Source organism: Hordeum vulgare, chromosome 6H (genome assembly GCF_904849725.1).
Source record: "Hordeum vulgare subsp. vulgare chromosome 6H, MorexV3_pseudomolecules_assembly, whole genome shotgun sequence".
NCBI lineage: Eukaryota > Viridiplantae > Streptophyta > Magnoliopsida > Poales > Poaceae > Hordeum > Hordeum vulgare.
Genome location: NC_058523.1, coordinates 53,484,973 through 53,773,330, shown reverse-complemented (window position 1 = coordinate 53,773,330; position 288,358 = coordinate 53,484,973). Strand labels below are relative to the sequence as shown.

General features: G+C 43.9%; 3 protein-coding genes and 3 pseudogenes across 4 annotated transcripts; 4 read left to right on the top strand and 2 right to left on the bottom strand.

Moving 5' to 3' along the window:
• Positions 1–35,874: 35,874 nt before the first annotated feature.
• LOC123405064 (molybdopterin synthase catalytic subunit-like) lies at positions 35,875–36,365 on the bottom strand. Its single transcript, XM_045098917.1, has one exon. It carries the CDS (start codon positions 36,337–36,339, stop codon positions 35,875–35,877), a length of 465 nt encoding a protein of 154 aa, XP_044954852.1. The 5' UTR covers positions 36,340–36,365.
• Positions 36,366–113,036: 76,671 nt separating this feature from the next.
• LOC123405063 lies at positions 113,037–165,194 on the top strand (annotated as a pseudogene).
• Positions 165,195–170,497: 5,303 nt separating this feature from the next.
• LOC123405062 lies at positions 170,498–182,106 on the top strand (annotated as a pseudogene).
• Positions 182,103–238,914, top strand: LOC123405061 (annotated as a pseudogene).
• A 7,899-nt stretch (positions 238,915–246,813) lies between these two features.
• LOC123403341 lies at positions 246,814–249,576 on the top strand. 2 transcript variants are annotated; one of them, XM_045097284.1, is made up of 3 exons: positions 246,814–248,158; positions 248,800–248,907; positions 249,288–249,576. In XM_045097284.1, the coding sequence occupies exons 1-2, from the start codon at positions 246,851–246,853 to the stop codon at positions 248,902–248,904; spliced, it is 1,413 nt and encodes a 470-aa protein (XP_044953219.1). In that variant the 5' UTR covers positions 246,814–246,850; the 3' UTR covers positions 248,905–248,907; positions 249,288–249,576. The 2 variants fall into 2 exon arrangements, with proteins under 2 accessions (XP_044953219.1, XP_044953218.1); XM_045097283.1 differs by lacking the exon at positions 249,288–249,576 and having other exon boundaries at positions 248,800–249,121.
• A 1,892-nt stretch (positions 249,577–251,468) lies between these two features.
• Positions 251,469–256,154, bottom strand: LOC123402741 (protein ABC transporter 1, mitochondrial). The gene is made up of 8 exons (XM_045096693.1): positions 255,544–256,154; positions 255,180–255,405; positions 254,933–255,085; positions 254,648–254,806; positions 253,387–253,546; positions 252,454–252,563; positions 252,111–252,227; positions 251,469–252,019 (listed from the first exon to the last, which is right to left on the bottom strand). The coding sequence occupies exons 1-8, from the start codon at positions 256,086–256,088 to the stop codon at positions 251,630–251,632; spliced, it is 1,860 nt and encodes a 619-aa protein (XP_044952628.1). The 5' UTR covers positions 256,089–256,154; the 3' UTR covers positions 251,469–251,629.
• Between the last annotated feature and the right edge of the window lie 32,204 nt (positions 256,155–288,358).

The window sequence follows — 288,358 nt, the reverse complement described above, 5'->3', positions numbered from 1 at the left end:
TGAGAGAAGTGGTTGTGATGTTGATGTGCATGGCACAAACATGGGGTTCAAACCCTCATGTCCATTTTGTCTTTGTGCACATGAACATAGCTATGTGGTAGTTGATCTAGTGTGTGCACATGAGATGTTGCACTATTCAATTTGTAGAAATCTAGGTAGTTTTCCTTCCTAGTTTGTGGCCACTTGCTCTAAACAAGTGTATGCATATTTTATATGTTTTTGGGGTAGAATCTCCCAAGGAATCCATTGGTGAACTTAGTTTTGCCATTGGAGTATTTTCTGGAGATGACATATTTTCATTTTCTTCTATGTTTGGAGCTTGGTTCCATGAGATGTGGTGAGCCTTTGTGATTGTTTCTTGGATGTGGTAGTAGAGGGTGACCCCCTCTTCCTCATGTTGGTTTCAATTCATGATTTAGAATCCATGTGTGAAAGTTGTGCCTATCCAAAGTAGGCTTGGGGCTGGAATTCCAGATTAGTGAAAACCTGAGATTTTCACTAAGTGTGAGAATCTGGTTATATTTTCTTCCCGTGTAGATGAGGTTGTGCTGGTCATTGTGTTGTGATCTAGCCTTAGTTTAGTGCTAGGAATTTGGACCTGATATGTTTGTGAAGCTCCCTGTTAATTTCATCCCATTTGGAGTCCTGTAGGTTATGTTTTGGCTGCTGTCAAAAATCTTCAGTACAAAGACAGAAAGTTAGGTGCAGGAATTTTCACTAAGTCCCTAAGATCTGATGGATTTTGGAAAGTTTGCAGCCTTGTATCTTCCTGTGTATAATTCCTTTTTGTGTGATTCTTGCTTGTGCTAGTAGTATTCTTGGCTAGCTACAGCCACATATATTATTTGTCATAGTTGGGTGGCTGTAGGTACTTTGCATGTAGCTCACAAAGTGCTATGATGCAGTTTATGGCAGATTGTGTAGTTTTGTCATTTTGAAGATTGTGAGTGCTTAGTTGATGTTGTGGTGTTCTTCCTTGCTCCAATCCATTCATGTTGGGTTTTATATGTCTTGGAAACCTGGGAAAACCAGAATTTTCCCTTTGAGTGTGTGGTGAAGATTTTGACACGTAGGGCTTCATATCTTGTTTCGTTGATTCCTGTTGATCCATAGCTCCGATTGTATTGTTCTTTATATGTTTTTCATCGATTTCTCAAGACGCATCTGATCATGTCATTCTCATGCATGTCAAAATAGCTTAGGGTACAGTTCTGTCCAGGAACTTGTATTAGCTCCTTTTGCTTGTGCTAGTGATAGAATTAGTGATGCATGCTCTTATTCATCTCATGCATCATGTGCTTGTTGCATCTTGAGGTTCCGTTGTTCATTGGATGTTATTCTTATGTTGGGTAGCACCGGGATCGGAGAACGAGTACGTGGATCGGGAGAGTACGTGCAGTACGATCAAGAACCATTCCAAGCTGAGGATATCACAGGCAAGATGATATAAACTTGATTCCATCTCTAGACTTGTTATGCTAGTTTGCGTTTACATGTCATATTGCTCGCTGCCTTCCACTGAAATATTTGCCTCTTGATATGCCATGAACCCAAACACCGATCCCTTCCTAGCAAACTTGAATGGCTAAGTAGGCTTTGCTCAACTACTAATGTTAGCGATGCTAGATGCAGGTGCTTTGACTCATGTGTTAACATGAGCTTGATAACATTATATTAAATGTTGTTATCTAATTAATGCACCTATACACTTGGAAATGACGGAAGGCCTAGCCTTTTGCCGGGTGCTTTGTTCCGTTATTGCCGCCTTAGTTACCGGTTACCGGTGTTTGATTCCATAATGATCGCTCCTAACACCTTCGGGGTTGTTATGGGGACCCCCTTGATAAATCGCTTAGTGATAAGACTTGTCCGGCAGGACCCAACATTGGTCTTAATTTGCTAGTCACTTAATAATCTGCATAGGGAATGATCACCCCGAGGATCTTTAATCAACAACCCGGGCCAGTGCTCCTCATGAGTGTTGGTCCAAACTAGAGCACCGTGCGGGGCCATCCCGGGGCAACTCGGGAGATTTCTCTGGCCACTGTATGCTTCCCTTATCCGGCGTGTCCTGAGACTGAGATACGCGGCTCTTATCAGGGTCGTCGACACGTCGGGAGGTCCTGCTAGCCTTGTCTTACCTTAGCGATATATCTTGCGTATAGGAATCCCGGTGAAGCTTTGGTTTCCCCCAGAGTTGAGGTTTTCCTCTAAGGAATCCGACGAGATCACGAGATTCGTGATAGAGGATTACTTTGCGGCCCGTGTACGTTTGTGATGGATTAGTTGGAGCACCCCTGCAGGGTTTAATCTTTCGGAAAGCCGTGCCCGCGGTTATGTGGCAACTTGGAATATTTTGTTAACATCCGGTATTAGATAACTTAAACAAAAGCTAATAAAATTGCCAACTGTGTGCGTAACCGTGACTGTCCCCTCGAAGGTCTCTCTTCGATCGGGAACACGGTGGGGTTATGAATGACGTAGGTAGGTGTTCAGGATCACTTAGTGATCAAGTATGCACGATCGCTAGAATAGACCACCTTCATAAATGTTCTACGTAAGTTAGCCACCAATCAAGCTTAGGATGGTGCAACCTTAAACACTTCACCTTATCCTACCTAATAACTTGACTAGTTCTGGCACTAAGGTCTTAGATTGATGAGTCCCCGTGGCTCACGGATTCCTCCACAATACCAACAGGTACAGGTACCCCAGAGACAGATGATCCCGATGGCACGCAGCTGGCGTGGTAGTATGATGAGGAGACAAACCGCCTTTACGTGAACTATCCAGAAGATTGAGGCGTGGTCGTGATCGTGGGCCTGCAGACAGGGTAGCATAGCCTTTCTATGTTTTGCAGTCCATAGCGGAACTACCTTGGTTGTATGTGTGATGTACTCTGAGATATTTATGAGAAGGCAATTGAATCCCTGATTGTCTATCTTTATTATTATGTATGTGTTGTGTTACCTGTTTGCGAGACGCTTAGATGCGCTTATTTCCAATTCGGGGCCTCGATCCCCAGATCGGAAAGGACCGCATCTTGGTCGTTACACAAACTGAGGGAAATAATTACCTCCGCTGTGCTACATCATCCTCTCCGCTTCGAGGAAACACCAACGCAGAAGGATTCCTGGTGTCGTCAACGTGTCCACTTCTGGCGCCCCTGGAAGGTCTTTTGTGCAGCAGCATAACGGACATCAGAAGCATTCCTGCGCCATTGCCGGGGATCCCTTTTGAAACATCAGAAGTATTTCTGGCGCCGTTGCCGGGGAGGAGAAATCAAGATCTATCCAAGTAGGTCTCACAAACTCTTCCGTTCTACATCAGAAGTATTTACATTTGGTAATATTGAAATCAGAAGTATTTACATCAGAAGTATTTACATCAGAGGAGAAATCAAGATCTATCCAAGTGCTACATCAGAAGTATTTACATTTGTTGCCAGTTGCCTCTCGTTTTCCTCTCCCCCACTTCACATTTGCCATTTTCATTTGCCTTTTGCCTTTTTCCGTTCGCCCTTCTTCCGCTCACTTTCTGTTTGCTTGTGTTACCATGTGCCTTCTTTTAGCTTGCATCTTCGCTTGCTGAAAATCTAGTGATATGGATCCTCATCCACTTGCTAGTCTCTTTAAGAGACCCACTCGTGTGGAACAAATTGCTATTGAGTTTAGGGCAATTTACTATTTCTTTGGAGTTTTGCGTAAGATGCGTGAATCTGAAAATTTGAGGAAGAAATTCATGAAGTGATTCATGAGGGCTCCTTGGATGAAAAGCATGATTGCAATGATTTCACTATAAATCCTATTAGTGACAATCATGCTAAAATTATGCAAAACCCTAAGCTTGGGAATGCTGGTCTTGCTATAACCACTACTTGTTGCAAACATCATGATTGGGGTGATGATTTTTCTTTTGATCTTGAAAATTTGTTCAAGCCTCAAGATGAATATGATATTTGCAATATTACTGAAAGTGGGTTTGGAGACGTCGTGACTTTAGTTGATGATAATCCCACTATTTTTGAAGAGCATCAACTTTGCATGCATGTGGATCATGAAAAGAATATCCTATGTGATAGTTACATTGTTGAATTCGAATATGATCCCACATATTACCAAATTACCTCTCGTTATGTGGAGATTACTATTGTCTCTTTCTTGTTCCTTGCATATGGCAACTAATGGTTGTCTTGACAATCCGTTTTCCTATAAAATGCCTATGCATAGGAAGTATGTTAGAATTAGATGTGATTTTCACATGCTTTAGGATGCTCTCGTTGTGCTTCAATTCTTGTCTTTTGTGAGAACATCATTCAATGCCTAGCTAAGGGCGTTAAACAAAAGCGCTTGTTGGGAGGCAACCCAATGAATCTATCCTTTTTATTTCTGTTTTGTGTTTTCCACACTTTCATAATTCTGTTGTGATTGTGTTTTTTGTGTTTCTTTTTGCGTTTGTGCCAAGCAAAACCGTTATGATTAGTCTTGAGGATGATCGTTTGGTCATGCTGGGAAAGACAGAAACTTTCTGCTCACGAAAAGAATTTTCATTTTTTTTCTGTAAGAGCTTTTAAGTTGATTCTTTTTGATAATGATTGCTACATAAATTCTTCAGACTGTCGTAATGTTTCAAAATTTTTAAAGTACCACAGGTATACGAAATATACAGATAGCTACCGACCGGTCTGCTGTTAACAGATTCTGTTTTTGTTGTGTTGGTTGCTTATTTTGATGAAACTATGGATAGTATCGGGGGGGTATTAGCCATGGAAGATTGAAAGTACAGTAACCCAACATCATCACAAGTAGAATTTAAGTTTGCTACAGTACCTAAGGAAGTAGTGGTTTGTTTTCTTGTACTAATGTTATCACGAGTTTCTGTTTAATTTTCGTGTTGTGAAGTTTTCAAGTTTTGGGTGAAGTTCTTATGGACAAAGAGATAAAGAGTGGCAATAGCTCAAGCTTGGGGATGCCCAAGGCACCCCAAGAGATTCAAGGATGTCGTAAAAGCCTAAGCTTGGGGATGCCCCGGGAAGGCATCCCCTCTCTCGTCTTCAATCCATCGGTAACGTTACTTGGGGCTATATTTTTATTCACTACATGTTATGTGTTTTTGCTTGGTGCGTCTTGTATCGTAGCAGTCTTTTATTTTTGTTGTGTCACAATCATCCTTGCTGCACACCTAGAGAGAGAGACATGGACACACCGTGATTTTGTCGAGCTTCACTTATATCTTTTGGTAGACAATTCAGCTCACATGTGCTTCACTTATATCTCTTAGAGCACAGAGGTTCGTGGCTTGGTAGTTGACCTATGCTTTGAAAGTAGTCTCAAAAGGGGTAGTTATCCAAAGGGATACGAAAACTTCCACCTTCATGTGCATTGAATAGTTAGAGAAGTTTGATTCATCTCAATTAGTTTTGAGTTGTGGTTTTGGTAATATTGAAGTCATGCTAATAAGGTGTTGTGGATCTAGAAATACTTGTGTTGAAGTTAGTGATTCCCGTAGCATGCACGTATGGTGAACCGCTATGTGGTGAAATCTGAGCATGATTAGTATATTGATTGTCATCCTTTGCGTGGCGGTCGGGATCGCGTGATGGTTTATACCTACCAACCCTTCCCCTAGGAGTATGCGTTGAATGCTTTGTTTCGCTTACTAATAAAACTTTTGCAACAAGTATATGAGTTCTTCATGACTAATGTTGAGTCCATGGTTTAGATGCACTTTCACCTTCCACCATCACTATCTTCTTAGTGCCGTGCAATTTTCGCCGGTGCACAAAACCCACCATTAGCCTCCGTCAAAACAGCCACCATACCTACCTACTATGGCTTTTTCAAAGTCATTCCGAGATATATTGCCATGCAACTACCACCATGACATGTGCCACCACGTCTACATTGCCATTGCATGATCGTAAGATAGCTAGCATGATGTTTCCATTGATGTCTATGCCATGCTAGATCATTGCCACCGTACACTACCGAAGGCATTCCATATAGAGTCATAGTTGCTCTAAGTTTTGAGTTGAAAGTGTGATGACCATCATTATTGGAGCATTGTTACATGTGAGGAAATAAAAGAGGCCAAAGAAGCCCATAAAAAAAAGGAGGCGAAAGATCCCACCAAAATAAAAAATAAATAAAAAAAAGAGAGAAAAAGAGAGAAGGGACAATGCTACCACCTTTTCCACACTTGTGTGCATATTAAGCACCATGATCTTCATGATTGAGAGTCTCTCGTTTTGTCACCACCATATAGCTAGTGGGAAATTTCCATTATATAACTTGGCTTGTATATTCCAATGATAGGCTTCCTCAAAATTGCCTTAGGTCTTCGTGAGCAAGCAAGTTGGATGCACACCCACTAGTTTTCTTAAAGAGCTTTCACATACTTGTAGCTCTAGTGCATCATTTGTATGGCAATCCCTACTCATTCACATTGATATCTATTGATGAGCATCTCCACAGCTCATTGATATGCCTAGTTAATGTGACTATCTTCTCCTTTTTTTTGTCTTGCAACCTCCACCACATTCCACACCATCTTTAGTGCTATAACCATGGCTCACGCTCATGTATTGCGTGAGAGTTGAATTTTTTTGAGAAAGTAAAGGTGTGAAACAATTACTTGGCCAATACCGGGGTTGTGCATGATTTAAATTCGTTGTGCAATGATGATAGAGCATAGCCAGACTATATGCCTTTGTAGGGATAACTTTATTTTGGCCTTGTTATTTTGAAAGTTCATGATTACTTTGCTAGTTTGCTTGAATTATTATTGTTTCCACGTCAATAGCAAACAATTGTTTTGAATCTAATGGATTTGAACATTCAGGTCACATAAGAGGAGTTACAAAGTACACCTATGCTAGGTAGCTTGAAAGCATCAAAAATTCATTCTTATCACTTCCCTACTCGAGGACGAGCAGGAGTTAAGCTTGGGGATGCTTGATACGTCTCAAACGTATCTATAATTTTTGATGGTTTCACACTGTTATCTTGTCTTCTTTGTATGTTTTATGTATATTTTTATATCTTTTTGGGACTAACTTATTAATTCAGTGCCAAGTGCCAGTTCCTCTTTTTTTCCGTATTTTTGACTCTTTTCAGATCTGATTTTGGAACGGAGTCCAAACGGAAGAAAAACCCCGAAATGATTTTTTCCTGAACGGAAGAAGTCCAGGGGGCTTTTGGGCCAAGCCAGGTGGGCTCCAGGGAGCCCACAAGCCCCCACTCCGCCACCAGGGGGAGGCGACGGTGGGCAAGCTTGTGGCCTCCCTGGCCGCCCCCTGACCTAGGTCTTTGGCCTATAAATTCCCAAATATTCCGCAAAAAACCAGGGGAGCCTCGAAAATACTTTTCCGCCGCTGCAAGCTTCCGTTTCCGCGAGATCTCATTTGGAGACCCTTCCCGGCGCCCTGCCGGAGGGGACTTTGGAGTTCGAGGGCTTCTTCATCATCATCATCGCCCCTCCAATGACTCATGAGCAGTTCACTTCAGACCTACGGGTCCGTAGTTAGTAGCTAGATGGCTTCTTCTCTCTCTTGGGTCTTCAATACAAAGTTCTCCATGATCTGCATGTAGATCAATCCGATGTAATCTTCTTTGGCGGTGTGTTTGTCGAGATCCGATGAATTGTGGACTTGTGATCAGATTATCTATGATATATATTTGAGTCTTTGCTGATTTCTTATTTGTATGATTTGATATCCTTGTAAGTCTCTCCGAGTCTTGGGTTTTGTTTGGCCAACTAGATCTATGATTCTTGCAATGGGAGAAGTGCTTGGTTTTGGGTTCTGCCATGTGGTGACTTTTCCCAGTGACAGTTGGGGCAGCAAGGCACACATCAAGCAGTTGCCATCAAGGGTAAAAAAGATGGGGTTTTTATCATTGGTTTGAGATTATCCCTCTACATCATGTCATCTTGCTTAAGGCGTTACTCTGTTCTTACGGACTTAATACACTAGATGCATGCTGGATAGCGGTCGACGTGTGGAGTAATAGTAGTAGATGCAGAAAGTATGTGTCTACTTGTTTCGGACGTGATGCCTATAGAAATAATCATTGCATAGATATCGTCACGACTCTGCACAGTTCTATCAATTGCTCAATAGTAATTTGTTCACCCACCGTCTACTTACTTTCATGAGAGAAGCCACTAGTAAACACTATGGCCCCCGGGTCTATTCACATCCATCGTTTACAACTCCGCTTTTACTTTACTTTGTTACTTTGTTGCTTTCAGTTCTCTCTTGGCAAACAATCTATAAGGGATTGACAACCCCTTCATAGCGTTGGGTGCAAGCTTTTGTGTTTGTGCAGGATCTTGAGATACTCCTCTGCCGGATTGATACCTTGGTTCTCAAACTGAGGGAAATACTTACCTCCGCTGTGCTACATCATCCTCTCCGCTTCGAGGAAACACCAACACAGAAGGATTCCTGGTGTCGTCAACATGCCCACTTCTGGCGCCCCTGGAAGGTCTTTTGTGCAGCAGCATAACGGACATCAGAAGCATTCCTGCGCCATTGTCGGGGATCCCTTTTGAAACATCACTCGTCACCATAAACATCTTCATCAGCACCATCTCATCTCCAAACCCTAGTTCATCACTTGTAACCAATCTCCGTCTTGCGACTCTGAGTGGTACTTGTAAGGTTGCTAGTAGGGTTGATTACTCTTTGTAGTTGATGCTAGTTGTATTACTTGGTGGAAGAGTTTATGTTTAGATCCTTGATGCTACTCATTACCTCTCTGATCATGACTATGATTATGCTTTGTGAGCAGTTACTTTTGTTCCTGAGGACATGGGATAAGTCTTGCTATTAATAGTCATGTGAATTTGGTATTCGTTCGGTATTTTGATATGTTGTATGTTGTCTTTTCCTCTAGTGGTGTTAGGTGAACGTCGACTACATAACACTTCACCATATTTGGGCCTAGAGGAAGGCATTGGGGAGTAGTAAGTAGATGATGGGTTGCTAGAGTGACAGAAGCTTAAACCCCAGTCTCTGCGTTGCTTCGTAAGGGGCTGATTTGGATCCACTAGTTTAATGCTATGGTTAGATGTTGTCTTAATTCTTCTTTCGTAGTTGCGGATGCTTGTGAGAGGGGTTAATCATAAGTGGGATGCTTGTCCAAGTAAGGGCAATACCCAAGCGCCGGTCCACCCACATATCAAACTATCAAAGTAACGAACGCGAATCATATGAACTTGATGAAACTAGCATGACAGAAATTCCCGTGTGTCCTCGGGAGCGTTTTTTTTCTCCTTTAAGACATTGGTCAGGCTTGTCCCTTGCTACAAAAGGGATTGGGCCACTTTTCTGCACCGTTTCTACTCTTGCTACTTGTTACTTTTCACCTGCTATGTTTCACCTCACTACACCATCACTTGTTACCGCTACTTTCAGTGCTTGCAGTTATTACCTTGCTGAAAACCGTTTATCACAGCCTTCTGCTCCTTGTTAGGTTCGAACTCTTACTTATCGAAAGGACTAGGATTGATCCCCTATACTTGTGGGTCATCAAGACTCTTTTCTGGCACCGTTGCCGGGGAGTGAAGCGCCTTATATACCGTGCTGAAATTTATTGTCACTTGTCACTATGGAAACTGTTCCTTTGAAGAATTTGTTCGGGATATCTTCACCACGAACGGAAGCACGAGGAGTTTCTCCTCAACCTAAGGTACCTACTGAAAATATCTTTTATGAAATTCCTTCGGGTATGCTTGAGAAACTGCTGGCTAATCCTTTTACAAGAGATGGATCATCACATCCAGACTTGCATCTAATCTATGTAGATGAAGTTTGTGGTTTATTTAAGCTTGCAGGTTTGCCCGAGGATGAGGTAAATAAGAAAGTCTTTCCTTTATCTTTGGAGGATAAGGCGTTGACATGGTATAGGCTATGTGATGATACTGGATCATGGGACTACAATCGGTTGAAATTGGAATTTCATCAAAATTTTATCCTATGCATTTAGTACATCGTGATCAGAATTATATTTATAACTTTTGGCCTCGTGACAGGGAAAGCATAGCTCAAGCTTGGGGAGGCTTAAATCAATGCTATATTCATGCCCCAATCATGATCTCTCGAGAGAAATTATCACTCAAAACTTTTATGCTCGGCTTTCTCATGAAGATCGTACCAAGCTTGACACTTCTTGTACCGGTTCTTTTATGATGAAGGATATTGACCACAAGTGGAATTTATTGGAAAGAATCAAACGTTACTATGAAGATTGGGAGCTTGAAGAAGGTAAGGAGTGAGGTATGAATTTCCAGTTTGATTGCATTAATTATTTTGTTGAAACAAACACTTCTAGAGATTTTAGCGCTAAGTATGGACTTGACTGTGAGATATTAGCTTCTCTATGTGAATGTTTTGCTGCTCATATTGATCTTCCTAAAGAGAAGTGGTTTAAGTATCATCCTCCTGTAGAAGTCAACATAGTTAAACCCAATCTAGTTGAAGAGAAAGTCATTGCCTATAATGATCCTATTGTTCCTTGTGACTACACTGAGAAACCACCTTACCCTGCTAGGAAAAAGGATTATTCTAACTATGATACGTAGGGGTTACATTAGACCACTTGCACCCCCTGAGGAAGTTAGAGTTGAACCTAGTGTTTCTATTATCAAAGATCTCTTAGCCGAAGACATAGACGGGCATGTTATCAAATTCTGTGAGGACTCCGCTAGAATTGCTAAACCTCACGCGAAAGGCAAATACGGACTTGTAGTTGGCCTGCCCGTTGTTTCTGTCAAGATAGGAGATCACTGTTATCATGGTTTATGTGATATGGGTGCTAGTGTTAGTGCAATACCCGGTCCCTATATGATGAAATCAAAGATGAGATTGCACCTCCTGAGTTAGAACCCATTGATGTCACTATTACGCTAGCTAATAGAGACACTATCTGCCCTGTGGGAATTGTGAGAGACGTAGAAGTCCTGTGTGGTAAGACAAAGTATCCTATTGATTTCCTCGTCCTTGCTACTGCACAAGATAGCTTTTGTCCCATAATATTTGGTAGACCCTTTCTCAACACTGTCAATGCTCATATTGATTGCGTTAAACAGACTGTCACTGTTAGTTTCGAGTGTGTGTCTCATGAATTTAACTTCTCCAAGTTTGGAAGACAACCCCATGAAAAAGAGTCATCTGGTAGGGATGAAATCATTGCTCTTGCCTCTATTGCCGTGCCTCCTACGGATCCTTTAGAGCAATATCTGCTTGAGCATGAAAATGATATGCATATGGATGAAAGAGATGAGATAGATAAAATTGTTTTAGAACAGTATCCTATTCTTAAGAATAATATGTCTGTTGAACTGCTTGGGGATCTTCCCCCACCAAAGGGTGATCCTGTGTTCGAGCTAAAACAGTTACCACATACACTTAAGTATGCCTATCTTGATGAGAAGGAGATATATCATGTTATAATTAGTGCTCACCTCTCGAATCACGAAGAGAAGAAGTTATTAAAAACTTTGAGGAAGCACCGTGCTGCTATTGGATATACTCTTGATGATCTTAAGGGTATTAGTCCCACTCTATGTCAGCACAAGACTAAAACCGATCCTGATTCTAAGCCAGTCGCTGATCATCAACGGAGGTTAAATCCTAGGATGAAAGAGGTCATGAGAAAAGAAATATTAAAGCTTCTGGAAGCATGAATCATTTATCCTGTTGCTCATAGTGATTGGGTAAGTCCAGTACATTGCGTACCTAAGAAGGGAGGTATCACCGTTGTTCCTAATGATAAGAATGAACTAATCCCACAGAGGATTATTACTGGCTATAGGATGGTGATAGACTTCCGGAAATTGTACAAGGACACTAGGAAAGACCATTATCCTTTGCCGTTTATCGACCAAATGCTAGAAAGGATATCTAAACACACACACTTTTGCTTTCTAGATGGTTATTCAGGTTTCTTGCAAATACCAGTTGCACAATCTGATCAGGAGAAAACCACTTTCACCTGCCCTTTCGGTACCTTTGCTTATAGACGTATGCCTTTTGGCTTATGCAATGCACCTGCCACCTTTCAAAGGTGTATGATGGCAATATTCTCTGACTTTTGTGAAAATATTGTTGAGGTTTTCGTGGATGATTTCTCTGTTTACGGTTCTTCCTTTGACGATTGCCTCAGCAACCTTGATCGAGTCTTACAGAGATGCAAAGATACCAACCTCGTCTTGAACTAGGAGAAGTGCCACTTCACGGTTAATGAATGCATCATCTTAGGACACAAAATCTCTTAGAAAGGCATTGAAGTTGATAAGGCTAAGGTTGATGCAATTGAGAAAATGCCTTGCCCCACAGATTTCAGAGGTATACGAAGTTTCCTAGGTCATGCTGGTTTCTATAGAAGGTTCATTAAAGACTTCTCTAAGATTTCTAGGCCTCTTACCAACCTCTTGCAGAAGGATGTTCCTTTTGTTTTTGATGAGGATTGTGAGGAAGCTTTCGAAATACTTAAGAAGGCCTTGATAACCGCACCTATTGTTCAACCACCTAATTGGAACTTGCCCTTTGAAATCATGTGCGATGCTAGTGATTATGCTGTTGGTGTTGTTCTAGGACAAAGAGTTGACAAGAAGTTGAATGTCATTCACTATGCTAGTAAAACTCTAGACAGTGCCCAAAGAAACTATGCTACTATGGAGAAGGAATTTTTAGCAGTCGTGTTTGCATGTGAAAAGTTCAGATCTTATATAGTTGACTCCAAAGTCATTATTCACTCTAATCATGCAGCTATTAAGTACCTTATGGAGAAGAAGGACGCTAAACCTAGGCTAATTAGATGGGTTCTCTTGCTACATAAATTTGATATGCACGTTGTTGACCGAAAGGGTGCTGATAACCCTGTAGCAGATAACTTTTCCAGGCTAGAGAATGTCCTTGATGACCCACGACCTATTGATGATAGCTTTCCCGATGAGCAATTGAATGTCATCCGCACTTCACATAGTGCACCGTGGTATGCTGATTACGCAAACTATATCGTAGCCAAATACATACCACCCAGTTTCACCTACCAGCAATAGAAGAAATTCTTCTTTGATTTGAGACACTACTTTTGGGATGATCCTCACCTTTATAAGGAAGGAGTAGATGGTGTTATTAGACGTTGTGTGGCTGAACATGAACAGGGACAGATCCTGCAGAAGTGTCATTCCGAAGCCTACGGAGGACACCATGCTGGAGATAGAACTTCTCATAAGGTATTGCAATCAGGTTTCTATTGGCCCACTCTCTTCAAGGATGCCCGTAAGTTTGTCTTGTCTTGTGACGAATGCCAAAGAATAGGGAACATTAGTAAATGTCAGGAAATGCCTATGAACTATTCGCTTGTCATTGAACCATTTGATGTCTGGGGCTTTGATTATATGGGACCCTTCCCGAGTTCGAATGGGTATACTCACATCTTAGTTGCTGTGGATTATGTCACTAAGTGGGTAGAAGCTATCCCCACTAGAAATGCTGATCACCACACCTCTATTAAGATGCTTAAAGAAGTCATTTTCCCAAGATTTGGAGTCCCTAGATATTTGATGACTGATGGCGGTTCACACTTCGTTCATGGTGTTTTCCGCAAGATGCTTGCTAAGTATGATGTCAACCATAGAGTTGCATCTCCTTATCATCCTCAGTCTAGTGGTCAAGTGGAGTTGAGTAATAGGGAGATCAAATTGATCTTACAAAAGACTGTCAATAGATCTGGAAAGAATTGGTCTAGCAAACTTGACGATGCACTATGGGCTTATAGGACTGCTTATAAGAATCCCATGGGCATGTCGCCGTATAAAATGGTTTACGGTAAGGCCTGTCATTTACCTCTTGAGCTAGAACACAAAGCTTATTGGGCAATCAAATAGCTCAACTTCGATTTCAAACTTGCCGGTGAGAAGCGGTTGTTTGATATCAGCTCATTAGATGAATGGAGGGCCCAGGCATATGAGAATGCCAAGTTGTTCAAGGAAAAGGTTAAGAGATGGCACGATAAAATAATACAAAAATGTGAGTTCAATGTAGGTGATTATGTCCTCCTATACAATTCTCGTTTAAGATTCTTCGCAGGCAAGCTTCTCTCTAAATGGGCAGGTCCCTACGTTGTCGAGGAAGTATATTGTTCCGGTGCCATCAAAATGAATAACACGGAAGGTAATTTTCCGAGAGTGGTAAATGGGCAAAGAATCAAGCATTATATCTCAGGTACTCCCATAAATGTTGAGACCAATATCATCAATATCATAACTCCAGAGGAGTACATAAGGGATGTTTATTAGCCTGTTTCAGACTCTGAAAACGAAGAGGTATGTGTTCCGGTAAGTAATTGGACTCCAAAACTTTTCCAGTAGCAAATTTTCTCCGTTTTGGAATTTATGGAAAAATAGAAAAATAAAAAGCAGTCCAGAGAGCGCACGAGGCGGCCACAAGCTTGATAGCCGCGGCCTCCCCCTGGCCGCGGCTACAGGGCTTGTGGGCACCTCGTGTGCCTCCCGGACTCCGTTTTCTTGCGGAGCACTCCTTCTGGTCCAGAAAAAAAATCATTATATATACGACCAAGGGTTTTGATCTCCGTATCACGTAATATTCCTCTGTTTTCGTTTCGAGCCTGTTTTTTGCCGCAGATCTAGGTCAAGATGTCTTCTCAGGATTCAGAGGGGGAGAGCTATGTGGCTGATTATCTTGCTAACCCCAAGGTCTATGGGGAGTTTGAACCATATGGCTGGACCACTTACGAGGAAGAGGACTATGATCCCAAGGGGAAGGAACAAACGAGTTCCGATGAAGAGGAGGCTCCTCTACCTCAACCTGGACGCTCTCATGTGGAGTTCAAGAAGTCGAGCCTCCCTGAATCAAGGAAGAAGCCTAAGAACTTGTTTATCCCTTCTCGTTTCTTGTAGGAGAGTAAGCAGGAACTTTGTCAAAGGGTATTGAAGCTTGAGGAGGAAAATGATGATCTGAGAGAGAATAATTTTATGCTCAAGTGGAAATTAGACAAGCTCAAGACCTCTGCAACAACTCCTCCACCACCACCAAAGGAAGACAACTGAGCATTGGTATGGGCAATCCCCTTGGCTTGTGCCAAGCTTGGGGGAGTTGCCCTGGTATCGTATCACCTTTATATCTTTTGCTTTTACCTTTGTTTTAGTTCTTTCCTTTTTAGTTTTTACTTTCTTCTCTTAGTGGGATAAGTCTTTAGTGTTTAGTTTGAGTCTTTTGCCTTGTGTCTCCTCCGATGTATTCGAGCTTGCGAGCTATATAATAAAGAGTATCTTAGTCAAGGGCTTTGTTTTGTGCCGTGATCAAAAGTATGAAAAGAACGTTAGCATGAAAGATCATGAGATGATCTTATGGAAAGTGATAGCTTCACATATAACAAGTATGATGATTGAAACTTGTTGAGAATAGACCAACATAGACCCCAGTCATTGTTGCAATTAATAAGAAGTAATAAGGAAAGAGAGGTTCACATATAAATATATCATCTTAGACATTTTCTATAATTGTGAGCACTGACCAAACTATTACATGTTTAGAAGTAGATGTTGGACAAGAAATACAACATAATGAATTGTGTTTGCTTCATTCCAAACAATGTTATATGTCTAGAGATCCCTTAGCATGTGACGATTGCTTCCACCTCATATTAGCCAAAACTTCCGTACTAAGTAGAAATACTACTTGTGCATCCATAAACCTTCAACCCAGTTTTGCCATGAGAGTCCACCATACCTACCTATGGATTGTGTAAGATCCTTCAAGTAAGTTGTCATCGGTGCAAGCAATAAAAAGTTGCTACCTAAAGTATGTATGATTTATTAGTGTGTGGATAATAAGCTTTGTACGAACCTGTGATGAGGAAGACATAAAAGCGACAAACTACATAATAAAGTTCTTTATCACAGGGGGCAATATAAAGTGACGTTCCTTTATACTAAGAGGTCGTATATCCAAACCATAAAAGCGCATGACAACCTCTGCTTCCCTCTGCGAAGGGCCTATCTTGTACCTTTACTTTTGTCCTTGTGAAAGTCATGGTGATCAACACCAATTCCCTATTTCGTCTTCATCTTGGTGAACGTCATATGCTAGGGAAAGATCTATATTCATATATCAACTTGGAGATGAGTACTTATGCTTTATTATTGTTGACTATACCCTTGAGGTAAATGGTTGGGAGGCAAAATTATAAGCCCCTATGTTTCTCTGTGTCCAACTAAAACTTTGATACCATGACCACATGAGTTGCAACAATTGTGGAAAACAAAAGAGATGATCGAGTATGTGGATTTTCTTTACAAGCTCTTATTTGACTATTTCTGATGTTATGATAAATTGCGATTGCTTCAATGACTATGGACTGTTGTTGGCTACTTCTCGGTAAGGTTTTTGATTCATACTTTGCTTTTTGAAGGAATTGTTACTTTCCCATAAGACTCTTTATGATGTATTGTTGTTCTATGTGTGATCATGATGCCCTCATGTCCGTATTATGTTTTATCGACACCTTCATCCCTAAACATGTGGACATGTCTATGGATCTTGGTTTTTGCTTGAGGACAAGCGAGGTCTAAGCTTGGGGGAGTTGATACGGCCATTTTGCATCATGCTTTCATGTTGATATTTATCGCTTTATGGACTGTTATTATACTTTGTGGTACCATACTTATGCCTTTTCTCTCTTATTTTGCAAGGTTTATTTGAAGAGGGAGAATACCGGCAGCTGGAATTCTGGACTGGAAAAGGAGCAAGTCTGAGTCCTCTATTCTGCGCAACTCCAAATGCCCTGAAAATCAACGTGGAATTTTTTGGGATTATATAAAAAATACTGGGCGAAAGAAGTGCCACAGGGGAGCTGCCAGGGGCCCACAAGCCTGGTAGCCGTGGCCTGCCCCCTGGCCGCGGCTACAGGGCTTGTGGGCACCCTGGTGGCCCACTGGCCCCCTCTTCTGCTATATGAAGGGTTTCGTCCGGAAAAAAATCAGGGCAGAGCTTTTTCGTGGATTCTCCGCCGCCACGAGGCGGAACTTGAGCAGAACCAATCTAGAGCTCCGGCAGGACGATCCTGCCGGTGAAACTTCCCTCCCGGAGGGGGAAATCGTCACCATCGTCATCACCAACACTCCTCTCATCGGAGGGGACTCGTCACCATCAACATCTTCATCAGCACCATCTCATCTCCAAACCCTAGTTCATCACTTGTAACCAATCTCCGTCTCGCGACTCCGATTGGTACTTGTAAGGTTGCTAGTAGTGTTGATTACTCTTTGTAGTTGATGCTAGTTGGATTACTTGGTGGAAGAGTTTATGTTCAGATCCTTGATGCTACTCATTACCTATCTTATCATGACTATGATTATGCTTTGTGAGTAGTTACTTTTGTTCCTGAGGACATGGCATAAGTCTTGCTATTAATAGTCATGTGAATTTGGTATTCGTTCGGTATTTTGATATGCTGTATGTTGTCTTTTCCTCTAGTGGTGTTGTGTGAATGTCGACTACATAACACTTCACCATATTTGGGCCTAGAGGAAGGCATTGGGGAGTAGTAAGTAGATGATGGGTTGCTAGAGTGACAGAAGCTTAAACCCCAGTCTATGCATTGCTTCGGAAGGGGCTGATTTGGATCCACTAGTTTAATGCTATGGTTAGACGTTGTCTTAATTCTTCTGTCGTAGTTGCGGATGCTTGCGAGAGGGGTTAATCATAAGAATGCTTGTCCAAGTAAGGGCAGTACACAAGCGCTGGTCCACCCACATATCAAACTATCAAAGTAACGAACGCGAATCATATGAATATGATGAAACTAGCATGACAGAAATTCCCGTGTGTCCTCGGGAGCGTTTTTTTGTCCTTTAAGACTTTGTTCAGGCTTGTCCCTTGCTACAAAAGGGATTGGGCCACTTTGTTGCACCGTTGCTACTCTTGTTACTTGTTACTTTTCACCTGCTACGTTTCACCTCACTACACCATCACTTGTTACCGATACTTTCAGTGCTTGCATTTATTACCTTGCTGAAAACCGTTTATCACAGCCTTCTGCTCCTCGTTGGGTTCGACACTCTTACTTATCAAAAGGACTATGATTGATCCCATATACGTGTGGGTCATCATACACGTTTAACACCCTCCCTTAATCACAACTTCATCAAGTTGAGATTATGTTTGAAGTCCCCAAAGCTTCTTGTAGGCAATGCCTTTGTTAATCCATCTGCAATTTGATCTATGGAATGCACAAACTGAATCTCAAGTTGCTTCTTAGTAACACGTTCTCTGAGAAAGTGGAAATCAATTTCAATATGTCCGGTTCTTGCATGAAACACTGGATTAGTTGATAGATAAGTTGCACCCATATTGTCACACCATAGACAGGGTGGCTTGGTGCTTTGTACACCAAGTTCCTTTAACATGGATTGAACGCATATCACTTCAGCTGTGGCATTTGCCATGGCCTTGTATTCTGCCTTTGTACTTGACCTATAGAGACAATTGCATGTTTTTTTGCACGCCATGATATTAGATTGTGACCGAAAAATATAGCAAAACCACCAGTTGAATGTCTGTCATCCAGGCATCCTGCCCAGTCAGAATCTGAGAAGGCACTAACAAGTGTGGATGATGACTTGCTGAAATTTAGACCAATGTTAAGAGTATTTTTGACATATATGACTATATGTTTTGCAGTAGTCCAATGAACAGTGCTGGGTGCATGTACAAATTGGCAAACCTTGTTAACAGCATGGATAATAAACGATTATCATGAACAAAGAAATATAATAATAACTAATTTATTATTGCCTCTAGGGCATATTTCCAACAAATATCACCTCTTGTAAGTGCCAAATATTGAAGTGCACCTACCAGACTCTTGTATTTTGTGCTATCATCCTGATTCAAGGCTTGTCCCTTTGTAAGAGAAAAACATTTCTGAACTAGATAAAGTATTAAGTGAGGATTTACAACCTTGAAGTCCAACCTTTTTAACTAGATTTGTTGCATATTTTTCTTGAGAGAGATGAAGTCTACTTTCATGCTTCTTTACCTCTATCCCTAGAAAATAATGCAAATTTCCAAGATCCTTAAGAGCAAATTCTGCACTGAGATCCTTCAAGAGTCCTGCTATGGCTTCATCAAATGAGCTTGTACAAGGATTTGGGTCTATTGCAACAACAATGTCCGCCGCAATAAGTACCCAATTGTCACAATAGGCACCTATTGCCATGACATGGTGCTCGTTGCTAGCCATTGCGGTAAGATGCATGGTAATAGGTTATTGCCACAAAAAATGAATGTGGCAAGAAAGTGTGCTATTGCAACATCCATCATGACAAATTACCACATTTTTCCTCATGGCATGACGCACTTGAGGCCATGATTTGCTTTGCTACAACAGCTTTATGCAACAGGTGGCGAAACCGTGGCGGTTTGGCCATTTATGGCGATAGGCATTTGTGGCAATAACCTATACCGACAACTCTTTTCCATGGCGCAAGCTCTTTCGTGGAAATATCAATTGTGGCAACACCCTATGGAAGCAACTCTTGCTCTTGTGGGTATAGTCCTTTCCCCACAAACCCTATGTTTATCGCAATAAAGTATGGCAACGACTCTCCAAACATGGTAATATTAAAATTGCAACATACTCACTTTGGTGGTGATAAATAGTTGTCACAACGGACAAACTTTTTGTGTTGAGAGGTTGTTGCGACAATACGTTCGTTTCATGGCGAAAGGACTACTTAAAAAAAAACTGAATTCGGTGGTGATAAGTAGTTATCTCAACGACCTAACTTTTTGTGGTGATTTGATGTGACGCTACATTTTTCGTGGTGCCAACATGTTGGGACCAAAAGTAGGTTGTGGTAATAGCCTACTACAACTAAAAAAATACATGCCTTCAATTACATCATTCAAATAATGCATATATGAAGTAGATTCATAAAATATCAAAGTTTGCATAGCCAAGATCCATCAAATGAAACTGAAATATACTGAATCTGTCGTCGTAATTAAGAGCTAAGACTAAATTGTTCCTGGTCTAAAGTCCATTCAAGTTAAATCTTTGGATCCTGCTATGAAGAAATCAAAAAATTATTTAGCTTAGGTTAAATGAAAATAGAACCCATGGCTAGGCCCAACCAAGATCATCAGCAATGGCTCGACCAAGATCATCAGCAAGCTCATCTGATGCCTCTTCTTCAGCTTCTTCCCCCATTGTTGTACCATCGTATTCAGGGAACCCATGGCTAGGATAGTTGTCGTCGTCCTCTTCTTCTTCATTGTCTTCCGTCATAACCCCTCTTTCTCCGTGCTTGGTCCAAATATTATAGTGGGGAATGAAACGGGACTCAAACAGGTGGACGTGAATGGTTCTTGAGTTAGAGTAATTCTGATCATTCTTACAAACAGCACATGGACAACACATAAAGCCATCCGCCCGCTTGTTTGCCTCAGCCGCAATCAGAAAAGTATGCACGCCTTTAACGAACTTGGGAGAGCATCGATCATCGTACATCCATTGTCGGCTCATCTTCATTACACAACACCAAAATGCCAAATTAATGCAAGTTCATACATAAAGTTCATACACACTTATTCTCATAAAACAACATGCAAACTCTCTAGCTAAAGCATTTAAATGCAACAACAAATGCGATCAAGATCACAACTAAGGTAACAATTGATCCAACAAAATAATGTGTTGGAAATATGCCCTAGAGGCCATAATAAAATGGTTATCCTTATATTTCCTTGTTCAGGATAATTGTCTATTGTTCATGCTATAATTATATTAACCGGAAATCGTAATACATGTGTGAATACATAGACCACAACATGTCCCTTGTGAGCCTCTAGTTGTCTAGCTCATTGATCAATAGACGGTCATGGTTTCCTGGCCATGGACATTGGATGTCGTTGATAACGGGACCACATCATTAGGAGAATGATGTGATGGACAAGACCCAATCCTAAGCATAGCACAAGATCGTGTAGTTCGTCTGCTAGAGCTTTTATAATGTCAAGTATCATTTCCTTAGACCATGAGATTGTGCAACTCCCAGATACCATAGGAATACTTTGGGTGTATCAAACGTCATAATGTAACTAGGTGATTATAAAGGTGCACTACAGGTATCTCCGAAAGTGTCTGTTGGGTTGGTACAAATCGAGATTGGGATTTGTCACTCTGTGTGACGGAGAGGTATCTCTGGGCCCACTCGGTAATACGTCATCATAATGAGCTCAATGTGAATAAGGAGTTAGCCACGGGATCATGTGTTATGGAACGAGTAAAGAGACTTTCAGGTAATGAGATTGAACAAGGTATAGGGATACCGACGATCGACTCTCGGGCAAGTATCATATTAGTAGACAAAGGCAATTGTATACGGGACTGAGTGAATCCTTGACATCGTGGTTCATCCGATGAGATCATCGTGGAACATGTGGGAGCCAACATGGGTATCCAGATCCCGCTGTTGATTATTGGCCGAAGAGCTGTCCCGGTCATGTCTGCATGTTTCCCAAACCCGTAGGGTCTACACACTTAAGGTTCGGTGATGCTAGAGTTATAATGGAAATTGTATATGTGGTTACCGAAGGTTGTTCGGAGTCCCGGATGAGATCCCAGACGTCACGAGGAGTTCCGAAATAATCCACAGGTGAATATTTATATATGGGAAGTCCAGTTTCGGTCACCGAAAAGGTTTCGGGGTCTATCGATATTGTACCGGGATGACCGAAAGGGTATCGGGGGTCCACCGGTTGGGTCCACGTGTCCCGGAGGGCCACATGGGCTGAAAGTGGGAGGGAACCAGCCCCTGGTGGGCTGGTGCGAGCCACCAAGTGAGGCCCAAGCCGCCTAGGGCAAAACCCTAGGGCGTGGGCTGCCTCCCTCTGACTTGGGAGGCAGGCCACCCCTAGGGCCGCCGCCGCCCCCTCCTTCTAGGGATGTTGTTGTCCCTTCTACCATTTTCCTAGGGTCGACGGCCCCTCTCCCCTCCATCCTATAAATAGTGGGGGTTGGGAGGGTTGCGCACACCCTTGAACCTCTCCCCTTGGTGCAACCCTACCTCTCTACCTCTCCTCCTCCGCGGTGCTTGGCGATGCCCTACAGGAGAACCACAAGCTCCACTTCCACCACGCCGTCGTGCTACCAGAGCTCTCCCTCAACTTATAGTTCACCCTTGCTGGATGAAGAAGGAGCAGACATCCCAGGGATGTAGGTGTGTTGAACACGGAGGCATCGTTCGTTCGGTGCTTGGATCGGATCGCCGCGAGTACGACTCCATCAACCGTGTTCATAGTAACGCTTCTACTTAGCGATCTTCAATGGTATGAAGATGCTCTCCCTCTTTTCTTGCTGGTATCTCCTAGATTGATCTTGGTGACACGTAGGAAATTTTTTGAATTATTACTACGTTCCGCAACAGTGGCATCATGAGCTAGGTCTATGCGTAGATTCTATGCACGAGTAGAACAAAAGTAGTTGTGGGCGATGATTTGGTCAATTTGCTTACCGTTACTAGTCTTATCTTGATTCGGCGGCATTGTGGGGTATTGGAAATATGCCCTAGAGGCAATAATAAATTAGTTATTATTATATTTCTTAGTTCATGATAATCGTTTATTATCCATGCTATAATTGTATTGATTGGAAACACAATACTTGTGTGGATACATAGACAAAACACTATCCCTAGTAAGCCTCTAGTTGACTAGCTCGTTGATCAAAGATGGTCAAGGTTTCCTGGCCATGGGCAAGTGTTGTCACTTGATAACGGGATCACATCATTAGGAGAATCATGTGATGGACTAGACCCAACTAATAGACGTAGCATGTTGATCATGTCATTTTGTTGCTACTGTTTTCTGCGTGTCAAGTATTTGTTCCTATGACCATGAGATCATATAACTTACTAACACCGGAGGAATACTTTGTGTGTATCAAACGTCGCAACGTAACTGGGTGACTATAAAGATGCTCTACAGGTATCTCCGAAGGTGTTCGTTGAGTTAGTATGGATCGAGACTGGGATTTGTCACTCCATGTGACGGAGAGGTATCTCGGGGCCCACTCGGTAATACAACATCACACACAAGCCTTGCAAGCAATGTGACTTAGTGTAAGTTGCGGAATCTTGTATTACGGAACGAGTAAAGAGACTTGCCGGTAAGCGAGATTGGAATAGGTATGCGGATACTGACGATCGAATCTCGGGCAAGTAACATACCGAAGGACAAAGGGAATGACATACGGGATTATATGAATCCTTGGCACTGAGGTTCAAACGATAAGATCTTCGTAGAATATGTAGGATCCAATATGGGCATCCAGGTCCCGCTATTGGATATTGACCGAGGAGTCTCTTGGGTCATGTCTACATAGTTCTCGAACTCGCAGGGTCTGCACACTTAAGGTTCGACGTTGTTTTATGCGTATTTGAGTTATATGGTTGGTTACTGAATGTTGTTCAGAGTCCCGGATGAGCTCACGAACGTCACGAGGGTTTCCGAAATGGTCCGGAAACGAAGATTGATATATAGGATGACCTCATTTGATTACCGGAAGGTTTTCGGAGTTACCCGGAATGTACCGGGAATGACGAATGGGTTCCGGGAGTTCACCGGGGGGGGGGCACCCACCCCGGAGAAGCCCATAGGTGTTTAGGGTGCCGCACCAGCCCTTAGTGGGCTGGTCGGACAACCGAAGAGAGGCCTATGCGCATCGGGAAGAAAATCAAAGAGGAAAGGAAAAAAAAGAAGGAGGTGGGAAAGGGAAGAAGGACTCGACCTTCGAAACCAAGTGAATTTCGGTTTGGGAGGGGGAGACCTTCCCCCTTGGCTCGGCCGACTCCCTTGGGAGTCCTTGGACCCCAAGGCAAGTCTCCCCCTCCTCCTCCTATATATAGTGGGGTTTTAGGGCTGATTTGTGACAACTTTGCCACGACAGCCCGACCACATATCTCCACGGTTTTACCTCTAGATCACGTTTCTGCGGAGCTCGGGCGGAGCCCTGTTGAGACAAGATCATCACCAACCTCCGGAGCGCCGTCACGCTGCCGGATAACTCTTCTACCTCTCCGTCTCTCTTGCTGGATCAAGAAGGCCGAGATCATCGTCGAGCTGTACGTGTGCTGAACGCGGAGGTGCCGTCCGTTCGGCACTAGATCGTGGGACTGATCGCGGGATAGTTCGCGGGGCGGATCGAGGGACGTGAGGACGTTCCACTACATTAACCACGTTCACTAACGCTTCTGCTGGACGGTCTACAAGGGTACGTAGATCACACATCCCCTCTCGTAGATGGACATCACCATGATAGGTCTTCGTGCACGTAGGAAATTTTTTGTTTCCCATGCGACGTTCCCCAACAGTGGCATCATGAGCTAGGTTCATGCGTAGATGTCTTATCGAGTAGAACACAAAAGTTTTTGTGGGCGGTGATGTGAGTTTTGCTGCCCTCCTTAGTCTTTTCTTGATTCCGCGGTATTGTTGGATCGAAGCGGCTCGGACCGACATTACTCGTACGCTTACGAGAGACTGGTTTCGTCGCTACGAGTAACTCCGTTGCTCAAAGATGACTGGCGGGTGTCAGTTTCTCCAACTTTAGTTGAATCGGAATTGACCGAGGAGGTCCTTGGATGAGGTTAAATAGCAACTCATATATCTCTGTTGTGGTGTTTGCGTAAGTAAGTTGCGATCCTACTAGATACCCATGGTCACCACGTAAAACATGCAACAACAAAATTAGAGGATGTCTAACTTGTTTTTGCAGGGTATGCTTGTGATGTGATATGGCCAACGATGTGATGTGATATATTGGATGTATGAGATGATCATGTTGTAATAGATAATATCGACTTGCACGTCGATGGTACGGCAACCGGCAGGAGCCATAGGGTTGTCTTTATACTAACGTTTGTGCTTGCAGATGCGTTTACTATTTTGCTAGGATGTAGCTTTAGTAGTAATAGCATGAGTAGCATGACAACCCCGATGGGGACACGTTGATGGAGATCATGGTGTGACGCCGGTGACAAGAAGATCGTGCCGGTGCTTTGGTGATGAAGATCAAGAAGCACGTGATGATGGCCATATCATGTCACTTATGAATTGCATGTGATGTTAATCCTTTTATGCACCTTATTTTGCTTAGAACGACGGTAGCATTATGAGGTGAGCTCAAACTAAAATTTCAAGACGAAATTGTGTTCTCCCCGACTGTGCACCGTTGCGACAGTTCGTCATTTCGAGACACCACGTGATGATCGGGTGTGATAGACTCAATGTTCACATACAACGGGTGCAAAACAGTTGCACACGCAGAACACTCGGGTTAAGCTTGACGAGCCTAGCATGTGCAGACATGGCCTCGAAACACATGAGATCGAAAGGTCGAGCATGAATCGTATAGTTGATATGATTAGCATAGAGATGCTTACCACTGAAACTATTCTCGACTCACGTGATGATCGGACTTGAGATAGTGGATTTGGATCATGTACCACTCAAATGACTAGAGAGATGTACTTTTTGAGTGGGAGTTCTTAAGTAATATGATTAATTGAACTAATTTTCATGAACATAGTCTAATGGTCTTTGCGAATTACGATGTAGCTTGCGCTATAGCTCTACTGTTTTTATATGTTCCTAGAGAAAATTTAATTGAAAGTTGATAGTAGCAAACTTTGCAGAGGATTGTCCTCGTTGCTGCGCAGAAGGCTTATGTCCTTAATGCACCACTCGGTGTGCTACACCTCGAGCGTCGTCTGTGGATGCTGTGAACATCTGACATACACATTTCTGATGACTACACGATAGTTCAATGCAAAATACTTAATGGCTTAGAAGCAAGGCGCCGAAGACGTTTTGAGACATCACGGAACATAAGTGATGTTCTAAAGAGATGAAATTGTGATTTCATGCTTGTGCCCTTGTTAAGAGGTACGAGACCTCCGACAAGATTCTTTGTCCACAGAGTAAAGGAGAAAAGCTCAATCGTTGAGCGTGTGCTCAGATTGTCTGAGTACGACAATCACTTGAATCAAGTGGGAGTTAATCTTCCAGATGAGATAGTGATGGTTCTCCAAAGTCACTGTCACCAAGCTGTGAGAGCTTCGTGATGAACTATAACATATCAAGGATAGATACAATGATCCTTGAGCGATTCGCGATGTTTGACACTGCGAAAGTAGAAATCAAGAAGGAGCGTCAATAGTTGATGGTTTGTAAAACCACTAAGTTTCAAGAAAGGCAAGGGCTAGAAGGGATACTTCGTGAAACGGCAAAACAGTTGCTGCACTAATGAAGAGACCCAAGATTAAACCCAAACCCGAGACTAAGTGCTTCTGTAATGAGGGGAATAGTCACTGAGGCGGAGCAACTCTAGATACTTGGTAGATAAGAAGGCTGGCAAAAGTCGAAAGAAGTGTATTTGATATACATAATGTTGATGTGTACTTTACTAGTACTCCTAGTAGCATGAGGGTATTGGATACCGGTTCGGTTGCTAAGTGATTAGTAACACAAAATGAAAGCTACGGCATAAACGGAGACTAGCTAAAGGCGAGGTGACGATACGTGTTGGAAGTGTTTCCAAGGTTGATATGATCAAACGTCGCACGCTCCCTCTACCATCGGGATTGGTGTTAAACCTAAATAATTGTTATTTGGTGCTTGCGTTAAGCATGAACATGATTGGATCGTGTTTATTGCAATACGATTATTCATTTAAGGAGAATAATGGTTACTCTATTTTCTTGAATATTCACCTTCAATGGTTTATTGAATCTCGATCGTAGTGTTACACATGTTCATAATATTGGTGCCAAAAGATACGAGTTAATGATGATAGTACCACTTACTTGTGGCACTGCCGCTTGAGTCATGTTAGTATAAATTGCATGAAGAGGCTCCATGCTGATGGATCTTTGTACTCACCTGATTTCGAATCACTAGTGACATCCAAATCATACCACATGAGCAAGGCCTTGTTTTCATTGAGATGAAATAAGATAGTAACTTGTTGGAAGTGATACATTTTGATGTATGCAGTCCAATGGGTGCTGAGGCACGCAGTGGATATCATTATGTTCTTACTTCACTGACGATTTGAGTAGATACAGGAGTATTTACTTAATGAATCACAAGTCTGAAATGTTGAAAAGTTCAATTCCGTTTCAGAGTGAAGTTCGTCGTAACAAGAGGATAAACTGTCTACGATATGATCATAGAAATGAATATCTGAGTTACGTGTTTTGGTACGCAGTTAAGACAATGTGGAAATTGTTTCGCAGTTCATGCCACCTAGAACATCATAGTGTGATGATGTGTGTGAACGTCATAGCCACACACTATTTGGTATGGTGCATGCTATGATGTCTCTTATCGAATTACCACTATCGTTTATGGGTTATGCATTAGAGACAACCGCATTCACTTTAATAGGGCACCACGTATTTCCGTTGAGATGACACAGTATAGACTGAGGTTTAGAGAAATCTAAACTGTCGTTTCTTGAAAGTTTGGGGCTTCGACACTTATGTGAAAAAGTTTCAGTCTGATAAGCTCGAACCCAAAGCGGATAAATGCATCTTCATAGGATATCCAAAACAGTTGGGTACATCTCCTATCTCAGATCCGAAAGCAAAGTGTTTGTTTCTAGAAACGGATCCTTTCTCGAGGAAAGGTTTCTCTCGAAAGAATTGAGTGGGAGGGTAGTAGAACTTGATGAGGTTATTGAACCATCACTTCAACCAGTGTGTAGCAGGGCACATGAAGTTGTTCCTGTGGCGCCTACACCAATTGAAGTGGAAGCTGATGATGGTGATCATCAAGCATCGGATCAAGTTACTACAAGCCTCGTAGGTCGACAAGGTCGTGTACTACTGCAGAGTGGTACGGTAACCCTGTCTTGGAGGTCATGTTGTTGAGCAACAGTGAACCTACGAGTTATGGAGAAAGCGATGGTGGGCCCGGATTCCGACAAATGGCTGGAAGCCATGAAATCCGAGAGAGGATCCATGTATGAAAACAAAGTGTAGACTTTGGAAAGAACTACTTGATGGTCATAAGACTATTGAGTAAAGATGGATCTTTGAAAGGAAGACAGACAATGATGGTGACAAGTCACTATTAAGAAAAGCTCGACTTGTCGCAAAGATGTTTTCAACAAGATCAAACAGTTGACTATGATGAGACTTTCTCACTCATAGCGATGCTAAAGGTCTGTTAGAATTATGTTAGTTGTTGATGCATTATTTATGAAATATTGCACGTAGGATGTCAAAACATTGTTTCCTCGACGGTTTCCTAGAGCAAACATTGTATGTGATACAACCAGAAGGTTTTGTCGATCCTAAAGATACTAGCAAGTATGCAAGCTCCAGTGATCCTTCAATGGACTGGTGCAAGCATCTCGGAGTTGGAATATACACTTTGATGAGATGATCAAAGATTTTGGGTTTGTACAAGGTTTATGAGAAACTTGTATTTCCAAAGAAGTGAGTGGGAGCACTATAGAATTTCTGATAGGTATATGTGGTTGACATATTGTGGATCAGAAGTAATGTAGAATTTCTGTAAAGCATACAAGGTTGTTTGAAAGAAGTTTTCAAAGGAATACCTGGATTGCGCTACTTGAACGTTGAGCATCAAAGATCTATGGAGATAGATTGAAAGCGCTTAATAGAAGTTTCAACAAGATGCATGCCTCGACAAGTTTTTGAAGGAGTTCAAAATAGATCAGCGAAGAAAGAGTTCTTGGTTGCGTTGTGAGGTGTGAATTTGAGTAAGACTCAAAACCCGGCCACGGCAGAATAAAGAGAATAGACGAAGGTCGTCTTCTATGCCTTAGACGTAGAATCTAAAGTATGTCATGCTGTGTACCGCACCTGATGTGTGCCTTGACTCAAAGTCTGTTGAGAGGTACACAGAGTGATCCATGATTGAATCACTAGCAGCGGTCAAAATTTATCCTTAGTAACAAATGGACTAAGGAATTTTTCTCGATTATGGAGCTGGTTAAAGAGTTCGTCGTAAAGGGTTACGTCGATGCAAGCTTTGACACTAATCCGAATAACTATGAGTAGTGAAACGGATTCATATAGTAGAGTAGATATTTGGAGCATTTCCGAATAGCACGTAGTAGCAGCATCTATAAGATGACATAAAGATTTGTAAAGAACGCACGGATCTGAAAGTTTCAGAACCTTGACTAAAGCCTCTCTCACGAGCAAGACGTGATCAGACCCCATAACTATATGGGTGTTGGATTCGTTGGAATCACATGGTGATGTGAACTAGATTATTGACTCTAGTGCAAGTGGGAGACTGTTGGAAATATGCCCTAGAGGCAATAATAAATTAGTTATTATTATATTTCTTAGTTCATGATAATCGTTTATTATCCATGCTATAATTGTATTGATTGGAAACACAATACTTGTGTGGATACATAGACAAAACACTATCCCTAGTAAGCCTCTAGTTGACTAGCTCGTTGATCAAAGATGGTCAAGGTTTCCTGGCCATGGGCAAGTGTTGTCACTTGATAATGGGATCACATCATTAGGAGAATCATGTGATGGACTAGACCCAAACTAATAGACGTAGCATGTTGATCGTGTCATTTTGTTGCTACTGTTTTCTGCGTGTCAAGTATTTGTTCCAATGACCATGAGATCATATAACTTACTAACACCGGAGGAATACTTTGTGTGTATCAAACGTCGCAACGTAACTGGGTGACTATAAAGATGCTCTACAGGTATCTCCGAAGGTGTTCGTTGAGTTAGTATGGATCGAGACTAGGATTTGTCACTCCGTGTGACGGAGAGGTATCTCGGGGCCCACTCGGTAATACAACATCACACACAAGCCTTGCAAGCAATGTGACTTAGTGTAAGTTACGGGATCTTGTATTACGGAACGAGTAAAGAGACTTGCCGGTAAACGAGATTGGAATAGGTATGCGGATACTGACGATCTAATCTCGGTCAAGTAACATACCGAAGGACAAAGGGAATGACATACGGGATTATATGAATCCTTGGCACTGAGGTTCAAACGATAAGATCTTCGTAGAATATGTAGGATCCAATATGGGCATCCAGGTCCCACTATTGGATATTGACCGAGGAGTCTCTCGGGTCATGTCTACATAGTTCTCGAACCCGCAGGGTCTGCACACTTAAGGTTCGACGTTGTTTTATGCGTATTTGAGTTATATGGTTGGTTACCGAATGTTGTTCGGAGTCCCGGATGAGATCACGGACGTCACGAGGGTTTTCGGAATGGTCCGGAAACGAATATTGATATATAGGATGACCTCATTTGATTACCGGAAGGTTTTCGGAGTTACCGGGAATGACGAATGGGTTCCGGGAGTTCACCGGGGGGGGGGGGACCCACCCCGGGGAAGCCCATAGGTGTTTAGGGTGCCGCACCAGCCCTTAGTGGGCTGGTGGGACAGCCCAAGAGAGGCCTATGCGCATTGGGAAGAAAATCAAAGAGGAAAGGAAAAAAAAGGAGGTGGGAATGGGAAGAAGGACTCCACCTTCCAAACCAAGTGGATTTCGGTTTGGGAGGGGGAGACCTTCCCCCTTGGCTCGGCCGACTCCCTTGGGAGTCCTTGGACCCCAAGGCAAGTCTCCCCCCTCCTCCTCCTATATATATTGGGGTTTTAGGGCTGATTTGAGACAACTTTGCCACGGCAGCCCGACCACATATCTCCACGGTTTTACCTCTAGATCACGTTTCTGTGGAGCTCGGGCGGAGCCCTGCTGAGACAAGATCATCACCAACCTCCGGAGCGCCGTCACGCTGCCGGAGAACTCTTCTACCTCTCCGTCTCTCTTGCTGGATCAAGAAGGCCGAGATCATCGTCGAGCTGTACGTGTGCTGAACGCGGAGGTGCCGTCCGTTCGGCACTAGATCGTGGGACTGATCGCGGGATAGTTCGCGGGGCGGATCGAGGGACGTGAGGACGTTCCACTACATCAACCGCGTTCACTAACGCTTCTGCTGTACGGTCTACAAGGGTACGTAGATCACACATCCCCTCTCGTAGATGGACATCACCATGATAGGTCTTCGTGCGCGTAGGAAATTTTTTATTTCCCATGCGACGTTCCCCAACATGGGGTTTAGCGGCCCGGACCGACTTTACACGTACTCTTACGTGAGAATGGTTCCACCGCCCGACATGCACTTGTTGCATAAGGTGGCTAGCGGGTGTCTGTCTCTCCCACTTTAGTCGTATCGGATTCTATGAAGGGTAAATAGAAATTCGCATACCACCATTGTGGTTGTGACGTAGGTAAGAAGTGTTCTTGCTAGAAACCCATAGCAGCCACGTAGAACTTGCAACAACAATTAGAGGAAGCCTAACTTGTTTTTGCAGGGTATTCTATGTGATGTGATATGGCCAAAAGGATGTGATGAAATATATGTGATGTATGAGATTGATGATGTTCTTGTAATAGGATTCACGACCTGGATGTCGATGAGTATGACAAACAACAGGAGCCATAGGAGTTGTCTTAATTTATTGTATGACGCCATGTGATTACTTTACTTTATTGCTAACCTTTAGCCATACTAGTAGAAGTAATAGTTGGCGAGACGACTTCATGAAGACATAATGATGGAGATCATGATGATGGGGATCATGGTGTCATGCCGGTAACAATGGTGATCATGCCGCGCCCCGAAGATGGAGATCATAGGCGCAAGATGATATTGGCCATATCATGTCACTATATGATTTGCATGTGATGTTTATCATGTTTCTACATCTTATTTTCTTAGAACGACGGTAGTAAATAAGATGATCCCTCACTAAAATTTCAAGAAATGTGTTCCCCCTAGGTGTGCACCGTTGCGAAGGATCGTTCTTTCGAAGCACCACGTGATGATCGCGTGTGATAGATTCTAATGTTCGCATACAACGGGTGTAAGCCAGATTTACACACGCAAAACACTTAGGTTGACTTGATGAGCCAAGCATGTACACACATGGCCTCGGAAGACGAGAGAGGCTGAAAGGTCGAACATGAGGCGTATCAAGATACGATCAACATGGAGATGTTCACCATTGATGACTAGTCCTTCTCTTGTGATGATCGGACACGACCTAAGTCGATATGGATCATGTATCTCTTAGATGACTAGAGGGGTGTTTATCTGAGTAGGATTTCATTAAATGATTTGATTAGATGAACTTAATTATCATGAACTTAGTCTAAAATTGTCTTTACAATCTATATTGTAGATCGAATGGCCCACTCGAATGTCCCACTGAACTTCAACGCATTCCTAGAGAAAACCAAGCTGAAAAACGATGGAAGCAACTATACGTACTGGGTCCGTAACTTGAGGCTCATCCTCATAGCTTCCAAGAAAATATATGTCCTTGAAGCACCGCTAGGTGACGCACCCATTTTCCCAGTGGCTCAAGACGTTATGAATGCTTGGCAGTCACGTAGTGATGATTACTCCCTGGTTCAGTGCGGCATGCTTTACAGTTTAGAACCGGGGCTCCAAAAGCGTTTTGAGAAACATGGAGCATATGAGATGTTCCAAGAGCTGACACTGGTTTTCCAAGCTCATGCCCGGGTCGAGAGATATGAAGTCTCCGACAAGTTCTCCAGTTGTAAGATGGAGGAAAATGGTTTTGTCAGCGAGCACATACTCAGAATGTCTGGGTTACACAACGCTTGTCTCAGCTCGGAGTTAATCTTCTGGATGACTCGGTTATTGACAGAATCCTCCAGTCGCTTCCACCTAGCTACAAGAGCTTTGTGATGAACTACAACATGCAAGGGATGGAGAAGACCATTCCCGAGTTGTATTCAATGCTGAAATCGGCGGAGGTGGAAATCAAAAAAGGAGCATCACGTGTTGATGGTGAATAAGACCACTAGTTTCAAGAAAGGCAAGGGTAAGAAGGAGTTCAAGAAGGACGACAAAGCAGTTGCCGTGCCCGGTAAACCAGTTGCCGGGATGAAGTCCAAGAATGGACCCAAGCCTGAGACTGAGTGCTCTTATTGCAAGGGAAACGGTCACAGGAAGCAGAACTGCCCCAAGTGCTTAGTGGATAAGAAGGCCGGCAACGTCAAAGGTATATATGATATACATGTTATTGATGTGTACACTACCAGCGCTCGTACTAGCTCCTGGGTATTTGATAACGGTGCAGTTGCTCACATTTGTAACTCAAAATAGGAGCTGCAGAATAAGCGGATACTGGGGAAGGACGAGGTGACGATGCATGTAGGGAATGGTTCCAAGGTCGACGTGATCGCTGTCAGCACGTTACCTCTACATCTACCTTCGCAATTAGTTTTAAACCTCAACAATTGTTAGTACCACTTTGAGCATGAACATTGTATCGGGATCTCGTTTGATGCGAGATAGCTACTCATTTAAATATGAGAATAATGGTTGTTCTATTTATATGAGAGATGTGTTTTATGGTCATGCCCCACTGATGACGACATGATGTATATACTTCTCGCTCCTCGTTGGTTACCCCAAGTAGAAGGTTGAGATGTAGTCAGCAGCAAGTTTTCCCTTACACGGAGACTGTAGGGTTTATTGAACTAGGAGGACTCCTAGGATCAACAACTAGGTGTCTCCCACCCTGGCGCTAGCAGAAGACGTGGACCTGCACACACACACACAAATAACTTTGCTCCCAACGATTACAAATAGGTTTTCAATCTCTCCGGCCTTGTAGTTTGCAAAGGATCAAAACACAAGCGGGAATAGTGATAGTGATTGCAACGGAAATGTAAATGAAAGCACTAAATGATGGATGTGTAAACAATGGTGATGATATGGACCGGAGTCACATGATGTTCACTAGTGATGTATCTCTCCCAAAAGACGATAAACCACTCTGCTTGGGTGAACAAACTACAGCTGGGCAATTGATAGAATTATAAACGCACCACAATGATAATTATGCTACTTGAAAGTTAGAGGCTCAATAGTAATGGGCAGTACGCCAAGACAAGTAGACCGTTTATTCATCAGCATCTACTTACTAATCATCCACCTTGAGATATCTATCCAGAACATCTCGCTGGTATTAAGTTGCAAGCCCCACCCAAATTGTAAACTCAAAGCAACAGACAACTGCATTAACGAACTATGTGTAAGGTAAACAATCCTTGCAACCGCGGTCACAAGCAAGATTGTTTTCTCCCTGGTGGCAACAACACATCCCCTAGTTTCATGTTTCTGTCACTCAAGCTAGACATCAGGGGGCATGAACCCACAATCATGCATAACGCTCCCTCTTGGAGTTACAATCTAGTACTCGACCAAAGCAATAAATAGCAATGGAGAACATGCATGAATCACTAAGGAACATAATATAAAAGGATAATCAAATATATAACTCATAACAATCTCAACATAATCTCATAATCCATCGGATCCCAACAAATCGAGCATAGGAATAGCAAGAGAATTACATAGATGCATTGATCATGTAGGGAAGCTCACAAGGACTAACCATTGAAGCACAAGATTGGAGAGAAGTGCTGCCTCTTGAGCTTGCGTTGGTTTTTCCTTTGAAGAGGAAAGGGTGATGCAGCACAGGAGCAGTACGTATTTCCCTCAGTTTGAGAACCAAGGTATCAATCCAGTAGGAGAATCGCGTCAAGTCCAGAGTACCTGTGCAAACACAAAAGAGCTTGCACCCAACACTATAAAGGGGTTGTCAATCCCTTCAAGATTTATTGCAAAGTGAGATCTGAAGGCGGAAAGTGCAACGAAGTAAAAGTGTAAGGCTGAAAATATGGTGTGAAGTAGACCCCGGGGCCATAGTGTTCACTAGAGGTTTCTCTCAAAATAGCAAATAATACGGTGGGTGAACAAATTACTGTCGAGCAATTGATAGAACCGCGCAAAGTCATGACGATATCTAAGGCAATGATCATACATATAGGCATCACGTCCGAGACAAGTAGACCGATACTTTCTGCATCTACTACTATTACTCCACACATCGACCGCTATCCAGCATGCATCTAGTGTATTGAGTTCATGACGAATAGAGTAACACCTTAAGCAAGATGACATGATGTAGAGGGATAAACTCAAACCAATGATGAAAACCCCATCTTTTTACCCTTGATGGCAACAACACGATGCGTGCCTCGCTACCCCTTCTGTCACTGGGTGAGGTCACCGCATGGTATGAACTCAAAACCAAGCACTTCTCCCATTGCAAGAATCATAGATCAAGTTGGCCAAACAAAACCCACAACTCGAAGAGAATTACAAGGATATGAAATGATGCATATAAGAGACACTACAAGAAATATGCTCATACATGACGTTTTTTAAGACGTTGTTGATGAATTCGTCATAAATCTATGACGATTTCATCCGAGATTGTCGTAAACCGTTTGAGGGGATCAAATCTACATATAAATTATGACGATGTGAGTCAAAAGCGTCGTAACCGCATAAGATGAGATCGTCATAACTTTTACGACGATTATAAAAATGTCGTAACATGTTCTAACTATGTTGACATGTCACTCGTGGGTCCATTCTATCCCACCTCATCTTATGCGGTGATAATCCATGAAATATGATATACCTTGAGTGGAAATTTTAGTGACATCATTTTACAATACACTCTTGATAGTTGCTTCACAAACACACATATTTTTAACACTTCAAAATTATTTTTATTGTTACATATCTCAGACCAATCAAAATGCAGAACTACCCTTCCCACGGATCATGCAACAAACACCGTTGGATGCTCCGAGATCCAACGGCAGCCATCAATCCCACCCCCTCTCAGTCTTACCCACGTAGCCCTATCCTCTCGTCCCTTCTCCCCCACTCACTAGAGCCGCCAGCCCCAACCATCTCCTCTCTGATCCAGATCCAGATCCGGTGGCCGCCACGAACACGCTGGCCTCACCGACGGGGACCGTCCCGAGGCGGTGCGCCACGAACACGCTGGCCTCACCGACGGGGACCGTCCCGAGGCGGTGCGCCACGGCCAGCCGGCACAACGCGTGGGCGGCGCGGGCCTCGCAGAGGATGGCCTCGAGCCGGAGCCGCGCCGTTGACCCGTACGCCTCGTAGCGGAGCTCCACCACGCGTCTCCCGTCGAAGTGGTCCCGCGTGGTGCCCTCGAAGGTGGCGATGGCGCCCACCGACAGGTCGCGGACGTGGTCCACGTACCTGCCCATGTCCAGCCGGCCCGATCCCTCGTCCAGGATCTCGACCAGGTCCTGGCACGCCGCCTCCGTTGTCGGGGCCTCGTCGCCGACCATCGAGGGGAGCTGTGCGCCCGCGCTGCTGGTGACTTTGTGATTTGATCTGGGTGCATCACTATGGCAACCTACTCAGGCAAGAAGTAGACCTAGGCTTGCGGCTCGCTGCAGTACCTGAGCCTGTACGGCTGCGGCGTCGCATACACCATCACCACCGCCACTAGCATCAGGTAGTCGCCGCTCGCCAGCAGTTGCATTAGTTGCACCACCCATCGAGCAAGAATCATGTGACTTGGAGTAGAATTACTACATAGCTTGCCTTCCTTTTCGTGTTCGCCTAGTACGTGCTGCTGTTTTAAGCCGATCGTTTTCCATGCCGCAGGGCGATTCTGAAGGCTGCTACCACGCGCACGGGCACGACGCGTCGTGCAGCTTCGACGGAAGCTACTACATGCTCAAGTTCGGTGGGGCGCAGCTCCTCCTCTCCTTCATACCGGACTTCCACGACATGGCGTGGCTCTCCGTCGTTGCCGCGGTCATGTCCTTCTCCTACGCCTTCATCGGCCTCGGCCTTGGCCTCGCTAGCACCATCTGTAAGTACTATGCCCTGCTTCTTTTCTGGCCTGGCCAGGTAGTAATTCAGGTAGTAATACTGTCAGTAAACCACCGAGCATGATGACATCCCGTTTTTCAGAATTAGTACTTACTGTATTTGGTAGTACTGTCAGTAAACCACCGAGCTTGATGACACCTTGTTTTGTTTCGCTCGTGTGCCTATATTGTAGGACACCGTCAAGTCACCACCTGCCGAGAAGAAGACGATGCAGAAGGCGTCCATCATCTCCATCCTGGTCACCACCTTCTTCTACCTCTGCTTCGGCTGCTTCGGCTACGCCGCCTTCGGGAGCGACGCGTCGGGGAACCTCCTCACCGGCTTCGGCTTCTACGAGCCCTACCCGGGAGCCCTACTGGTGAGAGGGAGTACATGCTAAATAATTATAGTTGGGGAGAACAAGGTAAAGAGGGAGTACATGCTAAATAATAATAATAACTAAATACTATGAGTCATAATAATATTACATACATGATTAGTAGCTCTAGATTGTCCACAAAAACAACACTACTTGGTCACACTGAAATAGCCCCCAACTAATACTAATAGTCAATTTGTCAACATAGATGCCAGAGTAGCAAGTGACCCCTTCATGGCAGTCAAGGTCAAAAATGGACTACCTATTTAGGGCATACATTTGTAGCCGTCAATTTTTAACCTTTTAGAAGTCAGGCCAACTAGCTTTCAGTAACAAGAATTACAGAGCTCAACACAGTACTACGTGCCAGCTTAAAGCTTTAGTTTGATTATTACTTTCTGAAAAGCACTAGATAATCATCTAAGTTAATCTTTCGTCCAGATTAACCTTCCAAAATTCAGTCGCACGTACGGATGCAGCATGTAACTCTTGATTAACTGGATTATCATGTCTCGATCAATTCAGACTAGCCTTATAAGTTCTTAATTAGATTGCAGAATTTGCGAAACACGTAGATATATAATAAGAGGTCAGTACTCGTAATCAGGATGCATGATCAACGCAGCTAGTAGGTATATACAGCGAAACACGTAGATATATATACCAGGAAGGTGAAGTCCACCTTCCTGGTCGCTGACGTAACGTCAATTGTCGCATGAAATTATTATTGGAGACGGTCTGTACTGTACATAAGGGGAACTGGGAACTCTGAACAATTAAATTCTCTTGGATACCAAAGACAATACGCATGTTATTGTGAGCCTGTTCCGTAGGGAAGAGCGAGATTTATATTATGGTAGGACGGTTGTTACTATCCAATGGAAAAGTAAACTGCTCGTTTGTTCCTTGGCAATAATTTGTTCTACTCGAACAACATTTTGCGGGCGGCTGGGCAGCTTCATTGCTCTCTCTTTTAATCCTATATATGCATCTCACAATGGGAATAATTCCTATTCTCGCTTATTTGCCTTAGTGTGTACTAGTAACAACATATATACCACAATTTGTAATAAATAACTAGTTATGCCTTTGTTATATTTGGGTTCTTTCTCCTGACCCTTGAATTTTCTCCATGACAGGGAAGTTGCTGTTGCAGCAAGGCCCTCTAAGAAAATATGTGATGCCTCTGCATCTACTTCCTCACCCTCATCGGGATCTCATGCCGGTGGCGGCGAGCAGGGGACGCCGCAACGGTGGACAAGGGAAGGGATTTCAGGTATCGACGCATCACCGGTTGTTGGTGATCTGGTAAGCATCTGGATTTATTATCCCTTAGAGCTACTTGACAACACTTTATTAATACTGAAAAATTCCCTCAGCATCCATATGGACGTGTGGTTTTGTATAACTGGTCTAATGACATTATTTTTGTTGCTATGCAGCTCAATTATTGAATGTTAACGGTGAATCAAAGATAGTACTTATTCCTGTTGTAGTTTATGTAAGTCTCCATCCATTCCTTTTACCTGGGAATTTTTCTCTTCATTGTCTTTTGTATTCTATTCAATGTTCTGAAGTGGATTGATACAAATATGCATTTATTAAAGTCTTTCTCAGTTGCATGTTTTCTCATTATTTTGCGAGTCATATTATATTTCATTATAAATGCATTACATAAAATGTATAGTATGTTGCATGTAATGAGTAATGACCCTTGCTCGTTTGTACATAAAGATAAAAGTGACCAACGACACTCTATGGGGAATGCATGAGTATTTTTTATGATTAATAGTTGCATCTTCTTTCATGAGTAGACAATGATTAAATGGCTTGCTCCATTAATCTTGCCAACTAACGTTAATGAGGTTATGACAGGAATCAGTATGACAGGAATAGTTGCATATTCTTTCATGAGTATGTTTCAGGGCTAGATAAGTGTGACTGGAATCAGTACCGAATGAACTACCAAAATGCTATTTTTGATTTCTCTAAGTTGGTCTGATGCGTTGCAATTTAGTTGTCCCGTCTTACTTTTTTTCGATGCATACAGTTGTTCTTCATTTGCTACTAGTATCACATCATTTTTCCTGTTTGACTTGTATGAGTATTGCAGTACTGCTTGTGATGCTGTCGTCAAAGCTCTTGCCGGAGATGGAAGTCGAGGAAACTACAAAGAGGGAACAGTTGTTATCTGGAATAACGAATCTACCTGTGCCTTCCCAAATGGAATTCTGTTTGTTTTTGCTAGTGGAATGAAGTCCATTGTAGTGACAGTAGCAGATGTTTTTGCTATAGTGACAGTAGTCCATTATAGTGACAGTAGCAGATGTGCCATTGTTCTATTTCTCAAATGGAATTCTGTTTGTTTTTGCTATATTCCTGTGTACGGAAATGTATTTAGGAGATGGCTTATTGTGTTATGTAAACCTGAGAGATGTATTATGCGATGTTATATGATGGATGATTTTAATTCGACTCGGAGCTTTCTTGATTTGAATATGAAATAGTGTTGGATTTAATATTGGACAAATAATAGGGTTAAAAGGCCCAACAAATAGAAATGAAACCAAGTTTTGGAACAAAAAGTTGCTGAATTCAAAAATGGAAAAAGGCCAAAACTGAAACTGGATCAAATGTATTTGGGCATTAAAAGGCCAGGGCCCAAATTATAATGATAAAAATAAATCAAAAAATAATAATAAAGTGGTTGTAAATAGGCTAAGGCCCAAAAAGAAGCCCAATAAGAAAAAGCCCAAAAAAATAAAACCAGCCCATGTGATCAATTGAAATGGGTTGGGCTGATTTCAACCATGAAGTTTTGATTTCGTCGTAATTTTGGCACGTAGGACTGCCACGTAGGACTGGGTTTGATTGCCAACGACGATTTAGGATCGTCGTAAAGGTTATGATGATCCAGGAATCGTCGTAAAAGTTACGACGATTTTGATCAAAATGTCGCTGCTGTTCATTTGTGACGCTCCGTTTTCGACGCTTGGTTTTTCGTCGTGAGATAGTCGTAAATTAAAAATCGTGACGATGTAGCGATGAAAAAATAGCATCATGTATTAGCATATTCCTTGTAGTGAGATCAGAAGAAACTCAAATAAGATTCATAGATAATCTGATCATAAATCCAAAATTCATGGGATCTTGACAAACACACCGCAAAAGAAGATTACATCGTATAGATCTCGATGAAGATCATGGAGAACTTTGTATTGAAGATCCAAGAGAGATAAGAAGCCATCTAGCTACTAGCTATGGACCCGAAGGTCTATGGTCTACTCACGCATCATCTGAGAGGTCATGATGTTGATGAAGAAGCCCTCCGTATCCGAACCCCCCTTCGGCAGGTCACCAGAAAGTGTCCCAGATGGGATCCTGCGGTGGTGGAAAAGTATTTTCGTGGATCTCTTTTGCAGTTTTGGAATTTTTCTGTATTGATAGAGACTGAATTTTTGATGTGGAATGCTACCTAGCATAGTTGTCCTTTGTAACTTCTTTCATGTGACATGAATGTTCAGATCCGTAAGATTCAAAACAATAGTTTGCTATTGACATGAAAACAATAATACTTCAAGCAAACTAGCAAGGTAATCATGAACTTTCGAAATAACAAGGCCAAAGAAAGTTATCCCTACAAAATCATATAGTCTGGCTTTGCTCCATCATCCTCACACAACTAATTTAAATCATGCACAACCCCGGTATTGGCCAAGTAATTGTCTTTGCACTCTTAATTTCTCAATCCCTTTTCAACAATCATGTAATACATGAGCGTGAGCCATGGATATAGCACTATAGGTGGAATAGAGTGTGGTGGTGGTTGTGAGACAAAAAGGAGGAGATGGTCACATTGACTCGGCATATCAAAGGGCTATGGAGATGCCCATTAATACATATCAATGTGAATGAGTAGGGATTGCCATACAAAGGATGCATTAGAGCTATAAGTATGTGAAAGCTCAAAAGGAGAACTAGTGGGTGTGCATCCAACTTGCTTGCTCATGAAGACCTAGGGCAATTTGAGGAAGCCCATCATTGGAATATACAAGCCAAGTTATATAGTAAAGATTCCCACTAGTATATGGTGGTGACAAAACGAGAGGCTCTCAATCATGAAGAACATGGTGCTATCATGAAGCACAAGTGTGGAAATAGATAGTAGCATTGTCCCTTCTCTCAAAGATGGTGGAAGGTAAAAGTGCATCTATACCATGGACTCACATTAGTCATGAAGAACTCACATACTTGTTGCCAAAGTTTTTATTAGTAATCGAAACAAAGTGCTAAACGCATACTCCTAGGGGAAGGGTTGGTAGGTGTTAACCATCGCGCGATCCCGACCGCAACACAAAGGATGACAATCAATAGATCTATTATGCTCCGACTTCCTAACATAGCGGTTCACCATACGTGCATGTTACGGGAATCACTAACTTCAACACAAGTATTTCTAGATTCACAACACCCTACTAACATAACTCTTAATATTACCAAATCCACGTCTCAAAACTTATTTTGAGGAATCAAACTTATCTTTCTACTCAACGCACATGAAGATGGAAGTTTTTGTATCCTCTTTGGGTACCTATCACCTTTGGGACTACTTTCATAGCACAAAACAACTAACAAGTCACGCACCGTCGTGCTCTAAAAGATCTAAGTGAAGCACATAGAGCAAAATTATCTAGCTAAAAAAATATAAGTGAAGCACGATGAGCATTCTAGCAAATTCACGTTGAGTGCATGTCTCTCTCAAAAGGTGTGCAGCAACAATGATTGTGACACAACAAAAAGAAAATACTCCTACGATATAAGACGCTCCAAGCAAGACAGATATGATGTGGTGAATAAAAATATAGCTCCAAGTAATGTTACCGATGGATTGAAGACGAAAGAGGGGATGCCTTCCCGGGGCATCCCCAAGCTTAGGCTTTTTGGTGTCCTTGAATTTGGCATTGGATGCCTTGGGCATCCCCAAGCTTGAGCTCTTTCCACTCTTTATCCCTTTGTCCATGAGAACATCACCCAAAACTTGAAAACTTCACAACACAAAACTTAAACAGAAACTCGTGATATCATTAACACAAGAAAACAAACTACCACCTCTTTAGGTACTGTAGCAATCTTGATTTCTATTTATATTGGTGTTCGATTACAATATTGTCACTTTTCCATGGCTAGTACCCCCCGATACTATCCATAGTTTCATCAAAACAAGCAACCAACTCAACAAAAACATAATCTGTCAAAAATAGACCAGTCTGTAGCAATCTGTATACTTCGTATACTTCTGGTATCTCAAAAATTCTGAAAACTTGTGAGTGCCTAGGAAAAAGGCATATCAACCAGAAGAAAAAATAATCAACTCAAAATATATATCTGAATAAAAATGAAAAACAATCTCGTGAGCGAAAAGTTTCTGTCCTTTTCCAGCATGATCAACCAACCATCACCAAGACTAGTCATAAAGGTTTTGATTGGCTCAAAAACAAAAAAGTAACACAAAAGACACAATCATAACAGAATTATGATGGTGTGGACGCAACAAAACAGAATGAAAAAGATAAATTCATTGGGTTGCCTCCCAACAAGCGCTATTGTTTAACGCCCTTAGCTAGGCATAAGGCGATAGAATCACCTATCGTCATCTTTGGTGCTCAAACCATAAGTAGCATGATCACTCATCATCTTAAGGTCTTCATATTTCTTACTAGATGATTCACCACTATTTTTAGGAACAAAAATAGACTTGGTGACCTTATTGTGGGCAAAATTTGGAGTATTCTGCACAGCGGCAAAAGCGGAACCCAAGTTGGTTATAACATCCTCTAGTTTGCCAATCCTAGCGAAATCATGACCTAGTTTTTCTTTAACTGTGGGTTCCTTCTCCTTTAAATTTTTCAAAACCATTCCCACCTTGGATCCATACTCAGTGATTTGATTGTGGATGTTTTTATCCAAATTCTCAATGAGTTCTATCGTAGCAACTTTATTTTCAATGACGTCGAGCCTACGCATCACGTGTTCCAGAGTTAAGGTAGTTCCATTAACCATGAGTGGGGGTGAGCCTACCAAATTTATTACATCTCCGTAAGAAACAATGGTATGGCTACCCAAGAAATTTCCACCTACGATTGTGTCAAGAATATACCTATTCCAAGGAGAAATACCCACATAAAAACTGCGAAGCAGGACGGTAGTAGCTTGCTTACGAGTAGATCTACTCTGAGCATTACAAATCCTATACCAAGCGTACTTTCTGCATCTACTACTATTACTCCACACATCGACCGCTATCCAGCATGCATCTAGTGTATTGAGTTCATGACAAACAGAGTAACGCCTTAAGCAAGATGACATGATGTAGAGGGATAAACTCAAACCAATGATGAAAACCCCGTCTTTTTACCCTTGATGGCAACAACACGATGCGTGCCTTGCTACCCCTTCTGTCACTGGGTGAGGTCACCACACGGTATGAACCCAAAACCAAGCACTTCTCCCATTGCAAGAATCATAGATCAAGTTGGCCAAACAAAACCCACAACTCGAAGAGAATTACAAGGATATGAAATCATGCATATAAGAGATCAGAAGAAACTCAAATAAGATTCATAGATAATCTGATCAGAAATCCACAATTCATCGGATCTCGACAAACACACCGCAAAAGAAGATTACATCGGATTGATCTCCATGAAGATCATGGAGAACTTTGTATTGAAGATCCAAGAGAGAGAAGAAGCCATCTAGCTAGTAGCTATGGACCCGAAGGTCTATGGTGAACTACTCACGCATCATTGGAGAGGTCATGGTTTTGATGAAGAAGCCCTCTGTATCCGAATCCCCCCTCCGACAGGGCACCAGAACGTGCCCTGATGGGATCTTGCGAAGACAGAAGCTTGCGGCGGAGGAAAAGTATTTTTGTGGATCTCTTTTGTAGTTTTGGAATTTTTCTGAATTTATAGGCGGAAGAGGTAGGGCAGACGAGCCACAGGGGGCCCACAAGCCTGCTAGTTGCGGGCCCCCTGGCCGTGCCTAGGGGGCTTGTGGGGTCCCCTGCTGGCCCCTGCCTTGGTTCTCATGTCTCATGCGTATCTTCTGTTCCGAAAAAAATCTTTTCGGAAGTTTTATTCCGTTTGGACACCGTTTAAAATCCTCCTCTGAAAATGGTCAAAACACGGAAAAAACAGGAACTGGCACTTGGCACTGAGTTAATAAGTTAGTCCCAAAAAATATATAAAAGGCATACAAAACATCCAAACTTTGACGAGATAATAGCACGGAACCATAAAAAATTATAGATACGTTGGAGACGTATCAAGAAGACATCACATAGCTACTGGTCATGGACTCATGGTCCAAGGAGGACTACTCACGACACGTCCGGGAAGCGTCCATGGAGGTGGAGAAGCTCCCGGAGGTCAATCATCCCTCCGGCAGGGTGCCGGGAAGAGGTCTCCTGACGCTCCCGGAGAAATTCGCGATTCTGGATCCCCTATAGGGTTTTCCTCGTCAAGGGGTAAATATAGGCGAAAGGAGGGCACCAGAGGGCATGGGACCCACCCAGGCGGCCTCCTGGCGTGGCCTAGGGGTGGGCCGCACCCACAGGTCACTTGGGCGGCCCCTAGCACCCCTCTAGCCTCCTTTTGTTCTTCGTGAAGCTTCTGTTACGCTGATTTTTTTAATTTTTTCTTGGGATATTTCGGGCTTCGGAAAATTGGGTAAATGCCCGTGCAAAATAGACATCAGCAAACAAAAACTGGCACTAGGTGCACTGAGTTAGTAGGTTAGTCCAAATATGTTTAAAAAGATATAAAAGTGTACCAAAACATATAACAATGTCACCCAAAAGATTATGGAACAAGCAGAAATTATAGATACGTTTGGGACGTATCAACATCCCCAAGCTTAATTTCTGCTCGTCCTCGAGTAGGTAAATGATAACACAATTATTTCTGCGGTGACATGCTAACACACATATAAGAACTTCAAAGTAAAGCAAGTGAGATATGCAATTCAAGTCAAGACAATAACAAGCAAGAGTCTATATCTAGTAATGAAATTAGCAAAGTAGAAACATAAAGGTGCAAGAGCTCTTGCTGTCCGTGACTCGAATGTCTCCAAATGGTGTTTGCGTGAAAGAAGTGGGAGATGGGTTTAGAGCATAAAATATATTTTTTATTTGAGAACTCAATCTACTAAATCTCACACTTGGTCTCCTTTAGAATCTTATTTTAACTCATCCCCAGACCACTAGTCAGGCACAAGTCAAAATGGTCATCTCCCTTTTGATTTTGAGCACTCATGCAATGGATGAGCGTAAGAAAGATGTGTTGGGACTTAGTATGGAAAAGAGAATAATGATGGGGAAGGAAGACAAAAAGGTGTGAAAGTCTCACATCAATGAGGACAACCATAGGCGAGAGAAAGCCAAATGATAGATATGATGTGAGGAGTAGGGATTGCCATGTAACGGATGCACATATGAGCTAAGGTAAGCTCTCCAATGGAACTAGTGGGGGTGCATCCAACTTACTTGCTCACGAAGACCTAGAGCTCATTTGAGGAGGCTCGTCATTGGAATATGCAAGCCAAGTTTTATAGTGTAACGGTCCCGACATAGTTATGCATGAATGATAATCTCTATGTAGTACCAATATAGCAATGGAGTACGAGTGTGGATCTTTCAAAAGGAATAGTAGTGTTGCCCCTTGTCTCTTTTTATTTTTATTTTTTTATTTTTGTGGCCTCTTTGTCTCTTTCTTTTTATCTCTCATTTGTCCTCTTTGGGATCTTTTAATTTGTCCTCTTTGGGATCGTTTCCTCTCTTAAGGGCAACACTCTATGTGTTACAAGAATAAAAAGAAAAATCATCACACTTTATAAGAAGTACTCAACATAAAGACAAGTGAAAACTATCATGATGTATGCAAATGTAGGCCTCTTCCAGTGTAGCAGGATATGCAATGATACTAGCGCGTCATGTAGCAATAATAAGGGCAAGGCCCGACTATCATGCGGCTCCTCGATCAAGCAAAAGCATGTATGACATGAAGATCAAGTCATGAGATGGTGGATGTTGCATGGCAATGTATCTCAGAAAGGCTATGGAAATGCCTTAATGGGTAGGTATGGTGGCTGTTTTAAGGAAAGATATAATGAGGCTTATGTATGACAGAGCGTATCATGTCATGGTTTTGGATGCACCGGCGGAGTTTGCACCAACTAGCAAAATATGGATGGTGGAAGTGCCAACAATCGAATACTCAGATTAGTCCGAAGAACTCATACACTTATTATCGGTAACTCTCTATCTAGTTAGGAAATTCACAAAGAGACAAATACCCCGAGGAGGAGTGTTTGGGGGTTTGGTTAGCCTTACGCATCCTCGACTCATGGTAACGTGAGGGTACTCTATATATTCCAACCCCTCCAGAGGTTAGCGATCAATCTAGTAGCTAGAGTTCTCAACTAATTTTTAGTTTTTGAAAACACATGGATTTCCCAAAATACGACACCTATCACTAATAGTATCAAGCTCTTGGCACCAATAGTTCAAACATTACTCAAATCAATACCTCAAAACTATTGCAAGTTACTACTATACTTAAATAGCAACCTCAATTACCTACTCATGCAAGACACACAACTCAGTGCAACAAGCCAACTCTCTAAAGAAGATAAGCATGATAACTCAACAGAGCTCCAAAAGCAACCTAAATAATAGCTCTTAAAAATATATATCATGAAAAATAAGAGCTAGGCATGATAGTAGCTACGAAAAGATAAAGAACACACAAAAAGATAAGCATGAAAACCTATGTTGTGTTCTAGAGTGGAATGGAGCGTGTTTCTCTCCCAAACAAGGTTGGCTAGGTTCCGACTTGTTATGAAAAGCAAGAAAAACTAAAACAAACTAAAAAGTAAAGAGAGGGACGCTCCAAGCATAGCACATAACATATGAAGTGAAAAAAATATAACATGGAGATGGACGAACTGATGATTGTTGATAGAGAAGGGGATGCACCGGGGCATCCCCAAGTTTAGATGCTTGAGTCTCCTTGAATATTTCTTGGGGTGCATGGGGGCATCCCCAAGTTTGAGCTCTTGACACTCCTGTATCTTCTATCATCATCTCCCATCGCATACTTGAAAACTCCCTTCATACGAAAGTCATCATAAGCTGATTAGAGTGGTTAGTACCCATGATAAAATAATTCATTACCTACTGGAAATAATTATTTTCATGAAAATCTACTGTTTCTCATGATTGCCAAAAGGTTTTTTCAAAGGAAAAGCAATCTTAAGATTTGCAAAATGATCAAAATGAAAAAACATGGCAGAATCTGTGAAAAACAGAATAGCAGGTAGTAAATAATTTATTCGAGCCCTTATGCAACTCAAATCAAAGAACTCAGAACATATGCCAGAAAGACAATTATATATAGCATGCATTAAAACAAATTCAGATCAAAAAGATGATCTGGTGACATTTGGCGAATTTTTTCATCAGGCAGACAGAATCTGTTTCTGGACAACATGTCACAATTTTTGAACTTTCTTGCAATCGGAGGCTATAACTTGGCACAAAGTTTAAAAATAAAGATACAGTGATGTTGCTGCAGTAGTAACAAGAATCAAGACCACTAAAACTTAAAGTAAAACAAATTGGGTTGCCTCCCAACAAGCGCTTTCTTTTATGCCTTTGAGCTAGGCATAATGCAGAAAGATCAAGTATTATCAACTCCATAAGAATAACTTGCCCATATGACGGACTCATGAGGTAACTTAATATTCTTTCGAGGGAGGTGTCCCATTCCCTTTTTAAGGGGAAATTGGAATCTAATGTTCCCCTCTTTCATGTCAATGATAGCACCAAAGGTGCGGAGAAAAGGACGTCCCAAAATAATTGAACATGAAGGATCACATTCAATGTCCGTAATAAGAAAATCAACGGGTACATAATTATCATTGACAATAATAAGAACATCATCAATTCTCCATAAAGGTTTTTTATGGAAGAATAAACAAGACGAACACCAAAAGAACATGGATCAAAAGGTTTCAAATCAAGCATATCATCCATTCTTTGGGGCATAACGGAAGCACTAGCTCCAACATCACATAATGCAAAGCAAGATATATTATTCAATTTAATCTTGACCAGAGGATCCCAACCATCTTCTAGTTTTCTAGGAATGGAAGTCTCTATCTTTAGCTTCTCCTACCTTGCTTTGATAAGAGCATTGGTAATATGCTCGGTGAAGGCAATATTAAGTGTACTAGTGTGGGGGTCTTTAGCCATTCTTTGCAAAAAGGTGATAACTTTAGAAAGACTACAATTGTCAAAATCAAGATTACTACCATTAATTAAAGTGGTAGTAATGTTATCGAAGCTCATTCTTTTAGTAGTCTCTAAATTCAAAGGACCTTCTTATCCTATAGTTGAGGTATTAGCATCACCATTAATAGGTCCATTGGGACTAGGAGTGTGATGGGTGCTAAAAGTTTTGAGATCCTCAACAACTTATATAGTAGCAATGGTAGTGTGTGTAGGAAGGATCTTAATCCTATCTCCCTCTTATTTTTCTCTAGCCCATCTCTCTTTAAGTTTGGCTCGCATTCCTATGTTCTCATTAATTTGGACTTGGATAGTATTCATGAGTGTGGTGTTCCTTTCCTCAAGGGGGGAGTTCTAATTTTAAGCATCTCTACATCATGAGCTATATTGTCCACCTTCAAAGAGAGACTATCTATTTTTCTAGCTTCTCTTCTACACTCTTGTTGAAGGCTTTTTGAGAAGTGATAAAGTCTTTAAGCATGCTCTCTAATTCAGAAGTGGAGTTTTTAGTGCTAGGATAATTGTTGTTGTTTCCATAGTTGTTGGATGGGAACGGTCGAGGATTGCTACCAAAATTACTCCTATAAGCATTATTATTAAAGTTGTTCCTAGAAATAAAATTAACATCAACTTGCTCTCTTTCTTGAGCAACCAAAGAATTTAAAGGAACATCATGAGGATCTATAGGAGCTTGCTTAGTGAGTAAATTCATGATCATGTCAACCTTATCATTAAGGGAGGAGATCTCCTCAACAGAGTTTACCTTCCTACCTGTTGGAGCTCTCCCGGTGTGCCATTGAGAATAATTTATCATCATCTCATCCAATAGCTTTGTGGCAACACCAAGTGCAGTTGACATAAAGGTTCCTCCCGTGGCCGAGTCTAACAGATTCCGAGAGGTAAAGTTCAATCCTGCATAGAAAGTTTGGATAACCATCCAAGTAGTCAAACCATGTGTAGGGCAATTCTTAACAAGATATTTCATACGTTCCCAAGCTTGAGCAATGTGTTCATTATCCAGTTGCCTAAAATTCATAAAGTTACTTCTTAACTGGATAATCTTAGCAGGAGGGTAATACTTCCCAATTAAAGCATCTTTGCACTTATCCCAAGAATCTATGCTATTGCTAGGCAAAGATTGAAGCCACACTTTAGCTCCTCCTCTCAAGGAGAAAGGAAAAAAGCTTAAGTTTAACAATATCATCATCTACTTTTTATATTTTTGCATACCAAAAGCTCAACAAAATTGTTCAACTGCAAGGCAGCATCATCTCCAACACCGGAGAATTGATATTTCATAACAAGGTTCAGTAAAGCAGGTTTAATCTCATAGGACGTGGCCTCAGTGGCGGGAGCAGCAATAGGAGTGCAAATAAAGTTATTGTTGTTGTGACTAGTGAAGTCACACAACTTGGTGTTTCCAGTGGAACCCATAGCAGCGGCAACAAGAAAGAACAAAGCAACAATTTTGTTTTGGTTTTTGGTATAAGACTCTAAAGCAAAAACTAGAAGGCAAACTAACAAGACTAAAAAGCAAAAGTAAAAGATAGCGTGCAACTCCCCTATCTTGACGACTCGAGTCCCCGACAATGGCGCTAGAAAACTTTGCTTGATGACGAGATGATGTATATACTTCTCGCTCCTTGTTGGTTACCCCAAGTGGAAGGTTGAGATCTAGTCAGCAGCAAGTTTTCCCTTGCACGGAGACTATAAGGTTTATCGAACCAGGAGGACTCCTAGGATCAACAAGTAGGTGTCTCCCACCCTGGCGCTAGAAGAAGACGTGGACCTGCACACACACAAATAAATTTGCTCCCAACGAGTACAAAGAGGTTGTCAATCTCTCCGGCCTTGTAGTTTGCAAACGATCAAAACACAAGCGGGAATAGTGATAGTGATTGCAACGGAAAAGTAAATGAAAGCAGTAAATGATGGAGGTGTAAACAATGGTGATGATATGGACCGGAGTCACATGATGTTCATTAGTGACGTCTCTCTCCCAAAATATGATAAACAACTATGCTTGGGTGAACAAATACAGTTGGGCAATTGATAGAATTATAAACGCACCGCAATGCTAATTATGCTACTTGAAAGTTAGAGGCTCAACAGTAATGGGAGTACGCCAAGACAAGTAGACTGTTTATTCATCAGCATCTACTTACTAATCATCCACCTTGAGATATCTATCCAGAACATCTCGCTGGTATTAAGTTGCGATCCCCACCCAAAGTGTAAAATCAAAGCAACGGACTACTGCATTAACGAACTATGCGTAAGATAAACAATCCTTGCAACCGCGGTCACAAGCACCATTGTTTTCTCCCTGGTGGCAACAACACATCCCCTAGTCTCATGTTTCTGTCACTCAAGCTAGACATCAGGGGGCATGAACCCACAATCATGCATAACGCTCCCTCTTGGAGTTACAATCTACTACTCGACCAAAGCAATAAATAGCAACGGAGAACATGCATGAATCACTAAGGAACATAATATAAAAGGATAATCAAATATATAACTCATGACAATGTGAACATAATCTCATAATCCATCAGATCCCAACAAATCGAGCATAGCAATAGCAAGAGAATTACATAGATGCCTTGATCATGTAGGGCAGCTCACAAGGACTACCCATTGAAGCACAAGATTGGAGAGAAGACATCACATAGCTACTGGTCATGGACTCATGGTCCAAGGAGGACTACTCACGGCACGTCCGGGAAGCGTCCATGGCGGTGGAGAAGCTCCCGGAGGTCAATCCTCCCTCCGTCAGGGTGCCGGGAAGAGGTATCTTGACGCTCCCGATCTCGAAAGCGCTACAGCGGCGGAACGATGGATAAATTCGCGATTATGGATCCCCTATAGGGTTTTCCTCGTCAAGGGGTAAGTATAGGCCAAAGCAGGGCACCAGAGGGCATGGGACCCAGCCAGGCGGCCTCCCGGCGCGGCCTGGGCGACCCGTGGCACCCCTCTGGCCACCTTTCGTGCTTCGTGAAGCTTTTGTTACGCTGATTTTGTATATATTTTTCTCGGGATTTTTCGGGCTTCAAAAAATTGGGTAAAAGCCCTGCAAAATAGACATCAACAGACAGAAACTGGCACTGGGTGCACTGTGTTAGTAGGTTAGTCCAAATATGTGTAAAAAGATATAAAAATGTCACCCAAAAGATCATGGAACAAGGAGAAATTATAGATATGTTTGGGACGTATCACCCGCTGGTCAATGGTTTATTCTTAATGAATCTCGAACGTAATGTTACACATATTCATAGCGCGAGTACCAAAAGATGTAAGGTTGATAATGATAATCCCACATACTTGTGGCACTGCCACCTTGGTCATATCGGTGTCAAACGCATGAAAAAACTACATACAGATGGACTTTTGAAGTCTCTTGATTTTGAATCATTCAACACATCCGAACCGTGCCTCATGGGCAAGATGACCAAGACTCCGTTCTCCGGAGAAATGGAGCGAGCAACCAACTTGTTGGAAATAATACATACCGATGTGTGCGGTCCAATGAGCGTTGAGGCTTGCGGAGGCTATCATTATGTTCTCACCATCACTGATGACTTAAGCAGATATGGGTATGTCTACTTAGTGAAACACAAGTCGGAGACCTTTGAAAGATTGAAGGAATTTCAGAGTGAGGTAGAGAATCAACGTGACAAGCAAATAAAGTTCTTGCGATCTGGTCGTGGAGGAGAATATTTGAGTCACGAGTTTGGCACACACTTAAGGAAATGTGGAATTGTTTCACAACTCACGCTGTCTGGCACACCTCAGCGTAACGGTGTGTCTGAACATCGTAATCGCACTCTATTGGATATGGTGCGATCTATGATGTCTCTTACTCATATACTGCTATCATTTTGGGGATATGCATTGGAGACTGCCGCATTCACTTTAAATAGAGCACCGTCTAAATCCGTTGAGACGACACCGTATGAATTATGGTTTGGGAAGAAACCTAAGCTGTTGTTTTTGAAAGTTTGGGGATGCGATGCTTATGTCAAGAAAATTCAACCTAGAAAGCTCGAACCCAAATCGAAAAAGTGTGTCTTCATAGGATACCCTAAGGAAACTATTGGATATACCTTCTATCTCATATCTGAAGGCAATATCTTTGTTGCCAAGAATGGATCCTTTCTAGACAAAGAGTTTCTCTCGAAAGAAGTGAGTGTGAGTAAGTAGAACTTGATGAGGTAATTGTACCCCCTCTCGAAGAGCACAGGAAAATGTTTCTGGGCTGCCTGCACTGGCTAGAGAGGAAGTTAATGATGATGATCATGAAACATCAGATCAAGTTACTACTAAACTTCATAGGTCCACGAGCACACATTCCACACCAGAGTAGTATGGCAACCCTGTCCTAGAAATCATGTTGTTAGAAAACAGTGAACCTTCGAACTATGAAGAAACGATGGCGAGCCCGGATTCCAACAAATGGCTTGAAGCCATGAAATCCGAGATAGGATCCATGTACGAGAACAAAGTATGGACTTTGGTGGACTTCCCGATGATCGGCGAGCCATAGAAAATAAATGGATCTTTAAGAAGAAGGCTGACGCGGATGATAATATGACCATCTATAAGGCTCGACTTGTCGCTAAGGGTTATCGATAAGTTCAAGGAGTTGACTACGATGAGACTTTCTCACCCGTAGCGATGCTGAAGTCCGTCTGAATCATGTTAGCAGTTGCCGCATTTTATAATTATGAGATCTGGCAAGTGGACGTCAAAACGGCATTCCTTAACGGCTTTCTTAAGGAAGAATTGTATATGATACAGCCGGAAGGTTTTGTCGATCCTAAAAATGCTGACAAGGTATGCAAGCTCCAGCGCTCCATCTATGGACTGGTGCAAGCATCTCGGAGTTGGAACATTCGCTTTGATGAGGTGATCAAAGTGTTTGGGTTTGTACAGACTTATGGAGAAGCCTGTATTTACAAGAAAGTAAGTGGGAGCTCGGTAGCATTTCTCATATTCTATGTGGATGACATATTGTTCATGGGAAATGATATAGAACTTTTGGAAAGCATAAAGGCATATTTGAATAAGTGTTTTTCAATGAAGGACCTTGGAGAAGGTGCTTACATATTAGGCATCAAGATCTATAGAGATAGATCAAGACGCTTCATTGGTCTTTCACAAAGCACATACCTTGACAAGATATTCAAGAAGTTCAATATGGATAAGTCCAAGAAGGGGTTCTTGCCTGTATTGCAAGGTGTGAGATTAAGCACAGCTCAATGCCCGACCATGGCAGAAGATAGAGAAAAGATGAGTACCGTCCCCTATGCTTTAGCCATAGGCTATATTATGTATGACATGTTGTGTACCAGACCTAATGTGAACCTTTCCATAAGTTAGGTAGGGAGGTACCAAAGTGATCCCGGAGTGGATCACTGGACATCAGTCAAGAATTGTTGGAAATATGCCCTAGAGGCAATAATAAATTAGTTATTATTATATTTATTTGTTATGATAATTGTTTATTATGCATGCTATAATTGTATTGATTGAAAACACAAATACATGTGTGGATACATAGACAAAACACTGTCCCTAGTAAGCCTCTAGTTGACTAGCTCGTTGATCAAAGATGGTCAAGGTTTCCTAACCATAGACAAGTGTTGTCACTTGATAGTGGGATCACGTCATTAGGAGAATCATGTGATGGACAAGACCCAAATTATAAACGTAGCATGTGATCGTGTCATTTTGTTGCTATTGTTTTCTGCGTGTCAAGTATTCATTCCTATGACCGTGAGATCATGTAACTTACTGACACCGGAGGAATACCTTGTGCATATCAAACGTCACAACGTTACTGGGTGACTATAAAGGTGCTCTACAGGAATCTCCAAAGGTGTCCGTTGAGTTAGCATGGATCAAGACTGGGATTTGTCACTCTGTCTGACGGAGAGGTATCTCGGGGCCCACTCGGTAATACAACATCACATATAAGCCTTGCAAGCAATGTGACTCAAGTGTGAGTCACGGGATCTTGTATTACGGAACGAGTAAAGAGACCTGTCGGTAACAAGATTGAAATAGGTATAGGGATACCGACGATCAAATCTCGGGCAAGTAACATACCCAAGGACAAAGGGAATGTTATACGCGATTATATGAATCCTTGGCACAGAGGTTCAACTAGTAAGATCTTCGTAGAATATGTAGGATCCAATATGTGCATCCAGGTCCCGCTATTGGATATTGACCGGGGAGTGTCTCGGGTCATGTCTAGATAGTTCTCGAACTCGTAGGGTCTGCACACTTAAAAGTTCGATGATGTTTTAGTATAGTTAAGTTATATGTGTTGGTGACCGAAGGTAGTTCGGAGTCCTGGATGAGATCATGGATGTCATGAGGGTTTCCGGAATGGTCTGGAAACAAAGATTGATGTATCGGAAGTTGGTATTTGGATTCCGGAAAGTTTTCGGGCATTGTCGACAGTGTACCGGGAGTGACAAATGGGTTTCGGGGGCCCACTGGGTGGGCCCACCACGCCCCAAGGGGTCCACGTGGGTTTATTGGATGCACAATAAGGTATAATGGGCTGACAAAGTCATCCAAGGAAAGCCCATGAGGAAAAAGTGGAAAATCCAAAAGAGGTGGGAAAATAAGGAAGGAGTCCTAATCCAAGTGGGATTGGAGAAGGACTCATCCCTCCCACTTCGGCCGACCCAAGGAGGCCACCTTTGGTCGGCGTCCTAGGTCTTTGCCCCACCCCTTGGCTCCTCCTATATATACTAGAGGTTTAGGGCAGTTTGAGACACAAGTTTGCCACGTGCAACTCAAACCTACACCTCGTAGTTCTTCCTCTAGATTAGATTTCTGCGGAGCTCGGGCGGAGCCCTGCAGGAATAGATCATCACCAACACCGGCGCGCCGTCACGCTGCCGGAGAACTCATCTACTTCTCCGTCTCTCCTGCTGGATCAAGAAGGCTGAGATCGTCATCGAGTTGTACGTGTGTTGAATGCGGAGGTGTCGTCTGTTCGGCACTAGATCGGAACGGATCGTGGGACGATGATGATTTGAATCACGAAGCTGTACCACTACATCAACCGCGTTTCTTAACGCTTCCCGTTGAGCGATCTACAAGGGTATGTGGATCTAATCTCCTCTTGTAGATGAACATCACCATGATAGGTCTTCGAGTGCGTAGGAAAATTTTTGTTTCCCATGCAACGTTCCCCAATAGTGGCATCATGAGCTAGGTTCATGCATAGACGTTATATCGAGTAGAACACAAAAGGTTTTGTGGGCGTTGATGTTCGATTTGTTGCCCTCCTTATTCTTTTCTCGATTCGACGGTATTGTTAGATTGAAGCGGCCCAGACCGACATTACTTGTACGCTTACGAGAGACTGGTTTCATCGAATAACATGCAACTCGTTGCATAAAGATGACTGGCGGGCGCCTGTTTCTTCAACTTTAGTTGAATTGGATTTGACCGAGGCGGTCCTTGGAGAGAGGTTAAATAGCAATTTGCACATCACAATTGTGGTGTTTGCGTAAGTAAGATGGGATCATACTAGATACCCATAGCAGCCACGTAAAACATGCAACAACAAATTAGAGGACGTCTAACTTGTTTTTGCAGGGTATGCTTGTGATGTGATATGGCCAGAGACATGATGTGATATATTGGATGTATGAGATGATCATGTTGTAATAGTTAATATCGACTTGCACATCGATGCTACGGCAACCGGAAGGAGCCATAGGGTTGTCTTTAAACTAACGTTTGTGTTTGCAGATGTGTTTACTATATTTCTAGGTTGTAGCTTTAGTAGTAATAGCATAGATAGCACGACAACCTCGATGGCGGCACGATGATGGAGATCATGGTGTGGCGCCGGTGACGATGAAGATCATGTCGGTGCTTTGGTGATGGAGATCAAGAAGCACAAGATCATGGCCATATCATGTCACTTATGAATTGCATGTGATGTTAATACTTTTATGCACCTTATTTTGCTTAGAATGACGGTAGCATTATAAGGTGATCCCTCAGTCGAATTTCAAGATGAAATTGTGTTCTCCCCGACTGTGCACTGTCGCGACAGTTCGTCGTTTCGAGACACCACGTGATGATCGGGTGTGATAGACTCAACGTTCACATACAACTGGTGCAAAACAGTTGCACACGCGGAACACTCGGGTTAAACTTGACGAGTGTAGCATGTGCAGACATCGCCTCAGAACACAAGAGACCGAAAGGTCGAGCATGAATCGTATAGTTGATATGATTAGCATACAGATGTTTACCACTGAAACTATACTCAACTCACGTGATGATCAGACTTGAGTTAGTGGATTTGGATCATGCGCCACTCAAATGACTAGAGGGATGTATTTTTTGAGTGGGAGTTCTTAAGTAATGTAATTAATTGAACTAATTATCATGAACATAGTCAAAAGGTCTTTACGAATTATGATGTAGCTTGCGCTATAGCTCTACTGTTTTGTATATGTTCCTAGAGAAAATTTAGTTCAAAGTTGATAGTAGCAACTTTGTGGGCTGAGTCCGTAAAACTGAGGATTGTCCTCATTGCTGCGCAGAAGGTTTATGTCCTTAATGCACACTCAGTGTGCTGCACCTCGAGCGTCGTTTGTGGATGTTGTGAACATCTCACATACTCGTTTCTGATGACTACGCGATAGTTCAGTGCGTAATACTTAATGGCTTAGAAGCAAGGAGTCGAAGACATTTTCAAACGTCACGGAACATAAGAGATGTTCTAAGAGATGAAATTGAGATTTCTTGCTCGTGCCCTTGTTGAGAGGTATGAGACCTCCGACAAGATTCTTTTCCTACAAAGTAAAGGAGAAAATCTCAATCGTTGAGCATGTGCTCAGATTGTCTGAGTACAACAATCGCTTAAATCAAGTGGGAGTTAATCTTTCAGATGAGATAGTGATGGTTCTCCAAAGTCACTGCCACCAAGCTGCTAGAGCTTCGTGATGAACTATAACATAGCAAGGATATATATGATGATCCTTGAGCGATTCGCAATGTTTGACACTGCGAAAGTAGAAATCAAGAAGGAGCATCAATTGTTGATGGTTAGTAAAACCACTAGTTTCAAGAACGGCAAGGGCTAGAAGGGATACTTCATGAAACGGCAACCCAGTTGCTGCTCTAATGAAGAAACCCAAGATTGAACCCAAATCCATGACTTAGTGCTTCTGTTATGAGGGGAACGGTCACTGAGGCGGAGCTACCCTAGATACTTGGTAGATAAGAAGGCTGGCAAAGTCGACAGAAGTATATTTGATATACATGATATTGATGTGTACTTTACTAGTACTCCTAGTAGCACGAGGGTATTGGATAACGGTTCGGTTGCTAAGTGATTAGTAACTCAAAATGAAAGCTACGGAATAAACGGAGACTAGCTAAAGGCAAGGTCACGATACGTGTTGGAAGTGTTTCCAAGGTAGATGTGATCAAAACATCGCACGCTCCCTCTACCATCGGGATTGGTGTTAAACCTAAATAATTGTTATTTGGTGTTTGCGTTGAGCATGAATATGATTGGATCGTGTTTATTACAATAAAATTATTCATTTAAAGAGAATAATAGTTATTCTATTTGCTTGAATAATTACCCTCAATGGTTTATTGAATCTCGATCGTAGTGTTACACATGTTCATAATATTGGTGCCAAAAGATACAAAGTAGTAATGATAGTACCACCTACTTGTGGCACTGCCACTTGAGTCATGTTGGTGTAAAATGCATGAAGAAGCTCCATGCTCATGGATCTTTGTACTCACCCATTTTTGAAACGTTTGAGACATGCAAACCATACCTATTGGTATAAACGCATGAAGAAACTCCATGCAGATGGATCGTTTGGACTCACTTGATTTTGAATCACTTGAGACATGCAAATCATACCACATGGGCAAGATGACTGAAGGCCTTGTTTTCATTGAGATGGAACAAGAAAGTAACTTGTTGGAAGTAAAACATTTTTGATGTGTGCAATCCAATGAGTGCTGAGGCACGTAGTGGATATCGTTATGTTCTTACTTCACTGACGATTTGAGTAGATACAGGAGTATTTACTTGATGAATCACAAGTCTGAAATATTGAAAAGTTCAAATCTATTTCAGAGTGAAGATCGTCGTAACAAGAGGATAAAATGACTATGATATGATCATAGAGATGAATATCTGAGTTGCGAGTGTTGGTACACAGTTAAGACAATGTGGAAATTGTTTTGCAATTCATGCCACCTAGAACACCATAGTGTGATGGTGTGTCCGAACGTCATAGCCGCGCCCTATTTGATATGGTGCATATTATGATGTCTCTTATCGAATTACCACTATCATTTATGGGTTATGCATTAGAGACAACTGCATTCACTTTAAATAGGGCACCGCGTATTTCCGTTGAGATGACACAGTATGAACTATGGTTTGGAGAAACCTGAGCTGTCGTTTCTTGAAAGTTTGGGGCTACGACGCTTATGTGAAAAAGTTTCAGTCTGATAAGCTCGAACCCAAAGCGGATGATGGGGTTATAGTCCTAGGGTAGGGTCATAGGCCTGCCCTGTAAGTTCTATGCAAGGACTACCCCCCATAAGGGACAAGGCCCTTAGTCAGTTCCGACTGAACTAAGTAGTTTCCATCATCCAGTCGGTAACAGGCCCTCGACCACCCAGTCGGAGACTAGCATTCGGAGAATATCAAACTAACCGACTGGATTCCACTCCGTACATCGTAACCCCCCTGGAGGGAAACGGTCGTACGTTTCCAGGTGCATTTATTAGCATTTAGGACGTGCGTTACCTGTAACATAGGCATTCAATCGCCACTACTCCACCCCTGTATCAGAACCGTTGTGGAGGGCAGCGCAGTCTATATAAGCCACCCTCCCCCGCTGGTGCAGGGGTTAGCAAATCATTGTATTCCGTATTCCACTCGCCAACAAGCTCCCAGAGCACTGAGACGTAGGGCTATTACCTCCACCGTAGAGGGGCCTGAACTCATACAACCTCGCCGTAGCTGGGACTCTGCCCATCCTTTTCGTACCCTACACATCTACTGTCAGGCTTATACCCACGACAGTTGGCGCCCACCGTGGGGCAGGCGTCTAAGCGACTTTTGGCGAGTTTGCTACTACTTCCTTTCGTCATGTCGTCCGGTGGAGATTCGAGCATGGATCATCAGATCTTCTTTGGCGCTCTCTCCTTCATCGTCGACGATTCGGCGTGGCTTCGGGATGCTCCTCTCGACGTCGAGGCGCTTCCCTGTCGCGGGGCTATGCACTTCCGTGCCGGCGCCCGCGGCATTCTTCTTCTCCAGCAGTCGGCTCCGGTGTCGACCTACACCGCCGTCACGCACCGCAACAAGCGGTCCCACCATTCGCGGCTCCAGCGTTGGGTGCAACACGCCCAGGTGCGCCAGAACGCGTCTTCACAAGTGGCGGTTTTAGAGTCAGTTGTGGTTGCCCCGCCGTCCCAGCGCTCGGGCTCGGTTCCGACTGAGTTTCCTTCCGAGTACGCGGGTCGCGGGCCTGCAGCAGAAGTACACATGGCCAATTCCCATGAAGATCCCTGTCAAGCTGGCCAGAACGAGCACGAGATCGGCGAAACGTCCGGCGCGCGTCGTCCGCCTCGCCGTTCTGCCAGTCGGCACACTCGACGAAGCAACATGGAGCTGTTCCGCACACCTCTCCTCAACTTGGCCGCGGCTGCCAAGATAGCCGATTCCCTTGAGCCGACTGATTCAGAGGCTGGCAGGGGAATCGAGCAAATCCGTGCCCTGTTGCACACGGCGCAGCAGCAAAATTCGGCGGTCTCCCAGTCGCACAACAGGATCTACAATAGTTCTGTTCATGTGAATACGCATCGGTCAGTTCATAGCCCTGGTTCTCATCAGCGACACAGAGGAGGCAGTCGTTCCATAAATCCTGAAGATCGTCGCCGTTCACGCACCCCTCCGCGGGGTGGGCCCTACGGGCCCCGACATCATGATGATCGCAGTTCAGTCGGCGGCACTTACGACCCAAGGCCCGACGCAAGAGGGCATATCACCCAGCGGAGGGTCGACAGGGGCCGAGCCCACCGCGATGGTTACGATATTGACCGTCCGAGCGGAAGCAGGACCATCGTTTCTGGTCCCGAGTGTTTCAGTCAAGCCATCCGTTTGGCTGACATCCCTCCCAACTTCCGATTGGCGACGGGAATTAGCAAGTTTATAGGGGAGTCCAAGCCAGAAACGTGGCTGGATGATTACCGAGTAGCAGTCCAGATCAGAGGAGGAGACAACCATGTCGCCATGAAGCACCTCCCTCTGATGCTCGACGGCTCGGCGTGAGCGTGGCTGAACCAGTTGGCCCCCTCAAGCATCTACAGCTGGGCAGATCTGGCCCGAGTGTTCATCAGGACCTTCGAAGGGACGTGCAAGCGCCCTGTTGGCCTCGTGGAGCTCCAGCACTGCGTCCAAAAACAGAATGAGCCCCTGCGAGATTTCATTCACCGTTGGACAACTCTCTACCACACGGTGGAGAACGTCACGGAGCATCAAGTAGTCTGCGCCTTCAAGGCAGGCATGCGGTACAGGGATCTGTACCTGAAGTTCGGCCGAACAGGCGACATCTCCATGAGCAAGATGATGGAGATAGCAACACGCTATGCAAATGGCGAAGAAGTAGACCGCATCCGAAGCGGCAAGTACAAAACAGTCGCTGATGGAGATGGGGGCAACACTCGGAAGCAGAAGCAGAAAGCTCCGACCGCTCCGCAAGCAGAAGCTGCAGCCGTAACCAATGCCAAGTTCAAGGGCAAAGGGAAGGCTCAGTTCACCCCCAAGAAGAAGCAGTTCAATAACCCCATCCTGGACCAGCCATGTCCGGTTCATACGAAGATGGATGAAGAGGGCAACCCCATATATGTGAAGCATACCACTCGACAGTGTCGCCTCCTGATCCAAGGGTTCAGCGAAGGGCAACCGAGTGAGAAGGACCATGAACATGATGAGGAGGATAAGGAGGATCCGTTCCCCCAAGTCCATGCAACCCTAATGATTTTTGCTGACGTTGAGAGCAAGAGTCGACTGAAGCTGGTGAACAGAGAGGTGAACATGGCCACCCCTACCAACCCCAAGTTCCTCAAATGGTCTCAGACTGCGATCACCTTTGACCAGTCAGATCATCCACCACACGTACCCACCCCACGGAGACAGGCTCTGGTCGTCGACCCGGTGGTGGAAGGAGTCCGACTGCGCAAAGTCCTCATGGACGGCGGCACTGGCTTGAACATCATGTATGCCGACACTCTCAAGGGGATGGGCATTCCGATGTCCAAACTCAGCGAGAGCAGCATGCAGTTCCATGGAGTCGTGCCTGGACGAAAGGCTAAGTCACTCGGCCAGATCGCGTTGGACGTCGTTTTCGGCTCCGACAAGAACTTCCGAAAGGAAAAGCTGACGTTCGAAGTGGTCGACTTCCAGAGCGCTTATCACGCAATTCTGGGCCGCCCAGCGTATGCACGTTTCATGGCCCATCCTTGTTACGTATACCTGAAGCTGAAGATGCCAGGCCCGAAGGGTGTGATCACCATCACAGGCAATCGGTAGCGGGCCGAAGAGTGTCTGCAACAGGGATCAAGAATCGCTGACCAGCAGATGGCCGTCCTCGAGCTCGACGAGTACAAGAAAACAGTGGACCCCGCTGACCTGATGCGCTCGAAGAAGCCAGCTTCAGAGTCTGCATTCCAGTCGGCAGGAGAAACGAAGAAGGTCAGCATCCACCCGACGGACGCCACTGCTGCCCCGACGAACATCTCCACCACCCTCGATCCTAAATAGGAAGCCGAGCTCACCCAATTCCTCCGTGAGAGCTGGGACATCTTCACATGGAAACCCTCTGACATGCCAGGTGTACCCAAGGAGTTGGCTGAGCACCGACTGCATGTGGATCCCACCGCTCGGCCTGTCCGAGAACGCCTGCGTCGGTCCGCCGCGCATAAGAGGAAGGCAATCGGAGAAGAGGTGGCCAAGCTGTTGGCAGCCAACTTCATACGCGAGGTTCACCACTCCGAGTGGCTCGCCAATGTTGTCATGGTGCCCAAGAAGGACAAGTCGCTCCGAATGTGCATCGACTTCAAGAACCTCAATAAGGTCTGCCCGAAAGATCATTTTCCGCTCCCCCACATCGATCAAATCGTCGATTCGACTGCGGGTTGCGAGCGTCTATCATTTCTTGATGCCTATTCGGGCTATCATCAGATCCGTCTGTATGGCCCCGATGAATTAAAAACAGCCTTCATCACCCCATTCGGGTGCTTCTGCTACATCACTATGCCATTCGGTTTGAAGAATGCAGGAGCTACCTTTATGCGCATGATCCAAAAATGTCTCCTCGACCAGATCGGTCGGAATGTGGAGGCGTATGTGGACGATATCATAGTCAAGTCACGCAAAGGTTCCGACCTGCTGACTGACTTGGCAGAAACATTCGCCAACCTTCGTAGGTACGATATCAAGCTCAACCCCGCCAAATGTTCATTCGGCGTTCCCAGCGGGAAGTTACTCGGTTTCTTCGTTTCCGAACGAGGGATCGATGTCAACCCCGAAAAGATCGGGACCATCGTCCGAATGGAGAGGCCGGTCAGAATACACGATGTTCAATGGCTCATAGGTTGCCTAGCGGCTTTGAGCAGGTTCATCAGTCGACTTGGCGAGAAAGCACTTCCTCTGTACCGACTCATGAAGAAATCAGATACTTTCGAGTGGACAGACGAAGCCCAAGTCGCATTCGACGACCTCAAAGTCCTACTGTCCACCCTGTCGGTTCTTACTGCTCCGCTCAGTAAAGAGCCCCTTCTTCTGTATATCGCGGCTACAAATCAAGTCGTCAGTACTGTTCTTACAGTCGAACGAGAAGAAGAAGGCAAAGCATACAAAGTTCAGCGGCCAGTGTACTACGTCTCCGAAGTCCTGACTCCTTCCAAGCAGAGGTATCCCCACTATCAAAAACTTATCTACGGGATCTACATGACTGCGAAGAAGGTGGCCCATTATTTCCAAGACCACTCGCTGTCTATCGTTTCTGATGCTCCGTTGTCGGAAATTCTCCACAATCGAGACGCGTCAGGCCGAGTGGCGAAGTGGGCAATGGAGATGCTGTACTGCAATATCAAGTTCGAGGCCAAGAAAGCTATTAAGTCTCAAGCTCTAGCTGACTTCATAGCAGAATGGGTAGAACAACAGCAACTGACCCACATCTACTCGGCCCATTGGACAATGTTCTTCGATGGGTCCAAGATGTTGAATGGCTCCGGCGTTGGCGTTGTGATCATATCGCCAAAGGGCGACAAACTCAAGTATGTGCTACAGATATACTTTGATTCCTCCAAAAACAAGGCAGAGTATGAAGCTCTCCTCTACGGATTGCGCATGGCCATCTCACTCGGCGTCCGTCGCCTGATGGTCTACGGCGATTCGGATTTGGTGGTCAATCAAGTGATGAAAGAGTGGGACGTCAAGAACCCCACCATGACCATATACTGCAATGTAGTGAGGAAGCTTGAGAAGAAGTTTGAAGGTCTAGAACTTCACCATGTTGTGAGACTGAAGAACCAAGCAGCTGATGAGTTGGCAAAACATGGATCCACTCGGAGACCAGTCCCGAGTGACGTCTGCCTCGAGCACCTTCACCTTCCCTCAGTAAAAGAAGATCCTTTTACAGAGGAACCAATACAACCAAAGAGTTCAACAGATCCGACTGAAGTCGATGTACCTGCGGTCGTTGATCTGGTCATGGAGATTCCTGCTGTCATCCCCGATTGGACTGTGCCGATCATTGCATATATCCTGAGGCAGGAACTACCAGAAGACGAAGTCCAGGCCAGGCAGATAGTCCGCAGGTCGAAGTCATTTACTGTCATTGATGGCCAATTGTACAAGGAAAGCGTTTCACGCATTCTTCAACGGTGCATCTCCCCAGAGGAGGGGCAGCTAATCCTGGAAGATATTCACTCAGGAACCTGCGGTCATCACGCCTCTTCGAGAGCAATCGTCGCCAAGGCATTCAGGGCTGGTTTCTTCTGGCTGCAGGCAAACGAGATGGCTAAAGATATGGTCGACCGATGTGAGGGCTGTCAGTTCTACTCCAACAAGTCCCACAAGTCGACATATGCGTTGAAGACAATCCCTCTTGTTTGGCCGTTTGCAGTATGGGGATTAGATACAGTCGGTCCATTCGGTGTGCCTCACAGCATAATCAAGAAGCTCGACGCCCTAACAGCCATCAAGTTTGTCAGGGACATCATCTCCAGATTCGGTGTGCCTCACAGCATAATCACGGACAATGGAACAAACTTCGACTCGGACAGATTCAAAGGTTTCTCTGTAAGCCAAGGTATTCGAGTGGATTTTGCTTCCGTAGCACATCCTCAATCCAATGGACAAGCAGAGCGGGCGAATGGACTTATTCTGCAAGGTTTGAAGCCCCGACTCCTGCGAGAGGTGGGACATGCCGCTGGCGCATGGGTCACTGAGTTACCTTCAGTGCTTTGGGGTCTCTGCACAACCCCGAACAGATCTACAGGACGATCACCGTTCTTCCTCGTTTATGGAGCAGAAGCGGTCCTTCCGAGAGACTTGCTTCACAATGCTCCACGAGTCGAACTCTTCTCCGAAGCAGAAGCAGAATAAGCAAGGCAAGACGGAGTGGACCTTCTAGAGGAGGAGGGCGAGATGGCACTGACTCTCTCAACCATTTATCAACAAGATCTGCAGCGTTTTCACGCGCGACACGTCAGGAGTCGTACGTTCCAAGCAGGCGACCTGGTGCTCCGGGTGGATCAGCAAAGACCTCACAAGTTGGCTCCTGCCTGGGAAGGACCCTTCATCATCTCAAAGGTGCTGAACAATGGAGCATACAGACTCTACAATGTCGACAGGGAGATAGACGAGCCGCGAGCATGGAACGGAGATCTCCTGAAGCGCTTCTACACGTGACCGTCGACTGAAGCAATGTAAAGAACAAGTATTGGTGAAATAATATAAAGAAGATTGAGTTTTTTGCAGGTTCAAAGTTCTTCCGCGGTCGCAGACTCCGGTCTCAAAAAAAAACTTAGCTGCGATCCAGAATCGCCTAAGTATTAACTTTCTCCGAGTGTGCACTTAACGTCACACTCGGGGACTTAGCTGCGATCCAGAATCGCCTAAGTATTAACTTTCTCCGAGTGTGCACTTAATGTCACACTCTGGGACTTAGCTGCGATCCAGAATCGCCTAAGTATTAACTTTCTCCGATTGTGCACTTAACGTCACACTCGAGGACTTAGCTGCGATCCAGAATCGCCTAAGTATTAACTTTCTCCGAGTGTGCACTTAACGTCACACTCGGGGACTTAGCTGCGATCCAGAATCGCCTAAGTATTAACTTTCTCCGAGTGTGCACTTAACGTCACACTCGGAGACTTAGCTGCAATCCAAAATCGCCTAAGTATTAACTTTCTCCGAGTGTGCACTTAACGTCACACTCGGGGACTTAGCTGCGATCCAGAATTGCCTAAGTATTAACTTTCTCCGATTGTGCACTTAACATCACACTCGGGGACTTAGCTGCGATCCAGAATCGCCTAAGTATTAACTTTCTCTGAGTGTGCACTTAACGTCACAATCGGAGACTTAGCTGCAATCCAGAATCGCCTAAGTATTAACTTTCTCCGAGTGTGCACTTAACGTCACACTCGGGGACTTAGCTGCGATCCAGAATCGCCTAAGTATTAACTTTCTCCGAGTGTGCACTTAACGTCACACTCGGGGACTTAGATGCGATCCAGAATCGCCTAAGTATTAACTTTCTCCGAGTGTGCACTTAACGTCACACTCGGAGACTTAGCTGCGATCCAGAATCGCCTAAGTATTAACTTTCTCGAGTGTGCACTTAACGTCACACTCGGGGACTTAGCTGCGATCCAGAATCGCCTAAGTATTAACTTTCTCCGAGTGTGCACTTAACGTCACACTCGGGGACTTAGATGCGATCCCGAATCGCCTAAGTATTAACTTTCTCCGAGTGTGCACTTAACGTCACACTCGGGGACTTAGCTGCGATCACGAATTCCCTAAGTATTTACTTTCTTCGAGTGTGCACTTAACGCCACACTCGGGGACTTAGCTGCGATGCAGAATCGCCTAAGCACCCACATGCCTTCGACTGTATCCTACAGGTACACTCGGGAACTCAACAGACCCTCATTGAGGCTCATGTGGATGTCAAAACAACTGACAACTACATGAGTTGCAGACCCTCATTGAGGCTCATGTGGATGTCAAAACAACTGACAACTACATGAGTTGCAGACCCTCATTGAGGCTCATGTGGATGTCAAAACAAGTGAAAACTACATGAGTTGCAGACCCTCATTGAGGCTCATGTGGATGTCAAAACAACTGACAACTACATGAGTTGCTGACCCTCATTAAGGCTCATGTGGATGTCAAAACAACTGACAACTACATCAGTACCAACTCGCCCCGAGTGCGACCTGATAGTCACACTCGACAACCTAGCTGCGATCCCGGATCACCCATGTACTCTTTGACCTCCGAGTACGTCCTACCGATCCACTCGCTGATAATACAGATCCAATCGGAAATTCCACGGACCCTCAATGAGGCTCATGCAGATGTCAAGACAACTGACATGTTCTGAATGTTTGCCTTTGGCTTCACCAAGAAACGCCAAACAAAAACTCGAGTCAAAATTGCAACAGAAGAGCAAAGGATTCGATTCAAAGTCCACACAAAGATAGTGGCTCGGTGTGGATCAAGCTTACCCACACCGCAACAAGAATGTGACGGCCAACAACAGTGGCCAAAGTTTCTTACAAATCAACACTCGGCATACCGAGGATAAAGTATTCTTACGCGTCATCTGGATTGGCGCCAGGACTGGAGGGCTCCACGAAGGTGTCCAGGTCGATTCCATCGGCGATGCGGGTGGCAATTTCAAGGAAGGTTTCCATGAAGTCTTCGAATCAAAGTTTCTTCGTGTTGGCGACCTTCAACGCTTTCAGCTTCTCCTCGCGCACCTCCTTGCAATGCACTCGGACCAAGGACAGAGCAACATCTGCACCACAGCGAGCCGCAGATTTCTTCCATGACTGCACTCGGTTGGGGACCTCCTCCAGTCGACTCATCAAGTTTTCCATCTCCTGCCGCGACTCATCTTCCGGCCAAAGCTCCTTGTCGATCTGGCCGACGACTTCTCTCAGTCGACCGATGAAAGGACCAACTTTACCCACGCGAATGTGCGCTGCGAGCAGGTCTCGATTGGCGTCCTCGCCGAGTGGAATGTTCTCGTGAATCGACCGCTCCACGTCAGCTGCTTCAGCTTCAGCGTCCATGCAAAAATCTGCAAACACAGGGCAAGGAAACAATCAGTGCCGAGTATGACGCGTGTACCACAAGCACTCGGAAAAACAGGACTTACCACCCAGACGCGTCATCATCTGCCGAGCCCAGTCACTAACGTATTTCTCCTGCGCTATACACCGTTTGTTCAGCACATCCATTTGTCCCATCAGCGTGGACCTTTGCTTCCCCATCTTCTCAACTTCAGAAGTCAGCGCTTTGTTCACTTCACGAGCCTGCTCCAACGAATTCTCTCGTTCCGCCAGCACTTCCTTCATTCCAGCCATTGCAATCAGTGCCGCATCCAGCTCACCAGCAAATTGCACCTTTTCTGCCCTGAGAGTCTCATATGTTGTCCCCATCTCACAAGTTTTCTGCTAGTCAGCGCCAAGAGACGATCAGACAAATCCAACAATACCAAGTCTAAGTTCTTCAGACCCCTGCCGACGCAAGCAGTCGACAGCGGTCTCGGGGACTACACCCAGTGGGTTCATTGAGAGTGACCCCACTGGCATGCAACTCAAACAGGTCCGCCCTATTGAGATTCATGACAACACCTACGCCTACAATGCTAATACCACCCGACCTGAGTAAAATTACTCTCGGAGACTCTTGTAGTAGGTGCACTCCGAGTGCCCCAACTGTTAGCAGTCAACCATATTATTTACGAATTCAGAGACAATATGCATAAAGACAACTGCCGGTGCAAGCACTCGACAGAAGTCTCGGGGACTACACCCACTGGGTTCACTCAAAGTGAACCCATTGCAAACATCATACGGTATCCGAGCACACCTAGTGGGTTACAAGAGAAACAAGAGAAAAGCAAATACTTACTAGACTACTTACTCGGATATCGTCCCGCAGCTCCAAGCTTTGCTGGTACAGAGAGGCGATGGAGTCGTACGCCTTCTTGGCTTCTCCCGCCATCAGCTCTGCCTGCACCATGGCTCCCTTGGCCGCTCCCACCTGATCCTCCGGGAGGTTTTCGATGTTGAACTCGACATTTGATGGGCCTGGCATCATTGGAAGCTCCTTGGGCATCCCAAGGCCCGTTCCAGTCGGTTCAGAAGCCACCAGCGCCTCCTCAGTCGGCGGCATCGCCTCAGTCGGCGGCACGACCGCGGCGAGAGTAGTAACTGGCGGGGTAGCCTCAAGGACAGGCTCCGCAGCTAGCTCAAGTCTCCCCTGGTCACCCTCATCCGCATAAATCGCCCCTGCCGGACCGAACGGCGCGGGATCTCAGAAAAAGAAAGGGGCAAGACCAAAGACAGAATCCGAGATGCGATAGTATAAAAAACTCTCGGAATCGCTACAACGCACCTGGCTGGGACGAGACGACGTTGTCCGCGTCCATGGGATCATCCTCCTGGCGCACCGGAGAGGTGGCAGAGGTGGCAACCCTGTCGAGTGAAATTCATTCGACCAATAAAACAGCAGTCCAATCGGATATCAGAGGAAGTTAGAGGAACAGTACACTTACGTCGAGGTGACGGGAACGACGATCCTTATCCGCGGCAAAGCCTTCCGAGGTTTAGACCCACTCGGTTTGGCCACCTTGGAAGGTTGACCCACGGGCTCGACAACAATGTCCCTGGCCCTCTTGGTGCTCCGAGCACTCGGAACCACGGGAGCAGCAGGCGAAGCACTTGAGGATGCCGGAGGGGTCGAGGGAACTGCAGGTTCATGTCGGTGCTTGGTCCGGTGCTCTGGCAGCGGAGGCGGCGAGTCCTGCTCTTCGCCTTCCTCCTCTTCTTCACCAGACTCCTCCTCCATCTCCCCACCGTCGGAGACATACTCGCCGTTCTCCACACTGCCCTCCTGGCTGCCTTCTTCCTCCTCCTCGGTCGGGTCCCCGTTCGAGACAGGAGAAAACCAGTTGGTCCACTTCTGCGTAAAATACAGTCGGCGACATCAGACGACAGGCAGAGATTCAAGAAAGTGATAAAACTAAGGCAGATACATGCACTCGACAAATAGTACTCACCTGGTTCGGAGGAGGATTGTCCGCACTGAAAGCCCTCACTCACCGAGACCCTCTGGGGTTCTCACAGGCGCCTGTGATCCGTAGCACTCACGACGCCACCGTCTCCTTGGTCACGCTCAAGACGTTGGTCCGAGTGGTGTCTTCGGGCCCCGTGTAGTGCCACATGGCGTGGTCGCGAGCCTGCAGTGGTTGTATGCGCCGACCAAGGAAAATCTCCAGCAAATCTACGCCGGTGACTCCCCTTCTGACGACGTCTACGAGTGCGTCGACCAGGGGCTGGATGTCGATCTTCTCCGCCTTCGTGAGCGCAAGCTGCTTAGGTGGAGTGGGACGATCTAAGCTAAAGGGAGGCAACCCTGTCGAGGCATTCGGGCAGGCAACGTCTTGGCAGTAGAACCACGTCGACTGCCAGTTCCTAACCGACTCACTCAGTTGAAGAGCAGGATAATTAGTCCGACTCTTTTTCTGGAAACCTAAGCCTCCGCAGAGTTGGAGAAGATGTGTTTTATCATCCGACTGGCTGAGTCGTTTGATAGTTTGAGATCTAGCTGAGAATATATGTTTGAACAGCCCCCAATGGGGAGGGCAGCCGATGAAGCACTCGCACATAACTATGAAAGCGGAGAGATGGGCAATAGCATTCGGGGGAAAGTGGTGAAGCTGTGCCCCGAAGTGGTTCTGTAACATCCCAAATTTCCTAAATTCGGATGTTAATAGATCATTCATATGCATCTCATATTTTTATGCATTATTTGCTCTTCTGAGAATTTTATTCATTTTGCAACTTTGGGAAATTTATTTGAGTGGAGATAATATGACTTCTCCCGTGTGAAATAAAAAGTTTATGATGTTTAAAATGTCATTTGGAGTTATCGTCTTGGTTTCACAAATTTTATAATGCCCGAAATTATTTTTAGTTAAGTTTTTAAACACTTTTTGCGTGGTCTATTGCATTAAAACTATTTTTAAAATATGCATTAGGTGGAACTAGGTTCCTTTATTATTTATTAGGTGGATTTATTTTATATTTATTTATGTCTATATTATCATTTTAATATATATATACATATATATATTACTATATGCGTATATATCTTTATCTTTATATATATATTGCATATATATATATATTTTTTCTGATATTTTAAAAAATATATTTGTTATTTATTTTTATTATAAAAAAAACTAACTGGGCCAAGCCAGCTGGCTAAGCCAGCCAGCCCGGCCAGGCTCCACCGAGCCACCTGCCTGCATGTGCCCGAGCGAGCCAGTCCCAGCACCATGTGCCCAGGCCACGTGCTCCCAGCGAGCTGGCCAGCTCCCACCGAGCCAAGCCCCATCGGCCCCTGCTCCTAGCTCCAGGAGCACTGCCACCAGGGGAGGCTGCAGCCCCACGTGCCCATGCATTGACCGATGCTACCAGGGAAACCTGTTTCCCATCGAGCCAGGAACCGAGCCGGACTCCTCCCAGGACTCCTCCTCGCAAGTAGAAAAGTCCAGGAGCCGACCCTCTCGTGATTTTTCCCTGTCTCAAATCCTTTCTGCTAGTCTTCGATCTGAGCCAGACCCCCATCTCGCCTAGACCGCAGAGGAGCCGCCCCTCACCGCATCGACGCCGGAGCCTCCATCGCCGGAGCACCTCACCATCCACCGGAGTTCGCGAAGCCGTTCACCGGAGTTTGCGCACGTCACCGGAGTTTGTCCAACCGCCACCGGAGAAGCACCATCGGAGGCACCACACCGAGACGGTTCCGTTTTTCCCCGCTGTTCGTGGTGAGAACGCATGCACGAGCGATTCATCAAGTCCTGATGAACAGCTTCAGGACGAAATTCAATCTGTTTTTAATCTGTTTTAGCTCTGTCAGATTCTCGGTATAATTTTGAAACGCGTTTATCTTTTTACTCGTAACTCCGATTCAGGAAATTCTTTTTCCTGTGATCTCGTATTGATGAGTAGAACATGTTAGTACCAGTAGTTTTCAGTTTTAGGAAAATTATTGTTTTTGTTAAAACAGATTATTTTAAACCTACCGGAGGCCATATTTTGCAAACTGTTCATCCGGTTTAGTTGATTCTTTTTGCGTTGTCATCGTATCAGCATGTAGATGATTTTATACCTGCTGCCATGCTATTTATGCTTTGGTTTTAAACAAGTTGTTTTATTGCCGATGGTTTCATTTGGTGTTATGTGATTGTGGTGATTGATTGGTGTGGTCGTTTGCAACGTGTAGATTGTGCGGAGTGCGACGCAAACTATAGTCAGGAGTGTGACCTTCTGAACCAGAATCAAGGCAAGTTACATGTTGATCATCCTTTACCTATTATTTTTCTATGCATGTAGTATTATATCACCCTATGAGAATTATGCATGCATAGGAAGATTATTATTGCTATGGTATTGAGCTATATCCCCTCGTCATTGAAGATCCTGTTAGATATATTTTGCTATGCTATGTAGACGGGGATTGGTTTCTGTATTCATTGAGTTTATGTGAGGATTACTACAAAATAAATTGAGTAGTAATTCAGGATATAATACACCTCTGGGCGGATATGGTATTGCTGGGTGGTTTCAAGAACATCATGGTTTCTACCCTCTGAATGTAAGTGGAATGCCGCCCAGGTTCAAAAAGATCAAACAGACTTAGTGACTAGTAGCTTCCTTGTGCGACCACTGGCTATTATGGGCTCTGGCTTAGTTGATCAGTCATGGAAACCTTACCCGGATGTGCCAGCTGATGTAGCTATGATAGGTGGGATGGGCCTCCTGTGGGACTAGGTGACTGCTTCTGAAAGACTTCGTCTCAATCTTTGGGTTGGGTCCAGTGGGTACAACGTACTAACCTCTGCAGAGTGTATAAACTAATCATGATTAGCCGTGTCCCCGTTTATGGACAATTTTGAGCAGCTAGGCCATTACAGTTGTTGGATGATCTTGACAGATGACACACTTAATAAAACTTGATGGGAAACTTAATGATGGTAATAGGTTGGAGTTGGAGATGCCAATTCAACCATATGTGAGTTATTGTAGCAAACAAATTATAAGTTGACTATTAGGTAGTTATGAGGATAAAATCAGCTTTCTGCAAAATAACCATCAGCCTTTCTCTTGTTATACTATGCATATACATGTAGGTCTGTTATATTACTTTCCCTATGTAACTTGCCAATACATTCAAAGTATTGACCTATATGGTTGCAACGTATCATGTTGCAGGATATTCAGACGAGGAGTAAGGTACGGTTAGGGTCGCGAGTCTTCACTCAACATCGCAAGTGGGCTATGATGGGACTCATCGTTATTATTCTGCTACTTTTCCGCTGTTTAATAGAATAGAGCTAGCTAAGTGCTATGCAGATTGTTATATTTTATAAATTCTGGATCATACGTTATTTTAAATGATGCACTTGCTATATCTGGTTTTCATCTATACTGTGTGTGCTAGCGAGTCGATCCAGGGACTAGCACAGTAAAGCACAGAGACTCAAATCCTTCAAGGTTTGGTCGTTACAGATGGTATCAGAGCAATGCGTTGACTGTAGGTCGTGACCCTAGAAAATGGATTAGAAAAGCCATAGGAGTGAAAATTTATTCTATACACTTTGTCTACATCTTACTCTTTCATTAGACAACCACTCTAGTCTTGACCAGCTTAGGTAGGAACTAGTGCTGAGACCACCACTTATCTTTGTTTTTATTGCAATATTAACGTGTTAGCGTATCTGATTATGCCCACTTTGTGGCATGACGATACTAGGTTGCTTGCTTGATTGTTATTTTGCTTGTCTGTTAAACTAGGATCTTGTCGGAATTATTCGACTATATATATAGATATGTTTGATTATTGTTATGCTTGTTTGTGTTATTGCTATGGTGTTCTGTTGCCTCATATATATTACCTTGATCATAATATGCATATGGGTAGAATATCTATATTCCTTTAGACCTATTCTATCTATTACTCATCTATTCTTGCCAACCAAAACCCTTAGTATGCCTATTAGAGTGAGTTCCCCAGGAGCTGAGATGATAGCAGGTGTTGGTTGTCATCAGTTAAACTTGTCTATTGGGAAGCATGAGTTCCCTACACATTTGATCATATTGAAGTCACAAGGTCTGGATATTATTTTGGGTATGGATTGGTTACATTTATATGAAGGAGTTATCGATTGTGCTAGTCGATCTATTTCTCTCAGTGCACCAGGAGGGAAGAGAATCAAATATGTATGTAAGTATCAGCATAAGAGGATGCAGGTGAACTCTCTTAAGGGGGGTAGCCTGGAAGAGGCGCCAGTTGTGAAGGATTATCCAGATGTGTTTCACGTATCCCAGCTGAAGAAGTGTCATGCCGAGATGGCAGATGTTCCTTTGAGAGATACAGTGCCACTTGAGGCAATTCTGTTGGAGACTGACTTGACATATGAGGAGAAGCTTGTTAAGATTCTGGAGACAGCAGAGAGAGTTACTCGCACCAAGACAATCAGGTTATGCAAAGTTCAGTGGGATCATCATACAGAAGAAGAGGCTACTTGGGAACGAGAGGAGGATCTCAAGCAGGAGCACCCACACCTATTTGGTGACCAACCCGAATCTCGAGGGCGAGATTCATCTTAAGGGGGGTAGGTTTGTAACATCCCAATTTTCCTAAATTAGGATGTTAATAGATCATTCATATGCATCTCATATTTTTATGCATTATTTGCTCTTCTGAAATTTTATTCATTTTGCAACTTCGGGCAATTTATTTGAGTGGAGATAATATGACTTCTCCCGTGTGAAATAAAAAGTTTATGATGTTTAAAATGTCATTTGGAGTTATCATCTTGGTTTCACAAATTTTATAATGCTCGAAATTATTTTTAGTTAATTTTTTAAATGCTTTTTGCGTGGTCTATTGCATTAAAACTATTTTTAAAATATGCATTAGGTGGAATTAGGTTCCTTTATTATTTATTAGGTGGATTTATTTTATATTTATTTATGTCTATATTATCATTTTAATATATATATATATATATACATATATATATTACTATATGCGTATATATCTTTATCTTTATATATATATATTGCATATATATATATATATATTTCTGATATTTAAAAAAATATATTTGTTATTTATTTTTATTATAAAAAAAACTAACTGGGCCAAGCCAGCTGGCTAAGCCAGCCAGCCCGGCCAGGCTCCACCGAGCCACCTGCCTGCATGTGCCCGAGCGAGCCAGTCCCAGCACCATGTGCCCAGGCCACGTGCTCCCAGCAAGCTGGCCAGCTCCCACCGAGCCAAGCCCCATCGGCCCCTGCTCCTAGCTCCAGGAGCACTGCCACCAGGGGAGGCTGCAGCCCCACGTGCCCATGCATTGACCGATGCTACCAGGGAAACCTGTTTCCCATCGAGCCAGGAACCGAGCCGGACTCCTCCCAGGACTCCTCCTCGCAAGTAGAAAAGTCCAGGAGCCGACCCTCTCGTGATTTTTCCCTGTCTCAAATCCTTTCTGCTAGTCTTCGATCTGAGCCGGACCCCCATCTCGCCTAGACCGCAGAGGATCCGCCCCTCACCGCGCCGACGCCGGAGCCGCCATCGCCGGAGCACCTCACCATCCACCGGAGTTCGCGAAGCCGTTCACCGGAGTTTGCGCACGTCACCGGAGTTTGTCCGACCGCCACCGGAGAAGCACCATCGGAGGCAACACACCGAGACAGTTCTGTTTTTCCCCGCTGTTCGTGGTGAGAATGCACGCACGAGCGATTCATCAAGTCCTGATGAACAGCTTCAGGACGAAATTCAATCTGTTTTTAATCTGTTTTATCTTTATAAGATTCTCGGTATAATTTTGAAACGCGTTTATCTTTTTACTCGTAACTCCGATTCAGGAAATTCTTTTTCCTGTGATCTCGTATTGATGAGTAGAACATGTTAAAACCAGTAGTTTTCAGTTTTATGAAAATTAATTTTTTTGTTAAAACAGATTATTTTAAACCTACCGAAGGCCATATTTTGCAAACCGTTCATCCGGTTTAGTTGATTCTTTTTGCGTTGTCATCATATCAGCATGTAGATGATTTTATACCTGCTGCCATGCTATTTATGCTTTGGTTTTAAACAAGTTGTTTTATTGCCGATGGTTTCATTTGGTGTTATGTGATTGTGGTGATTGATTGGTGTGGTCGTTTGCAACGTGTAGATTGTGCGGAGTGCGACGCAAACTATTGTCAGGAGTGTGACCTTCTTAACCAGAATCAAGGCAAGTTACATGTTGATCATCCTTTACCTATTATTTTTCTATGCATGTAGTATTATATCACCCTATGAGAATTATGCATGTATATGAAGATTATTATTGCTATGCTATTGAGCTATATCCCCTCGTCATTGAAGATCGTGTTAGATATATTTTGCTATGCTATGTAGACGGGGATTGGTTTCTGTATTCATTGAGTTTATGTGAGGATTACTACAAAATAAATTGAGTAGTAATTCAGGATATAATACACCTCTGGGCGGATATGGTATTGCTGGGTGGTTTCAAGAACATCATGGTTTCTACCCTCTGAATGTAAGTGGAATGCCGCCCAGGTTCAAAAAGATCAAACAGACTTAGTGACTAGTAGCTTCCTTGTGCGACCACTGGCTATTATGGGCTCTGGCTTAGTTGATCAGTCGTGGAAACCTTACCCGGATGTGCCAGCTGATGTAGCTATGATAGGTGGGATGGGCCTCCTGTGGGACTAGGTGACTGCTTTTGAAAGACTTCGTCTCAATCTTCGGGTTGGGTCCAGTGGGTACAGCGTACTAACCTCTGCAGAGTGTATAAACTAATCATGATTAGCCGTGTCCCCGGTTATGGACAATTTTGAGCAGCTAGGCCATTACAGTTGTTGGATGATCTTGACAGATGACACACTTAATAAAACTTGATGGGAAACTTAATGATGGTAATAGGTTGGAGTTGGAGATGCCAATTCAACCATATGTGAGTTATTGTAGCAAACAAATTATAAGTTGACTATTAGGTAGTTATGAGGATAAAATCAGCTTTCTGCAAAATAACCATCAACCTTTCTCTTGTTATACTATGCATATACATGTAGGTCTGTTATATTACTTTCCCTATATAACTTGCCAATACATTCAAAGTATTGACCTATATGGCTGCAACGTATCATGTTGTAGGATATTCAGACGAGGAGTAAGGTACGGTTAGGGTCGCGAGTCTTCACTCAACATCGCAAGTGGGCTATGATGGGACTCATCGTTATTATTCTGCTACTTTTCCGCTGTTTAATAGAATAGAGCTAGCTAAGTTCTATGCAGATTGTTATATTTTATAAATTCTGGATCATACGTTATTTTAAATGATGCACTTGCTATATCTGGTTTTCATCTATACTGTGTGTGCTAGCGAGTCAATCCAGGGACTAGCACAGTAAAGCACAGAGACTCAAATCCTTCGAGGTTTGGTCGTTACAGGTTCATAATGCCCTTGAAGAAAGGATGCGGGGGCAGAGAGAAACCTCGATAGACATGGGTGAGCAGCAGGACGCGCTCCCCCTCCCGGGGCGCCGGCTCGACCTCATTCTCCGTCGGCAGCCTCCAAGACCTGTGCACGATCATCCCGTGCTCCACCAGCTGCTGCAGATCCCCTGGAGGGGAGGAAGTCGCCTTGGATCCACCCCGCCGGCAACGGCCGCTGCCGCTGAGCAGGAGCCGCCGCCTTCCCCTTCTTCTTCCTTGCCTCCATCTTGCTGGTCTGACCCTTGGTCATGGCAGAAGTTGCGAATCCGGGGAGATAAAGGAGGAGTGGAGAGGTTAGGTGCGTTGGAGGCGGCGAGAAGAACGAAGATAAGGCAAAAGATCTGACGGGCGTAACGAAAAACCCTTGCCGCTGGGATTTAAATAAGGTTCCGACTGGGTCACTGGCAGGTGGCCCCGAAACCTTATCCCCCGACCGACCGCAGTGATATCAGTGGAGAGGATGCAGGCGCGAGAATCGAGGCGTCAAGCGCTACTCGAGCGTGCTGGCGTCATCCCCGCTGAGCGCGCGGAAACCGAAATTTGAGGACCCGGAAAATCCACCGCTGTCAGTTGACTGGTCACGTCAAGAGATACCCTGGAATCACTCGGTTTCCGACAGTTTGTTCCACAAAGATTTCCACTCGGATCGTTGGTTGGAGAAGATAAAATGGATCGAGGCAAGCAATGCCAAAGTCACATCCGTTCCAGTCGGATCCAAACTTGAAGCATCGCTTCGTCGTTCCAACCCCAATCCATTCGGGGACTAATGATGGGGTTATAGTCCTAGGGTAGGGTCATAGGCCTGCCCTGTAAGTTCTACCCAAGGACTACCCCCCATAAGGGACAACGCCCTTAGTCAGTTCCGACTGAACTAAGGAGTTTCCATCATCCAGTCGGTAACAGGCCCTCGACCACCCAGTCGGAGACTAGCATTTGGAGAATCTCAAACTAACCGACTGGATTCCACTCCGTACATCGTAACCCCCCTGGAGGGAAACAGTCGTACGTTTCCAGGTGCATTTATTAGCATTTAGGACGTGCGTTACTTGTAACGTAGGCATTCAATCGCCACTACTCCACCCCTGTATCAGAACCGTTGTGGAGGGCAGCGCACTCTATATAAGCCCCCTCCCCCGCTGGTGCAGGGGTTAGCAAATGATTGTATTCCGTATTCCACTCGACAACAAGCTCCCAGAGCACTGAGACGTAGGGATATTACCTCCACCGTAGAGGGGCCTGAACTCATACAACCTCGCCGTAGCTGGGACTCTGTCCATCCTTTTCGTACCCTACACATCTACTGTCAGGCTTATACCCACGACAGCGGATAAATGCATCTTCATAAAATATCCAAAACAATTGGGTACATCTCCTATCTCAGATCAGGAAGCAAAGTGTTTGTTTCTAGAAACGGGTCCTTTCTCGAGGAAAGGTTTCTCTCGAAAGAATTGAGTGGGAGGGTGGTGGAACTTGATGAGGTTATTGAACCGTCACTTCAACCAGTGTGTAGCAGGCACAGGAAGTTGTTCCTGTGGCGCCTACACCAATTGAGGTGGAAGCTGATGATGGTGATCATCAAGCATCGGATCAAGTTACTACAAACCTCGTAGGTCGACAAGGTCGTGTACTATTACAGAGTGGTACAGTAACCCTGTCTTGGAGGTCATGTTATTGAACAACAATGAACCTATGAGCTATGGAGAAGCGGTGGTGGGCACGGATTCCGGCAAATGGCTGGAGGCCATGAAATCCGAGAGAGAATTCTTGTATCAGAACAAAGTTTAGACTTTGGAAGAACTACTTGATGGTCGTAAGACTATTAAGTAAAGATGGATCTTTAAAAGAAAGACAGACGATGATGGTGAAAAGTCACCATTAAGAAAGGCTCGACTTGTCACAAAGATGTTTCCGACAAGTTCAAAGAATTGACTATAATGAGACTTTCTCAATCGTAGCGATGCTAAAAGTCTGTTGGAATTAGGTTAGTAGTTGATGCATTATTTATGAAATATTGCACATAGGATGTCAAAACATTGTTTCCTCGACGGTTTCCTTGAGGAAAGGCTGTATGTGATACAACCAGAAGGTTTTGTCGATCCTAAGGATACTAACAAGTATGCAACCTCCAGTGATCCTTCTATGGACTAGTGCAAGCATCTTGGAGTTGGAATATACACTTTGATGAGATGATCAAAGCCATTTGGTTTATACAAGGTTTATGAGAACCTTGTATTTCCAAAGAAGTGAGTGGGAGCACTATAGAATTTCTGATAAGTATATGTAGTTGACATATTGTTGATCGGAAGTAATGTAGAATTTATGTAAATCATAAAGGGTTGTTTGAAAGGAGTTTTTCAAAGGTAGACCTGGATAGAGCTACTTGAAACATTTAGCATCAAGATCTATAGAGATAGATCAAAACGCTAAATAGAACTTGTAATGAAATACATGCCTTGACAGGTTTTTGAAGGAGTTCAAAATAGATCAGCAAAGAAGGAGTTCTTGGTTGTGTTGTAAGGTGTGAATTTTTGTGTCACTCAAAGCCCGACCACGGCAAAAGAAAGAAAAAAGACGAAAGGTCATCCCCTATGCCTTAGCCATAGACTCTAAAAGTATGCTGATACGTCTCCAACGTATCTATAATTTTTTATGGTTCCATGCTATTATCTTGTCAAACTTTGGATGTTTTGTATGCCTTTTATATCTTTTTTGGGACTAACTTATTAATTCAGTGCCAAGTGCCAGTTCTTGTTTTTCCGTGTTTTTGATATTTTTTAGAGGAGAATATTAAACGGAGTCCAAATGGAATAAAACTTCCGAAAAGATTTTTTCCGGAACAGAAGATACGCAGGGGATGTGAGAACCAAGGCAAAGGCCACCAGGGGAGGCCACAAGCCCCCTAGGCGCGGCCAGGGGGGCCCGCCTAGCAGGCTCGTGGGCCCCCTATGGCTCGTTTGCCCTACCTCTTCCGCCTATAAATTCCCGAAAAATCCAAAACTATGGGAGAGATCCACGAAAATAATTTTCCGCCGCCGCAAGCTTATGTCTCCGCAAGATCCCATCTAGGGCACATTATGGTGCCCTGCCGGAGGGGGGATTCGGATACGGAGGGCTTCTTTATCAACACCATTGCCTCTCTGATGATGCGTGAGTAGTTCACCATAGACCTTCGGGTCCATAGCTAGTAGCTAGATGGCTTCATCAGTCTCTTGGATTTTCAATACAAAGTTCTCCATGATCTTCATGGAGATCTATCCGATGTAATCTTCTTTGTGGTGTGTTTGTCGAGATCCGATGAATTGTGGATTTATGATCAGATTATCTATGAATCTTATTTGAGTTTCTTCTGATCTCTTTTATGCATGATTTCATATCCTTGTAATTCTCTTCCAGTTGTGGGTTTTGTTTGGACAACTTGATCTATGATTCTTGCAATGGGAGAAGTGCTTGGTTTTGGGTTCATACCATGTGGTGATCTCACCTAGTGATAGAAGGGGTAGCGAGGCACGCATCGTGTTGTTGCTATCAAGGGTAAAAAGATGGGGTTTACATCATTGGTTTGAGTTTATCCCTCTACATCATGTCATCTTGCTTAAGGCGTTACTCTGTTCGTCATGAACTCAATACACTAGATGCATGCTGGATAGCAGTCAATGTGTGGAGTAATAGTAGTAGATGCATAAAGTATCGGTCTACTTGTCTCGGACATGATGCCTATATGTATGATCATTGCCTTAGATATCGTCATGACTTTGCGCGGTTCTATCAATTGTTCGACAGTAATTTGTTCACCCACCATAATATTTGCTATTTTGAGAGAAGCCTCTAGTGAACACTATGGCCCCTCAGGTCTACTTCACATCATATTTTCAGCCTTACACTTTTACTTCGTTGCACTTTCCGCCTTCAGATCTCACTTTGCAATCAATCTTGAAGGGATTCACAACCCCTTTATAGCGTTGGGTGCAAGCTTGTTTGGGTTTGCGCAGGTACTCTGGACACTTGGCTTGATTCTCCTACTGGATTGATACCTTGGTTCTCAAAACTGAGGGAAATACATACTGCTACTGTGCTTCATCACCCTTTCCTCTTCAAGGGAAAAACCAACGCAAGCTCAAGAGGTAGCAAGAAGGATTTCTGGCGCCGTTGCCAGGGAGGATCAAGTCAAGAATAGTCTCCCGCCAACGTGTCAATTTCTGGCACCGGGGATTGTTCTAGGTGAAGCTTATCCAAGTAAGTGTCGCAAACTCATCTCTTGCATTTACTATTTTTCCTCTCGTTTTCCTCTCCCCCACTTGTGAAAAACAGAAATTTACAAAAATATTTGCCTTTTCCGTTTGCCCTTTTCTCTCGCTTGCTTTCTGTTCGCTTGTGTGCTTGTTTGCTTGCTGAAGTCACCATGACCGAAAACACCAAACTTTGTGACTTCTCAAATACTAATAATAATGATTTTATTAGTATTTCATTGCTCCCACCACTAGTGCGGAATCATACAAAATCAATGTTGCTTTGCTGAATCTTGTCATGAAATAGCAATTCTCCGGCCTTCCTAGTGAAGATGTCGCATCCCATCTTAATACCTTCATTGAGCTTTGCAATATGCAAAAGAAGAAAGATGTGGATAATGATGAGATTAAATTGAAGCTTTTTCCGTTCTCGTTGCGAGATCGAGCAAAAACTTGGTTTTCATCTTTGCCCAAAAATAGTATTGATTCTTGGAACAAGTGCAAAGATGCTTATATATCCAAGTATTTTCCGCCGGCTAAGATTATCTCTTTCCGTAATGATATCATGAATTTTAAGCAACTTGATCATGAACATGTTGCACAATCTTGGGAGAGAATGAAATTGATGATTAGAAATTGTCCCGCTCATGGCTTGAGTCTTTGGATGATTATACAAATCTTCTACGCTGGTCTGAATTTCGCTTCTAGAAATATCTTGGACTCCGCCTCAGGTGGAACATTCATGGAAATCACATTAGGAGAAGCCACAAAACTGCTAGACAATATCATGACAAACTACTCTCAGTGGTACACTGAAAGGTCACCTACTAGTAAAAAGCTACACGTTATAGAAGAAATTAACACGTTGAGTGCTAAGGTGGATGAGTTAATGAAATTGGTTGCTAGTAAAGGTGCTCCTTTAGATAATAATGATATGCCCTTGTCTTCCTTAATTGAGAGTGGCAACGCGAGCTTGGACGTTAATTTTGTTGGTAGGGATAATTTTGGCAACAACAATGCTTTCAGAGGAAACTATGTTCCTAGGCCTTTTCGTAGTAATCCCTCTAATAACTTTGGCAACTCCTACAACAATACTCATGGAAATTACAATAAATTACCCTCTGGTCTAGAGATTAATATCAAAGAGTTTATCAACTCGCAAAAGATTTTCAATGCGTCCACAGAGGAAAAAACAACTCAAAATTGATGATTTGGCTAGGAGCGTTGATAGAATGTCTATTGATATTGATGCTTTGAAAGTTAGATGTGCTCCTCCCAAGATCAATATGGATGAAACTCTGAAAGCTATGCATGTTTCCATGAGTGAGAGCAAAGAAAGAACCGCCCAAATTCGTGCTAGACATGAATGGCTTAAAAAGGCGTGTTCTCGTGATAAGAATCACGAAGATCTTAAAGTGCTTGGTGTGACTCCCATTGAATCCTTGTTTTCTAGTGTCAAACCTAATGATGATGGGGCTGGATATGAATCCACTTTGGTTGAAAAACCCCCCAATGATTCGGAGTCCATCTATCTTGATGCTAAAAGCATTGAAAGTGGAGTAGAAGATATCAAAACTTTGAGTAGTAATGAAACTACTACTTTGGATTTCAAGGAATTCAATTATGATAGTTGATCTTTGATTGAATGTATTTCCTTGATGCAATCCATGCTAAACTCTCCACACGCTTATAGCCAAAACAAGGCCTTTACTGATCATATCGTCGATGCTATAATAAAATATCTTGAAGAGAAACTTGAGTTGGAAGTTTCTATTCCTAGAAAGCTTCATGATGAGTGGGAACCTACTATCAAAATCAAAATCAAAAACTATGAATGCAATTCTTTGTGTGATTTGGGTGCTAGTGTTTCCACGATTCCAAAGTCTTTATGTGATGTTCTAGGCTTTAATGAGATTGAGGAGTGCTCTCTTAATTTGCATCTTGCAGATTCTACTGTCAAGAAACCCATGGGAAGGATCAATGATGTTCTTATTATTGCAAATAGGAACTATATACCCGTGGATTTCATTGTGCTTGATATTGATTGCAATCCTACATGCCCTATCATTCTTGGTAGACCTTTCCTAAGGACTATTGGTGCTATAATCGATATGAAGGAAGGGAATAATAGATTTCAATTTCCTTTAAAGAAGGGCATGGAGCATTTTCCTAGAAATAAAATAAGATTGCCTTATGAATCCATAATGAGGGCTAATTATGGTTTGAGCACCAAAGACGACGATACGTGATTCCATCACCTTTTGCCTAGCTAAGGGCGTTAAACAATAGCGTTTGTTTGGAGGCAACCCAATGAATTTATCTTTTGCTTTCTGTTTTGTTGCGTCCATGCCATCATAATTCTGTTATGATTGTGTCTTTTGTGTTTCTTTTTGTATTTGAGCCAAGCAAAACCTTTATGACTAGTTTGGTGTTGGTTGTTTGATCCTACTTGAAAAAGACAGAAACTTTTTGCTCACGAAATTATTTTTAATTTTTATCCAGAAAGAGCTTTTGAGTTGATTCTTTTTTACGCTGGTTGATATGCCATTTGCCCAGCCTGTCGTAATTTTTTAGAATTGTTGAGGTACCATAAGTATACGAAGTATACATATTACTATAGACTGGTTTGTTTTTGTTGTGTTGGTTGCTTGTTTTGATGAAACTATGGATAATATCGGGGGGTATTAGCCATGGGAAAGTGAGGAAACAGTAATCTAACACCAATACAAATAGAAATCAAGTTTGCTACAGTACCTAAAGAGGTGGTAGTTTGTTTTCTTGTGCTAATGATATCACGAGTTTCTGTTTAAGTTTTGTGTTGTGAAGTTTTCAAGTTTTGGGTGATGTTCTCATGGACAAAGGGATAAAGAGTGGAAAGAGCTCAAGTTTGGGGATGCCCAAGGCATCCCAAGCCAAATTCAAGGACACCAAAAACCCTAAGCTTGGGGATGCCCCGGGAAGGCATCCCCTCTTTCGTCTTCAATCCATCGGTAACATTACTTGGAGCTATATTTTTATTCACCACATGATATGTGTTTTGCTGGGAGCGTCTTGTATCGTAGGAGTCTTTTGTTTTTGTTGTGTCACAATCATCCTTGCTGCACACCTTTTGAAAGAGACATGTACTCATCGTGAATTTGCTAGAATACTCGTTGAGCTTCGCTTATATCTTTTGAGTTAGGCAATTTAGCTCACATGTGCTTCACTTATATCTTTTGAGCTAGATAATTTTTCTCTATGTGCTTCACTTAGATCTTTTAGAGCACGGTGGTGCGTAACTTGGTAGTTGGCTTGTGCTATGAAAGTAGTCCCAAAGGTGATAGGTACCCAAAGAGGATGCAATAAAACTTCCATCTTCATGTGCATTGATTAGAAAGAGAAGTTTGATTCCACTCAATTAGTTTTGAGACGTGGATTTGGTAATATTAAGAGTTATGTTAGTAGGGTGTTGTGAATCTAGAAATACTTGTGTTGAAGTTAGTGATTCCCGTAACATGCACGTATGGTGAACCACTATGTTTGGAAGTCGGAGCATAATTTATCTATTGATTGTCATCCGTTGTGTTGTGGTCGGGATCGCACGATGGTTAACACCTACCAACCCTTCCCCTAGGAGTATGCGTTTAGCACTTTGTTTCGGTTACTAATAAAAACTTTCGCAACAAGTATGTGAGTTATTCATGACTAATGTGAGTCCATGGTATAGATGCACTTTCACCTTCCACCATTGCTAGCCTCTCTAGTGCCGCGCAATTTTTGCCGGTGCACAAACCCACCATATGCCTTCCTCAAAACAGCTACCATACCTACCTACTATGGCATTTTCATAGCCATTCTGAGATATATTGCCATGCAACTCCCACCGTTCCGTCTCATGACTTGTGCCGTCACTCTTATATTGCCATTGCATGATCGTAAGATAGCTAGCGAGATGTTTCAACATCATACGCCAAGCTAGACCGGTGCACATCCCGGTACACTGCCGGAGGCATTTCCTATAGAGTCATCATCGTTCTAAGCTTTGAGTTGTGAGTAAATAAAAGTGTGATGATCATCATTATTAGAGCATTGTCCCATGTGAGGAAATAAAAATAAAAGAGGCCAAAGTTGCCCACACAAAAAAAGGAAGATATGGAAAGAGGCCAAAGAGCCCAAACAAAAAAAAGAGAAAAAAAGAGAGAAGGGACAATACTACTATCTCTTTCCACACTTGTGCTTCATAATAGCACCATGTTCTTCATGATTGAGAGCCTCTCGTTTTGTCACCACCATATGCTAGTGGGAATCTTCATTATATAACTCGGCTTGTATATTCCAATGATGGGCTTCCTCAAAATTTCCCTAGGTCTTCGTGAGCAAGCAAATTGGATGCACACCCACTGGTTCTCCTTTTGAGCGTTCACATACTTATAGCTCTAGTGCATCCGTTGTATGGCTATCCCTACTCATTCACATTGATATCTATTAATGGGCATCTCCATAGCCCTTTGATACGCTGAGTCGATGTGACCATCTCCTCCTTTTTGTCTCACAACCTCCACCACACTCTATTCCACCCATAATGCTATATCCATGGCTCATGCTCAGGTATTGCGTGAGAGTTGAAAAAGGTTTGAGAAAGTAAGAGTGCGAAAACAATTACTTGGCCAATACCGGGGTTGTGCATGATTTAAATTAGTTGTGTGGGGATGATGGAGCATAGCCAGACTATATGATTTTATAGGGATAACTTTCTTTGGCCTTGTTATTTCCAAAGTGCATGATTACCTTGCTAGTTTTCTTGAAGTATTATTGTTTTCGTGTCAATAGAAAACTATTGTTTTGAATCTTACGGATCTGAACATTCATGTCACATGAAATAAGTCACAAAGGACAACTATGCTAGGTAGCATTCCACATCAAAAATTCAGTCTTTATCACTTCCCTACTCGAGGACGAGCAGGAGTTAAGCTTGGGGATGCTTGATACGTCTCCAACGTATCTATAATTTTTTATGGTTCCATGCTATTATCTTATCACTTTGGATGTTTTCTGCCTTCTATATCTTTTTGGGACTAACTTATTAACTCAGTGCCAAGTGCGAGTTCCTGTTTTTTCCGTGTTTTTGACCCCTTTCAGAGGAGAATATCAAACGGAGTCCAAACGGAATAAAACTTCCGAAAAGATTTTTCCGGAACAGAATATACGCAGGGGACGTGAGAACCAAGGCAGAAGCCACCAGGGGAGGCCACAAGCCCCCTAGGTGCAGCGAGGGGGGGCGCGCCTAGCAGGCTTGTGGGCCCCCTGTGGCTCGTCTGCCCTACCTCTTTCGCCTACAAATTCCCGAAAAATCCAAAACTACGGGAGAGATCCACGAAAATACTTTTCCGCCACCGCAAGCTTCTGTCTCCGCAAGATTCCATCTGGGGCACGTTCTGGTGCCCTGATGGAGGGGGGATTTAGATACGGAGGGCTTCTTCATCAACACCATTGCCTCTTCGATGATGCGTGAGTAGTTCACCATAGACCTTCCGGTCCATAGCTAGTAGCTAGATGGCTTCTTCTCTCTCTTGGATCTTCAATACAAAGTTCTCCATGATCTTCATGGCCATCTATCCGATGTAACCTTCTTTGCGGTATGTTTGTCGAGATTCGATGAATTGTAGATTTCTGATCAGATTATCTATGAATCTTATTTGAGTTTCTTCTAATCTCTTTTATGCATGATTTCATATCCTTGTAATTCTCTTCGTGTTGTGGTTTTGTTTGGCCAACTTGATATATGATTCTTGCAATGGGAGAAGTGCTTGCTTTTGGGTTCATACCGTGCGGTGACCTCACCCAGTGACAGAAGGGGTAGCGAGGCACACATCGTGTTGTTGCCAACAAGGGTAAAAAGATGGGGTTTACATCATTGGTTTGAGTTTATCCCTCTACATCATGTCATCTTGCTTAAGGCGTTACTCTGTTCGTCATGAACTCAATACACTAGATGCATGCTGGATAGCGGTCGATGTGTGGAGTAATAGTAGTAGATGCAGAAAGTATCGGTCTAGTTGTCTCGAACGTGATGCCTATATGTATGATCATTGCCTTAGATATCGTCATGACTTTGCGCGGTTCTATCAATTGCTCGACAATAATTTGTTTACCCACCGTGATATTTGCTATTTTGAGAGAAGCCTCTAGTGAACACTATGGCCCCCGGGTCTACTTCACATCATATTTTCAGCCTTACACTTTTACTTCGTTGCACTTTCCGCCTTCAGATCTCACTTTGCAATCAATCTTGAAGGGATTGACAACCCCTTTATAGCGTTGGGTGCAAGCTCGTATGTGTTTGCGTAGGTACTCGGGACACTTGGCTTGATTCTCCTACTTGATTGATACCTTGGTTCTCAAAACTGAGGGAGATACTTACTGCTACTGTGCTGCATCACCCTTTCCTCTTCGAGGGAAAAACCAACGCAAGCTCAAGAGGTAGCATATGCCATGCTGTGTACTGCACCTCATGTGTGCCTTGCCACAAGTCTGTTAAGAGGTACAGAGAGTGATCCAAGATTGAATCACTGAACAACGGCCCAAGTTATCCTTAGTAACTAATGGACTAAGGAATTTTTCTCGATTATGGAGGTGGTTAAGGAGTTAGTTGTAAAGGGTTACGTCGATGCAAGCTTTAACACTAATCCAAATAACTCTGAGTAGTAAAACGGATTCGTATAGTAGAGTAGATATTTGGAATATTTCCGAATAGCACGAAGTAACAACATCTATAAGATGACATAAAGATTTCTAAAGCTCACTCGGATCTGAAAGGTTCAGAACCGTTGACTAAAACCTCTCTCACAAGCAAGACGTGATCAAACCCCACAACTGTATGGGTGTTGGATTCGTTAAAAACACATAGTGATGTGAACTATATTATTGACTCTAGTGCAAGTGGGAGACTGTTGGAAATATGCCTTAGAGGCAATAATAAATTAGTTATTATTATATTTATTTGGTCATGATAATCGTTTATTATCCATTCTATAATTGTATTGATTGGAAACACAAATACATGTGTGGATACATAGACAAAACACTGTCCCTAGTAAGCCTCTAGTTGACTAGCTCGTTATGAAAGATGGTCAAGGTTTCTTGACCATAGACAAGTGTTGTCACTTGATAACGGGATCACGTCATTAGGAGAATCATGTGATGCACAAGACCTTAGTTATAAACGTAGCATGTGATCGTGTCATTTTGTTGCTATTGATTTCTGCGTGTCAAGTATTCATTCCTATGACCGTGAGATCATGTAACTTACTGACACTGGAGGAATACCTTGTGTGTACCAAACGTCACAACGTTACTGGGTGACTATAAAGGTGCTCTACAGGTATCTCCGAAGGTGTCCGTTGAGTTAGCATGGATCAAGACTAGGATTTGTCACTCTGTGTGACGGAGAGGTATCTCGGGGCCCACTCGGTAATACAACATCACATATAAGCCTTGCAAGCAATGTGACTCAAGTGTGAGTCACGGGATCTTGTATTACAGAACGAGTAAAGAGACTTGCCGGTAAAGAGATTGAAATAGGTATAGGGACACCGACGATCAAATCTCAGGCAAGTAACATACCGAAGGACAAAGGGAATGTTATACGGGATTATATGAATCCGTGGCACAGAGGTTCAACCGATAAGATCTTCGTAGAATATGTAGGATCCAATATGGGCATCCAGGTCCCGCTATTGGATATTGACCGGGGACTGTCTCGGGTCATGTCTACATAGTTCTCTAACCCGCAGGGTCTGCACACTTAAGGTTGGATGATGTTTTAGTATAGTTGAGTTATATGTGTTGGTGACCGAAGGTTGTTCGGAGTTCCGGATGAGATCACGGACGTCACGAGGGTTGCCGGAGTGGTCCGTAAACGAAGATTGATATATAGGAAGTTGGTATTTGGATTCAGGAAAATTTTCAGGCATTGCCGACAGTGTACCGGGAGTGACAAATGGGTTCCGGGGGCCCACTGGGTGGGCCCACCATGCCCCAAGGGGACCACGTGGTTTTATTGGATGCACAATAAGGTATAATGGGCTGATAAAGTCATCCAAGGAAATCCCATAAGGAAAAAGTGGAAAATTCAAAAGAGGTGGGAAATAAGGAAGGAGTCCTAATCCAAGTGGGATTGGAGAAGGATTCCTCCCCCCCCCCCACTTCGGCCGACCCAAGGAGGCCACCTTTGGCCAACGCCTTAGGGCTTTGCCCCACCCCTTGGCTCCTCCTATATATATAGAGGTTTAGGGCTGTTTGAGACACAACTTTTGTTGGAATTATGCCCTAGAGGCAATAATAAATATAGTTATTATTATAATTCCTGTATCAAGATAATCGTTTATTATCCATGCTATAGTTGTATTGAATGAAGACTCATTTACATGTGTGGATACATAGACAAAACACCGTCCCTAGCAAGCCTCTAGTTGGCTAGCCAGTTGATCAAAGATAGTCAGTGTCTTCTGATTATGAACAAAGTGTTGTTGCTTGATAACTGGATCACGTCATTAGGAGAATCACGTGATGGACTAGACCCAAACTAATAGACGTAGCATGTTGATCGTGTCATTTTGTTGCTACTGTTTTCTGCGTGTCAAGTATTTATTCCTATGACCATGAGATCATATAACTCACTGACACCGGAGAAATGCTTTGTGTGTATCAAACGTTGCAACGTAACTGGGTGACTATAAAGATGCTCTACAGGTATCTCCGAAGGTGTTAGTTGAGTTAGTATGGATCAAGACTGGGATTTGTCACTCCGTGTGACGGAGAGGTATCTCGGGGCCCACTCGGTAATACAACATCACACACAAGCCTTGCAAGCAATGTGACTTAGTGAAAGTTGCGGGATCTTGTATTACGGAACGAGTAAAGAGACTTGCCGGTGAACGAGATTGAAATAGGTATGCGGATACTAACGATCGAATCTCGGGCAAGTAACATACCGAAGGACAAAGGGAATGACATACGGGATTATATGAATCCTTGGCACTGAGGTTCAAATGATAAGATCTTCGTAGAATATGTAGGATCCAATGTGGGCATCCAGGTCCCGCTATTGGATATTGACCGAGGAGTCTCTCGGGTCATGTCTACATAGTTCTCGAACCCGCAGGGTCTGCACACTTAAGGTTCGACGTTGTTTTATGCGTAATTGAGTTATATGGTTGGTTACCGAATGTTGTTCGGAGTCCCGGATGAGATCATGGACGTCACAAGGGTTTCCGGAATGGTCCGGAAACGAAGATTGATATATAGGATGACCTCATTTGATTACCGGAAGGTTTTCGGAGTTACCGGGAATGTACCGGGAATGACGAATGGGTTCCGGGAGTTCACCGGGGGGGAATCTTGATAGCGATACGCATATACATAACATTGATACCAAAAGAGTTAGAGTTAACAATAATAGCGCCATATTTTTGTGGCACTGCCGCTTAGGTCATATTGGTGTAAAGCGCATGAAGAAACTCCATGCTGATGGACTTTTGGAATCACTTGACTTTGATTCACTTAACACATGCGAACCATGCCTCATGGGCAAGATGACTAAGACTCCGTTCTCCAGAACAATGGAACGTGCAAGTGACTTGTTGGAAATCATACATACCGATGTGTGTGGTCCGATGAGCGTGGAGGCACGCGGCGGATATCGTTATTTTCTCACCTTCACTGACGATTTGAGTAGATATGGTTATGTCTACTTGATGAAGCACAAGTCTGAAACATTTGAAAAGTTCAAGCAATTTCAGAGTGAAGTGGAAAATCATCGTAACAAGAAGATCAAGTTCCTACGGTCTGATCGTGGGGGTGAATATCTGAGTTTCGAGTTTGGTACTCACTTAAGACAATGTGGAATTGTTTCACAGTTAACACCGCCTGGAACACCACAGCGTAATGGTGTGTCCGAACATCGTAATCGTACTTTATTAGAGATGGTGTGATCTATGATGTCTCTTACCGATTTGCCGTTATCGTTTTGGGGTTATGCATTAGAAACAGCTGCATTCACTTTAAATAGGGCACCATCAAAATCCGTTGAGACGACACCATACGAATTGTGGTATGGCAAAAGGCCAAAGTTGTCGTTTCTTAAAGTTTGGGGATGTGATGCTTATGTCAAAAAGCTTCAGCCTGAAAAGCTGGAACCCAAAGCGGAAAAGTGCGTCTTCATAGGTTACCCAAAAGAGACAGTTGGGTACACCTTCTATCTCAAATCCGAGGGCAAAGTGTTTGTTGCTAAAAACGGAGCTTTTCTCGAGAAGGGGTTTCTCTCGAGAGAATTGAGTGGGAGGAAGATAGAACTTGACGAGGTTGTCGAACCTCTCATCCCTCTAGATGGTGGCGCAGGGCAAGGGGAAACCTCTGTCGTTGCGACGCCGGTTGAGGAGGAAGTTAATGATGATGATCATGAAACTCCGGTTCAAGTTTCTGTCGAACCACGCAGGTCGACGAGACCACGTGCTGCTCCAGAGTGGTACGGTAATCCCGTCTTATCAATCATGTTGTTAGACAACAATGAACCTGCAAATTATGAAGAAGCAATGGTGGGCCCAGATTCCAACAAATGGCTAGAAGCCATGAAGTCCGAGATAGGATCCATGTATGAGAACAAAGTGTGGACTTTGGAGGTACTACCTGAGGGCCGCAAGGCTATTCAGAACAAATGGATCTTTAACAGGAAGACGGACGCTGACGGCAATGTGACCATTTATAAAGCTCGACTTGTGGCAAAGGGTTTTTCACAAGTTCAAGGAGTTGACTACCATGAGACATTCTCACCCGTAGCGATGCTTAAGTCCGTCAGAATCATGTTAGCAATAGCTGCATTTTTCGATTATGAAATCTGGCAGATGGATGTCAAAACGGCGTTCCTTAACGGTTTCCTTAAGGAAGAGTTGTATATGATACAACCCGAAGGTTTTTTCGATCCTAAGAATGCTAACAAGGTGTGCAAGCTCCAGCGATCCATTTATGGACTGGTGCAAGCATCTCAGAGTTGGAACAAACGCTTTGATGAGGTGATCAAAGCATTTGGGTTTATACAAGTGGTTGGAGAATCTTGTATTTACAAGAAAGTGAGTGGGAGCTCTGTGGCGTTTCTAATATTATATGTGGATGACATATTGCTGATTGGAAACAACGTGGAGTTTCTAGAGAGCATAAAGGATTACTTGAATAAGAGTTTCTCTATGAAGGACCTAGGAGAAGCTGCTTACATTCTAGGCATTAAGATCTATAGGGATAGATCAAAACGCCTGATAGGACTTTCACAAAGCACATACCTTGATAAAGTTTTGAAGAGGTTCAAAATGGAACAGTCCAAGAAAGGGTTCTTGCCAGTTTTACAAGGTACGAGATTGAGTAAGACTCAGTGCCCAGCAACTGATGAAGATAGAGAGCATATGCGCTCCATCCCCTATGCTTCAGCCATAGGTTCTATCATGTATGCAATGCTGTGCACTAGAACGGATGTTAGCCTGGCCATAAGTATGGCAGGTAGGTTCCAGAGTAATCCAGGAGTGGATCACTGGACAGCGGTCAAGAATATCCTGAAGTACCTGAAAAGGACTAAGGAGATGTTTCTCGTGTATGGAGGTGACGAAGAGCTCGCCGTAAAAGGTTACGTCGATGCAAGCTTTGACACAGATCCGGACGACTCTAAGTCGCAAACCGGATACGTATTTATTCTTAATGGGGGTTTGGTAAGCTAGTGCAGTTCCAAGCAAAGCGTCGTAGCAGATTCTACATGTGAATCGGAGTACATGGCTGCCTCGGAGGCGGCTAAGGAGGGTGTCTGGATGAAGCAGTTCATGACGGATCTTGGAGTGGTGCCAAGCGCACTGAATCCAATAACCTTGTTCTGTGACAACACGGGTGCCGTTGCCTTAGCAAAGGAACCACGGTTTCACAAGAAGACCAGACACATCAAACGATGCTTCAACCTCATCCGCGACTACGTTGAGGGAGAGGACGTAAATATATGCAAAGTGCACACGGATCTGAATGTAGCAGACCCGCTGACTAAACCTCTTCCACGGCCAAAGCATGATCAACACCAGAACTATATGGGTGTTAGATTAATTACAATGTAATTCACATGATGATGTCAGGGCTAGATTATTGACCCTAGTGCAAGTGGGAGACTGTTGGAATTATGCCCTAGAGGCAATAATAAATATAGTTATTATTATAATTCCTGTATCAAGATAATCGTTTATTATCCATGCTATAATTGTATTGAATGAAGACTCATTTACATGTGTGGATACATAGACAAAACACCGTCCCTAGCAAGCCTCTAGTTGGCTAGCCAGTTGATCAAAGATAGTCAGTGTCTTCTGATTATGAATAAAGTGTTGTTGCTTGATAACTGGATCACATCATTAGGAGAATCACGTGATGGACTAGACCCAAACTAATAGACGTAGCATGTTGATCGTGTCATTTTGTTCCTACTGTTTTCTGCGTGTCAAGTATTTATTCCTATGACCATGAGATCATATAACTCACTGACACCGGAGGAATGCTTTGTGTGTATCAAACGTTGCAACGTAACTGGGTGACTATAAAGATGCTCTACAGGTATCTCCGAAGGTGTTAGTTGAGTTATTATGGATCAAGACTGGGATTTGTCACTCCGTGTGACGGAGAGGTATCTCGGGGCCCACTCGGTAATACAACATCACACACAAGCCTTGCAAGCAATGTGACTTAGTGAAAGTTGCGGGATCTTGTATTACGGAACGAGTAAAGAGACTTGCCGGTGAACGAGATTGAAATAGGTATGCGGATACTGACGATCGAATCTCGGGCAAGTAACATACCGAAGGACAAAGGGAATGACATACGGGATTATATGAATCCTTGGCACTGAGGTTCAAACGATAAGATCTTCGTAGAATATGTAGGATCCAATATGGGCATCCAGGTCCCGCTATTGGATATTGACTGAGGAGTCTCTCGGGTCATGTCTACATAGTTCTCGAACCCGCAGGGTCTGCACACTTAAGGTTCGACGTTGTTTTATGCGTAATTGAGTTATATGGTTGGTTACCAAATGTTGTTCGGAGTCCCGGATGAGATCACGGACGTCACGAGGGTTTCCGGAATGGTTCGGAAACGAAGATTGATATATAGGATGACCTCATTTGATTACCGGAAGGTTTTCGGAGTTACCGGGAATGTACCGGGAATGTACCGGGAATGTACCGGGAATGACGAATGGGTTCCGGGAGTTCACCGGGGGGGCAACCCACCCCGGGGAAGCCCATAGGCCTTGAGGGTGGCACACCAGCCCTTAGTGGGCTGGTGGGACAGCCCAGAAGGGCCCTATGCGCCTAGGAAAGAAAATCAAAGAGAAAAGAAAAAATAGGAGGTGGGAAGGGAAGGAAGGACTCCCACCCACCAAACCAAGTCCAACTCGGTTTGGGGGGGGAGCCTTCCCCCTTGGACTCGGCCGACCCCCCAAGGCAAGGTCCCCTCCCTCCCACCTATATATACGGAGGTTTTAGGGCTGATTTGAGACGACTTTTCCACGGCAGCCCGACCACATACCTCCACGGTTTTTCCTCTAGATCGCGTTTCTGCGGAGCTCGGGCGGAGCCCTGGTGAGACAAGGTCATCACCAACCTCCGGAGCGCCGTCACGCTGCCGGAGAACTCTTCTACCTCTCCGTCTCTCTTGCTGGATCAAGAAGGCCGAGATCATCATCGAGTTGTACGTGTGCTGAACGCGGAGGTGCCGTCCGTTCGGTACTAGATCGTGGGACTGATCGCGGGATTGTTCGCGGGGCGGATCGAGGGACGTGAGGACGTTCCACTACATCAACTGCGTTCACTAACGCTTCTGCTGTACGATCTACAAGGGTACGTAGATCACTCATCCCCTCTCGTAGAGGGACATCACCATGATAGGTCTTCGTGCGTGTAGGAAAATTTTTGTTTCCCATGCGACGTTCCCCAACAACTTTGCCACGTGCAACTCAAACCTACGCCTCGTAGTTCTTCCTCTAGATTATATTTCTGCGGAACTCGGGCGGAGCCCTGCAGGAATAGATCATCACCAACACCGGCGCGCTGTCACGCTGCTGGAGAACTCATCTACTTCTCCGTCTCTCTTGCTGGATCAAGAAGGCCGAAATCGTCATCGAGCTGTACGTGTGCTGAACGCGAAGGTGTCGTCCGTTCGGCACTAGATCGGAACGGATCGTGGGACGACGGTGATTTGAATCACGAAGCTGTACCACTATATCAACCACGTTTCTTAACGCTTCCTGCTGAGCGATCTACAAGGGTATGTGGATCTAATCTCCTCTCGTAGATGAACATCACCATGATAGGTCTTCGTGTGCATAGGAATTTTTTTTGTTTCCCATGCAACGTTCCCCAACAAGAATATCCTTAAGTACCTGAAAAGGACTAAAGATATGTTTCTCATTTATGGAGGTGCCGAAGAGATCATCTTAAAGGGTTACGTCGATGCTAGCTTCAATATAGATGTGCTATGGCAACAAAAGTCATTCCCCGGCAACGGCGCCAGAAATCCTTGTGCTACTTCTCAAACAACAGCGCCAGAAATTGACACGTCGACGGAGACTTGCTTGCGTTGGTTTTTCCCTTGAAGAGGAAAGGGTGATGCAGCATAGGAGCAGTAAGTATTTCCCTCAGTTTGAGAACCAAGGTATCAATCTAGTAGGAGAATCTCGTCAAGTCTAGAGTACATGCGCAAACACAAACGAGCTTGCACCCAACGCTATAAAGGGGTTGTCAATCCCTTCAAAATTGTTTGCAAAGTGAGATCTGAAGGCGGAAAGTGCAACGAAGTAAAAAAGTGTAAGGCTGAAAATATGGTGTGGAGTAGACCCGGGGGCCATAGTGTTCACTAGAGGCTTCTCTCAAAATAGCAAATATCACGGTGGGTGAACAAATTACAAATAACTAGAGGCTTCTCTCAAAATAGCAACTAGTCTGTAGCAATTTGTATACTTCGTATACTTCTGGTACCTCAAAACATCTAAAAAATTACGACTGCCTGGAAAAAAGTGATATCAACCAGCAGCAAAAAGAATCAGCTCAAAAGCTCTTTCTGAATAAAAATGAAAAATCATCTCGTGAGCGAAAAGTTTCTGTCTTTTTCTAGCAGGATCAAACAACTATCACCAAGACTAGTCATAAAGGTTTTGCTTGGTCCAAACACAAAAAGAAACACAAAAAACACAATCACAACAGAATTATGATGGTGTGGACGCAACAAAAGAGAAAGAAAAAGATAAATTCATTGGGTTGCCTCCCAACAAGCGCTATTTTCTAACACCCTTAGCTAGGCATAAAAGCGATAGAATCACGTATCGTCGTCTTTGGTGCTCAAACCATAAGTAGCGTGATCACTTATCATCTTAAGGTTTTCATGTTTCTTGCTAGATGATTCACCACTATTTTTGGGAACAAAAACAGACTTGGTGGCCTTATTGTGGGCAAAGTTTGGAGTATTCTGCACAGCGGCAAAAGCGGAACCCAAGTTGGTTATAACGTCCTCTAGTTTGCCAATCCTAGCGGAATCATGACCTAATTTTTCGTTAACTGTGGGTTCCTTCTCCTTTAAATTTTTCAAAACCATTCCCACCTTGGATCCGTAATGAGTGATTTGATTGTGGATCTTTTTATCCAAATTATCAATGAGTTCTATCGTAGCAACTTTATTTTCAATGACGTCCAGCCTACGCATCACATGTTCCAGACTTAAGGTAGTTCCATTAACCATGAGTGGGGGTGAGCCTACCAAATTTATTACAGCACCGTAAGAATCAACGGTATGGCTACCCAAGAAATTTCCACCTATGATGGTGTCAGGAATATACCTATTCCAAGGAGAAACGCCCACATAAAAACTGCGAAGCAAGACGGTAGTGGATTGCTTATGAGTAGATCTCCTCTGAGGATTGGAAATCCTATACCAAGCATCCTTTAAGTTTTCTTCCTCAATTTGTTTGAAATTGAGAACTTCGCTCTCGGGAGTATTATTCGAAGAGGTGGATCTAGCCATGAGGACAGGTAGACTATCCCACACAGACGAACAGAAAGCAGGCGAGAGAAAAGGGCAAATGAAAAGGCGAACGAAAAAGGCAAACGAAAAAGGCAAATTGTGAAGTGGGGGAGAGGAAAACGAGAGGCAACTGGAAAACAAAGTAAATGCAAGAGATGAGTCTGCGACACTTACTTGGATGAGTTCTTGACTTGATCCTCCCCGGCAACAGCGCCAGAAATTCTTCTCCTACGGCAACAAAAGTCCTTCCCCGGCAACAGCGCCAGAAATCCTTGTGCTACTTCTCAAACAACAGCGCCATAAATTGACACATTGACGGAGACTTGCTTGCGTTGGTTTTTCCCTTGAAGAGGAAAGGGTGATGCAGCACAGGAGCAGTAAGTATTTCCCTCAGTTTGAGAACCAAGGTATCAATCCAGTAGGAGAATCTCGTCAAGTCCAGAGTACCTGCGCAAACACAAACGAGCTTGCACCAAACGCTATAAAGGGGTTGTCAATCCCTTCAAGATTGTTTGCAAAGTGAGATCTGAAGGCAGAAAGTGCAACGAAGTAAAAAGTGTAAGGCTGAAAATATGTTGTGGAGTAGACCCAGGGGCCATAGTGTTCACTAGAGGCTTCTCTCAAAATAGCAAATATCACGGTGGGTGAACGAATTATTGTCGAGCAATTGATAGAACCGCGCAAAGTCATGACAATATCTAAGGGAATGGTCATACATATAGTCATCACGTCAGAGACAAGTAGAACGATACTTTCTGCATCTACTACTATTACTCCACAGATCGACCGCTATCCAGCATGCATCTAGTGTATTAGTTCATCACGAATAGAGTAGCGCCTTAAGCAAGATGACATGATGTAGAGGGATAAACTCAAACCAATGATGAAAACCCCATCTTTTTACCCTTGATGGCAACAACATGATGCGTGCCTTGCTACCCCTTCTGTCACTGGGTGAGGTCACCCCACTGTATGAACCCAAAACAAAGCACTTCTCCCATTGCAAGAATCATAGATCTTGTTGGCCAAACAAAACCCACAACTCGAAGAGAATTACAAGGATATGAAATCATGCATAAGAGAGATTATAAGAAACTCAAATAAGTTTCATAGATAATCTGATCATAAATCCACAATTCATCAGATCTCGACAAACACACTGCAAAAGAAGATTACATCGGATAGATCTCCATGAAGATCATGGAGAACTTTGTATTGAAGATCCAAGAGAGAGAAGAAGGCATCTAGTTACTAGCTATGGACCCGTAGGTCTATCGTGAACTACTCACGCATCATCGGAGAGGTCATGGTGTTGATGAAGAAGCCCTCCGTATCCGAATCCCCCTCCGGCAGGGCAGCAGAACGTGCCCCGGATGGTATTTTGCGGAGACAAAAGCTTGCGGCGGCGGAAAAGTACTTTCGATGCTCCCCTGATTTTTTATGGAATTTTAGAGAATGTATAGGCGCAAAACCTAGGGCAATGGAGCCTCAGGGAGCCCACAAGCCAGGGGGCTGCGGGGCCCCCCTGGCCGCGCCATGAGGGCTTGTGGGGTCCCTGGTGGCCCCCTGCCCTGATTCTCCGGCTCCCCGATCTTTTTCTGTTCTGAAAAAATATTTTTGGCAGTTTCATTCCGTTTGGACTCTGTTCAAAATCCTCCTCTGAAAGGGGTCAAAAACATGGAAAAAACAGAAACTGGCACTTGGCACTGAGTTAGTAAGTTAGTCCCAAGAAATATATAAAAGGCATGCAAAATATCCAAAGTTTGACAAGATAATAGCATGAAACCATCAAAAATTATAGATACGTTGGAGACGTGTCAAGCAGCTTCGGAAGCAGCGCAGGAAGGAGTCTGGATGAAGGATTTCATCACCGACCTAGGAGTGATTCCCAGTGCATCGGGCCCGATGACTGTCTTCTGTGACAACACTGGAGTTACTACCATTGCCAAGGAGCCCAGATTTCACAAGAAGACCAAGCACATCAAGCGCCGCTTCAACTCCATTCGTGGATACATTCAGGATGGAGATATAGATATTTGTAAAGTACATACGGATGTGAATGACGCGGATCCATTGACTAAACCTCTTCCATGAGCGAAACATGATCAACACCAGAACTCTATGGGTGTTCGATTCATCACAATGTAACTAGATTACTGACTCTAGTGCAAGTGGGAGACTCTTGGAAATATGCCCTGGAGGCAATAATAAAATGGTTATTATTATATTTCCTTGTTCATGATAATTGTCTATTGTTCATGCTATAATTGTATTAAGAGGAAACTATAATACATGTGTGAATACATAGACCACAGCATGTCCCTAGTGAGCCTCTAGTTGGCTAGCTCGCTGATGGTCATGGTTTCCTGGCCCTGGACATTGGATGTCGTTGATAATGGGATCACATCATTAGGAGAATGATGTGATGGACAAGACCCAATCCTAAGCATAGCACAAGATCGTGTAGTTCGTCTGCTAGAGCTTTTATAATGTCAAGTATCATTTCCTTAGACCATGAGATTGTGAAACTCCTGGATACCGTAGGAATACTTTGGGTGTATCAAACATCACAACGTAACTGGGTGATTATAAAGGTGCACTACAGGTATCTCCAAAAGTGTTTGTTGGGTCGGTATGAATCGAGACTAGGATTTATCACTCCGTGTGACGGAGAGGTATCCCTGGGCCCACTTGATAATACATCATCATAATGAGCTCAATGTGACTAAGGATTTAGCCATGGGATCATGCGTTATGGAATGAGTAAAGGGACTTGCCAATGACGAGATCGAACAAGGAATATGGATAACGATGATCGAATCTCGGACAAGTATCATACCGGTAGACAAAGAGAATTGTATACGGGATTGAGTGAATCCCTGACATCGTGGTTCATCCGATGATATCATCATGGAACATGTGGGGGGAAACATGGGTATCCAGATCCCGTTGTTGGTTATTGGTCGGAGAGGTGTCTCGGTCATGTCTGCATGGTTCCCGAACCCATAGGGTCTACACACTTAAGGTTCAGTGACGCTAGAGTTGTAATGGAAATTGTATATGTGGTTACCGAAGGTTGTTCGTAGTCCCAGATGAGGTCTCGGACGTCATGAGGAGTTCCGTAATAGTTCGAAGGTAGATTTATATATTGGAAGTCCAGTTTCGGTCACCGGAAAGGTTTCGGGGTTTATCGGTATTGTACCGGGATCACCAAAAGGGTACCGGGGGTCCACCTGTCCCGGAGGGCCACATGGGCCGAAAATGGGAGGGAACCAAGCCACCAAGTGGGGCCCAAGGCGCCTAGGGAAAAACCCTAGGGCGTGGGGCTGCCTCCCTCTGACTTGGGAGGCAAGCCACCCCTAGGGCCGTCGCCGCCTCCTTCTCCTAGGGCTGCCGCTGCCCCTCCTAGGGTTTTCCTAGGGTGGCCGGCCCCTCTCCCCTCCCTCCTGTAAATAGTGGGGGTTTGGGAGGGCTGCGCACACCCTTGAACCTCTCCCCTTGGCGCAGCCCTACCTCTCCACTTCTCCTTCTCCGCGGTGCTTGGCGAAGCCCTGCCGAAGAACCATAAGCTCCACCGCCACCCTGCCGTCGTGCTGCCGGAGCTCTCCCTCAACTTCTCCTTCACCCTTGCTGGATCAAGAAGGACGAGACGTCTCCGGGCTGTAGGTGTGTTGAATGCGGAGGCACCGTTCGTTCGGTGCTTGGATCGGATCTCCGCGAGTATGCTCCATTGACCGCGTTCATAGTAATGCTTCTGCTTAGCGATCTTCAACGGTATGAAGATGCTCTCCCTCTCTCGTTGTTGGTATCTCCTAAATTGATCTTGGTGACACGTAGGAATTTTTTTGAATTATTACTATGTTCCCCAACATAATGATACCAAGCCTCACTATCAATGGCATATTTTCTAATCTTCAAGCGCATTTTCTCCATCTTGATCTTGTGATCATCGACGACATCGACAACATACAACTCAAGTTTCATCTTCTCTTCTTCAATTCTTTTCAATTTTTCTTTCAAATACTCGTTTTCTTTTTCAACTAAATTTGACATCTCGACAAGAGGGTCGGTTGGAATTTCCGATTCACATACCTTCTAGATATAAATATCTATGTCACCTTGATGGGCATAATCTATCATAAACACGAAATGCAACAAATAGTTATAAAAGAGAATATGACACATCCGAATCATAAACCAGACGAGGACCGATGGAGACGGATATCAAAGCAATGCCACTATATATAACAAACAACGCATGGGTAAGAAAATTATACAAGTAACTATATATTTAAATCAAACTGGCTTCTCTGGAGAACAACAAATAGTTCCTTATATGCATGTACAGTAAGTAGCTGGCTTCTCTGGAGAACAACGGTTCCCTGCATTTCTGCAGGGACTGAATCTTGATTCTTGAATGAAGTATGACCCTATATATTCCGTCTACAGTCACTAGTAGAAAAAGGGCCTTTAGTCCCGGTTCTGTTGGGTCATTAGTCCTGGTTCGCGAACCGGGACTAATCAACCGGGACTAATGCTAGCCCCGGTTCGGCCCTGAAACGGGGCTAATGGCCTTCCACATGGCGGTGCTGGGAGCGAGGGGGAAGGGGTATTAGTCCCTGTTCGTATAACGAACCGGGGCTATTTCATCGCTGTTTTTTTAGAAATTTTTGGGTTTAGGGTTTTGCACTAAATTGGATGGGCTATTTTGCTGCCCCCTATTTTCCCATTTATTTATTACATACATATTGCACATCGTCATGAATATATTACACCATCTCATCCGTCGTGCTTTGTCGAACATATTTACAAAATGTAGACACGAGTTACATGCACATATATGCATCTTTTTTACACTATATCATTTCATATCATTTCCGTCGAATGACAATATTATTCGAATCGATCATCTAACAACTCATCATCATCTTAATCATATACCAAGTTATCATATGATACACATAAAATAAAATAGAGAAACATCATAATATATAGTCATCATATGCATGCATCCTAATCGATCATGTCAAGTAATAATATAAACCAGAATAACTTGTCTCTCATAAGACCTAGTCCTTGCTCTTAGGTATAATGTCATAAAACAAAATAACACCTATTCTCCATGATGAATCACAGAGATCCAACGGTCTCCAACTTGTGGCTTGCAAACCTTCTTTATTTCTCTCCATGCTTCAATTTCGAGCCTTTTTATCTTGATTTGAGGTTACTCGAGTATGGAGCATCGAACTCAGCCCTCAGCGGGCTTCCAATTTTCATTTGACCTTCTGGGAGCATCATCAGAGGCACTACATCATGTGGCAGTTGGTGTTGAAGAATATAATAATAACCAAGTTAGCAATGTAATCAACACCATTTATGCAATAGTAGAGCGTACTTAATTAGGAAACTCTTACCAAGATATTCCGGCGAATGTAATCCGGCCTAGGCACTACATCATGTGGCAGTTGTTGTTGAAGAACATAATAATAACCTAGTTAGCAATATAATCAACACCATTTATGAAATAGTAGAGCGTACTTAATTAGGAAACTCTTACCAAGATATTTCGGCGAATGTAATTCGGCCTCAACTTATGCACTAGTGGCATGTAAAATGTATAATTTTGGCCAATTCTAAAATTATACGGGAAGGTATCCCTAGAAACCAGAACACGAGCAACAAGAAAGTGGAGAAGAACATCCTTCTCCTCCCAAGTTAGATGTGATCCATACGTGTAGTGTGTCGTGTCAATTAATTTCCGTAATTCAGTCGAAGAAACGAAATAAGATGTAAATTATAATTTCACAAATTGAGTATATGGATGAACACCAACTGTTTCTAAATATAAATGCAAATTACTTGACAAATATGGTTGAGAAACTCACATGGAGGTAAAACAGGAAGCATATCATAGACAACCACCCAAATGTCGATGTTGCCTGGCATATTATCTTCAGGACGAAGATCGAAGGTTATTTCCATACCCTCCTGAAATCCATATGCCTTGCAAACATCTTCCCACTCTGGGCACCCAAATTCTGTTTGAAAAACTGAATTAAATACTTTGATAACAAATGTGAGACCATGTATAGTCCTCAGGTTAGCGCTCCTAGTCTCAATTCTCTCGTGGTCTTCGAAACCGAGCCTCTCCAACACATATCTTCTTGCATGGCAAGGGAGGAACATATCTCCATTCTCGTCAAGCTTCATGCTGAAGAACCTATCGTCTCGCAAGTGAGGCGTGTCGCACATAACCCGATAGTCGCCGCAATATTCACACTCCCAATATTCATCGTCAGACATTTCCTGTTTTAATGTGGTAAATGTGTGTAAACAACAATCATGACACTATATATATCGAAAGAATTGAACATCTCTCTCTATATATATAAACATAGATAGCTAGGCCACTCGGACATTTCGACAAAACTTAGCACAATTTAGCAAGCAAAAGTGAGAAACTCACTACTATTTTATGCATTATATTAACACCAACAAAAGGATGATATTTGTAGGTTGGTGAAATATGTATGTACCCTTTTTCCTCTCCAAAGTTTAAATAAGTTGTTTGAAACCATTGGTTGTCTAATTCAAACCTACCTACATGAAATTTACAAACATGATTTTTTTTCCTTCTTTCTAGTTAACCCATCAAAAGATCTTCAACAAACATATATATCTTGATTTTCTTATTAACATATGCATCTCAATTTCCATTATTTCAATTTGTTCTAGCTTGAACCGATGGCCCTAAAATCTAAATGGCAGCAGCCTTGGGGTGCCTAGAGCGGGAGGGGAGGGGGCGGCGGCGCCTGGAGGGGGTGGGCTTACCAGAGCGGGATAGGGACGGGGTCGGCCGGCTTACCAGAGAGGGAGAGGGGAAGGGGGCTTACCGTGGGAGGGGAGGGGCAGCGGCGAGGACAAGGGGAGGCGGCGGCGACAACGACGACGACGACGGTGAAGGAGCCGGCGGCGAGGAGGAGCGCGGAACGGCGACGGCGTCGGGGAAGAGTCGGCGTCAAGAGTGTTCGTTCGTGTAGCGCGCGAGAGGATGTAGAAGATGAAAACCGTGATTTGGACATCACAAATTTCCAACTACCGCCTATATAGGCGGAGCTTTGGTCCTGGGTCGTGGCCCGAACCGGGACTAAAGACCACCTTCAGTCCCGGGCCGTGCCACGACCCGGGACTAAAGACCCCTTTTCGGCAGGCGGAGTGGCGGGAAATGAGGGTCTTTAATCCCGGGTCGTGGCTCGACCCGGGACTAAAGACCTTGGGCTGGCGGCATTCCAAAGTTTAGTCCCACCTCGCTTGTCGAGAGGAGCCGCGACTCGTTCATAAGCCCCGTTGTCCCAACCATGTCGAGCTCCTCTCTAAAGCAGGCTTACGGGCCTAAACGCACTGTGACCTCACTTTGAATTTAGGTTGAATTTTCTCTATAAATTCTCATATAGTTTCAATTTTTTTCCATTATTTTTGTTTTGTTCTTTGCTTTATTTATTTTGTTTTTTTCTACTTACAACTAAATATTTAGTTTTCAAATTTGAATTCTTTAAAATTTGTGAATAATTTTACTTTCATTTTTTGCTATTAAAGATTTTTTTTTCTCTTCTATTTTAGTTTTCAATTAAAGATTTTAACCAAAAAACTTTATGAAAATTCTTTTGAGTTGATTTTTTTTGTTTCTTTTTAGTTAATGTTTTACTTGATTCTTTTTAACAAATAAGCACTTTGATAATTTTAGTTGATTATTCTTAATTCATTCATTTTGGTTAATGTTTTAGTTGATTCTTTTTAGCTGACTTTTTTTTGTTTTATATTAAATATTTTCACAAATTTTCAACAATTTATCACTTCATTTGGTATTTTTCGTGCATTTACTTTTTTTGAGCTATTTGACCCTAAAATTGAAAAGCACTACAAATGTATTCTGAAAATGTTGAAAGTTGGCATTGGTACCATCATTTCATCCACATAGCATGTGCTAAAAAGTTTAGAGGGTTACGACAAAAACTAGATGCACTTCGTGTACAAAACGGACAATATCTCTCGAAATATCAGGGTTTCGAACGAGAACTCATCTGTTACAAAGGGATTTTATTTTTTTAAACTTATTTGAACTCCATACTTTTTGTGTGTTGAAAATGCACCATTCAAAGGCACATTACAAATTTTCAACAATTTCTAACTTCATTTGGTATTTTTCGTGCATTTACTTATTTTTTTTATTCTAGTTGACCCTGAAATTGAAAAACACTACAAATAAACTCTGAAAATGTTGAAAGTTGGCATGGTATCATCATTTTCACCTACTTAGCATGTGCTAAAAAAGGGAGAGGGTTACGACAAAAACTGGATGCACTTCGTGTACAAAACGGACAATCTCTCCCGAAGTATCAGGATTTCGAACGAGAACTCATCTGTTACAAAGGGATTTCATTTTTTTAACTTATTTGAAATCCATACTTTTTGTGTGTTGAAAATGCACCATTCAAAGGCACATCACAAAATTTCAACAATTACGGACTTCATTTGGTATTTTTCGTGCATTTACTTTTTTTTTGAGCTAGCTGACCCTGAAATTGAAAAGCACTACAAATGAACTCTGAAAATGTTGAAAGTTGGGATGGTATCATCATTTCACCCACATAGCATGTGCTAAAAAGTTGAGAGGGTTACAACAAAAACTGGATGCACTTCATGTACAAAACGGACAATCTCTCTCGAAGTATCAAGGTTTCGGACGAGAACTCATATGTTACAAAGCGATTTTATTTTTTTGAACTTATTTGAAATCCATACTTTTTGTGTGTTCAAAATGCACCATTCAAAGACACATCACAAATTTTCAACAATTTCTGACATCATTTGGTATTTTTCGTGCATTTACTTTTTTTTGAGGTAGTTGACCGTGAAATTGAAAAGCACTACAAATGAACACTCAAAATGTTGAAAGTTGGCATGCTATCATCATTTCACCCACCTCATTTTTCGACCGTCGATGATGGTCGCTCCTCCTTCTTCCCCTAGTGCATAACAAATATCTAGCACAAGGAGAAGAAGGAGAAGCGAACCCCCACAACAACAGTTGGCATTCTTCTTCCCTCATATATGGTGGACACTCCCTCACCTGATTTTTCGACCGTCGATGATGGTCGCTACTCCTTCTTACCCTAGTGCATAACAAATATCTAGCACAATAAGAAGAAGGAGAAGCGACCCCCACAACAATAGTCGGCATTCTTCTTCTCTCATATATGGTGGACACTCCCTCACCTGATTTTTCAACCGTCGATGATGGCTGCTACTCCTTCCCCTAGTGCATAAAAAATATCTAGCATAAGGAGAAGAAGGAGAAACGACTCCCACACCAACAGTCGGCATTCTTCTTCTCTCATATATGGTGGACACTCCCTCACCTAATTTTTCGACCGTCGATGATGGTCGCTACTACTTCTTCCCCTAGTGCATAACAAATATCTAGCACAAGGAGAAGAAGGAGAAGCGACCCCCACAACAACAGTCGGCATTCTTCTTCTCTCATATATGGTGGACACTCCCTCACCTGATTTTTCGACCGTCGATGATGGTCGCTATTCCTTCTTCCCCTAATGCATAACAAATATCTAACACAAGGAGAAGAAGGAGAAGCGACCCCCACAACAACAGTCGGCATTCTTCTTCTCTCATATATGATGGACACTCCGTCACCTGATTTTTCGACCGTCGATGATGGTCGCTACTCCTTCTTCCCCTAGTGCATAACAAATATCTAGCACAAGGAGAAGAAGGAGAAGCGACCCCCACAACAACAGTCGCATTCTTCTTCTCTCATATATGATGGACACTCCCTCACCTGATTTTTCGACCGTCGATGATGGTCGCTATTCCTTCTTCCTTTAATGCATAACAAATATCTAGCACAAGGAGAAGAAGGAAAAGCGACCCCCACAACAACAGTCGGCATTCTTCTTCTCTCATATATGGTGGACACTCCCTCACCTGATTTTTCGACCGTCGATGATGGTCGCTACTCCTTCTTCCCATAGTGCATAACAAATATAAGCGACCGCCACAACAACAGTCGGCATTCTTCTTCTCTCATATATGATGGACACTCCCTCATCTGATTTTTCGACCGTCGATGATGGTCGCTATTCCTTCTTTCCCTAATGCATAACAAATATCTAGCACAAGGAGAAGAAGGAAAAGCGACCCCCAAAACAATAGTCGGCATTCTTCTTCTCTCATATATGGTGGACACTCCCTCACCAGATTTTTCGACCGTCGATGATGGTCGCTACTCCTTCTTTTCCTAGTGCATAACAAATATCTACCACAAGGAGAAGAAGGAGAAGCGACCCCCACAACAACAGTCGGCATTCTTTTTCTCTCATATATGGTGGCTCGGGCATTTCATCGAACACCTCATGTGCATGAACTAGAGTGGAAAAAGCATGCCATGCATGGTCACACCTCAACGCCCAAAAACATAGGAGAGGGTGGGCAGGTGCGAGGGTTTATATAGGCAACACTTTAGTCCCGATTTTTATCTAAAACCGGGACTAATGGCCTACCCTTTAGTCCTAGTTCATGCTACAAACCGGGACTAATGATCCACGACATGCCACGTGGATCCGCGGCACGCCACGTGGCAGTCGCTGGATCTTTAGTCCCAGATTTTGTCCCGAACCGAGACTAATGAGGTGAACCGAACCGGGACCAATGCCCCGGCAAACCAAACCAGGACCAATGCATGGCATTGGTCTTGGTTTTGGTTTAAACCGGGACAAATGGTATTTCGGCCCTCGACCGAAAGACCATTTTTCTACTAGTGAGTGGTTATGTTGTTTTCTCTGAAGCTCTAGCATGATCGTCCTAGCATAACATTTCTATATATGTCCGGTTTGGTAGTTTGTACTACTACCTTTGTATCATCATAATATAATGTGTATTGGCATTAGTGCAAATCAAACTTGTACTTCCTCCTCAAACTACTAAAATATCATATATTTAGAAATGGATGGAGTATATATTTTACTAAAATTATACAATAAATTATCAACATCTAGAATACAATATAAATAAAACACGAAAATACTTTCATGATGGATGTATTGATATAAATTTGATATTGGAAGATATTGATATTTTTTTCCTAAAAATTTGGTCAAATATGAATATACTTGATTTCCTCAAAAAATCCCATTGCTACTGCATCATTCTTGTGGCTTGTCTGTGTGTGCCTGACATGGATTACCAACTATACTATGTAATTTTTATTCCAAAGCACCTAACCTGGTTGGTACGTGTTGGGAAACTTGTACGATCTGTTACTCCATCCGTCACAGTTTAAAAGAAGTGCATGCAAATTCTCTAGGACCTAGGTGGTTATTGATTGGCTGCGAAATGAATTAAAAAATAGCATTCACACTACGCATGCATATAAAAGTAGTACAACAGAGTATTAATTAGCTGCTAGGAGTAAATGCAACATGCCTTAATCTTTGTCTATTTTGAAAACGCACGTAAGTCTAACTGTGCCTTCTAAACCATGATGGAGGGAGTATTGTTGTTAATCTTAATTATGTTTATGCGGATCTTTTGATTAAACAAATAGACCTTACATGATTTTTTTTAAATGCACCTTAGATAAAAGAACCGAGGGAGTACTTAAGAGCATTTATAGCCGGACGCCTCAAATAATCCCTCGTACGTTTATGAATGTGTTCGGTCATTGAGCGGGCAAGAGAGAGAAGAAAAAAAAAGTGACCTAATGAGATCCCTCATATTATCCCTATACATCCGGTTTGTCTCCGAATCCTCATATCCTTCTCAAATATGTGGAGGATATGCGGGTTCACGGACGCGTTCAGACCCGTCCGGTCAGTCCGCTACATTAGACGCGGCCTCATCCCACATCACTTTTTTTCTTATTTATTATTATTTTTCTCTCTTCCTCTTCATCAATTAAGTGCAAGTGACCGGACATGTGAAGAAGAAAATAAAAAGTGTGATTGCGTGAACAAACAAATAGAAGACACGTTCCGTCACTAACCGAATACGTCCGTGGGTGTTTAGGGAGTCATATTTGCAATGTCTGGATGCTCTAAATTTGGATCTCCAGCTTGTCCCCTGCATTTTCTTAGACTATCCATAATAGGAGTAACATAGATAGTAACATAGATGTCACCTAAGAAAGAAATATGATGTGGCAACTAAGTAGCATGTTTCATAATAGTGGGAGTAACATAACGGATACCGAGACAAGATGAGTTTATAGGCTCGTAAATAAAAGGTTTAATGTTACTCCGCGCATACAAGACTAGAGCTAAACACATGAAAGCTCTTAAACAACAAACCTCAACAACCAATTATGAACTTCACCGCTGTCTCTTCGCCATCGTTTTCGCACGATTGTTTTTAGTTTTAACTAAACCTGTGTCTATCGACAGATCTGACGTAGGAATCATATCCTTTCCAAATAGCACCATCTCTAGTTTCAAGATTGCTTTTATTAGCAATTGGGTATGAGCTGCCCCGCCTATCTCTTGTCTTCGCCGGATATGGGATGTTGAGGAAGATCAACAGTAAGCTCTTGGATTGGATTCTTGCTCCTTTTTGATCAGGCAACCGAGGGAATGCGGGTGGATGTAAAGTAATGGCCCAGCTCCAGCTCGAAAAAGAGTTAGAGGGTGCTTGGATACGCTTTAATATCATGACTAAAAGTAATGGGACTAAAACTTGCTAGCCTTACCCATGTTTGGATCCAAATACTAAAGAGGCTAAAATCAAGTTAATGAGGATTTATTATCCTCCAAACCCTCCAGTTCAGAACTCACCTATGTTAAAGGAGAGGAATTAAATAAGGAGAGAGAGGACTAATCTATATTTTAGTAGGGGTATCCCTGATTAAAAAAATAGTCTCAAGACTAGTTTTAGCCCCTCTTTACTCAGGGGTGCTTGAAACTTTAGCCTTTTAAAGAAACTATTTTTAGTCAGACTAAAATAAGTTTCTTGGATCTAAACACCCTCTTAATATCCGTCATGCACACATATTAAATGACCATGCACATATCTAAACTGTTTAGGTATGTGTCGGTCAGTATTCCCTTATTATGAGAAATTATTTTGTCAAAAAATGCACGCATCCCAAGCTAGCATGGGAGCGGGTGTGATTTCAGTGTGCAGCGTCGCCGAATGTTTCTAGTCCACTTTCGCAGCACCAGCTGGAGTAATGTACTCCCTCCGTTTTTTAGTCTGCATATAAGATTTGGTCAAAGTCAAGCTTTGTAAAATTTGACTAACTTTATATTAAAAAAATATCAATATTCACAACATGAAATCAATATTATCAGATGCACTACGGGATGTATTTTTATTCTATATAATTTTAATATAGTAGATATTTATATTTTTAACATAAATTTGGTCAAACTTTATGTTGTTTGACTTTGACCAAATCTTATACACTAAAAAGAAACGGAGAAAGTATAACAAGATAAAATAAGTCTATAATTAAGCTAATAAATAAATGGTTCAATGTTATTACTTTAATGTGAAGGTAGTAACTTAGATTAATAACATATGCATGTTACTTCTTATTGTAAGTAGTCTGAGTAACTAGCTAAGTTATTTAATTTCTCTTTCTTCTTATTAATTAGTTATCACGTCATATTTTTTGCTTAGATGACATCTATATTATTTTTATTATAAATAGTCTTAGTGAAAATTGAAGGAGGCGGCCTTTTTTATCATTTTTTCCTATATATGTCCAGAAGTACGGACAGTTATTGTGCTCCTATACAGGTTTGGGACCGAATTACGGAAAAGTCATGGTTGCACCCAACTTCGATGCATCCATACAATGAACAGTGAATCTTTTTGAAGAGTGGGGTGTCACCCTGCTGGCTTGGCTCGCTTGGTGCGAGCAAGCCCACCCGGGTTCGAGTCTGAAGGTGCCTCGGGTGCTTAGAGAACTTCTATAAAAATATGACTCCAAGGGCTAGTCTTGGATGGTCTCATTTCTTTTAACAGTGAATCTTTCTAAAAAAATCTAAAACTTTGTGGGTATGATTATGAGCAACTGTTTCAGGAGACTGTAAAGTTTGGTTACCAAAAACATCAAAATGATCTCAATACAAAACGAAATCCTCTATATTTAAATAGCTATAACCCATTATCTAAGTTTATCCATTAGAGCAACTATAGCAGACCCCGTATCCCGCCCCGACCCGGAAAATAACCGCCAAAATGCTTGTCGGGGCGGAAAAACCTGTCCGATCAGACACCGCATCCCGCCCTGGCCCGCAAATATTTTTGCGGGGTGCGGCAAAATCTCAGCCCCAACCCGCGTATTCGCGGGTTTCCTCCTCGCCGTTGCGGTGCCCTGCATATAAGCGAAAGCGGTTGGTGGGAGGGACATTTCAGCCCGCGCGGGGTCTGAAAAAGCATATTCAACGAATATGCTTTTTTACGGGTCCGTTATGCAGGGTCTGCATCAGCGGTCGTGCGCGCCAGCCCGCAAAGACGTTTTTCCGCGAACTGCAAACACGTTTTGCGGGCCGGACGGATGCGGGGTCTGCTAGAGTTGCTCTTACCTAGCTATAATCCATTATCCATTTTGTGCACCCAAGTTTACTGTTCAAATGTTTCAACACAAACTTTGTTGTTGTTTTTTTGTACAGAGCTCCTATTTGGCCATCAAATTTTGCAAGCACCTAAATATTTGGTCATAATTACATTCACAAAACTTTAGATTTTCTTTTGATATATTTTGCTAAGTTTTTTTTATCGTGGGTGCACAGGCATGCAAAGGCACTGGGTACACAAAAACCACACTCACTATTATTTGGACCCACAATTCCAATCATGAATTAAATGTGCCGATCTACCAACCTATAGCTATCTAGATAGTTTGGAGTTGCCAGCCAACAAGCCTTGGACACTCAGTCCATTTTTCAGGACTGACATGTTACTTTAGCTTTAATTTGTGTCGCAAGTATAGGTGACACCCACAAACTAACAAACTAAACTTAACCTACTATATTTGTAGTATGCAAAACAGTACAAGCATCAAGGGAGGGACCGTTGCCTACCGCCCATGGAGAAGCTCGAGGAGAAAGACAAAAGTCACTGAGGAGACCGTGTTGGTGTCGCTGAGGAGAGCCCTTGATCACTTCTCTTTGCTCCAAACAGATGACGGCTGTTGGCCCAGGGACTTCAGCGGGATAATGTTCATCATGCCTGGTTTGGTATGTAATTATTTTTATGACTATTTTGTATGTCAAAAAACATCTTACATTTGGAGACAAAGGAAGCATATATGAGTAACTATAGCCCGGTTAACTTAGAAATTCTTATTTCTTAATCAACATTGATAGCCTTCTGATCAAATAAATTATTTTCGCATGAACCACATGTTCAAATTACATGGTTGTTGACGGTAACTTGAAAATAGTTACTTCTTAGATGTCTAAGAAATAGCAAAAAAATCATACATGTACTTGATATTCTCGTTATTTTTTGTTGTTGTGTGCACTTGCAGATATTTGCCCTCTATGTAACTAGATCACTCAACACCGTGGTGACACCAGAACATCAACGAGAGATATGCCGCTATATCTACAATCATCAGGCATGATATCGCACACTTTCATATTATACTTTCGGGTGTATAGGCTGGGAGAATTATTCTTCAATTGTGCGATTTTTTTTGTTCACGCACCAATCATTCATATTTATTTCCTTTACCATTTTATTTATTGTAGAACGAGGATGGGGGATGGGCACCCTAATTTTAGGATCGAGCAGTATGTTTGGTATATGCTCAGAACACATCACTCTAAGACTTCTCGGAGAGGAGCTGGATGGCAACGGGGCGTTGGCTAATGGGCGCGAATGGATATTGTCCCACGGGGGCGCTACTCTCGTGCCACAGTGGGGGAAGATATGGCTCTCGGTATGTTTACTTGTTCATGAATAGCATCCCAACACATACATAATCTTGGAGCATTAATATATATGGTCAGATTAAGGGGACAAACAAGCTACTTAAGTTTGGTTTAAAATAATTGTCGCAGATACTTGGGGTGTATGACTGGTCCGGGAACAACCCGATCTTCCCCGAACTATGGCTCGCACCGCAGTTCCTCCCGTTTCATTCAGGTGTGCAGTCGATCTATGGATATATTTTTCAGGCGATCCTAATCTTTTGATGCTGGATTTTCATGTAGTCTTCCATCAGTTAAAGCATTTACATATACTTATAGTAATACCTTCATAAACTAATATAAGATGTTTTAAATCGCGCTCTAAAATGTTTTATACTCCCTCCGTTCCTAAATATAAGATCTTTTAGAGCTTTCATTAGAAGACTACATATGAAACAAAATAAATGAATCTACACTCTAAAATATGTCTATATACATCTGTATATAGTTCATAATACAATCTCTAAAAGGTCTTATATTTAGAAATGGAGGGTGTATTAAAATAATGATCTAAAATGTCTTATATTAGTTTACAGAAAAAGTATTATATTTAAAGTTTTCTTTAGAAAAACATAATCGATAAGGTCTTTTTTATAAAAACATAAAGGTTTTTAAAAAAAGTATAAAGGTATTTTTCTTTGGCACGTAGATGTAGAGGACACCTATATAAAGTTTGGGGGTAGATGTTTGTTTGCATCGGTCACGTGCGAATTTCTTTACGAGGAAAGTATTTCCTCTATACCTAAATATTTGTTATTAAAGAACACTAATATAAATATCCTAACTACAAATATTGTGGTATAAAGAAAGTACTAATTAAAGTTTTCACGTGTTGTGCATAGGGAAATTCTGGTGCCTATGCCGTATGGTGTACCTTCCCATGGCTTATCTTGACGGGAAGAAATTCGTCGGGCCCATCACGCCGATAATTTTGGCGCTACGGGAGGAGATCTACGACATGCCGTACCACAAGATCAACTGGGGCATGTCACGTAATGCATGTGCTAAGGTTATTTCAGTTTTAATGAACACAATCTTTTAAGGGAAACACTAACAATCAGCTGACGGATTTCTCGGTCGCATCCGTTAGTCTCTCCACCTGCCACGTGCCCATTTGGACCTACTCATTTCTATCTTAAAACAAAAGGAACATGTGTTAGGTGCTCTACAACGGGACCAATGTTGCAAAAAGTTTCTGCAAAAGAAAAGAAGGTTGGGAAGACCTCTATTTCATAAGAAACTGCAATAGAACCTCTGTTGCAAAAAGATTCCGCGAAAGAACAAGGTCTCTGTTGCAAAAAAACCGCAACAAGATCTCTGTTGCAAAAAAACCGCAACAATACCTCTATTGCAATAGTTTCCGCAACATGATTTTTGTTACAAAAGATTCTGCAACACAACCGTTGTTGCAGTGATAAGGACGAGGCTAACCGGTGGTTGACACCAGATCTAACGGTTGGCGTGGTGGCGGATCTTTAAAAGAGATCCGCCGGAGGACTCATAGCATTGCCCCATAATCCTCAAAAAAAATGAACGCAACCTTTTGTTTAGTTTTCATTTTGACATAACAGATAATGGTTCCGGTTAACCAAATAAAACATAAAGCTGGATAAAATGGAAAGAACAATTGTTTCCATATCAAGGTTTGTTCATAACAGCAGTAAATTCCACCAAGAAAATGAGAACATAAGGTGGAAGATATATGGCATGTATCTTTTGGGTGTCCTCTTGAACTTGGCAAGCTAAGAGCATCTATAGCCGAACGTCTCAAATGACCTCTTATATGTCCACGGACGCGTCCGGTGAATGACCGTACAGAAGAGAGAAGGAAAACAAATGACCCGACCAAACCCCTCATATCATTCCTATACGTCTGGGCTATCCGCGAATCCTCATATTCATCTCAAACATAAGGAGGATATGAGGGCTCACGGACGCGCCCGGGCGCGCCTCGTCAGTCCACCACATAGGATGCGAACCCACTCCAAAGCAGCTTTTCCTTTCTTTATTTATTTTTTCTTTCTCTTTTTCTCTCCACCAATCATGTGCAAGTGATTGAACATATAAGAAAGAAAATGATGAGTGTAACGTGCAAACGGACAAATACGGGCGCGCCCAACATGTCCACAGGCATTTAGGGGATCATATTTACTATGTCCAATTGTCGAATGCTCTAAAGTTTAAATTCACCACTCTGATTGGCCATGAAGTTAAGACGAATGGAAACTGACGAACAAAGCATCGTGAGGAACATTATCTTGTGAGACCGGTATTCCGAATCCGCAACTGCAAGACACTGGCCTAATTACTTTGCAATCGGCAACCAAGAATGGCCAACACATAGATGGAGACGTTGGGACATGATTACATAGGATGCTACTATTGTCCACACGGAATAACCCAGGATTAAACTTCAAACATACCCTTAACTACGATGATAAATAAAGAAACAAGACTACTTCTAACTCATGAATCCAAAGACTACCTTGGAGCCAACTGAGGCAATGAGTTCAGTTAAGAAAAAGTGAGGCAAATAGATTTGGATATTGGGAATGGCTAGAGGTGGTGGCTAACGTTTCAAATGGTAATGTCGTGGTTTTGATAACCCTAATTTCCACTGATACGAGCTAATGTTGTACTTTCTCCATGCTTGAAAAGAAGGGAATAAATTTTGTTTGAAGAGAAATTATACAAAGTTCGAGTAAGTTTATATAAAAGATTTCAACCAGTATAATATGAAATCAGTATCATTAAGTACACAATAAAACATACTTTCCTATTATAGTTATATCTATCTAGACACCAGTATTGTGGTGGTTGATAAAATTTGCATTGTTTAATTTCAGGAAAAAAAATATGCCTTATTTTTGTGAAGTAAGATGTAGTAAAATATATTTTTTGATGAAAACAAAAAGGAACAACACTTATGCTGGAAAATTCAGGCCTCTTTTATGCAAAACACTGGAGCCTCGACATATATCATCCGTGATAAACGGGCTATACGATTGCAGGCGGATTTCTTCGGGTTATATTTCTCTTTTTTGTTTTTCTTTTGTTTATTTTTTTGTCTCCATTTTCTCATTCTTGTTTGTATTTTGTTTCCTCTATTTTTTCATTTCGCTTGTTTTTCATTTTATTTGTTCTTTTGGTTATTATACTACATTTTTTGTATATGTCAACAACTTTTTTCTAATACACATCTAACATTTTCGTAATACAAACTAGACATTTTGTAGCATATGGGCAATATTTTTATATACACATTTTAAACATATTACAAATGCTTTATTAATATTTATAAATATAGGAATAATGTTTTCTGTACATATTCAACATTTTTCTATACATTTAAAAAATGGTTGATTAACAGTTTAGAAAAAAATGAAAATAATAATCCATGGCCAAGTTTTTTTCTATACACATTTAACATTTTCCGAAAGCTTGATTAACATTTTCCAAAAACTTCATAAAAAAACAAATGCTTGATTTGCTTCATTTCCATTTTTATATACATGATCGAGTTTTTCATCATTTTTTAATACATGATCAATTTTTCTACACACATTCAATATTTTTCAAATGCTTAATTAACATTTTACAAATACTTGTCCAAAAAAATTCAAATGTTTGATTAACATATTTATATGCATGATAAAAAGTTCATCATTCTTAATAGCTGATAAAAATATATTCACATTTAACTTTCTAATTGCTTGATAAACATTTGTGAAATACTTATTCTACATTTTGAAATGCTTGATTAAATTTTTTGAAATGCTTGATTAAAATTTTCAAATATTTGTTCAACCTCTGCCGGGGACTTTCACGAAATGAAAACGGGCGATCGATCTTTCGCTATCCTTTTTTCTGGGATCTGCTCTTTTTAGTGGAAGGTTTGAGGGAAGGTAAGATTAGTGGGTCAATAACCTGCTTAGCTTTCCAAGTAAGGCAGTGAAGTTCCATAGATGATAGCCTTTTTCCCTGGAGATGGAAAATCCTCTTTCTTCTATTGGCTAGTCTCAGGCATGATAGTTTTAATTTCTTTTGGGCTCTCCGCTGAAGCTAATCAGAAATCTCCTCCACTCCGTTCCATTCAGTTAGCTTGCTCAGTAGTCCATAATTTTGATGTTACCCTCTTTTCTTGGTCGACTCGGGCAGCACTCATTCCTTTTTGAATGCATCATTGACATCTCATATTGAAGCTAAAATTGTCATCTCCTGGTTTTCACAACTGTCACCTATCTTTAAGCACCTTCTAGGCCGCTTCCCAACCTAATGCATTCAAGTCTGCCTTCGGTACTGGTACTTCGGCGTTGGTGTCAATTAGGCGGTCTATGGACTTTTGTAGCTCTCCACGGGGCGAATTGGCGGCGGAGGAAGACTCGGCATGAAGGCCAGCCGCCCGGTGGTGTGGTACGTAGTGGTAATAGTACGCCGTTCGTGTGCATTCAGCAGGAATTGAACCCGCAAATTTACCAATTATGAGTTTGGAAAAAAACTGCCGCTTTCTCTGCCGGTTTCTTAAGGCTTCAAACGAACGACTAGTCATTAAGAAACCCATGAAATCCAAGTCTATTTTTTACCTTTCATGAAGAAGTTTTGCCTGCGTGCAAACTACGTAGCCCTTTTCAAAAGAACGTCGCTCCCCAGATGGTAATCTTAAAGTGGCCGATTTATCCTCTTTTGCAATGAGTTTCGCTACAACACCTGCTGCTCTAACTAATTGCCCACCCCTTCCACACGAAGGAAGAAAGCTCAATACAGGTTCGAAGCTTCAAATAGAGCCAGCGAATCCACGCCACACATCTTTTTTTGGTGGGAGGGTACTCCGAGTAGTGGGTACCTCGTAGGACCTCGACCCGCCTACTCAGGTCTTGTATGGAGGCTGCAGGTCTAATTCCTGAAAAAACTAATAATACCTTGCTCGAGAAAGGATAAGACATGGCTATCGCTTCGACAGCTTCTCCGGAGGAAAAGACGTCGCCCATAAGATGTGCCTAGAGATAACAATCAGTTAAGAATCTCGTCTTTCTTGGCTTACTCACGTGATCTAATTAATGGGCAAGCCCCACTCAAAGCAATTCAGTCCCGCAAACTAATCCAATCCCGCAAATGGCGGATCTCGCTTGAACTTCCTTTTGTAGCTCCGCTCACAAGGACTTTGTTTCATCCCCGCTGAGTTATATCCCTTTCCCGTCCCATCGAGAAAGAGAATTAACGAATCCTAAGGCAAAGGGTCCCTACGTCCTTACATTCTATTTAGGATTAGGAATAGGTGTAATCATACCTGCTTTTGACATATCTATCCTATTCTTATTTGGGCTGATGGGAAATTTAGGAGTTGTGGAAAGAAGAGACTTTCTTTCCATACTTACGAGAGACTCCGAGTACATTTATCCTTTTTCTTGTATGTGTTCCTAAGAGAAGTAATTTGTCCTCATGTTTTGAGGTCTCAAGAAAAGGGCGGGGATCCATGCCGGAATAAGAGTAAAGGAGAGAATGCGCTTTAGTGGTTACGAAACTTTGCTACAATTGAGAATGCACTTTCCTATTTGAATTTTCCCTTCTTTTTATCCCCCGGGGGATAGGCTTCCATACCATATATCTTTTTTTAAATGCTTCCATAACATATTTATATACATGATAAAAAAATCATTTTTAATACATCATCAATAATTTTTATATACATATTTAACATTTTTCTGAATGCTTGTTTGATATTTTTCAGATACTTGTTCAACATTTCTCAAATACTTATTAAAAATTGAAATGTTTTTGGTAAAGCGGTTTTTGTAATGTAATTATATTTAAAATATTTTAAAATATAAACAAAATACTGTAATAAAGGAAAAACAGAAAATAGGTTGTGACCTGCCGCACGTGTGGGCCGGCCCATCTTGCTCGCCCTTTAGTGAGTCGGAAGGTGGACTAGCTAAAGGCTGAAATACAAGGGCACCCTTAGCAAAGTGGCGGCAGAGCCACATGCGGAGACCACCGTGGTAAGGAGTGGCTTCGAATGGCCGAAGGAACATCACCGCCTCTGCGTGCGCGCCTCCCCAGCACCACCACCCTTCTCTCTCTCTCTCATACACACAAGTAAATGGCGGTTAATTCCTTCCTCTTGTCCCTCGTCGGAGAAGTTTTTTTTTGAATGAAAAGGATTTCCCCTGGCCCACCTTTTTTATAGAATGAAGCAAAGCAGTTCAATATGGTTCGCTGCTGGTGCTCCAAAACTGGAGAACGGCCACAGAAACTAAACAAACCTGGCCTCATGGCCCTACAACTCTAAAAACAGACATATGTGAGAGAAAAAATTCCCTCAAGCTATGAATTAACTCTTGTATTATAGACCCAAACAGAAATCTAACGCTAAAAGCACCATGTAATCAGCACCGATGCACTTCCCAGCTATTTCGGCATCTCCTCCATGGGCTCCTTGCTTCACACCTAGGTGACCCGAAGTAGCTCCCCACATCCCTTGCCCAGCAGCCGAATACAACGTTGCACAAGCGCTCCCTTAGCATCATCACAGAGAATTTTTCACTCATTCAGATAGACACTTAACTTAGTAAGAATGCACTTTACGCTTCTCCAAGTACGGCCCTGAAATAAAATCATTTCTCAGTTTCCACATGCTCCACAAGAAGGCCGCAACAACCAAGTTAAGCACTGCATTTTTCTTAGGATTATGCCAAATAGTAATAACCTCTTCAAATCTAGAGATCTTTTGGATTCCAAAAGCCTGAGATACATAATCCAATAATTGTTGGGCAACAATACATGCAAAAATAAGGTGACGCACTGATTCATTTTCATCACAGAATAAGCAAGCGAAACCATCCACGTGTTTACGTTTCTCAAGATTATCCCTAGTAAGCACTTTATTGTAAACACACAACCACAAGAAAACATGAAGTTTTTGTGGGCACACCACTTCCCATAACTTATTGTCAATAGCAAAACTATGCCACCAAAATTAATTTTCTCATAAGACGATTTGACTGAGTAAATACAATTAGGCTCTAGTGTCCACATAGGCTTATCCGCACTATTTGGAACATCAAATAGCCCCCACCAGCCCCACCAACCGATCCCAAAGAACTAAACCAAATTGTTATACACATCTCCTAAAAGTCGATTTCAAAGTAGCCCCATCCCACACATGTGCCCTAGTGTAGTCTCGTTGATTACACATTCTAAATAACTCCCGACACTGCACTTTAAGGGAACAATCCCCAATCCAAACATCATGCCAAAAGCTGATTAATTCCCCATTACCTAACTCCCATTTCTAGAAAAAAATAGCCACAGATAATGCCCAAGTGACAGTCTTCCAAAAGGTCGAGCCAGTCCCAACCCTGGCCCAAAAAATCTTTGGATAATGCACTCTATATTTGTAAGCAATGATCTTTTTCATATCCTTATCAGCACCATCATTAAAACGTTTACCCCATGATGCGAGTAAGGCCATGTTAAATTCCCTAACGTTGGGAAATCCCAAACCTCCAAATTCCTTCTTTCTAGAAATCACACCCCAATTGTCCAAGTGATATCTTTGTTGGTCACCCACATTCCCCCAAAAGAAGAGGGCCATTTGTGAATTGATTGCATTAATTGCCCATTTGTGAAACTTCATCATGGACATAAGATAGGCAGGAATATTAACAATGCAAGCACAAAGCTAAATTATTTTTCTTCTGTAAGTAAGAAATCTCCACAGCCATCCAGAGATATTTTTATGATCCTATCAATAATAGATTGGAGATCCTCTCTTTTAAGTTTGTCATACTGTAGAGCGACTCCTGGATATTTGATAGGGAAGGTACCAAGTTTACAACAAAAAATCTGGGCAAGTTCCCTAGCAACATCTTCTTCCACATTAATACATAAGATCACTTTCGTGGAAGTTTATTTGCATACCCCGAGAGATTCACAACCATTTAAAATTTCTAGCTTTATCTGCTGATTTTTTTCGAAAAAAGGATGGTCTTATCTGCATGTTGCAGACTTACCACACCCCTTGGGATGACATGAGGCAGAAGCCTTGCAATCAAACCTTGAGCAGCTGCTTTTTGTAGCATTTTAGTAAAAATATCAGCTACGAGATTAAAAAGAATAGGAGAAGAACGATCCACTTGTTTAGGCCCCCCCCTCAAAGTGAGTACCAATAGTGTCAATAATCTTCACACTAAAGGCGCTATTAACTATAGTACTTTTAAACCAAAAAATCCATTTAGAACCAAAAACCCTAGAATGTAGCATATCAAACAAAAAATCTCGGCTAGCTCTATCATAAGCTTTCTCATAATCAAGCTTAAGAACTAAACCTTGGGATCTAGTTTTTTACATCCCATGAATAAACTCATGGGCCATAACGATACTTTCTAGAATATACCTACCTTTAATAAAGGTCGTTTTATTAGAAGAAATCAATCTATGACCAACAGGGGGAACTCTATTGGTCATAGCTTTAGATAAGATTTTAATACCACAATTACTTAGGCTGATAGGTCTGAATTTTTTCATATCTTTCGCATTAACTTCTTTAGGAATAAGCACAATCAAAGAAAGTTTAATCAATGAACATCTAACTTACCAACTTCAGAATCCCTAACTAGCGTCATAAAATCAACTTTAATAATTTCCTAAAAAGACTGGTAAAACAAAAAGGAAACCCCATCTGGGCAAGGTGCCCCATGGGCATAGGACCCAAATATAGCTTCCTTAATTTCTTCCTCAGTGAAACTCCTTTGAAGGAGTTCACTTTACTCGTGAGAAACTAATTCTTCTTCCTTCCAAAAAGAAGGGCCCAAGCTGATATTATGTTTATGTTCAAAACCAAAGAGGTTTTGGTAAAATGAACTAGCCACCTCAAGCATTTCTTTGGTAGTATAGACTGGTCCATTGTCACCATTTAATTCACAGAGGTGGTTTTTTCTATGTCTATGGTTAGCTGACAGATGGAAATAAGCATTGTTTTATCCCCATCTTTAATCTTACGATCTCTAGATCGCTGTCACAAGGTAGTTTCTTCGTGGTGCACAAGTTCTACCTTAATCTGAGTAAACCTGACTTTTTCTCTTGCTTCAACTTGTTTTTTCTCACAAAATACATCTACAACATCAAAATCCATGAAAAGTTCTTTTTCCTTCTTCTTAATACCCGCCTCTATGTTAATGCTCCAACCTTTAATATTCTTCCGAAGATGTGTGCTTTTGTTCATCGAGATGTCAATAGCACTATCCTGAGGAACTAAAGTGTTCTAAATGTACGCAACGAGCGTCCTAAAGTCATGGTGCTCAAGCCACCATTTTTAAAAATGAAATAATTTCGGGGAGGTAACCCTCCGAGCTCTGGTATCAATGATCAGCAGGGTGTGATCACTACCTACTCTAGGAAGGTCTATCATAACTAACAATGCGTAGTGAGCATCCCACGGCACAAACACAAACACTCGATAAATCACAACAAAGATAGGAGTATCCTGATTTTACTCGAGGTATAACTCCTATTAGAAATGTTATTCTCCATCAACGCCCACTTATTCACCCATCCATTGAACATGTAGGTGAATTGAGTATTAACCACCCCATTATTCTTATTAATACCAGATCAAACCAAATTGAAATATCCCCACAAAATCACTAGATACGTAAGCTCAAACATTGTTTCATGCAACTCAGAGATTAAGTCCAGTTTTCATTGATTATAAGCAGTACCATATATTGCAACAAGATGCCAAAGAAAACTATCTTTCTTACTTTTAATAGTCACAACAATGCAAAAAAAAAAATCAACAAAACCAATAATGTCAAGAAGATCATTCTTCACACACACAAGAACCATATATAAACAGGAAGCGTTAAGAAACGTGGTTGATGTAGTCGAACGTCTTTGCGATCCGAATCGCAAGCGTCAATAACTCAACTATACCGAAACATCACCGAACCTTAAGTGTGCAGACCCTGTGGGTTCGAGAACTATGCAAACATGACCGAGACACTCTCCGGTCAATATCCAATAGCGGGACCTGGATGCCCATATTGGATCCTACATATTCTACAAAGATCTTATCGGTTGACCTCTATGTCAAGGATTCAGTTAATCCCGTATAACATTCCCTTTGTCCTTCGGTATGTTACTTGCCCAAGATTCGATCATCGATATCTCCATACCTATTTCAATCTCGTTACCGGCAAGTCACTTTACTCGTTCCATAATACAAGACCCCGTGGCTAACTCTTTAGTCACATTGCTTGCAAGGCTTGTTTGTGATGTTGTATTACCGAGTGCGCCCCGAGATACCTCTCTGTCATACGGAGTGAGAAATCCCAGTCCTTATCCATGTTAACTCAATGGACACCTTCGGAGATACGTGTAGAGCACCTTTATAGTCCCTCCAGTTACGTTGTGACGTTTGATACACAAAAGGCATTCCTACGGTGTCAGTGAGTTACATGATCTCATGGTCATACGAATGTATACTTGACATGCAGAAAACAATAGCAATAAAATAACACGATCACATGCTACGTTTATAGTTTGGTCTTGTCCATCACATCATTCTCCTAATGATGTGATCCCGTTATTAAGTGACAACACTTGTCTATGGCTAGGAAACCTTAACCATCTTTGATCAACGAGCTAGTCAACTAGAGACTCACTAGGGACATTATTTTGTCTATATATCCACACATGTATTTGCGTTTCCATTCAATACAATTCTATTATGGATAATAAACGATTATCTTGAAATAGGAAATATAATAATAACTATTTTATTATTGCCTCTACGGCATATTTCCAACACAAAAGTCATTCCTACCCGCAATACTTTTAAAAACATGGTTCTCAATAACCTCTCTTTTGGTTTCAAAGAAACCAACAAAGTCTACTCCATTATTATTTAAAAAATCCACTAGGCACTATAATTTACGAGGTTGTCCTAGAACACAAATATTCGAGAACGTACCAATCATTTAACTTTAAAGGATGTGATAAGACACAAGGCTTCCTTTAAGTATTTAAAATTGGGCTTTACTCCTCTGTATCAGCAGTGCCCCGTGATACACAAGGAGAAATAGCCCCAGGTTCTCTAGTATTACTGATTTTAATAAAGTTATGCATATCTAACTTATCAGGGAGAACAGTCTCAGGATTAGTGTCCGCAAAATGAATGCATCTAAATTTTTCATATCTGATAAATTTAGTGATGATACCATCAAGCTCTATTTTGTTGTCTTCAATGCAAATAACAACCTTATTGGTGTGAGAAGCTAAAATGTGAGGAGCAATGGTAGCAAACGATTTATCTTCGAAAGTAGATGGAATTTTCAAGTTCTTCTTTTGCATGTAAGGAGCAACTTTATTCGTAATCTTGACATCCCCATGGTTTTCTGGTTTTTGGTCTATTGATAAGGACTGGTCCCCAAGCTGTAGTTGTCCGAGAGTTTGGTTTCTTCTTTTGACTTTTCTCTTTTTCTAAAGTGTCCAGCAGAGACCTCTTCACAAATCCTAATACAGTAGATAATTCTTCAGGAAATCACTGCATCTCAGGCATCATATCCTATCCCTCCTCCTCAGATTCAACCATTTGAAACTTACTAAATTGCTCAGAACAATAATCTAAATGGACTGACATAGGTATGGAACTTGGACAAGCACGTGACTTATTGTATTTGAAAGGACTCTTCTCTTCATCAATCTCCTGATCAACCACTTGTTTCCTGGAGAGATTTTTCTAATTTCATCCACAAAATCCTCAAGAACTTCATCCAATATGATGTGTGGATGAAAATTAGCTGCAGAAACGGCAACATGTGAACATCTTTACTAGTACTTGCATGATCAGTATATTTGCCAGGAAAGTTTGCTTTGTCCAATTCATCGATTGATTCCTCTTCTTCATTATCACCCAATCCTTATTTATTAGAGTTTTTTCATGTGTAATAATTAGCTTCTTCAATTTTGTCTTCATCGGGATCCAGGTCATCTCCATCAGTTGTTCCCCAATCTGCTCAAATCATTCAACACTGAAGAATAGTATGTAGAGCTTTCTTTTCATCTCCACCAATCTTTCAAAATGATTTTTCCTAGGATCTCTACATGCAACCTTAATCCTAATTATCCCATAGAAACTTTTGAAGACCCCATTCCAGTCCACATCCACCAGAATCCCAAAGCAAGCACCAATTTGTGCAAACACTTTCCTAGCACACCATTTGGGTGGGATCCCCTTAATCTGCGCTTATGTCAGTTCTCTAAATGAGTCCAGCATCCCTTGCCATTCACAAACCTTAACAGATATATCGTCAACTAGCAGGTCAAAAGCAAGAAATTCAATCAAACCATCTACATTTTTCCAAGGAGAAAAACTTAGCAGGAACTTCTTGTCCTCCAGCTCTCTAATCTTCCAAGGCCACTCTTTGTTTTTGCAGAAGATCCCATTCAACTAAATCAACAACTCTGAAGCATAAACTTCACCTTAATAACTTTAAGGACATCACAGTTTTTGTAATTCAACCAACTGGATTCAGCCGCCACCGGAGTGTGAATATGATAGAACCCCAGCCGTGTTGCTGCACTTCCAAAATAGGATGTAGTAGGTTGAGGTTTAGCCCAAGCCATGCAGTTGTTCACATTATGATTATGAGCACAAATGAAACACTTTTTGGATCTATACAATTCCCCACGTAATGCCCTGGCCAATGATGACCCACAAGTATAGGGGATCAATCGTAGTCGTTTCGATAAGTAAGAGTGTCGAACCCAACGAGGAGAAGAAGGCTCTGATAAACGGTTTTCAACAAGGTAATAACTGCAAGCACTGAAAGTAGCGGTAACAAGTGATGGTGTAGTGAGGTGAAACGTAGCAAGCGAAAAGTAACAAGTAACAAGTAGTAGCAACGGTGCAGCAAAGTGGCCCAATCCCTTTTATAGCAAGGGAAAAGCTTGAACAAAGTCTTATCAGAGGAAAAACGCTCCCGAGGACACACGGGAATTTCTGTCATGCTAGTTTCATCATGTTCATATGATTCGCTTTCGTTACTTTGATAGTTTGATATGTGGGTGGACCGGCGCTTGGGTACTACCCTTGCTTGGACAAGCATCCCACTTATGATTAACCCCTCTCGCAAGCATCTGCAACTACGAAAGAAGAATTAAGACAACGTCTAACATAGCATTAAACTAGTGGATCCAAATCAGCCCCTTACGAAGCAACGCATAGACTGGGGTTTAAGCTTCTGTCACTCTAGCAAACCATCATCTACTTACTACTCTCCAATGCCTTCCTCTAGGCCCAAATATGGTGAAGTGTTATGTAGTCGACGTTCACATAACACCACTAGAGGAAAATACAACATACAACATATCAAAATACCGAACGAATACCAAATTCACATGACTATTATTAGCATGACTTATCCCATGTCCTCAGGAACAAAAGTAACTACTCACAAAGCATAATCATAATCATGATCAGAGTTGTAATGAGTAGCATCAAGGATCTGAACATAAACTCTTCCACCAAGTAATCCAACTGGCATCAACTACAAAGAGTAATCAACACTACTAGCAACCTTACAAGTACCAATCGGAGTCGCGAGACGGAGATTGGTTACAAGAGATGAACTAGGGTTTGGAGAGGAGATGGTGCTGATGAAGATGTTGATGGAGATGACTCCCCTCCGACGAGAGGAGTGTTGGTGATGACGATGGCGATGATGTCCCCCTCCGGGAGGGAAGTTTCCCCCGCAGGATCGTCCTGCCGGATCTCTAGATTGGTTTTGCTCAAGTTCTGCCTAGTGGCGGCGGAGAATCCACGAAAAAGCTCCACCCTGATGTTTTTTCTCGGACGGAACCCTTCATATAGCAAAAGAGGGGGGCCAGTGGGCCACCAGGGTGCCCACAAGCCATGTTGTCGCGGCCAGGGGGGTAGGGCTCGGCCACCAGGCTTGTGGGCCCCTGGCAACACCCCTTTGACACTTCTTTCGCCCAGTATTTTTTATATATTCCCAAAACAATCCACGTTGATTTTCAGGGCATTTGGAGTTGTGCAAAATAGAGAAATCAGACTTGCTCCTTTTCCAGTCCAGAATTCCAGCTGCCGGTATTCTCCCTCTTCAAATAAACCTTGCAAAATAAGAGAGAAAAGGCATAAGTATGGTACCACAAAGTATAATAACAGTCCATAAAGCGATAAATATCAACATGAAAGCATGATGCAAAATGGACGTATCAACTCCCCCAAGCTTAGACCCCGCTTGTCCTCAAGCGAAAACCAAGATCCATAAAAATGTCTACATGTTTAGGGATGAAGGTGTCGATAAAACATAATACAGATATGAGGGCATCATGATCACACATAGAACAGCAATACATCATAGAGATTCTTATGGGAAAGTAACAATTCCTTCACAAAGCAAAGTATGAAATAAAAACCTTACCGAGAAGTAGCCAACAACAATCCATAGTCATTGAAGCAATTGTAATTTATCATATCATCAGAAAGAGTCAAATAAGAGCTTGTAAAGCAAATCCACATACTCAATCATCTCTTTTGTTTTCTGCAATTGTTACAACTCACGTGGTACTCATGGTATCAAAGTTTCAGTTGGACACAGAGAAAGATAGGGGCTTATAATTTTGCCTCCCAACCATTTACCTCAAGGGTAAAGTCAACAATAATAAAGCATAAGTACTCATCTCCAAGTTGATATATGAATATAGATCTTTCCCAAGCATATGACGTTCACCAAGAAAAAGGCTAAATAAGGAATTGGTGAAGATCACCATGACTCTTACAATGGCAAAAAGTAAAGGTACAAGATAGGCCCTTCGTAGAGGGAAGCAGAGGTTGTCATGCGCTTTTGAGGTTTGGATGCGTGTCCTCTTAGTGCGGAGGAACATACTTTATATTGCCCCGTATGATAAAGAACTTTATTATGCAGTCTGTCGCTTTTATGTCTTCCTCATCTAAGGTTCGTACAAAGCTTATTTTCCACACACTAATAGATCATACATATTAGAGAGCAATTTTTATTGCTTGCACCGATGACAACTTACTTGAGGGATCTTATTCAATCCATAGGTAGGTATGGTGGACACTCATGGAAAAACTGGGTTGAAGGTTTATGGATGCACAAGTAGTATCTCTACTTGGTGCGGGAGTTTTGGCTAATATGAGGTGGAAGCAATCGTCACATGCTAAGGTATATCTAATCGTATAACATTGTTTGGAACCAAGCAAACACAATTCATTATGTTGTCTTCCTTGTCCAACTTCTACTTCTAAGCATGTAATAGTTTGGTGAGTGCTCACAATTATAGAAAGTGTATAAGATGATATATTTATATGTGAACCTCTCTTTCCTTATTACTTCTTATTAATTGCAACAATGACTGAGGTCTATGTTGGTCTATTCTCAACAAGTTTCAGTTATCATACTTGTTATATGTGAAGCTATCACTTTCCATAAGATCATCTCATGATCTTTCATGCTATCGTTCTTTTCATACTTTTGATCATGACACAAAACAAAGCCCTTGACTAAGATACTCTTTATTATATAGCTCGCAAGCTCGAATACATCGAGGGGGACACAAGGCAAAAGACTCAAACTAAACACTAAAGACTTATTCCACTAAGAGAAGAAATAAAAACTGAAAAGGAAAGAACTAAAACAAAGGTAAAAGCAAAAGATATAAAGGTGATATGATACCAGGGCAACTCCCCCAAGCTTGGCATAAGCCAAGGGAGTTGCCATACCAATGATTAGTTCTCTTCCTTTGGTGGTGATGGTGGTGGAGTCTTTGCCTTTGATTCCCACTAGTGGGGACAGGGCCTATAGCCCCGGCCCATAAGGGGCTTTAGTCCCGGTTCGCCAACCGGGACTAAAGGGGCGGGACTAAAGGCCTAACCTTTTCGTCCCGACCCTCTTACAAGCCGGGACTAAAGGTGCTCGACGTGGGCGCCTCGTAGCGCCCCAGGGGCAGGCCCTTTAGTCCCGGTTCGTTACACGGTCCGGGACTAAAGATTTTCATATTTTGCTGGCTTTTGGTTTTTTTTTGAATGAAATTCTTTTTGGGTTTTAGGGTTTTAGGGTTTAGGTGTTCAGGAGATTAACGTGATGCCTCGTTTTGTGTTCGGGAATTAGTTTTCATATAATTTAAAATAGAAATAATTATGCATATATATATATATATATATAAGATTAACTTATCTTACAAGCGATCATATATATACAATTATATGAAGATCTGAATTATCGGGACTAGAGCCCGTCTATTCGATTACATGGACGAACATCACTAATGGCCCTTAGCTACACTAAATCGTCCTTTGTCTTCTATAGCTTCCGTCCTCGGAAATCCCGCAAGCTCCTCTGCAACAGCAATCGCGCGTTGCTCTGGTAGGACCTTCGTCCTCATGGCCGTGTGCTATATAAGAAGAGGATATGAATATGAATATCAATCATGATAACAAAGAATGACGGGTAAAAATAGAGGTGTGAATGTTCATTGCTTACATCGAATCTGTGCTCCTTGAACTCAGAGGTAAACGTGCGAATGGTCTCGCAAACATAGTATCCGCATAGATGCGTTCCCCGTGGCTGCTGGTCGCACTTTACGAGAATGGAATATATATAATCAAAATAATAATCTAGCATCATAAACGTATTGAAAATTAATAGAAGTATATCATACTACTACTTACCTGAGCCGCTCTAAAGGTCAGCTTCTCAGGAAAGTTACCGGGAGTCACGCACTTGAACCGATTCCAAACCCTGCCCGACAAGGATAATGATTTGCTAAGTTTTTCATTAATTGATATATCAGAAAATCATCGAAAGAGACCGATAGAGCGCAAGAATGATTAAAATTACCCTTGAAGCATGTCCTGCAGGCTTTGGAATTGTTCCAAGGGTCTCGATAATGGGTCGAAGGCATCAACTATTCCCTTATCAATTTGAATGTCCAACAGAATCCAATGGAAGCTGCACATGTATATATATATATATATGTGTGTGTGTGTGTGTGTGTGTGTGTGTGTGTGTGTGTGAGTAACTTATCAATTACACTTATAAGTGAATGGACACAACAGAGTAAAGACCCTCACCTGAAGTTGTATGGAAACAGTATGTGGTCACAGAAATTTTGATCTCTTAGAAACCTTAGAAGGTTTTCCTTCGTCTCCTTGGGATAATTAGTTAGCGTCGCTATATGTATTTTATCTGGATCAATAAACCCAATATTTATGAAGCTCTTACTTTTACACTCCAGAATCTTCATTCTGCATAATAGAGTACAAGTTATATATAGACAATGAATTGAAATAACTAAACGAGTTATATGTAGACAACGAATTGAAAAACTTACAGACAATAGCAACTCATAAGCGATTTGTCGAGGGCGTCGCCATTGTACATCTGGAAGAGTTCATCAAAGTCGATATGGATTTCTTCGGAGCGGCCGTAGTACTCCTGTGGGACACTCAGCACGATCATCGTTCTCCCATTCTTTGATTCACTTAAGTACCATTTATGCAAGTAACGCATATTTGTTGGGAGGTCATCTTTGCTGACCAAAGGCTCTCCCATGACAAACTGTGGCTTAGGGGCTACCACAGCCTTGGGTATCCTGTCGTCTTGGGAAGCCAGCAAATTTTCAACCGAGATACCACATTCATCCGCCAACTCCTTTGCGTTTTCAAAAGCTTGCCCCTGCACCGGAGGTGGAACATTCTCGGTTAACACCTTGAGGGGTGGGATCGACTGTTTGGCATGTTGTCCAAGCTGAGGAACGTCTGATTTTTTCTTGCTTGTAGTTGAACTTGATTTGCTCCCACTTGCACTTGCATGTGACCTGCTCTTTTTCACTTCCTTCTGCAATGTGCGTGTATAGTCATCAGGCTTATAGTGTAAGTCATACTGTGATGGAGTGGTTATGAAGTCTTTTGCCCATGCTATGTTCTTCTCGGTGTATTTCGGGCGGGGCTCGGGTTCCTTCCTTTTCATCTGTGCCTCATGCTGTTCCTTTGCTATCCTGGTGTTTTCCTCGGGGGTACGATCATAAGGTCTGATAGGAAGATTAGCATGAGGTACCTTTGGGAGGGGCGACAGTTTGCGCTTTGGGGACCTCCTTCCCTTAGAAATCATCGACGAAGCGTTCTTGCTGGCACGCTTCCGCTTAGTATCATGTGTGGGCGGCGGCGGAGGCGGACGACCCAAGTCCGGCGGCGGTGATCGAGATGGACTCGTGTTGTGCTGGCCGACGTCATGTGGAGGGCTTGGAGGTAATGGAGGTGTAGGTGACCTGTGACGACTCGGAGGCGGTGTTGTCCTTGGGGCCGAGCCTAGAAGCTTGATGTAGTTCTTGTCCCATAGGATGACTCCACCCAGTACTTCTCCGAGTGTCCTCTCATCTTCGGGTCCAGCTATGTCGAGCTCCATATCATTAAACCCCGTCATGATTTCATCCACCCCGACTTTAGCAAAGCCAGTTGGAATCTCACGGCCATGCCAGCGTGCATCAGGGCTAGAAGGTAAAGCTTGTTCGACGGCCACCTTCATGGATATGTTCTTGAATTTTTGATGGAGTTCACATGATGTTGACTCCTTGATTCCATCCATGGGGTAGCCGGGACCGCCCTCTATCATTCTTCGTTCATCGTCGGGCGGGGCCTCAGATTCAGCCACGCTGCTTTTCCGCTTAGATGGGGCGCCGGTAATATCAAGTGCAGGATCTTCCTGGCGCGGTACTCCTCTAAGCTCATCAATCTGCTTCTGTTGCTCGTTAATCCTGGCAAGCAACTGGTTGAACTTGTCATTCTCCTCATCCTGCTGCCGCTTCTTTGCTCTCTCTCGGCTTCTGTAAGTGTCTTGGTCTCTGGCAAACCCAAGCCACCACGGGTAAGAAGGACCGAAGCCTCGCGTTCGTCCTCCATGTTCGTCATTGCCGAGGACCAGTGTGAGCAAATCTTTCTCTCTATCTGCAGTGAACTTTCTTCTGCCCTCCTTAATTTCTTTCACTATACTTTCCAATTCTCCCTGGGTATCCTAAGATTCTCATTGCAGATGAGGTCCCCTGTTGTTTCGTCGTACGACCCATCATGCGCAAGGAACCAATTTCTTGCTCTCAATTCCCACTCATCACGGAGTGGTTCAGGTACGACGCCTTTATCTATCAGATCTTGCTCTTTCTTATCCCACTTTGGGATGGCAGTCTCATAGCCCCCTGGCCCCAGCTTGTGGTGATATATCTTCTTGTCGGCATTTATCTTGTTCTTTTCTGATAATGCCTGGGCATCTTCTGACTCCTTGTACTCTTGAAATGCCTTCCAGTGATTCGCCTGCTTGGCTAGATACCCCTCGAATATTGGCACTTTTTGTGTCTTCAGATAGTTTTTCCATAGCTTCTTCTTCCAGCTACGGAACAGTTCGGCCATCTTCTTCAGAGTCCACTGCTTGACTTTGGCCCTCAGTTTGTCTGCGGCGTCTTCATTCTCACATTCTGGCAGGTTGAAATGTGACATGAGATCATTCCAAAGATTATCTTTGTACCTTTCGGCGACATAGTCACTATCGGCTGCCCCTTTGCGCTTGTTCCACTCCCGAACGCTGATCGGGACGTGATCCCTAACGAGAACTCCGCATTGCTTCTTGAATGTGTCAGCGGCATTCTTAGGAAGCTTGGGTTCGCCCGTAGGAAATATCACCTCAAATGTGTAATGCGTCCGTGCATCCAACTTTCTAGTCGGGCCTCGTTTCGTAGTTTTGCTCGATGTGGAGGCCTAAGAGGGAGAAACATTCGTCAAATGAATGTATATGTATACAATATAGAGCTATCTCCAATATTTTTCACATATTACAAGTGATTGTCGAACTTCATATGTATACCTCGCCGGACTTCTCCTCTTCACCGGCTTCTCCATCAGTGGAGCTATCACCTTCTCCGTCATTGGACCTATCTCCTGCCCCATCGGCTTCATCTTTGTGTCGCTCGACCTCCATTCCAATGTCTTGGTTTAGATATAACGATGGAGATTCAGCTGGTTCAACGTCGGGGCCGTCTTTGATTATATCTTCCAGAAGTTCTTCCTCTTCGAGGTTCCTGATATGTGGATCCATAGTTCTGCAAAAAATGGATTCTCTTAACCTTTGTACCAAAAACCAAAGTAGGAGTACTTTTCCAATTTGAGACTCCTAGATTTCTGCATAGTATTCAAAGTAGGAGTACTTTTCCAATTTGAGCATTCAATAAGCAAAACCAAATCGTAATATAAAGTAGTACTCAAATTTGCATGCATTCAATTATAAGCTAATACATCATCACTTTTGTCCGTACATCGTCGAATATTATCATTAATAGTCCTCGAATACTATCATACATATAGCATCACTAATACATCTAGAACCGTAGCGCCCAACGGGTATCGGCGCGGGCGGTGGACACCCAAAGAGAAGGAACCATCACAAGATCATAGCTCCAGTGAGATCCCCAAAGAACCTGCCAGGTATGCTTGAACCTGCCCTCCAACGCAACCATGTAGCGACGGACGTGCTCATCCTCCTCGCTGACACGGTGACGTACCACCTCCGCGGTGTCCGGAAGCCTTGGCACCCTCACTGGCCCACGCGACCGCCACCAAACAAGGATCGGGTCAACGACGGGCTGGCTCCTAACCAACCTACTCCCCCCGGAAGGTAGCACCTCCCAATACCAGTCGGGCGGAGCCCAGTCCCGGACAGGGCCCCTCTGATCAAGCAGGTGTCCTCCGCCGAGTCGACGACGAGGATGCGGGATAGGCATCGTAAAATGAACTAAAAAATAAACTAGTTCTATTAATTTTCTTGCTAAAAATAAACTATTAACACTTAAGCATATACAATAGCAAAATTAAACTATTAACACTTATTTTCATTTTTCTTCTCCTCCTCTTCTTTTCTTCTCTTCTCCTTTTCTTCTTTTCTTCTCTTCTCCTCCTCTTCTTTTCTTCTCTTCTCCTCCTCTTCTTTTCTTCTTTTCTTATACACTATACACTATATACACTATAGCAAAATTCCTCCTCTCCTTATACACTATACACTATATACACTATACACTTAAGCATATACACTATACAATATACACTTTTTCTTCTTTTCTTCTCCTCCTCTTCTTATTTTAATTTTTCCTAATCTTATTTTCTTATTTTTGTTCATATTTCTTCTTCTTGTAACCCTAACCTAATTCTAAATAATACTAACCCTAATAATCTAGCACAAACCTAATAACAATAGGAATTAAATGACAAAAAAATCTTTTCTTTTTCTTCTTTTCTTCTCCTTTTTCTTCTTTTGTTCTCCTTTTTCTTCCTTTCTTCTCCTTTTTCTTCTTCTCTTCTCCTTTTTCATCTTTTCTTCTATACTGGCCGGAGTGTTGGGGAGGAGGAGGCGGGGGCTTACTGGCCGGAGTGTTGGCGAGGAGGACGGCGTGGAGGACGGCGCGACGGCGAGGAGCACGGCGCAACGGCGAGGAGAACGGCGCGGCGGCGAGGAGGACGGCGAGAAGGACGGCGCGGCGGCGAGGAGGACGGCGCGGCGGCGAGGAGGACGGCCAACGGCGAGCAGGACGGCGGGCAGCCTGACGGCGTCGGTTACGTTCGTCGCGGTGCCACGCCGGGCAGGAGAACGAGAGGAAGAAGAAGAGTAATGGACGAATTGGGTTGGAAATTTTCTAACTCCCGCTTATATATGTGGACCTATAGTCCCGGTGCGTGGCTCGGGCCGGGACTAAAGACCCCTTTAGTCCCGGGTGGAGCCACGACCCGGGACTAAAGGCCTCTTTTCGGGCACACCAGGAGGCGGGAAGCAGGGGGTCTTTAGTCCCGGGGCGTGGCTCCAACCGGGACTAAAGGGTGTCTTTAGTCCCGGGGCGTGGCTCCAACCGGGACTAAAGCCCCTCCTCGGCTGTACGTTAAGTTTAGTCCCACCTCGCCCAGCGAGGGGACTAACACTTGTTTATAAGCCCCGTCGCAGCTTCTCCATCGAGCTCCTCACTAAAGCAGGCTTACGGGCCTAATCTCACTGAAAATTGTAACTATATTAGAAATTATAGGGAAAATTCAATCTAAATTCAAATGAGAATTTAGGTTGAATTTTCTCTATGATCTCGAATATAGTTTCAATTTTTTCTATTTTCATAATTAATAATTTTGACTATCCAAACTATTATCTATTTTGTTATTTTCAATTAAAAACTATGTTTATTAAAAATTCTTTTTGCATATTTGAGAATTTGACAAAACTATGATAATGAAAAGTGTTTCAAATTGAATAAATAATGCAAAACTATTTTCTATTTTCATAATTAATAATTTTGACTATCCAAACTATTATCTATTTTGTTATTTTCAATTAAAAACTATGTTTATTAAAAATTCTTTTCGCATATTTGAGAATTTGACAAAACTATGATAATGAAAAGTGTTTCAAATTGAATAAATAATGCAAAATATTTTCATAATTAATAATTTTGACTATCCAAACTATTATCTTTTTTGTTATTTTCAATTAAAAACTATGTTTATTAAAAATTCTTTTTGCATATTTGAGAATTTGACAAAACTATGATAATGAAAAGTGTTTCAAATTGAATAAATAATGCAAAACTATTTTTTATTTTCATAATTAATAATTTTGACTATCCAAACCCTGAAATTGAAAAGCACTACAAATGAACTCTGAAAATGTTGAAAGTTGGCATGCTATCATCATTTCACCCACATAGCATGTGTTAAAAAGTTGAGAGGGCTACGACAAAAACTGGATGCACTTCGTGTACAAAACTGACAATCTCTCTCGAAGTAGCACGGTTTCGAACGAGAACTCATCTCTTACAAAGGGATTTCATTTTTTTAACTTATTTGAACTCCATACCTTTTGTGTGTTCAAAATGCACCATTCAAAGGCACATCACAAAATTTCAACAATTTGTGACTTCATTTGGTATATTTCTTGCATTTACTTTTTTTTGTAGCTAGTTGACCCTGAAATTGAAAAGCACTACAAATGAACTCTGAAAATGTTGAAAGTTCGCATGCTATCATCATTTCACCCACATAGCATGTGTTAAAAAGTTGAGAGGGCTACGACAAGAACTGGATGCACTTCGTGTACAAAACTGACAATCTCTCTCGAAGTAGCAGGGTTTCGAACGAGAACTCGTCTCTTACAAAGGGATTTCATTTTTTTAACTTATTTGAACTCCATACTTTTTGTGTGTTCAAAATGCACCATTCAAAGGCACATCACAAAATTTCAACAATTTCTGACTTCATTTGGTATATTTCTTGCATTTACTTTTTTTTGAGCTAGTTGACCCTGAAATTGAAAAGCACTACAAATGAACTCTGAAAATGTTGAAAGTTGGCATGCTATCATCATTTCACCCACATAGTATGTGTTAAAAAGTTGAGAGGGCTACGACAAAAACTGGATGCACTTCGTGTACAAAACTGACAATCTCTCTCGAAGTAGCAGGGTTTCGAACGAGAACTCATCTCTTACAAAGGGATTTCATTTTTTTAACTTATTTGAACTCCATACTTTGTGTGTGTTCAAAATGCACCATTCAAAGGCACCTCACAAAATTTCAACAATTTCTGACTTCATTTGGTATATTTCTTGCATTTACATTTTTTTGAGCTAGTTGACCCTGAAATTGAAAAGCACTACAAATGAACTCTGAAAATGTTGAAAGTTGGCATGCTATCATCATTTCACCCACATAGCATGTGTTAAAAAGTTGAGAGGGCTATGACAAAAACTGGATGCACTTCGTGTACAAAACTGACAATCTCTCTCGAAGTAGCAGGGTTTCGAACGAGAACTCATCTCTTACAAAGGGATTTAATTTTTTTAACTTATTTGAACTCCATACTTTTTGTGTGTTAAAAATGCACCATTCAAAGGCACATCACAAAATTTCAACAATTTCTCACTTCATTTGGTATATTTCTTGCATTTACTTTTTTTTGAGCTAGTTGACCCTGAAATTGAAAAGCACTACAAATGAACTCTGAAAATGTTGAAAGTTGGCATGCTATCATCATTTCACCCACATAGCATGTGTTAAAAAGTTGAGAGGGCTACGACAAAAACTAGATGCACTTCGTGTACAAAACTGACAATCTCTCTCGAAGTAGGAGGGTTTCGAACGAGAACTCATCTCTTACAAAGGGATTTCATTTTTTAACTTATTTGAACTCCATACTTTTTGTGTGTTCAAAATGCACCATTCAAAGGCACATCACAAAGGGATTTCTTCTTCTCTCATATATGGTGGACACTAGCTCACCTGATTTTTCAACCGTCGATGATGGTCGCTACTCCTACTTCCCCTAGTGCATAACCAATATCTAGCACAAGGAGAAGAAGGAGAAGTGATTGTTTTAATCAAGAACAGATCTGTTACAAAAGGGATTCCATTTTTTGAACTTATTTGAACTGAAGACTTTTTGTATATATATGTGGTCGAAATGCATGATACCATGAAGTTAGAAAGGGCTAAACCATTCAAAAGTAGCAAATGAAGTTAGAAAGGGCTAAACCATTCAAATTTGGAAACTATAATGGCACAAACAGAAACTAGACATATATAAATTGGTCCAAGAAGTACATGATACTAGTCCAAACAGTACATAATAATAGCTACAATAGATATATATACAAGTGTTCGACGTTAAGAACACTACTCGTCTGAATCATCTGAATCAGAATGTCCACCTTCCTCGAGGTGACGCTGGCCATAGTGGACGACTCGAATCTTGCGGTACAACTCATATGAAACATATGCATCTTTTGCTGCATACTTAATGTTGATATCATCAAGTGGGCCCTTCTCCCAAAGTCTGTGCTGAGACCTTGGGAAACTGGTCTTCATATCAGTATATGAATCGTCGATCAAGGCAACTGCCATACGAGCCATCAAAGTCCTGTCATGTTGAAGCTTGAATATCGTTTGGATATCAACGAGGCAACCAGCTGGTATCTCAATACCGAAACTGTGCCTCATCTTCAGCCTGTCGTTCCTTATGTCAACGGAAGCAAAAGTGACGCCGCTGCGAAGGAACTCCATGAGTCCTGGACAATGCTTGTCACTCCTGCAACAGAAACAAATTAAAATGCACCAAATGTTACATACTGCTGCAATAAGGAAACATGTTTCACTACAACTAAAGAGAAACTTATCTTTAGGATTCATATAGAACATATGCAATGGAACCTAGAGAGATCACTACAACTATTTGAAGCGAACCAACTATTAAACACTAGTTCATTCTAATACGATTTTTCAGATTATGGAAAACTATTCCAATTAGATTGTGCTTCCCTTCAACTAATAAAAATTGTTTCACTACAACTATTTGAAGGGAACCAACTATGATTCCAATGGTTAAACACTAGTTGATTCTAATACGATTTTTCAGATTATGGAACACTATTCCAATCAGATTGTGCTCCCCTTCAACTAATCAAAATTGTTTCACTACAACTATTTGAAGGGAACCAACTATGATAGAAACAAATAAACTTATACGTGGAATTCACTATGATAGATTATGGACATTATGCATAATATGCAAACAAAATAAAGCTTGTTAACTAGTAAATCCAAACTACAAACTAAGTCTTATCGGATTGACAAAATTTGATCCAATGTGAATTATAAATGAACACAAATAAATCAATTCCTACTAAATATAATATTAAGTATAATCGGACTCTAGCTACACTACTAAATCAACACAAAAGAGTAGCATGTCCTATTCAACACTAAAACATATTGAACACTAAAAAATTGTACACTAACAAATTAATTTCTACTAAATATAATCGGATACTACACTACTAAAACTAATTCCACACATACTACACTACTAAATCAAATGTACAAATACACAAAATCTACTACGCTACTTAATCAGATACACAAATACACAAAATCCATGTGAACATGGGAGTAGTGACCCTAGGGGAGGGATTATCTTGGATCAAAGAAAGCCTCAAAACTTACTTCGCCCATTGGAAGATCAAGACATGGCTTGCGAAGCATATTTGGATGACGGCAACACCACGTTGATCGGCCGTGTACTCCAGATCAAGCCCGAAGAACTTCTCATGATCCGGTGCGTGGTTAAACCATCGTTCCTTCAACTGTTGTAGGAAAAACGGCACCTCCGTGCTCAGGTTCATGTACACGACACGGAGCTTCGTCGCGCCATGCGCGACCACCTCACGAAAGATAGTTGGCATGGTGGAAGAAGAGAAGGGAAGAAGAGAGGAGAAGAACAGAGAGGGCGACACGAGAGAGAAGAAGAACAGACAAATGGCGACTGTACGCTTCGGTTCGCGCTTTTCATCGCCCGAAACGACGCGGGATGCAAACCGTTTGGGCCTTTAGTCCCGGGTTGAGCCACCAACCGGGACTAAATAGGTATACCAAACGGTTGCCACCACTACGGCAAGCCACGTGTTAGGCTTTTAGTCCCGGGTTCAACCACCAACCGGGACTAAAGATGTATGCCAACGGTCGCCCCACTACCGCAGGCCACGTGTTAGTCCTTTAGTCCCGGGTTGAGCCACCAACAGGGACTAAAGGGGGATACGAACGGTTGCCACCACCACTGCCCGCCGCGTAGCCTTTTAGTCCCGGTTTGTGACACGAACCGGGACTACAGGCTCCTTACGGGCCGGGACTAAAGCCTCGAGGGAGGCATTGAGAATTGGGGCGACGTGGCTGGGCCTTTAGTCCCGGCCCAGAGGCACTCCGGGACTAAATGGTCCAGGCCAAAGGCCCATTTTCTACTATGTCCAAGAGAGCTATGAATCTTTGATTTATACCTTAGAGATCTGCGACATGGTTTTCCAACAAAACAACTTCACAAGAAAGGGAAATATTGCGAGCATGAGTTGTTTCACAAAACCTCAAGAGTTCAATCAAGGATGGAGACAGCACGTGGAGGAAGGGTTGGAGAAAATCCACTCCTTCAACGTCTTCAATATTGAACATAGGTTGAACTTCCTCCCTAGCTTGGGTTTTCTCCTTAGCTTTGTCCCTGGCTTCCGTGACTTCTACTCTTTTCAGATCAGCATCTACTTCTTCATGAATTTGAGGGAGATTATTCTCCCCAACAGATTCCTGAGACATCTTTGCTCTAAATCTGCGGCAGACAACTGGTTCGAAACGAAATCAGAGGAAAACTGCGTGATACGGAGATCAAAACCTTCGGGCGTATATATAATGATTTTTTCTGGACCAGAAGGAGTGCTCCGCAAGAAAACGGAGTCCGGGAGGCACACGAGGTGACCACAAGCCATGTTGCCGCGGCCAGGGGGGAGGCCGCGGAAGCCAAGCTTGTGGCCGCCTCGTGCGCTCTCCGGACTGCTTTTTATTTTTCTAATTTTCCATAAATTCCAAAACGGAGAAAATTTCCTATTGAAAAAATTTCGGAGTCCTATTACTTACCGAAACACACACCTCTTCGTTTTCAGGGTCTGAAACAGGCTGATAAACATCCCTTATGTACTCCTCTGGAGTTATGATATTGATGATATTGGTCTCAACATTTATGGGAGTACCAGAGATATAATGCTTGATTCTTTGCCCATTTACCACTCTAGGAAAATTACCTTCCGTGTTATTGATTTTGATGGCACCGGAACGATATACTTCCTCGACAACGTAGGGACCTTCCCATTTAGAGAGAAGCTTGCCTGCGAAGAATCTTAAGCGAGAATTGTATAGCAGGACATAATCACCTACATTGAACTCTCGTTTTTGTATTATTTTATCGTGCCATCTCTTAACCTTTTCCTTGAACAACTTGGCATTCTCATATGCCTGGGCCCTCCATTCATCTAATGAGCTGATATCAAACAACTGCTTCTCACCGGCAAGTTTGAAATCGAAGTTGAGCTCTTTGATTGCCCAATAAGCCTTGTGTTCCAGCTCAAGAGGTAAATGACAGGCCTTACCGTAAACCATTTTATATGGCGACATGCCCATGGGATTATTATAAGTAGTCCTATAAGCCCATAGTGCATCGTCAAGTTTGCTAGACCAATTCTTTCGAGATCTATTGACGGTCTTTTGTAAGATCAATTTGATCTCCCTATTACTCAACTCCACTTGACCACTAGACTGAGGATGATAAGGATATGCAACTCTATGGTTGACATCATACTTAGCGAGCATCTTGCAGGAAACACCATGAATGAAGTGTGAACCGCCATCAGTCATCAGATATATAGGGACTCCAAATCTTGGGAAAATGACTTCTTTAAGCATCTTAATAGAGGTGTGGTGATCAGCATTTCTAGTGGGGATAGCTTCTACCCACTTAGTGACGTAATCCACAGCAACTAAGATGTGAGTATACCCATTGGAACTCGAGAAAGGTCCCATATAATCAAAGCCCCAGACATCAAATGGTTCAATGACAAGTGAATAGTTCATAGGCATTTCCTGACGCTTACTGATGTTCCCTATTATTTGGTATTCGTCACAAGACAACACAAACTTACAGGCATCCTTGAAGAGAGTGGGCCAATAGAAACCTGATTGCAATACCTTATGAGCAGTTGTGTCTCCAGCATGGTGTCCTCCGTAGGCTTCGGAATGACACTTCTGGAGGATATGTCCCTGTTCATCTTTAGGCACACAACATCTAATAACACCATCTACTCCTTCCTTATAAAGGTGAGGATCATCCCAAAATTAGTGTCTCAAATCAAAGAAGAATTCCTTCTTTTGCTGGTAGGTGAAACTGGGTGGTATGTATTTGGCTACGATATAGTTTGCGTAATCAGCATACCACGATGCACTATGTGAAGTGCGGATGACATTCAGTTGCTCATCAGGAAAGCTTTCATCAATAGGTCATGGGTCATCAAGGACATTCTCTAGCTTAGACAAGTTATCTGATACAGGGTTATCAGCACCCTTTCGGTCAACAACGTGCAAATCAAATTCCTGTAGCAGGAGAACCCATCTGATTAGCCTAGGCTTAGCGTCCTTCTTCTCCATAAGGTACTTAATAGCAGCATGATCAGAGTGAATAGTGACTTTGGAGTCAACTATATAAGATCTGAACTTTTCACATGCAAACACGACTGCTAAAAACTCCTTCTCCGTAGTGGCATAGTTTCTTTGGGCACTGTCTAGAGTTTTACTAGCGTAGTGAATGACATTCAACTTCTTGTCAACTCTTTGTCCTAAAACAACACCAACAGCATAATCACTAGCATCGCACATGATTTCAAAGGGCAAGTTCCAATCAGGTGGTTGAAGAATAGGTGCGGTTATTAAGGCCTTCTTAAGTATTTCGAAAGCTTCCTCACAATCCTCATCAAAAACAAAAGGAACATCCTTCTGCAAGAGGTTGGTAAGAGGCCTAGAAATCTTAGAGAAGTATTTAATGAACCTTCTATAGAAACCAGCATGACCTAGGAAACTTCGTATACCTCGGATATATGTGGGGCAAGGCATTTTATCAATTGCATCAACCCTAGCCTTATCAACTTCAATGCCTTTCTCAGATATTTTGTGTCCTAAGACGATGCCTTCATTAACCATGAAGTGGCACTTCTCCCAGTTCAAGACGAGGTTGGTATCTTTGCATCTCTGTGAGACTCGATCAAGGTTGCTAAGGCAATCTTCAAAGGAAGAACCGTAAACGGAGAAATCATCCATGAAAACCTCACCAATCTTTTCACAAAAGTCAAAGAATATAGCCAGCATACATCTTTGAATGGTGGCAGGTGCATTGCACAAGCCAAAAGGCATACGTCTATAAGCAAAGGTACCGAAGGGGCAGGTGAAAGTGGTTTTCTTTTGATCAGATTGTGCAACAGGTATTTGCGAGAAACCTGAATAACCGTCTAGAAAGTAGAAGTGTGTGTGTTTAGATAGCCGTTCTAGCATTTGGTCGGTAAACGACAAAGGATAATGGTCTTTCCTGGTTGCCTTGTTCAGTTTTCGGAAGTCTATCACCATCCTATAGCTAGTAATAATCCTGTGTGGGATTAGTTCATTCTTATCATTAGGAACGATGGTGATACCTCCCTTCTTAGGTACGCAATGTACTGGACTTACCCAATCATAATGAGAAACGGGATAAATGATTCCTGCTTCGAGAAGCTTTAATATTTCTTTTCTCACGACCTCTTTCATCCTCGGATTTAATCTCCATTGATGATCAGCAACTGGCTTAGAATCGGGATCGGTTTTAATCTTGTGCTGACATAGAGTGGGACTAATACCCTTAAGATCATCAAGAGTATATCCAATAGCAGCACGGTGCTTCCTCAAAGTTTTTAATAACTTCTTCTCTTCGTGATTCGAGAGGTGAGCACTAATAATAACAGGATATATCTCCTTCTCATCAAGATAGGCATACTAAGAGTATCTGGTAACTGTTTTAGCTCGAACACAGAATCACCCTTTGGTGGGGGAGGATCCCCAAGTAGTTCAACAGGCAGATTATTCTTGAGAATAGGATATTGTTCTAAAACAATTTCATCTATCTCATCTCTTTCATCCATATGCATATCATTTTCATGCTCAAGCAGATATTGCTCTAAAGGATCCGTAGGAGGTACGGAAATAGAGGCAAGAGCAATGATTTCATCCCTACGAGACGACTCTTTTTCATGGGGTTGTCTTCCAAACTTGGAGAAGTTAAATTCATGAGACACACCCTCGAAACTAACAGTGACAGTCTGTTTAACGCAATCAATATGAGCATTGACAGTGTTGAGAAAGGGTCTACCAAATATAATGGGACAAAAGCTATCTTGTGCAGTAGCAAGGTCGAGGAAATCAGTACGATACTTCGTCTTACCACACAGTACTTCTACGTCTCTCACAATTCCCACAGGGCAGATAGTGTCTCTATTAGCTAGCGTAATAGTGACATCAATGGGTTCTAACTCAGCAGGTGCAATCTCATCTTTGATTTCATCATATAGGGACCGGGGTAGTGCACTAACACTAGCAGCCATATCACATAAACCATGATAACAGTGATCTAATATCTTGACAGAAACAACGGGCAGGCCAACTACAGGCCCGTATTTGTCTTTCGCATGAGGTTTAGCAATTATAGCGGAGTCCTCACAGAATTTGATAACATGCACGTCTATGTCTTCGGCTAAGAGATATTTGATAATAGCAACACTAGTTTCAACTCTAATTTCCTCTGGGGGTACAAGTGGTCTAATGTAACCCCTACGTATCACAGTTGGAGCTTTAGGATAATCCTTTTTCCTAGCAGGGTAAGGTGGTTTCTCAGCGTAGGCACAAGGAACAATAGGATCACTAAAGTCAATGAATTTCTCTTCAACTAGATTGGGTTTAACTATGTTGACTTCTACAGGCGAAGGATACTTAAACCACTTCTCTTTGGGAAGATCAACATGAGCAGCAAAAGATTCACATAGAGAAGCTACTATCTTAGAGTCAAGTCCATACTTAGCGCTAAAATCTCTAGAAGTGTTTGTTTCAACAAAAGATTTAACGCAATCAAACTGGAAATTCATACCTGACTCCTTACCTTCTTCAAGCTCCCAATCTTCAGAGTTACGTTTGATTCTTTCCAATAAATTCCACTTGTTGTCAATATCCTTCTTCATAAAAGAAGCGGTACAAGAAGTGTCAAGCATGGTACGATCTTCATGAGAAAGCCGAGCATAAAAGTTTTGAGTGATAATTTCTCTCGAGAGCTCGTGATTGGGGCATGAATATAGCATTGATTTAAGCCTCCCCCAAGCTTGAGATATGCTTTCCCTCATCCTCGGGCAAACCTGCAAGCTTAAATAAACCGCAAACTTCATCTACATAGATCAGATGCAAGTGTGGATGTGATGATCCATCTCCTCTAAAAGGATTAACCAGCAGTTTCTCAAGCATACCCGAAGGAATTTCATAAAAGATATTTTCAGTAGGTACCTCAGGTTGAGGAGCAACCCCTCGTGCTTCCGTTCGTGGTGAAGATACCCCGAACAAATTCCTCAAAGGAACAGTTTCCATAGTGACAAGTGACAATAAATTTCAGCATAGTATATAAGTGTTTCCTTACAAATTCCACTTACCAAAGGTGCTTCCCTCCCCAGCAACGGCGCCAGAAAAGAGTCTTGATGACCCACAAGTATAGGGGATCAATCGTAGTCCTTTCGATAAGTAAGAGTGTCGAACCCAACGAGGAGAAGAAGGCTCTGATAATCGGTTTTCAGCAAGGTAATAACTGCAAGCACTGAAAGTAGCGGTAACAAGTGATGGTGTAGTGAGGTGAAACGTAGCAAGCGAAAAGTAACAAGTAGTAGCAACGGTGCAGCAAAGTGGCCCAATCCCTTTTATAGCATGGGACAAGCCTGAACAAAGTCTTATAAGAGGAAAAACGCTCCCGAGGACACACGGGAATTTCTGTCATGCTAGTTTCATCATGTTCATATGATTCACGTTCGTTACTTTGATAGTTTGATATGTGGGTGGACCGGCACTTGGGTACTGCCCTTACTTGGACAAGCATCCCACTTATGATTAACCCCTATCGCAAGCATCCGCAACTACGAAAGAAGAATTAAGACAACGTCTAACCATAGCATTAAACTAGTGGATCCAAATCAGCCCCTTACGAAGCAACGCATAGACTGGGGTTTAAGCTTAGGTCACTCTAGCAACCCATCATCTACTTACTACTCCCCAATGCCTTCCTCTAGGCCCAAATATGGTGAAATGTTATGTAGTCGACGTTCACATAACACCACTAGAGGAAAAGACAACATACAACATATCAAAATACCGAACGAATACTAAATTCGCATGACTATTATTAGCATGACTTATCCCATGTCCTCAGGAATAAAAGTAACTACTCACAAAGCATAATCATAATCATGATCAGAGGTGTAATGAGTAGCATCAAGGATCTGAACATAAACTCTTCCACCAAGTAATCCAACTGGCATCAACTACAAAGAGTAATCAACACTACTAGCAACCTTACAAGTACCAATCGGAGTCGCGAGATGGAGATTGGTTACAAAAGATGAACTAGGGTTTGGAGAGGAGATGGTGCTGATGAAGATGTTGATGGAGATGACTCCCCTCCGACGAGAGGAGAGTTGGTGATGACGATGGCGACGATTTGCCCCTCTCAAAGGGAAGTTTCCCCGGCAGGACTAGATTGGTTCTGCTCAAGTTCCGCCTCGTGGCGGCGGAGAATCCACGAAAAAGCTCCACCCTGATTTTTTCTCGGACGAAACCCTTCATATAGCAAAAGAGGGGGGCTAGTGGGCCACCAGGGAGCCCACAAGCCCTGTTGCCGCGGCCAGGGGGGTATGCCGCGGCAACCATGCTTGTGGGCCCCTGGCAGCTCCCCTTTGACACTTCTTTCGCCCAGTATTTTTTATATATTCCCAAAAAATTCCACGTTGATTTTCAGGGCATTTGGAGTTGCGCAGAATAGAGGACTCAGACTTGCTCCTTTTCCAGTCCAGAATTCCAGCTGCCGGTATTCTCCCTCGTCAAATAAACCTTGCAAAATAAGAGAGAAAAGGCATAAGTATGGTACCACAAAGTATAATGACAGTCCATAAAGCGATAAATATCAACATGAAAGCATGATGCAAAATGGACGTATCAACCAGCTACACTTCAAGCATATCATATCCTTGTATTTCTGGTCAAGAGTTGGACAGTAGGAACCTGAGGTGGTGGTGGGGTGGTAAGAGCCGGAGAAAAAGTTGGACATAATTCCTCCTAGGTTTGGTTCGCGCTCAATCGCAGAATTTGCAGCACACTTGTAATTTTTTTTAAATCTGCTGCTCGTGAAAACCTACTCAGTCGGAGAAAGACACTAGCAAACCCTGAATTCACTTCTTAATTACATGGTGTTTAATCATCTGTTTTTTTCTTCTTCTTCTCGGTAATTTCAGGAGGACCTTGTGTGCCCACGCACAATGTTGCAGAACGCCGTGTGGATCTCACTCTACAAGTGCTTGGAGCCGGTGCTGAGCAGTTGGCCTATCAACAAGCTCAGGCACAGAGCTCTGAAGAACCTCATGGAGCACATCCACTATGAGGATGACAACATGCAGTACCTCTGCATATGCGCTATCAACAACGTAACGCGTCGTAAGCTTTATTTTTATCTTTCGCCTAGATGCAAGGGATTGGCATCACACTCAGTTATTATGTTTATTCTTTGTGATGTTTAGGCTGTGAACATGGTCTCCATGCATGCACTTCTAGGTACCTTGGTGTTGTGTGTTGTTTTTGTTTATGTTAAGTAGTGAGAAGAGAATATGTTTTCAGTACTTTTTGTCGTGATTGGATGATTCGTGGATGCGCTACTGCTATCAAATTAGATGTTGAATAAATCGAGTCTGCAGTTTTTCGCTAGTGTCATCTTCTTCAGTTTCGTCAGTTTCGTCAGTAGGTTCAGTTTGAGTCTATCAACGAGAATAGCTCGAGTTTGTTAGCGTTAGGAGCGAGTTTGATGCCCCTCTGATTGCTCGTGGGATGGCACGAGTGCCACGATCGGTGGTGGCGCATAGTTAGGGGGCCATGAGCCTGTTTCCTTTGATGTGCCACATATAAATTCAGTGAATGAAGAGCAGAAAAGTCGCCAGTTTTCAGCGGCACAAAACCTCCTGTTCTTCTTCCTCCCTCCCATCAAGTGAGATCAGAGTGAGTATTAGAATCAGAGAGAAGTGATATTTGCCAATGATAACCCACAAATATAGGGGATCGCAACAGTTTTCGAGCGTAGAGTATTCAACCCAAATTTGTTGATTCAACACAAGGGGAAGCCAAAGAATATTCTCGAGTATTAGTAGTTGACTTGTCAATTCAACCACACTTGAAAGACTTAGTATCTGCAGCAAAGTTTCAGTAGCTGAGTAGTGTGATAGTAACGGTAGCAGCGGTAACAGTAGCAGTAGTGACAGCAGTAGCGGTAAAGTAACTTAGCAATGACCAGTAGGAAAAGACTCGTAGGCATTGGATTGGTGATGGACAATTATGTCGGATGACATTCATCATGTAACAGTTATAACATAGGGTGATATGTAACTAGCTCCAGTTCGTCAATGTAATGTAGGCATGTATTCCGTATTTAGTCATACGTGCTTATGGAAAAGAACTTGCATAACATCTATTGTCCATCCCTCCCGTGGCAGCGGGGTCCTAATGGAAACTAAGGGATATTAAGGTCTCCTTTTAATATAGAACCGGAACAAAGCATTAGCACATTGTGAATACATGAACTCCTCATACTATGGTCATCTCCGGGAGTGGTTCCGGCTATTGTCACTCCGGGGTTGCTGGGTCATAACACATAGTAGGTGACTACAACTTAAAATATAGGATCAAGAACACACATATATTGATGAAAACATAATAGGTTCAGATCTGAAATCATGGCACTTGGGCCCTAGTGATAAGCATTAAGCATAGCAAAGTAGTAGCAACATCAATCTTAGAACATAGTGGATACTAGGGATCAAACCCCATCAAAACTAACTCGATTACATGATAGCTCTCATCCAACCCATCACCGTCCAGCAAGCCTACGATGAGATTACTCACAAACGATGAATAACATCATGGAATTTGCGATGAAGGATGGTTGGTGATGACGACGGCGTCGATTTCCCCTCTCCGGAGCCCAGAACGGACTCCAGGTCTGCCCTCCAGAGGAAGAACATGTGGTGGCGGCGGCTCTGTGTCGTGAAATGCGATGAACTCTTCTCTCTTGATTTTTTCTGGGCGAGAGAGAATATATAGAGCTGGAGTTGGAGGCTGCGGAGCCACGAGGGCCTCACAAACCTGCCAGGCGCGGCTAGGGGGGGGGTGTGCCTCCTGGGCTTGTGGGCTCCTGGCTCCATGTCTCCAGGTAATTCTTGCGCCAGTATTTTTTTATATATTCCACAAAAAATCCTCGTAAATTTCCAGGTCATTCTCAGAACTTTTATTTCTGCGCAAAAACAACACCATGGCAATTCTACTGAAAACAGTGTCAGTCCAGGTTAGTTCCATTCAAATCATGTAAATTAGAGTCCAAAACAAGGGCAAAAGAGTTTGTAAAAGTAGATACGATGGAGACGTATCAACTCCCCCAAGCTTAAAGCCTTGCTTGTCCTCAAGCAATTCAGTTGAGAAACTGAAAGAGACAAAAGAAAAACTTTTACGAACTCTGTTTGATCTTGTTGTTGTAATTGTCTAACTCATATTCGGGTTTTCAGCAAGATCATAAGCTAACCACATAAGCAATGACATTTAGGTCTCATGATGTACTCATATCAATGGCATAATCAACTAGCGAGCAATAATAATAAGTTTCAAACGTCAACACTTAAATCAAAACAATCATGAAGCAAGGTGAACAGATGGTATCTCGCTAGCTCTTTCTGATACTGCAAAACATAAATGCAGAGCACCTTCAAAGACCAAGGGCTGACTGAACATTGTAATTCATGGCAAAGAAGATCCAGTCACAGTCATACTCAATATCAATTAATAGCAAAGCATAAAAATGACGGAGGTGCTCTCTAACTGGTGCTTTTATAAGAAGAGGATGACTCAACAGAAATGTAAATAGATAGGCCCTTCGCAGAGGGAAGTATTGATTTGCAGAGGTGCCAGAGCTCAAGCTTTTAAAATAGAGATAAATAATTTTCGGTGGCATGCTTTCATTGTCAATGCGATGACCAAGAGTTTTCACCATCTTCCATGCTACACATATTATAGGCGGTTCCTAAACAGAAAAGTAAAGTTTTGACTCCCCCACCACCGATCAATCACACTCCACGACTAGTCGAATCCTCGGGTGCCGTCCATACCAACAACAATCCAGGGGGAGTTTTGTTTGCAATTATATTTTCGATTTGAGCATGGAAATGGGCATTTCGATTACCGACCCCTTTCTCGTGAGTGATAGTGAATAAACACGTATCGAGGATAACACACCTAGCATGGAAGATACTGACCGCCCCTTGTCACCACATGAGCAGTTCGGGCATACAAAACAGATTATTACTTGAAGGTTTAGAGAGTAGCACATGCAAATTTACTTGGAACGGCAGGTAGATACCGCATATAGGTAGGTATGGTGGACTTGTATGGAACAACTTTGTGTTTATGGAAGTGGATGCACAAGCACTATTCCCGCTTAGTACAAGTGAAGGCTAGCAAAAGACTGGGAAGCGACCAACTAGAGAGCGACAACAGTCATCAATATGCATTGAAATTAACCAACATTGAGTGCAAGCATGAGTAGGACATAAATCACCATAAACATGAATATCATAGAGGCTATGTTGATTTTTTTTCAACTACATGTGTGAACATGTGCCAAGTCAAGCCACTGGAATCATTACGGGAGGATACCATCCTATCATACTACATCATAATCATCTTGAAATTCATGTTGGCATCCAAGACAAGCCATTATAAGCTCCTAGCTAATTAAGCATGGCATCAGAAACTATGATCACTAAGTTGTCATTGCAAACATGTTTCTCTCATAACAATGCTAAATTAGGAACGATGAGCTAGTCATATTTACAAAAACATAATAGGTCGAGTTCATACCAGCTCTTCCAGGCCCAGTCACTTCATCATATATCATCATTATTGCCTTTCACTTGCACGACCGAATGATGTGAATAATAATGAGAGTGTTCGTGCATTGGACTAAGCTGGAATCTGCAAGCAAACTCAAAGGAGAAGACAAGCTAATATGGCTCTTTGACGGATAAAAAATTATGCATGTGAGGGCCACTAAACATTTTAATCATGGTCTTCTACCTTGACCCAAAGAAAAAGAAAACTATTTACACGGGAAAGCTCACAACAAGTAAAAGAAAAACGGGAAATCTTTTTGGTTTTTTTTAAACACTAAGCAAGCTGGAAAGTAAACTTACAACTATTTTTTTTGTTTTTCTCAATTTAAACAAACACACGAGAAGAAAGCGAGAAAAAGAAATAAACTAGCATGGATGATACAATGGCAAGGTGTGAACACCGACTATCAAAAGTGAATGTGTGAGCATGAATATAAAGTCGGTGAGAAACACGTACTCCCCCAAGCTTAGGCTTTTGGCCTAAGTTGGTCTACTCCCACGGCTGGTCCGGGCGATATCCAAAATCATAATGGGGGTTGTACGGGATCGCGGCAGCTACCGCCTGAATAGCTGCCTCACGGAGGCGAGCAGCCTTCGCCTCCCTCTCATACTCCTCTGCCTCTACTCTGGTTATGTAATATCTCCGTTTTACCTGAAAGTCAAAGAAGGCAGGAGCAGGAAGGGTAATATGAAAAACACGCTATCGGTTAAATATTAACCGGTATAGGATGGATTCATTATCCCTCTCAAGGAACTGATAACGCGTAATAGCGGCGCGATCAAGGAAAGCTGTATGGAGCGGGGGATCTCCTGTGCGGATGGGTATTCCAAGAAAATTTGCTATGCGAGTGGCATAGATCCCACCAAAGAAATCCCCTTCGTTAGCATTATTATTTAGCCTCCTCGCGATTATAGCTCCCATGTTGAAACTTCCATCACCCGTTACTGCGCTCTTAAGAATACTAAGGTCAGGTGCGCAGAGGTGACAATGCTCAATCTTGTTGTTAATGCATCTACCTATGAAGAGGGCAAAATAATGTAAGGGAGGGAAATGAATGCTCCCCATGGTAGCCTGCGTAATATCTCTAGTTTCTCCAACAGTTATACTAGAAATAAAATCTCTAACCGAAGACTTAGGAGGATCATTGGGGCTACCCCAATCAGGTATCTTGCAAATTCTATTAAAATCCTCTAAATCCATGGTATATGATTTTTCATAAAGATCAAACAGTATGGATGAGTCACGGCCAACTGAAAATTAGAATCTACAAACAAAAGAGGCAGTGAGTGTAGTATACTGTTTGCATTTGTTGGAGATGAATTCTTCGATCCCGGCGTTGTGAACAAATGTATCAAACTCGTCCTTGAAACCTGCATCAATCATGAATTCATCGGAAGGCCATTCACAGGGTTGTACCTGTGCGTTCCTCGGCTGATAAGGATCGGGCTCCCGAATCGAGAGACGGGGACCCCTTTTGCTTGAGGAACCACCATGATAGTTTCTCCTGAACATCTTCTTTTTCTGAAATTTTAGTGACTCAAAAGAAAAGTGAACAAGGCTCAACAAAACTCATAGCAACTACTCCTACAAGTGCCTAGAAGCCATATCATTTATCAAAACTACTTGGGACCAACTAAAATTAACATGCCAAGCTCAAGAATAGGGTCACCAAGACAGCAAAAATACGCAACGAATAAAGCACTAGAGCAAAAACTAATTGGACCAATGGAGGAATCACATACTAAGGAACAATTCCCCAAAACAGTTTGGTGAATGGGGCTTTGCACAAGGAGATCGAAAAATGCAGCATGAAGAGCAAGAACACGGGTTTGAGCTGTGGAATGATTTTTTCTGGAGGTAGAAGAATGAGATGGGAGCTGGAATAAGTAGAGGGGGCCACGTGGGACCCACAAGCCTGCCAGGCGCGGCCAAGGGGGTGCCCGTGCCTCTTTGTCTTGTGGCCCACTAGTGCATCCCCCTCACTAGCTTCCTATCTCAGAAATTTTCAAATATTCGAGAAAAAAGCATACTTGAATTTCAGGGAATTTGAAGAACTTTTATTTTCGGGACACTTTTCTAAGGGACGGAAAAAAGGAGGAAACAGGAAAAATAAAGCTAAATTTATCATTTTTCTTCTAAACAACAGAAAGTAAAAGTTCGGAATAGAAGGTTGTGACTTCTAGATTCATCCATCTCATGGTCATCAAAAGAAATCCGTCAATGAGGTTGATCAAGTCTCCTTGACAAACTTTTTTAGAATCACATAAAACCGGAGAATTTTTGAATAATCACTAGGTTACCTCAACGGGGATATGCATATCCCCAACAAGTTAATCATACTTCATCTTGACAGTAGGTATAGGGCATTCAAAGCTTCCAATAAGAATTGATGAAGATTTTTCAATAGCATTCATGCAATGAACTCGATATTGTTTCTTCGGAAAGTGCACCGTGTGCTCATTACCATTAACATGGAAAGTGACATTGCCTTTGTTGCAATCAATAACAGCCCCTGCAGTGTTTAAAAAGGGTCTTCCAAGGATGACCGCCATGGCATCATCCTCGGGAATATCCAGAATAACAAAGTCCGTTAAGATAGTAACGTTAGCAACCACAACAGGCACATCCTCGCAAATGCCAATAGGAAAAGCAGTTGATTTGTTGGCCATTTGCAAAGACATTTCAGTGGGTGTCAACTTATCCAATTCAAGTCTACGATATAAAGAGATAGGCATAACACTAACACCAGCTCCAAGATCGCATAAAGCAATCCTAACATAATTTCCTTTAATGGAGCAAGGTATAGTGGGCACTCCGGGATCACCTAGTTTCTTAGGAGTCCCACCCTTGAAGGTGTAATTAGCAAGCATGGTGGAACTCTCAACCTCAGGTATCTTCCTTTTATTAGTCACAATATCTTTCATGTACTTAGCATAAGGAGACATTTTGAGCATATCTGTCAAACGCATTTGCAAAAAGATAGGTCTAATCATTTCAACAAAGCGCTCAAAATCCTCACCATCCTTTTTCTTGGATGGTTTGGGAGGAAAGGGCATGGGTTTCTGAACCCATGGTTCTCTTTCTTTACCATGCTTAGCAATAAAGTCGTTCTCATCATATCTCTTGTTCTTAGGTTGTGGGTTATCAAGATCAACAACAGGTTCAATCTCCACATCCTTATCATTACTAGGTTGAGCATCATCATGAACACCACTATCAATATTATCACTAGGCTCATGTTCATCACCAGATTGTGTTTCGGCATCAGAAACAGAGACATCATTTGGATTCTCGGGTGTAACAGCAACAGGTTTGCTAGCATGCAAGTTCCTATCATGTTTCTTTTTGTTTTGATTACCAGGATGACTAGGTGCATCAGTGTTAACTCCTTGAGAATCTTGTTCAATTCTCCTAGGATGGCCCTCAGGATACAAAGGTTCCTGAGTAATTCTACCACCTCTAGTGACAACTCTAACATAATTGTCATTCAACTCATTGAGCAAGTCATTTTGAGCCTTAAGTACTTGTTCTACTTGAGTAGTGACCATAGAGGCATGTTTACTCAAAAGCTTAAGATCATTGACATTTCTATCCACACAAGCACTTATATGATTAATCATGTGAGCATTTTGTTCCAATTGTCTGCTAACATAATCATTGAAACTTTGTTGTTTGGCAACGAAGTTATCAAATTCATCTAAGCATAAGGTAGCAGGTTTATCATAAGGAATATCACTCTCATTGAATCTACGAAGAGAATTTACCTCTAGTACCTGTGTCGGGTTATCAAGACCATGTATTTCTTCGATAGGTGGTAGATTCTTAACATCTTCAGATCTAATACCTTTCTCTTGCATAGATTTCTTGGCTTCTTGCATATCTTCGGGACTGAGGAATAGAATACCTCTTTTCTTCGGAGTTGGCTTCGAAGGTGGTTCAGGAATAGTACAAGCATTATCGTTCCTCAAGATATTATTCAATAGAATTTCACCTTGTTCCACAGTTCTTTCCCTGAAAACACAACCAGCACAACTATCTAGGTGGTCCCTAGAAGCATCGGTTAGTCCATTATAAAAGATATCAAGTATTTGATTTTTCTCAACAGGGTGGTCAGGTAAAGCATTCAGTAACTGGACAAGCCTCCCCCAAGCTTGTGGGAGACTCTCTTCTTCAATTTGCACAAAGTTATATATATCCTGCAAGGCAGCTTGTTTCTTATGGGGAGGAAAATATTTCTCAGAGAAGTGGTAAATCATATCCTCGGGACTACGCACACAACCAGGAGCAAGATAAGTAAACCAAGTCTTAGCATCACCCTTTAGTGAGAAAGGAAACAACTTAAGGATATAGTAATGGCGAATTTTGCCTCATTCGTGAATAGGGTGGCTATATCATTCAGTTTAGTAAGATGTGCTACAACCGTTTCAGATTCATAACCATGAAAAGGATCAGATTCTACCAAAGTGATTAACTCAGGATCGACAGAGAATTCATAATCCTTATCAGTGACAAAGATGAGTGTGATGTCTACTACGCAACCTGCTCCTTGTAGACGTTGTTGGGCCTCCAAGCGCAGAGGTTTGTAGGACAGTGGCAATTTTCCCTCAAGTGGGTGACCTAAGGTTTATCAATCCGCGGGAGGCGTAGGATGAAGATGGTCTCTCTCAAGCAACCCCGCAACCAAATAACAAAGAGTTTCTTGTGTCCCCAACACACCCAATACAATGGTAAGTTGTATAGGTGCACTAGTTCGGCGAAGAGATGGTGAAACAAGTGCAATATGGATGGTAGATATAGGTTTTTGTAATCTGAAATTACAAAAACAGCAAGGTAACAAATGCTAAAAGTGAGCACGAACGGTATTGCAATGTGTGGAAACAAGGCCTAGGGTTCATACTTTCCCTAGTGAAGTTCTCTCAACAATGATAACATAATTGGATCATATAACTAGCCCTCAACATGCAACAAAGAGTCACTCCAAAGTCACTAATAGCGGGGAACAAACGAAGAGATTATTGTCGGGTACGAAACCACCACAAATTTATTATTTCTGATCAATCTATTCAAGAATCCGTAGTAAAATAACACGAAGCTATTCTTTCCGTTTGATCCATCATAGAGTTCGTACTAGAATAACACCTTAATATACATATCAACCAAGACCCTAATGTCACCTAGATACTCCATTGTCACCTCAAGTATCCGTGCGCATGATTATACGATATGCATCACATAATCTCAGAATCATCTATTCAACCAACACATAAAATTCAAAGAGTGCCCCAAAGTTTCTACCAGAGAGTCAAAACGTGTGCCAACCCCTGTGCATAGGTTCCCAATGTCACGAACCCGCAAGTTGATCACCAAAACATATATCAAGTACTCACATGAATCCACGTGTGCCAATCCATATGCATAGGTTCCCAATTGTCACAAACCCGCAAGTTGATCACAGCAGATAGACACGTGCAAGACATACATCAAGTGTTGTCAAAGACTCAATCCGATAAGATAACTCCAAAGGGGAAACTCAATTCATTACAAGATGGAGAGGGGGAAGAACATCATAAGATCCAACTATAGTAGCAAAGCCCATGGTACATCGAGATCAAGACATCTCAAGAACACGAGAGAGAGAGAGAGATCAAACACATAGCTACTGGTACATACCCTCAGCCCCGAGGGAGAACTACTCCCTCCTCATCATGGAGATCACCGGGATGATAAAGATGGCCACCGGAGATGGATATATTCCCCCTCCGGCAGGGTGCCAGAACGGGCTCCAGATTGGTTTTTGGTGGATACAGAGGCTTGTGGCGGCGGAACTCCCGATCTAGGTATCTTTTGGGGGGTTTCTGAATTTATAGGAATATATGGCGGTGGAATTGCATCAGTTGGGCCCACGATGAGGTCACAAGCCTGCTCTCCACCACCGGGGGGGGGGGGGGTGGCGGCGTGAGGGCTTGTGACTCCCTCGTGGCCCATCTGGCCTTCTTCCAAAGCTTCGGGGGTCTCCTTTGGTCCCAAAAAATCATCGTAAAGTTTCATTCCATTTGGACTCCGTCTGAAAATGGGCCAAAAACATGGAAAAAACACAAACTGGCACTTGGCACTGAGTTAATAGGTTAGTCCCAAAAGAAAATATAAAATAGCATATTCATGCATATAAAACATCCAAAGTTGACAAGATAATAGCATGGAACCATCAAAAATTATAGATACGTTGGAGACGTATCAAGCATCCCCAAGCTTAACTCCTGCTCGTCCTCGAGTAGGGAAGTGATAAAGAATGAATTTTTGATGTTGCATGCTACCTAGCATAGATGTCCTTTGTAACTCTTCTTATGTGACATGAATGTTCAGATCCGTTAGATTCAAAACAATAGTTTGCTATTGACATGGAAACAATAATAATTCAAGCAAACTAGCAAGGTAATCATGAACTTTCAAAATAACAACGCCAAAAGAAAGTTATCCCTACAAAATCATATAGTCTGGCTATGCTCTATCATCCTTGCACAACGAATTTAAATCATGCACAACCTCGGTATTGGCCAAGTAATTGTTTTCACACTTTTACTTTCTCAAACTTTTTCAACTCTCACGCAATACATGAGCGTGAGCCATGGTTTTAGCACTATAAGTGGAATGGAGTGTGGTGGAGGTTGCAAGACAAAAAAGGAGAAGATGGTCACATTGACTAGGCATATCAATGAGTTATGGAGATTCTTATCAATAGATATCAATGTGAATGAGTAGGGATTGCCAAGCAAGAGATGCACTAGAGCTAGGAGTATGTGAAAGCTCCTAAAGAAAACTAGTGGGTGTGCATCCAACTTGCTTGCTCACGAAGACCTAAGGCAATTTTGAGGAAGCCCATCATTGGAATATACAAGCCAAGTTATATAATGAAAATTTCCCACTAGCTATATGGTGGTGACAAAACGAGAGACTCTCAATCATGAAGATCATGGTGCTTAATATGCACAAGTGTGGAAAAGTGGTAACATTGTCCCTTCTCTCTTTTTCTCTCATTTTTATTTTTATTTTTTTGGTGGGATCTTTGGCCTCCTTTTTTTTGGTGGACTTCTTTGGCCTATTTTATTTCCTCACATGGGACAATGCTCCATCAATGATGATCATCACACTTACAACTCAAAACTTAGAGCAATGATGACTCTATATGGAATGCCTTCGGTAGTGTACCGTGGCAATGATCTAGCATGGCATAGACATTAATGGAAACATCATGCTAGCTATCTTACGATCATGCAATAGCAATGTAGACGTGATGGAACATGTCATGGTGGTAGTTGCATGGCAATATATCTCGGAATGACTTTGAAAAAGGCATAGTAGGTAGGTATGGTGGTTGTTTTGAGGGAGGCTAATGGTGGGTTTTGTGCACCGGCGAAAGTTGCACGGCACTAAGAAGATAGTGATGGTGGAAGGTGAAAGTGCATCTAAACCATGGACTCAACATTAGTCATGAAGAACTCATATACTTGTTGCAAAAGTTTTATTAGTAATCAAAACAAAGCATTCAACGCATACTCCTAGGGGAAGGGTTGGTAGGTATAAACCATCGCGTGATCCCGACCGCCACGCAAAGGATAACAATCAATAGACTAATCATGCTCAGATTTCATCACATAGCGGTTCACCATACGTGCATGCTACGGGAATCACTAACTTCAACACAAGTATTTCTAGATCCACAACACCTAACTAGCATGACTTCGATATTACGAAAACCACAACTCAAAACTAATTGAGATGAATCAAACTTCTCTAACTATTCAATGCACATGAAGGTGGAAGTTTTCGTATCCCTTTGGATAACTACCCCTTTTGAGACAACTTTAAAAGCATAGATCAACTACCAAGCCACGCACCGTTGTGCTCTAAAAGATATAAGTGAAGCACATAGAGCAAAAGTATCTAGCTCAAAAGATATAAGTGAAGCACATGTGAGCTGAATTGTCTACCAAAACATATAAGTGAAGCTCGACAAAATCATGGTGAGTGCATGTATATCTCTCTAGGTGTGCAGCAAGGATGATTGTGACACAACAAAAATAAAGTACTCCTACGATACAAGACGCTCCAAGCAAAAACACATAACATGTGGTGAATAAAAATATAGCCCCAAGTAACATTACCGATGGATTGAAGACGAGAGAGGGGATGCCTTCCCCGGGCATCCCCAAGCTTAGGCTTCTACAGCATTCTTGAATCAACTTGGGGTGCCTTGGGCATCCGCAAGCTTGAGCACTTGCCACTCTTTATCTCTTTGTCCATAAGAACTTCACCCAACACTTGAAAACTTCACAACACGAAACTTAAACAGAAACTCGTGATATCATTAGTATAAGAAAGCAAATCACCACTTCCTTAGGTACTGTAGCAAACTTAAATTCTAATTATGTTGGTGTTGGGTTGCCGTATTTTCAATCTTCCATGGCTAATACCCCCCCCCCCCGATACTATCCTTAGTTTCATCAAAATAAGCAACCAACACAACAAAAACAGAATCTGTTAACAGCAGACCAGTCTGTATCAATCTGTATATTTCGTATACCTCTGGTACTTAAAAAATTCTGAAAAATTACGACAGTCTGAAGAATTTGCATAGAAATTGGCCAAAAAAATCAACTCAAAAGCTCTTTAGGACAAAAAAGAAAATTATTTTCGTGAGCAGAAAGTTTCTGTCTTTTCCAGCATGACCAAACGATCATCCCCAAGACTAATCATAATGGTTTTGCTTGGCACAAACACAAAAAGAAACACAGAAGACACAATCATAACAGAATTATGATGGTGTGGAGAAAACAAAACAGGAAGCAACAAGCAAATAAAAATTTATTCATTGGGTTGCCTCCCAACAAGTGTTATCGTTTAACGCCCTTAGCTAGGCATTGATTTCAATGATGCTCACATAAAAGGTAAGGATTGAAACACAATGAGAGCATCATGGAGCAAATGGCTAGCACATTTAAGTCTAACCCACTTCCTATGCATAGGGATTTTGTGATAAAACAATTTATTGGAGCAATAATCAACTAGCATAGGAAGGCAAAACAAGCATAGCTTCAAAAATTTCAACATATGGAGAGGAAGCTTGATACTATTGCAATAAGTAGAAGCATATGATCCTCTCTCATAGTAATATTCAGTAGCATCATGAATGAATTCAACAATATAACCAGCACCTAAAGCATTCTGTTCATGATCTACAAGCAAAGAAAGTTTACTACTCTCCACATAAGGAAATCTATTCTCAAGAATAGTGGTGGGAGTATCGTAAAAGACTTGAGCACTACAAATTGTGTCCACAATGAAAAAGCAAGGTTTAGCAAAGGGGTTCTCGAGAGTATGAAAAGTTTATCATCCCTCTTCTTTAAAGCATAAGTATCCTCACAATAATCATCATAGATAGGGGGGCATGCTTTCATCAAAATGATTTTGATCATTCAAAGTGGAAGAACTAAAAACATCATCATTATCAAATATAGCATCCCCAAGCTTGTGGCTTTGCATATCATTAGCATCATGGGTATTCAAAGAATTCATGCTAAGAACATTGCAATCATGCTCATCATTCACATATTCTATGCCAAGCATTCTATGTAATTCTTCTTTCAGCACTTGAGCACAATTTTCCTTCCCATCATGCTCACGAAAGACATTGAAAAGATGGAGCATATGGGGCATCCTAAATTCCATTTTTTTGTAGTTTTTTAGCGAAAGAACAAGAAACAAAAAGATTCGATTGCAAGATCTAAACATATACCTTCAAGCACTAACCTCCCCGGCAACGGCGCCAGAAAAGAGCTTGATGTGTACTACGAAACCTTCTCCTTGTAGACGTTGTTGGGCCTCCAAGCGCAGAGGTTTGTAGGACATTAGCAATTTTCCCTCAAGTGGGTGACCTAAGGTTTATCAATCCGCGGGAGGCGTAGGATGAAGATGGTCTCTCTCAAGCAACCCTGCAACCAAATAACAAAGAGTCTCTTGTGTCCCCAACACACCCAATACAATGGTAAGTTGTATAGGTGCACTAGTTCGGCGAAGAGATGGTGAAACAAGTGCAATATGGATGGTAGATATAGGTTTTCGTAATCTGAAATTACAAAAACAGCAAGGTAACAAATGGTAAAAGTGAGCACGAATGGTATTGCAATGCGTGGAAACAAGGCCTAGGGTTCATACTTTCACTAGTGAAGTTCTCTCAACAATGATAACATAATTGGATCATATAACTAGCCCTCAACATGCAACAAAGAGTCACTCCAAAGTCACTAATAGTGGGGAACAAACGAAGAGATTATTTTCGGGTACCAAACCACCACAAAGTTATTCTTTCTGATCGATCTATTCAAGAGTTCGTAGTAAAATAACACGAAGCTATTCTTTCCGTTCGATCCATCATAGAGTTCGTACTAGAATAACACCTTAAGATACATATCAACCAAGACCCTAATGTCACCTAGATACTCCATTGTCACCTCGAGTATCCGTGGGCATGATTATACGATATGCATCACATAATCTCAGAATCATCTATGCAACCAACACATAGAACTTCAAAGAGTGCCCCAAAGTTTCTACCAGAGAGTCAAAACGTGTGCCATCCCCTGTGCATAGGTTCCCAATGTCACGAACCCGCAAGATGATCACCAAAACATACATCAAGTACTCACATGAATCCACGTGTGCCAACCCATATGCATAGGTTCCCAATTGTCACAAACCTGCAAGTTGATCACAGCAGATAGACACGTGCAAGACATACATCAAGTATTCTCAAAGACTCAATCCGATAAGATAACTCCAAGGGAAACTCAATTCATTACAAGAGGGAGAGGGGGAAGAACATCATAAGATCCAACTATAGTAGCAAAGCCCATGGTACATCGAGATCAAGACATCTCAAGAACACGAGAGAGATAGAGATCAAACACATAGCTATTGGTACATACCCTCAGCCCCGAGGGAGAACTACTCCCTCTTCGTCATGGAGATCGCCGGGATGATGAAGATGGCCACCGGAGATGGATTCCCCCTCCGGCAGGGTGCCAGAACGGGCTCCAGATTGGTTTTTGGTGGCTACAGAGGCTTGCGGCGGTGGAACTCCCGATCTAGGTTTCTTTTTGCGGGTTTCTGAATTTATAGGAATTTATGGCGGTGGAATTGCGTCACTTGGGCCCACGAGGAGGTCACAAGCCTGCTCGCCACCACCGGGGGGTGGTGGCGGCGTGAGGGCTTGTGACTCCCTCGTGGCCCATCTGGCCTTCTTCCAAAGCTTCTGGGGTCTCTTTTGGTCCCAAAAAAATCATCGGAAAGTTTCATTCCATTTGGACTCCGTCTGAAAATGGGCCAAAAACACGGAAAAAACAAAAACTGGCACTTGGCACTGAGTTAATAGGTTAGTCCCAAAAAATATATATATAATAGCATATTCATGCATATAAAACATCCAAAGTTGACAAGATAATAGCATGGAACCATCAAAAATTATAGATACGTTGGAGACGTATCAGGGTGAAGTAGCAAACTTAGGATCGTATTTCATTCTAGCATTCAGAGATTTTTCTTTCCACTTGCGTAATAAATTCTCAAGATCATAGCTATCCTTACAAGCAAGAAAGTCTTCAGCTACCTCTCCCTCCATAACATAACCCTCAGGTATATTAGGCAATTCATATCTAGGAGAGCTAGGTCTAACAGGTGAAAGAAGAGGTTCCACTTCGATAATTTCATCAGTTTGAGAAGTATCATCTCATTCAGCAGTAACTCTAGCAATTTGTGCATCAAGAAATGCACCCAGTGGCATATCATTATCAAGCAAAGCGTCATCATAAGCATCATGGATAGTAGAAGTAGCATCATCAAGCATAGGCGACATATCAGAATTACCAATAGGTGGTGGTGTCGCAAATTTACTCATAACTGAAGGTGAATCAAGTGCAGAGCTAGACGGCAGTTCCTTACCTGTCCTCGTAGTTGAGGGCAAGACTTTAGTTTTTTGATCTCTCGGATTCCTCATAGTGATCAACATACGTAAATCCCAAGTGACTCAGAGAATAGAGCTATGCTTCCCCGGCAACGGCGCCAGAAAATAGTCTTGATAACCCACAAGTATAGGGGATCGCAACAGTTTTCGAGGATCGAGTATTCAACCCAAATTTGTTGATTCGACACAAGAGGAAGCCAAAGAATATTCTCGAGTATTAGCAGTTGAGTTGTCAATTCAACCACACGTGAAAGACTTAGTATCTGCACCAAAGTTTCAGTAGCACAGTAGTGTGATAGTAACGGTAGCAGCGGTAACAGTAGCAGTGGTGACAGCAGTAGCGGTAAAGTAACTTAGCAAGGACCAGTAGGAAAATACTCGTAGGCATTGGATCGGTGATGGAAAATTATGTCGGATGTCATTCATCATGTAACAATTATAACATAGGGTGATATGTAACTAGCTCCAGTTCGTCAATGTAATGTAGGCATGTATTCCGTATTTAGTCATGCGTGCTTATGGAAAAGAACTTGCATGACATCTATTGTCCATCCCTCCCATGGCAGCGGGATCCTAATGGAGACTAAGGGATATTAAGGTCTCCTTTTAATAGAGAACCGGAACAAAGCATTAGCACATAGTGAATACATGAACTCCTCATACTATGGTCATCTCCAGGAGTGGTTCCGGCTATTGTCACTCCGAGGTTGCCGGGTTATAACACATAGTAGGTGACTACAACTTGCAAGATAGGATCAAGAACACACATATATTGATGAAAACATAATAGGTTCAGATCTGAAATCATGGGACTCGGGCCCTAGTGACAAGCATTAAGCATAGCAAAGTAGTAGCAACATCAATCTTAGAACGTAGTGGATACTAGGGATCAAACCCCATCAAAACTAACTCGATTACATGATATATCTCATCCAACCCATCACCGTCCAGCAAGCCTACGATGAGATTACTCATGAACGATGAAGAGCATCATGAAATTGGCGATGAAGGATGGTTGGTGATGACGACGACGTCGATTTCCCCTCTCCGGAGCCCAGAACGGACTCCAGATCTGCCCTCCAGAGGAAGAACAGGTGGTGGCGGTAGCTCCGTGTCGTAAAACGTGATGAACTCTTCTCTCTTGATTTTTTTCTGGGCGAGAGAGAATATATAGAGCTGGAGTTGGAGGTTGTGGAGCCACGAGGGCCTCACAAGCCTGCCAGGCGCGGCCAGGGGGCCGCGCCTCCTAGACTTGTGGGCTCCTGGCTCCGTGTCTCCAGGTAATTCTTGCGCCGGTATTTTTTATATATTTCACAAAAAATCCTCATAAATTTCCTGGTCATTCCGAGAACTTTTATTTCTGCGCAAAAGCAACACCATGGCAATTCTACTAAAAACAGCGTCAGTCCGGGTTAGTTCCATTCAAGTCATGCAAATTAGAGTCCAAAACAAGGGAAAAAGAGTTTGGAAAAGTAGATACGATGGAGACGTATCAGCCAACAATTGGTATCAGAGCCAGGTTGTCACCTTGGCAGATGGTAGGGCCAGATGAGTCCGGTGGTAGCAAGTCACCGGTGACTCCACAGACCTTCGACGGCAATGAGGTTGTCGTGGCAGAGAGGCCCATGGCGCGGATGGCACGCCACACCGGCAGTGCGGCATGGCCGCAGCTGGCGCAGAGCAACTACACCGACTAGGCCGTCCTCATGCAGGTCATGATGGAGGGAAGGCATCTTTGGGGAGTCGTCCAGACGGGCACGGCCGAGCGCAGCGAGGATCGCCTCGTGCTCGAAGCAATCCTTCGGGGGGTGCCCCCGGAGATGGGGCCAACCCTCGCCGCCAAGGCAACAGCGAAGTAGGTATGGGATTCCCTGAAGACGATGACACTTGGGGTGGCGCGAGTGCGCGAGGCGAAGCTCGCGACCGTCACCAAGCAGTACGGCGACATCAAATTCGCCGACGGTGAGTCGGTGGACGAATTTGCCATGCGCCTCACAGGAATGGTGGCTCAGATGGCGCAGCTCGGTGAGACAATTCCCGACAAACGGGTTGTTAGAAAAATTCTTACAGTAGTACCCAAGCAGTTCTCACAGATTGCTCTGTCGATCGATACTCTAGTTGATCTCGACACGCTCTCCATCAAGGAACTCACTGGGAGACTGAAGGCGACGGAGGAATGCCAGGAGCTGCATCAAGCCACCGACGAAATGGGGCGGCTACTCCTCACAAAGGAGGAGTGGAACGCCCGCCTCAAAACTGGTGACCAGCACGCAGACGGCTCCGGGGGCGGTTCAGCACGGGGCCATCACGGAAGGGGTCACGGACGCCATGCTAGTGGCGGCGGGCGTGGCCAAAATGGGGGCGCTGGCAGGGGGAAACTCGGCAACGATGAAGACCGCAACAAGTGTCGCTACTGCAACATCAATGGGCACTTGATCCGCGACTGCAGGAAGAAGAAACGCGACGAGTAGGCGGAAGCCCTCCTTGCTCAAGGGAACGGCGGGGACAACGCCGACCCCACGCACCTCCTCATGGCGCAGGTATGTGACCTGTTCGCGGATCCTGGCGATCGCGACGAGCACATAGAGCTGATTGAGGAACGTGTTGAAGCTCACCTGGGCCTGGCCACGGACGCATACAATGGCGTCTGGTACCTAGACACTGGGCTAGCAACCACATGTCAGACGAGGAGGCCTCGTTTAGTGAGCTTGACCGTCACGTCACCGGCATCGTCAAGTTCGGAGATGGATCGATCGTCGACATCAGAGGGCGCGTCTATGTGCTCTTCACCGACCACGCTGGTGGCCACCGTGTCCTGAGTGGTGTCTACTTCATCCCGCGGCTGAAGAGCAACATCATCAGCATCGGGCAGCTCGACCAGATCGGGTGTCGGTCGGAGATAGAGCACGGCATCTTCACCCTCTATGACCATCAGCGTCGAATAGTGGCAAAGGTGCAGTGCGCCGGCAACCGGTTGTACCCGTACGCGCTCCATCTCGCGCGCCCCGTTTGTCTGGCCGCATGGTGTGTGACGGACGATGCGTGGAGGTGGCATGCAAGATACGGCCATCTCAACTTCTAGGCGCTCCGTAAGCTCGCCCAGCAAGGACTGGTGCGCAGGCTGCCCTCCATCGACCACGTCGACCAGGTGTGGGACGGGTGTCTCGCCGGCAAGCAGAGGCGTGCCTCGTTTCCTGCAGAAGCAAACTACAGAGCAGAGCAGATCCTGGAGCTGGTGCACGACGACATTTGCGGGTCGATCACGCCTCCCACGGCAGGTGGGCGGCGCTACTTCCTCCTCCTCGTCGACGACATGTCCAGGTACATGTGGTTGTCAGTACTTCGTTCCAAGGACGAGGCCGCAGGTGCGATCGCGCGGTTCCAGGCGTGCGTGGAGACAGAGATGGGGCGCAAGTTGCACGCTCTGCAGACGGACCGCGACGGCGAGTTCACCTCCGTCGACTTCAGCAACTATTGTGCCGACCGTGGTGTGCAACACCATCTCACAGCGCCGTACTCGCCTCAGCAAAATGGCGTTGTGGAGCGCCTCAACCAGACCGTGGTTGCCATGGCCAGGAGCATGATGAAGGCCACGTCCATGCCTCGGGAGTTTTGGGGGGGAGGCGGTCACCACTGCCGTCTTCATCCTGAACAGATCACCGACGCGCTCCGTGATCCGCATGACTCCGTACGAGGCGTGGCATGGTGATCGACCTCCGGTACACTTCCTGCGCACTTTGGGTGAGTGGTTCACGTCAAGACGGTGAAACCGCGCCAGAGCAAGCTAGAGGACCGCTCCACTACAATGGTATTCGTCGGGTACGAGGAGGGCGGCAAGGCGTACCGTGCCTACAACCATGCGACCAAGCGCGTCCATGTCACCAGAGACGTCGTCTTTGACGAATCAGCAAGGTGGAACTGGGCCGACACGGCTTATACTGCTCCGACGACCATAGGAGAATCCTTCACAGTGGACGAGCCAACCTACAAGGTGCAGATCGTTCATAGAACCAGTAAAGATGCAGGCCCGCACACGCTTGTGACATCGCGAACGCCAGCCACGACGGGAGCCAGTGCGGGGACGGGCACACCCACACGCGTCAGCAGTCCGGACAAAGTTGTGTCTGTCAGCAGCCCGGAATCGGCGGCTGGTGCACTGCAAACCCCTGCTGCAGCCTGATACATCTCAAACGTATCTATAATTTTTGATGGTTTCACGATGTTATCTTGCCTTCTTTGTATGTTTTATGTACCTTTTTATATCTTTTTGGGACTAACTTATTAATTCAGTGCCAAGTGCCAGTTCCTGTTTTTTCCGTGTTTTTGACTCTTTTCAGATCTGATTTTGGAACGGAGTCCAAACGGAAGAAAAAACCCGAAATGATTTTTTTCCCGAACGGAAGAAGTCCAGGGGGCTTTTGGGCCAAGCCAGGTGGGCTCCAGGGAGCCCACAAGCCCCCACTCCGCCACCAGGGGGAGGGGCGGTGGGCAGGCTTGTGGCCTCCCTGGCCGCCTCCTGACCTAGGTCTTGCGCCTATATATTCCCAAAGATTCCACAAAAAATCAGGGGAGCCTCGAAAATACTTTTCCGCCGCCGCAAGCTTCCGTTTCCGCGAGATCTCATCTGGAGACTCTTCTCGGCAATCTGCCGGAGGGGACTTTGGAGTTGGAGGGCATCTTCATCATCATCATCACCCCTCCAATGACTCGTGAGTAGTTCACTTCAGACCTACGGGTCCGTAGTTAATAGCTAGATGGCTTCTTCTCTCTCTTGGATCTTCAATACAAAGTTCTCCATGATCTTCATGGAGATCTATCCGATGTAATCTTCTTTGGCGGTGTGTTTGTCGAGATCCGATGAATTGTGGACTTGTGATCAGATTATCTATGATATATATTTGAGTCTTTGCTGATTTCTTATATGCATGATTTGATATCCTTGTAAGTCTCTCCGAGTCTTGGGTTTTGTTTGGCCAACTAGATCTATGATTCTTGCAATAGGAGAAGTGCTTGGTTTTGGGTTCTGCCATGTGGTGACCTTTCCCAGTGACAGTAGGGGCAGCAAGGCACACATCAAGCAGTTGCCATCAAGGGTAAAAAGATGGGGGTTTTATCATTGGTTTGAGATTATCCCTCTACATCATGTCATCTTGCTTAAGGCGTTACTCTGTTCTTATGGACTTAATACACTAGATGCATGCTGGATAGCGATCGATGTGTGGAGTAATAGTAGTAGATGCAGAAAGTACCGGTCTACTTGTTTCGGACGTGATGCCTATAGAAATAATCATTGCATAGATATCGTCACGACTCTGCACAGTTCTGTCAATTGCTCGACAGTAATTTGTTCATGAGAGAAGCCACTAGTAAACACTACGGCCCCCGGGTCTATTCACATCCATCGTTTACATCTCCTCTTTTACTTTGCTTTGTTACTTTGTTGCTTTCAGTTCTCACTTGGCAAACAATCTATAAGGGATTGACAACCCCTTCATAGCGTTGGGTGCAAGCTTTTGTGTTTGTGTAGGATCTTGAGATACTCTTCCGCCGGATTGATACCTTAGTTCTCAAACTGAGGGAAATACTTACCGTCGCTGTGTTACATCACCCTTTCCGCTTCGAGGGAACACCAACACCAACGCAAGGCCACGGGGGAAACCCTTTGCATACTTGCCTAGGAAGTCCCTTAAGGCGTAGCCGTAGCTGAAGGATTCCTGGTGTCGTCGACACAACTATTTCTGGCGCCGTTGCAAGGGATACACAACAAAACAATCACAACCGCCACTCCAGTGGGGGTGGAGTTCGTGATGCCGCCCTCCGGGAGCCCAGTGCTGGACGCCGCTGACGAAGCGTGTGTGGCTCATCGCTTCCGCCACATGTCTGACGTTCTCGGGCTCCACTATGGCACCGTCCAGCCGGATGAAAGACTACTGATCGCCTCTGCTGAAGAACCAAGCACGTTTAGAGAGGCGGAGCTCGATCCAAGCTGGCGCAAGGCGATGATGGAGGAGGTGAACTCGATCGAGGAAAACACACGTGGGAGCTCACTGATCTCCCCGCTGGTCACAACGCCATTGGGGTAAAGTGGGTGTTCCGCGTTAAGAGGGATTCGGTCGGAAAAATCATCAAGTACAAAGCTCGCCTTGTCGCGAAGGGATTTGTGCAGAAGCTGGGGATCGACTTCGATGAGGTTTTTGCTCCAGTAGCTTGCTTGGAGTCCGTGAGTGTGCTGCTCGCACTCGCAGCGCACGAGGGATGGATGATCCATCATATGGATGTCAAATCGGCTTTCCTCAAGGGCGAGCTGAAAGAGGAGGTCTGCGTCGAGCAGCCGTCGGGCTACGTCACCGTCGATCGCGAACGCAAGGTACTGAAGCTGCGCAAGGCATTGTACGGTCTCCACTAGGCGCCCCGCGCTTGGAACGCCAAGCTTGACGCCACACTTGTCGACATGGGCTTCCGTCGCTGCAACTCCGAGCACGCCGTCTACGCACGCGGGTCAGGCCGCGAGCTCCTTCTTCTAGGGGTGTACGTGGATGACCTGGTGATCACCGAAGCCGACGCCGCAGAGATCGACAGCTTCAAGACTGCAATGCAGGCCAAGTTTCGGATGAGCGATCTCAGGTTGCTCTCCTACTACGTGGGTATTGAAGTGCGCCAGGATGCTGAAGGTGTGACCATTGCACAGAGCACGTACGCCGACAAGATCATCGAGAAGGCGGGGCTGACAGGGTGCAATCCACGTGAGACTCCTATGGAAACACGTCTGAAGCTGAGCAAGACAAGCACGGCGGCTCCCACTGACGCCACGGAGTACAAGAGCCTGGTGGGGACACTGCTCTACCTCACCCATTCCCGGCCAGACATCACTTCGTCGTGAGCTACGTGAGCCGGTTCATGGAAGCACCCACGGTTGAGCACCTGACCGTTGTTTAGCATATCGTCAGGTATGTGGCTGGCACCCGTGATCTGGGATGTCACTTCCCTCATTGGAGAGCCAATGAAGCCAGGCTCGTCGGGTATAGCGACATGGCGGGCAACATCGACGATCGCAAGAGCACGTCGGGGGGGGGGGGTCTTCTTCGTCGGTGATAGCCCTGTCAGCTGGTTGTCGCAGAAACAGAAAGTGGTTGCTCTTTCATCATGTGAGGCTGAGTTCATCGCGGCTACAACAGCCGTCTGCCAGGGCGTGTGGGTGGCTCGTCTGCTTGCGGAGATCACGGGTGAAGAGATTCAGGTGCCACTGCTTCTGGTGGACAACAAATCTGCCATAGCTCTCTGCAAGAATCCGGTTCTTCATGACAAAAGCAAGCACATTGATGTGCGTTACCACTTCATCAGAGAGTGTGTGGAAGAAGGGAAAATGACTGTCGATTTCATCAGAACTGAAGATCAGTTGGTTGACATTCTGACAAAACCCTTGGGGCGCATCAGTTTCACCCAGCTGCGTGAGAAGATTGGGATGAAGAAAATAAGGTAGGCAGACTAGGATTTAGGGGGTGATTGTTGAATAAACCCACTCTGCAGTTTTTAGCTAGTGTCATTTTCTTCAGTTTCGTCATTAGGTTTAGTTTGAGCCTGTCAACGAGAATAGCTCGAGTTTGTTAGTGTCAGGAGCGAGTCTGACGCCCCTCTGATCGCTCGTGGGATGGCACGAGCACCACGATCGGTGGTGGCGCGTGGTTAGGGGGCCATGAGCCCATTTCCTTTGTTGTACCAGATATAAATTCAGTGAATGAATAGCAGAAAAGTCGCAAGTTTTCAGCGGCACAAAACCTCCTGTTCTTCTTCCTCCCCCCATCCAGTGAGATCAGATTGAGTATTAGAATCAGAGAGAAGTGAGATTTGCCAACAATAGAATCATGCTAATTTACAGATTAATAATTGAGAAGGAGAAAATTATTGCCAGTTTTACATTTAGTGATGCACATTGTATGTGTAGGAATTACAGAAGCTCGAAAAACATATCATTTTTATAGTTACCTCTGAAATTGCAGGGGTGTGTTAAAAAGGTAATCAATCCATATGTGCATGGTAAACTATGAGTTAATTTTTCAGCATAACTTTGATATTTGGTCATGTAAAATGACAGCACAGATACTGGTACAATCATATGAACCTTTGTTTACAATACAAGATGCCTTCAATTGTTTTAGAAAATTTCTATTTTTTCTAAAAAGAAAGGGGAAATATCTATAATTTTCTATCTTTACCTAATAATAAAGAGGCTATCGCTTCCGTCGGAAAACCCACCGCGGTGATTTTAAAAAAAGTCCTTGGTGTTTTCTAAAATTAACCAGCAATCCAATTGATAAGTGAAGCTGAATTGGTATGTGCGAGGGAAAAAAAACACCAGACCACCCACGACCTTACCTCCCATCTCCAGCGCCAGCGCCCCACCACCCCCTGCCACGGCGCCGTGCGCCACCGGCCCCAACTCCTCCAATGCTCACCTTCGTCCGCTGGGCGGAGGAGGCGGAGTCGGCACCGCGCGGAGGAGGCGGCGAAGGCGGGGGCCACCGTCGACGGGGACGTGGACAACAACGTCTACACCTATGAGGACGAGGGCACGGAGAACTACGGCCGCGGCTGTGGGGGAACGTCGCAAGGGAAACAAAAAATTTCCTACGCGCACGAAGACCTATCATGGTGATGTCCATCTACGAGAGGGGATGAGTGATCTACGTACCCTTGTAGACCGTACAGCAGAAGCGTTAGAGAACGCGGTTGATGTAGTGGAACGTCCTCACGTCCCTCGATCCGCCCCGCGAACAATCCCGCGATCAGTCCCACGATCTAGTACCGAACGGACGGCACCTCCGCGTTCAGCACACGTACAGCTCGACGATGATCTCGGCCTTCTTGATCCAGCAAGAGAGACGGAGAGGTAGAAGTGTTCTCCGGCAGTGTGACGGCGCTCCGGAGGTTGGTGATGACCTTGTCTCAGCAGGGCTCCGCCCGAGCTCCGCAGAAACGCGATCTAGAGGAAAAACCGTGGAGGTATGTGGTCGGGCTGCCGTGGAAAAGTCGTCTCAAATCAGCCCTAAAACCTCCGTATATATAGGTGGGAGGGAGGGGAGGAGGCAGCCTCAAAACCTAAAGGTTTGGCCGAAATTGGAGGTGGAGGAGTCCTACTCCAATCCTACTTGGAGTAGGATTCCACCTTCCCACTTGGAAACTCTTTCCACCTTGTGTTTTTTCCTTCTCAAACCTTATGGGCCATAGTGGGAACTTATTCCAGCCCACTAGGGGCTGGTTTATCTCTTCCCATAGCCCATGAGACCCCTTGGGGCGTGACACCCCTCCCGATGGTCCCCGGCACCCCTCCCGGCACTCCCGGTACACTACCGATGAGCCCGAAACTTTTCCGGTAATGCACGAAAACCTTCCGGTAACCAAATGAGGTCATCCTATATATCAATCTTCGTTTCCGGACCATTCCAGAAACCCTCGTGACGTCCGTGATCTCATCCGGGACTCCGAACAACATTCGGTAACCAACCATATAACTCAAATACGCATAAAACAACGTCGAACCTTAAGTGTGCAGACCCTGCGGGTTCGAGAACTATGTAGACATGACCCGAGAGACTCCTCGGTCAATATCCAATAGCGGGACCTGGATGCCCATATTGGATCCTACATGTTCTACAAAGATCTTATCGTTTGAACCTCAGTGCCAAGGATTCATATAATCCCGTATGTCATTCCCTTTGTCCTTCGGTATGTTACTTGCCCGAGATTCGATCGTCAGTATCCGCATAACTATTTCAATCTCGTTTACCGGCAAGTCTCTTTACTCGTTCCGTAATACAAGATCCCGCAACTTACATTAAGTTACATTGCTTGCAAGGCTTGTGTGTGATGTTGTATTACCGAGTGGGCCCCGAGATACCTCTCCGTCACACGGAGTGACAAATCCCAGTCTCGATCCATACTAACTCAACGAACACCTTCGGAGATACCTGTAGAGCATCTTTATAGTCACCCAGTTACGTTGCGATGTTTGATACACACAAAGCATTCCTCCGGTGTCCGTGAGTTATATGATCTCATGGTCATAGGAACAAATACTTGACACGCAGAAAAACAGTAGCAACAAAATGACACGATCAACATGCTACGTCTATTAGTTTGGGTCTAGTCCATCACATGATTCTCCTAATGATGTGATCCCGTTATCAAGTGACAACACTTGCCTATGGCCAGGAAACCTTGACCATCTTTGATCAACGAGCTAGTCAACTAGAGGCTTACTAGGGACAGTGTTTTGTCTATGTATCCACACAAGTATTGTGTTTCCAATCAATACAATTATAGCATGGATAATAAACGATTATCATGAACTAAGAAATATAATAATAACTAATTTATTATTGCCTCTAGGGCATATTTCCAACAGTCTCCCACTTGCACTAGAGTCAATAATCTAGTTCACATCACCATGTGAATCCAACACCCATATAGTTATGGGGTCTGATCACGTCTTGCTCGTGAGAGAGGTTTTAGTCAACGGTTCTGAAATTTTCAGATCCGTGCGTTCTTTACAAATCTTTATGTCATCTTATAGATGCTGCTACTACGTGTTATTCGGAAATGCTCCAAATATCTACTCTACTATACGAATCCGTTTCACTACTCATAGTTATTCGGATTAGTGTCAAAGCTTGCATTGATGTAACCCTTTATGACAAACTCTTTAACCACCTCCATAATCGAGAAAAATTCCTTAGTCCATTAGTTACTAAGGATAAATTTCGACCGCTGCTAGTGACTCAATCATGGATCACTCTCTGTACCTCTCAACATACTTTGAGTCAAGGCACACATCAGGTGCGGTACACAGCATGGCATACTTTAGATTCTATGGCTAAGGCATAGAAGACGACCTTCGTCTATTCTCTTTATTCTACCGTGGTCGGGTTTTGAGTCTTACTCAAATTCACACCTCACAACGCAACCAAGAACTCCTTCTTTGCTGATCTATTTTGAACTCCTTCAAAAACTTGTCAAGGCATGCATCTTGTTGAAACTTCCATTAAGCGCTTTCGATCTATCTTCATAGATCTTTGATGCTCAACGTTCAAGTAGCGCAATCGAGGTATTCCTTTGAAAACTCCTTTCGAACAACCTTATATGCTTTACAGAAATTCTACATTGCTTCTGATCCACAATATGTCAACCACATATACCTATCAGAAATTCTATAGTGCTCCCACTCACTTCTTTGGAAATACAAGTTTCTCATAAACCTTGTACAAACCCAAAATCTTTGATCATCTCATCAAAGTGTATATTCCAACTCCGAGATGCTTGCACCAGTCCATTGAAGGATCACTGGAGCTTGCATACTTGCTAGTATCTTTAGGATCGACAAAACCTTCTGGTTGTATCACATACAATGTTTGCTCAAGGAAACCGTCGAGAAAACAATGTTTTGACATCCTACGTGCAATATTTCACAAATAATGCATCAACAACTAACATAATTCTAACAGACCTTTAGCATCGCTACGAGTGAGAAAGTTTCATCATAGTCAACTGTATGATCTTGTCGAAAACATCTTTGCGACAAGTCGAGCTTTTCTTAATAGTGACTTGTCACCATCATTGTCTGTCTTCCTTTCAAAGATCCATCTCTACTCAATAGTCTTATGACCATCAAGTAGTTCTTCCAAAGTCTACACTTTGTTTTCATACATGGATCCTCTCTCGGATTTCATGGCTTCCAGCCATTTGTCGGAATCCGGGCCCACCATCGCTTTCTCCATAATTCGTAGGTTCACTGTTGCTCAACAACATGACCTCCAAGACAGGGTTACCGTACCACTCTGCAGTAGTACGCGACCTTGTCGACGTACGAGGCTTGTAGTAACTTGATCCGATGCTTGATGATCACCATCATCAGCTTCCACTTCAATTGGTGTAGGCGCCACAGGAACAACTCCTGCACCCTGCTACACACTGGTTGAAGTGATGGTTCAGTAACCTCATCAAGTTCTACTACCCTCCCACTCAATTCTTTCGAGAGAAACCTTTCCTCGAGAAAGGATCCGTTTCTAGAAACAAACACTTTGCTTTCGGATCTGAGATAGGAGATGTACCCAACTGTTTTGGATATCCTATGAAGATGCATTTATCCGCTTTGGGTTCGAGCTTATCAAACTGAAACCTTTTCACATAAGTGTCGAAGCCCCAAACTTTCAAGAAACGACAGTTTAGATTTCTCTAAACCTCAGTCTATGCTGTGTCATCTCAACGGAAATACGCGGTGCCCTATTTAAAGTGAATGCGGTTGTCTCTAATGCATAACCCATAAACGATAGTGGTAATTCGATAAGAGACACCACAGTATGCACCATACTAAATAGTACGTGGCTATGACGTTCAGACACATCATCACACTATGATGTTCCAGGTGGCATGAACTGCGAAACAATTTCCACATTGTCTTAACTGCGTACCAAAAACTCGTAACTCAGATATTCATTTCTATGATCATATCGTAGACAGTTCATCCTCTTGTTACGACGAACTTCACTCTGAAACGGAATTGAACTTTTCAATATTTCAGACTTGTGATTCATTAAGTAAATACTCCTGTATCTACTCAAATCGTGAGTGAAGTAAGAACATAATGATATCCACTGCGTGCCTCAGCACCCATTGGACTTCATACATCAAAATGTATTACTTCCAACAAGTTACTATCTTACTTCATCTCAATGAAAACAAGGCCTTGCTCATGTGGTATGATTTGCATGTCACCAGTGATTCGAAATCAGGTGAGTACAAAGATCCATCAGCATGGAGCCTCTTCATGCAATTTATACTAACATGACTCAAGCGGCAGTGCCACAAGTAAGTGGTACTATCATCATCAACTCGTATCTTTTGGCACCAATATCATGAACATGTGTAACACTACGATCGAGATTCAATAAACCATTGAAGGTGATTATTCAAGAAAATAGAGTAACCATTATTCTCTTTAAATGAATAATCGTATTGCAATAAACACGATCCAATCATGTTCATGCTTAACGCAAGCACCAAATAACAATTATTTAGGTTTAACACCAATCCCGATGGTAGAGGGAGCGTGCGGCGTTTGATCATATCAATCTTGGAAACACTTCCAACACGTATCGTCACCTTGCCTTTAGCTAGTCTCCGTTTATGCCGTAGCTTTCATTTCGCGTCACTAATCACTTTGCAACCGAACCGGTATCCAATACCCTCGTGCTACTAGGAGTACTAGTAAAGTACACATCAACATCATGTATATCAAATACACTTCTTTCGACTTTTGCCAGCCTTTTTATCTACCAAGTATCTTGAGTTGCTCCGCCTCAGTGATTGTTCCCCTCATTACAGAAGCACTTAGTCTCGGGTTTGGGTTTAATCTTGGGTCTCTTCATTAGTGCAGCAACTGTTTTGCCGTTTCACGAAGTATCCCTTCTAGCCCTTGCCTTTCTTGAAACTTAGTGGTTTTACAAACCATCAACTATTGATGCTCCTTCTTGATTTCTACTTTCGCAGTGTCAAACATCGCGAATCGCTCAAGGATCATTGTATGTATCCTTGATATGTTATAGTTCATCACGAAGCTCTCACAGCTTGGTGGCAGTGACTTTGGAGAACTATCACTATCTCATCTGGAAGATTAACTCCCACTTGATTCAAGCGATTGTCGTACTCAGACAATCTGAGCACATGCTCCACGATTGAGCCTTTTCTCCTGTGCTTTGTGGACAAAGAATCTTGTCGGAGGTCTCGTACCTCTTAACAAGGGCACAAGCATGAAATCACAATTTCATTTCTTTAGAACATCACTTATGTTCCGTGACGTTTTACAACGTTTTCGGCGCCTTGCTTCTAAGCCATTAAGTATTTTTGTACTGAACTGTCGTGTAGTCATCAGAAACGTGTATGTGGATGTTCACAGCATCCACAGACGACGCTCGAGGTGCAGCACACCGAGCGGTGCATTAAGGACATAAGCCTTCTGTGCAGCAACGAGGACAATCCTCGGTTTTACAGACTCAGTCTGCAAAGTTTGCTACTATCAACTTTCAACTAAATTTTCTCTAGGAACATATAAAACAGTAGAGCTATAGCGCAAGCTACATCGTAATTCGCAAAGACCATTAGACTATGTTCATGACAATTAGTTCAATTAATCATATTACTTAAGAACTCCCACTCAAAAAGTACATCTCTCTAGTCATTTGAGTGGTACATGATCCAAATCCACTATCTCAAGTCCGATCATCACGTGAGTCGAGAATAGTTTCAGTGGTAAGCATCTCTATGCTAATCATATCAACTATACGATTCATGCTCGACCTTTCGGTCTCATGTGTTCCGAGGCCATGTCTGCACATGCTAGGCTCGTCAAGCTTAACCTGAGTGTTCCACGTGCGCAACTGTTTTGCACCCGTTGTATGTGAACGTTGAGTCTATCACACCCGATCATCACGTGGTGTCTCGAAACGACGAACTGTAGCAACGGTGCACAGTCGGGGAGAACACAATTTCGTCTTGAAATTTTAGTGAGAGATCACCTCATAATGCTACCGTCGTTCTAAGCAAAATAAGGTGCATAAAAGGATTAACATCACATGCAATTTATAAGTGACATGATATGTCCATCATCACGTGCTTCTTGATCTCCATCACCAAAGCACCGGCACGATCTTCTTGTCACCGGCGTCACACCATGATCTCCATCATCATGATCTCCATCAACGTGTCGCCATCGGGGTTGTCGTGCTACTCATGCTATTACTACTAAAGCTACGTCCTAGCAAAATAGTAAACGCATCTGCAAGCACAAACGTTAGTTATAAAGACAACCCTATGGCTCCTGCCGGTTGCCGTACCATCGACGTGCAAGTCGATATTATCTATTACAACATGATCATCTCATACATCCAATATATCACATCACATCGTTGGCCATATCACATCACAAGCATACCCTGCAAAAACAAGTTAGACGTCCTCTAATTTTGTCGTTGCATGTTTTACGTGGTGACCATGGGTATCTAGTAGGATCGCATCTTACTTACGCAAACACCACAACGGAGATATATGAGTTGCTATTTAACCTCATCCAAGGACCTCCTCGGTCAAATCCGATTCAACTAAAGTTGGAGCAACCGACACTTGCCAGTCATCTTTGAGCAACGGGGGTTACTCGTAACGATGAAACCAGTCTCTCGTAAGCGTACGAGTAATGTCGGTCCAAGCCGCTTCAATCCAACAATACCGCGGAATCAAGAAAAGACTAAGGAGGGCAGCAAAACGCACATCACCGCCCACAAAAACTTTTGTGGTCTACTCGAGAAGACATCTACGCATGAACCTAGCTCATGATGCCACTGTTGGGGAACGTCGCAAGGGAAACAAAAATTTTCCTACGCGCACGAAGACCTATCATGGTGATGTCCATCTACGAGAGGGGATGAGTGATCTACCTACCCTTGTAGACCGTACAGCAGAAGCGTTAGAGAACGCGGTTGATGTAGTGGAACGTCCTCACGTCCCTCGATCCGCCCCGCGAACAATCCCGCGATTAGTCCCACGATCTAGTACCGAACGGACGGCACCTCCGCGTTCAGCACACGTACAGCTCGACGATGATCTCGGCCTTCTTGATCCAGCAAGAGAGACGGAGAGGTAGAAGTGTTCTCCGGCAGCGTGACGGCGCTCCGGAGGTTGGTGATGACCTTGTCTCAGCAGGGCTCCGCCCGAGCTCCGCAGAAACGCGATCTAGAGGAAAAACCGTGGAGGTATGTGGTCGGGCTGCCGTGGAAAAGTCGTCTCAAATCAGCCCTAAAACCTCCGTATATATAGGTGGTAGGGAGGGGAGGAGGCAGCCTCAAAACCTAAAGGTTTGGCCGAAATTGGAGGTGGAGGAGTCCTACTCCAATCCTACTTGGAGTAGGATTCCACCTTCCCACTTGGAAACTCTTTCCACCTTGTGTTTTTTCCTTCTCAAACCTTATGGGCCTTAGTGGGAACTTATTCCAGCCCACTAGGGGCTGGTTTATCTCTTCCCATAGCCCATGAGACCCCTTGGGGCGTGACACCCCTCCCGATGGTCCCCGACACCCCTCCCGGCACTCCCGGTACACTACCGATGAGCCCGAAACTTTTCCGGTAATGCACGAAAACCTTCCGGTAACCAAATGAGGTCATCCTATATTTCAATCTTCGTTTCCGGACCATTCCGGAAACCCTCGTGACGTCCGTGATCTCATCCGGGACTCCGAACAACATTCGGTAACCAACCATATAACTCAAATACGCATAAAACAACGTCGAACCTTAAGTGTGCAGACCCTGCGGGTTCGAGAACTATGTAGACATGACCCGAGAGACTCCTCGGTCAATATCCAATAGCGGGACCTGGATGCCCATATTGGATCCTACATATTCTACGAAGATCTTATCGTTTGAACCTCAGTGCCAAGGATTCATATAATCCCGTATGTCATTCCCTTTGTCCTTCGGTATGTTACTTGCCCGAGATTCGATCGTCAGTATCCGCATACCTATTTCAATCTCGTTTACCGGCAAGTCTCTTTACTCGTTCCGTAATACAAGATCCCGCAACTTACATTAAGTTACATTGCTTGCAAGGCTTGTGTGTGATGTTGTATTACCGAGTGGGCCCCGAGATACCTCTCCGTCACACGGAGTGACAAATCCCAGTCTCGATCCATACTAACTCAACGAACACCTTCGAAGATACCTGTAGAGCATCTTTATAGTCACCCAGTTACGTTGCGACGTTTGATACACACAAAGCATTCCTCCGGTGTCCGTGAGTTATATGATCTCATGGTCATAGGAACAAATACTTGACACGCAGAAAAACAGTAGCAACAAAATGACACAATCAACATGCTACGTCTATTAGTTTGGGTCTAGTCCATCACATGATTCTCCTAATGATGTGATCCCATTATCAAGTGACAACACTTGCCTATGGCCAGGAAACCTTGACCATCTTTGATCAACGAGCTAGTCAACTAGAGGCTTACTAGGAACAGTGTTTTGTCTATGTATCCACACAAGTATTGTGTTTCCAATCAATACAATTATAGCATGGATAATAAACGATTATCTTGAACTAAGAAATATAATAATAACTAATTTATTATTGCCTCTAGGGCATATTTCCAACAGCGGCGGCTACCACGTCGTCCGCCCCGGGGACAACTTCAAGCAGGGCGCCTACGTCATGCAGTCCAAGCTCAGTTGGGGCCACTTCTCCACCGCCTGGCTCGCCTGGGACACCGCCCACTCCGTACGTGCTCACCACCCCCTTGCCTCACCGTGAAACCCCCTGTTAAAATCACCCCGCTGCCTCTGGGATTCGCGACGAGGATATGTAGGAAAAAAATGTTGATCTGGATGCAGCTGTCTGCCTGCCCACCAACTGTTCGCTCTTTTGTCCCAGAGCTCATATGCAGAACTGCTAAATCAATTTCTCATTATTACTGTTTTATCCGTCAATCCTATCGCACTGCACGAGATATTTTGATGGTTTACGCCGCTTGCCTAGAGGCTCAGGCTGCTCGTGTCCAGCGTTTCTGAATCTTTTGGTTATTTGTGCAGAGGTATGTGGCCCTGAAGGTGCAGAAGAGCGCACAACACTACTCGGAGGCGGCCATGGATGAGATCAAGATCTTGAGGCAGATTGCTGACGGTGACCTTGAAGACTCCCGTTGTGTTGTTAAGCTTCTTGACCACTTCAAGCACACAAGCCCCAATGGGAGCCATGTCTATATGGTGTTTGAGTTTCTTGGTGATAACTTGATCACCCTAATAAAGTACACGTACTATCGTGGCATTCCGCTTCCAATGGTTAAGGAGATATGCTGACATGTGCTCATTGGCCTTGACTACCTCCACCGCGAGCTTTCCATTATCCACACTGACCTGAAGTCCGAAAACATATTCCTCGAGTCCACTATTGACCCCTCAAACGATCCCCGGAAGTCAGGTGTGACACTGGTGCCGCCTGCTGCAAGGGCCATCGAGCCACCTCCAAGGGCTCCTGCTCGACCATCAACGAGTAGTGGCGTCACGAGGAACCAACAGAAGAACATCCGGAAGAAAGCCAAACATGTAGTTGCTTCAACTTCAGAAGGCAATGGGGCAGTGGCATTCGCCGACATAGACGAATCAGATGATAAGGGAGATCTGAGTACAACAAATGAAGGCAGTCCTAGCCAGGATGGGGACAGGAAGAGAGGAGGAGGGCATAGGCGGGGCAACAAAGGGACTAGGAATAGGATGGCGATGGAAGCTGAACTAGGCTGCAAGCTGGTTGACTTCGGAAATGCATGTTGGACGTACAAACAGTTCACAAGTGATATCCAAACAAGGCAATACATATGTCCTGAGGTCCTTCTGGGCTCCAAGTATTCTACATGTGTCGACCTGTGGTCCTTTGCATGCATACGCTTTGAACTTGCCTCAGGAGATGTGCTCTTTGATCCGCATAGTGGAGATAACTTTTACAGGGATGAGGTATTTTTGTTCATTTCCTCACTTTGGTTTCGACTAACAAACATACTTTCAACATTATGAATCTGTACCCGGTTTATCACCTGGTAAATGATGTCCCCCATTTTAACTCAAGAAAGGTTCTCATCACAATCAACGGCTGACTCTTTGATACCTACATTCCATTCAAGCAGGAGATAACTGCAAAGGGTGGGCCTCACTTCTAGCTCGATGATATTGTTTTTCAAAGTTTTATTTCTTGCATTAGCGTGACTCAGTGACATGTGTATGGTCATGGTCGACTTCATCGCCTTGAGACTCACCATGTTCAGGTGAACACGGTAGCCACCATTGGCAAGGATCGAAAAGAGGATAATAATAAGTGACAACACGGTTTTCGTGTTCAAATTGAAAAATGTGGACCTAGGAAATGGGTCTTGAGCTACACTTATATATTGGTTAGGGGTGAGCAATGTTTTTTTTCTCGCGTTGAATAAAATTTGCAGGTCTTAGTGTCACCTCATGATACTATTCATGCATTCTAATTCATCCATTTAACTTCATCATTTGTTCGATTCGTTTAATTACATCGTCACCCGTAGCAAAGCACGGGTACATTTACTAGTTATATCAATGATGATAGGTATATGATGGTGCTCAGAGCTGGGAGACATCATTTATTATTCAAGCATATTGCCCTACAGATCTTGTGAGCGAGTATGGCCCAACTCTCGAGAGAGCCAATGCATTCATGAAAAAAATCGCACGTTCTTTTGGTACCTTACAGTTATTTCAATTGATAAAGTAGCCATTACATAATGTAATCTAAAACGGTGTGCATGTCCATACCTGAAGGTTCTCTGGGATCATCCTGGCGACCAAAGTTATTCACATCGCCACAGATCCAAGGGTTCATGGACTCTTTCAAGTGCAGACAATGGATGGACTGTATCTGACACTACCGCAGAAGCACTTAAGGTCATTTTTTCTCTCTTAATATCAACATGTGAAATTAGTTATTAATCAAGTAGTAAGTGATATTATATAACCTTATCTTAATAAATGGAACTACATCCAGCAAAGTCATACAGTGTTCCTTGGTTCCGTTGTAGATCATGTATTTTTTTATTGTGTTTATACAAGAAAATCCTTACATTATTTGATTTTCAGGCCGTACTGCTGCTCTCGAAGATCTCTAGGAACATCGTTGGCGATCCAATAGAAAGAGAACGGGTGCATGATGCTGTTGATTGCCTTTTGTCTTTTGTGGTATGAATTATCAAAAGAATTAAGCCATGTAACATGATTGCCCAATCTCCAAGCATTCGCTCCTATTTCTATGAATACGGATTTGTCCCGCCAAACTTATAATGCTGAAATGTTATGCCAACTTTAGTTTACGGATGTGGTGAAGTCAATACTGTTTGCACAATTTTCCAGCTCCTTTAAGCAGACAGTCAATAGGTATAGTAATTGATGTGAAACTATACCATGCATGTTGCAGACAGTGGCGAAGCTTGAGACAAAAACAGGGGGCAAACATAATTAATTTCAACTGATTTTAGTGAAGTATAAACCTAATAAAAAGGTATACATGCTTGGTTTTTTTTATCTGGGGGGCCATGGCCCAGGTTGACCCCCACCAAGCTCCGCCAGTCGTTGCTATTTTCTTATTGTTCTAAGCTGTAAATGTCACCTGGTTAATCGTGAATCATTTTCTGCTGTAGAATACAGATGGGACCTTTTCTACATATGAATGTAAAAGAACTTCTGCTTGGATAGAGGTGAGTTTTTACAGGCTGCTAATATTGTCTGATGTATTAAATTGTGAGTCAATCAAAATAATATTTATGAGTACTCGATTGTTGTTTTGTATATATATAATATGATATCATCAATTTACCATATTTTTATCTCGTTACTGGTCGATTATATTTTTCATTTTTTTAGTATTGAGATATTTAAATCTCAGGATTAAAGTATTTTAGAAATATATGATTGCGAATGTTCAAATCTTAATTATTTAGTGACCCAGATATGTTTTGATAGTCTTATATTTCCAGAATTAGCCCAGCAAAACCCATAGTCCAAGTTTTCTTGGCCATGCTCTGACATGGTTTGCTTTTGGTAATCTAGATCATCAATCCTAAGTGGTGAAATACCATGTTGTTTGGAAAAGTCTCGTCAAACCCCATTTTGCTACAACTTAAGGAACATACTAATGGTGTATGATAAAAACATGACAGATATCCGGAATGCACTTCCTCGGTGCTGCAAGCTCTTATGTTGTTCAAAGAACTACATTACGGTTACCGTACTAAGGAGATAGAAAAGTGTATCAGATATGAGCAACATTTATTGAGAGCAGACAAGGAGAAGATGGTTCATGGTTCGTAATCAGGCCACATTTCCTCACTTACCTTAAAGCAACTCTAGCAGACCCCGCATCCGTCAGGCCCGCAAAACGTGTTTGCAGTTTACGGAAAAACGCCTTTGCGGGACGGCGCGCACGGCTGCGGATGCACACCCCGCGTAACGGACCCGTAAAAAAGCATATTCGCAAAATATGCTTTTGCGCGGGCTGAAATGTCCCCCACCAACCGCTTCCGCTTATATCACTACTGAAATCCAGTTCTTTGCCGTCTGCTGGCTGATGGCAAAGAACCTCTTTGCCGTCAGTTGACATCAAGCAGACGGGAAAGGGCTGACTGATGGCAAGCAAACTATTTGCCATGTGTCGGCCCTTTGCCATCTGCCAGCGGACGGCAAAGAGACCTAGGTCAGACGGCAAAGAGGACGGGTGGGTCCCATGCCTGCCGTGTCCGACGGAAGGGAAACTTTGCCATCCGGGGGCCTTTGCCGTCCGTCATGGGGCCCTTTGCCGTCGGGGGCGGACATCAAAGGGAGCGACCCTATAACGGTCGTCAACCCCTCCCCTCGCTCATTGTCTCTCTCTCCCACCCACTGTCTCTCTCTCCCCTCACCTCACTCGCCCCCGCCACCGCCCCGCCTCGCTCCAGCACCACCGGCGGAGCCCCCTGCCCCCGCCCCCTGTGACGCCCCCGCCCCCTGCCCCCGCCCCTGCGCCGCCCCCGCCCCCTGTGCCTCCCCTGCGCCGCCCCCGCCCCCTGCACCGCCCCCGCCCCCTGCGCCGCCGGTACGTAGTTATATAGTTAGTTTATTAGGTAGAATAAAGTAGATAGAAAAGAAAAAACTTATAAGAAAGTTAGTTTTTTTCTGTCAAATTAGATAGTTAGTTTTTTTTCTTTTTTTTTCTTTTTTCTGTTAAATTATATATTTAGTTTATTAGGTAGAATAAAGTAGTTAGAAAAAATAATAGAAAAGAAAAAACGTAGAAGAAAAAAGAAGAAGAAGAAGAAGAAGAAAGAGGAGAGGAGGAGAAAGAGAAAAGAAAGAAGAAAATGAAGAAGAGGAGGAGGAGGAGAAAAAATAATAATAAGAATAATAATAATAATAAGAAGAAGAAGAAGAAGAAGAAAAAGAAGAGAGAGGAGAAGAAGAAAGAAGAGGAAAAAGGAACCCCGGCACCCCGGCACTGACCCTCGACCCCCGAGCCCTGACGCCCAACGCCACTGACCCTCGACGCCACTGACCATCGACCCCCGAGCCTCGACCCCCGACGCCACTGACCATCGACCCCCGACCATCGACCCCCGACCCTCGACCCCCGACGCCCGACGCAACTGACCCTCGACCCCCGACACCTGTTTGGCCTCTTGTTGACCGAAAAGACCCCAACCCCCGACGCGAGTGACCCTCGACCCCCGACGACACTGACCCCCGACCACCGACGCAACTAACCTCCGACCCCCGACGCCACCGACACCCGACACCACCGACCCTGTAAATTACGAGTTAGGCCACATATTTTCCGATTATGTTAATTATAAAAACATCATATTTGTGTTGATCGTGTGAATTTCAATGTGCAGTTGTTCGACGACCTCCACGTGCGTTGGACGAGCTACGCTCCTGCGTTTGTTGGTGAGCACAAATGACTTCTCCTCCTACCCCCTTAATTTGCTCTGTTTCGGTCTTCGTGCCGATGAAACTTGCTAGATATAGGTTTCTTCAATCATGAGTATGCGTGACGAGTATGTGTCTCCCGTTCGAAAGGGCGACATCTATAAATATGCATGACTTTGCATATTTATAACCGCCATCCTTTCGAATTGTCCAACGTTATCCATGGACAGCCTCAGTATGTGTAGATTGGGTTCGTTTTCCCGTATGCTGTGCTCCGAATCTGATGCGGAATTTCGTTAGTGCCTCCCTGTTGTTCTCCGGGTACACATCCTCTCTGCTTATTGCTGAGACGTGTATCAGGAGAACAGCGGGGAGGTGCTGCCGAAATTCTACGTCGCATCTAGAGCAGAGCATGGGAAAACGAACCCAATCTACACATATTCGGGTGGGATTAGGACCTATCTTTACCTATTAGCGTGTAGGTTGCATGGACGTAATAAAATTGACAAACTTTATTAGCGGATGAATATAGATGATGAATTATATATTTATTTCTTGTGCACCCATAGGTAGCTAGGCAACATGAGTGATCGTGCTTGGATCTACACTAGTCACCCTAGTCAGAAAGACATGACCAATGAATGGTTAACAAAAACCAGGGGGTTTGTGAGAGCCGCATTTGCAAATGGCCAGCAAAAAACATGGTGCCCCTGTCCCAACTGCGACAACTGGAAAAAGCAGACAGAGTTTAAAATGGGTAAACACCTACAGAAGTGGGGTTTTACGCCTAACTATACGGTGTGGAATTTTCATGGTGAGTCTGACCAACGTGCCAGAGCTGAGGTGATTCGTCGTCGCACCGACGAGCATGGTACCGGGATCGAAGACATGGTGCAAGACTTTGATGATGCTCGAGATTCGGACGATGAGGTGGAGGAATCTGCAACGGCCTTCTATGAAATGTTGGAGTGTTCAAAACGTCCTCTCCACGAGCACACCGAGCTTTGTCAGCTGGATGCCATCGCGCAAGTAATGGCTCTGAAGGCTCAGTTCAACCTAGGCAGAGAATGCTACGACACAATGATGACGATATTTGGACGCTTCCTACCCAAAGGCTATGTACTGCCTACAAACATGTACCAGTCAGAGAAAATCCTCCGTGTACTTAAGATGCCCTATGAGAAGATACATGCATGTGAGAATGGATGTGCCTTATTTAGGCTTGAGTATGCGGCCTTGAACTATTGCCCCATTTGCAATTCTTCCAGGTATATTGTGGTAGACAACGGTATGGGTGAGAAGAATCAGACCAAAATCCCCATTAGTGTTCTTCGATATCTGCCAATCGTACCAAGACTTCAACGTCTTTTCATGGTCGAAGAGACGGCCAGACAGATGACATGGCACAAATTGGGCAAAAGAACCAAACTAGATGTAGATGGGAACAAGATGATGCTGCCTCTTGAGCTTGCGTTGGTTTTTCCCTTGAAGAGGAAAGGGTGATGCAGCACAGGAGCAGTAAGTATTTCCCTTAGTTTGAGAACCAAGGTATCAATCCAGTAGGAGAATCAAGCCAAGTGTCCAGAGTACCTGCGCAAACACAAACGAGCTTGCACCCAACGCTATAAAGGGGTTGTCAATCCCTTCAAGATTGATTAAAAAGTGAGATCTGAAGGCGGAAAGTGCAACGAAGTAAATGTGTAAGGCTGAAAATATGATGTGAAGTAGACCCGGGGGCCATAGTGTTCACTAGAGGCTTCTCTCAAAATAGCAAATATTACGGTGGGTGAACAAATTATTGTCGAGCAATTGATAGAACCGCGCAAAGTCGTGACGATATCTAAGGCAATGATCATACATATAGGCATCACATCCGAGATAAGTAGACCAATACTTTCTGCATCTACTACTATTACTCCACACATCGACCGCTATCCAGCATGCATCTAGTGTATTGAGTTCATGACGAATAGAGTAACGCCTTAAGCAAGATGACATGATGTAGAGGGATAAACTCAAACCAATGATGTAACCCCATCTTTTTACCCTTGATGGCAACAACACGATGCATGCCTCGCTACCCCTTCTGTCACTGGATGAGGTCATCGCACGGTATGAACCCAAAACCAAGCACTTCTCCATTGCAAGTATCATAGATCAAGTTGGCCAAACAAAACCCACAACTCGAAGAGAATTACAAGGATATGAAATCATGCATATAAGAGATCTGAAGAAACTCAAATAAGATTCATAGATAATCTGATCATAAATCCACAATTCATCGGATCTCGACAAACACACCGCAAAAGAAGATTACATCGGATAGATCTCCATGGAGATCATGGAGAACTTTGTATTGAAGATCCAAGAGAGAGAAAAAGCCATCTAGCTACTAGCTATGGACCCGAAGGTCTATGGTGAACTACTCACGCATCATCGGAGAGGTCATGGTGTTGATGAAGAAGCCCTCCGTATCCGAATCCCCCCTCCGGCATGGCACCAGAACGTGCCCCAGATGGGATCTTGCGGAGACAGAAGCTTGCAGCAGCGGAAAAGTATTTTCGTGGATCTCTCACGCAGTTTTGGATTTTTAGGGAATTTATAGGTGGAAGAGGTAAGGCAGATGAGTCACACGGGGCCCACAAGCCTGCTAGGCGTGCCCCCCTAGCCGCGCCTAGGGGGCTTGTGGCCTCCCCTGGTGGCCTCTGCCTTGGTTCTCACGTCCCTTGCATATCTTCTGTTCCGGAAAAAATATTTTCGGAAGTTTTATTCTGTTTGGACACCGTTTCAAATCCGCCTCTGAAAAGGGTCAAAAACACGGAAAAAACAGGAACTGGCACTTGGCACTAAGTTAATAAGTTAGTCCCAAAAAAGATATAAAAGGCATACAAAACATCCAAAGTTTGACAAGATAATAGCATGGAACCATCAAAAATTATAGATACATTGGAGACGTATCAAGCATCCCCAAGCTTAACTCCTCCTCGTCCTCGAGTAGGGAAGTGATAAAGACTGAATTTTTGATGTGGAATGCTACCTAGCATAGTTGTCCTTTGTAACTTATTTCATGTGACATGAATGTTCAGATCCGTAAGATTCAAAACAATAGTTTGCTATTGACATGAAAACAATAATACTTCAAGCAAACTAGCAAGGTAATCATGAACTTTCAAAATAACAACGCCAAAGAAAGTTATCCCTACAAAATCATATAGTCTGGCTATGCTCCATCATCCCCACACAACTAATTTAAATCATGCACAACCCGGTATTGGCCAAGTAATTGTTTTCGCACTCTTACTTTCTCAAACCTTTTTCAACTCTCCCGCAATACATGAGCGTGAGCCATGGATATAGCACTATGGTGGAATAGAGTGTGGTGGAGGTTGTGAGACAAAAAGGAGGAGATGGTCACATCGACTCGGCGTATCAAAGGGCTATGGAGATGCCCATTAATAGATATCAATGTGAATGAGTAGGGATTGCCATACAAAGGATGCACTAGAGCTATAAGTATGTGAACGCTCAAAAGGAGAACCAATGGGTGTGCATCCATCCCAGCAAGGTATGTTGTCGCGACTCTGAGAGTTTGTATTTATTATTTCGTGAGTGCTGCCTTTAATCTTGCACTTTTTCTGTAATTTCATGTTGTTCAGTCGGGCTTCCTTCGGAGGCGATTCATCTGGAGGACGACGACCAAAGGGGGTCAGGGCCAGCTTTCGCACCTGTCCTTGAGGTTGTCCCATCTGCTGCTGCTCCCACCACAGTCGTGCTGCCGACCGAGACGATGCCGCCGACTGAGACGGTGCCCCTCGTGGCGGAATCGACTGGAGCGGAGCTTGGGATGCCCAAGGAGTCTTCTGCCACGCCGGGTCCGTCAACCGTTCAGTATGACGCCCGACATCTCCCGGAAGACCAGATGGGGGCCGCCAAGGACGCCATGGTGCAAGTGGAGTTGATGGCGGGTGATGCCAAGGGAGCGTACGACTCCATCGCGTCTTTGTACAAGAGAAGCTTGGAGCTCCGGGACGATATCCGAGTAAGTGCGCTAGTAAGTGTTTACTTTCCTCTTGTCACCCACTGGGTGTTTCATTGATAGACTCGGATACAGTAGGATGATTTTGCAGTGGGTTCACTCCGAGTGAACCAAGTGGGTGTAGTCCCCAAGACTTCTGTCGAGTGCTTGCACCGGCAGTTGTCTTTAGATTCATTTTCCATGACCTGAGCGGATCAGAGCTGATCTGCCCGAATGATTCCAGTGGGGGCACTCCGAGTGCACCCACTGGGTGTAGTCCCCGAGAGTAATGTTACTCAGGTCGGGTAATAGTAGTGTCATAGATTTGTCTGTTTGTCATGTAGCTCAATAGGGCCGGCCTGTTCGAGCTTCATGCCAGTTGGGTCACTCTTAGTGAACCCACTGGGTGTAGTCCCCGAGACCGCTATCGATTGCTTGCATCGGCAGGGGTCTGAAGAACTTTGAGCTTTGATTGTTTTCCTTGTTGAATGTGTCTGATCTTCCCTTTGCGCTGATTTGGCAGAAGACTTGCAAAATGGGATCCGCGTACAATGCTCTGAAGGCTGAAAAGATTCAGCTTGCTGCGGACTTGGAGGCGGCTGTGAATGACTTGGCTGGTGTGAAGGGGGCTCTAGTTTACCGAGAGAAGTCTTTGGAGGAGTCCCGAGAGACCAACAAGGCATTGGTAGCCGAAATTGAGAAATTGAAGAGTCAAATAACCGAACGGATGGGTCAGCTGAAGTTGATGAACAATCGGTCCATGGCGCAGGAGAAGTACGTCAGCGACTGGGCAAGGAAGATGATTGCACTGCTTGGTGGTAAGCTTTTTGCCGAGTGCTTCTTGACTTTGGAGTTTATTCTGCGCTTACTTTCTGCTTGTCTTTTCTTGGCAGATTTTTGTCTGGACGCTGAGGCTGAAGCAGACGACATTGAACGGTCGGTTGTTCCGAACGTTCCACTCGGCGACGAAGCCAACCGGGACTTGCTCCGAGCGCATATTCGCCTTGGCAGAGTGGGACCTTTCATTGGCCGCCTGAGAGAAGTCATCGGCCGGATCGACAGGGAGCTGTGGCCCGAAGACAATTCCCGGCAAGAAATAGAAGGGTTGATGACTCGGCTGGAGGACGTCCCGAACAGAGTGCAGGCATGGAAGAAGTCTGTCGCTCGTTGTGGTGCGGATGTGGCGCTATCGCTAGTCCGAGTGCATTGCAAGGAGGCTCGCGAAGAAAAGCTGAAGGCGTTGCAGGTCGCCAACACCAAGAAGCTTCGATTCGAAGATTTCATGGAGACCTTCCTCGACACAACCACTCGAATCACAGACGGGATCGACCTTGACACCTTTGTGGAGCCTGCTAGTCCCGGTGACGCTTGAAAAACTTTACCTCGGTATGCCGAGTGGTATCTGTATCAAACTTTGGCCACTGCTATTCACCGTCACATTCGTGGTTCGGTGTGGATAAGCTTGATCCACACCAAGCCAACTGATCGTAGATCCAACTTTGAATTCGAATCGAATGTTTTGCTCTTCTTTCGCCAAAAAAAAATTTGACACGATTTTGGCTCGTGGTTTTTGTTTGGCGTTTCTTGGTGAAGCCAATGGCAAACATGAGATAGCTTTTTACTTAGGCGACTCTTAGTCGCAGCTAAGTCCCCGAGTGTGACTTTTCGTGCGCACTCGGAGTAAGTTGATACTCATGTAGTTGTCAGTTGTCTTCACATCCACATGAGCCTCAATGAGGGTGTGCTAAGCCTCCGAGTGGATCTCGAGGATACACTCGAAGGAAGCTTTTTACTAAGGCGATTCTGGATCGCAGCTAAGTCCCCGAGTGTGACTTTTCGTGCGCACTCGGAGTGAGTTGAAACTCATGTAGTTGTCAGTTGTCTTCACATCCACATGAGCCTCAATGAGGGTCTGCTAAGCCTCCGAGTGGTTCTCGAGGATACACTCGAAGGAAGCTTTTTACTTAGGCGATTCTGGATCGCAGCTAAGTCTCCGAGTGCGGCTTCTAGTGCGCACTCGGAGCGAGTTTGTACTTAGGCGATTCTGGGTCGTAGCTAAGTCCCCGAGTGCGGCTTTTGGTGCGCACTCGGAGCGAGTTTGTACTTAGGCAATTCTGGGCCGCAGCTAAGTCCCTGAGTGCGGCTTTTTATGCGCACTCGGAGCGAGTTTTTACTTAGGCAATTCTGGGTCGCAGCTAAGTCCCCGAGTGTGGCTTTTGGTGCGCTCTCGGAGTGAGTTTTTACTTAGGCGATTCTGGGTCGCAGCTAAGTCCCCGAGTGCGGCTTTTCTTGCGCACTCGGAGCGAGTATTTACTTAGGCGATTCTGGGTCGCAGCTAAGTCCCCGAGTGCGGCTTTTGGTGCGCACTCAGAGTGAGTTTTTAGACCGGAGTCTGCAAACATGGAATATTTTTGAACCTGCAAGAAATCAATCTGCTTTGTATTACTTCAATGATACTTGTTCTTTACATTGTCCCCGTCGGTGGTCACGTGTAGAAGCGCTTCAGGAGATCTCCATTCCATGCTCGCGGCTCGTCCGTTTCTCTGTCAAGGTTGTAGAGTCGATACGCTCCGTTGTTCATCACCTTAGAGATGATGAAGGGTCCTTCCCAGGCGGGAGCTAACTTGTGAGGTCTCTGCTGATCCACTCGGAGCACCAGGTCGCCTGCTTGGAATGTACGACTCCTGACGTGTCGCGCGTGAAATCGCCGCAGATCTTGTTGATAAATTGTTGAGCGAGTCAGTGCCATCTCGCGCTCTTCTTCTAGAAGATCAACTCCGTCTTGCCTGCCTTGCTCTGCTTCGGCTTCGGAGAGGAGTTCGACTCGTGGGGAGTTGTGAAGCAAATCACTCGGAAGGACTGCCTCGGCTCCATAAACGAGGAAGAATGGGGATCGCCCTGTAGATCTATTCGGAGTTGTGCGGAGGCCCCACAACACCGAAGGCAGCTCGGTGAACCATGCGCCGGCGGCATGTCCAACTTCTCGCAGGAGTCGAGGCTTCAACCCTTGAAGAATAAGTCCATTCGCCCGCTCTGCTTGCCCGTTTGTTTGGGGGTGCGCCACAGATGCAAAATCGACTCGGATACCTTGGCGTGTGCAAAAACCTTTGAATTTGTTGGAGTCAAAGTTTGTGCCATTGTCAGTGATTATGCTGTGCGGAACCCCGAATCTGGCGATGATGTCTCTGACAAATTTGATGGCCGTAAGGGCGTCGAGCTTCTTGATGGGCTTGGCTTCAATCCACTTGGTGAACTTGTCGACTGCTACCAACAGATGAGTGAATCCCCCTTGGCCTGTTCTGAATGGTCCGACTGTATCTAATCCCCACACGGCGAACGACCAAACAAGAGGGATTGTCTTCAGCGCAGATGTTGGCTTGTGGGACTTGTTCCAATAGAACTCACAGCCTTCGCATTGGTCGACCATATCTTTTGCCATTTCATTGGCCTGCAACCAGAAGAAACCAGCTCTGAATGCTTTGGCGACGATTGCTCTTGAGGAGGCATGATGGCCGCAGGTTCCCGAGTGAATTTCTTCCAGGATTAACTGTCCCTCCTCAGGGGAGATGCACCGCTGAAGGACGCCTGAAAGACTTTCCTTGTACAACTGGCCATCAATGACGGTGAAGGACTTCGACCTGTGGACGATCTGCCTAGCTTGGACTTCGTCTTCTGGTAATTCTTGCCTCAGTATGTACGCAATGAACGGCACAGTCCATTCGGGGACAACGGCAAGAATCTCCATAATCAAATCAACCACAGCGGGGACCTCGACTTCAGTCGGACCTGTTGAACTCTTCGGTTGTACCGGTTCCTGTGTAAAAGGATCTTCTTTCACCGAAGGGAGATGTAGGTGCTCGAGGCAGACATCGCTCGGGACTGGTCTCCGAGTGGATCCGAGTTTTGCCAACTCATCAGCTGCTTGGTTTTTCAGTCGGGGAACATGGTGAAGTTCCAGACCTTCAAACTTCTTCTCGAGCTTCCTTACTGCGTTGCAGTATGCTGTCATGGTGGGGTTCCTTACGTCCCATTCCTTCATCACTTGATTAACCACCAGATCTAAATCGCCGTAGACCATCAGGCGACGGACACCGAGTGTGATGGCCATGCGCAATCCATAAAGGAGAGCTTCATACTCTGCCTCATTGTTGGAAGAATCAAAATGAATCTGCAACACATACTTGAGTTTATCACCTTTTGGCGATATGATCACTACGCCAGCGCCAGAGCCATTCAACATCTTGGACCCATCGAAGAACATGGTCCAATGAGCCGAGTAGATGTGAGTCGGTTGTTGTTGTTCTACCCATTCTGCTATGAAGTCAGCCAGAGCTTGAGACTTTATAGCCTTCTTGGCTTCGAACTTGATGTCGTAGTATAACATCTCCATTGCCCACTTCGCCACTCGGTCTGATGCGTCCCGATTGTGGAGGATTTCCGACAACGGAGCATCAGAAATGACAGACACCGAGTGGTCTTGGAAATAATGAGCCACCTTCTTTGCAGTCATGTAGATCCCATAAATAAGCTTTTGATAATGGGGATACCTCTGCTTGGAAGGAGTCGGGACTTCGGAGACATAATATAATGGCCGCTGAACCTTGTACGCTTTGCCTTCTTCTTCACGTTCGTCTGTCAGAATGGTGCTGACGACTTGATTTGTAGCCGCGATGTACAGAAGAAGGGGTTCTTTACTGAGCGGGGCAGTAATAACCGGCTGGGTGGAAAGCAGGGCTTTGAGGTCGTCGAATGCAATTTGGGCTTCGTCTGTCCACTCGAAGGTATCTGATTTCTTCATGAGTCGGTACAGAGGTAACGCCTTCTCGCCGAGTCGAGCGATAAACCTGCTCAAAGCCGCTAGGCAACCTGTGAGCCTTTGAACATCATGTATTCTGACCGGCCGTTCCATTCGGACGATGGTCCCGATCTTTTCGGGGTTGACATCGATCCCTCGTTCGGAAACGAAGAAACCGAGTAACTTCCCGCTAGGAACGCCGAATGAACACTTGGCTGGGTTGAGCTTGATATCGTACCTACGTAGGTTGGCGAATGTTTCTGCCAAGTCAGTCAGCAGGTCGGAACCTTTGCATGACTTGACTACGATATCGTCCATATATGCCTCCACATTTCGACCGATCTGGTCTAGGAGGCATTTTTGGATCATGCGCATAAAAGTTGCTCCTGCATTCTTCAAACCGAATGGCATGGTGATGTAGCAGAAGCACCCAAATGGGGTGATGAAGGCTGTTTTTAATTCATCTGTACCATACAGAGGATCTGATGATAGCCTGAATAGGCATCAAGGAATGATAAACGCTCGCAACCCGCAGTCGAATCAACAATTTGATCAATGCGGGGGAGCGGGAAATGATCTTTCGGGCAGACCTTATTGAGATGCTTGAAGTCGATGCACATACGGAGAGACTTATCCTTCTTGGGCACCATGACAACATTGGCGAGCCACTCGGAGTGGTGTACCTCGCGAATGAAGTTGGCTGCCAAAAGTTTAGCCACCTCCTCTCCGATTGCCTTCCTTTTGTGTGTGGCGGACCGACGCAGGCGTTCTCGGATGGGCCGAGCAGCAGGATCCACATGCATTCAGTGCTCAGCCAACTCCCTGGGTACACCTGGCATGTCAGCGGGCTTCCATGCAAAAATGTCCCAGTTATCATGGAGGAATTGGATGAGCTCGGCTTCCTATTTTGGATCAAGGGTGGTGGAGATGTTCGTTGGGGCAGCGGCGTCGTCCGTCGGGTGGATGCTGACTTTCTTCGTGTCTCCCGCCGACTGGAATGCGGACTCTGAAGCTGGCATCTTTGAACGCATCAGGTCAGTGGGGTCGGCTGTCATTTTGTACTCATCCAGCTCGAGGATAGCCATCTGCTGGTCGGCAATCCTCGACCCCTGCTACAGACACTCCTCGGCCCGCTGCCGATTTCCTGTGACCGTGATCACACCTTTAGGACCCGACATCTTCAACTTCAACTACACGTAACATGGACGGGCCATGAAACGCGCATACGCCGGTCGGCCTAGAATCGCATGGTATGCACTCTGGAAGTCCACCACCTCGAATGTCAGCCTTTCCTTGTGGAAGTTCTTGTCGGAGCCGAAAACGACGTCCAACGCGATCTGGCTGAGTGACTTGGCCTTTCGTCCTGGGACGACTCCGTGGAACTGCATGCTGCTCTCGCTAAGTTTGGACATCGGAATGCCCATCCCCTTGAGAGTGTCAGCGTACATGACGTTCAAGCCGTTGCCGCCGTCCATGAGGACTTTGCGCAGTCGGACTCCTTCCACCACCGGGTCGACGACCAGAGCTTGCCTCCCTGGGGTGGGTACGTGTGCTGGATGGTCCGACTGATCAAAGGTGATCGCAGTCTGATACCATTTGAGGAACGTGGGGTTGGTTGGGGTTGCCATGTTCACCTCCCTGTTCACCAGCTTCAATCGACTCTTGCTTTCCACGTCAGCAAAAATCACCAATGTTGCATGGACTTGGGGGAACGGATCCTCCTTGTCCTCATCATCCTGCTCGTTGTCCTTTTCACTCGGCTGCACTTCGCCGAACCCTTGGATTAGGAGGCGACTTTGCCGAGTGGTGTGCTTCGGGAATATGGCTTGCCTTCTTCGTCCATCTTCCTGTGGATTGGACATGGCTGATCCAGGATGGAATTCCTGAACTGTTTCTTCTTGGGGGTATACTGAGCCTTCCCCTTGCCCTTGAACTTGGCATTGGTAACAGCTGCTGCCTCTACCTGCGGAGTGGATAGAGCTTTCTGCTTCTGCTTCTGATTGCTGTTCCCATCTCCATCGGCGACTGCCTTATGCTTGCCGCTACATATGCGGTCCTCTTCTTCGCCATTCGCATAGCGTGCGGCTATCTCCATCATCTTGCTCATGGAGATGTCGCCTGTCCGACCGAACTTCAGGTACAGATCTCTGTACCGCACACCTGCCTTGAAGGCGCAGACTGCTTGGTGCTCTGTAACGTTCTCCACCGTGTGGTAGAGGGTCGTCCAGCGCTGGATGAAATCGTGCCGGGGTTCATTCTGCTTCTGGACACAGTGCTGGAGCTCCACGAGACCAGCAGGGCGTTTGCACATGCCCTCGAAGGTCCTGATGAAGACTCGGGACAGATCTGCCCAGCTGTAGATGCTTGACGGAGCCAACTGGTTCAGCCACGCTCGTGCCGAGCCGTCGAGCATCAGGGGGAGATGTTTCATGGCAACCTGGTCATCTCCGCCACCGATCTGGACCGCCACTCGGTAGTCGTCCAGCCACGTTTCTGGCTTCGACTCTCCTATGAACTTGCTGATCCCTGTCGCCAATCGAAAGTTGGGAGGAATGTCAGCTGAACGGATGGCCCGACTGAAGCACTCGGGGCCAGAGACGATGGTCCTGCTTCCACTCGGACGGTCTCTATCGTGACGATCACGGTGGGCTCGACTCCTGTCGACCTTCCTCTGGGCGATGTACCCTCTTGCGTCGGGCCATGGATCATACGCGTCACCGACTGAACGCCGATCATCCTGATGTCGGGGCCTGCAAGGCCCACCCCGTGGAGGGGTGAGTGAACGGCGACGATCTTCGGGATTCATGGAACGGGTGCCCCCTCTGCGTCGCTGATGAGAGTCGGGGCTGAAAACCGACTGATGTGTGTTCGCGTGAACAGAACTGTTGTGGATCCTGTTGTGCGACTGGGAGACCGCCAAATTCTGCTGCTGCGCCGTGTGCAACAGGGCACGGATCTGCTCGATCCCTCTACCAGCCTCTTAATCAGTCGGTTGGAGGGAATCGGCTATCTTGGCAGCGGCAGCCAGGTTGAGGACGGGTGTGCGGAACACCTCGACGTTGCTCTGGCGAGTGCGCCGACTGGCCGAACGGCGGTGTTGACGACGAGCGCCTGATGATTCGCCGACCTCATGCTCGTTCCGACCAGTTCGGAGGGGACTTTCATAGGAATCAGCCATGAGAACTTCGGCTGCAGGCCCGTGACCCAAGTACCCGGAAGGTAACTCAGTCGGAACTGAGTCCAAGCACTGGGACGGCGGCGCGACCACAACCGACTCGAGGACCGCCACTTGAGAGGACGGGTTCTGTCGCGCCTGGGCGTGTCGCACCCAACGTTGAAGACGCGAACGGCGGGACCGCTTGTTGCGGCGCGTGACGGGGGCGAAGATCGACACTGGGGCCGATTGCTGGAGAAGAAGGATGCCACGGGACGGAAGTGCGTAGCCCCGCAACTGGGAAGCGCCTCGACATCGAGGGGCGCATCCCGAAGCCATGCCGGATCATCGACGATGAAGGAGAGTGCGCCGAAGAGGATCTCATGACCCATGCACAAATCACCGCCGGACGACATGATGAAAAAATGAAGTCGCAAACTCGCCGGAAGTCGCTTAGACGCCTGCCCCACGGTGGGCGCCAACTGTCGTGGGTATAAGTCTGCCAGTAGATGTGTAGGGTACGAAAGGATGGGCAGAGCCTTAGCTACGGCGAGGATGTATGAGTTCAGGCCCCTCTATGGTCGAGGTAAAAGCCCTACGTCTCAGTGCTCTTGGGAGCTTAGTGTCGAGTGGAGTATAGGATTACAGTAAAAACCAACCCCTGCACCAGTGGGGAAGGGCGGCTTATATAGAGTGCGCTGCCCTCCACAACGGCCCGGTAGACAGGGGTGGAATAGTGGCGAATAAATGCCTACGTTACAGGTAACGTATGCCTTAAATGCTAATAATGGTGTATGAAAACGTATGACCGTTGCTCTCCTGGGAGGTTACGATGTACAGAGTGGAATTCAGTCGGTACGTTAGATACGCTCCGAATGCTCGTCACCGACTGGATGATGGGGGAGTCCTTAGTTCAGTCAGAACTCTCTAAGGGCCTTGTCCTCTATGAAGGGTAGTCCTTGGGTAGGACCTATAGGGCAGGCCTATGACCCTACCCTGGGACTATAACCCCATCAAAGCACAAGTGTGGAAAGAGATAGTAGCATTGTCCCTTCACTCTTTTTCTCTCTTTTTTTGTTTGGGCTCTTTGGCCTCTTTTCATATCTCCTTTTTTTGTGGGAACTTTGGCCTCTTTTTTTATTTTCTCACATGGGACAATGCTCTAATAATGATGATCATCACACATTTATTTACTCACAGCTCAAAGCTTAGAACGATGATGACTCTATAGGAAATGCCTCCGGCAATGTACCGGGATGTGCAACGATCTAGCTTGGCGTATGACGTTGAAACATCTCGCTAGCTCTCTTACGATCATGCGATGGCAATATGAGAGTGACAGCACAAGTCATGAGATGGAACGGTGGGAGTTGCATGGCAATATATCTCGGAATGGCTATGAAAATGTCATAGTAGGTAGGCATGGTGGATGTTTTGAGGCAGGCATATGGTGGGTTTGTGTATCGGCGAAAATTGCGCGGCACTAGAGAGGCTAGCAAAGGTGGAAGGTGAAAGTGCATCTACACCGTGGACTCACATTAGTCATAAAGAACTCACGTACTTGTTGCGAAAGTTTTTATTAGTAATCGAAACAAAGTGCTAAACGCATACTCCTAAAGGAAGGGTTGGTAGGTGTTAACCATAGCGCGATCCCGACCGCAACACAAAGGATGACAATCAATAGATCAATTATGCTCCGACTTCCTAACATAGCGGTTCACCATACGTGCATGTTACGGGAATCCCTAACTTCAACACAAGTATTTCTAGATTCACAACACCCTACTAACATAACTCTTAATATTACCAAATCCACGTCTCAAAACTAATTGAGAGGAATCAAACTTCTCTTTCTACTCAATACACATGAAGATGGAAGTTTTATTGTATCCTCTTTGGATACCTATCACCTTTGGTACTACCTTCATAGCACAAGCCAACTACCAAGTTACGCACCGCCGTGCTCTAAAAGATATAAGTGAAGCACAAAGAGCAAAATTGCCTAGCTCAAAAGATATAAGTGAAGCAAAATGAGTATTCTAGCAAATTCATGATGAGTGTGTGTCTCTCTCAAAAGGTGTGCAGCAAGGATGATTGTGACACAACAAAAATAAAAGACTCCTATGATACAAGACGCTCCAAGCAAAACACATATCATGTGGTGAATAAAAATATAGCTCCAAGTAATGTTACCGATGGATTGAAGACGAAAGAGGGGATGCCTTCCCGGGGCATCCCCAAGCTTAGGCTTTTTGGTGTCCTTGAATTTGGCTTTGGATGCCTTGGGCATCCCCAAGCTGGAGCTCTTTCCACTCTTTATCCCTTTTTTCATGAGAACATCACCCAAAACTTGAAAACTTCACAACACAAAACTTAAACAGAAACTCGTGATATCATTAGCACAAGAAAACAAACTACCACCTCTTGAGGTACTGTAGAAATCTTGATTTCTATTTATATTGGTGTTATATTACTGTATTCTCACTTTTCCATGGCTACTACCCCCCGATACTATCCATAGTTTCATCAAAACAAGGAACCAACACAACAAAAACAGAATCTGTCAAATACAGACCAATCTGTAGCAATCCGTATACTTCGTATACTTCTGGTACCTCACAAATTCTGAAACATTACGACAGCCTGGGAAAAAGGCATATCAACTAGCATCAAAAAGAATCAACTCAAAAGCTCTTTCTGAATAAAAATGAAAAATAATTTCGTGAGCGAAAAGTTTCTGTCTTTTTCCAGCAGGATCAAACAACCATCACCAAAACTAGTCATAAAGGTTTTGCTTGGCTCAAACACAAAAAACACAATCATAACAGAATTATGATGGTGTGGACGCAAAAAAACAGAAAGAAAAAGATAAATTCATTGGGTTGCCTCCCAACAAGCGCTATCGTTTAACGCCCTTAGCTAGGCATTGATAATTCAATGATGCTCACACAAAAGACAAGAATTGAAGCACAACGAGAGCATCATAAAGCATGTGAAAATCACATCTAAGTCTATCATACTTCCTATCCATAGGCATTTTATAGGAAAACAGATTGTCAAGACAACCAATAGTTACCATATGCAAGGAAGAAGATAGAGACAATATCAATCTCAACATAACGAGAGGTGATTTGGTAACATGAAAGTTTCTACCAAAATATTTTACTCTCTCATAGCAATTACATGTGGGATCATAATCAAATTCAACAATATAGCTATCACAAAGGATATTCTTTTCATGATCCACAGGCATGCAAAGTTGACGTTCTTCAAAAATAGTGGGATTATCATCAACTGAAGTCATGACTTCTCCAATCCCACTTTCAATATTATTGCAAATGTCATAATCATCACGAGGGATAAACAAATTTTCAAGATCATAAGAAAAATTATCACCCCAATCAAGATCATTGCCAACAACTAGTGGACATAGCAAAACTAGCATCCCCAAGCTTAGGGTTTTGCATATTTTTAGCATGATTGACACTAATAGGATTTATAGTGAAACCATTGCAATCATGCTTTTCATTCAAGGAGCCCTCGTGAATTACTTCATAAATTTCTTCATCACGATTTTCAGATTCACACATCTCAAGCAAAACTCCATAGAGAAAGTCAAGTGCACTCAACTCACTAGCAATTGGATCAACATAATTGGATCTCTTAAAGAGATTAGCAAGTGGATGAGGATCCATGTCAATAGATTTTCAGAAAGCGAAGATGCAAGCATATTGAAGGCACATGGCACACAAACAAAGGAAAGGCAAACGAAGAAGGCAAATATTTTTGTAAATTTTTGTTTTTCAGAAGTGGGGGAGAGGAAAACGAGAGGCAAAAAAGTAAATGCAAGAGATGAGATTGCGACACTTACTTGGATGAGCTTCACCTAGAAATTGATCCTCCCCGGCAACGGTGCCAAAAATCCTTGTGCTGCCTCTTGAGCTTGCGTTGGTTTTTCCCTTGAAGAGGAAAGGGTGATGCAGCACAGGAGCAGTAAGTATTTCCCTCAGTTTGAGAACCAAGGTATCAATCCAGTAGGAGAATCAAGCCAAGTGTCCACAGTACATGCGCAAACACAAACGAGCTTGCACCCAACGCTATAAAGGGGTTGTCAATCCCTTCAAGATTGATTAAAAAGTGAGATCTGAAGGCGGAAAGTGCAACGAAGTAAAAGTGTAAGGCTGAAAATATGATGTGAAGTAGACCCGGGGGCCATAGTGTTCACTAGAGGCTTCTCTAAAAATAGCAAATATTACAGTGGGTGAACAAATTACTGTCGAGCAATTGATAGAACCGCACAAAGTCATGACGATATCTAAGGCAATGATCATGCATATAGGCATCACATCCGAGACAAGTAGACCGATACTTTCTGCATCTACTACTATTACTCCACACATCAACCGCTATCTAGCATGCATCTAGTGTATTAGGTTCATGACGAACAGAGTAACGCCTTAAGCAAGATGACATGATGTAGAGGGATAAACTTAAACCAATGATGTAAACCCCATCTTTTTACCCTTGATGGAAACAACACGATGCGTGCCTCGCTACCCCTTCTGTCACTGGGTGAGGTCACCGCACGGTATGAACCCAAAACAAAGCACTTCTCCCGTTGCAAGAATCATAGATCAAGTTGGCTAAAAAACCACAACTCGAAGAGAATTACAAGGATATGAAATCATGCATATAAGAGATATGAAGAAACTCAAATAAGATTCATAGATAATCTGATCATAAATCCACAATTCATCGGATCTCGACAAACACACCACAAAAGAAGATTACATCAGATAGATCTCCATGAAGATCATGGACAACTTTGTATTGAAGATCCAAGAGAGAGAAGAAGCCATCTAGCTACTAGCTATGGACCCGAAGGTCTATGATGAACTACTCACGCATCATCGGAGAGGTCATGGTGTTGATGAAGAAGCCCTCCGTATCCGAATCCCCCCTCCGGTAGGGCACCAGAACGTGCTCCAGATGGGATCTTGCGGAGACAGAAGCTTGCGGCGGAGGAAAAGTATTTTCGTGGATATCTCGCATAATTTTGGATTTTTAGGGAATTTATAGGCGGAAGAGGTAGGGCAGACAAGCCACAGGGGGCCCACAAGCCTACTAGGTGCGGGCCCCCTGGCCGCGCCTAGGGGCTTGTGGCCTCCCCTGGTGGCCTCTGCCTTGGTTCTCACGTCCCCTGCGTATCTTTTGTTCCGGAAAAAATCTTTTCGGAAGTTTTATTCCGTTTGGACACCGTTTAAAATCCTCCTCTGAAAAGGGTCAAAAACACGGAAAAAACAGGAACTGGCACTTGGCACTGAGTTAATAAGTTAGTCCCAAAAAAGATATAGAAGGCATACAAAACATCCAAAGTTTGACAAGATAATAGCATGGAACCATCAAAAATTATAGATACATTGGAGACGTACCAGATGCTGGTACACACTTCAGATGATTTTGCATGGAGGCACTTCGATGCATTACATAAGGATAAATGATAAGATCCAAGGCATCATAGAGTTGCCATCAGCACGGATGGATTCAATGTGTATGGTATGACGGCAGCACAATACAGTTGTTGGCCTGTATTTGTCATTCCACTCAATTTGCCACCCGGAGAGATCATGAAAAGAAAGAACATTTTCCTGACGTTGATAATTCCACGGCCCAACTATCCGGGGAAGAATATGAATGTGTACATGCAGCAGCTTAAGGATGAGTTGCAAAAAGCCTGGGATAATGGGATCAAGACCTACGACGCGGCTACCAAAACAAATTTCAAAATGCATGTGTGGTACATGTACTCGACGCATGATTATCCGGCGTTTGCGCTATTCGCTGGCTGGTGTGTGCATGGAAGGTTCCCGTGCACCACATGCAAGGCAGCTCTTCAGTTTCGTTGGTTGCAGGCTAGTTGCAAGTTTTCTTGCTTCGACATGCATAGACAATTCCTGGATCCTGACCATAAGTTCAGAAAAGACAAGAAGAATTTCATCAAAGGTAGAGTTGTCAAAAACATTGCACCAGCTGCGTTGATAGGCCAACAGACCCTTGATCAGTTAAACGCTCTCGAGCCTGATCCTTTGCATCCAGGATACTTCAAAGGGTATAATACGGAACACCCCTGGACTCACAAGTCATGCTTATGGGATTTGTCTTACTTCAAAGACCTCCTTTGCCCACACAGCATCGACGTGATGCACAGTGAAAATAATATTGCGGAGGCCATTTTTGGTACATTGTTCAGCATAGAGGGGAAGTCAAAAGATAATCCTAAGGCTAGAATCGACCTGGAGGCTCTATGTGATAGACCGTTGCAAAACTTGCGACAATGGAAAGGAAAGGAAAGCATAGCGCAGCCAAAGGCATGGTTCAATCTTGAAAGGCAAGCTATGAGGGAAATGCTATTGTGGGTGAAAATGCGGTTGATGTTCCCCGATGGGTATGCTGCGAATCTAAAGAGGGGAGCGATTCTTGAGAAACTGAAAATATTTGGTCTCATGAGTCATGATTGGCACATATGGATTGAGCGGGTAATGTCGGTGATGTTGTGTGGCTTTATCCCTGAGGATGAATGGCTAGTAATGGCAGAGCTGAGCTATTTCTTCCATTCTCTTTGTGCGCAAGAACTATCGCCTGGCGTGCTAGATGAAATGGAAGAGTTGGCGGCGGAGTTGATCTGCAAATTAGAAAAGATCTTTCCATCGGGCTTCTTTAATCCAATGCAGAATTTCATTTTGCATCTCCTGACCGAGGCAAGAATGGGGGGGCGTTAAAAATCAATGGTGCTACTCAACTGAGAGGATGCAAAATACGCTTTGAGCTAAGTGTAAAAATAAACGTAGAATTGAAGCATCGATGGCCGAGGCATTCATTACTGAGGAGGCGGAAAACTTTGTGATAGCACACTATGAAGCCAAAAATCATCATTTGCATAACCCGAAGCCTCGGTACAATGATGGCGATCCAAAAAAAGTTCGATCCAACCTCAGCCTATTCAAAGGTAAGCTCGCACCATCCGGTGCTTCGAAAGCGAAATCGTTGGATGTCGAAGAATGGCGGACCATTTCAATGTATATCTTCACCAACCTAAAAGAAGTGCGGCCGTACATCGAGTAAGTTCTTAGTAAATTATTGTTCCGCAACTTCTAATTCCTTTGAACTACTCTTATTCCCGGATATTAGATATAGTCGATACGTCGCCGAATTCTCGGATGGAGCAGTCATCGAAAAGGATTCCGTCGAAGAGTATGAGCTTCTCGCAAAGCATGGAGGCGACTATCCTGGTTTCATCTCTTGGTTCAAACAAAGGGTAATTAATTACCATTAATGGCCCATTTGATTTCTTGGTCCAATTTGCGGCTAATGCATCCATTCTTTCGTATTGAACTTGTAGGTTGATGCAGAGTCTATGGACGCCGAGTTGAGACAAGTCTCTAATGGTTTTGACTATAAGGTCCGTTCATTTGACAAATACAACATCAACGGGTATCACTTTCGTACCTTTGGCAAAGAGCTATCTATGCCCGACCTAAAGACTACAAATTGTTATGTCTCTGCTGTCGGCGAAGGAGGCACCGAGTATTATGGAAGAGTTGAAGCAATTTATGAACTTCTATTCTATGGTGAAAACCCACCGACCGTCGTAGTCTTCAAATGTTATTGGTTTGAGCCGAGGGAGACTAGAAGGACTCATGAACATATAGGACTAGTAGAAATCAACCAAAACACCCACTTAGATGTTCCCGATGTCTATATTACGGCTCAACAGGCGACACAAGTTTTCTATCTACCGTGGGCCTGCCAAACTGATCCAAATCTCAAAGGTTGGGATGTCATTTATGAAGTGCCACCACACTTTAGACAATCTACCCTCAATGAAGAGGATTACGAATCTCACATTAACCCAGACACATATGAAGGAGAATTTTTCCAAGAAACACGTATGTCCAAGAAACGTTTCAAGAACCGCTCTACTTCACCCGAGAACATTGAAGTAGACAGCAACAGTGAATCCGTCTTAACCCCTGAGCCCGAACAGGAAGAGCTGGAAGAAGAAGAGGTTACTGTTGCGGATGACCTGATCACTTCTTGACCGATTACATAATGGTGGCATTCCACATGTTCTTCCTGATAGTGATGATGATAATGCATTTATTGATGATAGTGATGATCATGATGCATTTATTGACCCTGAAGCATATATAGACGAGCACGATGGTTATTAGTTCATGTCAGGTATTCAACTATTACTATATATAAATTTTGAGTTCACGTTAGGTATTCAATTTTTATTAGTCATGTTGGTATTTAGGACGATGATACACATAAATTATATACATTTTATTACTCATGTTGGTATTTATGTTGTACTAATTTCATTTACTCTTTGTCATGACAGGTGTTGAAAGATGGTGGGAAAGGGTCGAAAGCACTCCGTGGCTCCTTCTTCGTCGGCGGGTGGTGGGATGGGTACTTCCATTCCTGCCTCGCCTCTTCGGAGAGCGTTGCTCTCTACTCTGCATGGAGTGCCCCCCGTGAGAGGATGTCGACCCCATGCGAAGCCGAGAGGTACTAAAGGTACACGTTGTATTCATGTTGGTACTTATGTTGTACTCATGGTGTATGCATGTTGGTATTTATATACATTTTATTACTCATGTTGGTATTTATGTTGTACTAAAGGTACACGTGGCTGCGGGAGAGGTAGGGCGGTGGCTGCCACGCCTTCTGAGGTGGAGGCTACAAGGTCTCCGCCACCACCCCAAGCTGATTCACCTGAGCACAGGACTTCTAGGGTGGATTCGTCTGAGGTGGAGGCTACACGGTCTCCGGTTCACGAGCCTCGGGTCGATGAGCCTCAGGTCGACGAGCCTTCGACCCACGAGACTCGTGTCCCAGAGGCTTCGTTCCAGGCGACTCCGGAGCAAAGCAAGGATGAGGGTACGTCCCCAGAGACCCAGTGGGATACCTGGGCTGAGCCAAGTGGCCATGCTGATAGCGATGAGGAGCTGGGTGAGGGGGCTACCATCTACCAGCGTGGTAGTTCGGGGCTCCCGCTCGTGTTGGCGACCCACGAGCAGAGGTGGTCAGTTAAGACAAATGGGGACAAGTAAATTAATTTACTCTTATTTAACCTTTTGCCTTCATGTTTTCTCAAATATCTATTGTTTTGGCTTTAATTTGTCATACTGCAGGGGTTGGATTGTTGCCAAGGGTGTCCGCAATCCCAACAGCGTCCTTGGTGTGCTTTGCCATCAAAACTTCCCAGGGTTTGTTACTGATGGGGTTATAGTCCCAGGGTAGGGTCATAGGTCTTCCCTATAGGTCCTACCCAAGGACTACCCTTCATAGAAGACAAGGCCCTTAGACAGTTCCGACTGAACTAAGGACGCCCCCATCATCCAGTCGGCGACGATCCACTCGGAGCATATCTAACGTACCGACTGGAATCCACTCTGTACATCGCAACCTCCTAGGAGGGCAACGGTCATACGTTTTCATACACCATTATTAGCATTTAAAGCTTACGTTACCTGTAACGTAAGCATTTACTCGCCACTATTCCACCCCTGTCCACCGGGCCATTATGAAGGGCAGCGCACTCTATATAAGCCGCCCTTCACCACTGGTACGGGGGTTGGTACTTGCTTTAATCCTATAATCCACTCGACACAAAGCTCCCAAGAGTACTGAGACGTAGGGCTTTTACCTCCACCGTAGAGGTGCCTGAACTCATACATCCTCGCCGTAGCTAAGGCTCTGCCCATATACTTTCGTACCCCATACATCTACTGTCAGACTTATACCCACGACAGGATCCACAACAGTTCTGTTCAAGCGAACACGCATCGGTCGGTTTTCAGTCCCAACTCTCACTAGCGACGCAGAGGGGGCAGCCGTTCCAGGGACCCCGAGTCGGAATCCTCTTCCAATTTGGTCTCATCCCGAAGATCGTCGTCGTTCGCGTACTCCTCCGCGGAGTGGGCCTTACAGGCCCCGGCATTACGATGATCATCGTTCGGGCGGTGGCGCGCATGATCCAAGGCCTGATGCTAGAGGGTACATCGCCCAGAAGAAGGTCGACAGAAGTCGAGCCCACCGTGATGGTCACGATAGAGACCATCCGAGTGGAAGTAGGACCGTCGTTTCTGGCCCCGAGTGCTTCAGTCGGGCCATCCGCTCAACCGAAATCCCTCCCAACTTCCGAGTGGCGACGGGAATCAGCAAATTCACGGGAGAATCCAACCCAGAAACTTGGTTGGACGACTACAGAGTGGCGGTCCAGATCGGTGGCGGAGATGACCATGTTGCCATGGAACATCTCCCCCTGATGCTCGACGGTTCGGCGCGAGCTTGGCTAAACCAGTTAGCTCCGTCAAGCATCTACAGCTGGGCAGATCTGTCCCGAGTCTTCATCAGGACCTTCGAGGGTACGTGCAAACGCCGTGCTGGTCTTGTAGACCTCCAGCACTGTGTCCAGAAGCAGAATGAGCCCTTGCGCGATTTCATCCAGCGCTGGACGACCCTCTACCACACGGTGGAGAATGTCACAGAGCACCAAGCAGTCTGCGCCTTCAAGGCAGGCGTGCGGTACAGAGATCTGTACCTGAAGTTCGGTCGGACAGGCGACATCTCCATGAGCAAGATGATGGAGATAGCCGCGTGCTATGCAAATGGTGAAGAGGAGGACCGCATACGTAGCGGCAAGCATAAGTCAGTCGCCAATGGAGATGGGAACAACAATAGGAAGCAGAAGCAGAAAGCTCAATCCACTCCGCAGGCAGAGGCAGCAGCCGTTACAAATGCCAAGTTCAAAGGCAAGGGGAAGGCACAGTACACCCCCAAGAAGAGGTAGTCAGGAAATTCCATCCTGGATCAACCGTGTCCAATCCACACGAAGACGGATGAAGAAGGCAATGTCATATTGCCGAAGCATACCACTCGGCAGTGTCGCCTCCTGATCCAAGGATTCGGTGAAGGACCACCGAGTGAGAAGGACACCGAGTAGGATGCTGAGGACAAGCATGATCCTTTCCCCCAAGTCCATGCAACGTTGATGATTTTTGCTGATGTGGAAAGCAAAAGTCGACTGAAGCTGGTTAAGAGGGAGGTAAACATGGCAACCCCATCCACTCCCACGTTCCTCAAGTGGTCACAGACTGCGATCACCCTTGATCAGTCAGACCACCCAGCACACGTATCCACCCCATGGAGGCAAGCTCTAGTCGTCGACCCGGTGGTAGAAGGAGTTAGGCTGCGCAAAGTCCTCATGGACGGCGGCAGCGGCTTGAACATCATGTACGCCGACACTCTCAAGAGAATGGGCATTCCGATGTCCAAACTTAGCGAGAGGAGTATGCAGTTCCACGGAGTTGTCCTAGGAAGAAAGGCCAAATCACTCGGCCAGATTGCGTTGGATGTCGTCTTCGGCTCTAACAAGAACTTCCGCAAGGAGAAGCTGACATTCGAGGTGGTAGACTTCAGAGTGCATACCATGGGATTCTGGGCCGTCCGGCATATGCGCATTTCATGGCCCGTCCATTTTACATCTATTTGAAGCTGAAGATGCCTGGTCCCAAAGGTGTGATTACTGTCACAGGCAATCGGCAGCGGGCCGAGGAGTGTCTGCAGTAGGGGTCAAGGATTGTTGATCATCAGATGGCTATACTCCAGCTGGATGAGTACAAGAAGACTGCCGACCCCGCTGACCTGATGTGTTCAAAGAAGCCAGCTTCCGAGTCCGCATTCCAGACGGCAGGTGACACGAAGAAAGTCAACATCCATCCGACGGACGACACCGCCGCCCCGACAAACATCTCCACCACCCTTGATCCAAAATAGGAAGCCGAGCTCATCCAATTCCTCCATGAGAACTGGGACATTTTTGCATGGAAGCCTGCTGACATGCCAGGTGTACCCACGGAGTTGGCTGAGCACCGACTGCATGTGGATCCTGCTGCTCAGCCCGTCCGAGAACGCGTGCGTCGGTCCGCCGCGCACAAGACGAAGGCAATCGAAGAGGAGGTGGCTAAACTTTTGGCAGCCAACTTCATTCGCGAGGTACACCACTCCGAGTGGCTCGCTAATGTTGTCATGGTGCCCAAGGAGGACAAGTCTCTCCGTATGTGCATCGATTTCAAGCATCTCAATAAGGTCTGTCAGAAAGATCACTTCCCGCTCCCCCGCATTGATCAAATTGTTGATTCGACTGCGGGTTGCGAGCGCTTATCCTTCCTTGATGCCTATTCGGGCTATCATCAGATCCGTCTGTATGGTCCAGATGAATTAAAAACAGCCTTCATCACCCCATTCGGGTGTTTCTGTTACATCACTATGCCATTCGGTTTGAAGAATGCAGGAGCGACTTTTATGCACATGATCCAAAAATGCCTCCTAGACCAGATCGGTCGAAATGTGGAGGCATATATGGATGATATCGTAGTCAAGTCACGCAAAGGTTCCGACCTGCTGACTGACTTGGCAGAAACATTCGCCAACCTACGTAGGTACGATATCAAGCTCAACCCAGCTAAGTGTTCATTCGGCGTTCCCAGCGGGAAGTTACTCGGTTTCTTCATGGAGGCATATATCGATGTCAACCCCGAAAAGATCGGGACCATTGTCCAAATGGAGCGGCCGGTAAGAGTACATGATGTTCAAGGGCTCACAGGTTGCCTAGCGGCTTTGAGCAGGTTTATCGCTCGACTCGCCGAGAAGGCGTTACCTCTGTACCGACTCATGAAGAAGTCAGATACCTTCGAGTGGACAGACGAAGCCCAAATCGCATTCGACGACCTCAAAGCCCTGCTTTCCACCCAGCCGGTTCTTATTGCCCCGCTCAGTAAAGAACCCCTTCTTCTGTACATTGCGGCTACAAATCAAGTCGTCAGCATCGTTCTGACAATCAAACGCGAAGAAGAAGGCAAAGCGTACAAGGTTCAGCGGCCAGTATATTATGTTTCTGAAGTCCTGACTCCTTCCAAGCAGAGGTATCCCCATTATCAAAACCTTATTTATGGGATCTACATGACTGCAAAGAAGGTGGCTCCTTATTTCCAAGACCACTCGGTATCTGTCATATCTGATGCTCCGTTGTCGGAAATTATCCACAATCGGGACGCATCAGGCCGAGTGGCAAAGTGGGCAATGGAGATGCTATACTGCAACATCAAGTTCGAAGCCAAGAAAGCTATAAAGTCTCAAGCTCTTGCTGACTTCATAGCAGAATGGGTAGAACAACAGCAACCGACTCACATCTACTCGGCTCATTGGACCATGTTCTTCGATGGGTCCAAGATGTTGAATGGCTCCGGCGTCGGCGTAGTGCTCATATCCCCAAAAGGTGATAAACTCAAGTATGTGTTGCAGATCCATTTTGATTCTTCCAACAACGAAGCAGAGTACAAAGCTCTCCTTTACGGGTTGCGCATGGCCATCACACTCGGCGTCCGTCGCCTGATGGTCTATGGTGACTCAGATCTAGTGGTTAATCAAGTAATGAAGGAATGGGATGTAAGGAACCCCACCATGACTGCATAATGCAATGCAATAAGGAAGCTCGAGAAGAAGTTCGAAGGTCTCGAACTTCACCATGTTCCCCGACTGAAAAACCAAGCAGCAGATGAATTGGCAAAACTTGGATCCACTCGGAGACCGATCCCGAGTGATGTCTGCCTCGAGCACCTACACCTACCCTCGGTAAAAGAAGATCCTTTTACAGAGGAACCAGTACAACCGAAGAGCTCAACAGATCAGACTGAAGTCGAGGTCCCCGCTGTGGTTGATTTGATCATGGAGATTCTAGCTATCATTCCCGAATAGACTGTGCCGTTCATTGCATACATCATGAGGCAGGAGTTACCAGAAGATGAAGTCCAAGCTAGGCAGATCGTTCGCAGGTCGAAGTCCTTCACTGTCATTGATGACCAGTTATACAAAGAAAGTGTTTCAGGCGTCCTTCAGCGGTGTATCTCTCCTGAGGAGGGGCAGTTAATCTTGGAAGAAATTCACTCGGGAACCTGCGGTCATCATGCCTCCTCAAGGGCAATCGTCGCCAAAGCATTCAGAGACGGTTTCTTTTGGTTGCAGGAGAATGAAATGGCAAAAGATATGGTCGACCGTTGCGAAGGTTGTCAGTTCTATTCAAACAAGTCCCACAAGCCAACGTCTGTGCTGAAGACAAATCCTCTTGCTTGGCCATTCGCCGTGAGGGGATTAGATACAGTCGGACCATTCAGAACAGGCCAAGGAGGATTCACTCATCTGCTGGTAGCAGTCGACAAGTTTACCAAGTGGATTGAAGCCAAGCCTATCAAGAAGCTTGATGCCCTTACGGCCATCAAATTTATCAGAGACATCATATCCAGATACGGGGTTCCGCACAGCATAATCACCGACAATGGCACAAACTTTGACTCAGACAAGTTCAAAGGTTTTTGCACAGGCCAAGGTATCCGAGTGGATTTTGCATCCGTGGTGCACCCCCAAACAAACGGGCAAGCAGAGCGGGCAAATGGACTTATTCTTCAAGGGTTGAAGCCTCGACTCCTGCGAGAAGTTGGACATGCCGTCGGTGCATGGGTCACCGAGCTGCCTTCGGTGCTGTGGGGCCTCCGCACAACTCTGAATAGATCGACAGGGCGATCCCCATTTTTCCTCGTTTATGGAGCAGAGGCAGTCCTTCCGAGTGACTTGCTTCACAACTCTCCACGAGTCGAACTCTTCTCCGAAGCCGAAGCAGAGCAAGCCAGGCAAGACGGAGTGGAACTTTTAGAAGAGGAGCGCGAGATGGCACTGATCCGTTCAACAATTTATCAACAAGACATGCGGCGATTTCATGCGCGGCACGTCAGGAGCCACACGTTCCAGGCAGGCGACCTGGTGCTCCGAGTGGATCAACAGAGACCACACAAGTTGGCTCCCGCCTGGGAAGGACCGTTCATCATTTCTAAGGTGCTGAACAACGGAGCATATCGGCTCTACAACCTCGACAGGGAAATGGACGAGCCGCGAGCATGGAATAGAGATCTACTAAAGCGTTTCTACACATAACCGCCGACGGAGACAATGTAAAGAACAAGTATCATCGAAGTAATACAAAGCAGGTTGATTTCTTGCCGATTCAAAATTCTTCCGCGTTTGCAGACTCCGGTCTAGAAAACTAACTCCGAGCGTGCACTAAAAGTCACGCTCGGGGACTTAGCCGCGACCCAGAGTCGCCTAAGTAACAACTCGCTTCGAGTGTGCACGAAAAATCACACTCGGAGACTTAGCTGCGACCCAGAGTCGCCTAAGTACAAACTCACTCCGAGTGTTCACGAAAAGTCACACTCGGAGACTTAGCTGCGACCCAGAGTCGCCTAAGTACAAACTCGCTCCGAGTGTGCACGAAAAGTCACACTCGGAGACTTAGCTGCGACCCAGAGTCGCCTAAGTACAAACTCGCTCCGAGTGTGCACTAAAAGTCACGCTCGGGGACTTAGCTGCGACCCAGAGTCACCTAAGTAAGCAACTCGCTCCGAGTGTGCACGAAAAGTCACATTCGGAGACTTAGCTGCGACCCGGAGTCGCCTAAGTACAAACTCGCTCCGAGTGTGCACTAAAAGTCACGCTCAGGGACTTAGCTGCGACCCAGAGTCGCCTAAGTAAACAACTCGCTCCGAGTGTGCACGAAAAGTCACACTCGGAGACTTAGCTGCGACCCAGAGTCGCCTAAGTTCAAACTCGCTCCGAGTGTGTGCTAAAAGTCACACTCGGGGACTTAGCTGCGACCCAGAGTCACCTAAGTAAACAACACGCTCCGAGTGTGCACGAAAAATCACACTCGGAGACTTAGCTGCGACCCAGAGTCGCCTAAGTACAAACTCGCTCCAAGTGTGCACTAAAAGTCACACTTGGAGACTTAGCTGCGACCCAGAGTCGCCTAAGTACAAACTCGCTCCGAGTGTGCACTAAAAGTCACACTCGGAGACTTAGCTGCGACCTAGAATCGCCTAAGTAAACAACTCGCTCCGAGTGTGCACTAAAAGTCACACTCGGGGACTTAGCTGTGACTCAGAGTTGCCTAAGTAAAAAAGATTCCTCCGAGTGTATACTCGAGATACACTCGGAGGTTTAGCAGACCCTCATTGAGGCTCATGTGGATGTGAAGACAACTGACAACTACATGAGTAACAACTCGCTCCGAGTGTGCACGAAAAGTCACACTCGGGGACTTAGCTGCGACCCAGAGTCGCCTAAGTAAACAACTCGCTCCGAGTGCGCACTAACAGTCACACTCTGGGACTTAGCCGCGACCCAGAGTCGCCTAAGTAAAAACTCACTCCGAGTGTGCACCAAAAGTCACACTCAGAGACTTAGGTGCGAACCAGAGTCGCCTAAGTAAAAAAGCTTCCTCCGAGTTGGCACTCGAGACACACTCGGAGGCTTAGCAGACCCTCATTGAGGCTCATGTGGATGTGAAGACAACTGACAACTACATGCTCTGCATGTTTGCCATTGGCTTCACCAAGAGACGCCCAAACAAAAATCACGAGCCAAAATCGTGTCAAAAAAAACTCAGGGAAAGAACAGCAAAAGATCCGATTCGAATTCAAGTTGGATCTACGATCAGTCGGCTCGGTGTGAATCAAGTTTATCCACACCGAACCACGAATGTACCGGCCAATAGTAGTGGCCAAAGTTTAATACATATTCCACTCGACATACCAAGGTAAATGTGCGTTCAGCATAAAGTTTATCAAGCGTCGCCGGGACTGGCAGGCTCCACAAAGGTGTCGAGGTCGATTCCGTCTGCAATCCGAGTGGCTGTGTCGAGGAAGGTCTCCATGAAATCTTCGAATCGAAGCTTCTTGGTGTTGGCAACCTGCAACGTCTTCAGCTTGTCTTCACGGGCTTCCTTGCAGTGCACTCGGACCAGAGACAGCGCCACGTCCGCACCACAACGAGCGGCAGACTTCTTCCATGCCTGCACTCTGCTTGGGACATCCTCCAGTCGAGTCATCAACCCCTCTATCTCGTTCCGGGAGTCATCTTCAGGCCACAGCTCCTTGTCGATTCGGCCGACAACTCTTCTCAGGCGACCAATGAAAGGGCCCACCCTGTTAAGGCGAGAATGCGCTCGGAGCATGTCCCGGTTAGCTTCATCGCCGAGTGGAACATTCGGAACAAGCGACCGTTCAATTTCGGCCGTTTTAGCCTCAACGTCCCGACAGAAATGTGCAAAGAGAAGACAAGCAGAAAATAAGCGCGGAGTGAACTCCAAAGTCAAAAAGCACTCGGCAAGAACTTACCACCAACAGAGCGACCATCTTCTTCGCCCAGTCGCCGACGTAGTTCTCCTGCGCTCTGCACCGAGTGTTCATCACCTTCAGCTGGCCCATCCATTCGGATCTCTCCCTCTTCATTTTTTCTACCTCGGCTAGCAGTGCCTTGTTAGCCTCCCGAGATTCCTCCAAATATTTCTCTCGGTCAGCAAGAGCCTTCTTCACGCCAGCCAGGTCATTCACAGACACCTCCAAGCTCGTAGCAAGTTGAGTCTTCTCAGCCTTCAGAGCATTGTACGCCGATCCCATTTCACAAGTCTTCTGTCAAAGAGACACAAAGGGAGGATCATCTACATTCAACAAGGAAAAAGTCTCGAGAGATATGACAAAACAATCAAAGCTCAAAATTCTTCAGGCCCCTGCCGATGCAAGCAATCGACAGCGGTCTCGGGGACTACACCTAGTGGGTTCACTGAGAGTGACCCTACTGGCATGAAGCTCGAACAGGTCGGCCCTATTGAGCTCGATAGCAAACCAACAACACTATGAGATTACTATTACTCGACACGAGTAACACTACTCTCGGGAACTACACCCAGTGGGTGCACTCGGCGTGCCCCCACTGGTACCATTCGGGCAGATCAGCTCTGATCTATTCAGATTATGGAAAATACATATAAATGCAACTATCGGTGCAAGCACTCGGCAGAAGTCTCGGGGACTACACCCACTGGGTTCACTCAGAGTGAACCCACTGCAAAACCAACCTATTGCATCCGACTACCTCCCTGAAACCCCCAGTGGGTACCAAGAAGAATGTAAACACTTACTAGCGCACTTACTCAGATATCGTCCCGAAGCTCCAAGCTCTTCTTGTACAGGGACGCGATGGAGTCATACGCTCCCTTGGCATCGCCCACCATCAGCTCCACCTGCACCATGGCGTCCTTGGCGGCTCCTACCTGATCTTCCGGGAGGCGTCGGGCATCATATTGAACAGCCGACGGACCCGGCGCGGCAGAAGGCTCCCTGGGCATCCCGAGCTCCGCTCCAGTCGGTTCCGCCGTGAGGGCCACCGTTTCAGTCGGCGGCACATTCATGGCGGGATTGGCAGCAGGTTGGGTAACCCCAGGGACAGGCACCAAAGCTGGCTCCGACCTCCATTGATCGTCGTCATCCAGATGGATCACCTTCGAAGGAAGCCCGACTGAACACAATAAAATTACAGAAAAAGGTCAAGATCAAAGACAGCACTCGTGAAACAGTAATACAGCTCTTGGAGTCGTGACAATGTACCTTGCTGGGACGTGGCGGCGTTATCAGTGTCCATGGGATCATCGTCCTGGCGCGGCAGAGAGGTGGCGGAGGTAGTAGCTCTGTTGAGTGAAATCCACTCGACGGATAAACATGAGTTTCCAAAAAGAGGAGTCAAATCGGATACTGAAGGAAGATGGAAGAACAAGACACTTACGCTGAGGCGACAGGAACAGCGATCCTCTTCCGAGGCAAAGCTTTCCGAGGCTTAGGCCCGCTGGATTTAGCCACCTTGGACGGTTGATTCACGGGCTCGGCAGAAGCACCCCTGGTTCTCTTCACACTTCGAGCACTCGGAGCCACGGGAGGAGCTGGCGAAGCACTCGGGGCCGCGGGAGAAGCCGGCGGAGCAGCGGGGTCATGACGGCGCTTGGTGCGGTGCTCTGGGGTGAGGGTGACGAGCTCTGCTCTCCACTCTCCTCCTCCTCCTCTTCCGTCTCCTCCTCCGTCTCCCCACTGTTAGAGACGTACTCGGCGCTATCCGCACTGCCCTCCTGGCTGCCCTCCTCTTCCTCGACTGGATTCCCGTTCGAGACTGCAGAATGCCAGTTAGTCCACTCCTGCAGAAAACACAGTCGGCAACGTCAGTCAGTGAGACAAGAAAAGCAATAAAGCTGAGAAGGTTAAAAGCACTCGACAACATGTACTCACCTCATTCGGAGGAGGATTTTCGGCACGGAAGGGCTTCACCCGCCGAGCTCCCACGGGGTTATCACACGTGCCTGTGATGCTGTGGACCCACGCACTCACACTCTTCCCGCTCATGTCCTCTGGATGAGACCGAGTGGAATCCGAAGGCCCCGCGTAATGCCACATGGCGTGGTCTCGGGCCTGCAGTGGCTGGATGCGCCGACCCAGAAAAGTCTCCAAGAGGTCCATGCCGGTGACTCCCCTCCGGACGACGGCTATCAGCGCGTCGACCAAAGGCTGGATCTGGGTTCTTTCTCCCTTAGAGAGCGCAAGCTTCCTAGGAGGGCCCGGACGGTCTAAACTGAAAGGTGGCAACCCACTCGAAGCATTCGGACAAGCAATGTCCTGGCAATAGAACTAAGACAATTGCCAGTTCCTAACTGACTTGGATAGTTGGAGGGAGGGATAGCTACTCTTTGTTTTCTTCTGGAAGCCTAAACCCCCGCAGAGCTGGAGGATGTGTGTCTTATCGTTCGACTGGCCAAGCTTTTTAACAGTTTGGGATCTAGCGGAGAAGAAATATTTAAAGAGCCCCCAGTGGGGAGGACATCCTATGAAGCACTCGCAGAGGGTGACGAATGCAGAAAGGTGAGCTATTGCGTTCGGAGGAAAATGATGGAGCTGTGCCCCGAAGTAATTCATGATACCTCGGAAGAAAGGATGGGGAGGCAAGGAGAAACCTCAGGCCACATGGCTGAGCAGCAGAACGCGCTCCCCCTCCTTTGGCGCCGGCTCCGTCTCGCCCTCCGGCAGCCTCCAGGACTTGTTGGCGACCATGCCGTGCTCCACCAGCTCCAGCACGTCGTTCTCCGTCACCGAGGTGGGGAGGAAGTCCCCCTGGATCCAGCCCGCCGGCAACACCCGCTGCCGCCGCTGAGTGGAGGCCGCCCCCTTCTTCTTCTTCTTCTGCGCCTCGAGCTTGCTGGTCTGCCCCTTCGTCATGGCGAGGACGACGGTGTTGGAATTATGCCCTAGAGGCAATAATAAATATAGTTATTATTATAATTCCTGTATCAAGATAATCGTTTATTATCCATGCTATAATTGTATTGAATGAAGACTTATATACATGTGTGGATACATAGACAAAACACTGTCCCTAGCAAGCCTCTAGTTGGCTAGCCAGTTGATCAACGATAGTCAGGGTCTTCTGATTATGAACAAGGTGTTGTTGCTTGATAACTGGATCACGTCATTACGAGAATCACGCGATGGACTAGACCCAAACTAATAGACGTAGCATGTTGATCGTGTCATTTTATTGCTATTGTTTTCTGCGTGTCAAGTATTTGTTCCTATGACCATGAGATCATATAACTCACTAACACCGGAGGAATACTTTGTGCGTATCAAACGTCGCAACGTAACTGGGTGACTATAAAGATGCTCTACAGGTATCTCCGAAGGTGTTCATTGAGTTAGTATGGATCGAGACTGGGATTTGTCACTCCGTGTGACGGTGAAGTATCTCGGGGCCCACTCGGTAATACAACATCACACACAAGCCTTGCAAGCAATGTGACTTAGTGTAAGTTGCGGGATCTTGTACTACGGAACGAGTAAAGAGACTTGCCGGTAAACGAGATTGAAATAGGTATGCGGATACTGACGATCGAATCTCGGGCAAGTAACATACCGAAGGACAAAGGGAATGTCCTACGGGATTATATGAATCCTTGGCACTGAGGTTCAAACGATAAGATCTTCGTAGAATATGTAGGATCCAATATGGGCATCCAGGTCCCGCTATTGGATATTGACCGAGGAGTCTCTCGGGTCATGTCTACATAGTTCTCGAACCCGCAGGGTCTGCACACTTAAGGTTCGACGTTGTTTTATGCGTATTTGAGTTATATGGTTGGTTACCGAATGTTGTTCGGAGTCCCGGATGAGATCACGGACGTCACGAGGGTTTCCGAAATGGTCCGGAAACAAAGATTGATATATAGGATGACCTCATTTGATTACCGGAAGGTTTTCGGAGTTACGGGGAATGTACCAGGAATGACGAATGGGTTCCGGGTGTTCACCGGGGGGGCAACCCACCCCGGGGAAGCCCATAGGCCTTGGGGTGGCGCACCAGCCCTTAGTGGGCTGGTGGGACAGCCCAAGAAGGCCCTATGCGCCATAGGAAGAAAATCAAAGAGAAAAGAAAAAAAAGGAGGAGGTGGGAAAAAGGGGAAGGACTCCTCCTTCCAAACCTAGTTGGATTCGGTTTGGAAGGGGAGGACTCCCCCCTTGGCTCGGCCGACCCCCTTGGGGGTCCTTGGACCCCAAGGCAAGGCTCCCCCTCTTCCCCCTATATATACGGAGGTTTTAGGGCTGATTTGAGACAACTTTGCCACGGCAGCCCGACCACATATCTCCACGGTTTTACCTCTAGATCGCGTTTCTGCGGAGCTCGGGCGGAGCCCTGCTGAGATTAGATCACCACCAACCTCCGGAGCGCCGTCACGCTGTCGGAGAACTCATCTACCTCTCCGTCTCTCTTGCTGGATCAAGAAGGCCGAGATCATCGTCGAGCTGTACGTGTGCTGAACGCGGAGGTCCCGTCCGTTCGGCACTAGATCGTGGGACTGATCGCGGGACGGTTCGCGGGGCGGATCGAGGGACGTGAGGACGTTCCACTACATCAACCGCGTTCACTAACGCTTCTGTTGTGCGATCTACAAGGGTACGTAGATCGAATATCCCCTCTCGTAGATGGACATCACCATGATAGGTCTTCGTGCGCGTAGGAAAATTTTTGTTTCCCATGCGACGTTCCCCAACAGTGGCATCATGAGCTAGGTTCATGCGTAGATGTCTTCTCGAGTTGAACACAAAAGTTTTTGTGGGCGGTGATGTGCGTTTTGCTGCCCTCCTTAGTCTTTTCTTGATTCCGCGGTATTGTTGGATTGAAGCGGCTTGGACCGACATTACTCGTACGCTTACGAGAGACTGGTTCATCGCTACGAGTAACCCCGTTGCTCAAAGATGACTGGCAAGTTTCAGTTTCTCCAACTTTAGTTGAATCGGATTTGACCGAGGAGGTCCTTGTATAAGGTTAAATAGCAATTCAAATATCTCCGTTGTGGTGTTTGCGTAAGTAAGATGCGATCCTACTAGATACCCATGGTCACCACGTAAAACATGCAACAACAAAATTAGAGGACGTCTAACTTGTTTTTGCAGGGTATGCTTGTGATGTGATATGGCCAACGATGTGATGTGATATATTGGATGTATGAGATGATCATGTTGTAATAGATAATATCGACTTGCACGTCGATGGTACGGCAACCGGCAGGAGCGATAGGGTTGTCTTTAAACTAACGTTTGTGCTTGGAGATGCGTTTACTATTTTGCTAGGATGTAGCTTTAGTAGTAATAGCATGAGTAGCACGACAACCCCGATGGCGACACGTTGATGGAGATCATGGTGTGGCGCCGGTGACAAGAAGATCGTGTCGGTGCTTTGGTGATGGAGATCAAGGAGCACGTGATGATGGCCATATCATGTCACTTATGAATTGCATGTGATGTTAATCCTTTTATGCACCTTATTTTGCTTAGAACGACGGTAGCATTATGAGGTGATCTCTCACTAAAATTTCAAGATGAAATTGTGTTCTCCCTGATTGTGCACCGTTGCTACAGTTCGTCGTTTCGAGACAGCACGTGATGATCGGGTGTGATAGACTCAACGTTCACATACAACGGGTGCAAAACTGTTGCACACGCGAAACACTCGGGTTAAGCTTGACGAGCCTAGCATGTGCAGACATGGCCTCGGAACACATGAGACCGAAAGGTCGATCATGAATCATATAGATGATATGATTAGCATAGGGATGCTTACCACTGAAACTATACTCAACTCACGTGATGATCGGACTTGAGCTAGTGTAAGTGGATCATGAACCACTCAAATGACTAGAGAGATGTACTTTTTTGAGTGGGAGTTTAGCGAGTAATTTGATTAAGTTAAACTCTAATTATCTCGAACATAGTCTAAGTCCACTTTGAATATATTTGTGTTGTAGATCATGGCTCACGCGACAGTCACCCTGAATTTTAATATGTTCCTAGAGAAAGCTAAGTTGAAAGATGATGGAAGCAACTTTGTAGACTGGGCTCGTAATCATAAGCTAATCTTACAAGCTGGGAAGAAGGATTATGTCCTTAATTCCGCGCTAGGAGATGAACCACCCGCTACGGCTGACCAGGATGTTAAGAATGCTTGGTTAACACGTAAGGAGGACTACTCAGTAGTTCAATGTGCAGTCTTGTATCGCTTAGAACCGGGACTTCAACGTCGCTTTGAGCGTCATGGAGCATTTGAGATGTTCCAGGAGTTGAAGTTCATCTTTCAGAAGAACGCCCGGATCGAGAGGTATGAGACCTCCAATAAATTCTATGCTTGCAAGATGGAGGAGAACTCGTCTGTCAGTGAACATGTGCTCAAAATGTCTGGGTACTCAAACCGTCTAGCTGAGCTGGGGATTGAACTCCCGCAAGAGGCTATCACTGACAGAATCCTTCAATCACTACCGCCAAGCTATAAGGGCTTTGTGTTGAACTACAACATGCAAGGGATGAACAAGTCACCCGGCCAGTTGTTTGCGATGCTGAAAGTCGCAGAGTCTGAACTCCGTAAAGAGCATCAAGTGTTGATGGTGAATAAGACCACTAGTTTCAAGAGAAACGACAAAGGCAAGAAGGGTAATTCAAAGAAGAGCGGCAAGCCTGTTGCCAATCCGACGAAGAAACCCAAAGCTGGACCTAAGCCTGAAACAGAGTGCTACTCTTGCAAGGGTATGGGTCACTGGAAGCGCAACTGCCCCAAGTATCTGGCTAATAAGAAGGCAGCCAAAGAAAAATCAGGTATATTTGATATACATGTTATTGATGTGTACTTAACCGGCTCTCGTAGTAGTGCCTGGGTATTCGATACCAGTTTTGTTGCTCATATTTGCAACTCGAAACAGGAACTGCGGAATAGACAAAGGCTGGCAAAAGATGAAGTGACGATGCACGTAGGAAATAGTTCCAAGGTTGATGCAATCGCCGTCGGTACAGTTTCACTTTAGTTGCCATCAGGATTAGTTATGAACTTGAATCATTGTTATTTAGTGCCTGCGTTGAGCATGAACACTATATCTGGATCTTGTTTATTGCGAGACGGTTACTCTTTTAAGTCAGAGAATAATGGTTGTTCTATTTCTATGAGTAACATGTTTTATGGTCATGCACCCAATGTGAGAGGATTGCTCATATTGAATCTTGATAGTGATACACACATACATAACATTGAGAGCAAAAGAGTTAGAGTTAACAATGATAGCGCCATATTTTTGTGGCACTGCCGCTTAGGTCATATTGGTGTAAAGCGCATGAAGAAACTCCATGCCGATGGACTTTTGGAGTCACTTGACTTTGATTCACTTGACACGTGCGAACCATGCCTCATGGGCAAGATGACTAAAACTCCGTTCTCCGGAACAATGGAGCGTGCAAGTGACTTGTTGGAAATCATACATACCGATGTGTGCGGTTCGATGAGCGTAGAGGCACGCGGCGGATATCGTTATTTTCTCACTTTCACTGACGATTTGAGTAGATATGGTTATGTCTACTTAATGAAGCACAAGTCTGAAACATTTGAAAAGTTCAAGCAATTTCAGAGTGAAGTTGAAAATCATCGTAACAAGAAGATTAAGTTCCTACGGTCTGATCGTGGGGGTGAATATCTGAGTTTCGAGTTTGGTGCTCACTTAAGACAATGTGGAATTGTTTCACAGTTGACACCGCCTGGAACACCACAGCGTAATGGTGTGTTCGAACGTCGTAATCGTACTTTATTAGAGATGGTGCGATCTATGATGTCTCTTACCGATTTGCCGTTATCGTTTTGGGGTTATGCATTAGACACAGTTGCATTCACTTTAAATAGGGCACCATCAAAATCCGTTGAGGCGACACCATACGAACTGTGGTATGGCAAAAGGCCAAAGTTGTCGTTTCTTAAAGTTTGGGGATGTGATGCTTATGTCAAAAAGCTTCAGCTTGAAAAGCTGGAACCCAAAGCGGAAAAGTGCATCTTCATAGGTTATCCAAAAGAGACAGTTGGGTACACCTTCTATCTCAAATCTGAGGGCAAAGTGTTTGTTGCTAAAAACGGAGCTTTTCTCGAGAAGGAGTTTCTCTCGAGAGAATTGAGTGGGAGGAAGATAGAACTTGATGAGGTTGTCGAACCTCTCATCCCTCTAGATGGTGGCGTAGGGCAAGGGGAAACCTCTGTCATTGCGACGCCAGTTGAGGAGGAAGTTAATGATGATGATCATGAAACTCCGGTTCAAGTGCCTGTCGAACCATGCAGGTCGACGAGACCACGTGCTGCTCCAGAGTGGTACTGTAATCCCATCATGTCAATCATGTTGTTAGACAACAACGAACTTGCAAATTATGAGGAACCAATGGTGGGCCCAGATTCCAACAAATGGCTAGAGGCCATGAAGTCCGAGATAGGATCCATGTATGAGAACAAAGTATGGACTTTGGAAGTACTACCTGAGGGCCGCAAGGCTATTCAGAACAAATGGATCTTTAAGAAGAAGACGGACGCTGACGGCAATGTGACCGTTTATAAAGCTCGACTTGTGGCAAAGGTTTTTTCACAAGTTCAAGGAGTTGACTACGATGAGACATTCTCACCCGTGGCAATGCTTAAATCCGTCAGAATCATGTTAGCAATAGCTGCATTTTTCGATTATGAAATCTGGCAGATGGATGTCAAAACGGCGTTCCTTAACGGTTTCCTTAAGGAAGAGTTGTATATGATGCAACCCGAAAGTTTTTGTCGATCCTAAGAATGCTAATAAGGTGTGCAAGCTCCAGCGATCCATTTATGGGCTAGTGCAAGCATCTCGGAGTTGGAACAAACGCTTTGATGAGGTGATCAAAGCATTTGGGTTTATACAAGTGGTTGGAGAATCTTGTATTTACAAGAAAGTGAGTGGGAGCTCTGTGGCGTTTCTAATATTATATGTGGATCACATATTGCTGATTGGAAACAACGTAGAGTTTTTGGAGAGCATAAAGGATTACTTGAATAAAAGTTTCTCTATGAAGGACCTAGGAGAAGCTGCTTACATTCTAGGCATTAAGATCTACAGGGATAGATCGAAACGCCTGATAGGACTTTCACAAAGCACATACCTTGATAAAGTTTTGAAGAGGTTCAAAATGGAACAGTCCAAGAAAGGGTTCTTGCCAGTTTTACAAGGTACGAGACTGAGTAAGACTTAGTGCCCAGCAACTGATGAGGATAGAGAGCATATGAGCACCGTCCCCTATGCTTCAGCCATAGGTTCTATCATGTATGCAATGTTGTGCACTAGACCGGACGTTAGCTTGGTCATAAGTATGGCAGGCAGGTTCCAGAGTAATCCAGGAGTGGATCACTGGACGGCGGTCAAGAATATCCTGAAGTACCTGAAAAGGACTAAGGAGATGTTTCTCGTGTATGGAGGTGACGAAGAGCTCGCCGTAAAGGGTTACGTCGATGCAAGCTTTGACACAGATCCGGACGACTCTAAGTCGCAGACCGGATACGTATTTATTCTTAATGGGGGTGCGGTAAGCTGGTGCGGTTCCAAGCAAAGCGTCGTAGCAGATTCTACATGTGAAGCGGAGTACATGGCTGCCTCGGAGGCGGCTAAGGAGGATGTCTGGATGAAGCAGTTCATGACGGATGTTGGAGTAGTGCCAAGCGCACTGAATCCAATAACCTTGTTCTATGACAACACGGGTGTCATTGCCCTAGCAAAGGAACCACGGTTTCACAAGAAGTCCAGACACATCAAACGACGCTTCAACCTCATCCGTGACTACGTCGAAGGGGAGGACATAAATATATGAAAAGTGCAAACGGATCTGAATGTAGCAGGCCCGCTGACTAAACCTCTTCCACGGGCAAAGCATGATCAACACCAGAACTGTATGGGTGTTAGATTTATTACAATGTAATTCGCATGATGATGTGAGGGCTAGATTATTGACTCTAGTGCAAGTGGGAGACTGTTGGAATTATGCCCTAGAGGCAATAATAAATATAGTTATTATTATAATTCCTGTATCAAGATAATCGTTTATTATCCATGCTATAATTGTATTGAATGAAGACTTATATACATGTGTGGATACATAGACAAAACACTGTCCCTAGCAAGCCTCTAGTTGGCTAGCCAATTGATCAAAGATAGTCAGGGTCTTCTGATTATGAACAAGGTGTTGTTGCTTGATAACTGGATCACGTCATTAGGAGAATCACGTGATGGACTAGACCCAAACTACTAGACGTAGCATATTGATCGTGTCATTTTGTTGCTACTGTTTTCTGCGTGTCAAGTATTTGTTCCTATGACCATGAGATCATATAACTCACTGACACCGGAGGAATGCTTTGTGTGTATCAAACGTCGCAACGTAACTGGGTGACTATAAAGATGCTCTACAGGTATCTCCGAAGGTGTTCGTTGAGTTAGTATGGATCGAGACTGGGATTTGTCACTCCGTGTGACGGACAGGTATCTCGGGGCCCACTCGGTAATACAACATCACACACAAGCCTTGCAAGCAATGTGACTTAGTGTAAGTTGCGGGATCTTGTATTACGAAACGAGTAAAGAGACTTTCCGGTAAACGAGATTGAAATAGGTATGCGGATACTGACGATCGAATCTCGAGCAAGTAACATACCGAAGGACAAAGGGAATGACATACGGGATTATATGAATCCTTGGCACTGAGGTTCAAATGATAAGATCGTCGTAGAATATGTGGGATCCAATATAGGCATCCAGGTCCCGCTATTGGATATTGACCAAGGAGTCACTCGGGTCATGTCTACATAGTTCTTGAACCCGCAGGGTCTGCACACTTAAGGTTCGACGTTGTTTTATGCGTATTTGAGTTATATAGTTGGTTACCGAATGTTGTTCGGAGTCCCGGATGAGATCACGGACATCACGAGAGTTTCCGGAATGGTCCGGAAACGAAGATTGATATATAGGATGACCTCATTTGATTACCGGAAGGTTTTCGGAGTTACCGGGAATGACGAATGGGTTCCGGGTGTTCACCGGGGGGGCAACCCACCCCGGGGAAGCCCATAGGCCTTGGGGGTGGCGCACCAGCCCTTAGTGGGCTAGTGGGACAGCCCAAAAAGGCCCTATGCGCCATAGGAAGAAAATCAAAGAGAAAAGAAAAAAAAGGAGGAGGTGGGAAAAGGGGGAAGGACTCCTCCTTCCAAACCTAGTTGGATTCGGTTTGGAAGGGGAGGACTCCCCCCCTTGGCTCGGCCGACCCCCTTGGGGGTCCTTGGACCCCAAGGCAAGGCTCCCCCTCTTCCCCCTATATATACGGAGGTTTTAGGGCTGATTTGAGACAACTTTGCCACGGCAGCCCGACCACATATCTCCACGGTTTTACCTCTAGATCGCGTTTCTGCGGAGCTCGGGCGGAGCCCTGCTGAGATTAGATCACCACCAACCTCTGGAGCGCCGTCACGCTGTCGGAGAACTCATCTACCTCTTCGTATCTCTTACTGGATCAAGAAGGCCGAGATCATCATCGAGTTGTACGTGTGCTGAACACGGAGGTGTCGTCCGTTCGGCACTAGATCGTGGGACTGATCTTGGGACGGTTTGCAGGGCGGATCGAGGGACGTGAGGACGTTCCACTACATCAACCGCGTTCACTAACGCTTCTGCTGTGCGATCTACAAGGGTACGTAGATCGAATATCCCCTCTCGTAGATGGACATCACCATGATAGGTCTTCGTGCGCGTAGGAAAATTTTTGTTTCCCATGCGACGTTCCCCAACAGACGGATCCGCGGAGGAGAAGAGGCAGGAGATGGCTTGGGGTGTGCAGAGAGCTGCGGGAGAAGCAAGATTAATGGGAGGAGGATGAGCAACGCAACAGGAAATCCCGTCGGGGAGGCTTTAACAGGCCTCCGACTGGGTCACTTACAGGTGGGCCCAGGATCTTATCCCGCCAACCGGCCGCTGCGAGGTTAGTGGAGAAGATAATGGCACGGTAATCGAGGAGGCAAAACCTACTCGATGGCGATGTCGTCATCCCCGCTGAGCGCGCGGCAACCGAAATTTGAGGATCCCGGAAAATCCGGTGCTGTCAGTTTGACCTGTCATGTCAAAAGATTCCGTGGAAGCACTCGGTTCCTGACGGTTCGTTTCACTGGCGTATTCACTCGGATCACTAGCTGAAAAGATAAAATGGATCGAGGCAAACAACGCTAAAGTCACCTCAATACCAGTCGGTTCCAAACTCCAGACATCACTTCATCGTTCCAACCCCGATCCATTCGGGGACTAATGATGGGGTTATAGTCCCAGGATAGGGTCATAGGTCTGCCCTATAGGTCCTACCCAAGGACTACCCTTCATAGAAGACAAGGCCCTTAGACAGTTCCGACTGAACTAAGGACGCCCCCATCATCCAGTCAGTGACGATCCACTCGGAGCATATCTAACGTACCGACTGGAATCCACTCTGTACATCGTAACCTCCCATGAGGGCAACGGACATACGTTTTCATACACCATTATTATCATTTAAAGCTTACGTTACCTGTAACATAAGCATTTACTCGCCACTATTCCACCCCTGTCCACCGGGCCATTATGAAGGGCAGCGCACTCTATATAAGCCGCCCTTCACCACTGGTACGGGGGTTGGCACTTGCTGTAATCCTATAATCCACTCGACACAAAGCTCCCAAGAGCACTGATACGTAGGGCTTTTACCTCCACCATAGAGGGGCCTGAACTCATACATCCTCGCCATAGCTAAGGCTCTGCCCATATACTTTCGTACCCCATACATCTACTGTCAGACTTATACCCACGACAGTTACGTTGCTCGGTCGGGAGCGAGAGGTAGGAATGACCTCGGAGCACTACTTGGGTGCCACGGCCCCGCTGGAGGTGGAGATCGACGGTGTTTTGTGCCACACGAGGGCCGACATGGTGATCCGACAGTTCTGGGTAATTTCTCCTTCACACAATTATAAATCAACCATATCTAGTTATTGTACTAATCGGTGTTGTCTGATAACCCACAAGTGTAGGGGATCGCAACAGTTTTCGAGGGTAGAGTATTCAACCCAAATTTATTGATTCGACTCAAGGGAAGTGAAAGAATATTCTCAAGTATTAGCAGCTGAGTTGTCAATTCAACCACACCTGAAAGATTAGTGTCTGCAAGCAAAGTATCAGTAGCAAAGTGGTATGATAGCAACGGTGCCAGAAAAGGGTCTGTTGACGGCAGACTATTCCTAACTAGTTGTATCAATGGCGCCAATAAAATAGAATAATGCTTCCCCAGCTACGGCTCCAGAAAAGTCTTGCAACAGGTAACAGCAAAGTAGCAAGTAACAGTAGAGTAACAGCAGTAGTGACAGCAGCAGCAAGTAACAGCAGTAGTGACAACAGTAGCGGCAAAGTAACGTAGCAAGGACTAGTAGTAAAAGACTCGTAGGTAGTGGATCGGTGATGGATGAGTATGCCGGATGTGATTCATCATGTAACAGCTATAACACGGAGAGATAAGTAACTAGCTCCCATTCGTCAATCTAATGTAGGCATGTATTCCGTATGTAGTCATACGTGCTTAGGGAAAAGAACTTTCATGACATCTATTGTCCATCCCTCCCGTGGCAGCGGGGTCCTAATGGAAACTACGGGATATTAAGGTTCTCCTTTTAATAAAGAACCAGACCAACGCATTAACACTTGGTGAATACATGAACTCCTCATACTATGGTCATCTCCGGGAGTGGTTCCGGCTATTGTCACTCCGTGGTTGCCGGGTCATAACACATAGTAGGTGACTACAACTTGCAAGATAGGATCTAAAACACACAAATATTGGCGACAACATTATAGGTTCACATCTGAAATCATGGCACTCGGGCCCTAGTGACAAGAATTAAGCATGGCAAAGTAGTAGCAACATCAATGTCAGAACATAGTGGATACTAGGGATCAATCCCCGTCAAAACTAACTCGATTACATGATAGATCTCATCCAACTCATCACCATCCAGCAAGCCTACGATGAGATTACTCACGAACGGTGAAGAGCATCATGGAATTTTCGATGGAGGAAGGTTGATGATGACGATGGAGACGATCTCCCCTCTTCGGAGCCCAGAACGGACTCCAGATCTGCCCTCCAGATGAAGAACGGGAGGTGGTGGTGCCTCCGTATCATAAAACGCGATGAATCCTTCTCTCTGATTTTTTTCGGGCGAAACGGAATATATAGAGCTGAGTTTGGAGGCGGTGGAGCCACGTGGGCCCCACAAGCCCTCACGGCGTGGCCTGGGGGGGTGGCCGCGGCCCATGGGCTTGTGGCCCACTGGCTCACCTCCTCTGGTGGATCTTTGCGCAGGTATTTTTCATTAATTCCAGAACAATTCTCCGTAAATTTTCAGGTCATTCTGAGAACTTTTATTTCTTCACAAAAACAACACCATGGCAATTCTGCTGAAAACAGCGTTAGTCCGGGTTAGTTCCATTCAAATCATGCAAATTAGAGTCCAGAACAAGGACAAAAGAGTTCGGAAAAGTAGATACGACGGGGATGTATCATTGTCTCGTTTGCAGACCTACTACAGGTGTGAGGAGGGATACGAGGAGGATGCGGCAAAGGTTATCGAAATCGAATGTCGCCGCCTACTTGAAAACTTTCGGCACGAGGCTCAGGTGCAGGTTGTTCGAGACTACTATGCCTCGCGGCGTATTAGGAAGGACAAGGCGAAGTGCCGTGATTCTAATATGGAGAAGGAGCATTACATGAAGGTAATTACATATTATTAAGGCTTTGTAGTTAGTTTCCTTGATTTGGTTCTTACGCGCTCAAATTTCTCTTTATTAACTTAGGTGCCCCCGAGATGGTGTGTGGATAAGATGGATTGTTGGGAGGCCTTGGTGGATCAGTGGTGCTCCGAAACGTGGGAGGCCAGCCACAACAACGCCAAGGAGAGGCGTGGCAAAATGGTTGGTGTGCCACACCATCAAGGGAGCGTCAACTTAATCCAATTTGGCGAGAACTGGGTATGTGGTTTGCTTCATGCCTCATGCAATTCATTCTTAATGCTATCTTGAGCCCTTTACTAATACAATTTTCCTCTCTCTCTCTTTTAGGTGTGTCACAATAAGACGGAGGTTCCACAGATGTACAACTTGTATGTGATGGCCCATACTGCCTCATACAAGAAGGTCAAGGCATTCTCTGAGTCTGACCTCGAGCATCCAGAAAACTTCACTAACATCTCCTCCCACCACAAGCTCGTGAAGTACAGAGATCACGGGAAGGCGAGGAAAGGGGAGGACTTTAACTCGAGCGAGGGGCCTATTGATCCAGAGCTGGTGATGATAGCTGGCAACGGGAGGCCCCATGGCTCGATCGCCATTGGAGACGGCCTTATACGTTGTCCTAGCACTCTTCGGCAGATAAAGGCACACCAAACGAGCTCCTGTCCTGAGATAACATCTCGTCCACGGCCAGTCGAGCTCGCCATCGAGGTTAGTTTAATGGACTCAACTATCTTTCTGCATTATGTTGTGTGTTGGAACCAATATGATTACAATGCTAACAATGACTTGTGTTGCAGACTGCTATTCTGAAAGAGAGAGAGGCAATGTAGGCGGTTTTGGCGGAGAAGGATAAGGAGATGAGGGAGTTGGAGGAGAGGACGATTGCATTGGTGGAGGCGGAGAGGACACGGAACGATGCGTCTAACAGGGCCATATACGAGCTCTTCATGGTAAGTTTCTTCTTCATATTATTTCAAATCTTGCATTTTAATGTTCGTTCCATTAATAACTAAAAAGTTTGACTTGTCGAAACCATATGTACAGTCTATGTGCGAGAAGACCGGCCAAGTCCCTCCGGCGATGCCAGTCATTAACATGGCGGGGACGGTGAGTTTCATTTCAGTGCAGTGATGTTAAGAGTGTCCTCATGCTAACGACACATTGCAAACGATGTTTGGTGCAGAATATCTCCTGAAACGCATCGCACGACCCTTCTATAGTGGATCCTTCTCCAGGGCAGCCTTCTCCAGGTGAAACAAGCCAGAGCCACCGTGCTTCACCGCCGTGATGACGATAATGGTATGTTATTTCTAGTGTTTTGCTGAACAACCGCATAATGGTCCAATATGGCTTAATAAGCATAGTTAGCTCCAAAATGACATATTTAACCCAAGTTAGCTCCAAAACGACATGCAGTTAGCTTGGCTTCCACCTAAATGACATAATTAGCTTAGTTAGCTCCAAAATGACCTATTTACTAAAAAATGACCTATAGTTAGCTAAGTTCTCTCCTAAATGACATAATAAGGCTTACGTAGCTCCAAGATGACCTATTCCCCCTAGCTTAGGTATTAAATGGCCTATAATTAGCTTAGCTAGATCCAAAATGGCTTAAAATGACATAATTAGCTTAGTTAGCTCCAAAATGGTCTATTTAATAAAAATTACATATACTTAGCTAATTATCCTCCAAAATGACATAATTAGCTCCAAAAAGGCATAATTAGCTAATTTAGCCCGAAGAAGGGGACAAGAGGAGAAGAAAGAGGAAAAATGAAAAGAAGTAAGAAGAAGAAGAAGAAGAAGAAGAAGAGAAGGAGAAGAGAAGAAGGAGAAGGAGAAGGAGGAAGAAGAAGGAGAAGAAGGAGGAGGAGAGAAGCTCCTTCTTATCCTTCTTATTGTCCTTCTTCTTTCCTTCTCCTTCTCCTCCTCCTTCTCCTCCTCCTCCTCCTTCTTCTTTTACTTCTCCTTCTTCTTCTCTTCTTGCTTCTTCTCTTTCTCTTCTTCTACGTAGCTTAGACTCATCCAACAAAGACTAAATTGGCTAATTATCCTACAAAATGACATAATTAGTTTAGTTAGGTGAAAACATCATAAGAACCTTGGTTAGCTCATTAAAATGACCAATTGAGCTCAAAAATGAAATAATAAGCTCAAAATGGCATAAGAACCTTGGTTAGCTCATGAATATTATATACTTAGCATGGCTTCCACCTAAATGATATAATTAGCCAATTTAGCTCCAATATGGCTTAATAAGCATAGTTAGCTCCAAAATGACATATTTAACCCAAGTTAGCTCCAAAACGACATATAGTTAGCTTGGCTTCCACCTAAATGACATAATTAGCTTAGTTAGCTCCAAAATGACCTATTTAATAAAAAAAATGACCTATACTTAGCTAAATTCTCTCCTAAATGACATAATAAGGCTATCTTAGCTCCAAGATGACATATTCCCCCTAACTTAGGTATTAAATGGCCTATAATTAGCTTAGCTAGATCCAAAATGGCTTAATAAGCATAGTATGCTCTGGAATGACATATTTTACCCAAGTTAGCTCCGAAATGACCTATAGTTAGCTAGGCTTCCACCTAAATGACATAATTATCTTAGTTAGGTCCAAAATGGTCTATTTAATAAAACATGACCTATACTTAGCTAATTATCCTCAAAATGACATAATTAGCTCCAAAAATGCATAATTAGCTAATTTAGCCCGAAGAAGGGGACAAGAGGAGAAGAAAGAGGAAAAATGAAAACAAGGAAGAAGAAGAAGAAGAGAAGGAGAAGAGAAGAAGAAGGACAAGAAGGAGAAGGAGAAGGAGGAGAAGGAGGAGAGAAGCTCCTTCTCCTTCTTCTCCTCCTTCTTATCCTTCTTCTTTTCTTCTTTTCTTCTTCTTCTCCTCTTCCTTCTCCTCCACCTTCTCCTCCTCCTCCTCCTTCTTATTTTTCTTCTCCTTCTTCTTCTCTTCTTGCTTCTTCTCTTTCTCTTCTTCTACGTATCTTAGACTCATCCAACAAAGACTAAATTAGCTAGTTATCCTACAAAATGACATAATTAGCTTAGTTAGGTGAAAACATCATAAGAACCTTGGTTAGCTCATTAAAATGACCAATTTATCATCAAAATTAAATAATAAGCTCAAAATGGCATAAGAACCTTGGTTAACTCATGAATATTATATACTTAGCTTGGCTTCCACCTAAATGACATAATTAGCTTAGTTAGCTCCAAAATGGTCTATTTAATAAAAATGACATATAGTTAGCTAATTATCCTCCAAAATGACATAATTAGCTCCAAAAAGGCATAATTAGCTAATTTAGCCCGAAGAAGGGGACAAGAGGAGAAGAAAGAGGAAAAATGAAAAGAAGGAAGAAGAAGAAAAAGAGAAGGAGAAGAGAAGGAGAAGGAGAAGGAGAAGGAGAAGGAGGAAGAAGAAGGAGAAGAAGCGGAAGGAGGAGAGAAGCTCCTTCTCCTTCTTCTCCTCCTTTTTCTCCTTCTTCTTGTCCTTCTTCTTTTCTTCTTCTCCTCCTCTTCCTTCTCCTTCTCCTCCTCCTTCTCCTCCTCCTCCTTCTTCTTCTTTTACTTCTCCTTCTTCTTCTCCTTCTCTTCTTCTACGTAGCTTAGACTCATCCAACAAAGACTAAATTGGCTAATTATCCTACAAAATGACATAATTAGCTTAGTTAGGTGAAAACATCATAAGAACCTTGGTTAGCTCATTAAAATGACCAATTTAGCTCAAAAATGAAATAATAAGCTCAAAATTACATAAGAAGCTTGGTTAGCTCATGAATATTATATACTTAGCTTGGCTTCCACCTAAATGATATAATTGGCCAATTTAGCTCCAATATGGCTTAATAAGCATACTTAGCTCCAAAATGACATATTTAACCCAAGTTAGCTCCAAAACGACATATAGTTAGCTTGGCTTCCACCTAAATGACATAATTAGCTTAGTTAGCTCCAAAATGACCTATTTAATAAAAAATGACCTATACTTAGCTAAGTTCTCTCCTAAATGACATAATAAGGCTAACTTAGCTCCAAGATGACCTATTCCCCCTAACTTAGGTATTAAATGGCCTATAATTAGCTTAGCTAGATCCAAAATGGCTTAATAAATATAGTTTGCTCCGGAATGACATATTTTACCCAAGTTAGCTCCGAAATGACCTATAGTTAGCTAGGCTTCCACCTAAATGACATAATTAGCTTAGTTAGGTCCAAAATGGTCTATTTAATAAAACATGACCTATACTTAGCTAATTATCCTCAAAATGACATAATTAGCTCGAGAAAGGCATAATTAGCTAATTTAGCCCGAAGAAGGAGACAAGAGGAGAAGAAAGAGGAAAATGGAAAAGAAGGAAGAAGAAGAAGAAGATAAGAAGAAGATAAGAAGAAGGAGAAGGAGAAGGAGGAAGAAGAAGGAGAAGAAGGAGAAGGAGGAGAGAAGCTCCTTCTCCTTCTTCTCCTTCTTCTTGTCCTTCTTCTTTTCTTCTTCTTCTCCTCTTCCTTCTCCTTCTCCTCCTCCTTCTTCTTCTTCTTCTTTTTCTTCTCCTTCTTCTTCTCTTCTTGCTTCTTCTCTTTCTTCTTCTTCTTCTCTTCGATAATTATCCCCAACAAAGACATACTTAGCTAATTATCCTCCAAAATGACATAATTAGTATAGTTAGGTAAAAACTTCATAAGAACCTTGGTTAGCTCATTAAAATGACTAATTTAGCTCCAAAATGACATAATAAGGTCAAAATGGATTAATAATCATAGTTGGCTACAAAATGACATATTTTATCCAAGTTAGCTCTAGAATGACCTACACTTAGCTAAGTTCTCTCCTAAATGACATAATAAGGCTATGTAGCTCCAAGATGACCTATTCTACCTAAATTAGCTATTAAATGGCTTATACTTAGCTAAGTTCTCTCCGAAATAATATATATATACTTCTTCATCTAGTATTCTTCTTCTAACTTTCTTATTTGTCATTTTGATGATTACATTCACTTCATGGAAAGCTTGAATTATATTGATGGAATGCTTGAATATGATTTCTTGTACCATGGCTTCACGGAAGCTTGTATTGAAACTATTGTAGTATATGGATATATATGAAACTTTGTATCCATGGATGAAACTGGTGTAATATATGTTTTGGTAGAGATGCAACTTGCATAATATGTATGTACTATGGATGAAAGTTATTTTAATATGGTTATGAGTACGGAAACAAATTTATTTTTTGTCATATATATATATATACCCCTCAAAAAAATGCAGCATATATGCGTACGCATATCAATAGCCAATGCACACATATGTGCATGTTTCCAGCCAAGTATGCCCGCATACACATATCAGCAGGCAGTGTACGGGCACATGCATATCCAAAGATTGTAATATTCCTGAAGATTAAAGTCCAAGACAAAATCATGACGAAGAAGAAAATCAAAAAAGAAGACAATGCCACCTCCATTGGCAGCCAAGACACGGTGTGCAAACCTCTCCAACATGCACTCAATACCCTAGAAAGAAGGGCTATAATGGCTACAAAGCCTATAAAGCCTAGAAGGCCTAAAAACTAGGTGCATGATGGACAAGGAGAAAGAAGGAGGAAATAATAGAGGAGCCTTCTCCCGGAAGCCATCCAAGAGGTGCTCTCTTGCCTATAAAAGGAGGAGCATTGCTGCGAAGAGAGACACCAGACGGAGAAGAACCAGCCACAGATAGAGCACAGAGTTGCAACTCAGCTAGCAAGCTCTTTGCTCAGTAGTAGTAGTAGTAGTACTTCCTCATCGTGTAATAAAGAGCTACAATATTTAGAGCATTTGTAAGCTCGCGAAGGTAGTTAGAAGGTAATTTCTTTACCCTTGTGTAAACCCTTCGGGGGTTCCCGAAAGGGAAAACCATATGTAAATTATGTTGTGGAAATGATGTAGTTTCGTGTTTTCACTTGGTATTTTATTTTTGAATTTATGGAACGAGTTCTTATGCTAGGGATCCTATAGGAGAAAACTCTGCCGGTAGTTCTCTGTGTAGCCTTTTATGGCATTTGAATGAGAACCTTATGGCCGTAGAGAAGTGTTCCCTTTGGGTGGAACTGCGTGGGAAGACGATAGGAATTTACTCCATAAATTTGCAACTAAAACATCAAGTGAACGAACTTAGCTACATCTGAAACAACATAATGATAAATATGGTGAGTACTGAGTAGGATATTACACCAGCGTACACCTCAGTCGTCTTGTTGGCCTCGACAGCCCCTCAAAGATCCTGCAATATAAGCGAAATAATTTAAAAACACTTTGTATTAAAAATAATATAAAATAAATAAATAACTTTGTATTTACTCGTATACGTAAGTAAATTCCTATCGTCTTCCCAGGCAGTTCCACCCAAAGGGAACACTTCTCTACGGCCATAAGGTTCTCATTCAAATGCCATAAAAGGCTACACAGAGAACTACCGGCAGAGTTTTCTCCTATAGGATCCCTAGCATAAGAACTCGTTCCATAAATTCAAAAATAAAACATCAAGTGAACGAACTTAGCTACATCTGAAACAACATAATGATAAATATGGTGAGTACTGAGTAGGATATTACACCACTGCGTACACCTCAGTCGTCTTGTTGGCCTCGACAGCCCCTCAAAGATCCTGCAATATAAGCGAAATAATTTAAAAACACTTCGTATTAAAAATAATATAAAATAAATAAATAAGTTTGTATTTACTCGTATACGTAATCACGTATATCAACATTAAAGCCTGAATTTATAACTTAACATAGTTTAGATTTATTATATATTTTTTATTATTCTGTATATTTGGTATCAGGATATAATAGGAAATAAAATAAAAAGGGGTTGTTTTTAGCCTTTGCCGTCTGCCCCCTCATGGCAAAGAGGTGAGGGCAGACGGCAAAGAGGGGAGAGAGAGGGGCTGGGTCCCCCTTTGTCGTCAGCCCCCTCATGGCAAAGGGGTGAGGGCAGACGGCAAAGAGGAGAGATATAGGGGCTAGGTCCCCCCTTTGCAGTCGGTCCCCTCATGGCAAAGGGGTGGGGGTAGACGGCAAAGAGGGGAGAGAGAGAGGGGCTGGGTCCCCCTTTGCCGTCAGCCCCCTCATGGCAAAGGGGGGCAGACGGCAAAGAGGGGAGAGAGAGGGGTTGGGTCCCCCCTTTGCCGTCAGCCCCCTCATGGCAAAGGGGGGCAGAAGGCAAAGAGGGGAGGCCTGCCGTTAACACTTAACGGGACTGTCTGTGGATCTGACGTCCCATTTAGTTTGCCGTCTGCCCCCTCATGGCAAAGATTTTTTGTCGTCTGCCTTACAAAAGCAGACGACAAAGAATCTCTTCACCGGATATTTTTTTGCCGTCCGTGGTTTCCCCCTTTGCCGTCAACCATGGCAGACGGCAAATTCTCAGATTCCTGTAGTGTATGCAGGGCACCGCAGCGGCGAGGTGAAAACCCGCGAATACGCGGGTTGGGGGCGAGATTTTGCCGCGCCCCGCAAAAATATTTGCGGGCCGGAGCGGGATGCGGGATCTGATCGGACAGGTTTTTCCGCCCGGACCCGCATTTTGGCGGTTATTTTCCGGGTCGGGGCGGGATGCGGGGTCTGCTAGAGTTGCTCTTATACTTCCTCTGTACCTAAATAATTGTAGTTGGGAAGAAAATATTAGCTCACTTCCACTTCAACAATTCATAACACAATTGGTACTTTCGCAGGTTAGGTACTTGGGGCGTGTGTTTCACCTATGGGGCCTTCTTTTCGGTGAAAGCATTAGTTGCTGATGGAAGAACATATGAGAACAGTTCTTCCATCAGAAAAGGATGCCACTTTATATTGTCAAAGCAACTCAGTACTGGTGGATGGGGAGAAAGCCACGTATCTAATGAAATAAAGGTAAACACTGTCTCTTGTTTTCCCTCTACTTCTCTAGAAAAATGTGCTTATGGTTTTTCGTTTATTGGAAGCATTGCGAGCAAATTCTAATATACAAGATGAAATATGGTAAAAATCTGGTTCATTACCATGAAAATGAATCTAGTGAGCCTTATTGGGACTTTCTTTTCTTAGGATATTCTCAATACATTCCCATGAGAAACAAGTGCTTGTCCAGTTGTAATTCTATTTAATAAAAAAATGTTTCTACTTACATTTACTGTGGTCTAAAATTAAACAGGTCTATGTCAACATCGAAGGTGACCGTGCTCATGCAGTGAATACTGCTAGGACGATGCTGACTTTAATATATGTCGGACACGTATGTTATGTACATTGTTTAATTCAACTGTGACAGGAATATGATGTTTATCAGAACTTATCTGATTTCCCTGCTGAATACCAGATGCAACGAGATCCAGCACCGCTGCACCGTGCCGCAAAAGAACTGATCAATATGGAATGTTGTGTTTCCTTTTACATCGAATACCAGATGGATACAGGAAAATTTCCACAGCAAGTAAGTTTCCTTTTACATCTTCATACTTTTCCAGTTTGGGCGGTCATTTTATGGAATGCTGTGTTGATCTATTCGATGTATAAGTCCTATTACCATATCATGTAGAGTATTGATCCCATTACACATGCTAACTAACTTGACTATGCTTGCGTTTTCCTGATAGGAACACGTCGGATGCTTCAACTGCTCCGCTTTCTTCAATTACCCAAACTACCGCAACCTGTTCCCCATTTGGGCACTCGGGGAGTACCGGCGCCTCCTTCGCGCGAAAAGCATAGACAGGTGCGCGCCGTTGTCATGAAGAACACGCGTACTACATGGCAGGAACGCTTGAAGTCAGCCACAAATATTATTGTAAACAATTAAACTATTTATAGCTGGAAACATATACTGTAATATCTCATCGAGGGCCTCCTGTATGTCTTGTATCCCTGGAGGTGAACTTGTATAAGCCTCTCTACTCTGCTGCAGCTACTTTTGGCTCGCACCGAGAACTGTAGACTGTGCGGACGCTTTGGTTTCTTGCCTTGGTTTAGTATTAAAGTTGGGGCAGGAGGAAACCCCTTTCGTTCCAAAAAAAAAAATGTGTCCTTGGGATGCATTGCAGACAATTGACTTTGTTGTGAAAGAGACAAGCATGGTTGAGAGGAGTGCATCATCTTGAGTTGACATTATTGTGAAACAAACATAGATGGGGCCAATTGTTGCATCTTCCTGTCCCAAATAGCACAGTTTCCTTTCTTTTTCTAGTTTTCTACATACATTTTCTGGGGGTTTGGTTTTTTTTTCTTCTCTGATTTTTTTACCTTTTTCTGTTTGTCAATTTTTTTTATTTTCTATTTTCACTTTGCTATTTTTATTTCATATTTGTTTATCCGTTCTTAATCTATCTTTTCTTTACAAAAGAAAAATGTAAAGATTTTTGTCACGACAACATACATATGTTTTTCAAAAAAAGTGTACATGAGCATTCTCAAATGCACTATAATTTGTTTTTCATAAATACATGTTGAATATTTTTAATTACATGTTGAATATTTTTAATACACTTTGTACTTTCTCAAACGATATTCAAATTATGTGAGCACTTTTAAAATGATATGAATATTTTAAAAAACTTATGGATTAAAATGAACATTTCTTCTATGAAAAATAACTATACATATATTTTATAAATACATACAAATTTTTATAGATATATTTTTACAAGTACACATAAAATATTTTTAAAATACATTTTCACATTTTTAAATTCTGTGAACAATTTTAGAAAAAAACGTGAACACTTTTTTTAGGAAAAGCATGAACACTTTTTTGATAGTATAAGCATGTCCTTTTTTAATTAGTTTTTTTAGGGAAACCATGGCCTCTTTATTGCCTTTATTAATACTAGAAAAATTGCCCGCGCATTACAACAGAAAAAAAGATAAGTTTTATCATCACGCCTATTATGTTGTTTTCTTATGTCATTGTTTGAATGCAATACCTCCATTATGGATAACTCCATTTACATGGATAGATGGTGTAAAAGTTGAAGACCTAGAAAAGCATCATGGGTAGACAATGATGATAAAGTCTATACCTAATAATAAAGAGGTTATTGCTTTCGTCGGAAAACCCACCGCAACGTTTTTATAAAAAGCCTCTGTAATTTTTGTTATTCAACCCGCACTCCATCATTTATCTGCAACGCAAAAGGAAAAAACAATTCGCTGTAAAAATTATACCCGTACGCATCGCCTCCTCCCGTCGACCCTGGGCCACCCTGGCCTATGCCCAGGCCGCCGCCACACCACTCGCCGCCGCGGCCGACCTCAACCGTCACCGCTGTCGATCTCAACCCACCCTCCTCCGCGGTCGTACCTCTCCCCGCTCACTGCCCCCGTTGCGGCGCTCGAGCGCATCGCGTCGACCCTGGTCCACCCTGGCGTGTGCCCAGGCCGCTGTCACACCACTCGTCGCCGCGGCCGACCTCAACCACCACTGTTGTCGATCTCAACCCACCCGCCTCCGCGGCCGTACCTCTGCCCGCTTGCTGCCCCCGTTTCGGCGCTCGAGCACAGCTTCTGGATCAAATCAAATCGACAGCTACAGTGACTGTGGATGATGCGTCTGCTCGATGCAGAGCGGCGGCGGCGCGTTAGAGCGAAGTACTTGCAGGTGGAGGCGGGCCTCCATGGCTCACGCGGGGAACTCCGATGTTATGGCGCGGCAACGGCGACTCCTTATGGCCAGATAGAGACGCCTAACCCTTGCTCCCCTCATCGTATCCCCTCCTCCGGCAGGAACTCATCATCTGGTGAGATCCCCTCCCCATGCCTCCAACTGTGTGCCAAGCACCAGCAAGAAATTTTATTTTGTGTAGATTTGTTTGCTGATAAATGAATGTATTGAATGTAAGATTGTATTGTTGTAGAGACAGAGAATGGAACACCACCTTCAGTTTGTCATCTGATCCCACATTCTCTACCCCATGAGTGAAATAAGATAACAGTCCATTGATCAATTCACGTAGCCTCTTTGTTTTGCTTTGCTTGTCCCGCTCAATTTCTCATCATCTTGGAATTAACAATAGATGGGTTGATTTCTCAACAGAATAGAATAGGACTGACTACATTAGTTAGTTAGCTTATTATTTAAATAAATCAAAATGATTATAAAAAAATTAAAAGTGTGTGATATTTTTTTCTCCTGTTGCAACGCACGGGCCCTTTTGCTAGTAAATAAAAAATGGCCCGAGCCACTCGGCCTACCAGCAAAAGCGATTTTAGTTCCTTCATCGCTTACCTCCTAAGCAACGTGCTATCGCCACCCATCCTGGATCCCGCGCATAGCATCCACACATCCCTTGCGTTGCTTACTTCCGTTCCTTCTCCCTTCCCGAGTGGAGAACCCAAACCTCACCCAACCCCGCTGCGGCCAACAGCCTCGAGACCGACGGCCTCGCCCGCTTCTCCGTCGACGAAACACAACAACCGCGAGGTGACGCGATTTGACTACTCATCCTCTGCATTTCCCCCTCCTCGGATGGTCTGCTATTTCTGATGCTGTGATGAACTGGCGCGGTCGATTGCTGTCGCTGCACCCGTGGGCAGCGCCGGCTCCCCGCCATGGCCTGACGCGGTCGATTGCTGTCGCCGCACCCGTGGGCAGCGCCGGCTCCCCGCCATGGCCTGACGCGGTCGATTGTTGTCCCCGCACCCGTGGGCAGCGCCGGCTCTCCGCCATGGCCTGACGCGGTCGATTGCTGTCGCCGCACCCGTAGGCAGCGCCGGCTTCCCGCCTATTTGTGGATGCGCCTGTGGGCAGCGCCGGCTCCCCACCATGGCCGCCTCCTGTAAAAAGGATCGCGGCCAGCTAGCTGCCGCCACGCCCGACGGAGCGTTTTCTACTCGAATCACTTAAAACTGTAGTGCGGGTTGAATAAAAAAATGATAAGGGCTTTTTTGCAAAACTGACGCGGTGGGTTTTTCGACAGAAGCAATAGCCTCTTTAGTATTACTAGCAAAAGGGTCCGTGTGTTGCAACGGGAAAAAAATACAACGGACTCTTAATTTATAAAAATAGTCTTTAACTTTCTTAAGCTTATTATCCAATTGTTTCTTTAGCAGTTCCAAACTCGTAATCCAGTTAGAAATTTTCTCGGGCTCACGAACTCGATTCGACTCAAGCAAAGTAGCTTCTTTCTAAAATGGAACATCTCCTCTGCTAGCTCCACCAGCGGCTAGAACGACTCATTGGAACAAAGTCACCATGATTTCCCACGGTGGCTCGGACACCCCACCCCTCGGCCATAGAAACGTTCTGGAGTTTGCATACTGATAATCCAAAGTACAAAAAAGATACATAATACATTTTTCCGGAGTGTTGATCAAAATTTTCAAAAACAGCAGCCCGTTGATATTTGAAAAAGAGGTTTGAGGTGAGCAAGATCTTCAAATAACAGTAGCTTTATTAGTGAATACTCCCTCCGTTCCTAAATATTTGTCTTTCTAGAGATTTCACTACGGACTACATACGGATGTATATAGACATACGGAATAAGCCAGGATCTGCTACCCAGTTGTCCTCCGCATGACCTATCTATATATGTTAACCTCCTCTACCATCCCTCCTACTCCTCCTTGCTCCCCCTTCACCCATCACAAATAACAAAGGATCAAAATATGCAGGCCTGGAGAAAAAAATCCTGAGTACATTGTGTAAGCAAGGAGCATCAAGAAGGCGAGTTCCTCTAGGTATGAACATTTCTCGGTCTTCCTCCTCTCTAAAAGTGTAATGGTTATTAGATTAGGATCATGTTTGGTTCAGGTATACTATCAAATTGTGAATCACGAACAGCAATGGAGATAGTGCCAACTTATAAAAATCTCATAGACACTGCAAATTTATTGTGGGTCTAATCAAGCAGTCCTATTAGGTGGGATGCAACTAAAGAAAAATAAATCCTTTAGAGATTTTAGGCTAACAGTCTATTCTGGACATTGTCAGTGTGACATACCCCTAACTTTTAAAGTGATGATCATAGTTCACTGCCTAAATTTGCATAGCCAATCAATTTGTTTCCAGAATGAAATCTCAACATTAGATTTTATAATTTATAGCATGCTTTATCTTGCATTTTCTGTATATTCGCCTACAAAAGTATGCATGCAAGGGGCGCACACGCACTTGCCCTCATACAACTGCAAGGGGCGCATGCAAGTGCGTGTGCGCCCCTTGCACTTATGAGGATACATTAATCTAATCTACATAGTTCACGGCCTAAACTTGATTTTCTGAAGCTCTCCAACTGCAAGGGGCGCACACGCACTTGCCCTCATACAGCTACATAGATTAGATTAGTGTGTCCTGATAAGTGCGCAAAGTTAAATGAATTTGACCAAAATGTGTTGTGGTTAACTAAAAAATTAACAGTTTAGACTATCGTCAACTAAAAAATTAACAGTTTTGACTAAATAATTGAAGTTAGTAGAAATTATAGTGTGCAATTGAGTACTCCTTCTCTAAATATAACTTTAAATGTGGTGCAATTAACTTTAAATGTTTATGTCAGCAAGGAGCAATAGCAGAACATGCAGGCAACAACAGGAGAACCCCAGTAAGAAAGCAAGCAAAATGTTTCAGTTAAATTAACAGAAAAAAGGTTTCTTTTTTTAGCTAAGAAAAAGGTTTCAGCAAGCAAGCAAGCAAACAGCTTTCTATTGCTACTCTAGTGCAAGCCAACGAGCGGTAAAAGAAAGCACAACTTGCTACTGCTATAGAAAAAGGAGTAGGTTGCAAGTAGTGCAAGCAAGCACAATTTGCAAGGTTAATTAGGTGAAACTTAATTAATGAAACTATAGAAAAAGGAGTAGCAGCCGCACACACTAAACTACTGAAACTATTGCAAGCAAACACATGAAAATCTGACATTAAACTAAAAACATTTCAGTTAATTAGTTAAAACTTAACAGCAGCCACACATGCCATACTACTGCAAAGATAATTGCAAAGATTCGTTTGCAAAATTGACAAAATTGGCTGAAACTCCACACCTACTGCAAATGCTACTCCCAAAATTGACAAAATTGCTTCATGTACAAAAGTAACAGTCGCTCTAGTGGAGAAGAGAAGAGAAGCTTGCTTCTTGCGGTGGTCTTCAATCCTTCTAGGCCTGCACGCATGATGCATCAGGGAGTTCAAGTGCAGGGGAAACCTTCCATGGCAGACCTACATGTCCAGGGATAAGAATGGACCATAGCTGATGCTGTTTACAGGGCAGCTCCTCTTGAAAACATGAAACGTTTTCTTAGATCCAATTATGAAGGGACTGCTGGTTGAATGTCATAAACAGTAAGGGCTTTTTTGTAAAATCACCACGGCGAGTTTTCCGACAGTTAGCCTCTTTATTATTAGGTAAAGACTAGCAAAAGGGCCCGTGCGTTGCAACGGGAGAAAAAAATACCACATGCTTTTAATATTTTTATAATTATTTTGATTTATTAAAATAATAAGCTAACTAACTAATGTAGTCAGTCCTATCCTATTTTGTTGAGAAATCAACCCATCCATTGTTAATTCCACCATGATGAGAAATTAAGCATGACAAGCAAAGCAAAACAAAGAGGCTACGTGAATTGATCAATGAAATGTTATCTTATTTCACTCATGGGGTAGAGAATGTGGGATCAGATGACAAACTGAAGGTGGTGTTCCATTCTCTATCTCTACAACAATACAATCTTACATTCAATACATTCATTCATCAGCAAACAAATCCCAACAAAACAAAATTTCTTATCGGTGCTTGGCACACGGTTGGAGGCATAGGGAGGGGATCTCACGAGATGATGGGTTCCTGCCGGAGGAGGGGATACGATGAGGGGAGCAAGGGTTAGGCGCCTCTATCTGGTCATAAGGAGTCGCCGTTGCCACGCCATAACCTCGGAGTTCCCCGTGTGAGCCATGGAGACCCGCCTCCACCTGCAAGTACTTCGCTCCGCCGCGCCGCCGCCGTTCTGCATCGAGCAGACGCATCATCCCCAGTCACTGTAGCTGTCGCGTTGATTTGATCCAGAAGCTGTGCTCGATCGCCGAAACGGGGACAGCAAGCGGGCAGAGGTAAGACCGCGGAGGCGGGTGGGTTGAGATCGACAACAGTGGTGGTTGAGGTGGGCCGCGGCGGCGAGTGGTGTGGTAGCGGCCTGGACACACGCCAGGGTGGACCAGGGTCGACGCGATGCGCTCGAGCGCCGCAACGGGGGCAGTGAGCGGGGAGAGGTACGACCGCGGAGGCAGGTGGGTTGAGATCGGCAGCGGTGGCGGTTGAGGTCGGCCGTGGCGGCGAGTGGTGTGGTGGCGGCCTGGGCACAGGCCAGGGTGGCCGAGGGTCGACGGGAGGAGGCGATGCGTACGCGTATAATTTTTTAGCGAATCGTTTTTTTCCTTTTGCGTTGCAGATAAATGATGGAGTGCGGGTTGAATAACAAAAATTACAGGGGCTTTTTTATAAAAATGCCGTGGTGGGTTTTCCGACGGAAGCAATAGCCTCTTTATTATTATAGCAAAAGGACCCGTGCGTTGCAACGGGAAAAAATAATACCACACATTTTTAATTAAAGAATTTAGAGAAAGAAATTAAAGGAAAGAGAGAGAGTAGTAGTGCACAACCCATTAGGCCTGTCAAGGCCCAGCCTTACCCATTCCTAAATCCCCTAACCTAGCCCGATCCCCAGCCCCCCTCCTCTCCTCCACCCCGTGCCGCTAGGGGAGAGAGCCCCAGTGGATCCCCAATCTCCCCGACTACCCCTTCCAATGGCGCCCACACTTCCCTCCTCCTCTGCTCCTCCACCGCCTCCCACCTCTGCACCTCGTGACCGCCTCCCATGGTGTGCGTCTGCGAGGTCAGCCTAGGGGGCCATTGTGGAGGGTTGCTGGAGACTGGGGGCGACGGGGCCAGCTCCAGTGCCCGAGCGCCAGCCGGTACTCCTACCCCCGGTCTCCTCTCTTTTCTCTTCCGCCCCCATGGTGCTTCTTGCGTCTCCGGCAAGCCTTACCCCGCCAGTTGCCTGAATCCTCTAACCCCGACGCCCCCACCTCCACCTATGCATCGCCGGTGCCAACCCCTTTCCTTCGCCCCTAACCCCCTCTGTCTCGCGGCTCCACCTCTGTTCGTGTCATTCCAATTTCTTCTTCTCGAATTTGTTCCTCTGTTGATTTCCGTTGCCTCTTGTAAAATCACCAAGGCGCATGTATATAAAGTGATGAAATTATATGTGAAGAATCGATGTGGGATTATGAGGGCAGAACCGATATTCCTCTCGTGCGTTTTTTGTCAGCCGAGATGCGTTTCTCTTATCCAATGCCATAGGGGGCTCTCTGCAAAAATTAAACGTTTTCCTGTTCGTAACACATAAAAAGGTACTGCGGGTTTAATTACCTAAAAGACAGTGGTTTTTTAAAAAAACGACAGCAGTGGGTTTTCCGACGGAAGCAATAGCCTCTTTATTATTAGGTAAAGATTAGGTAAAGATGTGAACCAAAATCCTAAAAAATAAACACAAACTACCTCGAACTGGGCTGGTCCAGGTAGTGGAAAATGGACAGAACTGTAGCCTTGGTCAGCCGGCCCACTCAGCCTTCCCTACGGACCTGGGTCGTACCCTCTGACGGATAAAGTTCGTTTCTTCGGAGTTGAGACGACACGAGACCAACCCATTCGCCTCCCCGACTACTCGCTAGGTCTCCCTCGAGCGATGGCACAGCCGTCGCCGCCTCCGCCGCCGGCGAGACGTCCCACCACCATACATGATCTCGACGACGACCTCCTCCGCGAGGTCTTCCTCCACCTCCCGGCCCTCCCAACCCTCGTCCGCGCCGCCCTCGCGTGCCGCTCCTTCCTTGGCGCCGTCCGCTCGTCCCCCGCCTTCCGCCGCCGCTTCCGGGATCTCCACCCGTCTCCCTTCGTCGGCCTCTTCATCCAGCCCCTCGTCCACAAATGGGAGCCCGGCGTCCCTTCCTTCGACGCCCGCCACCGCCGCTCCGACCGGGACTTCGCCGCCGCCGTCCGCGGCGGCGATTTCGGGCTCAACGGCCTCCCGGACCCAGACGACGACCATGAAGACTGCTGCGTCGACCAAGACGAAGACGAGGAGGACAACGACGAGGAGGACAACGACGACGAAGAAGAGGAGGAGGAGGAGGATCCCTCCCCGGTGTGGGAGATCGAGCGATGCAGCGACGGCTACGTCGTCCTCTTCAACCGGCGGGCCAGGCAGATCGCCGCCTACAACCCTCTCACGCGGGCGCTGCATCTCTTCCCCTCGCCGCCGGGCATCTTCAAAAGCTCCCTGACCTTTCAGTTCCACATAATCTCCTCCTCCTCGGAAGAGGACCCCGGCTCGCCGCCCCGTGTGGTCTGCTTCGACTGCGGCTTCCTGTACGCCTCCGTCGGCGTCATCTCGCCAGGCAGCACCGAGATCGATTGGCAGATTTTCCCCGAGGCTTTGATCCCGGGAGCAGCGGGAGCCACCGGTAAAATGGTGAACGGGTCCCTCTACTGGACACACCCAGGGACGCCCTACATCACCGTGCTCAACACCGCCACGATGCACTTCTCCAGGATGGACCTGCCGCCGCTCTTGGGGGTCGAAGAAGGCAGCAACCGTGAGTGTGATTTCGTGCTTGGTAATGCCAAGGATGGCAGGCCCTGCATCGTCTCCCCTGACCCGTGGGGTGGCTGCGAGCTCCTGGTTTTTTTCTGGAGACCCGATGAATACGACGGTGTTGAGAGGTGGAAGCTGGACCAGACGTTCAAACTGGAAAAGATCAATCAGCTCACCGAGGTTGAAGACGATGCTTATGTCGTCGTGCATGTTATGGACGTTACAGATGGAATAGTGTACCTGCGTACCGCGTATGACGGCTATACTGAAGTTCCTCAGCTGCTCCTATCCTTTTGTCTCGAGACAGCGGAGCTGAAAAAGATCTGTGAATATGATCACAAGCAGCTCCATCCCTACATCATGGAGTGGCCTCCTTCTTTGGTAGGAGTGCATGATAAGGTGAGCCCATATGCATGCATGTGAAAATGCTGCTGGTATAGTTTCTTTCTACGTCTGAAACCTGGATTATATGCAATTTTCAAGGACCGTGTAAAGTCTAAAACTCTTAATTTGATAGTGCTATTAATTGCTGAGACAGTTCTATGCTGATATATAGTGTGTGCACTATGGCTTCTTATTATATTTTGAGTCTTTGATGAATGAAGAATTTGATTTTCTAAAGTAGAAATTTAATAGTCATGTCAAGGCAGCAATTGTATAGGAAGATATACAGATATATCTAAATGCTAGTTTGTGCACATCTTATTATATTCAGTTTTTGATGAATGAAGAATTTGATTTTCTAAAGAAGAAATTTAATAGTCATGTCAAGGCAGCCATTGTAGGAAGATATATATACACATATATCTAAATGGTACTCCTGCTCCATAGGCTTTAATTATAATAACTAATTCATCCAAATATGGGAACCCTTCCACTATTTCAGTGTTATCACTGTTGTTCATTTTTTTTAAATGTTACTGTTGTTATAAGCATGTGCGAGGCAACAACGGTGGATCTGCTTATTTTAATTCGGAGTGTAGAAACAGGTACTTGTTTTGGGTTGGTCACATTACTTACATGAGCTGTAAATTATTTAGGGTCCTCATTCAAGAGATGAAGCATTGTCTACCACGAGCTCTGAAGGAAGTGATGTGAAGGCTGATGGTGGCCCAACAGAGCCTGCATCGGTTCCCAAAGCATAATAGGTAATCAACGTTGTGGACTGATGGCTGTAAATTCAGAAGTGGATGATTTGCATAACTGGATACAGACCTGCACCTTCGTTAGAACTGTAAATGTTGATCTCATTGACCTGCTAGTTTTCTATAGCCTCAACATGTCCAAACTTCCAAGAATGCACCCGAGATGATCTTTTAGCCGCTTTACCTTTTCGTGGCAGTTTGACGCTGCTATTATTTGGATGGGACCCTTTTGGATGCTTGAAAGCCTGCATCCCTAGCTTTAAAATTCGCCTCGTATTTAAAATTTTAAATACTGTACGATCAGATGGTAGACGTACTTTGACTGAGATTTTCAATGCACTATGTTGATGAATGTCGTCCACTTATTTATCTTGTTCTTGTAGGATCACTTGGAGACTTGGTGAGTTTATCTTGTTCTTGTAGGATCACTTGGAGACTTGGTGACATAGTTGTGGTGTCTTTTGGCAACGCTGGTTCATGACGACTCAAGCAATATATGTGTCGACACCTTGAAGATTGAAATCCTTGGGTCCTACTAGCTAGGGATATCTTGAGAGCCTGATGTCCTCCTTTTTTATCTTAATGTGCTATTTTGGAATTTCGGATCTACTAGAACCTTGGTTGTTGATTGCTTGGCACTTTATATGGTTATTAATGATCAGATTATGAACAGCGTGGTAATTCGAAGTTGTGAGCCTTGTTGATTCTGTACAAGCAGTGCTGGACGGCTTGGCTTGTGCATGCTGGATACTTCCTCTGTACCATATGGTTATATATTATGACGTTTTAGCACCTCAAATGAACTGCTAAAACGTTATATATTATGGTACGGAGGGAGTATATGACTAGCCTTATCGCTGTTAGTTAATTCTTGATGATTAGCTTTGCGGACTATCTTGTGTGGTTATTTTGGTGCTCTGAATTCCTGCTGCCTCGTGAGTCAACGCGCACTACCGAGCTGAGTCGGTCAGTCTCGACTCATTTTCTTATATGCTGCACATATGAATGCTGAATGCCTGAATTCTACATTTTTTACAAGGCAGTTCATATGATATATAGATATGGTTGTGGCCTTGTCGCAATGATCCAGACATCATGTATGATCCAATCTTCCCACAGGAACAACAGTAGGTCAGCAGCCTCTTTCCTTGACGATGTTCTAGCAACGGGGTAACAACCAACCAGGCCGGTCCGGTGAAGCTCCGAATAGCCCCTTTAGCGCTTTTGCTCGGTCCCTCTCTCGCTTGCTAATGGTTCAGCGAAGGAAAAAAAACACTGACTCTCCGGTTTTTTATAGATTAAAATTTTCATACTTCAAAAAATGTTCGCGGATTTTTTACGTAGTTCACAGATTTGAAAAGAAATAATGAATTTTATGTTTTCCTTGTGGATTTAAAAGAGCTCATGAATTTGAAAAAAGAGATCCATGAATTCTGGAAGAAGGTTCATGAATTCACATAAATTTTAAAATCGTGATTTTTGAAAATAAAAAGATGGATGAAAAATAAAACAAAGAAAAAAAATTAAACCAATAAACTGGAAAGAAAATAGAAAAGAAACAAAAGAAGAAGAAAAGAGGCACGAAGCTTCTAGAATATTCCCAAACCTGCTACTATAAGACGTTAGTTTTGGTCTGGCCTGTTTACATAATATTCGCTCATGTGCGCTGCATATGAAAAGACTACTACCCCCTCATAAATAATAAATACTACTCCCTCCGTCCGGAATTACTTATCACACAAATGAATAAAAATGAATGTATCTAGAATTAAAATACATCAATTCCTATGACAAGTATTTCTGGACGGAGGGAGTACTATTTAACACCTCTCGCTAGTCTTTCCCCTGCTCATGTGTCTGCTTTCGATCCGTTTGTTTCTGCAACACAGGTCGAGCTCCAACATTTGATGAAGCAAATCCACGACTCTGGCAAACTCGATGCAAAGATTATTTGACACTATAGGGAACTTCTCCGTTGAGGGTTTCATTCGCTTCTCAGTTCTGAGGGTGCCAGCGCTCATTTGTTTAAGTCAGTGTGGCGCTAGTCACACAGTATATTTTTCATTGATAAATAAAGATAAATTGACTTGTTACAAGTAAATAGGCCATCTCACATATGGAGGTTCAGAATAGTTTTAATTAAATGTGCATTCTGGTCTATTACATGTCTTGCATTGTCCTCAACAAAATAATTGTACTCCCTCCTATCCATATTAATTGACGCGGCTTTAATACATCGTCAATTAATTTGTATTAGAGGTAGTATCTAAACTGATAACTATGATGAGAAAATTCCATGGACAAGTATCTAAACTAAAAATTCATCTAATCACATTTGTCTTTAAGTCTTGGGATGAAATTTGCCTGTCAGTGAAGATAGTATTGTGACAACTAAAGGAGCCATATTTTTTTATATTGTTTATTTCGCAGCAGAAGCAAAGGAACGCAGCCACTGTTATATTTTGTTTTAGTTTCTTCGACAGCACATATTACAGTAGTATACCAAAAAAAAAAAACACGAGCTCAACTTACAACAGAAATGCCTAACTTGAATGGACCCAACCAAACAAAATCACGTCGATTTCCATGACATGAAGAATATAATTTGTCACATTATTAGCTCGGGAGAAGCCGATTACGAAGCTCTCCAAAAAATGAGCTGCAATCAGACTGTAACTATTTGACGATTTCAGGACAAGAGGGTAAAGGCGCACTTTTGTGTGTTTTATCCAGTGTTGGACAACACTTCCGAGTGATCATAACTGAAATCATATTGCTCGTAAACCTTGAACAACATCTCTCTGCAGGGGACAACTGCGCCAATCTTGATGCAGGCTAGGAACGCCCCTGACAGCTTTCTATGGAGGCTGTAAACTTCATCCGGAGGCGGAGTCAGCCTGTATTTCAACATGGTAGCCCCAAGGTTTGAAACACTGTGTGTGATGTTGTTTGCACGGAAATCATGACCACCAGGTGTTGCGAATGGCACCCCGACGATGAAGGCTGCCTCGACATGAGCATCGAGCATGACCTCTGGTTCCTCACCTGTTAGAAATCCCAGTCTGCGGGACATCTCTAACACACCGGCTCTGTCTCTATTTGCACAGGCAACTACCTGTCGAAACCACAATTTTAGACCGTCATCTTGAATGCAGTAAATAACACAGATTTTATACTGGATATGAAGATGAATTTTGATTGCTTACCATACGTAAGTAATCGTCTACGAACTTTTTAGGGAATTCACGGGCTGCCCCAAAGTCAATAAGATTAAATTGCCTTTCTGAATCATCATAAAGGAAATTACTCCAATTTGGATCAGTCTGCATAAAAAGAGTCGTGAGATATAACCTCTGTTTGCAGTTTCCAGTTTAACCTCATAGAAATAGATGGGAGAGAAATTTAAAACTTTCATCAGGGGCAACATAAATGAAGAAATGAACATTGCTAGAATGCTAGTGTGAATGCAGTCTATATAACTAGCAAGCTCTAAGTCTACCATGTTTATTATTTAGGGATTAAACAAATGGTGTGAGAAGCAACACATGCCTGCATAAATCTGAAGACAAATAACTCCTTTATCGTAAGCTCGAGAAGTTTACATCCAACATAATTGCGGGTTTCCTGGCTTAGTACTGCCACCTTATCGATAGGAACTCCTGTACAAAACGTCAAAACCAACATGTAGATGTAGCTGTAAGAAGACTCTGCCATAAGAAAGTGGTTTGTACAAAGAAGAGGGAGCACAACAATACACAAGATATGCTCACGTCCCAACTAAAATACAAGGATTAACTTTCAGTCAATCAGAAGTTTACACAGAGCATATGAGGACTTAAGTTGTGGACATTGAACCAGATAGCAGGAGCGACGTGCATCACAGCAGCACAGGTACAATGGTTAGAATGCAGTTGAACTTCGCTAGGACTCCATTAGAAGTCCGATTATATGCTGAGTGTGGGGTTATATCTTTTAGTTGTAGTATTGGACACTAAGATACATAGCATATCTTGTTTGTCAGGACTCCAGTTTATATGGTTGGCTCTATTTAAGAAATGGCTGGACCCATATCCACAATAACTTGTCTTCCAATGTTGAACTATCTATTGAAAAAATATGGAAACGCCATATAGATATGAAACGCCATATGGTTACTTCAATTTATAGGTATGAAATGCCATATAGATGTGGTTCATGCGGTGAATCAAATGCTATCACAAAAAACCTTCAGATGTCCGTATTTGTGGTCACTTCAAATTCTTGGTGTGGCAATAGTATACAATGCTTAGCATCTACATAATAACAACAGTTCTCACTGAATATGCCATAAAGGTAAAGGAATGCCATATCAATTTCTGCAGCCATATTAAACCAGAATCGGCATGGATTGGAAAGTATCATCACTGTGAACTTATTACAGCATTGCAAACTATAACATCATAGACAAAAAATCTGCAGAACGAATAAGAAAATCAGAAGTACCTGGAACAAACTCTGATGTCAACACCTTTTTGCTCGACAATTCATCAGTGACCTCAGGGACGTAATAGCCCTCACTATCAGAGAGCAACTCTTTGTACCGCTTCTGGTTGCTTGCTTCTAAGAAATAATCACATTCCCTTGCCAGTTCTTGCTTTGCAACCTGTATAATATGAAAATGGAAGAAATTATGCTCTGTGATCCATGTTATTTAGATTTCAGAATACTATTTTTTCGGTTCAGAACTCATAGGATCATGAAATGTGTGGAGAAAGACTATAAATGACAGTAATTTATCGCAAGGCTTCAGTGTTTTCGTATTTCATTTTGATATAGCTGAAATTTAAGTAAGGATGGCCTGGGTTGATCATTTTGCATATAGGCTACAGCATCTGCAAACGGTGTTAGCATATTCTTGTGTACACTACTTCAAATAGCAAATACTCCGCATATTTTTGTACGATTGTTGTGATGTCAAGGTGGTTCAAAGAGTAGTCACGTAAGGGTCAGGAATAGAAGGTTAAAGAAGAGTTGCAGCTGGCCAGCCAGCAAGACAAGATCACGGGCAGCTTAGTGAATCTGACTACAATTCTGCAAAAACAGAGACTAACTCAGATTCAGCAAGGAGCAGCCAATGCTTGAGGAGTTCAGCCATAGGAATTATAGGTTAAGTTAGGAGGTACAATACATGTCCTTGGAAAGTTAGAGTCCTAGTTTAAGTGAGTCCTAGGTGATGCTACATAAGCATGTCCATTATATCAATCTGGATCAAGCAATGAGAAACGTCTCTGTCAGGTGAGGGCTTCAGCTGGTGCAGACATCAGCAGATAGATAGGGAATTAATATGTGTCCTAGTTTTGTAGGATCACATCTCTAGAGTTTGTTAGGATCTGGGCCACATCCTCCTACTGCCCACAGTTACCATCTTCCCTTTAATCCTCCCACAAATCACCGACCACTTGACATGAATCTTCCCCGTATGCTCTCTGGATCCAGTCCAATTCTCTAGTTTCTCAATCTCCTGCTGCCTAACCACGTCAACCACGGCTACCCGACACCATCGGCCACGGCCTCCGGTGAATTACCCATGCAACATCAGGACCAAGGCACACATCAACGGACATTTGCAGAACAAATGCTATTTTGAGAGACATAGTTCGGACATACAAATATATCTGTTGAAATAGTATGCATATGTAAAATATGAAGAGAAAAAAGAGAGTGAATGATCTGTGTTGCTTTATAAATACGTTTTTAAAAATACCTTTATAGCTCTATCAAGGAAAAGACCTTTAGGGATGAGATTTGTGTAAGTCAGGAGTCGCCTAACATTCTCGATATCACTCTCTATACTGTCAGCAACTCCAGGATACTGTATTTTCATCACAACTTCCGAACCATCCTTCAAGACCGCCCGATGGACCTGATAAAAAAGAGGGAACAGATAGTATGCTAGCTTCAATCAGTGTTGAACTGTCGATGACCATCAAAACTTCAATTTGGTATGCAATTATTTAAAGTCTAAGAGAGTTTCCGCAGGCAGACCAACCTGTCCGATACTCGCTGCAGCCAAAGGTTCATAGTCGAAACTCCTCAGCCTAGAGGACCAGCCTTGACCAAGCTCGGCATCAAGAACAGAATTCAGCTGCTTCCTCGGCATAACATCGGCACCTTGACGAACGATATCAAGAGCTGCCAACACCTACATAAAATCAGCAGACAAATTCAGTGGCACGCCACAAGCACATAACAGTAGGCTAAACCCAAAATATTGCAGCATCAGCTTCGAATAATACCGGTGGGGGCACGAGCGATTCGTCCTGGATGCTCAGCAGCTGTCCCACCTTGAGCGCCGCTCCCCGCATCCGGCACAGCGCAAGGGCAACACGCTCAGCATTCTGGTCAGACAAGAACGGCGAGAGTGCTGACTGCTTACCATCCCCAACAGGTGTACCATACATCACCCGCCGGGCTGATTCCTGTAGACCTCCCCATGCGAGCCCGGCACCCAGACCTGCAAATCTTAATTTTTCCCGGCACATCATCGAGAAAGAAGAAGATTTAGTGGCATTCGATTCATACATACATATACATATATACAAGTAAACAACAATAAACATTTCTTTCAGTCAGTATCGTTGCAAAGTGTAGTATACTGACCCGAGGGCTCGGGTGAACGGTGTGGAGGGAACATTCCGCTCCCTTGGCCGGCGCCTCTTCTCCACCAGCGCAGGCGCAGGCACAGGCGAGGGCGAGGGTGTGGGCGAGGGCGTTGATGGCGGTGAGACCTCAGGGCGAACCGCCTCGTCTTTGGGTCTAGCTACCGCCACGGCTTCGGGTTCAGCCACAGCTGCGGCTGCGGCGGTTGAATGGGTGCCGGTGGTCTCCCGCGGCTGGGCGGGGTGGAGGGATTCTTGCGGCGGGGGTTGCTGCTCCAATGAGGGCTCGAGCGGCGGCGCGTCGTCGTGGGAGAAGTACACGACGGAGGACGAGGAGGGGCGAGACGAGCCTGCCCCCTCGGGGTGGGATTCAGGAGGAAGGGGAACGGGCTGCGGGCGGCGAGGGGTGCCCCTGGTGAGGCCGGCGAGGTCGGTGGCGGCGAGGAGGGCGGACCTGAGGACGTCGGGCCCGGCGGAGCGCCTGGCGGCCTCGCGGGCGACGAGGGCTGCGCCGTCGAGCAGCCGCCGGAGATCTCTGGACGCCATGGCGAGCGAAGGAGGGACGGTCCGCGTGGATGGCTTCGGGACCAAGAAGAGGAGCCTCGGGCGGACGACTATGCAATAGAAACAGAGCTTGTGGTGGAAAATAGAAAAAAAATTGTCTCAGTCGTTGGATCGGAGATGGATGGCGCAGATGTAATAAGTTTTATATAAAAAAATCCAAATCATTGTCGTGCGTTTCATATCTAATCGGACGAGATATCTTCTACTCTTTCGCCACAAAAGGTGTTAATTGTAGTCGTCCCCCACATCATATAGCCACCAGTCGACTATATCATTGGTTATCGCCGATGAGTTTGAAATAAAGTCCAGCCGCGTTGTCGACGACCGTGACGATGCGTCGGTGCTGTGGAGGGGCACCCATGACGCCCAGGCGATGGGATCCGACATGCCGCGTGTGATAAGCGTCAGCTCTGACTAGGATTGGTGCTTGTTTTTAGATTATGAGAAACATTTAGCTCTAAGTGAGTTATATCTACTTTTAGTTATGAACTATCACATTGTGTTATGAACTACTATTTATAGCTATGCACTGTATGGTCTTAGTCTAGGTTCATATTGAGTTTTGAATAAGGTGTCTGTGCATAATTTGAATTTAAGGAGTTGATTTTGAAGGTTGGACTAGCCTCATACATTTTTTAGCTCCTCATATTTCAGAAGTTAAGATGTGAGAAGAAATTTGAGAGGAGGTCTCTTGATAGTTCGGTTAGAGATGTCTTAAGGTTGATTATTAGAGTTAAACATTTTTTCCCTACTCTCTCTTTATCTTTATCCATATATATCTATATATTATCAAGCATGCAAATATGTAGTCTCACAAAAAACATGCAAACATATAATCATAATGGCTATAACATCTTATTCAGCCCTCTTGTACAATAACTCACACATATTTTATATCAGACGGGGTCAATATCAAGTGTGTTATTTATACACTATCTATAAGTAACTTGTGGAAATATATAATTAGTTTATAGCCACATGATTTAAAATATGGATACTAGGCATGCAAATTTATAGCCATCATATAGCAGGCATGTTACCTTACTCAACCCTCCTATCAGTAATTTTATAATTATATGTACTTAGGTAGAGGTGAGCTCTTGCATGAGAGATCACTTCCCTTTTTTCTTGTCTCTTTCTTTCACGTACACATACAAAAGTATGATGTAAGCGCACTACACATCCTTTATTATCACTAGTAGAAAACATGGCTTCCGTCCTAGCCTCGATTGAGCAATAGTCTCGGACGCTTTACGAACCAGGACTAATGTGTAAGTGTATCTAGTGCCCCTTAGTGATTTTGGTGGTTTGAAGACTTATAGATTAAGTATGTAATGTGTTCATGAGTGTACACAGGATCTATAAGTCGCTGAGGAGTTTGAAATATTCGATGAATATCGTCCCCTAAAAATGTATATCTTCGGCTGAAGAAATTGGTCTGAAGCTGGAGAATTGAATCGCGAAGGAATTGCGATGAAATTGATATTCCTCATGATGAAATTGAAGATGAGGAATTCGGTGTGTCCTGAAGAAAAACAAGCTGAAGATTTTGAAGCATGCAGATTTATTCTGTCTGTTTTATCTTCTTCACTTTTGAGTCATAGGAACACCGTACTGTTAAAGGGGGTCAAAGTAACACGTCGGAATGAATTTCCTCATGATGCTCAACCCAAGCCTAATCCTACCAAAAGCCTCAAGTGAGGAATATGAGAGACATGAGGACTCTCGCAGTTGAGGGTCCCGACAGTTACCGCAAGTTGCGCCACATCACTGATCTTATCCACACCAACGGTCATATTATTTAAGGGCACTAATGTCAAATCATGTCGGGATGCTCCCAGGCTATAAATAGCCGCCCCCCACAACCATTAGCTAGTTGGCTGCTCCGTTGGAAACTGGCACTTGTCATAAGAGCAACCCAAATTCCTTAGAGTCTTCGAGAGTAATTCATCAGTGAGGAAATAACCCAAACACCAAACCACAAACCGAAAACCAAGTGATTGAGCATCACTGAAGAAGTTGTTCATGTGTGGGACTAAACCTTTTACCTTTGAGGACTGTGCATCCTCCAGACGGTTAGGCGTCATGGTCTAGAGCAATCCAGCAGTAAATTGTGGAACGCCAGGTGACCAAGTTTGTGAGGGTTTGAAAGTCTGCCCTGAAGACTTACCACGAGTGTTGGGCGAGGACTGTGTGTTCTTAGCCCAAGGAGAATACGGTAGGGACTGTGTGTCCCGGGACTGTGTGTCTTTTGGTTTCAATACCAAGCCGCTCCAAACCAGATATATAACTGTCACAGCAGTTGGAACTGGGTCATCAACCATTGTCTTCACTGTGAAACGGGTTCTATTTCTTCAACTCTTTACATTCCTCAGATTGTGTGTTGATGATTTTCACTGTCACTGTTTGAAGAATTTGCTGAAGACTTTCTCTGAAATTCCTCAACCCCAAATTCTTCACGTGAGTTAATCCTCATATGTTTTCTCCGTGCCTGCGTACTGTGCAAATTGTTTTCCATATTCTTCACCCTAAAAAACTGCAGTAGTGATACTTTGCACTCCTGATCCTTTTGTTGTTTCCGCTGCAAGTTAGTCATCAGTGAGGAATTCCTCAAAAGGAATTTCCTCAGTGATGAAATTCTAAAAATCTCCTATTCACCCCCCTCTAGTCGATATAACGCACTTTCAATTGGTATCAGAGCAAGGTACTCCCTTGTTCTATGTGATTTTGGTTTAACCACGTGGAGTTTTAGTTATGTCGACTGCAGGCATGATCAAGGTTACTGCAGGATGTCCTACTTTTGAAGGAAAGGACTTTCCCTTCTGGAAGACCAAGATGCAGATGCATCTAGAAGCTATTGACAACGATCTCTGGTATATTGTGGAACATGGCGTCCCTATTGCCACTGCTACTGTCTCTGCCGCTGATGTGAAGAAATTCAAGCAACTTGATTCTCAAGAGAAGAATATCATCTGTGGCCATCTGAGCAAGGGCTAGTATGGTAGAGTCAGTGCTTTGGGCTCAGCAAAACTTATCTGGGAAAGGTTGTCCAAAGTTAATGAAGGAGTATCGACCCAGCGTGATTCTCGTGTTGATGTTCTTCGCAATCTCTTCAATCGCTTCAAGAGGCTTGACAATGAAAGCTGCCAAGATACCTTTGATCGCCTCACTGACATATCAAATGAACTGCAAGCACTGGGAGCTCGAGACATTACTGATCACGAATTTGTGAAGAAACTGCTAAGATCTTTGGATTCTTCATTTGATACTTTAGTTCTGATGATTCAAGAGAGACCAGACTACAAGATGCTTGATCCAGCTGATATACTCAAAAGACTCAATACTCATGAATTCCAACAAGAAGAAAAGAGAGATCTATATGGACCAAGCTATTCTAGACCACGTGCACTGATGGCCAAAGCAGTTTTCTCATCTGAAGAAGAAGACTCAGATGGTAGCATTGGTGATCCTGAAGAATTTGGACAGGAGCTTGCAATGCTCGTGAGGAAATTCCAGAAGTTTACACTACGTGGCCACGTTGGTAAATCTTCAAGAAGAGATATGAGGAAATCAGAATCTTCATCTGAGGACTACAAGAAAAGAACCTGCCACAAATGCAAGAAATCAGGTCACTACATTGTTGATTGTCCTCGTTGGGGAAAGAAATCAAAGAAGAAGAAATACAAGGATGAAAGTTCTGATGACTCAAAGAAAAAGAAGAAATCTTCAAAATCCTCATCCTCAAAGTCCTCACACACAAGAAGACTAGTTTCATAAAGGCTCGGGCACTTATTGGCAAGGAAATGGATTCCGAGGCAGAATCCAAGGAATGTGATGAAGACGAGGGTTCTGATGAAGACTCAGAATCTGGGCAGGCTAGCCTTGCACTTGCAACCACATTCGTCAGCAAGTCAATCTTCAACCTTGAAGAAAATGGTAACGCCATCCACACTGATGACTATGTTGATGACTTCGCTCCAACCTATTGCTTCATGGCAAAAGGTTCAAAGGTACCGAATGATGCTTCCTCCTCTGATTCAAGTGACTGTGAACCTGATGATTATAAAAAACCCAGTTACAATAAACTTGCTATCATTGCCACTAAACAACAAACTGCCCTGGAAAAGCTTCAGAAACTGCTAGACAGAAGTGATGATCTGTTGAATGATGAAATGAATCTTACCCAAATCCTCACTGAAGATATGAAAAGTTTTCAGTCCAGATTTGATAATCTTCAAGATCGTCATGTTACACTCCTCGCTGATCATGAGAAACTTTCCTATGAATTTCTTCAAATGAAGCTTGATCTTGAGAAGGTGAGGGTTTCTCATGATGATCTTCGTATGGAAAATGATTCATTACTAGCTCAACAAATCAGCACTGCTCAAGCTGAATTCATTCCTCCATGTCTTAAATGCATCGAATGTGAAACTGCTAATTCTTCACGAGAATCATCATATGCTTCTATTGCTGCAAATTCTTCAACTGCACCTGTAGTGTCAAATTCCTCACTTGAGGAAACCACAAATGTCACTGATGAAAATGCAGGGCTGAAGGAATTATATGTGACACGTGATACGACTCCATCGTATCTACTTTTCCAAACTCTTTTGCCCTTGTTTTGGACTCTAATTTGCATGATTTGAATGGAACTAACCCGAACTAACGTTGTTTTCAGCAGAATTGCCATGGTGTTGTTTTTGCGCACAAATAAAAGTTCTCGGAATGACCTGAAAATTTAAGGAGAATTTTTGTGGAATATATGAAAAATACTAGCGCAAGAATTAGCGGAGGAAGTGGAGCTGTGAGCCCACAAGCCCCCCAGGTGCCCCCCCTGGCCGCGCCTGGCAGGCTTGTGGGGCCCACAACGCTCCACCGCCTCCAAATCCAGCTCTATTTGGTCCATTTCGTCCAGAAAAAAAATTAAGACGAAGAGTTCATCGCGTTTTACGATACGGAGGCGCCGCCACCTCCTGTTCTTCATCTAGAGGGCAGATCTGGAGTCCGTTTTGGGCTCCGAAGAGGGGAGATCGTCGCCATTGTCATCATCAACCTTCCTTCATCGCCAATTCCATGACGCTCTTCACCGTTCGTGAGTAATCTCATCGTAGGCTTGCTGGACGATGATGGGTGGATGAGATCTATCATGTAATCAAGTTAGTTTTGACGGGGATTGATCCCTAGTATCCAATATGTTCTGAGATTGATGTTACTACTACTTTGCTATGCTTAATGCTTGTCACTAGGGCCCGAGTGCCATGATTTCAGATCTGAACCTATTATGTTGTCGCCAATATATGTGTGTTCTTGATCCTATCTTGCAAGTTGTATTCACCTACTATGTGTTATGACCCGGCAACCCCGGAGTGAGAATAGCCGGAACCACTCCCGGAGATGACCATAGTATGAGGAGTTCATGTATTCACCAAGTGTTAATGCATTGGTCCGGTTCTTTATTAAAAGGAGAACCTCAATATCCCGTAGTTTGCGTTAGGACCCCGCTGCCACGGGAGGGATGGACAATAGATGTCATGCAAGTTCTTTTCCCTAAGCACGTATGACTAAATACAGAATACATGCCTGCATTACATTGACGAACTGGAGCTAGTTACTTATCTCTCCATGTTATAACTGTTGCATGATGAATAGCATCCGGCATAATCATCCATCACCGATCCAATGCCTACGAGTTTTTCCTATTGGTCCTTGCTACGTTACTTTGCCGCTACTGCTGTCGCTTTGTTGCTACTGGTTACCGTTGTTGCTGTTGCTATCATACTACCTTGCTACTGATACTTTGCTGCAGATACTAAATCTTTCAGGTGTGGTTGAATTGACAACTCAACTGCTAATACTTGAGAATATTCTTTGGCTTCCCCTTGAGTCGAATCAATAAATTTGGGTTGAATACCCTACCCTCGAAAACTGTTGCGATCCCCTATACTTGTGGGTTATCAAGACCTTTTTCTGGCGCCGTTGCCAGGGAGGCTTAGCAATATTCTCTGAGTCACTTGGGATTTACATCTGTTGGTCACTATGAGGAATCCGATAGATCCAAGAACTAAAGTCTTGCCCTCAACTACGAGGACAGGTAAGGAACTGCCATCTAGCTCTGCACTTGATTCACCTTCAGTTATGAGTAAGTTTGCGACACCACCTCCTGCTAGAAATCTTGATATGTCGCCTGTGCTTGATGATGCTACTTCTGCTGCCCATGATGCTTATGATGATGCAATGCTTGATACTTCTTTGCCACTAGGTGCATTCCTTGATGCACAAATTGCTAGAGTTGCTGCTAGATGTGATGATACTTCTGAAACTGTTGATACTATTGAAGTAGAACCTGCTATTTTGCCTGCTAGAACTAGCTCTCCTAGATATGAATTGCCTGATATGCCTGAGTGTTATGTTATGGAGGGAGAGATAGCTGAGGACTTTCTTGCTTGTAAGGATAGCTATGATGTTGAGAAATTACTGCTCAAGTGGAAAGAAAAATCTTTGAACGCTAGGATGAAATACGACCCGAAGTTTGCTACTTCGCATATCTTTGTGACCAATAAAGATTATGAATTCTGTGTCGACCCTGAGTTAATCACTCTGGTCGAATCTGATCCTTTTCACAGTTATGAGTCTGAAACGGTCGTAACATATCTTACCAAACTGCATGATATAGCCACCCTATTCACTAGTGAGGAAAAGATCCGCCACTACTATATCCTCAAGCTGTTTCCTTTCTCGCTAAAGGATGATGCTAAGACTTGGTTCACTTCTCTTGCTCCTGGTTGTGTGCGTAGCCCCGAGGATATGGTCTACTACTTATTTGAAAAATATTACCCTGCCCATAAGAAGCAAGCTGCCTTGCAGGAAACATACAACTTTGTGCAAGTTGAAGAAGAGAGTCTCCCACAAGCTTGGGGGAGGCTCGTCCAGCTACTGAATGCTTTGCCTGATCACCCTCTTGAGAAGAATGAAATACTTGATATCTTCTATAATGGACTTACCGATGCTTCTAGAGACCACCTAGATAGTTGTGTCAGTTGTGTTTTTAGGGAACGAACTGTAGAACAAGCTGAGATTCTACTGAATAACATCTTGTGCAATGAGAATGCTTGGACTATTCCGGAACCACCTCCTAAGCCAACTCCGAAGAAAAGAGGTATTCTATTCCTCAGTCCTGAAGATATGCAAGAAGCTAGGAAATCTATGAAAGAGAAAGGCATTAAATCTGAACATGTCAAAAATCTACCACCTATCGAAGAGATCCATGGTCTTGATAACCCGATACAGGTAGTAGAAGTAAATTCTCTGTGTAGGTTTGATGATAGTGATATTCCTTTTGATAAACCTGCTAGCCTATGCCTGGGTGAATTTGATAACTTTGTTGCCAAACAACAAAGTTTCAATGATTATGTTAGCAGACAATTGGAACAGAATGCTCGTATGCTTAGTCATTTAAGTGTTTGTGTGGACAGAAATGTCAATGATCTTAAGCTTCTGAGTAAGCATGCCTCTATGGTCACTACTCAGGTAGAACAAGTACTTAAGGCTCAGAATGACTTGCTCAATGAGTTGAATGACAATTCTGTTAGAGTCGTCACTAGAGGCGATAGAATGACCTAGGAACCTTTGTATCCTGAGGGTCATCCCAAGATAACTGAACAATATTCTCAAGGAGTTAGCACTGATGCACCTAGTCATCCTAGAAAGAAGAAGAAAGATGATAGGGATTTGCATGCTAGCAACCCTGTTGCTGCTACATCTGAGAGTCCAAACGATGTCTCTATCTCTGATACTGAAATGCAATCTGGTGATGAACATGAGCCTAATGATAATATCAATAGTGATGTTCATGAAGATGCTCAACCTAGCAATGATAAGGATGTGGAGATTGAACCTGTTGATCTTGATAACCCACGACCTAAGACTAGAAGATACGATAAGAATGACTTCGCTGCTAGGAAGCATGGTAAAGAAAGGGAGCCATGGGTTCAGAAACCCATGCCCATTCCTCCCAAACCATCCAAGAAAAAGGATGATGAGGATTTTGAGCGATTTGTTGAAATGATTAGACCTGTCTTTCTGCAAATGCGTTTGACAGATATGCTCAAAATGTCTCCTTACGGTAAGTACATGAAGGATATTGTGACTAATAAGAGGAGGATACCTGAGGTTGAGATTTCCACCATTCTTGCTAATTATACCTTCAAGGGTGGAACTCCTAAGAAACTAGGTGATCCCGGAGTGCCCACTATACCTTGCTCCATTAAAGGCAACTACGTCAGAACTGCTTTATGCGGCCTTGGAGCCAGTGTTAGTGTTATGCCTCTCTCTCTTTATCGAAGACTTGAACTGGATAAGTTGACACCCACTAAAATCTCTCTGCAAATGGCCGACAAATCAACTGCTTTCCCTATCAGCATTTGCGAGGATGTGCCTGTTGTGGTTGCTAATGTCACTATCATAACAGACTTTGTTATTCTGGATATTCCCGAGGACGATGCCATGGCGATCATCCTTGGAAGACATTTTTTAAACACTGCAGGGGCTGTTATAGATTGCAACAAAGGCAATGTCACTTTCCATGTCAACGGTAATGAGCATACGGTGCACTTTCCGAAGAAACAATATCGAGTACATTGCATCAATGCTATCGAAAAAACTTCATCGATTCTTATTGGGAGCTTTGAATGCCCTATACCTCCTGCCAAGATGAAGTATGATTTGCTTGTTGGGGAGATACACATCTCCATTGAGGTAACCTAGTGACTATTTGGAAATTATCCGTCTTCTTTTGCGATTCGAAAAGGTTTGTCGAGGAGACTTGATCAACCTCATTGACGGATTTCTTTTGATGACCATGGGATGGATGAATCGAGGAGTCATAAACTCTATTCCAAGCTTTCACCTTCGGTTGCTTAGAAGAAAAATGATAGATTTAGTTCAGTTTTCCCTGTTTTCTGCTTTTAGCGTCCCGTAGAAAAGTACCCCGAAAATAAAAGTTCACCGAATGCCGTGAAAATCAAGTATGATTTTTTCTAGAATTTTTGAAAAATACTGAGACAAAGAGCTAGTCTCGGGGCTGCACCAGTGGGCCACAAGCCCTAGAGGCGCGAGCACCCTCCTGGGTGCGCCTACTAGGCTTGTGGGGCCCACGTGCACCCCCTCCACTCATTCTAGCTCTCATCTGCTTCTCCTACCTCCAGAAAAAATCGTTTCGCAGCTCAAACCCATGTTCTTGCTCCTCTTGCTGGGATTTTCGATCTCCTTGCTCAAAGCACCATTCTTCGAACTGTTTTGGGGAAATTGCTCCTTGGTAAGTGACTCCTCCATTGGTCCAATTAGTTTTTGCTCTAGTGCCTTATACTTCGCGTATTTTTGTTGCCTTGGTGACCATGTTCTTGAGCTTTGCATGCTAATTTTAGTTGGTCCCAAGTAGTTTGGATGTGTAATATGGCCTCTAGACACTTGTCGGAGTAGTTGCTATGAGTTTTGTTGAGCCTTGTTCACTTTTCCTTAGAGTCACTAAAAATTCAGAAATTTTCAGAGATAGAAAAGGGAAAAGATGAGGAGGTTCTTAAGAGGCTCTTCAAGCCGTGACCCCAAGGATGATGGAAGTGAGAAGAAGCCCAAGTATCCGTTCCCTCGAGTTGCAGAAGTTCGAGCGTGCGAGTGGCCAAGCGATGTGTTCTTACGCGCCGCTGGACTTTATGAGGACTTTTACTACTTGGTGGAGAACGCAGGCCTTACCGCCTTCGTTGAAGATAAGTGTCCGCAATACCTCATCCTCACTAATAGCTTCGTACAAAGCTTTAACTTATATCCGAGGAAGAATCCTCCTATGGTTGAGTTCAAACTTTATGATATCCCCCATCGCATGTCACTCCAGGATTTTTGCAATGTTTGCAAATTGCCTTTTGTTGGGGATATTCATGAACCTCGTCCACGGGACTTGGATGCTTTCGTAGATACTATTGCTGTAGGAGTGGAGAGAGGAGTGTCTTGTTGGAAATATGCCCTAGAGGCAATAATAAATTAGTTATTATTATATTTCTTTGTTCATGATAATCGTTTATTATCCATGCTATAATTGTATTGATTGGAAACACAATACTTGTGTGGATACATAGACAAAACACTGTCCCTAGTAAGCCTCTAGTTGACTAGCTTGTTGATCAAAGATGGTCAAGGTTTCCTGACCATAGGCAAGTGTTGTCACTTGATAACGGGATCACATCACTAGGAGAATCATGTGATGGACTAGACCCAAACTATGAACGTAGCATATTGATCGTGTCGTTTTATTGCTATAGTTTTCTGTGTGTCAAGTATTTGTTCCTATGACCATGAGATCATATAACTCACTGGCACCGGAGGAATACCTTGTGTGCATCAAACGTCACAACGTAACTGGGTGACTGTAAAGGTGTACTACAGGTATCTCCGAAGGTGTCCATTGAGTTAGTATGGATCAAGACTGGGATTTGTCACTCCGTGTGACGGAGAGGTATCTCGGGGCCCACTCGGTACTACAACATCACACACAAGCCTTGCAAGCAATGTGACTAAGTGTAAGTCATGGGATCTTGTATTAAGGAACGAGTAAAGAGACTTGCTGGTAATGATATTGAAATAGGTATGCAGATACCGACGATCGAATCTCGGGCAAGTAACATACCGAAGGACAAAGGGAATGACATACGGGATTATATGAATCCTTGACACTTAGGTTCAACCGATAAGATCTTCGGAGAATATGTAGGATCCAATATAGGCATCCAGGTCCCGCTATTGGATATTGACCGAGGAGTACCTCGGGTCATGTCTACATAATTCTCGGACCCGCAGGGTCTGCACACTTAAGGTTCGGTGACGTTTCAATATAGTTGAGTTATAGGTGTTGGGAACCGAAAGTTGCTCGGAGTCCCAGATGAGATCCAGGACGTCACGAGGAGCTCCGGAATGGTCCGGAGGTAAATATTGATATATAGGAAGTCCTATTTTGGTCACCGGAAAAGTTTCAGGCTCATCGGTAGTGTACCAGGAGTGCCGGGAGGGGTGCAGGGGACCATCGGGAGGGGTGTCACGCCCTAAGGGGTCTCCTGGGCTATGGGAAGAGATAAACCAGCCTGTAGTGGGCTGTAATAAGTTCCCACTAAGGCCCATAAGGTTTGAGAAGGAAAAAACACAAGGTGGAAAGGGTTTCCAAGTGGGAAGGTGGAATCCTACTCCAAGTAGGATTGGAGTAGGACTCCTCCACCTCCAATTTCGGCCAAACCTTGAGGGTTTGAGACTGCCTCCTCCCCTCCCTCCCTCCTATATATACTAGAGGTATTGAGGGTTTTTGAGACACAACTTTGCCACATGCTGCTCGACCCTATACCACACAGTTTTCCTCTAGATCGTATTTCTACGGAGCTTGGGCGAAGCCCTGCCGGAGTAGATCATCACCACCACCGGCGCGCCGTCATGCTGCCGGAGAACTCTTCTACCTCTCCGCCCCTCTTGCTGGATCAAGAAGGTGGATATCGTCATCGAGATGTATGTGTGCTGAACGCGGAGGTGCCGTCCGTTCGGCACTAGATCGGAATGGATCGCGAGACGGTTCGTGGGGCGGTTCATGGGGCGGTTCGAGGGACGTGAAGACGTTCCAATACATCAACCGCGTTTCTTAACGCTTCCTGATGTGCGATCTACAAGGGTACGTAGATCCAAATCTCCTCTCATAGATGGACATCACCATGATAGGTCTTCGTGTGCGTAGGAATTTTTTTGTTTCCCATGCGAATTTCCCCAACAGCGGCATCATGAGCTAGGTTCATGCGTGGATGTTATCTCGAGTAGAACACAAAAGTTTTTGTGGGCGGCGATGTGCGATTTGATGCCCTCCTTAGTCTTTTCTCGATTCCGCAGTATTGTTGGATCGAAGCGGCTCGGACCGACATTACTCGTACGCTTACGAGAGACTGGTTTCATCGCTACGAGCAACCCCGTTGCTCAAAGATGACTGGCGAGTGTTGGTTTCTCCAACTTTAGTTAAATCGGATTTGACCGAGGAGGTCCTTGGAGAGAGGTTAAATAGCAATTCATACATCTCCGTTGTGGTGTTTGCGTAAGTAAGATGCGATCCTACTAGATACCCATGGCAACCATGTAAAACATGCAACAACAATTAGAGGACGTCTAACTTGTTTTTGGAGGGTATGCTTATGATGTGATATGGCCAATGACGTGATGTGATATATTGGATGTATGAGATGATCATGTTGTAATACTTAATATCGACTTGCACGTCGATGGTACGGCAACCGGCAGGAGCCATAGGGTTGTCTTTAAACTAACATTTGTGCTTGCAGATGCATTTACTATATTGCTAGGATGTAGCTTTAGTAGTAATAGCATGAGTAGCACGACAACCCCAATGGCGACACGTTGATGGAGATCATGGTGTGGCGCCGGTGACAAGAAGATCGTGTCGGTGCTTTGGTGATGGAGATCAAGAAGCACATGATGATGGCCATATCATGTCACTTATGAATTGCATGTGATGTTAATCCTTTTATGCACCTTATTTTGCTTAGAATGACGGTAGCATTATGAGGTGATCTCTCACTAAAATTTCAAGATGAAATTGTGTTCTCCCCGACCGTGCACCGTTGCGACAGTTCACCGTTTCGAGACACCACGTGATGATCGGGTGTGGTAGACTCAACGTTCACATACAACGGGTGCAAAACAGTTGCACACGTGGAACACGCGGGTTAAACTTGACGAGCCTAGCATGTGCAGACATGGCCTCGGAACACAAGAGACCGAAAGGTCGAGCATGAATCATATAGTTGATATGATTAGCATAGAGATGCTTACCACTGAAACTATTATCGACTCACGTGATGATCGGACTTGAGATAGTCGATTTGGATCATGTACCACTCAGATGACTAGAGAGATGTACTTTTTGAGTGGGAGTTCTTAAGTAATATGATTAATTGAACTAATTATCATGAACATAGTCTAATGGTCTTTGGGAATTACGATGTAGCTTGCGCTATAGCTCTACTGTTTTTATATGTTCCTAGAAAAAATTTAATTGAAAGTTGATAGTAGCAACTTTGCGGACTGAGTCCGTAAAACTGAGGATTGTACTCATTGCTGCGCAGAAGGCTTATGTCCTTAATGCACTGCTCAGTGTGCTGCACCTCGAACATCGTCTGTGGATGTTGCGAACATCTGACATACACGTTTTTGATGAACTATGTGATAGTTTAGTGCATAATACTTAATAGCTTAGAAGCAAGGCGCCGAAGACGTTTCGAAACGTCGCGGAACATATGAGATGTTCTAAGAGATGAAACTGAGATTTCATGCTCGTGCCCTTGTTGAGAGGTATGAGACCTCCGACAAGATTCTTTGTATACAAAGTAAAAGAGAAAAGCTCAAATCGTTGAGCATGTTCTCAGATTGTGTGAGTAAAACAATCGCTTGAATCAAGTGGGAGTTAATCTTCCAGATGAGATAGTGATGGTTCTCCAAAGTCACTGCCACTAAGCTGCTAGAGCTTCGTGATGAACTATAACACATCAAGGATAGATATGATGATCCTTGAGCGATTCGCAATGTTTGACACTGCGAAAGTAGAAATCAAGAAGGAGCATCAATTGTTGATGGTTAGTAAAACCACTAGTTTCAAGAAGGGCAAGGGCTAGAAGGGATAATTCATGAAATGGCAAACCAGTTGCTGCTCTAATGAAGAAACCCAAGATTGAACCCAAACCCGAGACTAAGTGCTTCTGTTATGAAGGGAACAGTCACTGAGGCGGAGCTACCCTAGATGCTTGGTAGATAAGAAGGCTGGCAAAGTCGACAGAAGTATATTTGATATACATGATGTTGATGTGTACTTTACCAGTACTCCTAGTAGCGCGAGGGTATTGGATACCGGTACAGTTGCTAAGTGATTAGTAACACGAAATGAAAGATATTGAATAAACGGAGACTAGCTAAAGGCGAGGTGACGATATGTGTTGGAAGTGTTTCCAAGGTTGATATGATCAAACGTCGCACGCTCCCTCTACCATCGGGATTGGTGTTAAACCTAAATAATTGTTATTTGGTGCTTGCGTTAAGCATGTACATGATTGGATCGTGTTTATTGCAATACAATTATTCATTTAAAGAGAATAATGGTTACTCTATTTTCTTGAATAATCACCTTCAATGGTTTATTGAATCTCGATCGTAGTGTTACACATGTTCATGATATTGGTGCCAAAAGATACAAGGTAATGATGATAAGTACCACCTACTTGTGGCACTGCCGCTTGAGTCATGTTGGTGTAAATTGCATGAAAGGCTCCATGCTGATGGATCTTTAAATCTCACTTGATTTTGAATCACTTGATACATGCAAATCATACCACATGATCAAGGCCTTGTTTTCATTGAGATGAAAGAAGAAAGTAACTTGTTGGAAGTAATACATTTTGATGTATGCCGTCCAATGAGTGCTGAGGCACGCAGTGGATATCATTATGTTTTTACTTCAATGACGATTTGAGTAGATACAGGAGTGTTTGCTTAATGAATCACAAGTCTGAAATATTGAAAAGTTCAATTCTGTTTCAGAGTGAAGTTTGTCGTAACAAGAGGATAAACTGTCTACGATATGATCGTAGAGATCTGAGTTGCGAGTTTTGGTACACAGTTAAGACAATGTGGAAGTTGTTTCGCAATTCATGCCACCAGGAACACCATAGCGTGATGGTGTGTCCGAACGTCATAGCCGCGACCTATTTGATATGGTGCATACTATGATGTCTCTTATGGAGTTACCACTATCATTTATGGGTTATGCATTAGAGACAACTGCATTCACTTTAAATAGGGCACCGCGCAATTCCGTTGAGATGACACAGTATAGATTGAGGTTTAGAGAAATCTAAGCTGTCATTTCTTGAAAGTTTGGGGCTGCGATGCTTATGTGAAAAGGTTTCAGTCTGATAAGCTCGAACCTAAAGCGGATAAATGCATCTTCATAGGATATCCAAAACAATTGGATACATCTCCTATCTCAGATCCGGAAGCAAAGTGTTTGTTTCTAGAATCGGATCCTTTCTCGAGGAAAGGTTTCTCTCGAAATAATTGAGTGGGAGAGTGGTGGAACTTGATGAGGTTATTGAACCGTCACTTCAACCAGTGTGTAGCAGGGCGCAGGAAGTTGTTCTTGTGGCGCCTACACCAATTGAAGTGGAAGCTGATGATGGTGATCATTAAGCATTGGATCAAGTTACTACAAACCTCGTAGGTCGACAAGGTCGCATACTACTACAGAGTGGTACGGTAACCCTGTCTTGGAGGTCATGTTGTTGAACAACAATGAACCTACGAGTTATGGAGAAGCAATGGTGGGCCCGGATTCTGATAAATGGCTGGAGGCCATGAAATCCGAGAGAGGATCCATGTATATAACAAAGTGTAGAGTTTGGAAGAACTACTTGATGGTAGTAAGACTATTAAGTAATGATGGATCTTTAAAAGAAAACAGACAATGATGGTGACTATTCACCATTAGAGAAAAGCTCGACTTGTCGCAAAGATGTTTTCGACAAGATCAAAGAGTTGACTATGATGAGACTTTCTCACTCGTAGAGATGCTAAAAGTCTGTTCGAATTATGTTAGTAGTTGCTGCATTATTTGTGAAATATTTCACATAGGAACACAAAACATTGTTTCCTCGACGGTTTCCTTGAGGAAAGATTGTATGTGATACAATCAGAAGGTTTTGTCGATCCTAAGGATACTAACAAGTATGCAAGCTCCAGCGATCCTTTTATGGACTGGTACAAGCATCTCGGAGTTGGAATATACGCTTTGATGAGATGATCAAAGCTTTTGGGTTTGTACAAGGTTTATGAGAAACTTGTATTTCCAAAGAAGTGAGTGGGAGCACTATAGTTTTTCTGCTAAAGTATATGTGGTTGACATATTGTTGATCAGAAGTAATGTAGAATTTCTGTAAAGCATAAAAGTTGTTTGAAAGGGGTTTTTCAAAGGAAGACCTGGATAGAGCTACTTAAAACATTAAGCATCAAGATCTATGGAGATAGATCAAAATGCTGAAACAGAACTTTCAAATGAAATGCATACATTGACAAGTTTTTGAAGGAGTTCAAAATAGATCAGCAAAGAAGGAGTTCTTGGTTGTATTGTAAGGTGTGAATATGAGTAAGACTCAAAAGCCCGACCACGGCAGAAGAAAGAGAAAGGACGAAGTTCGTCCCCTATGCCTTAGCCGTAGACTCTACAGTATGCCATGCTGTGTACCGCACGTGATATGTGCCTTGCCACAAGTGTGTTAAGAGGTACAAAGAGTGATCCAGGATTGAATCACTGAACAACGGTCAAAGTTATCCTTAGTAACTAATGGACTAAGGATTTTTTCTCGATTATGGAGGTGGTTAAAGAGTTCGTCGTAAAGGGTTACGTCGATGCAAGCTTTGACACTAATCCGAATAACTATGAGTAGTGAAACGAATTCGTATAGTAGAGTAGATATTTGGTGTATTTCCGAATAGCACGTAGTAGCAACATCTATAAGATGACATAAAGATTTGTAAAGAACACACGGATCTGAAAGTTTCAGAACCGTTGACTAAAACCTCTCTCACGAGCAAGACGTGATCAAACCCCAGAACTGTAAGGGTGTTGGATTTGTTAGAATCACATGGTGATGTGAACTAGATTATTGACTCTAGTGCAAGTGGGAGACTGTTGGAAATATGCCCTAGAGGCAATAATAAATTAGTTATTATTATATTTCTTTGTTCATGATAATCGTTTATTATCCATGCTATAATTGTATTGATTGGAAACACAATACTTGTGTGGATACATAGACAAAACATTGTCCCTAGTAAGCCTCTAGTTGACTAGCTTGTTGATCAAAGATGGTCAAGGTTTCCTGACCATAGGCAAGTGTTGTCACTTGATAACGGGATCACATCATTAGGAGAGTCATGTGATGGACTAGACCCAAACTATGAACGTAGCATATTGATCGTGTCGTTTTATTGCTATAGTTTTCTGCATGTCAAGTATTTGTTCCTATGACCATGAGATCATATAACTCAATGGCTCCGGAGGAATACCTTGTGTGCATCAAACGTCACAACGTAACTGGGTGACTATAAAGGTGTACTATAGGTATCTCCGAAGGTGTCCATTGAATTAGTATGGATCAAGACTGGGATTTGTCACTCCGTGTGACGGAGAGGTATCTCGAGGCCCACTCAGTAATACAACATCACACACAAGCCTTACAAGCAATGTGACTAAGTGTAAGTCACGGGATCTTGTGTCAAGGAACGAGTAAAGAGACTTGCTGGTAACGAGATTGAAATAGGTATGTGATACGTCTCAAACGTATCTATAATTTTTGATAGTTTCACGCTGTTATCTTGTCTTCTTTGGATGTTTTATGTACCTTTTATATCTTTTTTGGGACTAACTTATTAATTCAGTGCCAAGTGCCAGTTCCCGTTTTTTCTGTGTTTTTTGACTCTTTTCAAATCTGATTTTGGAACAGAGTCCAAACGGAAGAAAACCCTGAAATGATTTTTTTCCCGAACGGAAGAAGATCAGGGGGCCTTTGGGCCAAGCCAGGTGGGCTCCAGGGAGCCCACAAGCCCCCACTCCGCCACCACGGGGAGGCAGCGGTGGCAGGGCTTGTGCCCTCCCTGGCCGCCCCCTAACCTAGATCCTTGGCCTATATATTCCCAAATATTCAACAAAAAACCACGGGAGCCTCGAAAATACTTTTCCGCCGCCGCAAGCTTCCGTTTCCGCGAGATCTCATCTGGAGACCCTTCCCGGCACCGTGCCGGAGGGGACTTTGGAGTTGGAGGGCTTCACCATCATCATCATCGCCCCTCCAATGACTCGTGAGTAGTTCACTTCAGACCTACGGGCCCGTAGTTAGTAGCTAGATGGCTTCTTCTCTCTCTTGGATCTTCAATACAAAGTTCTACATGATCTTCATGGAGATCTATCCGATGTAATCTTCTTTGGCGGTGTGTTTGTCGAGATCCGATGAATTGTGGATTTGTGATCAGATTATCTATGATATATATTTGAGTCTTTGCTGATTTCTTATATGCATGATTTGATATCCTTGTAAGTCTCTCCGAGTCTTGGGTTTTGTTTGGCCAACTAGATCTATGATTCTTGCAATGGGAGAAGTGCTTGGTTTTGGGTTCTACCATTTGGTGACCTTTCCCAGTGACAGTAGGGGCAGCAAGGCACACATCAAGTAGTTGCCATCATGGGTAAAAAGATGGGGTTTTTATCATTGGTTTGAGATTATCCCTCTACATCATGTCATCTTGCTTAAGGCGTTACTCTGTTCTTATGGACTTAATACACTAGATGCATGCTGGATAGCGGTCGACGTGTGGAGTAATAGTAGTAGATACAGAAAGTATCGGTCTACTTGTTTTGGACGTGATGCCTATAGATATAATCATTGCATAGATATCGTCACGACTTTGCGCGATTCTATCAATTGCTCGACAGTAATTTGTTCACCCACCGTCTACTTGCTTTCATGAGAGAAGCCACTAGTAAACACTACGGCCCCCGGGTCTATTCACATCCATCGTTTACATCTCCGCTTTTACTTTGCTTTGTTACTTTGTTGCTTTCAGTTCTCACTTGGCAAACAATTTATAAGGGATTGACAACCCCTTCATAGCGTTGGGAGCAAGCTTTTGTGTTTGTGCAGGATCTTGAGATACTCCTCCACTGGATTGATACCTTGGTTCTCAAACTGAGGGAAATACTTACCACCGCTACGCTACATCACCCTTTCCGCTTCGAGGGAACACCAATGCAAGGCTCCAAGGCCACGGGGGAAATCCTTTGCATACTTGCCTAGGAAGTCCCTTAAGGCATAGCCGCAGCAGAAAGATCAAGCCAAGTATTCTCCCGTCAACGTGCCTATTTCTGGCGCCCTTGGAAGGTCTTTTGTTGCAGTAGCAGAAGTATTTCTGGTGCCGTTGCCGGAGAAGAGAGATCAAGATCTATCCAAGTAGGTCTCACAAACTCATCTCTTGCATTTACTTTTGTTGCTAGTTGCCTCTCGTTTTCCTCCCCCCCCACTTCACATTTTCCGTTTCAATTTGCCTCTCTCCTTCGCCGTTTTCGTTTGCCTTTTTCGTTCACCCTTTTTCTCGCTTGCTTTCTGTTCGCTTGTGTGTCATGTGCCTTCAATATGCTTTCATCTTCGTTTGTTAGTCTCTTTAAGATACCCACTTATGTGGAATGAACTGCTAGTGAGTTGAGGGCAATTGACTATTTCTATGGAGTTTTGCTTAAGATGCGTGAATCTGAAAATTGTGAGGAAGAAATTCATGAAGTGATTCATGAGGGCTCCTTGGATGAAAAGCATGATTGCAATGGTTTCACTATAAATTCTATTAGTGACAATCATGCTAAAAATATGCAAAACCCTAAGCTTGGGGATGCTAGTTTTGCTTTGACCACTACTTGTTGCAATAATCATGATTGGGGTGATGATATTTCTTATGATCTTGAAAATTTGTTCAAACCTCATGATGAATATGATATTTGCAACAATATTGAAATTGGGATTGAAGAATTCATGACTTTAGTTGATGATAATCCCACTATTTTTGAAGAGCGTCAACTTTGCATGCATGTGGATCATGAAAAGAATATCCTATGGGATAGCTATATTGTTGAATTTGAATATTATCCCACATGTAATTGCTATGAGAGAGTAAAATATTGTGGTAGAAGATTTCATGTTACCAAAATACCTCTCGTTATGTTGAGATTGCCATTGTCTCTTTCTTCTTCCTTGCATATGGCAACTATTGGTTGTCTTGACAATCTGTTTTCCTATAAAATGCCTATGCATAGGAAGTATGTTAGACTTAGATGTGGTTTTCACATGCTTTAGGATGCTCTCGTTGTGCTTCAATTCTTGTCTTTTGTGAGAGCATCATTGAATGCCTAGCTAAGGGCGTTAAACAAAAGCGTTTGTTGGGAGGCAACCCAACGAATCTATCCTTTTTCTTTCTGTTTTGTGTTTTCCACACTTTCATAATTCTGTTATGATTGTGTTTTTTGTGTTTCTTTTTGCATTTGTGCCAAGCAAAACCGTTATGATTAGTCTTGGGAGTGATCGTTTGGTCATGCTGGAAAAGACAGAAACTTTCTACTCACGAAAAGATTTTTTTTTTCTGTAAGAGCTTTTGAGTTGATTCTTTTTGCTGCTGATTGCTACGAAAATTCTTCAGACTGTAGAAATTGTTCAGAATTTTTGGAGTACCAGAGGTATACGAAATATACAGATTGCTACAGACTGGTCTGCTGTTAACAGATTCTGTTTTTGTTGTGTTGGTTGCTTATTTTGATGAAACTATGGATAGTATCGGGGGGTATTAGCCATGGAAGATTGAAAGTACAGTAACCCAACATCAGCACAAGTAGAATTTAAGGTTGCTACAGTACCAAAGGAAGTGGTGGTTTGCTTTCTTGTACTAATGTTATCACGAGTTTCTGTTTAAGTTTCGTGTTGTGAAGTTTTCAAGTTTTGGGTGAAGTTCTTATGGACAAAGAGATAAAGAGTGGCAAGAGCTCAAGCTTGGGGATGCCCAAGGCACCCCAAGAGATTCAAGGATGCCGTAAAAGCCTAAGCTTGGGGATGCCCCGGGAAGGCATCCCCTCTCTCTCGTCTTCGATCCATCGGTAACGTTACTTCGGGCTATATTTTTATTCACCACATGTTATGTGTTTTTGCTTGGAGCGTCTTGCATCGTAGGAGTATTTTATTTTTGTTGTGTCACAATCATCCTTGCTGCACACCTAGATAGAGACATGCACACACCATGATTTTGTCGAGCTTCACTTATATCTTTTGGTAGACAATTCAGCTCACTTGTGCTTCACTTATATCTTTTGAACTAGATACTTTTGCTCTGTGTGCTTCACTTATATATTTTAGAGCGCAGCGGTGCATGGCTTGGTAGTTGATCTATGATTTGAAAGTAGTCTCAAAAGGGGTATTTATCCAAAGGGATACGAAAACTTCCACCTTCATGTGCATTGAATAGTTAGAGAAGTTTGATTCATCTCAATTAGTTTTGAGTTGTGGTAATGGTAATTTTGAAGTCACGCTAGTAAGGTGTTGTAGATCTAGAAATACTTGTGTTGAAGTTAGTGATTCCCGTAGCATGCACGTATGGTGAACCGCTATGTGATGAAATCTGAGCATGATTAGTATACTGATTGTCATCCTTTGCGTGGCGGTCGGGATCGCGCGATGGTTTATACCTACCAACCCTTCCCCTAGGAGTATGCGTTGAATGCTTTGTTTCGATTACTAATAAAACTTCTGAAACAAGTATATGAGTTCTTCATGACTAATGTTGAGTCCATGGTTTAGATGCACTTTCACCTTCCACCATCACTATCTTCTTAGTGCCGTGCAACTTTCGCCGGTGCACAAAACCCACCATTAGCCTCCCTCAAAACAGCCACCATACCTACCTACTATGGATTTTTCAAAGTCATTCCGAGATATATTGCCATGCAACCACCACCATGACATGTGCCACCACGTCTACATTTCCATTGCATGATCGTAAGATAGCTAGCATGATGTTTCCATTAATGTCTATGCCATGCTAGATCATTGCCACGGTACACTACCAAAGGCATTCCATATAGAGTCATAATTGCTCTAAGTTTTGAGTTGAAAGTGTGATGATCATCATTAATGGAGCATTGTCCCATGTGAGGAAATAAAATAGGCCAAAGAAGCCCACCAAAATAAAAAAAGAGGCCAAAGAGCCCACCAAATAAATTAAAAAAATGAGAGAAAAAGAGAGAAGGGACAATGCTACCACTTTTCCACACTTGTGCATATTAAGCACCATGATCTTAATGATTGAGAGTCTCTCGTTTTGTCACCACCATATAGCTAGTGGGAAATTTTCATTATATAACTTGGCTTGTATATTCCAATGATAGGCTTCCTCAAAATTGCCTTAGGTCTTCGTGAGCAAGCAAGTTGGATGCACACCCACTAGTTTTCTTTAAGAGCTTTCACATACTCGTAGCTCTAGTGCATCTTTTGTATGGCAATCCCTACTCATTCACATTGATATCTATTGATGAGCATCTCCACAGCTCATTGATATGCCTAGTTAATGTGACTATCTTCTCCTTTTTGTCTTGCAACCTCCACCACACTCCACACCATCTATAGTGTTATAACCATGGCTCACGCTCATGTATTGCGTGAGAGTTGAAAAGGTTTGAGAAAGTAAATGTGTGAAACAATTACTTGGCCAATACCGGGGTAGTGCATGATTTAAATTTGTTGTGCAATGATGATAGAGCATAGCCAGACTATATGCTTTTGTAGGGATAACTTTCTTTTTGCCTTGTTATTTTGAAAGTTCATGATTACCTTGCTAGTTTGCTTGAATTATTATTGTTTCCACGTCAATAGCATACTATTTTTTTGAATCTAATGGATCTGAACATTCACGTCACATAAGAGGAATTACAAAGGACACCTATGCTAGGTAGCATGAAAGCATCAAAAATTCATTCTTTATCACTTCCCTACTCGAGGACGAGCAGGAGTTAAGCTTGGGGATGCTTGATACGTCTCAAACGTATCTATAATTTTTGATGGTTTCAAGCTGTTATCTTGTCTTCTTTGGATGGTTTATGTACCTTTTATATCTTTTTTGGGACTAACTTATTAATTCACTGCCAAGTGCGAGTTCCTATTTTTTCTGCGTTTTTGACTCTTTTCAGATCTCATTTTGGAACGGAGTCCAAACGGAAGAAAAACCCCGAAATGATTTTTTCCCGAACGGAAGAAGATCAGGGGGCCTTTGGGCCAAGCTAGGTGGGCTCCAGGGAGCCCACAAGCCCCCACTCCGCCACCAGGGGGAGGCGGCGGTGGCAGGGCTTGTGGCCTCCCTGGCCGCCCCCTGACCTAGATCCTTGGCCTATATATTCCCAAATATTCAACAAAAAAACAGGGGAGCCTCGAAAATACTTTTCCGCTGCCGCAAGCTTCCGTTTCCGCGAGATCTCATCTGGAGACCCTTCCCGGCACCCTGCCGGAGGGGACTTTGGAGTTGGAGGGCTTCTTCATCATCATCATCGCCCCTCCAATGACTCATGAGTAGTTCACTTCAGACCTACGGGTCCGTAGTTAGTAGCTAGATGGCTTCTTCTCTCTCTTGGATCTTCAATACAAAGTTCACCACAGTCTTCATGGAGATCTATCCGATGTAATCTTCTTTGGCGGTGTGTTTGTCGAGATCCGATGAATTGTGGATTTGTGATCAGATTATCTATGATATATATTTGAGTCTTTGCTGATTTCTTATATGCATGATTTGATATCCTTGTAAGTCTCTCCGAGTCTTGGGTTTTGTTTGGCCAACTAGATCTATGATTCTTGCAATGGGAGAAGTGCTTGGTTTTGGGTTCTACCATGTGGTGACCTTTCCCAGTGACAGTAGAGGCAGCAAGGCACACATCAAGTAGTTGCCATCAAGGGTAAAAAGATGGGGTTTTTATCATTGGTTTGAGATTATCCCTCTACATCATGTCATCTTGCTTAAGGCGTTACTCTGTTCTTATGGACTTAATACACTAGATGCATGCTGGATAGCGGTCGATGTGTGGAGTAATAGTACTAGATGCAGAATGTATCGGTCTACTTGTTTTGGACGTGATGCCTATAGATATAATCATTGCATAGATATCGTCACGACTTTGCGCGGTTCTATCAATTGCTCGACAGTAATTTTTTCACCCACCGTCTACTTGCTTTCATGAGAGAAGCCACTAGTAAACACTACGGCCCCCGGGTGTATTCACATCCATCGTTTACATCTCCGCTTTTACTTTGCTTTGTTACTTTGTTGCTTTCAGTTCTCACTTGGCAAACAATCTATAAGGGATTGGCAACCCCTTCATAGCGTTGGGAGCAAGCTTTTGTGTTTGTGCAGGATCTTGAGATACTCCTCCACTGGATTGATACCTTGGTTCTCAAACTGAGGGAAATACTTACCACCGCTATGCTACATCACCCTTTCCGCTTCGAGGGAACACCAACGCAAGGCTCCAAGGCCACGGGGGAAATCCTTTGCATACCTGCCTAGGAAGTCCCTTAAGGCGTAGCCGCAACAGAAAGATCAAGCCAAGTATTCTCCCGTCGACGTGCCTATTTCTGGCGCCGTTGGAAGGTCTTTTGTTGTAGTAGCAGTATGCGGATACCGACGATCGAATCTCGGGCAAGTAACATACCGAAGGACAAAGGGAGTGACATACGGGATTATATGAATCCTTGGCACTGAGGTTCAACCAATAAGATCTTCGGAGAATATGTAGGATCCAATATGGGCATCCAGGTCCTGCTATTGGATATTGACCGAGGAGTACCTCGGGTCATGTCTACATAATTCTCGAACCCGCACGGTCTGCACACTTAAGGTTCGGTGACGTTTCGGTATAGTTGAGTTATAGGTGTTGGTAACCGAAAGTTGTTCGGAGTCCCAGATGAGATCTAGGACGTCACGAGGAACTCCGGAATGGTTCGGAGGTAAAGATTGATATATAGGAAGTCCTGTTTTGGTCCGGAAAAGTTTCGGGCTCATCAGTAGTGTACCGGGAGTGCCGGGGGGTGTTGGGGACCATCGGGAGGGGTGTCACGCCCCAAGGGGTCTCATGGGCTATGGGAAGAGATAAACCAGCCCCTAGTGGGCTGGAATAAGTTCCCACTAAGACCCATAAGGTTTGAGAAGGAAAAACACAAGGTGGAAAGAGTTTCCAAGTGGGAAGGTGGAATCCTTCTCCAAGTAGGATTGGAGTAGGACTCCTCCACCTCCAATTTCGGCCAAATCTTGAGGGTTTGAGGCTGCCTCCTCCCCTCCCTCCCTCCTATATATACTAGAGGTATTGAGGGTTTTTGAGACACAACTTTGCCACGTGTTGCTCGACCCTATACCACGCAGTTTTTCCTCTAGATCGTATTTCTGCAGAGCTTAGGCGAAGCCCTGCCGTAGTAGATCATCACCACCACTGGCGCGCCATCATGCTGCCGGAGAACTCTTCTACCTCTCCGCCCCTCTTGCTGGATCAAGAAGGTGGAGATCGTCATCGAGCTATACGTGTGCTGAACGCGGAGGTGCCGTCTGTTCGGCACTAGATCGGAACGGATTGCGGGACGGTTCGTGGGGCGGTTCGAGGGACGTGAAGACGTTCAACTACATCAACCGCGTTTCTTAACGCTTCCTGCTGTGCGATCTACGAGGGTACGTAGATCCAAATCTCCTCTCGTAGATGGACATCACCATGATAGGTCTTCGTGTGCGTAGGGAAATTTTTGTTTCCCATGCGACGTTCCCCAACATGTCTTGCGCTAGAGCTGCTAGCATACATTTTCCCGTGCTTCAGTACTTCTCACTATTTGTGGGAAAATGTTTGATTGGCCATGGGAAAGCTGGGTCCCTTAGCTCCCCAGATCTTGCGGTCTTGCGCGAACCCTTTATAATGATAAAACTTATAGCTTGGGCGCTATAGTAGCTCAACGGTGAACACGAACCGTTCTAAAGGCGTTGTCTATGGAGGTATCTATGGAGGTTTCTAAGTTGGTCTACTCCCATGGAGCTACCCATCTTGCCAGACACTTTGAGATACCTATTAGACTGGACGAGGAAGAAGAAATTCTTCTCCCTGAGAGATATCTAGATTACGATAGCATGGTTCGCCATGACTTTCTTGATAGAGATATAAACAGAAGGATGATTTATAACCTGGTATTTAGTCAGGGTACTCGTGAGACTATTACTTTGCCTGCTCCTTCTTTGTTCAATCTCCATGCAGGCAGGTACATTATTATGCCCTCGGACATCTACGCATATTGGGGCATAGCCCAACCACAGGTGCCCGTGCCCGAGCCACCGGTCGAGTACCAGACGCCAGTTTATCAGTGGGAGCCAGAGGAGCTCACACAACAGTGGCATCCTCGATCCACTCTAGAGTACCCCGGAGCTGGTTATTTCCCTCCATGGGAGTAGACCAACTTAGGCCAAAAGCCTAAGCTTGGGGGAGTACGTGTTTCTCACCGACTTTACATTCTTTCTTATGCTTTCACTTTGTTAGTCGGTGTTCACACTTTGCCACTGTATCATCCATGCTAGTTTATTTATTTTTCTCGTTTTATTTTCGTGTGTCTGTCTAGTTTGAGAAAACCCAAAAAGATTTTCTTGTTCTTCTTTTGCTTGTTGGGAGCTTTCCCATGTAAATAGTTTTCTTTTTTCTTTGGGTCAAGGTAGAAGACCATGGTTACAATGTTTACTGGCTCTCGCATGCATATCTGTTTATCTGTTAAAGAGCCATATTACTTTGTCTTCTCCTTTGTGTTTGCTTGCAGATTCCAGCTTAGTCCAATGCACGGACACTCTTATTATTGTTCACATCATTCGGTCGTGCAAGTGAAAGGCAATAATGACGATATATGATGAAGTGACTGAGCCTGGAAAAGCTAGTATGAACTCAATCTATTTTGTTTTTGTAACTATGACTAGCTCATCGTTCCTGATTCAGCGTTGTTGTGAGAGAAACATGTTTGCAATGACAACTTAGAGATCATAGTTGCTGATGCCATGCTTACTTAGCTAGGAGCTTATAATGGTTTGTCTTGGATTCCCACATGAATGTTGAGATGACTATGATGTAGTATGATTGGATGGTATCCTCCTTTGAATGATTCAAGTGGCTTGACTTGGCGCATGTTCATGCATGTAGTTGAAACAAAATCAACATAGCCTCTATGATATTCATGTTCATGGTGATTTATGTCCTACTCATGCTTGCACTCAATGTTAGTTAACCTCAATGCATTTTGATGACTGCTGTCACTCTCTAGTTGGTCGCTTCCCAGTCTTTTGCTAGCCTTCACTTGTACTAAGCGGGAATACTGCTTGTGCATCCACTTCCATAAACCCAAAGTTGTTCCATATGAGTCCACCATACCTACCTATTTGCGGTATCTACTTGCCGTTCCAAGTAAATTTGCATGTGCCACTCTCTAAATCTTCAAGAAATAATCTGTTTTGCGTGCCTGAACCGCTCATGTGGTGACAGGGGGCTATCAGTATCTTCCATACTAGGCGTGTTATCCTCGATATGTGTTTATTCACTATCTTTCACGAGAAAGGGGTCTGTAATTGGAATGCCCAGTTCCATGCTCAAATCGAAAAGATAATTGCAAACGAAACTCCCCCTGGATTGATGTTGGTATGGACGCACCCGAGTATTCGGCTAGTCGTGGAGTGTGATTGATCGGTGGTGGGGGAGTCAAAACTTTACTTTTCTATTTGGGAACTGCCTATAGCATGTGTAGCGTGGAAGATGGTGAGAACTCTTGGTCATTGCGTTGACAATTAAAGCATGCCACCCAAAATTATTATCTCTGTTTTCAGAGCGTGAGCTCTGGCACCTCTGCAAATCAATGCTTCCCTGTGCGAAGGGCCTGTCTATTTATGTTCATGTTGAGTCATCCTCCTCTTATAAAAGCACCAATTAGAGAGCACCTCTGTCATTTTTATGCTTTGCTTTTAACTATGTTGAGTATGACTGACTGGATCTTCTTTGCCTTGAATTACAATGTTTAGTCAGCCCTTGGTCTTTGAAGGTGCTCTGCATTTATGTTTTGCGGTCTCAGAAAGAGCTAGCGAGATACCATCTGTTCGTACTGCTTCATGTTGTTTTGATTGAAGTGTTGACGTTTGAGACTTATTATTATTTGCTCGCTAGTTGATTATGCCATTGATATGAGTTTACCGTGAGACATAGATGTCATTTGCTTTTGTGGTTTGCTTGTGATCTTGCTGAAATTCTGGATATGAGTTAGACTTAGTTGCAACAACAAGATCAAACAGAGTTCGTAAAAGTTTTTCTTTTGTCTCTTTCAGTTTGTCAACTGAATTGCTTGAGGACAAGCAAGGCTTTAAGCTTGGGGGAGTTGATACGTCTCCATCGTATCTACTTTTCCGAACTCTTTTGCCCTTGTTTTGGACTCTAATTTGCATGATTTGAATGGAAATAACCCAGACTAACGCTGTTTTCAGCAGAATTGCCATGGTGTTGTTTTTGCGCAGAAATAAAAGTTCTCGGAATGACCTGAAAATTTACGGAGAATTTTTGTGGAATATATGAAAAATACTGGCGCAAGAATCAGCGGAGGAAGTGGAGCTCTGAGCCCACAAGCCCACCAGGCGCGGGGCCCCCTGGCCGCGCCTGGTAGGTTTGTGGGGCCCACAACGCTCCACCGCCTCCAAATCCAGCTCTATTTAGTCCGTTTCGTCCGGAAAAAAATCAAGAAGAAGAGTTCATCGCGTTTTACGATACGGAGGCGCCGCCACCTCCTGTTCTTCATCTGGAGGGCAGATTTGTAGTACGTTCTGGGCTCCGGAGAGGGGAGATCGTCGCCATCGTCATCATCAACCTTCCTTCATCTCCAATTCCATGATGCTCTTCACCGTTCGTGAGTAATCTCATCGTAGGCTTGTTGGACAGTGATGGATTGGATGAGATCTATCATGTAATCTAGTTAGTTTTGATGGGGATTGATCCCTAGTATTCACTATGTTCTGAGATTGATGTTGCTACTACTTTGCCATGCTTAATGCTTGTCACTAGGGACCGAGTGCCATGATTTCAGATCTGAACCTGTTATGTTGTCGCCAATATATGTGTGTTCTTGATCCTATCTTGCAAGTTGTAGTCACCTACTATGTGTTATGACCCGGCAACCCCGGAGTGACAATAGCCGGAACCACTCCCGGAGATGACCATAGTATGAGGAGTTCATGTATTCACCAAGTGTTAATGCGTTAGTCCGGTTCTTTATTAAAAGGAGAACCTTAATATCCCGTCGTTTCCATTAGGACCCCGCTGCCACGGGAGGGATGGACAATAGATGTCATGCAAGTTCTTTTCCCTAAGCACGTCTGACTACATACAGAATACATGCCTACATTACATTGACGAACTAGAGCTAGTTACTTATCTCTCCGTGTTATAACTGTTGCATGATGAATATCATCCGGCATAATCATCCATCACCAATCCAATGCCTACGAGTTTTTCCTACTGGTCCTTGCTACGTTACTTTGCCGCTACTGTTGTCGCTTTGCTGCTACTGGTTACCGTTGCTACTGTTGCTATCATACTACCTTGCTACTGATACTTTGCTGCAGATACTAAATCTTTCAGGTGTGGTTGAATTGACAACTCAACTGCTAATAATTGAGAATATTCTTTGGCTTCCCCTTGAGTCGAATCAATAAATTTGGGTTGAAAACTCTACCCTCAAAAACTGTTGTGATCCCCTATACTTGTGGGTTATCAACAGGCATATACAAAAGTCTGAAAGGACACCAAACCCTTTGTGATGTCCTCAAAAAACAGATCTTGAACAAGAACCCGAGGAAAGAAGGATTTGCCTTCGAGAGGAAATTAAATGCTGATGGATCATATTGGAAACCTGAGCAATATCCCAAAACCTCATGGGTTGCTGCTAAAGGGCTCCTTTTGATTCATCCAATCTAACATGATTTTCATGTGAATTATCCTATTCGTGAGATGAGTCATTTGACTCCAACTATAAATTGTTCAAAAATCAATCTGGTGAAGTATTTGCTCGATATGTTGGAACTAACTGCCAGAATGGGCCTCCCCTGAGGAAAATCTGGGTTCCCAAAAGTTTCCTTGAAAATCTTCAGGTGAATGTTCTCATGACACCACCTATGAAGAATTTGAACCCCATATCAAATTCCTCAGGAGGACCAAAGTCTTCAAGAGGATCAAAATCCTCAACTGGTCAAAACTATGCTCGTACCCTTGCTAATGCTTCTAACATGTAAGGAAATGATAAGGGATATGAATATGAGCGTTATTCTTCAAATCATTATGTTCATAAATCCTCAAATAAATTCTCTGCATATTCATTTGAGTACTTTAACCCCCCTACTGTTAAGATAAGTGCATTAGCTTCAATGCCCCCTTTCTCATATGGTGCTCGCAGAATGATGAATGCTTTACCACCCCTTCAGATGTGGGTGGTGAAGAAATTGAACTAATCACTTTTGCAGGACAGGTCTCCAGATGAAAATCATCATCTGAAGAATTTGCTGGAGACCTGAGGAAACGCTTGATGGGACGCAAGCTAATATTGATGAAATATAAATATTTCACACGTCCTTATAATTCTGTTATGATGAAATTCCTATCTGATGAAATTGATATCATATTCTTCAAGTCTGAAGCATATGAGATGGTAAGCTGTACTAATTCATCTGCAGGATGACAAACCCAAGAGTACTGAGTGGGTTCTTGATAGTGGCTGCACACACCACATGACTGGTGACAAAAGCTTGCTGATGAATATGCCACTAACTCCATCACCCCTGAAGCAAATCACATATGCTGACAAAGATAAAAGCAAGGTACTCAGACTTGGCAAAGTGGCTATTTCCAAGGATATGCACATGGACAAAGTGATGCTTGTTGAATCCCTTGGATTTAAGCTCATGTCAGTCTCAATGCTTTGTGATCTTGATATGATTGTTATCTTTGGAAGATATAAATGTGTTGTCATCATGGAATCTGACAGATCCAAAGTCTTCGAAGGTGTTAGAAGAGGGGATTTGTACATTGTTGATTTCTCTACATGTCCTCAACCAGCCACTTGCCTACTAGCAAAAACCTCAGAAGGGTGGATGTGGCGTTGAAGACTTGGTCATGCAGGCATGAGGAATTTGCACATGCTCGCGAAGAAGAAGCATGGCATCGGCATCGAATCAGTCAAATTCCTGAAAGATCACCTCTGCGGTGCTTGTGAGACTGGGAAAATGACCAGATCCAAGCACCCCTCGAAGACTATCATGACCACTACTCATCCATTTTAATTGCTTCACATGGATCTATTTGGACCTACTCATTATGCCACACTAACAAATGCAACATCTTTATATGGCTTTATCATAGTTGATGATTATTCCAGATACGCATGGGTGCATATCATTTTATATAAAATTGAAGTGCATGAAGTCTTCAAACGATTTTCTTCAAGGGCCTCGACGAACTTCGGCGTCAAGATCAAACACATCAGGAGTGATAATGGAATAGAGTTCAAAAACACTGGTCTTGATAATTATCTTGATGAACTTACTATTACTCACGAATTGTGTGCTCCTTATAGTCCTCAACAGAATGGTGTTGTCGAAAGGAAGAACAGGACTCTGGTTGAGATGGCAAGAACCATGCTTGAAGAATATTAGACTCCTCGTCGCTTTTGGCCTGAAGCAAATAACACTCCATGCCATATCATCAAGAGGGTATATCTTCACAAATTCCTCAAGAAAACCTCATATGAACTCCTCACAGACAAGAAACCCAATGTAAGTTATTTCAAAGTCTTCGGTGCAAAATGCTGGATCAGAGATCCTCACCATAGCTCAAAGTTTGCACCTAAGGCACATGAGGGTTTTATGCTCGGTTATGGAAAGAACTCGCACACCTACAGAGTCTTCAACAACTATCACAACAAGGTTGTTGAGACTGTAGATGTGCGGTTCGATGAAACTAATGGCTCGCAAAGAGAGCAATTGCCTCCTGGTCCAGATAAGTTGTCTCCTGAGGAAGCAATAAAGCTCAAAGCTACTGAAGACATTGTTCCAACTGAGGAAATTGATGAAGAAATCATTCCCAGCACTGATGAAAATCAAGAAGATGCTCTTGAGGAAATTGCTAAAGAACCAATTCCTCAGCCCAGACGAAATCCTCAACCACCTCATCCGAGGATTGCAAATGAAGTGGAACTTGACAAAATCCTCAATGACATCAACGCGCCAGGTCCTCTCACTCGCTCAAAAGCTTCACACTTCGTTAAGTTTTGTGGGCATTTCTCCTTTGTGTCTATCACAGAACCTTCAAAAGTTGCTGAGGATTTCATGGGACCGGAGTGGATCCAAGCCATGCAAGACGAACTTCTTCAATTCAAGCTGAATGACGTATGGGAGCTCGTCAAACGACCAGATCCTCGCAAGCACAATATCATCGGTACCAAGTGGATTTTCCAAAACAAGCAAGATGAGTATGGTCAAGTGGTGAGGAATAAGGCGCGACTTGTAGC

What these genes read in the sequence shown, in the direction of transcription:
- LOC123405064 (XM_045098917.1), bottom strand. Translation starts at nt 36,339, where the DNA reads ATGGTCGGCGACGAGGCCCCGACAACGGAGGCGGCGTGCCAGGACCTG.
- LOC123403341 (XM_045097284.1), top strand. Translation starts at nt 246,851, where the DNA reads ATGGCACAGCCGTCGCCGCCTCCGCCGCCGGCGAGACGTCCCACCACC. An exon ending in TGGTAGGAGTGCATGATAAG is followed by an intron (nt 248,159 to 248,799) that starts GTGAGCCCATAT and finishes TAAATTATTTAG; the next exon opens with GGTCCTCATTCAAGAGATGA.
- LOC123402741 (XM_045096693.1), bottom strand. Translation starts at nt 256,088, where the DNA reads ATGGCGTCCAGAGATCTCCGGCGGCTGCTCGACGGCGCAGCCCTCGTC. An exon ending in AATCGCTCGTGCCCCCACCG is followed by an intron (nt 255,086 to 255,179) that starts GTATTATTCGAA and finishes GATTTTATGTAG; the next exon opens with GTGTTGGCAGCTCTTGATAT. An exon ending in TTGTCTTCAGATTTATGCAG is followed by an intron (nt 252,228 to 252,453) that starts GCATGTGTTGCT and finishes CTTTTTATGCAG; the next exon opens with ACTGATCCAAATTGGAGTAA.